The sequence below is a fragment of the Pteropus medius genome, unplaced genomic scaffold (genome assembly GCF_902729225.1).
Source record: "Pteropus medius unplaced genomic scaffold, Ma_sr-lr_union100, whole genome shotgun sequence".
Taxonomy (NCBI): Eukaryota; Metazoa; Chordata; class Mammalia; order Chiroptera; family Pteropodidae; genus Pteropus; species Pteropus medius.
The window spans coordinates 16,763,560-16,972,359 of NW_024349797.1; the positions used below are offsets into that span (position 1 = coordinate 16,763,560).

Sequence of the window (208,800 nt, forward strand, 5' to 3'; positions counted from 1 at the left end):
CCCTGTGGAGAAGGGACCAGGAGCAAGGGAAGGCTGGACCAGAAATGGTGACGGTCTGGCAGGAACCATGGGGACAGGACGGAGGGGCAGGGTCAAGACACTATTGAAAAGTAGAATCAGCGTGTCTGGGAGCGGGTGGTGATTACCTCAATTTTCTTATCTGCGAAACGGGTATAACACGCACCTCCTGGGATCGTACACAAGGAGGAGGACAGGACAAGTCAGTGAGTGGTCCGCGTGGAAAGGTAGGAAAGTCCTTCATCTTAGTGACATGCACCTCCTCGGGTATGTTGTGGGAGGGGGGGCAGTGGGTGACAGTTGGCAGTCACAGCGGCGCTCGCCGTGTTTGTAAGCATCAGTCTACCCTCTTCAGGTTCAAAGAGCGTGTGCTGCAGACACCGAACGACCTGCTGGCTGCTGGCTTCGAGGAGCACAAGTTCCGAAACTTCTTTAATGCCGTGAGTCGACCTGGGCGCCACGGCCGAGTGGGCGCTGGCCCGAGCCCCTCCACAGCCCACGGCTCTGCGGTCCTGCCGCTTGCTCCTCCCGCTGGGGAAGGCCCGAGGGCAGCTTCCTGCTTGGGGGGACATGGGAGGCTGGGGTCCGGGGCCCTGCCCTCCATCTGGGAGGAGGCGCCTTCTTCAGGGCCACTGTTCTCAGGCTGGAAACATGTCCCCAGCTTCCTTCGTCCCATTCCCTCTCCAACCCATTCCCCTGACCCCGTTAGTGAAGCGGGGAGGGCTTGGAGGACTCTCCGTTCTAAATGTCTAAAAATCCCAACCAGATCATGGCTGCCAGACGTGACTCCGGGCTAAGGCGCTTAATACGCCCCAGTTACCTGTTACTTAGCTTTGGTCAGACCTCAGATGGACTGGTTTTTATACCTCAACTTGAGGATTTAAAAACGCAAATGCGCGTGGCGGGGAGTCCCCTGGAGCGGGGGCCGCGGGTCTGACGCCGTGGCGGGTCCAGTTCTACAGCGTGGTGGAGCTGGTGGAGAGGGATGGCTCGGTGTCCAGCCTGCTGAAGGTTTTCAACGACCAGAGCTCCTCGGACCAGATCGTGCAGTTCCTGCGCCTGCTCGCCTCGGCCTTCATCAGGAGCCGTGCCGACTTCTTCCGACACTTCGTCGACGAGGAGATGGACATCAAAGACTTCTGCACTCATGTAGGTCCCCAGGGTCCTAGGCTTTGGGGACTCAGCCCCCAGCCCCGGGGCTCAGCGCTCCCTGCCCCCTCTCGACACCCTAGCACCAGCATCCCTAGCCAGGGGACGTGGGTGTCACCCTGAGCATAGATTAGCAAGCCGGAAGTATCCTACTTCGGCTGCCTGAAAAGTGTGGCTTTTGAACAAGTCACTCTCCATCTCTGGGCCTCAGATATCCCATCTGAGCAGTAAGGGCTTTGGACTGGACTGTTGACATGGAGCAACCCCAGAGTCACATTTGCCCCAAGATGTGTTGTTTATCACGTTTGGTATTAAAGAACTGCCAACATTTAAACACTGGGCAATTTTCATATGAAAACCTGGGTTTCTCTGGAAGAATCGGAAGATCCAGCCCCCAGGCCTTATCCTTGTGTGGCAACAATCCGCGGGAGCTAAGTGGCAGCCGCCCTAGTTCTGTGGGACATGACTCTCCAGCTTGCCGCCATCTCTGCTCTTGCCATTGTCACTTCAGCATCCCGACTCACTCGCCCAGCCCTCTGTAAGCACTCAAGCTTGAAATCCCTTCGTGACAGAAGCCCTTCCTGCTCCGAGGTTCTTCGGTTCTGTGCATTAGGAAGACCGAGCTGAAAAATCCCCACCCCTTTCCAGATTCCTCGTGGCATCCTCTTCCTACAGACAACTAGAGGGCTTGGTTCAGGATCTAGGTTCGGGCTTTGCAATTCTAGCGATTTCTAGCTGTTACTTCCTCACCGAGCTTCAGTCTCCCACTCTGTAAAATTGGGGTGTCAGCACCTACCTCATGGACCGTTGTGGGGACTCTCTCACAGTACAGAGGCTTTGACCCAGGACCATGAGAGCCAGGGTTGGACTTCTCACTTGTCCTCTGCTAGGCCCCCTTCCTAAACTGGGGTTTTTTCATTTTGGCCTTTACAGGAGGTGGAGCCCATGGCCATGGAGTGTGACCACATTCAGATCACAGCCCTGTCTCAGGCACTGAACATCGCCCTGCAGGTGGAGTATGTGGACGAGATGGACACGGCCCTAAACCACCACGTGTTCCCCGAGGCTGCCACCCCTGCCGTTTACCTGCTCTATAAAACATCGCACTACAACATCCTTTACGCAGCTGATAAACATTGATTAATTTTAGGCCATGCAGTAGAACCTGTCACCTAACGGGACTGCATTCTGAATGGAACATCCCGGCTTTTCAATTTTTTAAGCGATTTAGACTGTAGTTAGAAAACAGAAAATGGATATAGCCTTTTGGGCAGTCACTGGGAATGAGGCCTACCCGTTACGGAGTGTGGTAACTTGGCAATATTTTTAGTATTTATTTTTATGGAGGATCGAATGCTTTCCAACTCGTGACTTGGAGGCCAGGACCTCCAGCTCTCCCCGCAGTCCCCTGAGACCTTGGGCGGGCCATCTTCCCTCTCTGGACCCGGTTCTTCATCTGGACGAGGTCGCTGCCAGTGTTGACATTCTATTGTGTAAAAACACTGTTTCTTTTCACCAGAGGCAGTGCCTCTCTGTAGGCAAGGAAAAGCTCAAGGCCAACTGTCTTAAGTGACTTACTCGTTTTATAAAAAAAAAAAAAAAAAAATCAGACCCGAAATCATCCGTTGGGCTGGACTTTGGTGGGCGGCTGACTGAAGCGTCGGCCAGTGGAGGCCGACCTGAATGTGAGTGCTTCGGTGAGGTTTTCTTACCCAACTTCAAGAGCAAAAAGAGACTTTGATGCCGAAGTCTAGAAAGGGGCCTCTGCATGAAGCTGCACGCTGGGCCCCCTCTCCCTCAGGGCCAGGATTGCCCGCCAGCCCCACACGCCAGCCCCACCCGCACAGAGGCTGGAGAAAGGCTCCGGGATCGGAAGCTGTCTCGTCATCCTCAGCACGTCTTACAAGTAGAATCTAGAACCTCAGCCAGGTGGAGACGCTGGCACACGTAGCCGTAGACTCCGGCTGAGCGGAGCAGACTCAGTTGTGCAAGGTTGTCTTCGTCTTCTTTCCCCTTCCCCGCTTCTGCTGTTTGTGGCCGGTGACAGGTGAGGCAGGAAAGGACAGAGGCAAGCTGAGGAAGTTGGCGATGGGGGAGACATCCATGGTGGAAACTGCCTGGGCGCCAAGAGCCCTGGCTGGCAGTCGCCTCATCCATCCAGCTGGACGTGCCCCGTAATACTCTCATCTCGCTGCCCAGGACCTCGGAGAGCCCTGGCTGGGCGGGGGCACTGCTAGCGAGGCTCACTGTGGGAGGAAATGCAGGGGTGTGGATGCCCTGTGGGGTCCTTCCGCAATCACAGGCCTTCTACTCACAGGTTCCGTTCTGCAGAGACTTATTAGACTCTCAGGGCTGCAGTGCGCGTCTGCCGACGGCCAGACCATACACAAGGAGACCTGGGCGGCCTCTTCTCAGCAGACCGCTCCAAGTCCTGGCACACAGACGTCGGATCTGTGTCAGTCGTCTGCCTCTGTGAGCACAGATGTCAGGGTGCTTTAATTCCAGGCAGGGACCCAGCTTCCCATCATTCTCAGCTAGAATTTGTACCCAAGGGCTCAAGCTAAGTGATTATGTCACTTTTCCACAGAATCTGACCCTAATCTCTGAGTTGGTTCAGTGACCCGCCTTCTCTGGGTAGGAGTGCCGAGGTCTGTGACAGTACCCTGGAAGAGTGGGGGTAGCAGGGCACGTTACATGATTTCTGAGCATCAGGATCCCTGTTTCCAAACTGAATGCCCTTGGCCGCTCTGAGGGGTGTGGGATGGGTCCTGGGTGCCCAGCCAGGCTCTCGAGCACAGCCTAAGTGGCACTGGCTGCCACTTCTCTGCATCTGTGGCTTGTGCAGCATTCACAAAGCAGAGCCTTCTCTTTGGCAGACTGGCTGGAGAAATCCCAAGCCTTCCCTGTGCTGTGCTTCCAGGCCTAGGGGCCCGCCATGGCCCAGCTGCGACCCTCTTCCCAGGAGAGAGCCTCTCACTTTAGTCAATGCCCAGGAGAGGCGGGCCACACTATTTCCACGCTCGCACCCTCTGCTTTACCGTTTCCCAAAACCACTGGCCAAATCCAAACCACTGCTCTCTTCCCTCAGATCTTTCCTCCAAGGGAAAGCGCTATGGAGAAGCAGCCATGGCAGAGTTCAGGGAGACTAAGACAGCTGCTCCTGGATGTGGACGGGGTTACGTCTCAGACTCATCCTAAGCTGGAAATATCCTTTGGAAAATGTGTCAATACACCTAACCTACCAAACCTCAGAGCTCAGCCTAGCCTGCCTTAAACATGCTCAGAACACGAACATGAGCCTACAGCTGGGCAATGACCTTGAGTTTCATCTCAGGAGTCGCCTTCCTCTTCTCACCAGGAGGAGACACAGATGGGTGTTTTGTAATCACGGTGAGATGAGAAAACAAAATACAATATCCAAAAAAACGCTGATGACAGTACACTGTCACAAACCGGCAGTTTACCCCAGTGAACTCCCAGCTGGCCTGGAGCTGCAGCTCTGCTGCTGACCAGCATCGCAAGTCACCTCATCGCGTGTCACTAGCCCAGGAAAAGATCAAAATTCGAACTATGATTTCTGCCGAATGCGTCTATCACTTTTGCACAACTGTAAAATCAAAAAAAGTTATTAAGTCAGAGGCAGTCTGTAACTTCAAATCTAGTCATCCATGACAGTGACCTTGCTTGTCAACAGCAGCTGGTCACTCCAGCAATCCACTTCATGGATAATTCTCTACCCCACCCCATGAAGCCATCTCCTTGTAAAGTTCCTTTGAGAGTTGCTCTTTTAACTGTACATTTCTTTTCAAAACTTTTTAAATCAATGGGAATATTTAACAACAAAAAGTACAAACTGTCCTTGCTTTTGACTAGGTTCCTATTTTAAGCACAAAGGGACTCTGGAGTCAGCCTGAGTTTGAATCTCAACTTTGTTACTACTTACTGTGTGACCTTGGCCAAGACACTTTACCTCTCCGAGCTCCAACTCCCACGTTAGTGAAATGGAGACGGTGCCCACACACCACAGGATTGTTGGTTAAAGTGCAACGAGACTGAGTGTGTGAAAGCTGGAACGGACGCGTGGCATTCTACAGCGGGTGCGCCCCAGCCCGGCCCTCCCGAGGGGAGCAGCAGGGCACTCACGATGGGGAAACATGCCACTGGGGCTTCCCACACAGTGGTCTAAGAACCAAAGACGTTCCCACACTGAGCAGGATGGGGGCGGGGCTGTGGCTCAGGGAGTGGCTGTCCAGGGGCCCCAGGTCCTGTGGGATATGGGCCAGGCCCTACAGCTTCCCTGGGCAGTTGGTGAAAACCTTTCCTAGCATTAAAATGGATTCTGTAACAACTTTTGTCCTGGCTTAGTATTTGGTACCTGTGGGGCTTATGCCTGCAAGAGCGCACGCTGCGTGCGTGCGTGTGTGTGTGTGTGTGTGTTTGTGTGTTTTTTCCTCGTTCAGTGGAAGATCCAGATGCCCAGGAAGTCTTGGTGGGAGGTGCCAAAGGAACCACAGCTTCGTCAAAGCTTCACCTCGTCAGGTCAGAGAGCAGAACTGCCTGGAGGCTGGCCTCACCTTTTAAAACCTGCCCCTTAACACGTCACCCCACCAAAAAGGGAAAAGAATTTGCTGTTAGAGGGTAAGAGCAGGGTGCCAACGGACGTTGGCGGATCTATCTGGCCTGCAACAAGCGGCCTCGGGCCTCTCATGGCTCCGGTGCTGCTAAGGGACCTTGAGCCTCCTGAAAAATCTCCACGCATCACTCAGAAAATGAAGTCTCCCTGCCATCCTCTGACAGCTGTCACTCAGGAGCTGACCTCACAGCCAGGCCATTTTCTGCATTCTCCTCTCCAGGTCACTGCAGACACTGGGGAGACGTTCTTTGGCAACACTGGCATCTTTTAAGACCAAAGTAGTTTTTTAACTTGCCCTGGGCCCACAAAGAAATACCCAGGGTTCTAGACGCAGCTCTGCCACCTGGCTGCTGTGTGATCTTGAGCAAGTCTTAACCAGTTATCAGCTTTCTCAACTCGAAAAAAAGGATACTAAGACTTATGGGGCTTGACGAAGACGAAATGATCGAGTAGCTACCAGCGCCTGGTACTTGCTCAACACTCACTGGTACCCGAATCAGTTTAGACCAACTGTCCTGTTGCAGTTACCCGGAGGGGCTGAGAGAGTACTGCTGCCACCCTGCCCTATGACTGTGGCACTTGTGCCTATTCATCCAGACCAATCCAGAGGGAGCTGGGGTGGCACCGGGAACTGGTTCCCTTGGCACACGTTTACACCATGCCCCGGCCTAAACTGAAGAACTGCGAGGAGCCCAGAGGAGATAATGAGAGTGGCAGGTGCTGTGAAGAGGGTGAGCGTGGGTAATTCTGGTGCCCATGGCAGGAACACTTGACCCTGTTAGGGGCTCAGGGACCTAGAGCACACGAAGCAGTGCTCAAGGATGGGAAAGCATCAGGCTGCGGGCAAAGCTTATGCAGAGGCTCGGGATGAGGGAAAGGGCCCATGGGACCAAGGGAAGCAACCGGTTCCGTCACAGAGGAGGGGAGGGGACAGAGAGACCAGAGAAAGTGGCTCGGGCCAGATCCTCAGTGCCTCGCATGCCAGACTTACTGGCTTCCCCATTCCCCACAAGTGGCTCTGTGATGTTAAGGAAGCCTGTGTTCTCCCGGAATCTGAGGACAGTGACCTCTTCCCTGCCCACCACCTAGGGCGGCTCAGGCAAAGCGACAGCTGTGAGTGACAGAAAGCTAAGGAGCTGCAGGGGTTTTGTTGTGGGGACAAGCAGGAACACATGCCAATGACCCAGGCAGAAGTGACTTTACAGTGATCTATACAACTCTCTGGCCTCCTGCTCCATCCACTGCCCAGTGTGGTGACAAGCATCCCATATACATCCTGCAGCCAGAGAACTATGACAGTGTCCCTCACATTCTGGCTAAAAACACAGGATGACAAGCTGGGTCTACCGTTTTTAATTTTAATTAAGGAAATCAAGTCGAACATACGAGAAGCTGTAAACACTGAAATACAGCAATACATAAGCTGCTGCACAGGATTCTTACCCCAAACACCACAAAGCTGCACGAGGTCTCTCTGACTATGTGGTGTGGAAGAGGGAGAGTTTTATAACCCGGGCTGACAGTGGAGTGAAATGCAAGGTGCGGCTTTCCATACAACCAGAGCACAGAGACACAGTGTGCGGTCACCAGGAGACGCTACTTTGCACTTGTACTTGGCTGCAGCAATTCCTGCTGCTGCTCTTCTGGTTTTGGCTTCTTCTTCTTCTTCTGTTTGGAGAGGCAGCTCAAGGCAGACTCGCTATTTCCTGAAGCAGGCATGAGCGCGGGAGGCTTGCCAGACTGAGTTGGGTACTTGGTTTTCAGGTCATCTTTGAACAGCGGCTGGGACAGTAAATGGCGCAGCTCCTTCTTCAGGACCTTCATCCGCTTTTGTCTCCGACGCTCTTCTTGCTCGTCAGCTTTTCCCCCTGGAAACACAATATAAAACAGATCATATTTACTATGATTTATGGAAGCATTTGGTTTCCCTCGATGGGTAATACTTGTGATGAAAATGTTTGGAACTCTTGGGGAGGCAGGGCTCCAAAGTTCCCTGCAGAAGCTAATGCAGCTGAGTTCTAACAGTTCAGGAGGGTTACTCAGGCCACTGTCCTTTACCTCACAACAGCCCTCTAGACAGGAATTATCTCCATTTTACAGCCTGGGAAACTCGGAGGTCACGTGCCAAAGGTCACAGAGCTAGCTGTCAAACAGATTAGAACCCAAGTCTGAGGACTTGAAGGTCAGTTTTCCTACAACACGCCCACTTGCTGCCTGGGGTTTGGCAACTCAACGGCAACAAACCCCTCAGGAGACAGCGAACACTGTCTACACAGCCCAGCTCTCCTGTATCTCCCCACCAGCACTGTGACTGTGCCCGCAGAGGCAGGCACAGCCAAAGGGCTCTGTGCCAGCCTGTCCTCAGGAAGGGAAGCCAGGGCCTCATGCATCTACAGCCCAAGCAAGCCCCAGGCCCAACCTCCCAGGAAAACCGGCTCCCTGTCATCAAGCCCAGCGGTTCAGTTCCTGGCTTCCATGCTGAGCAGAGCGCAGCAAGTCGGCCTCTGGACTTGGTGGCTTTGACCCCAAGATGCCAACATCCCAGCTGAGCTGCCCACTGTGGGCTGGAAAGAACACTAGCTCTAACTCCAGGGCTTTCAGTTCTAGATGTGGTTCTACTACTTATACTCAGGGCCGTTCCTAGAGCAGAGATCACACGGGTTTGTCCCTGAACCCTGAGCCTCCGGCCCAGGTTCAGAGTAGGGGCTCCGGGGACGCCTGGTGGTGGAGCCGTTTTCCTGCACCAATCGCTTCACCTCTATGAGCCTCCAGTTCCTGTATGTAAAAGGATAAAATTCCTGCCATTTATGTCATAAGGTCTGGAGAAGATCAGATGCGATGTTCCATTAGCTTGGAAGACATGTAGTAGAAACAATAATAGCAATAAATAACTTGAAATGTATCAACTACTTTCTACGTGCCAGTCACTGTTTTAAGCACTTTGTATTCATTAACTTAAGCCATCTTTGCAACAACCCTACGAGGTAGGTACTTTATGAACCACTTTTTCTAATGAGGATAGCCGAGATACAACTGAGACGTTAAGAAACCTGACCTGGCAATACAGCCAGGGAAGGGAATGGGCCAGCACTCAGACGCGGGTGGTATGGCTGGGACCCTGTCCCCGATGTCATTATACTCCACTGCATCTCAACATGAGGGATGCAGCGGAAGGCTCCAGACAAGCAAGACAGGGAAGAAAGGCCAAAGGCTTCAGGCTCATGTGGGACTAGGGCCTGTCTCAAAGAAGGAAAGGCATCTCGCAGATTTTGACAGGACCGTGGGAGTGGAGAGGCTCCAAGGAGACAAAAGCTGAAGAGAAAAACGAAGAAAAGAAAAGCAGCTGAATGCACCCTTGCTCGAATCCCACGCAGCCCACGTACCCTTATACATTTCTTCATCCAGCTCAATCTCAAGGGCAGCGGCTGCCTGCTCAATCCAAGAGTTGTGCAGACAAGCCTGGAAGTTCCGGTACTCCGCTTTCTCAATCTGTCGAGCTAAATGGATTCGCTCCTGGGGGGAAGGAACAAAGTGTTCATCTGAGAGAGGGTTCAGGCCTCTGCGAGGAAAGGTCTCAATTAAACTGTGTGTTTCTAAAAAACGCTCTTGAGATGAATGGCTCCCGATAAAAACGCAGAGGGCAATCATTACACGGAATCACAAGAGCTGCTTTCTGAACAACAAACCTTCGGAACGGGCCCCCCGGACGCCCGCCTCGGTCAGACTGCCAGTCTACAGGTGTCAAAGGGAACCACTTCCCAGGCACTACGGCTGGCTTCTATGGCTGAGCTGAGACCCTGAAATACCCCAACAGCTTGAGTTAGGGCCCAGCTCTCAACCACAGGGACAGCAAACTCACAGAACCGCCTTCCCTCTCTTTCATGTTGTCCTTTGCCAAAAACATTTCAACTCTCCCTCCCGTGAGCGTTGGGGTCAGGACTCAGTGACAGAAAATACCAATGAAAGGGAGAGACCTTGTGACGTGGGGTAGAGGAGTCACAGAGAGCCAGGCTGGCTCCCAACGCTGCTAACAGGAACCTCCCACTGTCCGCCCTCACCGTCCACACCTCCCCAAGGGGCCAACATTCCCTTCGAGCCAGAGGAGCCAACGGTCCTGGACTGTTCCGTGCTTCTTCTGCTCCCTCAACTCCCCGAATTTCATCTCCTCTTCACCTCTCCACATCTCTGTGTGCAGGAGGCGCGGAGGAAAGCTCATCTCCCACCAATGTGAACACGTGAACACGTGTCCACGTGTCCACCAGTCCCACAGTGCTCATTTGTACCTGAACCTGAGCATGGGCTTGGCCTGCCTCACGAGCCAGTGGACCTCTACGGAGAATCCACCCTGCTTTGCTACCTGACACACTCTGGCCCACAGCAGCACCCACTCGGAGAAATGTCTGCCAAGTTAAAACATAACCCAAAGGTAGGAATTATTGGCATCTGCTGCAGGCACGTGACAAACCCTGAGTATCTACCTCGGCAAGGCACGCTGACCTCACTTCCCTACAGCCATCCCATGGGACATCAAAATCAGGAAGCCGTGCTCACTGCCATTGTCCTGAGGAGGGGGGCAGTGGTGGAGGCTTTAGGGGTAGACAGTGAAGGAAGGGTTCAGGAAGAAAATTTTTCACTTTTGGCCACTGGCCCTTCCTCCCTTCCTCCTTCCTCCACAGCGCCCCCATTACTGAATCTCCGTTTGGCTGTTGGCAGAACCATCACTTAGTTCCCAAGGGTCGTACTGTTGAGGTGAGGGTGCGGCACGACCTCTCCTCTCGTTAGCACGGAGCTTTTAACTTCTTTTTACCTTGACGGCGTCCATGTACTTTGTCTGCACAGGGAACAACGGGATGTCCTCATCTTTCTTGAGGGTTTTGTAAATCTTCTTAAAGTTGATCACGTCTTCAGGCCCAATCAGCATCAGGCTGAGACCTTCATTGGTAGCCCGAGCAGTTCGACCACTTCGGTGGACATAAATCTCCGAAGTGCGAGGGACCTGCCAAAGGAGGAACTGGGAGGTCACCACGAGGCCATCACTAAGCACTGCTCTTCCCCACAGGGGCAGCGACCCAAAGCTGGACCCTCCTTCGTCTCAGCCAGGCAGCTAGAAACCTCTCCAGCACTGTGGACCGATCCAGCCCTTCTCCCTCAGTCCCACATTCAATCTGTCCCCAGGTTTACTGCCCGTTCACTGTGAAGCCTGCTCTCCCATGCCCCTGTGCCCTGGTTTAGGGCCTCATGACCACAAGTGGAAAATGGCTGTCATTTCTTATTTGGTCTCTAGTCATCCCTGCCCCAGCTCAAAGCGGCCAGTGTCATCTTCCTGACTCAAAGCTCTGACCATTATCCTGCCTCTAAACACTCCAATGGTTCTTCATTAACTCTGCATGGATGACTGATGATGGTAATCAAAACCAATATTTATGGATTACAATCCATAATCGTGCCAGCCAATTCTAAGCCCTCTGCATGTATTATCCATTAATTCCTCAAAATAACATGAAATAGATGCCTCTAAGATTACTCAAACTATAGGCCAGGAAGAACCGCTTAGACCTAGGAGGTACAGCAAGTGTGTTTCGGTGCCATTGTTTGTAAAGTGGGAGCAATAATGCTACCTATGCTTTTTTTAAAGCATAAAGCACTAAAAAGGAAAAATAATAATGCTAGAAAAGCTACCATTTACTGAGTACTTACACTGTGCTTGGTGCTTCCTCAGCATCAGTTCATTTAATTCCGACTACCCTAAGGGGTAGGTAGCATTATCACTCCCACTTTACAAACAAAGACACTGAAACCAGAGACGCTAAGCACCAAGCCCAAAGCTAACCAACTATGAAGCAGCCAGCAAGCATCACACCCTAGAAGTGTGGCTCTGGAGCCCATACTCCTACCGCCACTCTATGCGAACGCTCACTAGGTGTACACACTAACATTAACGCTGGTACCAAGAGCAGCTAACACCTAAGTGCTGATGATGTGCTACACGGCTTTCTGAGCTCTTCACATGGAATGACTTAATTTTACCTTAATAAGAACTTTAGAAATAAACAGTAGAGTAACTGCCATTTAACAAGTGAGAAAACAGGTACGAAGAGACTAAATAACTTGCTCAAGGTTACACGGCTGGGATTTAAGCCCAGGCAGGTGTTAACTAGCGTACTCTTCTACTCTCTACACCAAAGTAACCGTATTATATGCTCAACTTATTATCCCCATTTCACGGAAGAGACTAAGATGTCAGGTAGCTTGCCTGAGTAAAAGAGAGAGGGGCTCCCTGACATCAGAAAGTGCCAAGAGGTTTTGACAATAAACCTCACTACAGTGTACCGAAAGTGACAGCAGCTGGTCGGTCACTAGATGGCAGCAGTATTCTCTGTTGCCTGAGACCTTGGGACCAACAATTCCTCCTCCCTCTCCCAACTGTGGCTTTAAAAATTCCTCCATCTGATGCTGGGAGATGTCTACAAGCTCCCTGATGCCCCTACCTGGTAATGGATGACATGCTGGACTTTAGGAATGTCCAGGCCCCGAGCTGCCACATCTGTTGCCAGGAGAACACAACTGTGGTAGAGAAAGAAAGCTCATTAATAATATCTAATAGCGATCACTAATCGAATTCTTACCATCTGCTGAGCACTCTAAACACTACAGTCCTTGCAAACACTCTATGAGATAATGTTATTTCTCTTTTATGGATTTAGAAACTTAGGCTCAGAGAGATTAACTTCCCAAAGTACATTTATGGCTACGCGGTTATGGAGCCAGGATCCAATCCTGGGTCTCGATGACCACAATCACCAAGTCACTGTGCAATACTAAAGACCGCCTCAGGTGAATTAAATGGAGCCACACATATTCTAGGTCAAAGACTGCATCTTCTATCACCCGCCCGCTTGCTTCCCTCCAGTCAGAGAGATGTCACCGCTTTCCCTCAAACATGTCAACCATGCCCTCGCCTCTAAGTCTTCGCACTTGCTATACTTAGGTCTTAAAAGGCCTTCTTCAGATACTCACATTTCCTTACTTTTCTTCCATTCTCTGCTCAAGTCTCACCTTACCAGAGAAGTCTCCCTGACCGCACACCCAGTCTACACAATTCCACATAACTTTACTACTCAGCAATCAGTACCACTTGGCAAACTATAGTCTACTTACTTTTCAATTTATTACTTCCCTCTATTGGAAAGTAAACTCCATGAGACTTTGCATTATTCACTGTGCTATTATCAGCCCCAAGAACAGCACCTGGTTCAGAGTAAGAACTTGCTAAGATGTGTTGGGTGATGTTTCTTTATGTATGTAGTTAAAAAGTCAAAAGTACCTGAGATCTATCTTAAAAACAAGATTCTGGGCCTTCGGTGTCCCCATTTACTGTATCTATGAGGTAGGACTGGGGAATATGATGCCAACTAAAGTTTATAAAACATTAAACCACTGCTCTAAGTCAAGGTCAGCAAACTTTCTGTAAACAGCCAGAAAGTAAATTATTTTTGGCTTTGCACATGACAGTCTCTGCTGAAACTACTCAACTCTGCCATTATAGTGCAAAAGCAACCATAGTCGATACATGAATGGACCTTGCTATATTCTAATAAAACTTAATTATAAACATGCAGTGAGTAGAATTTGGCCTGAGGGCCATAGTTTGCTGGCCCCTGATCCAGTAAACCACTAACTCCACCTACCAATATTCAAAGGGAGGTAAACCAGATTTCTAGAAAGGAAATCACCCTGTAATCTGCCAAAAAACACTGTGGGAAAATGCCAATTTAGAGCCGGCCTCAACTTCCCGGGCCCTCATGCTGACAATGTGCTCCCCGCTGCCCGAGCACCAGGCTGGCCCTACAGCAGACCGCCCACGACAGCACGCAGGGCATAGCACACACTCCGGGGCTGGTCAGGCTCGTCCGAGGCCCAGCTCCTCCAGGCTGAGAAACCTCGGGCAAGCCGATTAGCTTTTCCAGACCTTACTTTTTTCGTCTATGAGAATAACGACAATAATAATAAATGGTAAGTATTAAAGCTAACATTTAGCAAGTACATACTAAATGCCAGGCATTATTCTAAACACTACACGTGTAAATTCACTTAATCTTCATATTAACCCTCTGAGGTGGCTTCTATTATCATTATGTTAATTATCACAAAACTGAAACACGGAGAAGGAATCTGACCAGCTAGAAGTGGCACGTCCAGGATTTGATCTCAAGCAGTCTGTTTCCAGTCTGTGCTCTTAACCATCAGTCTATTCTGCTTCATCTGAAATGTCAGCATATACTTCATCTGCTGTTAAGTGTTCAATAATAGTGGGTGTTACTGTCACCATTATTCGTTATTAAGGAAATTTCTGTTTGGCATTACTAGCAAACACACTAGATGATGGGGAGCCTGCCTCACACTATGCAAGAAAGGCATATCTTCTACTAATAAGGATCCCGTGACAGATAGTCGCTTCCAACCATCTCCCCACCGTCATGGCAACCTTGACCCAGTGGCTAGAGCCTAGGCTCTGGGGAAAAGCCTGACTTACTCTTCCAGACGGGCAAACTGCTCCAGGTTTCTGAGCCTCTGCTTCTGGTGCATGCAAGCATGCAGGGTCAGTGGCATGATGTCTAGGACCTTGAGGAGCCCAGAGAGGCGTTTGATGCAGGAGATGCTGTTGGCAAACACTAAGGTGCGGCCTGGATACTGCATCAGGAAGTAGTACAGATATAAGTCTTTTTCATCAGTCTCACAATGGATTTTGGTCTCTGTCAGCGTCTCCACGGTGGCCTCATTTCTTGTGAGGTCAATGACCTTGGGCTTGCCCCTCATGCCAATCTTCTGCATGAGAAGGTCAAGTTTGGCGGTTTTGTCAATTTTCTTAGTGTGCTTCTTGTGAAGGATCCGAGCAGGAGCTTGATGTACCAGGGTCAGTGTGGCAGAAAAAACAAAAGTCTGTCTCTTTGGGTTGTATTGGGAATCACTGAGCATCTCTAGCAGCTGTGAGAGCTCAGCAAAGTGGCCTTTCTCAACCATCCGGTCAGCCTCATCAACCACCAGGCACCTGTAGAGCCAGAGACCCATATAAGCTGGTTAGTACCAGGTAAGAGAAATCATCTACAGCAGCGGTCCCCAACCTTTTTGGCACTAGGGACCGGTGTTCCTCAGAGAATCCAATGCCTGATGATCTGAGGTGGAGCTGAGGCGGTGAAGCTAGCGCTGGGGAGCGGCTGCAAATATAGCCGAAGCTTACTTAGCTCGCTCACCCACTGCTCACCTCCTGCTGTGCGACCCAGTTCCTAACAGGCCACGAACTGGTACCAGTCCGAGGCCCAGATGTTGGGGACCCCTGATCTACAGGACTCTACTACCACCCCACCACTCTCAACACACGCACACCCGCCCCATGACCACCCTCAGAGCCTCAACTAATCTCTCTCAAGCATGCTTGGTTTCCTAAAGGCCAAGATCTGGCTGGTACCATACCATGGCATTTTGTGGCAGGAGAAAGCATTGCACACACTACCATGTCGCCTCAGGCCCACTTCGGAACAGAGGATGAGGGAAAGGGAAGCTACTGTCTCTCACCTGAGCTGCCGAAGGTTGCTCAAATGAGGGTGCTTTTCTTTAACTAGCTCCCACAGCCGGCCCGGAGTGGCGATCACAATCTCGGGCTGGCGGTTCAGCATCCTCTGCTGTTTCTGTGTGGACATTCCACCCACCAGAATAGCAGTTTTAATTCCTATGGCATACAAAGCATAAGGGACACTGTTAATCAGCCTACCTGCTCATTTTCCTCCACAGCTGATGCAGGCTCTCCCAGAGGAGCAGGGGCATCAGTTACCAGCGCAGCTCCCCACCAGAGGTGCTAAGAGCTCAACCGGCCTGACTTGGTGCCACTCAAGGACTTTAAAAGGTTTCTACGAGCTGGGCCTTGCCTACTCCCCCAACCTCATTTCCTTCTACTTCTTCCCTTCCAACCACAACAGAAGGCTAGATGTGAACCCATCCAACACTCTGGGAAAACTGAGCAATGGTGCACCACCATGCTGGGAATAAAGTTACCTGTAGCTGTGACACATCTTCCCTGGGAAGCGCTGTCCATTCCCCTCAACTAGCATTAACCGGAATCTCCTCCAATGCCTAGTGTTGTTCTCCCTCGTGGAGGACTCCTCAAGGTATCCGGTGTGAAAGGGACAAGCAGAATCATGCAGGCAAAGTGCTTAGCAAAGTACTTTGCATTTAGTAAAAGCTTGGTATAACTGCTTTTGTTATAAAATTAAAATTCCCACTGTAGCCCTTCCCAGAGAAAACTCCCTGAGAGAATTAAGTTCTAATGCCCTAAGGCAAAGGTTGGCAAACTTTTTCCTAAAGCGCCAATTATAAACATTTTTGGCTTTGTGGGCTAAATGGTCTGTTACTACTAACTCTGCTCCACCTTGCCTCGGTCATACAAAAGTGGCCACAGACAATATCTAAACAAATGGGTGTGGCTGCACTTTATTTACAAAAACAGGTAGTTTGCCAACCTCTGCTCTAAGCATCCACTGAATCCAATAAATTAATTTCCTATGTATGTAGAATGGCGTGCATTATATTTCGTTCTTGGGGGAACTGAGAAAGTGTCACTCAATTTTCTGAAGGGTTTAATTCTCTGGCAGATGAGAAAGGTTTCCCATACAGGGCAGCAGCCACAGCTTGATCACCTGTGCCACCCCAGCATCTAGGACTCTCAGGAAAGACTCATTAAATGGTGCTAAACCTCACCTGTAAACCTGGCCACAGCATCAACATGTTGTCTGACCTGGACAGCCAGCTCTCGAGTGGGAGTCAGAACCAGCCCGAGCAGAGGACGCTTTGGATGTGTTTTAGAGGTGGCACTTTGGCCACCCAACTCTTGTTTTAGCTTTCCAGTTTGCTCTTCCTCAAACATTTCCTCTTTGTCCTCATCCTTTTTAGGGACAGCCTTCTCCCTGATCAAAGAAGAAGGTCCTTCACCGGCATCATCATCACAGAAGGGCAGCGCCTGGTCTGAGATGGCAGCTCCAGTCTTGGCTCTTGCCTTGCTGGGTGGTGCTGTAGCCTTCGTCCCAGCCTCACTGGGCAGTGCTTCACCCTCAATTCTGATTTCGTCAGACAAAGCTCCAGTCTCAGCTCCGACCTCAGCTCTGGTCTCGCCAGGTGGTGCTCCTATGTTACTGAGAGCTGGAGTAGGCTTCTTCACCTGACACTGCAGCACTAAATGGATCATTGGAATGGCAAAGGCAAGAGTTTTCCCACTTCCTTAGAAGGAAAACAAAACAAAACAAAAAGTGTAAAACAAAAGATGCACATACTTTTGTCTGGGGTTGTTTTACACAGAATAAGGAGGGATCCCTGACTACCCAGGTATAACCTTGAGCAACCCAAAGCTCCTCTGCTCTGCTCAGGTTCTGTTACGCTGCACCTGTAATTAGGTGGAGCTTGAGGAAAAGTCTGGTAGCCGTGAGGTCACCAATGATGAACTACAGACAAATGTCCAAAGAATGAATTCCTAAAGAGATGGGCAAGCTGTGTGTGTGTTTCATTGTTGTTAAGGAATAACGCATGGCGGGTGGGGAATGGGAATCTGTATAGTACGTTCCCAAGACCTTTCTTTGGTAGGGAAGGAGGAAATAAAAGAAAATTTTCTTAGCTTTTGAGAAGAATTTACATTAGCATACTTTTGTCTATGCTTGAATCTTTTTATCCTGGCCTTTGAATGTATACTGGGTCCAAATTCACATCATCTGGGTGGTCAAATAAACAAACAAAACAAAAAACCTCAAGCTGAGAACTTAAAGTAATTCTGAAGTTGTAATGTCCTAAGCAGAAGCAAATGAATGATCTGTGGAGAAAGAAATCTTTATCATAGGCTTCAAAGAAGTCTCACAAATAACTTTCAGAGGAAAACGAGCAGTTCAGGAAAAAAAATAACGCTCAAGAAAACAAGGTACTATAAGAAAGAACTATAAGGAAAAAAAAGCAAAAACAGACTCAGAGAATTTCAGATAAAACAATACTTTTCATTAGAAACAATAAAAGATAGAAGACAGTATAACGACATCTATATTTGGAGAAGGCCTAAAAAACAATGGACAATTTAGAACTCTACATGGCAAAAACCTCCTTCAAAACAAATGGGAAATAAACTTTTTTAGATATACAAAAGCCGAAATAATTTATCGTCAGTGCACCTGGACTATAAAAAATATTAAAGGAAGTCTTTCGTGTGGAAGAAAAGATGGTATCAGATAGAAATCTGGATCAACAAAAAGAAATGAAGAGCACCAGAAAATGGTAACGTGGGCAAATATAAAAGATGTCTTTTTCTCATTTAAACTTCTTTTAAAAATAATTGACCATTTAAAGCAAAAATACTAAAAATGTATTTTGAGATTTCTAACAAAGGATTAAAAAAAGCATAGAGGAGAAATGGAAAAAAGGAAATACATTGTTGGAAGGTTCTTGTACTAAATGTAGAGTACGTTATCACTTGAAGATAGACTGTGATATATTAAAGATACAGACTGTGAACCCAAAAGCAACTACTACAAGGACATAATAAAGAGTTACAGTTAGTAAGACAATTAGAGACAAAAGTATCACAGAAGAGCATTCAACCCAAAGGAAGGTAGAAGAGGAAAAATAGTAACAAAGCTTAAGGGAGACTCACTGGTATTTGCAACACAGCTGAATCTCAAACAATCCTGAGTAAAAGAGCAGATACCCCTACGTCAAAAATACATACTGCATGATTCCATTATATAAAATTCCGGAAAATGCAAAGTAATCTATAGTGCTAGGAAGGTTCATCAGAGGTTGCCTGGGGATGAAAATGAGAGAGACCAGGGAAGGAGAGATTACAAAAGGGCCCAAAGTATCTTGTGCAGGTGATGGGTATATTCATGATCTACATGGGCAGTAGTCTGTCCATAGCCACACGTCTTCAATCTTGAACCTGCAGATTCACAACGTTCCATACAGATGGCCTGACAGGAGCTGCGGTATGAATCCAAGTGTCAGGCTCTAGCCACCGTGGCTCACAACCTTGCCTCTGCCTTCCAGAAACCCTCTTCCGGACCTCTGCACATACCACCGCACGGTAGCAGAGCGCTCCACAGCACAGAGGCCCAGTATGGAATCCAGGCACCAGCGCTCTCCGCTGTGCAGTTTTGCAGACGCCATCTATCCTCTGGGAGGCGGAGTTTCCACACCAGGAGATGGGAGTAACAATGGAACCTACCTCAGGGTGGTTGTGAGAACTGTGCTCATCAATATGATGCACTTAACACAGTGCATGACACATTTTAAATGCTAAGTAAATGTTCTATGTTGTTATTACCTCCATTCCTTTTCTGGGGCCTTCCTTGCTCTTCTAGAAACCCAAGGCACAAAGTGTCCGGTTAGATGGTCTAGTCTTTTGCCATACAATATAGTAATCTCTAGCCACACGTGGCTATCGAGCTCTTAAAATGTGGCTAAACTGAGATGTGCTGGAAGTTCAAAATACACATCAGATTTTGAAAACAGTATAAAAATAAGAATGTAAAATAGCTCATTAATAATTCTACAATGACATACTGAAATTTTTTATATAACTAGTTAAATATATTAATTTTCACCTGTTCCTTTTTACCGTTTTAATGTGGCTCCTAAGAAATTTAAAATTACACATGACTCACATTATGTGTGTATATTTCTACTGGTTACTGCTGGTCTAGTTATACTAAAAGTTTAGGCAGTTCAAGCTCCTCCCCCCTGTTAGTGGTTTAGTCTACTCAGTCAGCCAGCCTGTCATTGCGTAAGGCTTAGATGGCCTGGGGAATGTTTAAAGGAAACTTTAAATACAGCCTAGTCCTAACACTCACCTCCTGCCCAAATTTGTCTACAAAATCCACCCAAGGGTCATCTACCGCACATTCAAATCCTTCCAATGATAATTAAGTCACCAACTCCCAAAGCAGCCCTTTTCCTTTGGATAAATGAGAATCAGACACTTATTCCTTATACTAATGAAGATGTATCTCTCCAGAGGGCTAATCTTAGCCCTCTGAGCCATTTAGAAAAGGACCAAGAACAGGGGGAATAAACTACCATTTGCAAATCACTTACTACAGTAGTTATATTTAACCCACATAGCAGTAGGTGCTGCTGTTATCTTCATTTTATGATGGGGCCTATACAGCTCAGAGAGATGAACTAACTGCCTAGGGTACCAATCAGAAACTGGCATATTTCGACTCAGAGCTGGTTGACTTCTGAAACATCTTCATTTAACACTGCTTTTGTGGTTATGTTCCCAACATCTCCCTCTGTCCCAGTTATGCAGCCTGTCAGCAGCCACAGGCTCAATCCAAAAGCAATCTTGCCCTGGGCCAGACAAGGGTGTCCTTACCTGTCTCAGCAGCCCCCAGGATATCCAGTTTGTCACGGATGGCAGGTGCCAACGTCAGAGCTTGGATTGGTGTAGGAGCAGAGAAGCCTAGAAAGCTGAGTGCTCGGAGAACTGGCTTGGGTACAAATAGGTCTTTCCAAGCTGATACATCTGCCTTCTGGTCACGCACCTCAGGCATCCACGTCTTTGCTTTTTTGGGCACCTTTGGAGCAGGACCCTGTGAAGGCTCTGATTTCTTTTTCTCTTTCTTTTTCTTCTTTTTTGGAACAGCCTGAGTCGGGCTCTCTGATGCCACCTCCTCTACTTCTGGATCGGGACAAACTGTGCCATCTCCCAGGGGCTCTGGCTCAGCATCTTCAGCCTCAAACTCTTTCTGGGCACTGGTTCCTCCAGTTTCCACATCTTTACTCTTCTTCATCTTTTTCTTTAAGGAGCTAGATTCTCCTTCCTCCTCTCCTTCTGAAACAGTTTGTGCTTTTCTCTTCTTGGGCTTCTCCTTTGAGAAGAGACTGGAGGGATTCTTGGCAGGGGAGACCAACTGGTAATCTGTGAGTTCCTCAAAGCACACCAGGTCATCCATCTGTCCATCCGCAAACATATTTGGGTCAATCTTCACCCTCTTCCATTTTCCCACAACCTTGATTCCCTTTGTCTGAAATTTGCCATAGTTTGGCGGCTTTGGCCTTGATTTTGTCTCCTTCAACTTCATGGTTGCTGAAAAGGAGAAAAATGTTCTATTAGGTTGGCAACTAAGAAGCATAGGCTTCTGAAACAAATATTTTTTAAGCAGCTGATAGTGTCAGGCCCTGCAAAGAAGTGAGGACACAAGATGGCTCTAACATTGATACTCCCAGCTAGAGAAGATCAAAAAAGGAAAGAAATACAACCATAAAGCAGGCAGTTTGGCTTGGAACGGGGGAACACAGAATGTGGAGCCAAGTCATAGTAGCTAGATTGAATTCTTGATCCAATGCTTACTGCTTGTCTGCCCTTGGAAATCCTGCTTAATTCTCTCAACTTCAATGCTCTCATCTCTTTCAAAGGAGAAGGGGCCTAATAATATCTAAGTCAGAAAATGTTTTGCACCACTAAATAAAATCATGTAAAGCATGGAGAAGGCCTGCCATACCCAAGCCATTTTGAAGGCAGAATAAGAATCTGGATTTTTTTTTTTTTGGGGGGGGGGGGGAGGATGGTGCTGCTGAGGGGGCCAGCTTTATTAAAAGTGAAAAGAGCTATCTTTCTTCTCAAGTCTTGCCCCGGGAGGGCAAGGGCCTGTTCCACCATTCTGGCCTTTGACAAATGGCTTAAAACTCGTCCAGCTTATCCATTACATTTTAAGTGACTTAAAAACCATTTAAGCACGAGTAGTTTGACTGAAACTCGATCGATGTTCTCCTTTTTCAGAAAGGCTAAGAAAAACAGACCCTGTGGAAAAGACAAAGGTGAATCTCGATGCAAAACCCGATCACCACTCTCCAGCTCTGAGTCTGTGGTGGGCCTACTGCTGTTAGCCTCAGGTGTCTCATTGGATCCTTACGCAAATACAAAACAAGTGACGCACGTCCAAAACCCATGAGCGTGGCGCCTCGCGAGGCGAGCACGGCCGCACGCAGGAAGGTTCGCCCACCGAACCTGCTCGCCACCGTCACAAACCACCTGAATTCAACAACGGACGTGGGGGATGGTCACGCACATGGGGACGCGGAGTGCGACCTGCAGAGCAAGCGGGATCCCTTCTCCTCGCCGCGCCAGGCCCCGCGACTGGCGACAGCGCCTCGGGCACACGGAGAAGCCGAGGCCGCCGAGCCTTGATGCCCACAGAAGGGGCTCCGGCGTGAGGCCGGCAGGCTGCTTGACCCGGCGAGCGGCCGCCCTCTCTCGACCGGAGCGAGACCCAGTGGCCTGGAGAGGCCTGCGATGGGCGCCCGAGAGCCCTCCCCCAGCTCCTCTCGGGTGCCCGCCCCAGCCCCGCTCCAGCTCCGCCACGAACCGTGTGGAGACGCCGTCTCAGCTCACTCGGACGCCTGCTCAGCTGCCGCCCCAGAAAACCACTCAGCGAGCCCTCAGCTGCAGCGCCGACCGCAGTTCCGGGGCGGGGCTTACGCTCCAGCACGCGGGCGCGCTGCGGCAGGAAGTCCCGCCCCCATTCTAGACGCCGCCACCTGATTCGCTGCCGCACGGGATGGCCGGCTTGTGCTGTGCGGAAGTGGAAAGCAGGAACAGGCTGCTCGGACCGTGCTCTTTCTGGGATTAGGGAGCAGGAGGGTCCAGTGAGGGTTGCTGTGCTCCAGCCGAAAGGGCTCTACGCCAACTCACGCTCGGGAACCGACGTTTTCTACGTTCTTGGTCTAGTATTAGTGCAGTGGCTCTCCACGTGTTGAGTAAATACTGTGTGCTTGGAGACTTGCGAACGTTTTAGCATTTAATTTACAACCCAACCAGAAGACTATTGGAGGTGCTATTTTCCGTAATTTTTTCCTGCCTCGTTTATTGTTTGCTGATGGTTAGGATAGGTCCACCTGACTGTAAAGCCCAGGCTTTAATCACCAAGCTAAACTGGCTCCTTTGCTTTATATAGAGAAACCAGCTTCCCAGTAGGTAATCACCTTTTTATGTGGGTGTCATGGGACCATCTGGGAAACCTTTCCCATACACTGTGTCTGATTACCTTGGAAAGTCCTAAAGGACAATGGGGGAATTCACCAAGCCCAGGTCAAGTGAGCCTCCCCACTGTGGAATGGGGCTTAACTCATCTCTTGGGAGAACTTGCCAGTGTGTCCCCGAGAGTCTAGGTAGCATAGAGCCTATGCCCAAGTGATGCTTGAAGTCTGCTGGCAAGAGACCAGAGCTGTTCCTGATGGCAGAGTGAGGAAGAAGGGGCTGCATGTTCCTGCATGGCAGGACAGTTTCCTGTCTCCTGTGGGTCAGTTACACACTTGGAGAGTGAGCCCTGACTGTTAACCTTTTGCACTGACAGTAGGACTTCTAAAAGGATTTACCTTGTGGCTTGGACAATGGGAAGCAAAGGGGTACATGACCATGAATATGCCCTTGTGGGATCAAAATATGTGAAAAGACATTTGGGCTCACCTGCAAGAACCCAAGTAGCAGCATTTGCTGTGTGTTCTAAACAATACCCAAGGCAACTTCCAAAGGAGTCTGGAGCAATCCACCAGAATTCTCAACCAGTGAAAGACTAGCAAATTGATTATATTGACTCTCTCCCTGAGAGTGAGGGTTCTAAATATGCCTTGGTTTAGGCGGACATTTCCTCTGACTTAACCCAAGCTTTCCCCTGTTGCCATGCAAATCAGACAGCCACCATCAGGGTATTAGAAAAGCTTAGTACCATCCATGGTGCATTGGGATATGTTGGAATTAGATTATCCTGAAGAGCAGCCTACACTCACCCCATGCTCACATTAGCAAGGTAAAGGTGAAGTCTCTCTGGCTATGAGCCTAAAATGAGAATGACCCAGCTGGTTAATTTTGTTGCTGGACACTTGGACAGAGAGCCGGGACACTGAGGCAATAAACAGGAAGTAGCGTTTATTGGTGCCGGCTTGGGCTGGGGGGATTCTCATTCAAAGGCTGAGCCCCGAGCAGAGTGTTCGGCATCTTATACTTCTTCCTGTTCGTGCTACACAAGGAAAGTGTATTTTGATTGGTTGGCGGGCCGTAAGGGGCGTGACCGACCAAGACCGGTGATCTGTGCGAGGTCACCTGTGACACTGAAAAACCTTCAACCTTTATAGGAAGCAGTTAGCTCCACCTCCGCTGCCACAATTTGATGGGGTTCGACGTCATCCAGGGTGCGACTATTTAGCCTGCTGAAATCCTCAGCAGCCAGCCTCAGTAAGGACAGGACTTCAAACTCCGCTCTGTGTTATCAGGCAATTACCTCCCAAGGTAGGCAGGGGCCTGGGAAGTGGGGAAGGGAGGGAGCAACAGGGCTTCATTCAAGGGATCCCTCTTGACTGCCTTCCAGGGCTACTGTCACTGAGATCAGAGGTGACTGTGCTGGGAAGGAGTTTGAGCCCACATTTACCCTGAGACTTTGGGAGCAATGTCTTGTCCCAACCCAGGTTACTCTCAAGCCGTAAGACTTAAGCTGGGTAGGGGGCAGTGGTCAGGGATCAGGGATGGAATATTAGAGATGAACAGAACCCTGGACATCAGGGAGCCCAGCAAAGTCATGAACTTAAAAAGTCCGTGTGGATTTGAGGGGTGTGTTGAAGTGGCCCACAGACTGCCATAGGACAGAGGGCAGGGCTCAGGGCAACAGAGAGGCGCCCCCATCCATACTGCAGTCCATCACAAATCAGGCCCAGCACTTCTAATTTTCACACTCTTTTTCTGGGGCAGATTGTAGTGACCGTGGGCTGTGTACCAAGTGTTCCCACACTGCCACCAAGATGTCAGCTAAAGCCATAGAGAGCGGGGAAGGAGTTGCCACTGACACCTTCCTGCAGGAGTTTCAGTCGAATGGTGAGTGCCCTCAGGGAGGTGCTGGAGGGGGAGGTGGCCCGGGGCTTGGGGTGCATGGTCCAGGGCAAAGGGGACTGAGTTCTGGCCTGGAGCTACCACTAAGATATTCTGGGCAAATCTCTGCCCTTCTGGGCCTCAGCCTGCCCCTCTGTGAAATGAGGGACCTCCCAGCAGGTGGTGAGGTCTCTCTCTCTCTCTCTGTCTTCAACTTGAATTTATCTCCAAATGTTCCCATCACCTCTCAGCTCAGCTGCCACTGATGTACCCTCCCCATATCAGAGTTCCGGGTGCTTCAGGAAATAGCAGAGGGTACTATGGGGGGACCTCTGGGCCTCATGCCCTCCTTGGGGGCCTAGAGCCTTGGCCTGTGGTCCCACAGCTGCCCACCCTGAGTGTCCTCCTCTCTGCTTCTCTTCCAGAGGAAGATGAACCCTCCCAGTCATCCTCTGCTGATTCTACTCCTGAGGAGCCCCTACAGGGGCTCCCTTCAGAGTCCGATGGAGATGGCTCTGGCTCCACAGGCACGCCCACAGGCACGCCCACAGGCACGCCCACAGGCACACGCAGGAATCGCTTCCGCACAGCAGGTAACTGGTCCCTGGGCTCCAGTCCACCAGCCCTCACCCCACCCTCACTGCTCAGCTCAGCCTTCTCAGTCGTCAGCATTAAGGTACTCGTTCCTGATGGCATCTCTACTCCACCCACTTTGTCAGAATAGGGGGGATGACGTGAACGATGCTGCAGTCAGAGGGGCTGTGCTTCAGGTCCTGGTTCTGCTGCCTACTTGCCAGGTGACCCAGAACCAGTCACGTGACCTCTCTGGGTCTCGATCGGGTTGTTTCTAAGTGCAGGGGTAGGATTATGTTACTCTCTGGGTCTCCCAGCGCTAGATCATATCTGATTAGCTGGTACATAGACCGTTGACCCTGGCTCACTCTCTGCACAAAGGTCAGCCGCTCAGGCCCCTGAGCAGCTGGCAAGCGCAGGCTCAGGCCCAGCCCCTTGCCAGTTACAGTCCACTGCCAGTGCCCTGACCTGCTGGCCCCACCGCACCCAAAGCCTGGGTGAGTTTCGTTTCTTTAGTCCTGCTCCTCCCTTGATACCCAGGGCCTGGTTGCTTATTTCCTCCAAGGGCACATCTTAGCAGAGCAGTCTCACCCGGAAGTGGGTCCAGCCCAGGGACAGGACAGCAAAAGGTGCCCTCTATTATTTATTTATTTATTTTTAGTTGTGATGAATTATGTACAACATAAAATTTGCCAATGCGACATTTTTAAGTCTACAGTTCCATAGTGTTAAGTACATTTGCACTGTCATAAAACCAATCTCCAGAACTTTACCTTGCAAAACCGAACCTCTGTACTCATTAAACAATATCTGCCCACTCCTTCCTCCCCCAGCCCCTGGCAACCACCATTCAACTTTCCGTCTCTACGAATGTGACTACTCTAGGGACTTCACATAAGTGGTGTCAACGTAAGAAATGTCCAAGCCTGTGGAGAATTTTTATGAGTTTGTTTGAGCCAAACTTAGGACTTAAGTCAGGGGGCAGGATCTCAAATGCCCCGGAAAATAAGTTTCACAGCTTCTTTTATCCATTTGAGATTAAGCAGGGGATGGAAGGAAGATGACGTGGAGGTGGGAGGGAGCGAGGCGGGGATCGGAGTACAGGATAGTTAACAAGATCACGTGCTCTCTTGAGGGTCACGGCCCCCTCTAGGGGTGTCACTTCTGGTATTTCAAAGGTGTGTTAACCTAGGTGCCCAAGAACAGTAGACAGGCCCGCTGAAAACCTTTCACTGCAGAAGTTATAGGCCTGAGGCGTGACCACCTACCACCTGCCCAGTTAGGAATTTTAATCAGATCGCCCTGTGAGTTTACTTTCCATAGGACCCCTTTTTTTCATCTATGGTGGGATCATATAGTATTTGCATGATGAGAAGATACTTGAAATAAGCCAGTTTTTTTGTAACTGGCTTATTTCACTTAGCATAATGTCTCCCAGGTTCACCCATGTGTCAGAATTTTCTTCCTTTTTAAGGCTGAATAATATTCCGTTGTATGTAGATACCACATTTTGTTTCTCCATTTATCCATCTATGGATACTTGGATTGCTTCCACATCTTGGTTATTGTGAAAAATGCTGCTATGAACATAAGTTACAGGTATCTCTTTAAGATCCTGCTTTCAGTTTCTTTGGGATTATACGAGAATTGGGATCGCTGGATCATATGGTACTCCATTTTTAATGTTTTGATGTTTTAATTGCTATACTGTTGTCCATAGCTGCTACATCATTTTATATTTCCACCATCAGCATATAAATGTTCTACTTTCTCTACATCTTAGCCAACCCCTGTTATTTCTTTATTTTTTTTATAGTAGCTATAGTAATGGGTATGAAATGATATCTCATCGTGGTGTTAATTTGTATTTCCCTAATGACTGGAGATGTTGAGTATCTTTTCATATTTAGTGGCCATTTATATATCTTCTTGGAGAAATATCTGTTCGAATTCTTTGCCCATTTTTTAAATTGGGTTATTTGGGTATTTTGTTGTTGTAGGAATTTGTTACATATTCTGAATACTAACATCTTATCAGATATATGCTTTAGAAATCTTTTCTTTCATTCCGTAGGTTGCCTTTCCACTCTGTTGATTTTGTCCTGTCTTAGTTAATTAGGGCTGCTCTAATGAAATGCGGTGGACTGGTAGCTTATAAACAACAGCAATTTGGTTCTCATGGTTCTGGAGTGTGGGAGATCTAAGATCAAGACACCAGCAGATTCGTGTCTGGTGTGAGCCTGCCTCCTTGATGGCCATCTTTCCGCTGTAACTTCATGAGGGGAAGGAACGAAGTGGCTCTCTGGAGTCTCTCTTACAATTTCAATCATGAGGGCTCTGTCCTTGTGAACTAATCACCTCCCACCTCCTGCTACCATCACATTGGGCATTAGATTTCAACATATGAATTTGGGGGAACACAAACGTTCAGACCGTTGCATGTTCATGCACAAAGGTGCTCTCTTGGTCCATACTTCTTTCTCTGAAATCCTCAGCGCCTTCTTGCTCACAGGCCTGTGCCTGGCACCGGGGGAAGCAGCAGTGAATGAGGCTTGGCCCTGGACTTTAGAGAGCTCAAAATCCAGCAGAGGAGATGGAGGACAACATTGCCTTGTAGCTTCAAAGAGCAGAATGGAGCCTTTTCAAGGTGGCACCCTTCCCATCTGGAGCGGTACAGGGCCATGCTCCATCCACCTGTGTGTGCTCAGGATTCAGCCTCCCCCTGGAAAGCAGGCGGGGGCTGTTCTCACCTCCGATTCCAGTTCCGGGGCCGCTTTCTCGCTGTGACAGCAGAGGGGGACGCAGTGGGAGGCCGGGGCAGTGCACTCACAGACTTTCTCTTTGTCTCCAGCCACGGTTGCTGCAGCAGTTACTGGAGGAGGTGAGTCTCTCTGGGAAGAGGTTCAAACCCCCGTCTGCCCCTGGCCCTGGGCCTCTGAGTAACCAGCCTTGACCAAGCCCAGGGTTCCTTCGACCCCCAAATGCAGGCACAGGGGACAGAAGTGGAGGACACGGAGTGAGCTTTAGAGCGCAAGAACCAAAGCAAAACCGTTAACAGCACCCCAGGTCCAATCTCAGCTTCCCCCAAGTGCAAACGGGTCAATCTTGGGCGAGCCATTTGATCTGTCCGAGTCTGATTCCCATGGGGCCTAGAAAGCAGGGCCGGTCACATCCTCCTGGTGGCTGTTGGGAATGTATAAGCTGAGCTGGGTCTGGTTCCCTGGAACCGCTTTACAAACCCTCATCCGATGAGCCCAGAAGTTTCTAGCTGTGCTTTAGGGCAGCGTCCTCCCATACGGTGGCCAGAGTGAAAGGAAACAGACATTTCTGTCACATTGGCCACATGTCAATGCTCAGTAGCCACATGTGGCTACGGTATTGGATAGGGCAGATACAGAACTGTTCTGTTGTTGAAGGTGTTCTAGGACTGCGCTGCTCTGACCCCCCCAAAACCTGCTGCAGGCCAACCTTACCCACCCCCTCTTCAAAAGAGCAGCTCCGATGTTCTCTTCTGAGCACCCTGTGCTTAGGGGAGAGACACTATTTTCCCTGCCGAAAGGGGAAGCTTGGAGACCACTGCTTGTTTCAGTTGAATTTATTTTACAAAAGTGCAGCGGAGGCCCGGGGAAGGCAGTGAGCCCTCCAGGTGTCCCAGCAAAACAGGGGCCCGAACAGGTCTGGGATTGTTCTCCTGTCCCCTCACTTGTGTCCATGTCTACAACCTTCCTTTGCGTCGGGTCCCTGTCTCCGCCCTGTGGCTCTCACAAGAACAAAGCAGGCCCCCAGTTCCCCGCCCAGGAAGATGTCAGGGAGAGCTGGGGGAGACCGTCCCATGGGACCAAGCTTAAGCTCCTTTTCCCCGCAGCTTTGGCCGTGGGGTCTGCGCCCCTGTTGCTGAGCGCGGCGGGCTTCACCGGGGCAGGAATTGCGGCCTCTTCCTTAGCGGCCAAGATGATGTCAGTTGCTGCCGTCGCCAACGGGGGCGGAGTTGCGGCCGGCAGCCTGGTGGCCACTCTACAGTCTGCGGGTAAGTGTCCTGGCCAGGAGGAGTGGGGGAGGCGGACCAGAGCCAGGACAGGATTCAGCCCAGAGGCTCAGCCCGAGGGAGGGCCTGTGCTCTCCCTCCAGTTCCGTGGTCCTCAGTGTCCCTGGTCCTTTGTCTCTCTCCCACTGTCTCCTCTTCTGGTTGGGGGTGGGGATGGCAGGACCAGGGTGCAGCCCAGAAGGTGTGCATTCTCAGTCAGCCTTACAAAACCTGGGCAGGTCCCCTCACCCATCGGGCCCCAGCCTCATCCTGTGGAAGGCGAGGTGGCCTGTCATTTCTTGGAGGGTCTGCCCTGTGACTGGTGGGTTCATCCAGAGTTCATGTCTCCCCTCTGGGCAGCCCCCGCCCAAAGCAGAGATCCTGGGGCGTTAGGAAGTAGAGGGAGCAGGAGTAGGATGTCCGGGCCTCTGGCCTCCTGAGCGTCCCTGGGGTCTCTGACCCCCACACTCTTGCCAGGAGCTGCTGGGGCTGCCTGTCCCCTTGTGCTCTCACCCTCTCTTCTCCTCCAGGGGCAGCTGGACTCTCCATGTCATCCAACATCCTCCTGGGCTTGGCTGGGTCATCTCTCGGTGGCTGGTTTGGGTATTCAAAGGCGTCATCCTCTTCCCCTCCTCCAGATGGACCCAAGGCTGAAGCAAAGGACCCCAATGTTGGAGGTGACCCTCCAAGGCCCAAATGAGAAGCCCCTTGCTTCCCAAAATTGTTCAGAGAAGGATGAGAAATAAAGATGAGATGCTGTGACCTTTCCCAAGTGTCCACATGATGTCCTCATGGACAGGGCAGGGTGCAGGGCTCCATAGGAATGAGCGCCGGGTAACCTCCGTGACGAAGCCAGGTCTGTTTGCAGTCCTGCGAGTCGCTTGGGACACTGAGAAGGTCATGTCTCCCCTTTGAGCCTCAGTTTGCTGTTCTTCAGATGGGGACTTGGACCAAGTGTCTTCACAGATCTCAGCCAGAGCCAGTGTGATAGGATGGCTTGACTCTGGGGGTCACCGTTTGAGCCATTGACCTTCAGCTACCAAGCCCTTTATCCTCAGGCATTATTGACCCCTCCCCTCCCTACCCAAGTTTCAGGGTCTGGCTGTATCATGATTCTAGAAGTTCAGCAACTCTGTGTCTGCCTGTCCTGGTGGCCCTTGGGGTTCTCTAGGCAAGTGGAGAAGCTGTATCTCTCCAGGGAACTCTGTCCCCATTGGTCCTCAGCCCCAGGAGGGATTGACCAGAGCCTGCAAGGATCGACAGCCTCTCCTTCCTGTCCGTGTAAGACATGGCCAAACCTGTAGAGAATTTTTATATTTATTTGAGTCACACTGATGCATGCCAAGGGGCAAGATCTCAGATGCTCCAGAGAATAACAGTTTCTCAGTTTCCTCTGTGCATTTGGAGTTGAAGAGGGAACATGAGGAAGATTACAGGGAAGTGGGAGAAAACAAGGGCAAGGCAGGGATTGGGTCACAGCAGGGGTCCCCGACCCCCAGGCCACTGACTGCTGCCCGTCTGTGGCCTGTAGGAACCAGGCGGCACAGCAGGAGAGTGGCCGGCGAAGAAGGAGCGAAGCTTCATCTGTATCTGCAGCCGCTCCCCAGGGCTAGAGTCGCCGCCTCCGCTCCACCTCAGGTCATCGAGCATTAGATTTTATAGGAGCACCGGTCCCTGGTGCCAGAAAGGTTGGGAACCGCTGGATTACAGGACAATCGATGCGATCCTATGCTCTCTTGAGGGTGGTTACTCCAAAGGCGTGTAGCCCTAGATGCACAGACACAGTGGACAGGGCTGGCTTAAGGCAAAGGTAGACCTTTTACTAAGAAGTTATAGGCCTGGAGTCTGACCGCCCACCACCCGCGCAGTTAGGAATTTATGATCAGATGACCCTGTGAGGTTACCCTCCGTAGGACCCCTTTATTTCGTCCACACTTTTCCTAGTGGGGCTCCTGAGAGGCGGGCCAATGCAGATCACTCACTTCCAGAGGCCCACTATGTGCCCAGCCCTTAATCAGGCGCCAGGTGTTTTGTGTACACTGCCCTGACATCCGCCACCTGCCTGCCATGCAGATAAACCGATGGCCAGCTTCTGGCGGGCCATTTCCACTTTAGGCTTTGATTCTCAGACCTCAAACCATTGGTCCCAGCACCTCAGCACACTCTGGCCTTCACACCCATTCTTCCTTCAGTGGCCCTGCCACACCGGGCTCTCTCTCTCCCTTGGGTGCTGCCTCAGCTCACTCCTACAGCTCCCAGCTGGTCTCAAGGGCTCTATCCTGGGCCCCGTGGCTGCAGTCAATTAGAGGGGTCCTTCTCTACCCAGGGTGTGCAGTGTTGGGGGGCCAGGCAAGCACGCAGCTAACCGTGTTAAGGGACACGAGGTCGATTACAGGAATGACCACGTTCTCCACCCCGCCCTGCACCCCTGTCCTTTCGATGTGTCTGTGCAACCCCAGACAACCGAGTTGGGGGTTCGTGCTGCCCGCACTGCTCAGGAGTCAGGAGATTTAGAATAAGCGTTTATTATCAGAGCACTGGTAAACTGAGAAGGCAGCAGGTAAACATTTTTCAAAAACTGCCTTATTTTCTCAGTCCAGCTTAGGGTATTTAAGGGAAAATCTGGGCATTATTCCAGGGGCTATGTGGTGGTTCCGAGGGTCTGCCACGCCTCACAGAGCCATCCCTCCGGCAACACGGTCCTCTGGTGGCGTCGGCAACCCAGGAACAAAGATGGGAGTAGTCTGGAAAGAATACTAGACCAGAAGGATTGTGATCAGTCAGCATAAAGGTATTAATCGTTAGTTTCAGGGCAATTTTCTATGGCAGGGAATGTTCCAAGCCGCTGGGAACAATCTACTGTTAAGCTGGCAAGGAAAAGTGAAGCCATGGATGCTGTGAGGCTTCTACCACGGGAGTCCCGACCTAGCCCTCTTCATGTGGACACACCCTCTAACCAAGAGGCAGGGTTTGTTTGTTCTCCCTCTGAGTCTGGGCCTGCCTGCTGGAGGACAATAAACACATGCTGGCCAAATGGAGTTTGCCTATTATTCCAGATAAGGCCCCAGACACGTGAATGAGCCCAGCTGAGATCCAAGAAGCCAGCTCACAGCTGTCTGTGGATCTACGAGGGAGCCCAGCTGAGACCAGAAGAACCATCTGCCTAAATCGCTGACCCACTGAATCAAGAGATAAATAAATACTTTTTAAGTCACTACATTTTGTGGTTGGTTGTTACTCACCACTGCTAATTGATAACACAACACGATGTATGCGATATGTTGAGAGGATCAAGCTATGTGGCATGAGAGACAGAGAAGGTAGAGATTAATTCTAAATTGTAGCTATCTCGGAAGGCTTCCTGGAGGAGATGCTGTTTTATTTAAGATTATATAGTTATAAGTAATAGAGACTTGACTATAATTGGCTTGGAATCAAGGGACTTTATTGGCTTACAGAACTGAAAATTACAAAGGTAAGTGGGCTTCAGGCAAAGTTTGATTCAGCAGCTCAACACTAATTAATATCAAGGACCTGTTTTTTTCTATCCCTCCTCTGCTTTCTATCACCTTGATCCTGTGGCTGCCAACTCTCATGGTTAAAAAAAAGGCTATTAGCAGGTGCTGTGAGGATACCTGCTTCTTTATTCATGTGTCTTCCCCCGCAAAAAGAGCATTTTCCATGAACCTTCTACTAAAGAGCAAGGAAACTTCTTTCCCGAGTACCTCTGCTAAATGTTTCCATTAGTATCTTAAATGCAGTCATCTATTCATCCCTACACCGATTACTTTGGTCTAAGACACGAGATGTGATGATGGCTTTCGGCCATGCCGGGCTCACCTTCGGAGGCTGGGAGGAGAGCCCAAGGCCTGGACCAGCCCAGGAGCAGGGGAAGGGCTCCAGTGCCTGAAAAAGAAGTGGTTCCTGTTTCAAGGAGGACAGGCATGGACAAAGAGTGACAGCATGAAGGTGGTCCTCGGATGGAGGACCGAGGCTCCAGCGCTCTAGTGGGAAAACAAAGCAGTCCCTTGGCCAGGTGGGCTGTGCCTTTCTCTGGCTTATTTATTTATTTTTATTTTTATTTTTTCCTCTGGCTTTTTAAAATCTTCCTACATCAGGGATGAGGGAAGAGGCTGCGGGGTCTGAAGGCACACCGTTGGTAGGTTTTTGTCTTTTTATTTTTTAATTTTGCGAAACGGGATTGTATTATTTTCTAATGAAAACCAACATTTTATTGCATTTAGGTTTACCTAACGTAGTGGATGTTGATAACTGGGGAGAATTTACCTATGTGGGGGAAGGGAGGACAGGGAGAATCTCTGCTGTGAACCAAATTTTGTCGTGAACCTTCAACTGCTCTAAAGAATAAAGCTCATTTAAAAAAAAATACCTAAGAAATATTCAAATATGTTCCTCTCTTAAAAATCTGAGTTACTATGGATAAGGCTAAAGTCTCCTTGGATCTGATAGCCATTTTCCCCCATTATCACAGTCCTTCACTCACATTCCCAGAAGCTCTGCTACAATTTGATAGGTATATTTTCATGTCCCTTTAAAATGATTTCTATCGATGGATGATAAGTAGATAGGTAGATAAATAATAGAGACAGAGATAGAGATATGTAGATATCGCCATAGAAAACATTTTATGTAGCGCTGTTTTATCCTTTTTTATTGATATAGTTTTGTTTTAGCTCATACATATTGTTCTGCAGCTGGCCTTTTTCTATCCTATTAATCTTTTTCATTATTTTTAATTATTGCTTAGTATTCCACAGTAATAACACACCACATTTTGCTTAGCCTTCCCCCTATTTTACTAATACTTATGTAGCCGTATGTTACAAACAGGTTTCCTATTTGGGAGAAATCTCAACTTAAACTTCAAAGCTGAGAACAGTGGGGGACAAGAACCCCACTTTCAATGAGAGCTGCTGCTCTTGGCCCTGCGGGGTTTCCTGTAAGAGAGCAGAACAATCCTGTGACTTCCAGCCCCTAGGATCCATATCCAGCCTGAGTAAGGGAGGGCTTGAGACTCACCGGAAAAGATACCGTAAAAGGAATTCATTCAACAGATATTTGTTGAGTGTCCACTCCAGCTCTGAGTGCTGTGACACTTGGGTTAATAAGACAGAAGTTTCCATCCTCATGGAGTTTTTACAGAGGGGCTGGAGGGTGCTTTGACTTTCCTCGGTTCCTCTCTTGGAGCCCCAGGGGGCAGGGGGCGTGACATCTTTGAGACCTGTGTCTGTTGCCTGCTTGGCGGAGTCCATTTCGGGCCGTGGGTCCACAGTGAGCAAGTGGAGAGGGGCTTTTGGAGCTGGGTGGCCTGAGGAAGTTGCATGGAAGCTTGGAAAAGCAATGGGGCTTGAGCTGTCTCGAAAGGAGGCAGCCAAGACGGGTGCGGGCATAGGTGTGGAGACCCCGTAAGAAAGAGGCAGGCAATGGATGCAGCGGGGCTGGGGAGTGTCAGGGACAGAGAAACGGTCCAGAGAACTCAGGTAGATAGCGGTGAAGTGGGAGTCAGCAAAGCACCCTCTGCATGACTTATTAGCTTGTCTATAAAATTAGGATAAAAGTACCTCGTGTGGTTGTTGTGAGGATTAAAGTACTTAATGTACTCAACCCCAGAGTAAGTGTCTAGACCACATCGTTGGTGCTGCTGCAATCTGTGTTTGGCGCCCTCTGGTGGGGAAGATTCAAACTGCTAACTCTTTCTTTGCGGGCTATGGTGGTCTCCCTTCCGCAAGGTTCACCCGACTGCAGCGTCCTTGACGAGGGGAGCCTCCCCTGGCTGGACACCTCCAATTCTGTCCTGGCTGCTGCTCTCCAACATCCCACGCTTCCTGGATTCCCTCAATCCTGGTGGCCAGTTCCTCCGGCTCCAATGGCCTGGTGCCACATCTGGCCAACAGGAAACACAGGCACAAGCTCTGCGGGGCAGTGGACCCCAGGAGCGGTCTCCTCACCCTCCTGCCCCAGGTGCGTCTGCAAGCCACAGTCTCCTCCCTTTAGACTTGATAGGCCCGACTCAGACATCTGCCTCGCTTCCCTCAGATTCCAAGAGTTCATGTCAAGCTTTCCAAGGGGTCCCACTGAGGTCCAGTGGGCAGAACCCCTCCCTTCCTCTCCCCATAGGGCTTGGAGGAAAGCATGGCCCACCAGCTCTCTCTCATTCTCTCGTTCTCCCTCACTCTTTCCTTCCTTTCCAATCTCAACTCCCTAATTAATTCTTCTACTTCTTTTAAAACTAGTTTTACAGTTTCTTAGCATCCGCTCTCAGCAAAGGTTAGGAAGTGAAGGTTCTTGGCACATTATTCTACTGCTTCCCGTCTTCGAACCACAGCAGAAATACCAATGAACCTTCCACGAATGCCAGGGAGGTTCTGCACTTAGCCATTCATCTATGGTTCGAATCTAAAACCGTGAATGGGACTAACCAACCGTAAATTCTGGAGTGTGGGAAGGGAGGCTGAGGAAGAGGACGAGGAGGAATTCTCAGGTTGTGTGAACTGTACCTGTAACGTGTGAGTTCTTGAGCTGAGTGATGGGCATCTAAGTGTTGTATTATTTTATCTATAGCTTTTTGGATGCCTGAAAATATTATTATACACAGTGCATATTTTAAGAGCCCCCGTCAGGTGAGCATGAGGAGAGCAAGTATACATGTCTCTTTCATCAGTCTGCTGTAATGGCAGCAAAGAAACGGAATGGCGCTCGGTGAGAACTTGGGGTCGGAAAGGGGGCTTATGAGGGCAGCTGTTGTTTCTGGTTTGGGGTGGTTCTGTCACACCCTAAGGGTGCTCCCATTACGTGTCAGTTGGATTACTGTCATGGCTTCCGTGGCATCCACTTTGTAAAGTCCAAAAAGTCCTCAATTCTTTATGCTCCGATACAGTGCCCAGATCAGTGTCCGGCGTGGTGGGCCTTCTCTATAGATCTTTTGAATATCTGAACATCTGGCTGTTGCAAGGATTAATGTTATTTTGAAATCCACCTTCTTGTCTCCATTAGAAATTAATATTTATCCTGTGCTGGCTGGAAAATTACTGCTTGACCATCGCCTATGAGAACATTGGCTGTCACCCATGGGAACATAACATAACATTCTAACAATAAGCTTTCTGCTTCTTACCCCCACTTGCACAACCGACCTGTGGGTTGACAGGTCGTAAATAGAAGAAAAATAGACTTTTGTGTTCAGACAGAATGAGGAATGGGGTTTAGGGCTTAAAAACTCTGTACCTCTACACTTCGGGGCTGCTTAATTTGGGGTCTGCGTACCCCTGGCAGACCCAGCTGGCTGAATAAAGAGTGTGTTTCCTATAACTCACTGGTTTCTGGTGGTCTGTGTGTCTATCAGGGGCTGGCGGCTACAACAATCCTTTTATTATGTAACCGTGATCAGATGTGTTATTATGCAGAGAGCACATGCTCGTCTCTGAATTAAATGACAAAGCATCTTGCATTAACCGACACCAGTAGATACAGTGGTCAAATTCCATTTCTGTGATAACTCGATTTTCCATTTGGCTGGGAAAGGAGGGCGGTATGGCTGTAGTTTCAGTTTCAGTTTCCTGTAAAAACGAAACCCATCGCATTCGCTGGCTGAGTCCCTCAGGAAAAATGTTGTTCAAAGCATCCAGAGCCACGCCTCCGGGAAGCTCTGAACTCCAGCCACCTGGGTCTGGTTCATATTCCAGAAAATCCTCTTCTCTGAGTAAGACGGGCAGAGTGGCCCCAACCTCAGGTAGGCTGTGGGTGCAGGGAATGGAGGGAGACCCTGTGGATCCACTTGCAGAACTTTCTTTTGTTTCTCAGTAGGGGGGCTGCCATCGGATAAGGGTGGGGGACGGTCTTGGGAGGGAAGAGACTCAGTGCTTCTCCGTCCTTGGGCTCTGGGATTCCAGAGACAGTGAGCCTTGTCCATGCCTGGGTTGGGGTGGGATAGGCAGGGCAATAGAACTGTTAAGTACGGGAGGAACCAGCTCAGAGCTTCCAGCCAAGCTTTGGAAGCAGCTGGTCTGGGTTGGGTGGCGCTTTGACATACAAAGCCTTGTGACCCTGGGTGAATCACTCACCCACTCTGTGCCAGACAGTGTTTCCTCATTTATAAAACGAGGAGAGCATCTCATCTTTCTCACTGTGTTAGCGAGCAGGTTGCCTGAGAGCAGGAGCCCAAAGCGACCCAACCACAGTGCACGCCTGATTTCCTATTTGGTTCTCATTTCCTAATTCTGGTCCTTTTGAACTTGCTCCATGGAGATTTAGGGATTTCAGAACTATCTAAGGAATGGGCACCGGCGTTTTCTGGGGGAGGGAGAAATAAAATCCATCCCTCCCCCCACCTCTCCGGCTTGCTGTCACGAGTCTTTTCTAACCCCAAAACCCACACCTGGGCCCTTTCCAGACACGCTGCCCCCACGAGCTCAGAGCAGCCTCCTTATCCCCACTGGAGCCCCTGGTGGTTTTCAAGGTGGTGGGTAAACCCCAATTCTGGTGTCTGCACCCCCATCAAAGCGCCACCTATCGTGCAGATTCGGCTCCGCCCAGTTCCTGTTATTCTGTGCACCATGCAAGGCATCGCGACCTCTTTCCTCGCCAAGATGATATCGTCAGTGAGCCTTGCCAATTCCGGCGGGGTGGCCTCTAGCAGTATCCTGGCAGGACTGCCATCAGTGGGTGAGTGTTCCTGGGAGGGCCGAAGAGGCCGCTGGGGAGCGAGGGCACCAGGTTGTGTTCAGAGACTCACGCTGGGGGACAGGGTGGCGAACCTCCAGCCTCTCTGCCCTGCACTGCCCTCTTCCTGGGCATCTGCCCTGGCTCTCGCTCTGTGAAGGCCCAGAGGGAGGCAGGACCCCGCGGTGAGTGGTGGGTGGGGTGCTCAAGGAGTCTCGGCCCCCTCCCTGCTGGGCCCGAGTCCCCTCCAGCAGATCGAGGGGACCCAAGGCTGGTCACATTCACTGATTCCCATTTCCCTGGACTCGTCACTGGAATTCACCTTCTTTAGCTTTTTACCTACATGTCCGACCAGCCTTTCGTAGCAGTTTGTAACGTTGCCTCTCAGATCCAGAGGGTTGATTTGAACAAAATTCTTCGGTTTGGGCCCATTTTCTTTGTTAGTCCACGTGAGCCCCTCTCTGGTTCTATTTATTTGTTCTCGCCGTTTATCTCCCCTTTCGCCCCCACTGCCCCTCCCTTAGCCAGCCTTTCTAGAGATGTTTAATGTGTGTCTGTTTTTCATGTTCTTGCGACGTAGGTGGTTTTTTGGTTTGCATGTGTTTTAATTTACATACAGAATAACGTGTTGTATATCTCATTCTATTGCTTTTTATCTGCCTGAAAAACTATATTTTTGAGATCTGTCGATGTCGCTAAGTGAGCATCCAATCCTGGCTTCTCCCTGCAGCAAAGCGATTGTGGGCATGTCCACCGCCATCGACCCTTCTCCCTGGGTGGACGTCCAGGGGTCCCTCAACCTTCACCAGCACCAACAGCATAGAACGGAATGAGGTGAAGGGAGCAGTGCCTCTCACTACTACCCAACTCCTGACCTCTGACCCCTGGGTTCTCCCTCAGGGCTCCCCCTGCCATCCGAAGCTGTCCTGGCCTCAACTGTATCTACTCTGGGATCTTTGCTGGGGACACTGGAAGTCTTCTCCCCACTGAGTCTCCCTGCTGAGGCCCTGTCAGCTTCCCCACTCGGAGGTAACTGGCCCCGGGTAACAGACACCCCTCCTTAGGCCCCCACTCAGTGTACAAAAGTGTGACAAGAAAGTCAGGGCCCGAGCCGCAGCCAGGGGTCCTTCCTGCTTGTCAGAGGTATGGCAGCCTCCTCAGCCGATGATAAGCAAGTCCGGATTCGAAAAGAGTGAGAACAGCTAGGTTTCCTCAAACGCTGCGGTATCCTAGTCACTAGGTTGACACTTGACATTTATCAATTGGTTTAATTCTCATAACAACCCCAGGTGAGATATAATTGTCCCTTATTTACAAACGAGGAAACCGCAAGAGCCCTGGGCCGGGAGGAGCAGGGGGCTGCTGGGAGCAGGAGTAGAAAGGGAACGCAGCGCCCAGGCTCTGGGGAGGCCTCAGCACAGGGCATGTCCATGGACGACCCCTGGGGGGGCCCAGCAGACAGGCTGCTAGACAAACAGCACCTGCTTTCCGTGAGCTTTCTGATGTCGGGGCCTCCGTGTGCCAAGTGGCTGGCCGGCCTGGCATCACCTCGCCTGCCAAACAGTAACGTTAAGTGGTACCTTCTAACCGGGCTCTTGATGCTTGAGTCTCTCTGGCTCATACCCCACCCAGGTGGGGCCTCTGGACATTCAGGGTTTGGTTTCCACATCCCTCTTATTTTACTTTCTCCAGCGTCACCTAGAGGCTCTCTCCCTGGGGAGTCGCCTGAGCTCACTCCTGCACATCTTGCTATCTTTGGAACTCCTGGCCCCAAAGATTGCAGTCTTGGCCCTTATGGCTGCAGCAGACTAGGACCTCTGCCTGCTCCCCAGGGACCCACTGTGCTGGAGAGCCAGGCCCACGCACACCTAAATGTGATCCAGTGCTGTGAGTGGCTCCAGCCACAGGGAGCAAGGATTAAGTTCTGATCGGGAGGATCTGGGGTGGCTTCCTGGAGGAGGGGGCACCAGGTCAGGCCCTGAAGAATCATTAGCATTCAGCTCATTAAGGCATTGCTCTCAAGTAGCATTCAAGCATTCACCAGTGCTTGCCAGGTAGCACAAATGAAGCACATTTTTCTACGTGAAGATTTCTGGCTGTGTGGACTATGGGAGAAAGTCATATAACCCTACACTAAGCAAACATTGACTCTGTTTTAAGTGAACTTGGCTTAACATCTTGGCTCAGAGAGCATGACCCCCAGCCCTTTCGCCTCTCCCTGCCCCAGTCAAAACACTGTACCCTAAGTTGCTTCGCCAACGATCCTGCACCCACTGAGAGGATGCTGCAGTGGGTGGCCTTCCTCCCACATCTGTAAGGCTTTGTTTGTTTTGGTTTTGGTTTTGGATTTTACAGAATCTGGCTTGGAACACAGAGAAAAAGAAAAAGATAACTTCTGATGCCCCCACAATCCTCCAACTAACTCATCAGCACACAGATTAAGCAAAACAAAACAAAAACCTGTACCTGATAACTGAATTTTCGGGAACAAAGATCTCATACCCCACCCCCAGATAACTCTGGGCCAAGGCATGCACGCCCACTGAGGACAGGTCATTTGCCTCTGCGATCAGACACCCCAGCAATGCTCGCCAAGCTCAGGGCTGTGGGGTCCATCTTCTCAGGAAATCCCACTTCTCCGAGTGAAGCCGGGGTAGGGGGTGTACAGGGGGTGTCAGGCCAGGGTCATTCCTTCCTGTGTTTCCCACCTTGGGGCAGCGCCCCCTCCACCCCATGGGTGGGCCGAAGGCTCAGGGAGTGGAGGGGAGGCCAACGTGGATCTACTCACAGAATGTTCTTTTGGTTTCCAGCCAAGGCTGCTGCAGTTGTGATCGGAGGAGGTGAGTCTCTTTATGGAAGGGATTGAAGTCCCCGTCTGTCCCCAGGCCCTGGGACTTGGGCAGCAGCCGGCCTTGGCGTGCCCGGGTTTGCCCCAGGCCTCACGTAGTTGGTAGAAAAGCGGGTAGAATGATGGAGATGAGTAGGAAACAAGGAACTGGAAACAGGAAACAGAGTTTGAAACAAGGGGTGCCGTGGAAACCCCGCAGGTGCAGAGGCAGCCCTGGCAGGGGCCCAGTCTTCTCTTTGTAGAATGTTGGCTGTGTGACCTTGGACGTGTCTTTGGATTCTTGTGAGCTCCCATGTCCACCCCTGAAAAATGGGCCAGTATTGCCCACGCAGGGTTATCATGAGGGTTACGTAGAATGAGACATGCACAGAGTTGGGACATAGGAGGGGCATTAAAGAGATGCCATCGGCTCAGTGACCCTGGCGTCTCATTGCTGTGGTGACACCATGGAGACCCAGGGTTGGGATTTAAGCAGAGTCCTGTTCCCTGTGACCCCACAGCCCTTCCCTCTGCTTTCCCCACTTAGTTGTGCCCCCCTTATCTTGTGACTGCCAGCCGTGCCTATAGTCTCATCCAAGCTCAGAGTTCACCCCCTTCGCCACCCACCGTGAGGTCCCCCAGCTTGACCGACTGTGTGTGTGTACATGGGGGGAGGTCCATTCCCCTGAGCCATCCCCTTAACCCAGCTCTTGTCTCCTGACAGCTGTGGCTGTGGGGGCTGTGCCCGTGGTGCTGGGCGCTATAGGCTTCACCGGGGCAGGAATCACGGCTTCATCCTTAGCGGCCAAGATGATGTCAGCCTCCGCCATCGCCAATGGGGGTGGAGTTGCCGCCGGCAGCCTGGTGGCTACTCTGCAGTCCGTGGGTAGGTGTCCCCTGGCACGGCTCACTGTGCCAGGCCAGGAGGACAAGAGCCTCAGAGGATCCAGCCCAGATCTTAGCCCCAGTGACCATCCTGGGGGTTTGGGAAACAGAGGGTACTGTGGGGGTGGGGGGAGGTCTGGGCCTCAGGGTCTCCTGAGAGGCTCTGGAGTCTCTGACTCACTATTCTGTCCCATAGAGCTGCCCCTGCCTGCCCATCGCTCTCTGCTCACCTTCTGCTTCTCCCCCAGGAGCGGCTGGACTCTCTCTGACGTCCAAACTCATTGTGGGCTCTGCTGGGTCTGCCCTTATGGGCTATATGGTATAGAGCTGTGTGTCACTTCAGCTGCAGAGCAGAGGACCAGGCGAGGCCCTCCCACGAGCTTGATGCAGTGGAGACCAGTCCTGGGGCGATCATGTGCCTAGCACTGCACCCCCACACAAAGATAAGGAATAAAAATGAGTTGTTGCAACCCTCCTGTATCTCTTCCTTTTGTCTCACAGTCTGATTGGAGAAACGCTCGCTTCTCTTTCCCAAACATGTGGTCACAGAGTCACATGGTATTGGGGTGCAGTGAGTGGAAGGAGCCTACATGGGAAGGCAGGAAGCTGTTCCTAAGTGGCCTGGCTCAGCCTTTGAAAGCACAGGCTCCACCATGTCACTGCCTCAGCCCTGGCCGTCCCCTTACCCCCCAGAAGAAAACATGTAACAGCAGCGTCTTAGTCCATTTGGGGTGCAGTAACAAAAATCACAAAGACTGGGTGGCTTATAAACAACAGAAATTTATTTCTCCCAGTTCTGGAGGCTGGGAAGTCCAAGGTCAAGGCACCGGCAAATTAGGTGTCTGGCGAGAGCCTGCTTCCTGGACAGCCATCGTATTGCCGTGTCCTCACAGGGCAGAAGGGGTGAGAGAGCTCTCTGGGGTCTCTTTATAAGGGCATTAATCCCTGTCATGAATGCTCCACCCTCATGATCTAAGCACCTCCCAAAGGTGTCACCTCTGAACACCATCGGCTTGGGGGGGTTAGGATTTAAACATATGAATTTGGGGGTGGGGTGGGGGTGGGGGACACGAACACTCACACCTTAGCCGGCATGTTGGGAAAGGGGAGCTTAGACTTCATCCTGAGGGTTCCAGAGAGACACTGAAGGCTTTTCAACATGACAGGGACGCGGTCACAGGTCTTCCAGCCCTGCACACCCTGCCCTAGGCGCTGTCAGCAGCCTGCCAGGAGCCGTGTTCGGCAAGAATGAAACTTGTGAGTCTAGTGGACATTTCAAAAAAGTTAAACAACTTCCGTGTCCTCTATGGCTCCTATGGGTCAATGAAGAATGGTAGCTATGCAGCCATAAGAATAAATCCCTTGGGATGTTAATTCAATACTTGATGCTTTTCCTTTCTCCCCTTTCTCTGATGCCTTGGAAAATCTGATAAAAGCTATGAATGAACCTTTTCCCCTCCAAAATGCACATTCTCAAAACAATGGCTCCAACTGTTCGTTAGAGCTACTGAAGGCTCTCCTTGGAGCTGAAGGCAAAAACCCTGCCTGAGCTAGAAGTCCAGGTTCCCCACAAGACAGGCCCTCGGGTCTGACCTGGGTCCAGGAGGATGGACAGTGGGGGTGGGGGCCTCTCTCGCTGCCAAGGCCCAGCACACAGCACGCGATCCCCCTCCCCAGATCACTCATTCTGGACCCCATGTTGTGTCCCCATCTCCTTCCCCACCCCACTCACGAAGGGGAGGCCTTCCAGCTCCCAGAGGGCCCGTCTCTACTCTGGAGACGACACCGAGTCTGCAGCCCCCACATCTGGGTTTCCTGGGTCTGCTCTGTTTCTCCGCCTCTGGCCGTCAGGATTTGGCCTCTTTAGCAGGTGGAATTCTAAGCATGGCACCCAGGGCTCCCTTGCCTTGTATACTTCCCCACTTTCGGGCGAGGGTGGATCTGTGACTGTGATGAGATTTGACTCCTGTAATTATGTAGATATATACTTGATGAAAGGGACATTTTGCAGGTGGGTCTAATCTAATCCCACGAGTGTTCTCTGCCCGTCACAGAACAGGAATCAGAGACTGGAGGTAAGGGAGGGGTTTAAAGATTCTTACCACAGCCCCCAAATGAGAGCCCAGTCTGGCTGCAGCCTTGATTTGGGCCTTGTGAGACCCTAAACCGAGAACCTGGATTTCTGACCTACAACTATAAGAAAATAAAAGGGTATTATCTTAAGCTGCTAAATTCGTGATACTCTGTTACACAGGAATAGAAAACGAATACAGCCTTGACATTCCGCTGAGGGGGTCACTCGGGAGCTGGCTGGACATGGGGCAGCCCCAGGATTCCTGAGTCCATGGACCCTTGGGACTCCAGGTCCTGCCCCTTGCGGTTCCAGGGTCTCTGCCTGCCCTTAGGAGCCCCCAGTGTCAGGGGAGCAGGGCACATTCACTGCCAACCATATCCTGGCATATGGCAGCCCAGCATGCTGCAGGGGACAGGGCAGGGAGGCGGAGGTGAATTCTCACTGTGGCAATCTAGGAGAGCTTCCCGCGGGACCAGTGTCTTCATCAGTGTGGCAGAGGTCACTAGTGGTTGCCTCCCGTCTATTCTGCATCCCAGTCTCTCCTGCAGCTAGGTGTGCTCCTGGGACGCGGTTCTGGCCAGGGAGAGGTGAGTGGAGGGGAAGTCTGCTACTCTCTGTGCGTGCAGTTAAGCGGAGTGGGTGGGCCTCCCGTGTCCTCTGCCGCAAGAGGAAGAGTGACCATCTCCCACCCCGCAGATGAGAGCAGCACCTCGAGGAAGGCAGAGCCATACAGTGCAGGTGCCTGGGCCTCTGGGGACAGCTCCAGGAGCCCTCCCAGTTCCCAGATGTCTATATGACTGAGTCACAGAGAAAGTCTTCTCCCGTTCCAGACAAGAGGGCCTGTCTTACAGCAAGCAAACATCCATTCTAATGAACACAGTAGGGCATCTTTGATTGCAAGCAATAGAAGAATCAGTCCCACAGAGAGGATTTACCTGTTCCTTCTCGATATGCCACTAAAACCACAGCAAAAGATTAAAGCAAGGCTTAAACCCACAGGGACAAAGAGAAGGGGAGAGAAGACGACAGAATCACAATTTTAGGAGCCAGAAATCACGGGCACATGTGGTTCTACTTAGCCGTCTCCCAAAAAGCTGTATCTCAAGTTGTCAGTGGCAAAGGGGAGAAAGAGGCAACTGTGCCCTGCAGGACCGGAGTGGCGTGTGCTTCCGGAGGCTGGCCCTGAGGTGGACGGGCAGCAAGAGGGCTGGCTGGAAGTCTGTTTAGGAAGCAGGCAGGTCCCCAAGTAGCCCTCTCCAGCAGATGACTGGAGGTTTATTTTCAGTGACGTCGGGTCTCTGGGCCAGGAGGCACCGAGAGCTTCCTAAAAATGAGCGTTGATACTAGTGTGGAGACCTTCAGTTTTCTTCACTGACAGGTGCCCGGAAAGCCTGCACCCCGGGTTATAACTTCTGGAACAGAGAGAAGAAGGGTCCTCTGGGGAACCCTACCAGCCAGAGAAAAGCATCGCCTGAGGAGGGGACTGCCATCTGAGGGCTCAGCCAGATCACAGCAAGAGCCACTCCTCGAAGTGAAGGCTCAGACGGGAAGGGGCGCACCCTCAGCCCCTCCTGTCTCCGGCCCTTTCCCTGCTTTGGCCCCAGCCATGGGGCACTCGCCCCCTGACAAGCACAGCTTCCTCACTGGCTCCCCCGAATGGGGAGGGGACACGGTGCTGATCTGAGAGTGTGGAAAACCATGGGCACAGAAAGGGACCCGAGGTGAGGGGAGTGTACGGAGGGAGGGGGTGGAGGTGTCAGGACTTCTACAGCCCCTGGACTGGGGAGGAGGAAGGGGCCGTTCTCTAGGAGCTCTGTCCCCGGTCCTCCCGAGTCCCCACAACTTCTCGGGTACCCTAAACACCCACAGAGCAACTCTAAAAGTGCTGAAATGAGAGGATCAAAACGAATAACATTAAAAATAGATTTACTGCGGTCAAGACACTGCCCATGACTCATCACATAAAATCGGCTCACCGTTCCAAGAAAGGTGATGCCGACCACTAGGTCGTTGTCAAAAGAAGCTGTAAGAAATGGCCCCAAGTGCCTAACTCCCGCCGCTGCCGAAGATGGGCGTCTTTCTGTAGGCCAAGAACGGTCAACTCTGTGGGTTATTTCCAGATTTGGAGGCTTAAACTGGCTCCTTGCCCGCCAGCTGCCTCTCAGCTGCGGCATATGTTCAGGGAAATAAAACTGTTTTCGTAATGAATCAAACAATTTCAAAGTGATGCAACAAGGCGGGGTGGGATAGGTCACCAGGTCACCGGTGCCAGCCACCTTGGGGCCAGCCCCAGCTGGACCCTCGAGTGTCATTGGTAACAAGGACTTTTTAGAGAGGAGCACTTTTTCAAACTGAGATTGGGCCACATTTTCCCTGACAAATTAGGGACCATCCACTGGTTTCGAGTGACTTACCCCATGGCCCTTGGCATGCGGTGTTGTCCAGGGTAGTCTGGCTTAGGGGCCAGCCCCAAACCCGAGCTGTGCTCTCTGCTGGGATTCCGACAGACCTGGGCCTGTCTGGGGTCCTGACCAGGCGGGTTGCTCTGAGAGACTGTGGAGCCCCCTGTCTGAGCCTCATCCTGAGAGGAGATGGATTGGGCCTGAACCCTCAATCAATGAGGGGGTCAGCGAAGGTTCCTATTGGGAGTGCCGTGGCTGCCCCAGGCTCAGCCCCGTGGGCTCCTGCGTGGGGCCTGAGGAGGGGGCCGGAAGCTGCCTCAGGCCGAGACCCAAGACAAAGATCTGAGTGCAAGTGGTTTATGTGGGTGGTGACACCAGGGGGCACCCAGGTGTGTATGGAGGGAATAGGAGATGTGACAGGTCAGGACAGGCAGCCAAGGAAGGGCCCAATAATGAGTGAGTTTGTACTGTGGGCAACGGAGGCCCAATCCTACTGACCTCTGCGAGACCGTGTGGAGCGGGCCTTGCTGTCCCACCTGAGGGTCGTACATCCCCTAACTAAAATCCATCACTGGCTGAGGGCTATTCTGGGGGACCAACACCTGATACTTCCTTGTAGGCCTCAGAGGGTAGGGGGTCCTCGGAGGGAGGTGAAGGTGCTGGCAGGTACTGGAAGAGTGTCGGGGAGTACAGGGAAGTCTCCAACAGCGTCCGCAGCACAGCTCAGTAGACACAGAGGTGAACAGCGTTTATGCCAGGAAGTGGGTACGCCCCTTCTGCTGGGCCTGTCCAGGGGGCGGGGGGGCGGGGCGGCAGGTCAGGCCAATCTTATCAGGGGTTGAGCTGAGTTTGGATTTTGCTGTTGCTGTGGTTGCTGTCAGCACACCACCGGCTTCACCGTAGAGCCCGATTTTTCTCGGTATCTGCTCCACCCCGACGTCAGGGTTCCATTCTGTGTGTTTGTCTTGGAGAGGGTCTCTCTCTACTCCTGCGGTGGCGCTGGCATTCTCCGTGGTCCTGTCCAGCCAGTCTGGGGAGGCCACTGGGCCTGGGCCTGGCAGTGGGCTTTTCTCAATAGCCCTGCCCCTCTCCCGGTGGTGGGCGGGTTCTGAATACAGGCCCAGAAAGTTTTTGCACCTGTCTTAGGGGTTCTCGTTTTTTTTCTTACCCATCTGTGCTCCGGAAGGGGCGGGGAGTGGTTACAGGCTTCCCTGTCCTTCCCCCAGCAGCAAAAGGCTCTTGTTTCCTGGGGGAGAAGGAAGGTGGGAGCCGAGGCTCCGCTCCCTGTCTTGCTTCAGTGAGGGGAGTTTTCTCTGGGTTTCTTTCTGCCCCTCATCTTTCTTCGGAGCACCCAGTAGGTCCTTCGAAAACTATAGACCACTTTTGTCTCTATAGCTCTCCAGGGTTCCACATGCTCACAGCAGCCCCTGCTTGGCCTTGAGCAGTCAAGACTTTTAGCTGAATTCTCACCTGCAGGCACTGCAGCCCCACCTCCCTCCCACGCTCTGCCCCAGGTGGCTCAGAGCTCTCCTGGGGGGCACCGAATTTCCTGAGAGTTCCGGCCATCTGGTAGCCCTGCTACTTCAGCTCTCTTAGGGGTTTAAGAAAAGTTATGCTTTTGTACGCTGTCTGGCTTTTTCTTGTTGTGGGGTGGGAGTGATGCTCTCTCCAGCTTTTTACATCCTAAGCAGCACTTCCTGCTCGATACGTCCGCTGACTTGTCTACTGAATGCAGCGTGTGCATCCTGGAGGTCTCCTTAAGATGGCCGGCTGGGGTGTAAGCAGAAGTTTTAGCACTTCTATTTCTATTTATTTTACAGCTCATCCTAAAAACAAAACAAACGAAACACACACACACACACACACACACACACACACACACACACACACAAACAAACAAAACTCCAGAGAATGATACCTCCTTGGTAGAAACAAGACCAAGATTCCTGCAGGTGCACGGAGACTCAGAGACACACAAGAGTGCTTGCCATCAGGGTAGGAGCTGGTGAATGTCAGTTCCCTTTCGATTTCCAGACATAGCATAGTGACATTCCTGATTCAGTCTCCACCCCCTGAAGTGCCAGACCCCACTGTAACGTTTGGCATAGGGTACCGTCCTGGTGGTTCACTTGCCAGCCTCCCCACAAAAATATTGCGGTTAGGCAGGGAAGGCTGGTGACTTCTCATCTCTGGATGTCTAGTGCCCATTCAGGAGGAAGGGCGAAGGGCCCTGGCATCAGTGGCTCAATAGGTATTCTGGCTACCTCTCACCTCGGCCTCCCGACAGGAACCTCTGTCAACCCCATCACTGAATGAGGGGTACACTGAGGCCCACAGAAGGCCCATGAATGGCCCCGGGGTTATATAGCCCACCCCTTGTAAGACTAGGACCAACCAAAGCCTCTGACGACCGATTCTGTGCTCGATCAGCCCACCACCCCTCTCTGACCCTCCATGACCAGGCAGGTGGGAAGAACCGCCGATTCACGACTCCCCAGCCCGGGGTGCAAGGGGCGAAGAAGAAGAGGCACATCTGCACAGGAGCTTTATTTCACACGCTTCTCTGACCCGAGTGGGAGTTTTGCAGGTTGAACTTGAGATTTCTCCCGGTCCCCTTTAGCCCTGGGTCCAGCTGAGGGAGAGGAAGGTGGTACCTTTTTTAAATTTCCGAGCAGGGCCCCAAAAACTGACCCAGTGGAGGCCAGGAGGATGTTGGATGACGTAGAGAGTCCGGCTGCCCCTAGGGAAGAGACAGAGGGTGAGCATGGGGACCGTGCAGTGGCCAGTTCCCAGGGCCCAGAGATCCCACCTGGATCCCTCCTCCAGGTCCTGAAACCACAAAGGCTCTGCTCTGGGTAGAGAATGCTGGAGGCAGCAGAGAGAGAGAGGGAGGAAGCGGGGAGGGAGAGAAAAGAGACAGGGTGAATTCATGGGAAGTGGGAGACAGAGGAGAGTCGGCCACAAACTCTTGAGAGCTGTGGGTCTCCCTACTTTACACAGGAGGTCACTGAGGCCCAGAGAGGTGAGGGGACCTGCCTAGACCACCCAGTTGTCAGATTTGGGTAGAACTGAACCCAGAGCTCAAACATCACCCACCCTGGGCTCCTTCCCTTCCTCTCCTTCCCAGAACCCCCTCAACCCTCCACTTCTACCCCAAACCTCACCCAGAAGCGGGCAGCAAGAGGACAGTGAGGGAGAGACAAAGGACTAGGGACACTGAGGACCACGGAACTGGAGGGAGAGCACAGGCCCTCCCTCGGGCTGAGCCTCTGGGCTGAATTTTCTTCTGGCTCTGGTCCACCTCCCGCAACCCTCCTGGCCAGGACGCTTACCCACAGACTGTAGAGTGGCCACCAGGCTGCCAGCCGGAACTCCGCCCCCGTTGGCGATGGCAGCAGCTGACATCATCTTGGCCGCTAAGGAAGAGGCCGCAATCCCTGCCCCGGTGAAGCCGGCCATGCTCAGCACCGCGGGCACAGCCCCCACGGCCACGACTGCGGGGAAGAGGCACTAGGTCGGAGGGTGGGCTCCAGAAGCGGACCCCCTTAGGAATTCCGTGACAGTTTCTGGGGAGTCTGCTCCGAGCTTGGAGAAGGGTGCCGAGATACAGAAAAGGGTGCGCAGCGCGGAGCCAGCTTGGGGCAGAGACGTCATGGGAGGTCCAGGCATAGTCAGCTCTCTAACTTGCTGGGTGACGCTGGGGAGTTCACTACCCCTCACTGAGCCCCAGGGGCGTGTGTGTGTGTTGTGTAAATGTGGGGGGGGGCGAGATAAACCATTGCAGTTTTTAGCAGCACCCCCCTTTCAAGTGCACTCCTCTCTGCACGCTCATCATCTATCAGGACTACAGGAGCCGCTGGGTGGGGGTCCAGGTGGCCTCTTCCGCCAGGGCATCGTGAGCATCTGCCCCTCGGTCTCCAGAGGGCTCCCAGAGGGGAGGGTGGGGCTGAGCCAGCCCTCGTAACCCTCTCCCCCCGCGCAGTGCCGCGTCTTTAAGGTCTCCCGCCATCTCGGGGTGAGGGGCCCCGCGAAGGCCTGGCGGTGGAGGGGATCCAGGTAACTCACCTCCTCCGATTACAGCAGCAGCCGCCCGCTCTAGGGAGACAGAGAGGGGGGTGGGGGACAGTTAGTTGGTTGAGGGATTGAGGGAGAGAAGCGACTCCTCTGGCCCTTCGTGGGTCGGGGTTGGGGTCGGGGAGGCTCGCCCCCGGCCCAGGCTGCCATCCCGGTGGGACAGCGCGACTCACTCATCATGGTGAGGCCCTCCTGGTCCCGGCTCAGCTCAAGAAATGACTGCGCTCCGTGGGGTGTTTCTTCCCCCAGCGAACCAATGGGGACACGGCCCGCCCCTCGCAGCGGCTCCTGGGTCCTGCAACAGGCAGGACGCGCCTTGCACCCGCCAGCTCGCTTAGATCGCCCTGCGCATGTGCCATATAGTTCAGTGTATCGGCTCCCCTTTTTAAGAGTTGGAATTCTCTGTCAGTTTTGCTCTTGTAAGTTATCAGGGCAGGAGGTGTTTACGTCACGGTGCACAAGGGTTTTCTGATAATATTTTCCTGTAGGTAGAATTGCTGCGTCAAGAACTATGCATTTGTCATGGCGCTTGATATGACTGTTAGGTTGCTCTCCAAAAATATCGTATTGCTTTATACTCCCCCCAAAAGTATGTGGGAGGATCTACTTTGCTCTACTAGAAATTAGCTTTGTCATTAAAAAACAAAAAACAAAAATAAAACTTTGCTGACGAAGGGTGAAAATGGTGACTTATTTTAACTTTTTTTTTTTTTACTTCTAATGAGGTTAAACAATTTTTAAGTTTATTATGCTTATTCAGTCCTTATTTTGTGAATTGTCTTATTGTACTCATTGACCTTTTTTTCCACTGAAGTATTTGTTTTCCCTTACAAATGTATTGGAATTTGTCATATATTAACTATCTTAATCCATTTTCACAGATGTCGCCAAATTTTGTTTCCAGCTCATCATGGTCTTTTTTTTTTGGCATTTTTTTTAAACACAGAAAGGTTTTAACACTTATGGAAATTTGCCAGTGTTTTAGTTTATTGTTTTTGTCTTCATGTGCCTAAAAAGGTCCCTTCTACTAGCTATTAGATACGTCATCACCTGTATTTTCTTTAGGTTCTTCTGAGATTTCAGTTTTTAAAATTAACTTTTTAATCAACTGAGAGTTTAGTTTGGTACATATAGGGTGCTTTACATGTCTGTATATGTCTTAGGCAATTGTTCCAACACCATGTATTATTTTTCAATTCTTCTTTGCTTTGAAATTCCATCTTTATGTTCAAAATTTATATCCTAGTATCTACACTTAGTTTGAAGCTATCTCTTCAGGCAACAATATTACACTGTTATAATGTTTATAAATCTAATATTTAATATCTGACTGTCCTATTTCGTTTTAGGTTTTAAAACTCTTCCAGCTTTTCCTACCTATTAATTCTTAAGATGAACTTTTAAAATATTTTTTCAATTCCCAAAGTAAAAAATTCTTTGCTATTTTGATTGAAATAGAGCTAAATTTTTGAATAAATATTTAAGGAGTGACATCTTTACGAAAGCTATTCCTTACATCCATGAACATGATAAGTTTTTCTTTTTATTCAAAAATGTTTTTATAGCCCTTGGTAAAATGTTGTAGTTGTCTTCATGTAACGAGTACATATTTTTAAATAAACTTTATTTTTTAAGGATGCTCTTGGCTCATTTAGTCTATTTCTTGTCCCAGTCCTAGAATTGGAATCCTGATTTCTTTTATTAGAACATGGTATTGACTTCAACACCTGCATGCTAGGTGTGCTCATTGCTATTGGGACGTTATTGCTTCTAGGCCCTCTCAGCTACTGAGCAAGGAAATAGATATTTGTGTAACCCATGTATATACACATACCTATAAAAATTTTTATTTGTAAGTACCTGTATGGATGTTGAGCCAAACATGAGTTCACATTGATGTCTCCAACTCTAATCCATCATCACATGGGCCATTCTAGCCTCCTCCCTCTCTTATCTGTTAATTCCTACTCCAATAGAGAAAAACATGGGCCCCTTCACCTGTCAGCCATTTCTTAATTGTTCAATTTCAGTATACAGCATGGCAGTATCAGAACTACTAATACAAGGCTACATATTTTTTGTGAAGCTTAAAAATACTTTGAAATAGTCTCTACTATCTTGAAATAGGATTCACACATAATAATATCTAGTTATACACAATATACCACCGAAATTATATATACAAGAGCAATAAAAGGTTATTTACAATAAAAAGTGTGTATTTCAATATGTATATGCTCAAGCACTATTATACCAGAAGATATAATGAATCAGTTGCTTGTATTCATTTAAGTTTAGATTTAAGATAAAATAATATTCAACTGAAAATTAGTAATTGTTTTGTTGTATTTTATTATTTGAAACAAGGGCTTAAGAAATATATCTATATTTCCCTATCCATATATTTATATCTAATCATCATGAATGTGGCAGCTGATTCAAGTACCCAAGAATGACATTGCTACTGGCAACACGATTTTCTGAAATGATCAATAACTCTTGGTAAACGTCAGAACATATCAAAGTACAATTTCTCTCTGATTTTCAAGATAATTGCAATGCCTGGAAAATCTAATCTATATCGAAACTATGCAAAAAACCCATGTAAAACGTGGTGAAGTTCTAGGTTCAGGTAATTATGAATTCTTTTGCTTACGTGAAGGGACCTTTGAAATTTGTACAGGGTAACTTTTAGTCGTATGGGACTGTTCTGCATATTTCAGGATGTCAGGCATCCCTGGGTCCTAGTACTAAATTCTAGAGCATCCCTCCATCACTTTGACTACAAAAAACATGTCATCGAATTTTGAAAATGTCCCCTAGGGGGCAGTACCGCCTCTGTTAAAAACAACCATCTTAGAAGATAACTTTAAAAACCTAGGAATGTTTATAATTATTTAAAAGAGAAAATAAAATATAAAACCAATGATATTCATATTTTGACATTTGTTTCAAGAATAATTTTTGAGTATTGAATATTTTACTTGTGCATAATAATTTGGTATATGTGACAGATTAGAATTATGATTCTAATTTTAATGGTGTACTTTAGTAAGAGATTTAATCTTGTGATTATAAAGATGAAACATTAGATTTTTAAACCAATTTTGTAGATAATGTTAAAAAATTAAAAATTGTATATTTATTCATTAGATTTATAAGATTTGCCAGTGTTCATGGGAAGGGTTTGCTTGTTAGAAACAAATGCAGTGTTTAAAAATAAAATTGATTATATATATAAACCTAAAAAAAAAACTGGTTATGTGACTATATATACAACCTAAAATATTTACAGGATTTGATTAACTGGGTTGTAAATATCCTCTTAGGTTTATACATAGGATATTGAAGTTTTAATTAAACCTAAAAAGTTAAGGATATTAGCATTTAATTTTTATTTGGAAAATTTCAATGTTAATTTTTTAAAAATTATTATTATTATTATTTATGCCTACAGCACCTGGTCTTCCTAGGTGGTCTCCCATCCAAGTACTAACCAAGCCTGACCCTGCTTAGCTTCAGAGATCAGACATCGGGCTTGTTCAGGGTGGCATGGCCATAGACCATAGACTGTGGATCCACTGGGGCACAAACCCAGGACCTCCTGCGCGTAAAGCAGACGTGCTAACTGCTACACTATGGAATCACATCCTTAATGTTAATTAAAAAACCCAAACCATGAATAGACTTTACTGTTTATAAAAGCTGTTTTCAAAGATAACCTAAAATTCAAATATAAACCGGCCATGTTATTAGTCTCTCCTGAGTATTGCCAACTGTATCATTTCTGATTTTCTGGAAGCTGCAAATAAAAACCGTAAGCGTAAACCAAACACAAAAAAGCACTTAAGCATAAGGGAAAAGGTTATTAATTTTAATACATTAAAATTAAGAAGCGCTATTCAACAAAGACACCATGAGAATGAAAATTTAAACCACACAGTGGGAAAAAACATTTGTCACAAATATAACCAACAAAAGACTGATATCTGGAATACATATATTACTCCTACAAATCAATAAAAAGGCAAACCAGTAGAAAAATATGCAAGGGATTTAAGAAACCACAAAATGAGGCTATTCAAATAACCAGTACATATATGAAAAGACACACAATCTCACTGAGAATCAGGAAATAGAAATTAAAACCACAATATGAGGAGTTCTGCCTCTGGCTAAGATGTAGAGGAATGTGAAAAACAAGAAATCAATGAATAAACAATATATATATATATTTTTTTCTTTGAAGCTGGTGATGACAACTATTCTGTTATGGGACAGAGAACAAACATTAGGTCACACATAGTCTCTATAGCATATTCTTCTCCTCCTTCTTTATTCTTTAAAAATGTAAAAGCCATTTTTATTTCATGATCTGTACAAAAACAGATTGTGAGCTGGATTTGGACTGTGAGCTATAGTTGGCCAACCCCTGCTTTAAAGTCATTAAAGAGCTGTTGACACAGAAATATAAAATAACTAACTCCATAGAAATAAGTCTTTCCTAGATACAGTGTCCAGGATCAAAAAAATACATATATATATATAAGATATACAAAGGAGCAGGAGAGGGTAACCTGTAATCAAGAAGGAAAATCAGTTAATAGACACAGTCCCACAGATGACCCATATGTTGGAATTATCAGAAATATACTTTAAAATAATTTTGATAAATATATGAAAGAATCTAGAAGAAAGCATAAATATAATGATTGAATGATTGGAAATTTCAAGAGAAAGTCGGATGCTCTAAAAGAGAACTAAATGGAAATCATGGACCTAAAAAATACAATATATGAAATTATAAATTCAGAGTGGGATTAATAGCATACCAGACACAACAAGAGAACTAAAGGTGAAGAAAAGTAAATAAAGATGATCCAACTGAAGCATAGAAAGGGAAAAAAATGGAAAAATAAACAGAACTTCAAAAACTTGTGAAATAGTATCGAGTGACAAGAGAAATGGTAGATTAAAAATGATATTTGAAAGAATATTGGTTAAAAATTTTATAAATTTAATAAAGATAAAAACAGTAGCTCATCGATCCAGAAAGCTCAGTAAACCCCAAAGAGGATAAATCACCAAGGGACATTATAGTCAAACTTCTGACAACCACAAATTGAAATTTAAAAATTATAATCAGCCAGAGGAAAAAAGGAACATTTATATAGAAACAAAATTAATAGCAATCTTTTAAAATAAAAAATAATGGTGACCAGGAGACAGCAGAATGATGACTTTAAAAAGAATTGAAAGAAACAACTTTATCAATCTAGAATTCTATATCTAGTGAAAATACCTTGCAAAAAATGAAAGAAATAAATACATTTTAAGATGAACCAAAGCACATAAATTTTTTTTCTTAGCAGATGCATGCTTTAAGAAATTTGAAAGAAATTTATTCAGGCTGAAGGGAACTGAAACGAGACTGGGACCTGCATGTGCAGAAAGGAGCCAAGAGCATAAGAAGAGGTGACTACGTGGGTTAATAGAAAAGACCTTTCAAATTGTCTTTACATACAATATGAATATAATCTTAAAAATAATTATTGAAAATAATGACAATGTATTATGGGGTTATAAACATAGATAGAAGTGAAATATATGACAAGCACGCAAAGGGCAGGGGAGAGATAATTGGAATTTAATATTGTAAGTTTCTGATACTGTTTGTAACGTAGACTATTAGCTAAAAATAGAATGTGATAAAGATTCAGGTTTCAGTTTCTGGAAAAAGTGCTAGAAACAACACGAGGAGGCTTTGCTAAAAAGTTAATTGAATAACTAAATGGCATACTAATATAGCAGGATGGTAGTCTCAAACCCAACCATATTGATGGTTATTCAAACATCAATGAACTGAATACTTTATGTGAAAAGCAGGGATTGTCAGACTGTATGAAAAAGCATATGGACCAATTACCAAGATATACCATTAGACTGGGCCATAAAACAAATCTCATAAATGTCAAATGATTGAAAACATACAGAGTACATTAACTGGCCATAGGGCTATTAAATTAGTAATCAATAACAATAAGATATTTAGAAATTCTTTAAATATATGGGAATTGAGTAACAGGCTTCTCAATAATCAATGGGATGAACTAAAAAATCACAAGTGAAATTAGAAAATAGTTTGAATTAAATGAAGATGAAACACCCAGATGTGTGGGATGTGATTAAATCAGTACCTAGAAATATTTTTTTGGTGCAGCTTTAAATGTTTATATTAGAAGTGAAGAAAGATTTAAAATAAATTACCTGTTTACAAATTAAGAAGAGTAAATTAAATTCAAAGTAAGTAGAAGAAAAGAAATAAAGACAAGAGCAGAAATCACTGAAATAAACAAACAATAGAAAAAATGAACAATCCCTTTTTATTTTAATAACTCTTTAAAAATTCCAGCTAGAGTTTTCCTTGCTAAAGGAAAAAAACGAGAGAAAACAAAAATCACCATCATCAAGAATAAAATAGTAGTTATCACAACATTAAAAGAATAATAAAGAAATGTTGTAAACAACTTTAAGTGAATTCAACAATGTTAATAAAATGGATATTCCTTTAGAAATTAGCAGACTGACCCAAGAAGAAATAGAAAACCTAAAGATAAGTTAAATTTAAATATTAAATAAATATAATTGAGGGCTGGGCAGCAGGCCAAGAATGCTGAGATCCAGAGTCCTACCCTCTCATAGTTTTGTCAGACTCCCAGACAACCTACATCCAACCTGGTCGAGCCTTCTGCAGTCAGAGTTTTGAGGAGAGAATTTGCGGGAAATTCGAGTCCTGGTTGTGAGCGCCCCCTTGTGGCAGCATCTCAAACGGAGGCACAATTGCAGGCGAGCTGGATAACGCACATACAGCTCTCAGCTTGGTAGGGACTGAGGTTTGTTTTGAGGGCTGGAACACACTTGTCTTGAATTAAATGGAAAAGCCTGCCAGGGTAGCTCCCTTTCTTGAAACAAACTTTTGTACTGAGCAAGCAGAAATCCCACATTGAAAGAAGTTTTCCAGTAATTTCTTTTTAGGATGTCTCCCCAGTTCTCACCCATGCCATTAAGTGCTCTTTCTGGCCCATTCACAGGATGGGCTTCTGGAATCTAAGCTTGTGAACTTGACCTCACTTCCTGGACCACACTGATAGAATCATAGATGGCAGTTGGTAAATCTGGACTAACTGGGATTCTTTTCCTAGAAATTTGGAAAGAGTGATACAGAGATGTTAACCGGATAGCCGGGTCTATAATAAAGCATGGGAGGTTTTTTTGGGGGGGCGGGGGGAGGGCATTTATTTAGTTCTGTAGTATCATCATGTGGTCTGAGTAAGAGAGAAAGCTGGTCTGCTGATAAGAAGAAATGCAGCGAATGTGCAGAGAGAAGCCAGAGTGTGAGAGAGAGAAAGTCCTACCTGTGTGCTCATTTCTGGAGGCCTCCAAGCTCTGGCCACATCCAGCTTTTGGGTTGTGAGTTGCTTCTTAAAGACCTTATTACTCATACTTCCTTATGTCTTCATCTACCTGAAGTCCTACCACGACCTGCCTTGGTGCCTGCTTCTAGTGCCTCTCATTCATTTATTCATTCAGCAAATAATTCTCGACCATTACTACATGCCAAATACAGCTATAGAACCTGGAAAAAGAGCAGTGAACAGAAAGAAAATTTTGCTCTCATGTAGGGGAGGTGAACATTAAACGAAAAACACATCAGTACCTAACATGTCAGAGGATGTTAAAGCTATTTTAAAAAAGTTCAAGAAGATGACAGTGCATGTTGGAGTGGGAGCTGCTACTGTAGATAGTGTGGTCCAGAAAGAATAATCCACCAACGTGGTACTGGAGCAACGACCTAAAGGAATGGAAGAAGCAGAAAGAGTTATGCAGCAATCGGGGAAGAGCACTGGTAGACAGAATGGTAAGTGCAAATGTCCTGAGGCAGGAGGTATTTGACGAACACCAGGAAAGCGAGTGTGACTAGAGGCGTGAGTGAGGGCTGAAGATGAGCTCAGGGTAGGCTGGCTCTGTGTGCACTGGTGGGGATGGTGGCACAGGATCTTGCGGACATGTGAAAGGACTTTGGCTTTTGTTCTGAGTTAGATGAAAAATCGAAAGGAACAGTTTAAGTGCGCATTATGATCCTACTACATGTTTTAAATGTAATAGACATTGGCATTCATTTGGGAGCCTGGAGGGATTCATTCGAGACTGAAACTGAAAGCATCGACAGGGCTGGCGGATAACACCCTCTGGAGGGTGCAGGTCAGGGGTCCATAGCTATAATTGGGATGTGTTTGTAGGAAGACTAGGGCTTCATCTCAAAACAGGCTGGGCTTGAGTACTGGCCGCTGGATATCTCCAGGTTTTTGCCCATGTGCTTTGTTCTCTTTTAGGAGTTTCGGTCTTTCCTTTCCCATGAGACTGAGAGCTGAAAGATGGGCCGGTCTGGTCTTCTCTTGCTTGGGAGGAGAGACCCCTCCCCTGCCAGACCTCCCTCAGTAGCCAAGTGGGAACAGTGGGGCCGTGGGGGAGGGGAGGTCTGCGGTGGCCTCCAGGCAGCTCAGGGACTGCCCAGGGCTTCGCATATTAAACAGTGGGGAACTCGCCTTGTCTTCACAATGTTCATCCTCTCTCCTGTTCCATGGACAGGTGCATCTGTCATCGTCCCACTGTGGATACAGACATGTGTACTGAGAAATAGTGTTTCAGTATAAGAGAAACTGAGATGCAAAGTCCATGATAAATGATGGCAGAGGCTGGGGAGGCCTGAGGCCATCCGGAGGCTTCCATCCTGTACAGGAGGAGACAGATGGGAGATGCTCTCCCGTGGGGCTTGTTAGGGCCAGATCTTCTGAATTTTGCAGACAAGCTGGGTCTCTGGACAGTCTTACATTAAGACATCATCAGTATCCATGACAACCGCCACACCATGGTCAACCCGGCCTTGGGCAGATCCAGCCCGCAGGCCACAAGCCCTGGGCTCCTGGCCTCGGGGAGAAAGGCTTTCATCCCCCCAGCATTGGTCTTTCCCTTTATGCCCACCGGGGCCGGGCTTGTGTCCCCCTGAAATGACCCGCCCTCATCTCCTTTGCATGGGAGAGGACTAGCTTATTTTAAGGTTCCCTTGGGTTGTTCCTTGTCATCCTGGAGAATCAGAGCACCTACTAGTCTGTGAGATGACCTCTCATGGTCCCAAGAGCCTGTATCAACGTAGAGTTCATTTATTCTTTCAGCAAATATTGATTTACATTTTCTACATGTCAAACACTTTGTCCCCAAAGAGGAGTCAGTGGAGCCCATATCAAGTTGCTTTCCTGCATCCCTGTGACCTTTGCTCCTTCTGGTCTTGGTCTTACCTCGGTTCCCAGGATTACATGCAGCTGGTACGACCAGGCTGGGCGATGCCAAGGTGCATTATCACTACGTGTACCTGTAGTCGAGACACACGACGGTGTTTATCCTGAATGAGCTAACGTAGGATAAACACCTCTCGCCTTCTCCCTCTGTTCTCACTCCCCATTTCTTTTCTTCACATCTGATTTTTTTAAATTCTCTTGCACGGTGTATTGGTTTCCTACAACACCGCCTAATAAACTGACCCAAATGCAGTGGCTTACAACAACAGTCATTTGTTGTCATTGTGTCTCCATAGGCAGGCAGGGGCAGTTCTGGTCATCTCGGCTGGGCTTGACTGGGTGGTCTGAGTGGGGTGGCTCCGCTCCATGTGCGTTCATCCTGGAGTCCGGCAGAGCAATGGGGCTGTAGCTACCCAGGGGGAAGTTCTTTTATGGCGATGGCAGAAACATAGGAGACTTAATAAGGCCTCAACTTGAAACTGGCATGCTGTCACTTCTATTCCATTCTCTTGGCCCAAGCAAGCCACATGGTCAAGCCTCAAACCTAAGACAATGGAATTACCCTGCCTCAAACGAGGTTGTGGTAAGGGTGTGGAGACAGAGGGGCGAGGAACTAGGGCTAGGAATTCAGTGTCCCACACCTGGTCAGTGCACAGTATTTCTTGTCCAGTTTATCCCACAGGCTGACCTGTACATTTTCTAGGGGCCTTTAAAACTCCTGCCTGTGAGGATTTCTTTAACTCGATTTCCTCAAAGGATCTGTTTTGGGCTGCAGAAATCAAGAGGGCCACAAGCACGCTTGCGGTGCTTGAAAAAATCAGAAGAGATTTCTCGGAAAAAAAACTCCACTGGCTGTGAGTTGGGACTTTTAGGATCGGGGCCTGGGGCTCCATCACTGTACTTGGAACATTGATTAGCAGAGCCATTAGAATGCAACTGCCAGGGCCAAGGCCAAGGCAGAGGCTTCTGGGCCAGAGCGATGCTTTCAATTCAGCTGCAAGGCTTCAGGGAAGAGACTAAAGGTGCGTGTGCCAAGAGCAGTCCACACGTTATCTCATTTAACGCTCATCACAGCTCTGGACGTCGGTATTTTTAACCCCACGAAATGGAGCACTTACATCTGTGCAATTATAATACCTCTCCCTGGGTAATTACTTGAATCGAATTTTGTTGAGTGTGACGCAGTCCATTTCCCAGCATTGCTGGAAGATTTTGAAACACAGGTCAAATATCCTCACCTTCAGGTTGTATCAAGAAGCTTGCTTAACAGAAAATCCAGTGTAATAAGATGTTACTTATTAAACGTGCAGGCGATGCCTCCGAGACAGCCTGCAAGACCCCCTCGGCTGCCCCCTTTGCAACCTGGAGGGTTGCTTCCCACATTCACTTGCTGACCTCAGTCCTGGGTCTCCAGGTACCACACATGGGATGCTCTGAGGCCTGGGGGCAGGCTGAAAAACCTCCAGGCCTCCTGGAGGAACCAGGAGCTCTTGTAGCCCTGGGCCCTGGGCCATCTCTTCCCATCTGCAGTTGTTGTCACCTTTAGCTATTTGACAGCAAGCGGGAGCTGTCCACTCTTCGGCTGCCTTTGGGCAGTAGCTAACTTGACAGTCCATGTCAAGAGGCTTTGGTGACTGGGGAAGAGATGGGGTGGAGATGACACAGGGCAGGAAGAAGGAAGTGCTGGTCTGTTTCCTGCTCATCTCCATCATCTTCATTTCCCATCCGGCTAGAACCACCCCCCACCCCCACCCCGCCTTCCTCTTTCCTTCCCTTTCTCCCACCAGGAATGTGTCCCTGCCACTCCGCCCTCTGCCCGCTCTCCTCTTTATCCCACATTCTCATACTACAGCAGCATGGCCCTCTTTTCTCATTGAGGAAACGAGGTTCGGCAGCTTTCCCAAGGCCGCGCAGGGAGTCCGTGGCAGAGCGGAATTTGAACTAAGAGCTCCAGGCTCCGAGTCGCACAGCTTCTCCCCGCCCCAGCCACCCTTTCCCAGCATACTTGTGTTGGTCTATCACAGAGCTTCCCGCACAAATCGCCGGGGGGTGGGGAGGAGCTTGGTAAAAATCAGATTCTGATTCAGCAGGTCTGGAGAGGGGCCTGGAATCCTGCATTTCTAACGAGCTCCCAGGTGCTGCTGGTGCTGCTAGTCCACGGACCGCACTCTGAGTAGCCAGAGTAGAGCGTCTTAAAACGAACTTCTCTGCGTGTTACTCCTTTTGATCCTTGCTGCAACCCTGTGAGGCCAGCAAGGCAGGAGCTAGTGCACTGATATTTTACGGGTGAGGGGGCTGAAGTCCAGAGAGTTGGCATGACGTGTCCGAAGCCTTCTGGGGAACAGGCAGCATCACGGAATCGGAGCCTAGGTTCCTGGTTCCCGGTTGGGAACCCGATGCCTGGTTCGCCGTGCTCCTCAACCCTAAGATGTAACTGGGGAAGCTGCGGGCTCCAGCTTGCCAGGTACAGCTCTGCAGCGGCTGCAAACCATCCAGTGCGCTTCACCTCACCCACGCCCCTGCCTCCAGAGCAGCCTTGAAACTGTGGTGACTGTCCTGTCATTCTGAGGTCCCATTGTTCCTGGCCTAGTGAGGTGCCCCAGTCAAGTGAAAGGCTTCAGGAAAGTTGTATGTGGCCGTAGGTGGGGAGCACACACCTCTCAGAGGGCAGAGCTTGTAGTTTCCCTGTGCAGGATCAAGTGTGCTTTGTGAGCTGTCCTTGGCAGTGGAAACGGGCCATGTAAATTATACATTGAAATAATAGAGGCTGCTGCAATCTGCCAGAAGGATCTGCGATGGTAGAGATGATGGACTTCTTTGGGCTGAACTCAAGAAGGGAGGGGAGGTTGAGGCCAGGTGTCCAGGTTCTGGATTTCCTAGTGACCTGGACACATGTTTTTCTCTGCGGTCAAAGCGTGCTGGCCTTTGGCTAAGGACCGACGTACTCAGAGTTGCTGATCTAGAGAAGGAAAAGAAGGATGAAAAGGGTCCAATAGATGAGTGATAATTTCAGCACTAAGGAGTCTGAGAAAGTCGGGGAGGAGGGGTGGAGGTGAGGGAGCCCGAGAGCCCAGCCTGTCTGTGGGGCAGCTGGGGAAACGGGCCCAGAAACAAGGACACCTGCCCGCGGCCACCCAGCTTACTGCAGGCGGCCCCGGGGCCAGTGCACTGGCTGTTGAATTGTCTCGAGTTTTCCCGCCTGCTTCGCCTCTTTGTCTTTCCATGGTCCAGGTCTCGTTTGACTTTTCTTAAACAGGGCTTTGGATTAAAACGGGCAGCAGGGCAGCAGACTGTTTTTGCCTTGGAGAGAAGGACACATTCTGAGCAAAATGTCTGGCATCAGGGAAAGGTGCACATTCCAATGGGGTGTCACCCTTTTTAGCCCGTGGGCAGGAGTCTTTTCTTGGACCACTATTCAGCTGGCATTTCAGTATGTCTTCACTAAAGTACATTATTTATCTGTCTGCTCCTCAGTAAACATTCGTCAACTGAATGAGTGAATGAGCTGTGTGCACAAGTCAGGTCACGTTTCAGGTCCTCGTTTGCTTCTCTAACAAACCCGACCTGATATCTCCTGTCTGCCAGCCAGGTCCTGTGCCTGGCACTGGCCACCCAGAGATCAATGCCATTGCTTCTGCCTTCAGTGACCTTTGTTACGATGCTCTTATGTACATAATATAGATATTATCGTCGTCACACTTTCTACGGCAGTGCGGCTCAAAGTGCCCATCTGCGTCTACAAAAGGAGCTTGCATCATAATGTAAATCAATACACGGTCAATTTCACTGAGAAAGTCTTCCTATGAAAAAGAAAAGTTAGCGAAGTCATTGCTTGATCTTCTAGCACGAGGTCCTATATCACCATGGACCCTGATGGTAATTGTGGCTGATGGTCTGTGGACCACACACTGAGTAGCAAAGTCCTAAAGCAGTGGTCCCCAACCTTTTCGGCCCCAGGGACTGATGATGCTCCTATGAGAATCTACTGCCTGATCATCTGAGGCGGAGCTGAGGCGGTGATGCTAGCGCCGGGGAGGGGCTGCGCATACAGATGAAGCATCGCTCGCGCCGCCACTCACTTCCTGCTATGCAGCCCGGTTCCTAACAGGCCACGGATTGGTACCGGTCCACAGCCTGGGGGTTAGGAGTCCCTGTCCTAGAGCACTTTGTGTTCCTCAGGCACACAGTTAAACACTATGTATATAAGTAGGGTATGTACATACGCGCATGCATATATACGTATACATATGTGTGTGTTAATTTCATCCTTTAAATAATGTAGTAAAATGGACTCTTTTCCCCTCGTGATGTACAGTTCTATGAATGTTAACACTTGTATAGGTTTGCACAACCCTCAACATAATCCAGGTACAGAACGGATGTGTCACCCCAATGAATGCCCTCCTACTCTCCATGGCAGGCATCTCCACCCCTCATCCTGAAACCCCGGTGACCGCTGGAACGTAGACAGAGTGGGGAGCCCACTGGGACCCTGCAGATGAGCGCAATGTCCGAGGGGTAGAAGGAGCATGGGCCCCCGGGGCCGAGCAGAGCAGAGCAGAGCAGAGTGAGAATAAACTCATCATCATGCCCCTTCCCTCTAACCGCAAAGGGTCCTGGGAAATAAGGCCATTGTTTCGAGCCTCTCTTATAAAATAGGAGTGACAATGACAGTCTCTGCCACAATGATGAGGCTCAAGAAATACCTTGTTTCTTTATTTTAAAAAATAAATCAAATCTGGCTTGAAACTGTCATTATCAAGGTCTGGAACAGGCTGACTATCGATTGTTCTTGGGGCTCCCTCCAGCACATCCCAGGCTCGGCTGCCCAGAGCAGCGTGGGGAGGGGGACCCCCGGTGTGTGTTGCCCCTTCTTCTGTCCAGTGCAGCTGACGGTGGGGAGGGGGCTCCTTCATTCTTTGAGTGTCCTGGAGGCTTCCAAGGGCTTTGCTGTGGGGACACATGTGCCCACAGTGAAGGCCATGGCCTTCAAAGAATGACCTCAGCATCTTCTCAGCCACCCTCAGTTAGGGCCATTGCTTCAGGGCACTGCTTGGCCTTCTCACGAAACCCTCCAAATCCTTCTCCCCGACAGTCTCAGGGAACCTCGAGGTTAAACATTTAAAATTAGTATGAATTCTTAAATTCACAATAATAATGATCCTGAAAATATGTATATACTTATAATAGTCTTAAAAAAAAAATTCAGAAGAGCCTCTGGGAAGCTGAACGACCTATGACTTCGACTAAACCAAACGATGTTATGTATGATGTTTAGAAAGTAGACGTCTCAATCGGAATCCTGGCAAGAAACAGGTGGCGTAGCCAGTTTGGGCAATTTCAGGAGAGTTGAATAAAGAGAACAGGCGGGGGCTTTGGGAGCCGGAGGGGGTGGGGGCGGGGGAAGCTGTTGTCAGAACGTACACAGGGACAGAGCTGGTGAGAGAGGGGTTTCTGTGGCCTCAGCCCTCGGCAGCCCACAGGGAAGAGCTGGGAGAAAACATACCTTGACAACACTCTCCTCCCTCCTCCCGACCCTCCTCAGGGTTCCTCGTCAGCTGCGCCCAGCAGGAAGTAGAGGCCAGGCGGCTGTCCCGAAGCACTCAGGTGGACAGACTGGGTCTGAAGAGGTACACAGCGCAGTAGGTGATGAAGGACGAGGATGCTAATAATAAAAGCCAACACTTTCACTGGGCTGGCTCTGCCAGGAATTGTTCTAGCAGCCTTTCACAGGTTAATTCATTTAATCCTTGCAGGACCGAGAGCAAAGGACCCCGAAAGCTAGGTGAGGATTCAGAGACATTCCAAGGGATGAAGGAGGAGGCGGATTTGAGCTGGGCCTCATGAGGTAGAGTGGCTTGAAGAGGACACATTTATTAGAAACACCCTGATCGAGGCACAAAGGAGGAGCAAACAACACTCCTAGATCAAAACGCTGATTTATCTCAGCGCTAACAATGGCAAGTGGCGTTTTGTGTGTGGCGGGCAGGAGGGCGGAGGTAGGTAGGAGGGGTTTGCAAGTTCAGACAGGTTCGGGATTAGGAAGCAGTCAGGCCTTCCTGCCCACTCTGTTTAATCACGTCCTTTAAGAAGGCCAGGTCAGAAGGAAGAAGGAGGCCTTGGAGCCCACTACCACCGACGGTGACCATTATTATCAAACTCCGTTTGCCAGATGCTTTGGTGCCCCTCACCTCTGATCATCAGCACAGTTTTGCAAAGTGAACACTACTGTCCTTTTTTATTTATTTATTTTAACGGATGAGCAAACAGAGGTCTGGAGAGGTTGAGTAACTCACTCAAGCAAACAGGTGACAGAGCTGAGGTTCGAGTCCAAGTCCTGTGAGCTTCCCATTAGACTATGTCGCCTTCCACGTCTACGGCAGAGACAGAACACAGGGCGTGGAGAAGACTGAAAAGCCCACGTGCCTAAACGGAGGGGGCATCGGACTGAGGAGGAGACGAGGGTTAAGATTACTGGAGATAGTTCCGGGAGAAAAGCGAACAGAAATTGAACTTCGAGGGCGAGGCGAATTACTGCTAGTGGAGAAAAGGGACAGAGCATTCATCATGGGGACAACATAACCAAGTGTATAGTGGCAGGAATGAGCATGGTTCATCGCACAAGCAGAGGCAGCCATCCTGGTGAGAGCTGGAGGCTGAGCTGGGAGGGATTTTGCTGTAAAAAATGTAGGGGCTGAGACTTTGGACTGGCTGCAATGGGACTTTGGCATCAGGTCAAGTTTTTGAACAGAAAAGTGACACGATGAAAGCGGAGATTAAGGAAGATTAAAATCCAAGGTACACAGTTTATATCTACAGCCAGGACTTGGAAGAATGCATGTGATACAGCTCTATAAATTAGATATTGAAAACAGGCGGCCTTTAAAAACACTTCTTTCTATTGTTGGGTATATTTTAAAAAGGGCAGTCATTCAAAATGTAGCTAACACAGAAAGTTGGTGTTTTTTCCTTTTCCCGCCTTCATGAGTTTAACTGTCAGGGTCTGGGGTGTTGCTGACCTGACCCAGAAGGTTCCGTGGTGCGAGGCCCCGCTGGAGGAAGGCAGGAGGAAACTGGCAGGCGCCCACTTCACCGCGGAGCGCGCTTCTGCCGGGAAGGGCAGTGCCATCGCACGGGGAGCGCAGTCTTGTGGGCACTTCTCCTGCTCCCCTTTCTCGTGCTCCCCTTTCTGTCGCTCTCCAGGGGGCTGCATGGCTCCTCACGTAGCAGAGTAAGAAAGTGGCATTCGGCGGCACGTGAGTGATACAATAAGCGGAAGTATGTTTACATATTTTCTAAGTCTGGGGTCCTATTCCTAGCCGCGGGCCTGGATCACAGCCAGGCCTTGGGCCAGCCAGGCCTTGGATCAGCCAGGCCTTGGATCACAGCCAGACCTTGGATCCCAGCCAGACGTTGGGCCAGTCGGGCTTGGTGCCCACACTGACACTTGTATTACTTTTCTGGAAAACTACTGCCCCAAAACAAAATCTGTGAGCACGTGCAGGCCCACACAGCTGTGCGGGCAGCCCCGTTGTTTTGACAGTGGAGATGGTGGGCGCCTGTAGCTAGAACCTTGCCATCTGCTTCCTGGCTGGCCTGAACCCTCAGCAGGTGCTGAAAAGGAGGGCTTGGTCTGTGGATCTTCAGGGTAACGATGTCTGGAATGGGCCCGTGATGTCAGGTTCCGCTCAGACCCACAGTGCTGAGATGCGGTGAGAGCCTGGAAGCCGGCCTTGATTTGGTTCTTACGTTGTCAAATCAAAATTAAACAAACATAAATGAACTTAACCTAGGGCTTAAGGAATGAGTGAGCTAGAGAAAGGTAAAACCCATGGCTGAGGCGATAAGGGGTCACCTGGGATGCCTGAGTAGGATAGTCCAAGGCCGTGGTCATTGCACGTCCACCAAGTGTTAGGCTCTGTGCGAGGCATAGGGTAGGTGTGAAGATGACTAAGGCCAAGTATCTGTTCTCAAGTGGAGAAGCCACAGTTGCAGGTCCTCAGATGTCACCTCTTCAAGGACCCCTTCTCTGACACATACACCCTGCCCCATTCAGGGGTACTTGCCTTACCTGGGGCCCCACAGCCCTGTGTGTTTATACTGATCATATTGCTCACCACACTGAATCGTCATTTGCTGACTTATCTGTCTCCTGCTCTCTCTCCAATGTTAGTGTGTCACCGCTTGGATCAATGTTTTAAAAAACTCATCATCCAGCGAAACGGGGTAAGAGAAGTTAAATCCAGCCAAGGAAGCGAATTAATAACTTTGAGTTATCTTGAGATCATTTGCTTTGTTAAGAGAACTAATTTTATGAAATGTCCTCCAGAAGCTCAGAAAGTAACCATCTCACGCCTTTCTGGGCTCCAGAGTGATCGTGGGATTTTGAGAACCTGCAGCCACTGACAGTAATGGGTGCCCAGTCATCTGGGACAGGCTAGAGGGTGAAGCAGAACGACTAAGAGGAACCTCCGATCACTTTTGACCCTCTCACTCCCAGGGAGGAGAATGCAGCCACATTCAGCCTTCGTTCTATATACCCGGGAGAGGGGAGCAGCTTAGGGTGGTGATGACCATCAGCTGTGGGAATATTGCCCCTCGCTCTTCTATTTACATCATGGTGTCAAGCCCTAGGTGTTCATGCCTGACCAGTATGACAGCATAGTATTTAAAAGGGGAGAAGGACAGCGGGTAAACAGCTGCGTGTAGTTGGTAGGCTTTTGTGGTTTGTCAAGTGAAGAATCGTATTTCCTTCCCCCCTCCACATGATTTCAATTCTTCCTTGACCTCTCCGTTCTTTCTCCTGGTTCTGGAAAATATCCTTTAGGCTTCTGGACAAAGTAGACTAACTATATAGGTGATGAAAACTGCAACCCTACATCCTATTCTCCAATGTTAAGTTCGCTCTAATTACATTGGCATAATGAATTGACGCAAGACGCAGAATGGTCACACGCTCATACCAGGCAGTTGTGGTTTCTTAGCAACAAACTGGAAACTGTGTTAAGTAGGTCTTGTTTGCATCTGGGTTTGTGTGCATCAAGGGCTGTGGTCACTGTTGAACGTAGATGGACATTTTGCGCATGCACATTGATTTCTTCCCTAGGCTCCATTGCAATGTAGTCACCTAACAAAGAGTTTGAAAGGCTGTAGTACTCTTGAAATTGTTTCATGGGTCTGGAGCTAATTGTAAAAGAAGCTAATCTTATCTGCTTCTGCTTACCTTGTACTGTGTGCTGTGCTCTGAGTTATAACAATTTGTCTGGAGTAGCACAGAATATCCATTCTGAAGCTCTGCTTTAGTTTCTAAATCAATCAACCCCTCCTATTTTCTGGTGCTCAACTGATCTTAGAATAGAATACCTTATTTCTATTTTTACTTCCTGCAGAGAGAAGAAACATACCCATGTCACTTAGCTAGCCAGGGGTAGGGTCAGGATTCAGATCCAGGTCGGCCTACTGTGGGATAGGGAGGAGGTTTCTGCTTCGAGACTTGAACTCCTATAGTGTCTCTTTAAAGATGGTAGCAGAGCATTCTTGGGCACCAAATGATCGTTTCTCTGGTAGGCCCTTTCTCTGGATCAAGACGTGGGAGGGAATAAAGATGAACTTGAGACTCCACGGTACATGCTTCCTGCTACGTCACTGGTATTCTATTAGTACGTGCTGAATGAATGAATGAATGAATTAGTGAGTGATTCTAATTCCATTCACAGCCAGGGTTTACACTTGCCCTGAAAACTGAAGCAGATCATAAGGGTTTCCATTACCCAACACTCCGGAGATCGTTTTGCTGTAAACGACAGTACTTTTGCAGGTTACCAGAGAATTATAAGTTCTCGTTGTCCAAATTATTGTTCTCAATAATTGTTGTGTTGACACAGGGAGAGAAACGGAGCTGCCCCCTCTTATGAAACAGTGAGCCAGCATGAGTCAGGGATGAGCATTAGCGGGCGTTGTGGCGAAACAGGTGGCAGCGGACTGCCTGGGGCTGTGTTTGCCAAGAAAAATGCGATCACAGAGCACAGCGTTAAGATCCTTGCACTGTCTTGCTGAGAAATTGTGCAGAAGCGTTTATACCTGCTTAGTCCGTTTCATCCTGGATGAGAGCCACTCTGACATGGGCTTACTTCTGAGGCGCTTTGAGTCTTTCGGGCCATGGCCTCTATTTATAGCTGGGTCTCCAAATATAAACTAACAAAAGCTCTGCTTCATCTCCCCGTTCAGCCCACACCCTCTGGAGGTACCTCACTGTGCATTCTGTATCTCCAAGTTGTACCCGGATATGAGGGCTAGAGAAATCCTTGTGCTAGCCAACCATCATTTATGCTCTCGTTTGTGTCTATTCATTAATCATTTCTTCTATTTTTTTCTCTCATCTAATAAATACTCATCAATTTCTTGCCAAGTGCCAGACAAACTTGGAGATGTGAAAATGAATGTCATTCTTCATAGTGAAGAAGCTCCACTCATGGGACACAGTGTCTTTGCAGGGTAGATTTTATTGAAGATTTACTGGCAAAGGAGGAGGCTTTACAACTCAGCAATGCCAACAGCTTAATATTGAATATCGGACATCACTGTCTTTAAAAATCTTTCCACTGCTCTGTCTCTTTGTGTGCTGGCCATTTCTTCTCTCTCCTTTTCCTCAGAGGAGGAGACTTTTATTCCTGCCCCTCAGATGACTCAGGGAACACCTCTGATGGCTAAAGATTTATTGATGCAATCTCTTCAAACAGGAAGCAGCCGCCTTAGGTCTTATTCCCTCTCCTACTTCTCTTTTTTTAAGGAGGAGTGAGTAGTATAAAGATTTAATTTACTCATGGATAGAAGTTACATCACACACTTTCTCCTCCCCGTTCCCCAACCCCCATCTTTGCCTTAGAAATAACTTTTGCGTTACAATCAGTTTTGGTTTTAAAACACTTGCAAAAGGTGAACTAAATGAAGAAGTACAAATTGCCAGTTATAAAAATAGTCACAGGGATGTAAAATACTGCATAAAGCATATAGTCGCTAATACTGTAATAACTATGCCTGATGTCGGGTTGGTACTAGACTTATTGGATGATCTCTTGGTAAGGCATATAAATGTCTAGTCACTATACTGTACATCTAAAACTAATATAATATTGTAATTGAAAAATAAATTTAAAAAATTAAAAGCAAGACAGAATGCTTATGTCATCGTTATATGAAGCCACGCTTATTAACAGTTTGTGTATCTTGTTTCAATTAGCAGACATTTGGTCCTGTCCACACCGTCCCCTGAGACATTTGGTCCATGCCAAAAGGACAAAACTCCTTCACCTTTGCCAACAGGTGAAGCTCTCCGAAGCCTCTCTTACTGGGATTTTATAGAGGCTTCCTCACATAGGCATAACCAACCATTAACTCCGTTTCCGCCCCTCTCCCCTCGCTGGAGGATGGGGGTGAGGTTGAAAATTTTAAGCTTCTGATCATGGCTGGTTTTCCTGGCGACCTGCCCCCACCCAGGAGCTCTCCGGCGATGCCTCATTAGAAAAAAAGGTGCTCCTAGTGCTCTTATCACTTAGGAATTTCCAAGGCTTTTAGCAGCTTTGTGTCAGGGATGGGGTCAAAGATGAATATATATATGTGGATAATATTATAATTTTTAAAAATTAATTTTATTTTCCAACTACAGTTGTACAGGTGTACGACACAGTAGTTAGACATTTATATACCTTAGGAAGTGATCTCCCCGATTAGTCTAGTACCCACCTGGCACTATACAGAGTTATTACGCTATCATTGACTATATTCCCTATGTTGTGCTTTACATCCCCATGACTATTTTTTAACTGCCAACTTGTGCTTCTTAATCCCGTCACCTTTTTCACCCAACCTGCCACTGCCCTCCCATCTGGTGACCATCGGTTTTGTTCTCTGTATCTATGAGTTTGTTTCAGTTTTGTTTTGTTTTGTTTTTTAGATTCCGTATATAAGTTAAATCATATGATATTTGTCTTCCAAGACAAATATTAAAACAAGAGCTGCAGCTTTTATCATTTAGGAAATTACAAGGGTTTTAGGATCCCTGAGCCAAGAATCAGGGGCAGAGACCAATATATATATGTTTTCTATTATCTCACAACTGTCTATTATTAATGGCAGACAGAATAGATATATTAATCTCTCAGATAATTTTTTAAAAAAACTTCTGAGCCAAGAGTTTTAGCCTTTTCCTTGTATGAGATTTGTTGACCGGCTGTGATACTGAGCAGAGTTGAGTTTCATCAGCTCTGTCTTTTGATAGAGAGAGGCGGATGGCAGTTGATGGGGCATGAAAAATTCATGGTTGGGGGAAGCGAGTCTCTGCAAAGGGAAGATGAACTTTCGTGGCATATAGAATTTGATATATTAACAACCACTCTAGTTCAGAAGAGCTTAGATGAGCAAATTTATTGAGGCGACACTACTTCAGAACTTTGGGGCCTGGCGAGTTGTGACTGTCCGCTCTGGGCCGTTAAATGAAGCCATCGAAAGATGCTGGGACGCAGTTTTCCCGCAGGGGACTAGTGGGGGAGAAATCGAATGACAGATATCTGGAGTCCGAATTCCATTTTTCCTTTTTTATTTTTTTAACGAAGCTCATTATTGATTAAGAGATTCCAGAAAATCAGATTCACGCCACATTTATTTGTTCATTCCGCCAGCATTTCTTGAGTTCCTACTGTATGCCAGGCACTGTGTCAGGTCCTGGGGGCTTTGAAGCAAAATTCAGCTAAGTCCTCATGCTAGAGAAGGCCTCAGTTTATCCCGAAATGAAAACGTGGTGGTTGGGATGGAGGTGGGCATGGGGCTCCCCGATTTCTTGGTGCCTTGGGAAAGTGACCATTCTCTTCTCGAGCCCCCATGCTAGAGAAAGTCATTTTATCCCATGAAGGTTGGTAAGCTCTGAGTCGTCATGGCAACAGATTAAACAAAATTGGAACTGGGTATGAGGGCCCCAGTGGTGAGCACACTGTCCCCACCTCCTCCGCCTGAGTTCTAGCTTGACGAGTCCTTGCTTACTGCAAAGACCATTTTCTTAGATGTGGAATTTGGCTGGAGAAGAAGGAGCAGAAGAAAAGGAACCGCTGGGAAGCGGGAGACTAGTGACGCTACAGATTCATAAGGAAAAACAAGCTAAAACGCTGACCCTCATCACATGCCAGGCTCGGTGCTGTGTGTTGCAGCCTCATCTCAGCTGATTCTCACTATAATGCCATGTGGCTGCCAGGCTTCCTCCCCCACTACAGAGGCGAGGAAACTGAGGCTCAGATGAGCTACAGATAAACTGCCCAAAGAGGTAGCAGAGCCGAGATGAGAATTTGGGCTTGTCTGATCTCCATGCCTGTGTTCTCAACGCCAAGTGGCAGTGTACCTGGAGGTGTGGAGAGCGGAATGACCAAAACGCAGACTGTCAGGTGCAGTTCCCAATCTGCTGAATCGGGATGTCTGCAGCTGCGGCCCAGGAGTCAGAAAACGAAGGCGTCTTGGAGGTTGCCTGGTCCGAGTGACGCCTGGAGAGGGGAAGTGACCTGCCTCAGGTCTCAGGGCTCGTTAGGACTAGGAGCCAGGTCTTCTACACCAGCTTAGGGGCTTGGAGGGGTAGAGCGGGGTGTTCACAGGGAACCAGAACAGGATATGATGGGCCCAATCCCTGAAAGTTGATGACAAGGCTCCATCTAACCGGTGCTCCAATCAAGAAAAAGAAAGGAGGGAGAGAGATGCTTTAACCAGTGCTTATTATATTTTCTTTCCAGCATTTTTGCCTGCAAGGCTAACCCACTTCCTAGCCCGGTCACCAGGGTAACCATCACCCCCACCTTGACAGTCAAGTGCGCACGTCCCCGAATCCTTGCACCCACATCCTGGGCCTCGGGACCCAGCCCTATAATCAGCCTCCCGCTGCTTCTGCACACAGGCAGCAGCGACAGTCAGACAGTCAGCTCCCTGCTCTCCCGGCCCATCACCCCATCACGGTTCTGCAGACACCCCCGCCCCACGCTCACACACCGAGTTTGTTTCCCTCGCCCACTGCCTCCCAGGAGACAAATGTGCAATCTGCTCTTGGCGTGTATCATCACCTCTGGAGGGAGGAATCTGCCCTCGAGTTGGGGCACAACCCAACACACACGGCCCACACAAGAGAAAAAAACGCCCCCTCCCAGAGGAGGGGGGCTGTAGCCGTGAACGTCCTCTCTCCCTCCAGAGACAGCTGAGGGGGTGGCTGGAGTTTAGGAAGAGTTTGCAAAGTGACATCAGAAGAGGGGCTGAGGAGGCTAATAGGGAGGAGAACTGAGGAGAGGATGAAGCAGCTCCAGGGCTGCCGCACCCAAGGGCCCCCTGCTTAGGAAATCGGAGGCCCCTCCATCACCATAGACACCTGGAGCCTGACGCTGCAGGTGTGAGGCAAGGGGCCCTCTTCAAGGACCCCACCAGAACAGTTTCATGACGCCAGGCTGTTAGGGCCATGGAATCCCCAGCAGGACTTCAAAAATTCCCATTTCCATCCAGGTCCGCAGGATGGGCCCACCCATGCGCCCTGCCTGCTGGGCCGAGCACCTCCGAGCTCCTTCCTCAACTGCTGGAGCCGTGCAGTGCTTCCCCAGCTCTGTCCTGACCTCTGTCCCAGACACTCCAGCTGTCTCCTGCTTCGCCTCTTCCTTCTCTCATCCCTCCTGTCTCGGACACGTCTTAGATTGTGTCAGATTCTGTGGGTCTCACCTGTCTCCTAGGCTCTGAGCCACTTGCTCAGCCCTGGGGACCAGGGATCGCTGTCTTGATCATCCTTCTTTCTTGGTTCCCTGCAGTCTGAGGCCAGCCCCTCAGGTTCTTCCTCCCATTTCCTGACTGGGATGAAACCTTCCTCCTGAGACCTGGGGTCTGGCTTCTCTGAAAGGTGAGATCATAACAAGGAATCAACTTTGACTAATGGGAGGCAAAAGGCGGGAGGAAGCCTTGTGTGCTTCCTTCCCGTGGCGAGTTCCCAGGCCTGGTTTCTGCACAGCCTGTCTGGAGATGTCCTGCGTGGCTGAGCATCTGGCTGTGCCTCTTCATGAGCTGGGGGGCAACGTGGCAGCCCAGTGCCATGTATTTACTTCCCACCCTGGCCCACTTCTCATTACTGTCCCCTTCCTCTGGCTTCCCTGGGATTGTATTCCCAAGGAAGGGTTAGCACTTAAACTTTGCCTCAGACTGTTTTCTAGGGAATCTGGGCTAAGTCAGCACCTAGATTCAAATAGAACAGAGTTCTGGTTCTATATTCCCTAGCCTAATTCCCTCATTTCACAGAGGGAGCTGAGGCCCAAGGAAATGAAATGATTTCCCCAAGTTTACAGGTAGTGTAGAAGCTATGCCTATTCATTACTTCGATAAATAATTAATGAGCACCTACTATGTGTCAGGCATTATTCCAGCCATTGGGAATGCGGTGGGGAATAAAATGGAAAAAAAAAAACTCTGCCTTTATGGAACACAACATTTGACTGGGGAATTGGAGGAGAAGAAGACTATAAATGAGATGAGTAAGTAAAATATTCAGAAATTAGACTGATAAGTGCTGCCGGTGGTGATAGCGAGTGTATGGGATGAATCGCGTCCTCCAAAAGTCGTGCTGAATTCCTAACCCCAATACCAGGAATGTGACTGTGTTTGGAAACAGGGCCATTAGAGGTGACTGAGTTACAAAGAGGCTATTAGGGTGGTCCTTGACCTCATACGACTGGTATCCTTATAAGAAGAGGAAATTTGGATACCCAAAGAAACGCTGGGGATGCCTCGCACAGAGAAAAACCATGTGAGGACAATGTGGGAAGGTGCCTGGCCATCTGCAAGCCTTAGGAGAAACCAACCCAGCTGACACCTTGGTTTTGGACTTTCAACCTCCAGAACCATGAGATAATCCATTTCTGTTGAAGTCACTCGATCGGCGGTATTTCATTATGGCGGTCTCAGCAAACTAACGCGGTGAGATTTTAATTCCATAAAAGGCATCCCAAGCTGACCTCATCAAGAAGGTGCCATCTGAGTACTATCCTGAAGGACATGATGGAGTGAGTTAGCTGAAAAGCCAATGGAAGAGCGTTCCAGGCTCCGACTGGGCTCACGGTGCCAGCATGCGTGAAGAGCGCAGAGTGCGTGAGGGAGAAAATGGGAGGTTATGAGAGATGCGGGGGTGTATGAAGAATTTCTCTGAGTAAGATGGGGAGCTGTTGCAGAATTTAGAGCAGTGGTTCTCAGTTGGGGGATAATGGGATTTTGCCCCTAACTGTCCCATTTGACAATGTCTGAAGACCTTTTCCATGGTCGCAAGAGGGGGTGGGGGTGCAAAGAGGTCAGGATAGGGTACTGGCGTCTAGTGGGTAGAGGCCAGGATGCTGCTACATAGCCTCCAATGCCATTCCTCCCCCACCCGCAACGAAGGTTTACCGGGGCCCACATAGTAACAAGGCCGAGAAGCCCTGGGTTAGCGCCTAAGATGACTGGGTCTGTCTTTTGTGTTAATAGGATCAGTCTGGCTGTGTTGGAAGCAGCTTTAAAAGCGGAAGAGCAGACGCCGAGGCGCCATTAATCCAGCTGAGAAATATCCTGACTTGGACCACGGGGTAGATCTTCTGCTGGGCCAGATTAATCGACAGAATCCTTACTAAGTGCTAACCATTGTGTCACGTGCTGGGCAGATTCCAACAGACATGGCCCGCTAGGAATCTTGTCTATTTGCCCAGACCCAAGCCAAAGAGAAGAGAGCTACAGGGAGCAGCTGCCGAGTTGGGGGCAGACTTTGGGAAATCCGCTTGCGGCTGCAGATGGAGCTCTGTGGCAGTTGTCAGCAGCTGCCATCTACTCAGACACTAACAAAGCATAGATTGAGCACTGGATGGGGGCTCCATCCATCTGGCTGCACTGGCCAAAACTCAGAAACCATCCTTAATGCCTCTGTCTCTGACCTCTACCTTCCCTGCCAACATATCTCCAGTTTCTCCAAAAATCTCTCTTGATTCTTTGCATCGCTCCATCTCTATCAAAATGACTCTGGTCCAAGCTATTATCATTGCCCACCTGGTCTCTCTAATGTCACCCTTGTGTCCTTACCATCTTTCATTAATCAGGATAGATAGGCCATGCTGCAGTAAGAGAAAACACATAATCTCAGCGACAACACAGTAAAGGTTTGTTTCTCACGGATTCGAAAGTAGCTGGGGCGGTTCTCCTCCATCAGTCTCATACCTCCCTGCGTTTTTTTCCATTTGTATTTGTAGCTTGTAATTTATATTTATTTACATGATTATTGGATCGATTTCCATTGTTGTCCCTAGAATGTATGCTCCTTGATGGTAGGGCCCATACCTGGCTTGCTCTGGATCCCTAGAATAATTCTTGTAGGATAGCCAGAATTCTCGAAATATTTTTTGAATGAATGAATGAATGAATGAATGAATGTAGTGGCTAAACTACAACTGGAAATCATGGAGTCTCCCCAACCTGAAGAATTCTAAAATATTTCATGCACAAGACATCATATGGTACATGTATATTTTAAGCATATCAATAAAACAGTCATATGTCACTGGCCAGTTCAAAAAATAACATCACCGGTGCCCTCTGTGTGTCCCCTCCCTGATCACACCTCGATCCCAGAGATTAACTTTAGACTGTACTTGGTGTTTATCATCTCTTTTGTTTTCCTGGTCATTTAAACCACATATGGGTATTATATATTATTGTTCTTGAACATGATATAAATAGTATGATACTGTAGATAATCTTTGGCAATTTGCTTTTGTAACTCCGCATGTTCATGAGATTTATCTTTGTTGTGTTATGTAGTTGGGATTCATTTTCAGGGTCATAGTTTCCCACTGACTGAGTGTAATACAATTGATTTATCTATTCTCCTGCAGATGAATAAGGGAATTGTTACCAGGTTTTTGCTATTACAATTTGTACTGCCATGAACTTTCTTATGCAGGTTCTTATGCAAGTGTGCAGAAGTTTCTCTAAAGTATACGCCTTGAAGGGATAGATTCCATTTCACAACTGAATGCCCAATTATTTTCCAAAGTGATTTCCAAAACGGTTACACCAAGTTTTGCTCCCACCAGCACTGTGCAATCATTCTTCTTGTTCCATGTCCCTCAAACTCTCGATGTGGTCAGACTTCAAAATTTTTGCCTTTTAGGTGAGCGTGTACATTTACCTTTCCCTGATTATTAATGAGGTTGAACTTCTTTTCATAGGTTTATTGGTGAGTCATTTTCTGTAAACGGATTGTTTATATGTTCTATCTATTTTTTTATTTAGTTGTCTTCTTACTGATTTGTTGGAGTTCTTGATTCTGGATAGCAATCTTTCTTTCATTCATTTGTTGTAAATGTCTTTTTCCAGTCTATAGCATGTGATTTTGTTTTGTTTAAGAAAACTCTATTCTGACATCATAAAAAAACTATTCTCTTATATTTTCTTCCAAAAGTTTGAAAGATTTGTCTTTTATGTTTAGGTTTTTTATTCACCTGAAATTGATTTTGTGTATGGTCTGACGTAGAAATCTAATATAAGTTTTTTTTCTCACGTAGATAATTGTATTAGATCCTATTACCACTATAACAAATCACTATCAATCTAGTGGCTTAAAACAATACAAATTTATTATCTTATAGTTCTGGAAGTTAGAACTGGCTTTCACTGGACTAACATCAAGGTGTCAGTGGGGCTGCATTTCTATCTGGCACCTCAACTCTAGCAGAGCTGAGTTTTCCTTTTCCAGCTTCTAGATCCTGCCCTCATGTGGTGCCCGTCTATCTTCAAAGCCTGCAGTTGCCAGGCAAGTTTCTCCTGCCTCACATCACTCTGATACTGACCCTCCTGCCTCCCTCTTTCACTCATAAGGACCCTTAAGATTACATTGGGCCCACCTAGGTAATCCAAGGTAATCTTCCCACCTCAAGATTTTTAGAATAATCACATCTTCAAAGTCCCTTATGCTGTATAAGTTAACAGAGTCACAGGTTCAGAGGATTAGGATGTGGACCTCTTTGAGAGAGCATTATCTTCCTTCCCATAATAATCAATTGATTCCATGCAATTTATTAAATCTTTTCTGAGCCTGTGTATAGGGGAACACTGGCCAGGTGGTAATAATAATAATAGCAAACACTGAATACTTACTTTGTGCCAGGTATTTCTCTAAGCATTGTATACATATTATCTCATTTATTTCTTACAATAAGATTTTGTGCTTAGTATTACTATTATTCCTGTCTTAAAGATGAGTAAAGTGAGGGATAGAGTAGTTAAGTACCTTGGTTAAGTGGGAAGGATTCAAACTCTGGCAGTGGTGCTCCAAATTCCTTGTGCATAAGCACCATGCTATTGTTGAATGAACTAACAAAATAAATAAATTTAGCCTCCCTTAGCTGTGTGCTCAACCTAAGTAACCTAACTTCTCTGAACCTGTTTCGTAACGTGTAAAATTGGAATAGTCATGTATTTCTTCTGTACCCACAGGGTTGCTCCTAGGACACATTGAGACAAGTGTTATGAAAGTTGCTCAGATAAGGAAAATGGGTTCCGAGAGTCATTCCGCTGGGTGTCACTGGCAGAGCCAGAACTGGTACTCAGGTTTCCCGGCAGCCAGGTAGGGGTGGGCTATTTCCACCGCAGGGTGGTAACTGTAGCAGTTACAGATTCCAGCCATCAAAATGGAACATTCCCCTTTATCGACCTCCTGCCCTGCAACAGCCAGCATCAAAGCTATGTCTGTTTATTTAACCAATTGTCGTTAAGAGTGTCACCAAGTCCAAGATGATGCTGTTACAGAACCCAAATATAATACTTATTTGCTGAAACAGAATAAAGTTTGCAAGTATTATTCAGTATCAGTTATGAATCAAGGGGAAAAGGAGAATTTCAGAAATTGACAGAAAAGGAAGGCTGCAAGGTATTTGCTAAAGAAATCCTCTTCCCTTACCTCTTCTCTATCCTGATCCCATCAAGATCTATCCCTTTTTGCTTTCCCTCCTTAGTGGAGTAGGGATCAGAAAAGCTGAATTTCAGCTTTGGGGTAACCACTGACTTTTCTTTTTGCTTTGAACTTCAAAGGCAATACTAAAAAAAGAAGAAAAGAAAAAGAGCAAAGAGTGGGAGGATCAACTCTACCAGGTATTAGGACATAAAACAAAGCCATAGTAATAACCTCAGTGCAGCACTGATGGTACAGGAACACAACTAGATCAATAGGACAGCAACGAGAGTCCAGAAACAGAGACATGTGTCGGCGGAGACTTGGTGTATGATACAGACAGCAACACACGTCAGTGGGGAAAAGATGGATTGTTTGGTGGGTACTGCTGGGAAAACTGGCTCACTTCGTAATGAAAATATATTTTATTCCTAGACTGGATGAATTAAGACCCGTGATAGGTAAAAATATGAAACTAAATAGGGGGAAATGCAGGAGAATATTTTGTGGTCATGGGTAGAAAAGATCCTTAAACGAGATCCCAAAGCAAACTCTGCAAGGCTAATATTTGATGGATTCGTCTACACCAAAATTAAGGATTTTTCCTACTTTGTAGGATAGGAAAGACCAAGCTAACAGGATGTGTGAAAGATTGAGAGATATTTGCAATGTCCAAGACTGACAAGGGATTAATATTAATAATATATAAGAACTCTTTCAATTCATTCAGAAAAATAATAGGAAATCTAACAGAAAAAGGCAAAGGATGTCAACAGGTACTTCGCAGAAGGAAGAAATTTCAATAGTTCTTAAGTATATATGCAAAATGGTTAATATCACTAATTGTTAAAGAAATACAAATAAAAATTATGTGACGTTACTTTATTAAGCACTATAGACTCCATGATTCCAGCAATTCCATGTCTGTATTTTGGTCTATGAGAGACATGTCTAATACCTATCCCAGCATTATCTGCAGTAACAAGGAACTGTCAGCAACCTAAATGTCCTTTATTTAAGGAATTGATTAGTAAAATGTGTTAGGTGCACAAATCCAATACCAGCAGTGGTAGGGGTTAACGAACTCCTGTTATATATCAGTTTCTTGTTTTTCCCTCAACATAACGCCTTATCTCTCTAAGGTGTTTTCTTGAGGGAAAAACAAGAAACTGAGTGCGTTCTTAGCACAAAACATTCATGTATATTGAAAATAGATACACAAATTAAAAATAGTATCTCTCCAGGATCTATACTTGTATTGTGACATATCTTAAACATATAAGAGAGGGTGCGAACGGAGGGTAGAGAAATGCGCGTGGGGAGAGGAAACGAGTGGAAAGGAACAAAATAAAAGAAGGGCCTTGCTGACCCTTATGAGCTGAAGAGTATGATCAGCATGACACGTCCCTAAGGTTCACAAATCACCCCAGTCCCACTTTCATCACTTCTTGTTCTTAATAGAGTCCAATGCAAGAGACTCAACGTGGCTGCCCGGAGCAGGGCCTCCCTGCTTAAAGGACCTGCCTTTCTTCACCCACCTTGCCAAGCGCTCGCTTCCCCGCACTCAAGTTCTACTCTGACTGCACCGCCCACAAGCAAAACACCCCCAGGCTCCATCCGAAATGACCTTACTCTTTATTATTCATTTCTCTTGGAAAAGCCTTATTGATCGTTTAAGGTTTAGTTTAAGCGTCTCCCGTCCCAGGGTCCTTTCCTGACCGCTACCTATCACCAAATGCTAGCCCCTCCAGGACCACATTCCCATACACCCCTTCCCCATCACGCCGGCACTCGCCACGGTGTAACTACTTATTTTGAGTACACATCCCGCCCCAGGGCTACCGCCGAGCTTTGTTGCTCCCTAGGTCCACATCTAGGCTGCTGAAGTGGGCGGTCCCACGAAAAACTGGAAGGTTTACTCTAGCAGGTTAAGCAAGACCGCAGCCCACCTCCCTCTCCTTTGCGTCCCCTTTCATTGGTTCAGCCTCTTCACCTCCCGGCCCCCGCCCCCAACCCGCCCCCAGCCCGCCCCCAGTCCGCCCCCAGCCCGTCCCCGCGGGTTGCGGGAGGTGGAAGGCTCTGCGCACGCGCTGCGGGGTGGGACGCGCTCGGTCAGGGTGCTGGGAGAGGAGGGCAGAGAGGGGAGGGCGCAGAGGGGCGGCGGGGGCGGGCGCGACGTTGCACGGCAGTTGCGTCCGGGCCGCGAGCGCGCGGCTCCCGGGAGGGGGCGGGGCCGAGGCGGGCACTTTGGCACCTCCCCCGCCCCTGGCCCCGCCCCCGCAGCCCGCCCGCGCGCTCGCCCCGCCCCCTCGCCCTGCCCGCCCCGCCCCCTCGGCGGCCGCGCTCCTTCTCCTGCCGCCCTCTGGTCGCCCGCCGGGTTCCCGCGGCCGAGAGCAGGAGAAAGTCCTGCTGGTGGGCGGCAGCGGGGCTGCGCGCGTCCGGCATCCCGGGGCCGCTCCGGCCCGGGCGGCGAGGGGGCCCTGCGGTCCATGCATCCGCCGCCGTCCGCCGCCGCCGCTGCGATGGATTTCAGTCAGAACAGCCTGTTCGGCTACATGGAGGACCTGCAGGAGCTCACCATCATCGAGAGGCCGGTCCGCCGAAGCCTCAAGGTGCGCCCCAGGGAGGAGGAACTGCCCGCAGGGCGCTCGGCGGCTGGCCCGGGCCCCTACCCCCGTCCCGTTCCCCGTCCAGTCCCCGAGGTGGACCGGGACCTCTTTGGAGTCCGGTTAGCCTCTCAGTCCTCCTCTGGTCGCCGTGTCACCCTAATTGGCCCCTCTCGGGATCCCTTCTTCAACGCAGCCCAGGTTCTTCCAGCCTGGACCCCCATCACTGAGGGACCGGCCCCTGGCTCTTTCCCCTGACCCGGGGCCAGCCTCGGCGCCCCTCGGCTTCCTAGTCCTCTTCCCCAGCCCGCCCCCAGGAACGGCCGGCCGAGCCCCTGTCATTCGGGCCACCCCAGCGTCTTCCCCCGCGCCGCCCCTCTCGGACAGCGGTGGCTCCTCAGTTGCTGCCCTTCTTACTCGCGCCGCTGCAGGAGCTCCCCCTCTGAGCCGCAGCCGGCTCATCCTGAATCCTCTCCCGCTGCTTACCCTCCAGCGCGGCCCCTGTGCCTGGTTCTGGCTACCCAGTCCCCACTTTCTCAGTCAACACAGCAAACTCCTCTACCTCTCTCTGAGAGACACCCCGATCTCTTCACCCTCGCCCCGTCACGCATCGAACAGCTTGAGAACTCTCCCTGACCCCCAAGTCGGCCAGACTCCTTCTCCTCCCAAACAGCACCATAATAGAATCGCGTTACTACCACCCATCTTCAAAGCCCTCTGGAGCCCTTTGCCCCCAATCCTGGTCACCACATTTCAGGGCTCCTCTAAGTTTAGCTGAGACCCTGGTTCCCCAGCGGAAGGAGCCAACCTTCACTAGTTTCCCCCCACCCCCACTGTACCCCACCCATGAGTCATCTTCCTCCCAGCCTCCCAGAGGCTCCAACCCTCACTGTTGGCAAACCTAGTTTACGGACCCCCTCTGCCCCGGAGTCATCCTCTTAATAGCCCTTTTAGCTCTTCTCACTACCACCTGCCACAATATCTTGAATCTTTGATTTCTTTCCAGCCCCAGATTTTATTCCCTCCGCCCCCCTCCCCTCCAGATTTCGTCTTTTTCATTCTCATTAGGCTGCAGTCTTCATCCATCACCCTTTTAGCATATCCTAGGGTGGAAAAGGCTGGAGAAACAGCTTCAGGGGATTAGAGATAAAAAGTATGTATATATTTTGTATATGCATATAAAATTGATTTCAGCAATGTTCTGAGGCCACAGTGAGATTCTCAAGCTTCAATCTAGAAGAGCAAAAAAAAAAAAAAAAAGCAACAAAAACCAAACCCCAGACCTCTCTACCCAAACCCAACATATTAGAGACAATTAGAGACCTCTGTGCTTGAGGTCATCACCTAGAGTTCTCAGACCACTGATTAGTTTTCAGTGATAATGTTTAATTGTGAAACTTTTTCATTAGTTGGCAGTAGTCATAGAGGGTCCCTAGAGTGGCACTGGTTGGGAGGGGGGCGAGACTGATGAATGTTTGTGTGCATAATTTGTATTTTACACTTGACAGACACCAGAAGAAATAGAGAGATTGACCGTTGATGAAGACCTCAGTGATATTGAAAGGGCTGTTTATCTGCTCAGGTATTTCCAAAAGTCTTTCTGTAAATTGCTGCTTCTTTCCCTGTGGCTGCGTGGATGAATGCTTTCTGAAATGCCATGTTACGGTCATGTTCAGGTTTACTTAACCATCTGAACAGAGTACTTTTGCAGGCACAACACTTAATTATGTTATAAATTCAAAATTTAGATATTGACTTATTAGAAATTTGAGAAAAATCAAATAAGATACCTAACTTACAGAATATTGCTTGGAGGAGGAGAAATAGAACAACTAGTGGTTTGAGCTGAATCTCATTCTTTTTTTATTTTCGAGCTTTGGTGGTTCTCACATAACATTCAGTCAGTTTAGATGAGACTTAAGAATATCCAGGGATTAATTTTAAGTTAATCGTAGGGTATGAACCTTATATACTATTTACTATATAGAAAAAATTCCACAAATATAGTAGTTCAATTTGTTGATCAGGATATCCTATTCATATTACTTTTGCTGTGTGAACTTTATATTTCTTGAGAGATTTTAAAATTGAATTACGTCTATTCTCATTTAAATTTCATCTCACAAGCTCTGCAGAATTGCTTAAGGCAAATGGTTATTGCAAATATTTACATGATTTCTCTCAACTATTTTGAAAATTGTGCATTTGGCTTCCTGAAAGCTAATGTGATGAACATTATCGAACATATCTCTGAGAATACTTAAGAAACAGAATATCCCAAGGTGTTTTGTGTACCTTTGTTTTAAAATTTTTCTTTAACTTGCACAACATTTTTTTCCCCCTTTTGGCAAATTAGTTTTCACTTTTGTTTTTCAGAATCACATTTTGAAAACTAATGTTATTTATGTCCCGGGATGTTTGTTGTCATTTCCTTAGGTTAGGTGCTGGCAAGTTTCTTGTTCTTTATAAATCGTGTTTCTAGATCCACGTTATTCATTGAAGGATCCTGTAAAAAAACAAACAAACAAACAAAAACAATAAACCTCTGCATGATGTCCACTTTTTAAATTATTCTTTAGCTATTAGTGGCATCTTGGGTTTCTGTTCTTAGAATCTTAGCGTGCTTACAATTTAGACTATTCTCTCCAATAATCTTATCACCTTAAAGTGTTTCTGGACCTTGGACCTTATGTTGATGGTCTTTTGGTGATTTTGGTAGCAGACGCTCATCATTTCCACCTATTTATTTAAAAGAAAACTTTTATTTATGTATGAATTAGCAGCATGTGTTTTTGGTGTTTAATAGAGAATAACCCAATGTTTAACCTATTTTGTTATTTAATTGCTATATTCGAAGTACTTTATTCCTTAATCATTAACATGTCCAATATGGTGAACCCTAATTGTAAGCATCTGCCTTTCCCCACAGTTCTTTTGTTTGGAGTAGGTAGACAGTTGATGAAAGTTTGGAATAGTTTGTTTTAACAGACAGCAGTTAATGATTTGAAATAAGGTCCTACTTACTCCTACTGAATTCTTTTCTTTGTATAAATACTGGCTTATGATTAGGAAATGGAGAGTCTTGCTCTACTTACTTGCAACAGCAGATACCATCTTCTAGATATCAGTGACAAGGCTTCTTTTTTAGGGTAGTTATTTGTTTCCTGTTTTGCTTTTATTGTTAGCAAACCAGGTCTTCTGAGTTGTCTGTATTTCTCAGGCAGAGAACATAAGTTTCATACAGTTCTGGAACTTACAAAGCCCTGATAGAGACAGATAGGTCCTCTCATTCTTAAGACAAGAGACTTTTGAAAGAGATCCGATATCTCCTTTAGTTTCTCGTGGCTCATCTACCTTGAAGGAGGTTTGCAAGGTGAGGCTAACACTGCTTTGGTTGTGTATGGGCTCTCCAGCAGAGTGTTTTTGTATTTCTGCCACCTCACCACCTCCTGGGGGAAAGTGGAATTTCACCTCTAAGCTAACTTCTGAAGGGATAGCTCTAAGACTGCCTGAGAGGTTCTTTCTTCCCTGGGATTGGGGGCGGGGAGGAGTGAGGTTGTTCCCAGACATTTTCCAAACTTTCCTCTGTTAAAGCCTCATCTGCTCTCAGGTACTGAGTCTTCTATTTTAAATGTAATTTATTGCTTTTTAAAAATTTATACTCCCCAGTGCTATAGAACCTAATGCTGAGTCCTATTTTTTCTCTCTCTGATTTTCAGGTTTATTTTTGAGTCCTTTTCCTTTTCCTTTGCATTGGTTATTTAATATCTTTTTATTTTTATTTTTTTTTGCTCTCTGCTTTCGAATGTCAGATTTGTTTCTTTAGCTCTCTTTGTATATTAAAATTATTTTGGAATATTATATTAAATTAGAATTTAGGGTCAAAATGTTTAAGTATCAGTAGGGAATGCTTGATATGAGTGGGAAGTCTGATAGCATTTAAATTGAATCTAATATTGAAAAAAGCATTATATACAGAGCACTGTCATCCAATGAAAAACAAATCACAGTGTTCATTATCTCACCCTAAAGGAAGCTAGATCAATTATTAATGCTATTTAACAATTAAGATTAGAACATTATGGTATTTAAAGATTTGACACAGACAAATTTGTGGTTTTGCATAAATACGATGCTGATACACCCATCTGTGGCATTTAGCACTGAAACAAAACAACTTTTCTAATATTCACAGCTTGTGGATTAGTCAAAATCATACCACAACATCTTTTTCCCGTTCTCTTTCTTCTTTGTGATTTTGGCATACATTTTAGGAATGTACTTCAAATATGTGAATTATTTTGTTAGAGAAGAGTCCTAAGTATGCGTATACTGTGCTTTCGTTAGGTAAATCTTTACTCATTTCTCTGATTGCCTACCAGATCAATTCCAGACCCTTAGACTTGGCATAACTGGTGCCATCTTAGCTGTGCAATGTGATGTCTCCACTGGGCCCTCGCTTTTCTTTAACAGCACGATTGAGATGTAGTTCATATGCCATCCAATTCACCCATTTAGAGGGTAGTGTTCAATGGTTTTTAGTGTTTTCAGAACAGTGCGACCATCACCACAATCAATTTTAGGACGTTCTCATCACCCCGATAAGAAACCCCATACCTATCAGCAGTTCTTCAGTACTTCTTCCCAGCCTTTGGGAACCACCAGTCTACTTTCTGTCTCTGTGGATTTGCCTGTTCTGAACATTTCATGCAAATGAAATTATATAACATGTGGCCTTTTGTGACTGACTTTTTTCACTTAGCATGTTTTCAAGTTTCACGTGTGTTGTAGTATATCAGAACTTTATTCCTTTTTATTAACAAATGGTATTTCACTGTGTAGGTGTATCACATTTTGCTTATTCATTCATCAGTTGGTGGACACGGATTGTTTACACTCAGTCCCTCTCTCTTTGAAGCAGTTCTGCTGGCCTCTTTCCTGTTACTCAGATACATGTGCTCATCTTTAACTCTGCTCTTGCCCATCCTGGGTTAGCCTTTCGTTATATCTATCCAACATTTTCTATCCCTAGGATGGCCCTGTAATCTTGCATCTTTCATAAGGCCTTTCCTAATGGCTGAAACCGCATGCATCCCAGGCTTCTCTGAGCTCCCGTATCGCTTGGTGGCTGCATTCTTCAACTAGTGATCACTACTGTGTATTCTTTAACTCTCTCTCTCTGTCTCTCCCTCTCAGTATGTATGTATGTATGTATGCATGTATGCACACATTTTCCTTAATAGATTGTAAACTCTTCGAGGGCAAGCCATATTTTATGTTGTTGCTGTTTTGGTTCTTTCTTGTTCCTTGCTGTGATATAAATATATGCCTTTTAATGGAGTAAACTATATTTGTTAATTTTAAGGTGACCAAAATGCCAGATAATTTAAGCAACTTCTGGTTTTTTTTTGTATCATAGGTAGTAGACTCAGACAGATTTAGTTTATATCCTGTTCTACCATTTATTATCTGTGTGACCATGGGTAAGTTACTTATGGTTGTTAAGCTCTGGTTTTCTTTCTTTTTTAAAACAAATTTATTTATTTTTATTATGGTGACATTGGTTAATGAAATCCAGTAAGTTTCAGGCATACTATTCAAAGGCTCTGGTTTTCTTATCTGTAAATGGAAATGGTAATTTGTTTCTCCAGGTTGTCACGTTACGCATAGAGCCCCTAATACAGAATAGGTTCCCAATTAATGTTAAGTCCCTTCTGTCCCCTTTCTCCTTCCCTACTTCCTTGCTGCTTAGGTGCTCAAGGTATATTTCAAACTTTTAAAAGAGGATAACAGTATTAATTTTGCTTTGCAATAATTTAATAAAGTAATGGGCAGGTGAAGTATATCAATTGACATTTGTGATAAATATCGACTTTCTTTACTAGTAATATTTATCAGAAACTAGAATCTTCACAAATTATAATCAAGCATGTTAAACTTAGTGAAAATAAGATCAGCTTGTTTTACAGATTTATATATATATTTTTACCAAATGATCTGAAGTAACATTTGCTATTTACATTATGCATTAAATGTATTGATTGGTTGGTTAATGTACTGAACCTAACTTTTTTTTCTTAGATGAGGAAACCCTTGGGTGACCTCACAGATTGCAAGGACCTTGTTAGCTTACAATCTCTTATTTTTCACTTTTTACACCTGCAGCATCTGGTCTTCCTAGGTGATCTCCCATCCAAGTACTAACCAGGCCTGACCAAGCTTCCGAGATCAGACAGGATCCGGCACGTTCAGGGTGGCATGGCCGTAGCTGAACCTAGCTTTTATGTTGCGTATTTTTACAGTCCCTTGTCACTTTTAAAGTATTTTTCACTTCGGACAGTGAATTTTAAAACATTTTACACTTTACCTTCCAGAGACAGTCAGGATAAAAGTGCATCATTAGGAACTTTTTCCCTTTTCTTTCTCTTTTCATTTTTTTTTTTTTTAAGGAGTAAGTGCTCCCCCTAGCGATATCACAGAGTGAGATTTCTGCAGCCAAACCTGGAAATAAAAGTGCTGTAAACTGGCGATTGCTCAGGGCCTTGTGTCGGAGACTGGAGCGGGGCAGCCGCGAAGCGGTGAGGAAGAACTCCGGTGGTTAGCCTTGCTACCCTGTCAGCTTGTGATCGTTTGCCTTTTAAAAGTCCTTATCTTATTTGCTATGCAAATGTGAAAAGTTGGGTGAAAAACTCCTTATATACCCTTATTTCTAAGATCTATATCCCCATACTTCTTTTACTTTTACTGTTGTCTTGATTTTTTTTTTATTTGATACCTTCTGCCTTTTATATTGTTTTAATGAGGCAGGTGTATAAGGGGTGCGCGTGCGCGTGCGCGCATGTGTTTCTTGAGTGGCCAATATTGCTTGCCCAGTTCTCTTGAGTGATGTACAGGAAAGGCCTTTTTAACCCCTCATAATTGGGATGGATATTTGGTTAGTTAATCTGAAAATACTGGTAAATGTGGGAAATCATAAAAATGATACATACCTTCAGCATTTCATTTTAATGTAAAAAAAATATATTTGTTCGCCAGTCTTTTGATGTAGGTCCACTACCTTTTCTTTGAGTATGGGTCTACTGATTATAGTTTAGATTCCTCTTTCTTGCATAAATTATCCCCTTAGCGCATATACAATGTCAAGTTGAGGTTTATTTAAAGATGAGTGAGAATTTAAAGATGCTTAGAAGCGGTCTGAAAGCATGGTCCTAGATTTTTATGGTATTCTATTTTCTCTTGCAAGTTTTCTTGTTCTTCCAACTTCAATAGCAATTTTCTTTGGCAACTTATCTTTTTTGAGTCTTTCTAAAACTTTCAACTTAGTTTTCATAGAGACAATTCTTTTTGCATTCACATGTTTATGTAATATTTAAATTATGTAATTGCAATATCAAGTGAAATTGGGATAAACTATCTGGGAACAAACAGCTGAGACTTGGTTACAGCTCAGCTAGTGAGAGCAGAACTCTGTGGGCATTCTAGAGCACTGGTCCCAGCAGCGGTCCCCATCTTTTTTGGCACCAGGGACTGGTGCTCCTATGAGAATCTAATGCCTAATCATCTGAGGTGGAGCTGAAGTGGTGATGCTAGAGATGAAGCTTCACACACTCGTCCGCTGCTCACCTCCTCCTGTGTGGCCCGGTTCCTAACAGGCCACAGACCAGTACTAGTCCATGGTCCGGGGGTTGGGGACCCGTTCTAGAGAGAAGTCTATTAGCTAGGAGCTTTCAGCTTGCCTTTGGGAGTGTCTTTCAATACCTTGTTGAGAGGGATACTATACCCTTCCAAAGCAGGCACTGTGATGATCTTGTTTCCTCCTTGGATACCCACGATATTCCTCTCTTGTTTCTGAGTTTGGTCTGTGGTCTGGTCTAGTCTTCCTTCACCTTTATGTACTAAAAAAAGGAATGAATTAGGAATCATTTAAATCCTATTAGGAATCATAAGTCTATATTTTGTTTTTTTAAAACAAAACTGAACACTGGCAGAAATGTGCATGGATCATAAATATACAGCTTGTTGAATTTTTACAAGTGAACACATCCATGTAACCAGCACCTGGATTAATAAATAGGACATCATTTATTGTGTTAGCCTAGTAGCCTCCCTTGTAGCCCTGTCTGGTTTCTCCCACTTCCTGCAAAGGATAACTGCTATGCTGGCTTCTAACACCATCGATTAGTTTGCCTGATTTTGAACTTCGTATAGTAGGAACCATGTAATGTACTGTTTTGTGTATAGCTTCTTTTGCCCAACCTAATTTTTAAAAAGATTTTTCAATTTTGTTGCACGGAGAAATAGATCATTCATTGTCATTGCTGTGCCGTATTCCATTGTATGAACATACCACACTTATTTACTCATTCTACTGTTGATGGACATTTTGCTTGTTTCCAGTTTTTGGCTATTAAGCGTAATGCTGCTATGAACACTCATGTACAAGGCGTATGGATATATGCGTGCATTTCTTTTACGTATCATCGTAGAATTATTGATCATAGCATATGCGTATGTCCATCTTAAAAGATATTGCTAAACAATTCCCAAAGTGCCTGTACGAATTTATACTTCTACCAGCAACGTCTGAATGGTTCCAGCCTGCATTTTTTAGGAAACGAAAGTGACATGAATTTCTAGCATACCAATAATGAACTACCTACTTAATAGCCCATAGGAGTTTGTTTTTCTGTGCATGATTTACTTATATCATCTAATTTTTTCCTTTTCCTACAAGCAAGAGAGTTTCTGTAAGTTTTTACAATTAGTCTTCATGCTGTTAGACTGTCTGGTTAGAATACTCTTGCTCAGAAGGTCTTCTTTTAGGAGTGCCACCTTCGGTCGCTGTACTTTTAATACTTCCAAGAGGTCCCATTTACAGAAAAGTTCCCAAGTTATCATCCTCTGTGAAGTTGATGCACAAACGACTTCCTTTTCTAAACAAAAATGGAAAGCACCTTCGTCTTCATATTTTGGGTTAGTGGGATCACTCTTTGACATATTAAGAGGAGTACATAATGGATTCCAGCTGTATATCTTCCACTGTCACCGAGGCCAAATCACTTAAGTTTTGGCAAACTCTGAATTCCCGGTTTTGGAAAAGCACTAGGTCTCTGGGTATAAGGGGTTTGGAGATTAGTTCCCGTCTCCTTTTCTTTGAGAACAATGATGGGAGAGGCATCTGCTTCTTTTTTCCTATTGACTGAAGCTTCAGAAGGCTCTGTCTCTGACATCAGTAGAATGCAGAATGAGATCTGTAGGAAAAGCTTAAAATAAACTATTTCAGCAATGTAAAGGCGACCCATATAATCTCATTGGAAAGACATGGAGCTTAATAATGTGATTATGAGAGATTTGAGCAGTTTTCATCTTCAGTATAACTGTTTGATTATCTATTTAAAATGCCTGCAAATTTCTATGATAAAACATTATAAAGTAATATTAAAATGAATGATTTTACAGATTAGAATAAAGTATGAGTTAAGTTATGTAACTATAAAGTAACCATATTATAACATACGTATGTGTATATTATAAATGTATGTATGTATATTTGTGTATATTTCTTTTCATGAACAATTAGTTCATACTGACACTTGGGAAGCAGCTAAGTGAGACACAGGAAGGTTGAGTTTTGTCCCAAAGCATAGCTAAGTGGTTCCTAGTAAAAATTTTGAGTTGTATTTTTTGGCTTCCAATCTTGAGTCGTGTAGTGTGATTTCTTAGTATTCACATTGCAAACTAAGGTGCTGACTATCCCAAGTGGTAGAAATCATAAGGCTCCTTAGAATTAGGGTCACATGATGGTTATTAAACCATTGACTCTGTGGGAGGCGTTGAGAAGATGTTCAGGCTTAGTTCTTCAGTCACCACTTTTGGCTTTATCCTTTGGAATGTGGTAATCACGTCAGAAAAAATTGCAAAACCTATTATATTCTTATGTGTGGATGTGCCTCGTAGTGTCATTTTCCATCCAAATCAGAGATGCTAATAATGGAAACCATTTGTAATGCAACTAATAGTTACTTTCAGATACATCTTAGGTTAAAACATACAAAATGATTATTGAGTGCTATCATTTGTTGGGCATCCCCCTGGGGAATGAATGGCACAGTACCCGCAGATACTTGTGTTCAAGGAAGTACTTGTTTAAGGAAGCAAATTCATTTTTCTTAAATGTCAATAGACTAGAAGTCATCTCCAGTTAGCAAATGTGTCGGGCATTGAGAAGGCAGTATATTGTGTCAGAAATACTTTATACTAGGACAGATCCAGGTTTATTATTGGGGGCCGAGGCTTGCTTATTTACTTGTTGAGAGACCTTGGTTAAGTTGCTTATCTTCTCTGAATCCAAGCCCCCTAATCTAAACTGGGGAATAATAATACCTACATTGTAGAATTGTTAAGATTAGAGGAAATGTGTGTAGAGGGCACAGTGCTCGGCGCAGAGTTGTATTCGGTAAAGGACAATTGTTACTGGTCTTTTAAGTCATCTGTTTGCAATTCAGAACATATTTTCTTTTGGATGTAGAGGAAAATTCCCATCTGGAGACTTTATGTAGTTTTAAAGTTTCCTTTCCAGATAATACCCCTTTGCAGTTAATCCTCCCCCCTGGCCCTAGGCAACCAGTGATCTGCCTTTTGTCACCATAGATTGATTTTTCCTCTTCTAGAATATAGACATATGTTTTCATATCTCTTGGATAAATGCCTAAGAATGGAATGCTAGATCATATGGTGAGTGTGTGTGAGTGTGTGTATGTATGTGTGTGTGTTCTTTTTTTTTTTAACCATTTTATTGAAGTATAATTGACATCCAATAAACTGCACATATTTAAACTGTACAATTTGATGAATAAACCCATAAAGTCATCATGACAATTAAGATAATGGACATATCCATCACCCCAGAAGTAACTTGGTGCCTCTTTGTGATATCTTTTCCCTTTTTTCTGGTCCCTTGCCCCACTTCAGCCAACCACTGATCGGCTTTCTGCCACTACAGATTAGTTTGCGATTTCTAGAAGTTCATAGAAATGAATCATATAGTAGCTCCTTTTCTGTCTGACTTCCTTACTCCACATAATTATTTTGAAGTTCATTCAAAATGTTGCATGTATCAATGGTTTATTCCTTTTTATTATTGACAATGATTCCGTTTTCAGAATATAACACATTTTGCTTATCTATTCATCAGTTGATGGACATTTGGGTAATTTCCAGTTTTTGACTATTACAGACTAAATGGCTGTAAACATTCGTGTACAAACCCTTGTGTGGACATGTGCTTTCCTTCTCTCTGGGAAACGGCTAGTTGCGGAATGGCTGGGTCATGTCGTAGGTGTATGTTTACATTTTTAAGATGCTGCCGAACTGTTTTCGAAGTGATTGCGCAGTTTCGCATTTCCACCAGCGGATGCAAATGTGAGAGGTTGAGTTGCTCCATACACTTGCTGGCACTTGGTATGGCCAGTCTTTTTGTTTTTAAGCCATTCTAGTGGTAGTTCTAGTGGTCTAGTGGACTATTTCATTGTATTCGTCATTGGATTTTCCAAATGACCAATAGACATTGAGCATTTTTACATGTGTTTATGAGCCAGCCATATATCTTGTTTGGTGAAATGTCTGTTCAAATATTTTGCCTATTTGTTGGATATATATAGCTTTGTGAATATTTTCTCTCAGTCTGTGGCTTGCCTTTCGATTTTTATAAGAGTAGCTTTTAAAGAGCAAAGGATTTTTTTGGGGGGGTGGGCTTTTCTTTGGTCTAATTTCGATGAAGTCTAATTTGCCGATATTTTTTTCTTGATAGTTAGTACTTTTTGTGTTATGTTTAGGAAAATTTCCCTAAGTCCTAGGTCATTAAGATGTTTTCTTTTAGAAGTTGTAAGGTTGTAGCTCTTAATTTTAGGTCTATGATCTATTTCCAGTTAAATTTTGTGTATGGTGCTAGGTAAGGGTTGAGGTTAATTTTTTTTTTCCTACATGGCCATTGTGCAATAGAAAGGGCTAGTTTGCTATCAAAAAACCAGGGGATCTGGCATCTGTCTCTGTGCTCACATTCAAGTCACTTAAGTTCTTCAGGCACGGTGACCTCCTCTTCCCTCCATTCGATATAATGGGTTGGGCTTAATAGAAATTAAAGTTCCATGTTGCTTCTGCAGGCTATCCTCAATTCTAAGATGTTGAAACCTAATTTCTCATTTTCTCCACTAGGAAGCGCTAATGGACGTCCCCAAAGGGCAGAAACTCCTCGGATAGGTGAACAGTTTCAGAACTTTTTAAATAAGGGTCATTTGTTGGGTAGATGTTCATAATCCAGAAGATGCCTGCGTTTTATTAAGGATGGGATGCAGTGATATTATAATAGAACTGAAAATACTGTTTATTTTGCTGAATTAAAATATATCAGTTGAACAATATTTTATTTAAAGAATTCTGTGCGTTGTAGATTTGGTTGGAATAACTTTTGGGTAGAATGTGTACCTCACATAATTTTTCAATTATTTGGTGGATTTTTCCAGATATCTTTCTGTTATTGGTTTCTAGTTTCATTCTGTAATGGTCTCAGAACATACTTTGCTTGACTTCAGTTCTTTTAAATTTACTGAGGTTTGTTTTTCGGCCAGAACTTCGATCTTGATGCATATTTCATGAACACTTGAAAAGATGTATTCTGTTGTTGTTCGGTGTAGTGTTCTATAAATGTCAATTAGGTCAAGTTGGTTGACATATTTTTCAGATTTTCTGTATCTCTAAGGATATTTTCTGTGTACTTGTTCTATTGACTACAAAGCTTTGAATGTTCAAGTCTCTAAACTATAGTCATGGGTTTGTCTCTTCCTTCTTTCAAATCTATCATTTTTACTAGCAGTTCATATATTTTGGTGTCTGTAGTTAGATGCACGTACAGTTAGGATTGTTGTTTTCTTGGTGAATTAACCCTATCTTTATAGTTATATGATGTTTGTCTTTATCCCTAGAAATAGTTTTTGTTATGAAGTCTACTTTATCTGATATCAGTATACTCACTCTAGCTTTCTTTTGGTTAGTGTTTACATGGTATATCTTTTTCTGCCCTTTTACTTTAAAAAAAATAATTTTTATTTTGGAATTATTTTACATTTCCAGAAAAGTTGCAAAGGTAGTACAGAGAGTTTTCATATAAAATATCTTTCACCAGTTTCCCCTAAAGCGAATGTCTTACATACCCGTGGTACGGTTGTCAAAACTGAGGAATTAACATTGGTACATCACTAGTCACTAAACTCCAGACTTTATTTGGATTTCTGTTTTTTTCACCACTGTCCTTTTTTTTTTCTATTTCGATATCTAATCTAGAATACCACATTTCATTTAGTTGTCATTGCCCCTTAGTTAGTTTCCTCTTGGCTTTGACACTTTCTTAGTCTTTCTTTGCTTTTCATGATCTTGACTGTTTTATAGAGTCCTGGGCAGGTATTTCGTACAATGCCCTTCAGTGTGTGTTTGTCTGATATTTTTCTCCTTAATTAGGTTGGGGTCATGGACGCTTGGGAAGAATACCCTAGAGGTGAAGTGCCTTTCTCATCCCATCGTTTCAGGGTACATGCTATCAACATGACTTGTCCCTGGTGATGTTAATGTTGATCACTGGGTTAGAGTAGTAACTGCTAGGTTTTTCCACCGTGGGAGTGGTGAGGGGGACCCTCCCAGCCTTGTTCCTCATCTTAGGGGAAAGTATTCAGTTTCTCACCGTTAAGTATGATGTTGGCTGTAGGTTTTTTATAGCTACCATTAAGGTAAGGAAGTTTCCTTTATTCCTAATTTGCTGACAGTTTCTATCACAAATGGTATTGAATCTTGTCAAATGTGGTTGCTTTTTTTTTTTTCTGAATCTATTGATATGATACATAGCTTTTCTTATTTAGTTTTTTTAATATGGCGAATTACACTGATCAATTTTCAAACGAATCAGCCTTGCATTCTTGGGATGAAATATACTTGGTCAGGATCTTTGAGTCTTTTTACATATTCCTAGACTCTATTTGCTGCTATATTTTTGAGGATTTTTGCATCTATTTTAATGAGAGATACTGGTCTGCAGTTTTGTTTTCTTGAACTACTTTGCCAGTTTTGGTTTTAGAGGAATGTTCCTGAAGTGACTTGGGAAATGGTTTCCTATTTTCTGGAAGAGGTTGTGTAGGATTGGTATTCTTCTTTAAATGTTAGGAAGAATTCACCAATTAATCCACCCGGGCCTGGAATTTTATTTTTTAAAAGGTTTTAAACTAAAATTTGATTTAGTTAATAAATGTAGGGCTATTTCAGTCATCCATTTCTTCTCGAGTGAGTTTCAGTGGTTTTTGTCTTTCAAGTACGAGGATACCTCGTTTAATTGCACTTCACAGATGTTGCATTTGTTGTTGTTTTTACAAATTGAAGGCAAGACCCTCCACCATCAAAAAGATTATGACTTGCTTTACTGCAATGGTCTGTAACTGAACCTGCAATAAATCCAGAGGTATGCCTATATTGAACTGTATTTCATCTAAGTTACCGAATTTATGGGCATCGAATTATGCTGTGCTAGTATATTCCCTTTTAATGTTTGTGGGCTCAGTAGTGATGTTCCTTCTTTGATTCCTGATATTGGTAATTTGTGTCTTCTTGCTTTTTTCTTGTTTATCAAGGCTAGAGGTTTATTAATTTTAGTGATCTTTCCAAAGAATAAAGCTTTTGGTTTTATTACTTTTCTCTAATGTTTTTCTGTTTTCAATTTTATTGGTTTTTCTCTAATATATATTATTTCCTTCCCTCTGCTTGCACTTAGTTTTTTTCCTCGTTTCTTAGGTTATCGATTTTAGATCTTTTTTCTGTTCTAATATATGCATTATAATGCTGTAAATTTCTGTCCAGGTGCTGTTTTAGCTGCATCCCACAAATTTTGATATGTCATATCTTCATTATCATTTATTTGAAAAATTTAAAAAAGTTTCCCTTTGACTCACGAATCATTTAGAAGACTGTTATTTAATTTCTAAATATTTGGAGATTTTCCATTCTTTTTGTTATTGATCTCTAGTTCCACTGTGGTTTGAGAATGTGCTTTGTCTGATTTCTGTGACCTCCCCCTCCTTAATTACAGCCCTCATGTCACATCTTAGTATTTCCTCCTTCACTTGGTTTGTATTTCAGCCATCCTTGCTGTTCATTAAACGTACTAAGTACACATCTACCTCGGGGCTTTTGTACACGCTGTTTCTTCTGCTTTTAATGTTTTTTCCTCACATATCTGAATTGCTAGCTCTATCATTTCCTTGAGGTCTTTACTCACATGTGGGTTGCCCACTTATCTCAGGTAAATGGTACCACCATCAACTCACAGGTTAAAAACATGGGAGTGTCCTCTATTTTTCCTGTTCCTCATCTCTGATATTTAAACAGATTAAATCTTTCTTTTACAAAATAGAAACATTCGCAAGGTTTCTGTAGTTTTCTGATATAAACTCCACATTTGTTTAGTCCAGCTGGTTTGCAAATCCTTAGTTAGCAGAAACCTCCCGGAGGGTCAAAATTCCAGTGTTTTTACTTTGGAAAACGCTCATTTCTTTTGGTACAATCGTGGGTAAATGATGTAGCCTCCTTTTTTTTTTTCTTCAGGAAAATATTGCTTAGTGTTCTAAAATAGCACATATTTTATTAGTTCTGTTCTACTCTTATTTATTAGTAAGGAATATATATATGTAATCTACCTCTATACTAATTTTATATTTCTTTTTATTAGGCAGTGAAAGCTATGAAATTTATGTTTTTAAAAATTTTGGTTGCTAAGAGACATGGAGCACAGCCACTAAAAGCTGTGTGACCTTGGTAACACCATTTAGCTTGTCTGTATTGTCAGTAAAGTGAGGGAGATACACTAGCCACGCAGTTGAGATTCTTTCTTAAACTGTGACTCTGCCTAACTTGGGACAGTTATCACTTTACACAGGTGGTTAGCACGTTCATTTCTTTCCTTCTAAAAGATTTACTTGTCTCTAGTTTAAAGGAAACAACAAATCAGTGTATACTAGGCAACTCTGATTCTCTCGACTAGTATTTTCTATCAAATAGTAAAGTGTTTGATATTTTTTGTGTTTAAACGTATGCTGCTCTAAATCCTTTTGCTTTGTGCAGCTAAACAGTGTACAAATAAGAATGGAGTGGCCTGTTATTTCATCAAATATTTACTTCATAGTAAAAATCATTACATATTGTGATTTAAAAAGTCCATTATACTGCTTAGTTTCTTCATGATTCCTACATAAATAGCACGTGGACCTAGTCTTGTGGACAACGTGTTAATACCTTGATATGTATTTGTATATTTTTGGAAAGATATATATATATAATACACACACACACACACACACACACACATATATATATGTGTGTAATTATTTACTCGTACATTTGAATAAATTTACTTATTATTTAGATATCAATCTTTACTCATTGAATTACATATGGTATAATTAACAGTTAATTTTCCTTAGACAATATTTTTCTTTTAAGATAACTAGAGGACAGGTCATTCGTATATTGTTAAAAGGAATGATGTGAATGTCTAAAGTAGTTCTTGTATTACAAGGGATGTCAGGGAGAAAAATGACTTTGCTCTTCCTGAAGAAGAAAATATATAAATATATGTGTGAACTAAATTTAAATTAATAGTTGTTTAGGAACCCATGAGACATCTTATCCGATCAATAGTTGTTGTTTTTAAATTAGATTCTTGTTTCGTGAAGATAGTGTCCTTGACCCTGATCTTAACTAGCCGGCTGACCTTGAGCAACTCTCATAATCTCTGTTGATGCTGGCTTCCTCTTTGTCACAACATGAAGAGGTGCATTGTATTTCAAAGGCCCTCTTTAATTCCGGCGTTCCATTAGATCCCATTGTGAGCATTAGAGAAAAGGAATCATCATTTCACACAGCATTTACAAGATTGCTTTTTGGTTGACTGATGAACATTTAAATTTTATAATTGATTTGTTTGTATCACAGTTCTGATTCAGGGCCTCAGTTGCCATAGCACCGGTCAAATGAACAGAGAGGAGCCAGAGTATATTGTTAGGGACTCTCTTTCTGGGTCAGATTATCCACTCCTGGATTTCAGCTATTGTCTCCAACATAATTTCCAAATCTGTGGTCAATGTCCAAAGCCGTGAGCTTTTCTCCCCAACTTTGGGTCAGGACTGCTTGCTGGGTGGTGTCACTGTGGTGTCTCTACTGGAATGTCTCGTCGGCTTTTCAAATTGGTGTGCTTGAAACGGAATTCATCTTTTTTTTTTTTTTAAATCTAAATAATTTTATACTATTCTTTTTTCTTTCAGTGTTCAGTTTTGTATCAAGTCCTATTGCTTTTATTTCTGCAAGAAACCATTTCTTCCTTCTGCTCTAATTCAAATACGCAGAAGCAGAGTGCTTGTTTTTATTCTCTCTCTTTACTTCCAGGGCATGGCAACTGGCAGTTCAGAAGTGTTCAGTAAATCTTTATGAAATAATTGCATAAATCCCATCTAGCACGGGACAGTCAAACAAATTGTACCTTCTACACATTGTTTTTACTGATTCCTACTCATTTTTCAGGTCTCAACTCTTCAGAGAAGCCCTCCCCTTGACCTCCAAAGTAAGCAATGTTCTTGGTAGTGCTGCAGACTGTTCCTTCACAGGTCTTTGCACACTTAGGGTGATTTAATTGGTTTTTGTTGTTTCATGCGTGTCTTCTCTGACGGTGAAGCTCTAATAGGGCAGGGATCGTGTCTGGCTGTACCACCCTGCCCGGGGCTTGGTTGAGTGTCCTATGTGTAATAAACACTCAGTCTATATTTGTTGTCTGACAAATTTTATGGCTAAGGCATCAAACATTATTAGATTGTGTTGGAGGATCCAGAACCAGCGCCCAGCACCCTGCAGGTCCTGAATTAACGCTACCCGAATTATCAAAACTATCAGTCCACCTGTCTTCTGCAGGTTAAGTAGTTGGGTCCCTTCCCCTTCCTATGATAGCTACTTATCATCCTTTCTTCCTTAAGGTGCCAGGGGTTTGGCCCGATTTTATGTCTTTTTTTTTTATAGCTATCGGTTACTATTCTACTCTTTCTCTTGGGTTCCTTGCCTACTGGATGGGCTGCTGTGTAAACCCAGTCTTCTCAGCTATCCTTTCCCCCTGCTATGTTCTATGTTTATATATTTTTAAATATTTTTTAAATGGATTTTTACTGCTATTTTTTAATGGGGAAATAGGCTGATTTTAAAAAAATAATGGGAGAGATTACAATGTTCCCAGAAATCATCCAAATTTGTATAGTTATTCCTGAACTCATACTTTACAAATCTTTCAATATTCTTGCTACCGCTCATATATTTAGGGCAGACTATGGTAATCTTTCCCTTTACTCTTTGCAAAATGCTATAGAATAATGATTTTCAAAAAAATTTTTTTAACCATGACTCACATTAAGGAATATATTTTAAATTGTGACCTGGTATATACACACATGTGTTTGCGTGAGTGTACTAATATATACGATTGAAACGAAATGTTAATAATTATCCATCTATATATAATAAATTGAAAACATATGGAAGTTAACGTCAAATATAATCTTAATATTGAAATACAAAATGGAAAAATCCCAAATAAAGAATACAAAAACAAAAATAAGGAAAAGTTAATGGGACATATGTGTCTGCCCTTAATATGCTCATTCCACTCCAGAATAATGGTCATCTTACTATGGCGAGATTTGATGTGGGGCATGAGGGAGAAGGGAAAGGGTAGAGTAATTCTAAGATGTGTGCTGGAGAATCGGAGGGCTGTTTGTACCTCTGTTGGTACAAAGGGGGAAGTGGGAAATGAGCTCAATTTTTGACATATGAAGTTGAAGAGCCATTGAAAAAGAAATGCTTCTCTATAACTGGTGATACTGGTTTAATCAAAAGAGGAGTTTGTCTCTTCTTCCCAATAAGCATGAAACTAATGCACATTATGGCATTGGGATAGCGAAAGATATATGGTGGATATTGTCAGTGAAAGGATTTATTGCAACATGAATATTAATAAATAATATCAACTTAGAGGCATTTTTAGGCTGACAGTTCAGCCACTTCTTATGCTGGGACTATGGTCCTAGGCGGTAGGTTATGGACTTAGAAATCAGGTTGGAATCCTAGCTCTAATCTTCAGTAGTTGAATGACTTTGGGTAAATCACACCTTTTTGAGTGCGGGACTCAGTTTCTTCAACTGTAAAGTAAGGATAGAAATATGCTGCGTATATATTGTCCAGATTAATGTGGCAATGTATGTAAAGCACCTTACCTGGCACATAAGAGACCCTTAAATGTCAGTTTTTCTTTTATTCTGCCTTTGGTGCTATTAACAAATACAGTTTGCTTCTCTATGATTCTAAGCATGATGACTATAAGCAGAGTTGAATGGTTCTTTACATAAACTTTTTGAAGATTTAACATGAAGGACTCAAATTTGTCATACTAACATGAAAATATGTCATACTGACATGAAAAATTACCGACATATGGACTGGTATTCAGTATCTTCTGCTTTAGATCCTTAAGTCATCCTTGTCTTACAGGAAGGTATTGTCTTTTTCGGAAGTTTAATTGTCTAAACTCATCATTTCATTCATTTTATTCTGTTCATTAAAATAAACTAATAATTTACTTTGAGTACAGAAATAATTAAATATCAACTATGTAAAGTTCAGTTTTCATTGTGAACTCAAAGCAAGGCCTGTGTGGTATTTGCTTTATTGTTACAAATTCAGGTAGTGTCAGCAGCACATGTGCTATATTTTGGATTTTGAAACTAGAGCTGCTAGGATTAGGATCACAGACTCTATATATACACTCATTTAAAATCCTGCACTTAGTCGAACAGTAGCAGAGCTAGAGTTCTCAGATTAATTTCTCTAATAGCGACTGCATTATGTCGTCATTTTTGGATAGCATCTGCTCCTTCCCCTCCTCCTTTCGCACTGGTTTAGGAGGAAATAAACCACAGGTGTCTGGCTAGAAAAAGAGGGAGGATTTTTTACTACACAGTCAGGATTCTCAGTGTGTGAATCTGTCTTCATTAGATTTTGAGTTCTTAGAAGGTCGAAGCGAGGTGTAAGAATAGAGAAAGACAATATTGTCAGTATCTAGATCCGTTCTCACATGCGGCTTACCTTTTTTCTGGGGAAGGGCGTGAGTTTTGTAATGAGCACAGGTAGTCTCCTTTTTAGAGACCCAAGATAATGTTTCCACGCATGCCTTAGGCAACATAATATAGTAGGAATTTCTGGTCTTTTTCTTTATTTCCCTCAAATAGGTTGTCATTTTGTTTTCTTCCAGCATCATTGAGGAGCAGCTTTTTTTTTTTTTTTTTGAAATCATATGTTTTTAAAAGCAGTAAGCAGCATAGTTATACAGTTTGCTATAATGGTGGTACATAGCTTAGGATCAGGAATGAGATGGGAAAAGCAGATGGATGAGTTTGGTATTGGCTGGGTGCAGCAGTTGGAAGAGGGACAGTGTAGTATAATGGTCAGGATGTGGGTTTTGGAGTTGTATAGGCTGGGTAACTGGGGGCAAGTATCTTCATCTTTCCAAGCCCTGATTTCCTTATCTTTAAAATGGAGCTAATAATAGTATTTAATCTACCTCATAAGAGTATTGTGAGAATTAAATAAGATGACTGCAAGTAAGGTTCTAATTAGCATAATGCCTAGCATATAGTATATTAGATACTATTTTTATTATTATTAGGAGGAGGATGATTGAAGAAGTGAGGTCATTGGTGGGACCTTCCTTGAAGTAATTGGGAAGTTCAGGCTGGCAAGGAAGAAAGTGAGGGATGTTAGAAATTGGAGAATAAGAAATAATTGAGGGATTAGAATTGTGATGAGGGTAAAAATGGATTTAACGATAGAAAAATAGAAAGATAAGGATTTATGGGCAGAAGGTGAGATCACAGAGTTTGAGATTCTAGAGGTGGAGCGTTTCCACACAATGACATCATCCAGCCTTTGACAACGGTTGCTGATGTAGAGACAAATTCAATTTAAATCAACAAATATTTATAGAGTCCTTACCGTGTGCTAGATACTGTGCCAAATATTGGGGAATGTAAAATTTGAGTAAAATATAATTGAATTAGAGCTGGTCAAAAACTAGCTATTCGTTGTTTACCTGAATGATGAAGTTACCCACAACAGTGACAAGCTGCCAAACTTTATTATCACAAAAAATGTTTGAGTGGATTGACTTGTTTTTCATTGGTTTAAGATATTACTATAAATGGCTCTTTAAAATAGGCGCATCTCCCAATGGGAATAAAATAATTAGCAACATTAATTTAGAATTTAAAAGATAGCTGTCCTAAATTCATTTATTTGACTAGTCTTTTTTTTTTCTTCCTCTTTCCTTTTTAGCCACTAGTGCGCTGATTAGATGATTAACCCAGTTCTTTTCAGTTTTAGAGGAATGGTTTGCTGAGTGGGGTTGTGTCCTTCTTGTTTCTGAGTGAGTATCCTAGAAAAGGAACATGTCCCAAAGAATAGCGTAATTGGGGCAAAAAGGAACAGCTCCTGTTGTAGACAGAGTGATTGTTCCTTGTGCCTTCCAGTTGAAAGTTGTAGGCTTTGAAGTCTAGGAAGCTTACTTTATCAAAAAATATATGTATACACATGTATATAACGTTAATTAAACATTTATTGTAAAATTACACATACCCTATCGAATAGCAATAAAGTGAATTTTATACTGTTGACTTAAACCTACGCTGATTATTTTGGGGTTCCTTCCATTCAGTGGTAGGTAGCACAGATTCACACGTATTTGGTTTACGTATATTGACTGCGACCACAGTCAGCAGGAGATAAGAGCGGGTGCACAGCACCCAAGAGGTTCCCAGGCGGGAAGCTCAGGCCCCTGCTCTACTGTCGGCTGTGTCTGCTCTCCTCCATGGCTCTCTTGTCTGGTGCACGACCTTTGCCAGGCGCTCCTCTCGCTTTTCCTCCAATGTGTGTTTAAGGAGACTACGCGTAATTCCACCTCTGCTCACGGCCCTTTGCCACATCACTTTGCCATCGTAATTACCAAGAGGAGCCGTGTTGCCAGGACTAGCAGAAGCGAATATTTATGCAGTTGGTGTCAGATGGACCTTCTGCTTCCTTTGGGCAAACTGCTACTATACACTTGGCTCGTTTCACTCATGTGGCCTAAAAAACGTGGAGACTTTGCAATGTCCCCTCCTTTTATTTTCTGAGCTCTTCCTCTATCGTGGTGGCTCTCAGAGTATTGTCTACAGACTGGCAGCATCAGCACCACCTGGGAGCTTGTTAGAAATCAAGTTCTCAGGCCTCACCAAGATCTGCTGGCCCAAGATCCTGTAGCTGGGGCCCGTCTCTAACAAGTGCTCCAGGGCGATTTTGGTGCATGATAAAGGCTGAGAACCACTCTAGCATTTTGTGCTTAACAACCTGTGTACATTTTCTTGAAATCTCTGACAATATATTTCTACTAAGCTTAATGTATAGGTTGGAAATATGGAATTTCCATTGTTGTAGGTCAATAATTGTCTAGTGCTCGCAATGTCATGTGGTTCAACTAATAGTTACTTTGTCTACACCATGATTTCTTAGACATTTTCTTGTCGAATCATTGATATGTGTTTTTTGTGGGCAGCTGCACCATGCATTGTAGGATTTTTAGCAGCATCCCTCGAGTCTGCCTACTAGATTAGAGTAGCATATCCCAAGCTGCGATATTCAACAATGGCTTCTGTCTGACATTGTTCTGGTCGGGGGGCGTGGGGGGTGGGGAGCACTCCCGGCCGAGAGCCACTGGCTTCCCCTTCTGAGCAGCAGGATTAGGTTGTAGATATATTTTATGATGGGCCACTATTCAACCCACTACAAGTAGTATTTTTATATGCAACTTTAATTTCCCTATTTTGATCTCCCCCTCTTGGCATGGGTCCCTTATTTCGATCCCTTCTCCTTTTCTTCTTGATTTTGTCTTTTAAAGTTATTCACGTAGAGAGTGGTGAGTATAGTGGATGATTGTGTTGACCTGTACTGCAGGCTACTGTACTGCAGAGAAAAAGCCTTTCTTCACAGCAGGCATCTTCATTTAGAATCAGAATATGCTTCTTAGTAACAGAACTTATAAGACTCTGAAGCAAATAAATATAATACTTAAACTTTTGAAACCATGTTAAGGTCTTAAATATAATGACAAATAGTTCCATTTGAAGAGCTAAGTAAAAATAATTTTAATTAAGATAAATAAATATTATGGCATCAGTAATTAACATTTAAATTGGTATCAGTTAAGCATAGATAGAATTTTCCTCTGAGAGGGTACCACATTCACTATCATCATTTTTCTCTATATAGTTTCAAGTATTTACACAATGTATGTGGCTTAGCTTATGTTTTAAAAACAAAGAATTTTTTGCATGGAAATGGATTTTCGGAAGAATCTGAACACCTTTTCTAAGGGATTTAAACCACTAGAGTATCACTGAGATTACTTTGCTGAAGTTTTGGTGACCTAATGAACATTATGTCAAAAAGGTACTCTATTAATGTATCTTTAAGGTGTTTCTGGCAATTCATAGAGTTGGTCTAGTGCAACAGGTAATTTCATGCATCAGAAGCGAGTCGTATGATTCTCCTGTAGTTGATTTTGTTGCTGCCCCTGCTGCCGTTATGATTATTAATATTTTAATATAATGAAATTTTACCATTCATATTTTCTTGTAAAGTACGGCAAATTGGCAGGTTACGGAAAAAATGAGTTAGAATTTTAAAGTAAGTAATAATAGTCTTAAGACTTTTAGACCTAAGATATATATGTAGAGAATCCTCTTTTAGCGTAAACATAATTAATGTCTTCATGTATTTGTTGTAAGATTTAGTTAAAGAAATTTCAGTTCTGGTTTGATTTTTATAGCTAAGTGATATGTTTAAAGTTCAAAACTTTGTCAAAGTCTGAGTGTTTATCATTAAAAGCAGTCAGTATTCAAATCAGTCCCTACTTTTTATAATCATAAACCAGAATACAACTTATAATGACAAATTTTAAATTTGTGTTTTCTTTGTAAGTGCTGGTCAAGATATCCAGGGAACAAGTGTGATTGCAAATCTTCCATTTTTGATGCGACAGAATCCTGCAGAGACACTTCGGAGAGTCTTGCCAAAAGTTAGAGTAAGTTGGTGCGAAATAAGATTTAAATTTACCTTTTTTTCCCCCAGTAGCATGTTGTCATTGTCAGGAGAAAATTTCAGAGCTTTTGATGGCTGATCTTTTGTACTTAATCATTGAGTGGAGGAAGAATTATGATACACATTTTGAATTATGATGGAAATAGGGAAATTAGCTGATGCAAATGGAGAAATCCAGATCTTAAGTTGTAAAGATTTCTTTAGTCATTTTCTGAGTAGAGACATTTTAACAAAGTTAGCTTTCAGTAGTTCAAAAAAGATTTTAGTCTCACATTCATAGCTATCTTATTTAGTATTCTGTTGACTTAAATCTATATTAATAGTATTCTATAACATCGATAGTATAATTTAACTGATAACTACTAATGATGACCCAGTGGTGACTTCTACAGAATCATTAAATAAAAATTGAATTGTGGCCATCAGAATTTTAGTTTTATATTTATTTTATTGCTTCCTAAATTCTTCAGAATTAGTTTTTTCTGCTATGCACAAAAATATTTGGTCTACTATAACATCCTTTCCTCTATTTAATACTTATTGATAACATATAATATTAAATATTTAAGACACAACATTTATTATTTGTACATATGTGCAAAGTGTTTTTCTTTGTAAGAACTTGAATGGACAAATGGGAACAGGGAGGTTACATATTAATGGGGATTGTGTTTGCTAATAGTGAGTTTTATATACTTCGCTTTGGCTCTCTGGTTATAACTTTTTAATATTTTTTAAAATTTGTTTATACATATTTAAATACTGTAATTATTAGTGTGTCCTTGGGTTTTATTTTTAGGCACATATAGCATGGTTGGTTACAGTTACCATGATTTAGATCAGTGGTGTTCCATGTTATTTTTACAAGATGCTCACATTTCTATGCAAGCAATGTGACTTTTTTTTTACTAGTTAAAATGGTGAATAGAGATGTTTATTTTAGCATTGCATATGATTCAAAAGTGAATCAAGCTTTTTCCTACCTATTTTTCCCAGATTCATGTCATAATTTCAATGGAATTGAGTCTACGCAGTCCCTTTTACGTTCAACTCCAGTGACAGTAACTGACCTATGCTTGTTAGCATGACACCTGGAAGTGCCAGTTAAACAATGGTAGACAGGAACAGGTGGCTAGGTCCTCTTGACTGAAGAGTTATCGTACATAAGCAAATTAAATTTAAAGCTAAAAATCCTGAACATGCTATACACTGTGTCGAGCAGGCTAAATCTGGCCCACGGCATACTGAATGTCTAAAGCTTCATAAAGTAAAAATAAAAGTTGAAGGATATAGAGTAGTGACCTTTAGAGGTCTCTAAGTTATTTTGAAAAAAGCCTTTGCTAATGAAATTACAATAAAATCAATTAAATAATAAGTTCCTCACGATCTTAATTTCATGGGATTGTGTAAAGAATATTATATACTCATATGTAGAGTATATTTATACAAAGAATCAAATGTATTTGCTGAAACTATATAACTGAGTTAAAGATATGATTTTAAGGAGCTTTTAAAGTAACAAAAATTAATCCATAATATAGAAGATTAACTGAATAAATGGATAAAGAAAATTATAATAATGAATATGTACTAAGAAAACCTTTACTTATTGCTGAATGATTTCATTCATTTCTTGAGTTAATCAACAAGCAGCCATTTACTTAGGACTCTCATTTATCTTGCCCTGTACAAAAAAAGATACAGAAAGGGTAGCAGACAGTCCCAGATTAGGTTCTACGTCTGGAAGGCCTAGAGACTAGGGAAAAAAATTAAAGAACAAGTATAGGAGAGTATTTCCATGTGTGATTCTGACTTTATATAAAAATGCTGAAGAAGTAAATGCTAGAAAAGATTTAATGGGGGCAATAATAATTACTATAGAGGGTTTATTATAAAATATAGGCAACTAAACATTTAAGCAACCCCATGTCAAATTATACAACCTGTGTTTATGTACAGATCATTTTAAATCATGGTATTCGTATATTAAGATTTATTGGTATGCATAGTTAGCATCTGCTTCAAATCTGCCTTGCTTCTGTGAATGGTTACTTTCAAGTGATAAAACCATAATATAAATCACACATAGCCACTTTATTTACTTTTGCCATGGCCATAATTTTTAATTTTATAAAAAAGCAATCTTGTAATATAAGTGAGCATTTAGTAATAATGGCATTCTCATTCACTCATAAATATTTACTGAGTACCTCCCGTGCACCAGGCACTGTTGTAAGCACTGAGAAAATATGAGGTGAACAAAACTGAGAACTTGCCCTCAAGGAGGCGACAGTCCAGAGTGGGGAAGGAGGCATAAAACAAGTGAGTGACAAGAACAGGGTAGTGACAGGGGGTACCTACTGTGCATTGGGAGGGCAAGGAAAGCCTCCTGGAGGAGCTGGAAACTGAAGGGTTAGGAGGAAGCAGACATGTGGAGTCGGGAATGAGTGGTCCAGGCAGAGAGCAAGAGAGAGTCCCTAAGACGAAAGAGCTTGGTGGAATTGAATGAGGCAGGTATAGTTGGAATCCAGTGGGTCAGGGTGGGATGTCACTTAAAGAGACGTGAGCGTTGTGATCAGCAACAGAGAGCACGCGAGAGTTGTTCTTTCTTACGAGGGTCAAAAACTACTGAAGGATTTAAGCACAGCACTGACTTATCCCCTTTACGTTTACAGTGACCTTTGATAATTATGTGTAGAGTAGATAAGAGTGAGAGAATCAGGATGCTATAGCACTAGTCCTCATGATATTTGAGGGTGGCTTGGATCAGAACAGCTGATTCAGACAGTAGAGAGTAGTGGATGTATCTGAGATACATTTATCAAGGTAGAACGAACAGAACTTCATAAAGAATGGGATGCGGGGAGTGAGAGCTGATTTCCAGATTTCTGGCTTGAGCATCCAGATGGTTCTGCTGGTTTTAGGTATCTTGGTTGATAACGTTTATTAAATCCATAGGGAAAAATAGTTTGAGTACTTACAATTACTAATCATCTTATGAGTGATTTACTTTTAGAGAATTTAAAGATATGAACAATAAGTATTTATGTAAGAAGCTAACTATTCCCAAGCTTCTTACCACATTTCTAATAGTAATATAAGCAGCTTTTAGAACTCACCCTTTACCTTATCTTTACCTTAAAGAACTTCATATAAAGTGATGATAGCGATTTTTCTGGCTTTAGGCATTATAAAAGCTCACCAATGATATTTTTATTTTAATTTTTTGTTTTGTTACATTTGTGTTTCATCCTTACAATAATATATTTACTGAAAAATGGTTTTTAAAATTGATTGTTATTTTCACTGTTTTAGAGATGAAGGGATTTAAAATTAAAAATAAAATGGTAGAAACAGAGTCAGAATTAGAACTGAGCTAATCCATAGTATTTCTATAATTTACTTTCTAAATTTTATCTGACATGGACAATGAATGATAATGCAGTTAGATAAATAATCTCAAAGTTAAATTTAAATAAGAATTCAGAAAGTAAATTCAATTTAAATTCCCTAGATATGGAGACATTTTTAAATATAGTTATCGTAATATAATCATGTTATATGATTTAATCCTAGAGTATCTTTTGAAAAATAAACGTTTTCTGTTTTTATTAAGTTTGAATTCTTTTCTACAGTGAACTAAATTGAAATCTTACATGTTAGATTTCAATATTTGACTTGAACTTGTAGTTATCTAGAAATGAAAGAATTTGATTGTCAAGACACATTTCTAGAATACTGAGGTGGTTCTTTATAAAATTTAAGATGGTAATGATATAATTACACCATGTAATATCGGTCACTCCTTTGTAACGAAGTACAAAAATTGTCTCTACCTGTTGAGTTATTGAATCCTGTTAATTGTTTTTTCATTTATTTTAGAAACCAAAATATATGGCATAAAATTATATAATAGGTAATGTGCAATGTCAGAAACAGATAAAAATAACTGTAGCAACAATCATTGAGGTCTTACTATTTGTCAGGCATTGTAGTCTGTCAAACGTATTATGAATTTTTCATCTATTCCAATGCTCATGGCAGTTCTATAAGGGTCACTTGATAGAGGAAGAAGCAGCTTGATTGAGTAACTTGCCCCAAGTCACAAAGCTAGCAAGTGGTATGAATAGTTTGAACAGGAAATCTGACTCCCAAGTCCTCCCTTTTTACTGCTATAAATCTCTTTATTAGCCGATCATGATTGTAACAGATTTATAATGTATAACTTTACTTCTCAACCCTAGTCATCTCTTGTCTGGGTCCTACAGCAGTCTCCTCACTGGACCTATTGCTTCTACTTTGCCCCCTAGAGCCCTCTCTGCCAAAAGAGTGATCTTTCATTTATTTATATGAGAACAATCTACAGATTTTTTTTTGGACAAACAAAACTGTATGTATTTAAAGTGCACAGCACAATGCTTCAGTGTTTGTGTACCTTGGGAAGTGATTGCCACGATCACGTTAATACTCCCCTCATCTCACATAGTTACCTTTTTTTTTCTTTAGAGAGATCTTATAAAAATATCTGTCATATCTTTTTCTTCATGAAAATTACTTAAGTGTTGCAGTAGACAGAATTATGGCCTCCCAAGGATGTCAAGCCCTAATCCCTGGAACCTATAAATGTTACCTTATTTGCAAAAAGTGTTTTTGCAGATGTGGTTAAGGATCTTGAGATGAGGAGATTATCTTGGGTTAGTTGGTTAGGCCCTACATGCCACGTATCTTAGAAGAGAAGAGCAGAGGTAAATTTGATGCAGACACAGAGGAGAAGGCCATGCGAAGATGAAGACAGAGATTGGAGCGATGCAGCCACAAGCCAAGGAAGCCAGCAACTACTATAAACCAGAAGAAGCAAAGGACAGGTCCTATCCTAGTGTGTCCGGAGCGGGTATGGCCTTGCCAACACTTTGACTTTGGCTGAGTGATACTGATTTAGGATTTATGGCCTCTAGAACTTGAGAGAATAAATTTCTGTTGTTTTCATCCACTCAGTTTGTTGTAATTTATTTCCTGCAGCCACAGGAAACTAAGACAAGTAACTTCCCATTTCAGATAAACGAAGACTCCTTGCTGTGTCCTTAAGTGACCCCATTTAGCTGTCTCATCACCTGCCATTCTTTCCCTTGTCTCCATAAGGGCAGAATCTTTGTCAGTCTGGTTTATCACTATATCCCCAGAACCTAGAACAGTGCGTGGCAAGTAATAGGCACTCAAAAATAATTTTAAAATGAACACTGATTAAACTTAATATTCTGAGAAAGTAACTGTACACCTGAAAGGCCAATGACACATTAGCCTCATCCACTGATGTCATTCTTGGATGAGAAATAAAAACAGAGTATCAGTGGAGTGATATAATGCTGATTTATTTTCCTAGAGAAACCTTTTTTGGGGGGAGCGGGAGAAAGATACACAATAGGGAAAGGATAAAAGATGTAATTAATCAATATGCAATTTGATCGTTTGCACTCAGTAGATGCAGTCTACCAATCTGATTCCGAAAAGATTCATTAGTTCTACTTTTATTAATTTTGTATTACTTTATTTTCGTTTATGGAAATAATAGAAAAATATGTTTCTCCCAATGTGATTTTTTCATTACAGTATTTCATATCTACTGAATATAGGTAGCTTTTAAAAAAAATCTTAATTTCAAATATTTCTAGAAAAATTTACGGTGTAAATAAAGATATTTGTGAATAAAAAGCTTAACTTTACTTACTCTTTAAGTCTATTTCAAGTGGCATAGATACGTGGATAAACAAGAATAACGCGATAAACAATTACTGTTGGCCAGGACTGGGCTTAATGCTTTAGACATATCTTTTTAAACTTCTTATAACAATTCCATTTGATGTATTTATTTTCATTTTAGAGTCGAGGAAATCTAAACCTAAAAAATTCAGTTGTCGACTATGAGTAATTTTTTTGGGAGGTTTCTAGGAAGTATGAAGTTATATATGATTTCTTCCTAGAGTTCACCGAGAAAAAAAGAAATGATCTTAACTAAAGGAATTAAATAGCATAAGCAGATGATACAAATTGCTTTTTTCTTTTGTTTGCAGCTTAGAAATAAAAGTACCTGTCTTCTTCACTGTAGGCGATGTTTTCTGAGATAAGTTAAAAGTCATGAGAAAAGCAAAAGCATTTTGTGAAAGAAACACGTTTATGCATAATGCTCCAGACACCATACAGGTCATACAAAGCCCACAATGGACAATAGTGCTCTCTTGACAAACTTGAGCATTTGGGGACACGATGTGAAGGAGGGTGAGGAAGGAAGTGAAATAGTCCCTATGATATAAGTTGATGGAAAATAATCATCAGGGTCAGAATTGACCTTTCTAGGAGGATTTATGGGCTAAGAAGCATAAAGTTATGTAACTGTATTTTTCCATTTACTAAGAAAAGAAAAAGTACTAACCAAAGGGATTAAAGAGCATGAATGGATGATACAAATTACTCTTTCTAATGTGGTTTACAGCTTTTAAAAAGTACACTGACCACAATGCTTTTTGAAAATAATGTCTGTGTTATGTTTTTTTCTTTTTCATGTATATCTATTTGTGTTTAAGGACAAAATAGATTAACACCATTAATTATTTTACATTAGATTCAATAGAAACATTTATGGAGTATAGTTTTTCTGGGCATATATAAAATGTTATATTTGTTGATATTCCTAATAGACCTAAAAATATTGCCTTTCAGTAAATTCTAGTGGAGACCAGTGTTTTCACATATATTTCTTAGTCATTGGATCATTTATTTTTAACCTGCTTGCGATAAAAATGAACTGGAACTTTTGAAATTCTTAATTCCAAAATCTTTTATCTCTGTGAAAATGGGACCACTGTTACTACTTGAATATTATTTCTGACTTTAGGCATTTGAGTGCTACAAAGGATCATTTATAGATATTTTTGTTTATAATCCTTGCAAAATTATAAAACAAATAAGGTATTTACATACTCCACTGTAATAAAGGTCTATAATGTTTGCTTTAAAACTTTATGGATTACCTAAACTCCTGAAGTGTGGTGAACTAAATATCCTAGAAAAATTTATCAAATCAAAATATGTAGAAACTCTAGATAAAGTACAATAAAGATTCTTCTTTTAAATGCACAGTTAAGCTTGTAAGAGAGTAAGGAATACTCGGGGCCCAAAAACAAAGTAGCCAGTTCCACTTCTACTTAGGATGCAGAAATGAGCAAGAAAACATCACTCCTATTTTAACAATAGTGGGTATTCACAAAATCCATATAACTTTTCTTGAGTTTATCAGAGGTGGTTACCAGGCAACCAAGTAAACTGAATTCAAAAGAGCAACAGCTTCTCTGAGGAAAGAGGGGACACAGGGACACTGACTTTTGATAGAGTATAGGAGGAGGAAGTGGCCACCACGTAAGTTTGTTAGGAAAAAAATCAGCTAAAATTGTTACAGGTTTTTAAAAGGTTACTGGGGGCTAGCATATCAGTTTAGAATAACTTGGAGCTCCAGACACAAGGGAACTTTGTGGTCACTTGCAAGCCCTTTCCCACAGGCCTCCTTGCCTTGGGGGCCAGGGCAGGAGACTGGAGAGGGTCCCCCTTGCTGATGCTGGTGTGGTGATCTGGCTGCTGCTGCGGGCAGGAACACATCACTGCCCACTTCCTCAGAGCGACATGCACGGACATATAGGGAGTTTCAACAGAGAGATGAAAACTGTCAAACTCAAATGAAAATACTAGAAATAAAAATGATATCAGAGGTGAAGTATTCTTTCATTGGGCTTAGCCACAGTTTGGGCACAGCTGGGGAAAGAATCTATGAATATGAAGGTAGCAATTATCTAAACTGAAACACAAAGATAACAGAGTAAAAAAAATAGAAGAGTGTAGCCAAATGGCTTTGAGACAGTGTAAAGTGATCTCATGTAAGTACAGTTGGAGTCTCAGAATGAGAAAACAGGGGAGAAGAACTATTTGAGGAAATAATGGCCAAGACTTTTCTGAAATTAATGAATGGGTATAAACCAAAGATACAAGAAGCTCAGAGGACCCCAAGCAGGATAAAGACACATACTCAGCACCCCCCACCACACCCCTGGGTACATCATAATCAAACTGCTTAAAATAAAAAAAAATACGAGGCAATCTTGGTAGCAACCAGGAAAAAAAGAAAGATTACATACAGAGTAACAAAGGTGAGAATAAAGCAGACTTCTGGTCAGAAACTGTGCAGACCAGAGGACAGTGGGATGTCGTATTAGAAGTACTAAAAGCAAACAAAAACAAAAACAAAAACAAAAACAACAATAAGAGATCTATATCCAGTGAATATATATCTTTTTAGGAAAAGGCTGAACACTTTATTCTTTTTAGATAAACAGAAATTGAAAAGATTTTTTTTTTTTTTTGTACCAGACTTATACTGTAAGAAATGGTAAGGGAAGTTCTTTAGGCAGAAATAGTGTGATACCAGATGGATATTGGATTTATGTGAAGAAATGAAGAAATGGTAAAAATTAGCGTAAATGTAAACAAAATAATAATTCTACACAAATCCTTCCAGAAAATAGAGGAGGAAATAAGAACGTCACAAGTTATTCTACGAGGCCAACATTACCCTGATACCCAAATGAGACACAAACATTACCAAAAACAAACAAAACAATCAAACAAAAACTAGATGCATATCCCTCATGAGCTTCAATGCAAATATCTTCTGAGAAACAGCAAATAAAATTCAGTAGTATATAAAAAGTATACTATATCATGACCAATTGGAGTTTATCTCGGGATTTGGGGTTGGTTCAAAATTCAAAAATGAATCAATATAAGTCATATCAACAAAGTGAAAAACAAACAAACCACCATCTGGTTATCTCAGTAGATTTAGGAAAAACCTCAGCAAACTAGGGATAGACAGGAGGTTTCTCTCAAAAACCTACAGGTAACATCATATTTACAGGTAAAAGACTGAATGCTTTCCCTTAAGATCAGGAACAAGCCAAGAGTGTCTGCTCTTACCGTGTCTGCTCTTAACATTTTGTTTAGCACTACTCAATGTTCTAGTTAGGCAGTAAGGCAACAAAAAGAAATGAAAAATATGCACATTGCAGAGAAAGAAAAAAACCCAGGTTTTGGTCAGAGAATCTACAAAAGAATAATACTGGAACTACTAAGTGAATATAGAATGGTTGCAGGACACAAGATCAATATACAACTCAAATGTATTTCTATACACTAACCACAAACAATTGGAAACTGAAGTTTTTCTTAAACTATCACAATAGCATTAAATATGTAATACTTAGGGTCAATCTGATAAATGATATATAAGATCTGTATACTGAAAACTATGGAACATTGTTGAGAGAAATAATATGAGAACTAAGCGAGTGGAAAGATATACCATGTTCATGGATCAGAAGACTCAATATTGTTATCAGTTATTCCGTATCAATCTATCTATTTAATGTAAAATGATCGTAATTCTAGTAGGGTAAGTATTTGGTAGGAAATGACAAGCTATGTCTAAAGTTCATATTATAATACAAAGATCCAGAATAGCTACAATAACTTGGAAAAAGAGAAAGTTGGAGGACTTTTACTACCTAATTTTGAGACATACTATCCAGCTATAGCAATTAAGACTATGTGATATTGGTATAAAGACTGATCAATGGGACGTATATAGAGGAAAAAAATAAATACACATAAACATTGTAATTGATTCCAACACAGGTGCAAAGGTGTGTTGGTGTAGAGAAGATAGTCTTTTCACCAAACAGTGCTGGGTCAGTTGAGAAAAAATAGTCCATGCCTTATACCGTATAGAAAAATGAACTCAAAATAGGTCATAAGCCTTAATGTGAAAAATGAAAGTTGTTGAAACTTCCAGAAGAAAACATGAGAGAAAATCTTCATGACCTTGGGTTAGGAAAAGGTTTCTTACACATGACACTAAAAGCATGATCCATGGAGGAAAATTTAATACATTTGACTTCACGTAATTTAAAGCTTCTACTCTTCAGAAGACACTGTCAAGAGAATTAAAAGACAAGTCACAGAAAGAGAGGAAATATTTATAAATAATATATTTGCTAAAAGAAATGTATTCAGAATATATAAAGAGCTCTCAAAAATCAAAAGAAGACAGATGTAAAGTACAGCATAGGAAATATAGTCAATAATATTGTAATAACTCTGTAGTGTCAGATGGTACTACACTTAACCTGGGGGGCAGGGTGCATCATCTCCTAAGTTGTATAAATATTTAACTGCTGTGTTGTATTATTTTCATAATATAATATTGAATGTCAACTGTAATTGAAAAAAAGTAATAAAAATAATAAGACCACCCGATTTTTAAAAACTGGCAAAAATTTGGATATTTCACCAAACACAATTTGTGGATCACCAGTAAGCGTAAGAAAAGATGTTCAGCATGTTTAGTTGTTAGATAAATGCAAATAAATTTATATAGACCCATTAGAATATCTGTACTAAAAAAATGACTGTTACCTTTTCGGACATTTTTCAAATTTGCTTCTGCCTAGTCTTCTCTCTGGTCCCCTTCTAGGACTCCAATTTCACGTATGTTAGGCCTTTTCATAGTATCTCTGTCTTTTCCATCTTTTTCTCTTTGTGATTCATTTCGATTATTGATTTCGATTATTATCTTTTTCTAGTCTAGAATTTCTTTTAAGCTCTTTTAAAAATCTGCCACATCCTTTTTTTATATCTTAGAGTTTTCTGTCGAAATTTTCAATTGTGTCTTTTATTCTCTTGAAATGGGCACGTATCGGATAACACCAACACCTGGAGCACCTTTTGGTGCACTTCTGTTTTCTGTTGCTTCTTTTGGTTCTTATTCACGTTATCTTATTTCTTCACGTGCCTGGATGTTCGTGATTGTGGGTTTGATCTTGGATTCGATAAGTTATTTATAGAAATAGTTTGAGGCCCAGGGTGATATCTTCTCTAGAAAGGAATATATTTTCTTCTGCCAGTCATTTAACTGCACTAGCAATAAGTCTCAATCCAGTTTTAGGTATTGGATGATTTGAAGCAAGGTCAGTCTGCTTCAGGATTACACTTATCGTATCCCAGGGGACTTCCCAGGGCCTCTGCAAGGCTGTCAGAAAAGTCTCTCAAGCTCTGGGCCTCTCAAGAGCCTTTGCTAGAATCAGGAAATGGCTCCAGGGGAAAAAACAGGCTCCAAATTACATGCTCATCTTTTTGGAATTCTGTTGTCTATTAGATTTTGAATGGGTAATTTTTCTAGTCATGGGTAATCTGGGATGGATAATTTTTTATTTTCGGATAGATAACCTTGTTTTCATATGTCTTTATGCAGATGATTTTTAATATATTTTCCAGCTTTTTGAATTATCCTCATCGAGAGAGCTCATTAGAATGACCTAATCTGCCATTACAGAAAGAGGAAGTCTCCTTTCCTTTTTATTTTTTTCCTTCTTGATTTAATATCAGAACAATATTAACCCAAAATGTTTCCGTGTGTACACCTGCGTACACCCTCTTCAGCACACGCTGTCATCACCCTTACCTCACATGGACTGATCGATTGTTTTCTAATGATGTGTTAAGAGTAGTTCAGAACTTAAATATTCTGCCTAAACACTCGTGATGAATCTCTATGTTGAAACTTTGAGTTTTTCAGCACCCTTATTTTGTTGGGGTGAAATTATGTTTATAGTAGCAGATCTCCACTATCGGTCTTTGCTTTCTCTGTGGGCAATCTCACCCACACCCAAACCTTTAAATATCATCTCCATAAATTCTGTCGAGTCTATGTTAATTCTCTTATTTATGGCAGACCTTTTCAGAGTATCAGATCTGTAAATACAGTTCCATGTTTGTAATCGCTATTGGATATCTCAAAGGCATCACAGAGTTAACGAGTCCAAAATTGAGCTTCTGCCATTTCCCCTTGACACCTGGGCTTCCTCCAGTGTCCCCTTTCCTAATGGGTTACCCATATGGTTTTCAAGCCAGGATTTTGGGAATCATCCTTGGTACCATCTGTTCTTTCATTATTCGCTTATATAATCCAACCACACTACTTCCAACCACCCTAGTCTAAGCTACTATGAGGGTTTGCTCGGATATGTTTGACAGCTTCCCAAGCGATCCTCACCCACTACCTCCCTCCCACCCACCCCATCCTACCTCACTCCTTTCTGATTCATTTTCATCTTTATAATCGGTATGATATTTCGAAGCATTTAAGACTACAATTTCAATATTCTCCTGCTTAATGCATTTAAGGCCCTACATAAGTGGGGCTCTGTCTGTTTCACAAGCCTCAGCCCCTCCTCTCACCGTGCTCCAGGCACCCTGACCTCCTTTCGCTTCCTGCTTCTACCGTGCTCCTTCTTACTTCTCTGTCCTGGGAATTCTCTGTTTCTTACTCTTCTTGCTTTCCTGCCTCTCTTTATTCCAGCTTTTGTCTAGTTATTTCTTTCTCTTCACGTGTTGGTGACCCACCTCTCCTCAGAAGAGCAGGTCACCCATTAGATTTCTTATGCCAGCTTGTACTTCTCATCCTCAGCTCTTATCACAGTTTTAATTACAGTATTAACAGGAGCATTGCTAAGTCTCTGGCACTTAGCACAGTGCCTTGAATGTAACTAAAGAAATATTTGTGGAATGTTTAAAGGCACGTAAACAACAGGAGCCCCTCAAAGGTAGGAAAAAGTGTATTTGGCTTTTCTTCGATTTCCCAGAACACTTAGTATGATGCTGTTACTTAATAAATAGCTGTAAATGAAATTAAAAGTATCAGACTTAGATTTTCATTGGGCCACTTTAGAAAAGCTTAGGATAGAAGAGGAAAGCACTGTGTCTGAGTCAAAATAAAGCCCTATTTCTACTTGTTTATAGAAATTTGTCATACTCTCCAATGCTGCTTTTCACTTCCGAAAGCAGTTTATAATTTTTTCAAAAAAGTATTTAAATAAATATGGCTACAATGGATCATTTGAAACGATTACTTATAGCTCTTGTATCAAGTAAGTCGATATTTTTTTTGATAACCACATCTTTTCTTTATAACATTTTAAATCGCTTTTTATTTACATTTTAAGCCTAAATCATGAAATTACATGATTCTAATTTACTATGTGTAAAAACGACTCGGCAGAGTAGTCCAGCTAGAAGGTCGGTTTGAAAACCATTGTCTCGAAATGTGTTTATTTGCTTTGGCGTTGTCATGATTTTGCACGCGAGGGTGCTTCACGGCACACTTACGGGGGTCATGTGATAGTCACTGCCACTTTCTTCATGGAAAGAGACCTTCGGGATATTTTTATGTGTACCTCCTCATGAACCTTGCCAATCACTGAAATACAAGAAGGGTAAAGCGCATCCCTTTTGTTCCTGTTTACTGTCTCCATTGTATTCTCCCCTTTTCTCTCTCAGTTTGATTTTTGGTGCTCTCAACTCCCTTTATTTCAGTGGGGAACGCGGCAGTCAGTGATGGGGAAAAGAATGAGGGATCGTAGTTCACTGTTAAAGGCGTCTTAGAGCTGGCATGTTCCAATTACTCAAAATTAACTCAAGTTTGAAGTCTTTTATACATATAATTTTTAGTGAAAAGAGCTATTCACTGTTATTGTTAGTTACTAAAAATGTCACATGTATGATCCTCAAAACCCCAGATATTTTATGTCCTAGAACTTCAATATTTTAATATTTAAATCCCCGTTATTTAACTTCAAAATAATCAGTAATGTTATCTCTAAAAAAAGTGTACAAAGATATTTTGTAATTTTAGGGCTCTTTTACCTTTAACTAGCACCATTTATGGTAAATGTGTTTACCAGTTTTATTCAGTAAGTTTACTTTCCAAATGTGTGAATTCAAAGTATTTGCTCTTTTGGAATAAGCCAATGATTTATTTACTGCTTCTCCATGTTGTGTATTGTAAAGAGAAATCTCTTCTTGATACATATAATGTGAGTTTATCGGAGATGCAACAGTTTCCCTCTCTGCAAGGCCTGTGTTAGACTGTTTTGCAAAATGCTTTCTTACACTATTGTTGCTAACTGAAGAATGATTTTAAACGCAGAAGTGCCTAGTACATTTTCCTTCCTTGAATGGGAATCGTTTTCTAAATTTGGAAATATACCATTAACTCATTTATCAAATGTCTCATTTCATTTTGGAGGGATTCAAGTTGGAATGCCAGCGTACAGTAGTGTGTAAGAGGAAGGGTAACTGGCGTGAAGGCATGCACTTAAGCAATAGAGGAATTTACTTTTCAGTGTCTTCCAAGGTCCATGAGGATGCATACTTATTTACCCAGAGAGTATGGATCTCACTATGTTTGTCCAGGAGGTGTGACTCTGTGGAGGAGAATACTTATAGGTAAGTATCAATCTCTTATTGTATTATGTTTCAGAAAAAAATATGTTTAGAAATCAATTGATTTTTAGCAGTGATAAAATCTCTTAGTCTGTGCTGGTTTCTTAACAGTGGACAGTCCCAGATGTTGAAGTCAGCACAACAAGAGAAAAACCCAAATCCCGATAAGACTTGAGGATTTTTCGAAAATTAAATGCAAAATAGTTGGGGCCCATGTTGCTGCGGGCGTGAAGACTAAGTAACAGTAAGAAGATGTGCCGTTGGAGAGCTTCTCATGTCCTTCTTTTGCATAAAGTTTGCACACGTACAAAACCCAGGACTTTAATGGCTTTTTAAGAGAGGGCAGAATTACACCTCTTGGAACTTAAAACAGCAGACTCACGTGAACCGGAACGTACACTGTGGCCCTCACGATTTATTTTAATATTTCTTCTCAAAGTACTTTCTGTTTCTAAATAAAAACCGTGCCTTCTGAAACCTGTAAGTGATGTATACTGGCCACATCAAACCTTTTAAAAGCGTTTTCCAAATCCAAAATTGTTAGCGTGGAACCAATGTTTGTTTGGGAAACAGTAAAACAGGGGCATGTGGGCGGGCTTATTTTAGAGACCAATTGCTGCTTCTGCTTTATGCTTTATTATTTCTTCTCTTTTTCTTTTAGCCAAGAACTTTTAAGCTACATAATTGACTATTGCTTGAAAAACGTTGTAAAATAATGTTTGTACATGTGATACAAAAGTTTAAAACAAACCAAAACAAAAACTAGCCACTGTACTGTGTTTTCTGGGAATTAACCATCCCACATAAACATATGCCACAGTAAGCCACTGCCAGCTCTCCCACCGACCACAGGAAGGCTTAGGATTGGTTTAGGTCATGCCTTAATAAACGATGAATTGGAAATGCAGGGCCTGTGAGGAAGAATTCATTGCTTAGATCTGGCATCAGGCAGGGTTGTCTTAGAGTTGCCAAGTACTCGCTCCCTGGCCTTCGGCAAAATACTTGAGGGCTCTCGGTCTGTTTCATCTATTGTAGAATGACTCGTTTCATCTCCTAGCACAATGACTGGCAGTGGCCCCCACCATGCTGAATCTAGGAGTCCGGTACATGGTCTAAATCCTGGTGACAGAGATAGTGGAGTAGAAGATGGCAGAAACGTCACCTTATTGACATGAGAGAAAGAGGATTGAGAATGCATTTCTGCGTGATCCATTTTTGCTTTGCCTTGTGTCTGATTCTACCACACCCTAACCTACAGGACTCACGTCAAAATCTCTTGAAGCCATTTTTAGGAGATGTGGAAAGTGTGCGTGAAGGGAGAAAGCGTCAAGAGCAGAAAGTGTAGGTGAAAGAATAAGAGATATTCAGTCAGTCATCCAGCCATTATACCGAATGCCCACTGTGTGCTAGGAGTAGGGGATACGGTAATGAACAAAACAGACAAAAATTTTTGCAGTCATGAAGCCTATGTTATAGATGTGGGAGATAGACCATAAATAAATTGATATGTTGGATGATGGAGATAATAAGTCTGTACAGGGAGTGATGAGAGCTGGGGCAAGGGAGTGGCTTTCAGTTGAAAATAGGATCATGTGGAAATCTGGGAAATGGGGGAATTGGGAACAGATCTTGTAAGTCATGGAAAGGAGTCTGAGTTTTTCTTTGAGCGGGATATGAAGCCATTGGAGACTTTTGAGCAGAGAAGTGACACGATCTGACTCCTAAGCGTCTCTCTGCCATACAGAGGGGCAGTGATGGAATCAGGGACTAGATAACAGGTGATTGGAATAATTCAGGCTGGAAATGATGGTGGCTTGGATCAGGGTGGTAGTGGTGGAGGTGATAAGTTGTCAGATTCTGGATCAGAACAGGTCGGTCACTTGACTGTGGTGGTGAGGCACTAGGAGGAGTTGAGGATGACCTCAGCGTTTTTGGGCTGACAGCCAGAAGGGCAGGGTTGTCAGCTACTGTTTACTGAGACGAAAATGAGAGGAGGAGTAGGTTTGGGGAAGAGATCATTTCAGGTGGGGACAAGGTGAGATTCCTACCAGAGAGCCGAGTGTAGAGAGGAGACAGTTGGATGTACAATGGTCATTATTTAAAGCTCAATTTGCACAAGTTGGTAAGTCATCAAAGTTCTGTTTAAATGATTTAAATTTCTAAGGAGATGGTATTATAATTCACATTATGTATATTAGGAAATGATGTAGAAAGATTAATTTTCTTAAGATCACAGATATGAAGCTTTGTTTTATAGCTACAAGTTCCACATCGATTAAACAAATAATACTTATAGTTACCTTCACATTACACACACCCTCTCTTCTAGAGAAGTATAGGTGATATCTTTGATGAGGATTATATGAAAGGTGTTTTTTTTTTTACTTTTTGATGTGTCGAAATCTAATATTCTCATGTAGGCTTTAACTTTGAATATACATTAAAATTTTTTTAAATGGTGAATGTAGATGGCTATGAATATAATTAATTTAAAAAAACATTCTTATATTTAAAAATTCCTTCTTTTAAAAGCAGTTTACTTTGTGGTAATATATGTTCTTGTCAGTTGTTGAAAGGGGGAAATTCATTTGCACAATCTTAAGTTTATTTCTTTTATGTCGTAAAATGCATGATGTTTATATTTTGAAGCAGAAATACAAGTAATGAAAAACACATGTAATTGAGCTTTGACATTATTATTTTCTAGGTATGATGGTACACTGTACAATACAAATAGCATAATGGAAGTTGAAATCTATCAAAAATAACTATTCTATTTAAAGATTTATGTACTTTTATAACTTTCATTCAATAAAGCAATGGAATGTTATTTTATTTCATAAATTCCTAAGACAGTTAAATTTTATATGGTCTAATAACTTACGTGATAAGGAGCAGATTAACATAGTTTTCTTAAATTAAGCCATAAGAGGAAGTACATATTCTTAAAAGTCATATGCAGTGATTTACGGGCTATGACTATGTTTACTTTCTATGACCTTGGATTTTTAAAAATTATAATTTCCGGTCTCTCATCTATGTAATAGCAAACTCTTTCTGATTCTACAGGAAGTCCTGCACGTTGCAGGAGTGGAAATGCAGTTAACGGCCGCCGTATCGTTTTTGACCATTCTGCAGGAAGAATCAGTGTCAATTCATACATATGCCCACTCCTTCCTGCAAGTCATTCTGTTACATCTGGAGCACAGGGATGCAGGTCAGGGGCCTGGCGTGCTTAATTATATACTTATTTACTGTTTCTTGAATGTGGCCATGATGTTCTTTGAACCTTTTTTTAGCCTGATGAGTATAACTGAATGAGGCCATGCTGTCCAAGAGTTGATCATTAGTCTGACTAAAAATAGCCATGGCTGTATCTTACAAAACCTGAAAAATTCAGCATCTTTGAAAGCTGAAGACCCATTAGTTCACCTTATGATTTACGCTTTCTTCTTCGATTTTTTTTAACTTTACATTTGTGTTATAATATTGTACAGCAAAAAAGTGTACAATTTAGGTTAAAGATATCCACTAATATTATTTTTAATGATGTAAATGTTTTCTAGATGTTGGCTAAGATAGAGAAACTTTTTCTACTAGTAATAAAAATTACTCCACTTTATCGTTAAATACTACTGAACTATCAATTGCTGAGTCGAAACTAAATTTGTGAGACTTTTCTTGTGTTTTATTTTTGTGTGTCTGTGAGATTGTAAGTGAGACATTTAATTTGGCATATTTTATCTGTGTGAATCAGGTGTCAGCAACGCATGGCTGGAAACTCTTCTGTCTGTGATAGAAGTATTACCCAAAGAAACTCTAAGGCATGAGGTAATACTCTTTTTTCTTCCTTTCTTTCTTTCTCTCTTTCTTTCTTTCTTTCTTTCTTTCCCTTCCTTCCTTCCTTCCTTCCTTTTCCTTCCCTTTCCTTCCTTCCTTCTTTTCCTTCCTTCCTTCCTTCCTTCCTTCCTTCCTTTCCTTCCTTCCTCTCTTTTCTTTTCTTTTCTTTTTTTCTTTTCTTCTTTTCTTCTTCTTCTTCCTCTCCTCCTCCTTCCCTTCCTTTTCCTTTTCTTTCCCTCCTTCCTTCCTTCCTTTTTCCTTCCTTCCTTCCTTCCTTCCTTCCTTCCTTCCTTCCTTCCTTCCTTCCTTTCTTTCTTCCTTTCTTCCTTTCAATACAAGTAAGTGAAGTTTTGCTTTTTGTTTTTGATAAAAATGGCATTTTAAAAAAGAATAAAGTTATTTCCCACTCATAAGGCAACATATATTCATTATAGAAAATTTGAGTAGTACAGGAAATAGTAGAAAGAAAAATCATGGTTCTGTTCTTAGCCACTTTCAATATTCTGCTATAATTTCATTTCAGGTTTTTTCCCTATGTATGATTGCTTTTGGCCTTATTAGTGATCTTATTGAATTTATATATGGTTGTTTTTACAGTTAGCATTATTTTCCTGTTAGTTTAAACTTGGTAGTAGCTACAAAATACTTTGCTTGCTTGTTAGACATTTAAGCCAATTTTCAAAATAAGGCATTAATGAAGATCCCTGTAGAGCTTTTCTTGTTTTCCAGAAAATTTCTTTAAGTATAGCTTCCAAAAATGTGGAATTACTAGGTCAGAGGGCATAAAGATTCTTGAGGGTGTTGATTAGCAACATATGAAAATGCCTGCATCCTTGGACTTTTATCAGGAATAGTGTTCCAATTTAATCTGATGATGATCCCAAAATGGAATTGCATTTTAGTCGGAACTTTAAAAAATTATTATGCTGTTGAATATTTTCTCATATACTCTATTAATATCAGTTCTATTTATTCGTTTGGAATTGTCTGACTATATCCTTTGATCACTATTTATATGTGCTTTTTATCTATCAAGGTTGCCAATCCTTTGTTTGTTGCAAATATTGTTACTAATTTCTTGTTTGCTTTTTTATTTTCAATGTTTAATATACCCTTCTCTAAAAGTTTTAGTAAATTAAGATGAGAGAATGGGAAAATTGGAAAAGAAATTTATTCTCTAATGAAAATGTTTTTCATCCTGTGAACATTATCCCTATACATATTTCTTTCCAAACATGTCTTCGGTGAAGTGTTGTCTGTGAATTTCATCAAGTGTCTTTATTCTTTCTTTGCCCTCATGCAATTTATGGTCCTACTGCAATGCTAAAATGCTTGCTCAAAAATACTTGCAGTTATAAGGATGTTTGTATACTCGATGCCAAACATTTAGATGATTTCATGTATTTAAATGTTGAACGTAGTGTCGACATGTGTTATTTATATTTTTGAAGGGTGATATGTAGTAGATACAGTTTTTACTCTGGAACACCATGTGGTATTTAACGTGTGATTTTTAAGATTTTAAATATGCATTTTATTTCATATATTTCACCTTTAAATTATATTTGTTAGTATGCATCCAGGAATTTTGGTTACTTTATTGAGAGAAATAAAACCCTTTTGTTAGAGTCATAGAATTTTAGAACTTAGAGGGCTCTTAGTACGACATATTCTAATTTCCATTTTAAGTAGATGAGAAACCGTGGGATGAGAAATAGCAAGATGAGTTGGACAATTTAAAGAACTAGGACCAGAATTAGGACTTGATCTTCATCGTTCTTTACAGCATATTATACTGTTGAGCTTTTGAGTGCCCAGCAGATGTGTGATACAGTATCGGACCTGGGTGGTTGTATTCAAATGACAGAGTGACTTAATAGAATCTATGCGAGGCTATAATCTATGATGTTTTGCACCCCTTTAGGATAAATATAAAAATCTATATGGGATAAAAATAAATTTCAGGGCAGCTGGTAATTAATTTTCTTTTTTCTTTTGAAAACATGTTTCACAATTATACTTTATGTGCATACAAATTATTACAGAATTCGCCATAGCTTAAATTCAATCTCTTTTTCGCCCAATTAATTTTTACTACATAATTTATCATCATCTTTATCATATGTATGTAATTACCTGGAAGACAGACAAGGTGACCCAGGTCGAACAACTATGCACCTCAAATGCTAATTCAGATTCTTTAAAAACACTTAGAACTCTAAAATAGTCTTTGGAGAAAATAGCTGACATTAGTGTCAAGAATATATAAAACCTAAAAAAAAAAAATATATATATATATAAAACGTGATGAATTTGTTCTCTAAATCTTTCTCTTTAGATTTTGAATCCACTTGTTTCCAAGGCACAACTTTCTCAAACAGTCCAGTCTCGTTTTGTTAGTTGTAAAATTTTAGGAAAATTAACCAACAAATTTGATGCCCATACGTGAGTATTTGTATTAACTTTTTGTCTACTTTATTCAATTGATTTAAAATGTATAATAACTGTGTGACCAACAATTATATTAAGTTCATATTATTCCATACTGCATACAAATTTAGTTCTTCTAACTTTATAGCATTCTCAGAAGTCTGCTTATTCAGATGCATTTCTTCTTGATCTCATGGCTTTTCAAACTCGATAAGATTAACTTTTCTATTTCCTGTCTTAATCTACCTGTCACATATCTACTATAGTTTTGAGGATGAAATGGCATTATCTCATAGACTGCAAAAATTGGTAAACATGACATAAAGATAGACTTTTTGCTTTCTTCCATTATTGTTATGAATTCATTATTTTGAGTAATGTGTTTTATTTTGAGGTTTTTATGGAGAATGTTTATAATTTGTACGCTCCTCTCTGCCCAGATGATAAATCTCAAAGAGAAGGATGGAATGGTGTATAATTATACCATAAGAGAAAAATATAAAATTGAAGATTTTGGTTGATGGTTGCTAGAATCAGATATTCCACTTATTTACATTTTTTTTCTTAGCTAAGATGTTTAACTGCCAATCCACAATTAACCATTATTTTAAAAAGACTCATACATAATTTACAAGTAGCTGATGAAAACATCCAGATGTAATACATATGTTAAAATACATTGTAAACTTTGAAGTTTTAAAGAATATTAGCTATTATTAAGCTAAGATTTTGATGATAATTATTTCAAAATATTAATTATTCCGAAGCGCTCACCCATTTGCATGTTTCTTTCCTCTCTCTCTAAGCATTAAAAGAGAAATACTTCCCTTGGTAAAATCACTCTGTCAAGATGTAGAATATGAAGTTCGATCTTGCATGTGTCGGCAATTAGAAAATATAGCTCAGGGCATTGGGTAAGTATACTTCCAATTTCTTGTGTCGCATTCTTATTTCTGGATAGCAGACATGTGAATCCTCTTTCTGTATTCCATGAAAGCATGCTATTGAAAAGCTCAACTACATATGATCTTTAAGAGTGATCATGATAAGTACCTCCTGATGTGTCTAGATTAAAAGAGGTAAAAATGAAAATGCTTAGCATGGTATGCATTCAATTAATGTTAAGTTCTTTACTTCTCACCTTAAGTTACTTAGCTGTCATTCCAAATGCCTGGATCCAGGAAGAGAAAATGTCCCAATATGAACCATGCATGCACTCTTATTTACGAGTAATCGATTCCCTAATTTTGATCTCAAAACCAGTTTTGTATGATAGGTCTTCTAAGTCTAGGCTGACTCTGGATCATTGTGGGCCATAATTAATTCAGTCTCGGCCAGATCCGCACTCCTTAACCAGGATCAGAACCTATTAGGAGAATATACTGTTGTCTTTTTGTATCCTATTTTTTTTTTGTCACCTTATATTTTGCCACTGTTGAAAATGGGCGAGTCATCATGTGTTCATAGTAGTTCTGAAAATTAATTTAGGATTATTGCTTAACGATTAATTTATAAAAGTAAAACTAGAAAGAATCTACTTAGCTTATGTAAAATGCTTAGAATAGTGCCTGACACATAGAAAACAATAGCCAAGTGTTTACTTCTATTATTATTTTATAAATTTTGACATAAACAACTAATTCCTTAGACTCATCTCTAAAAATAAAATAATACGGGTAAAAAATAAGCAAAATGTTAAAATGTATTGTAGAACTCAAAGGCTAAGTTTATACTTTTCCCAGTAGTATATGAGATGTTTCCTGCACCTTTACCAACAATGCAGATTTATCGTTAAATTTTCTAATTTCATTGGCAAAAGTAGTATTTCACTATTGTTTTTGCACATATCTCGTATTATCCAATAACTGTCTGTCTACTTGAGTATATCTCTTGCTGAACTCAGAGCATCTGGAAGACAGGATTGTATCTATTGATTATTTCATCGCCCATATGTAATCCAGCGCTTACTTAAGGCAGCTGCTCATATATATTCATTGAATGAATATATTTCTCTGACAACCAATGAAGTTGAACAATGAGGTTGAATACATGGTTATTTGCCACTTATAATTCTTCTTTATGAAGCACATAGTCATTTTCTTTGCCCATATGCCCATTATAAAAGTTGAGGGGAAATAAGACATCATGGCAGACCTACCCGTGTAGGACGCAAATAGTTTCCTCTTTCATTAGTTCCTCTTAGCAAACTGGATTGTAGCAGAGTATTTTTTCAGAAAGTAGGTATGGACTGTATACTGCCTAAGCTATTTTATATTTAAGAGAATGTCTTTCTCTTGCCTTCACATGTAAAGTCCACCCTGGGGCAGAATTCTCGGTTATAATTCTTTCAATAAAAACCCTTCTGGCATTTAAGTATGTGGAACAGAAGCCTGAGGACAGCCTGGTCCTACTATATTTGTGGAAGTCCGGTTTTATCAGCTCAATGCTATCAATGCTAGTCATTACAATCTAACCCTCATGATGTCTTCAGGGAGTAAGATACAGGGTCAGGGATAACGAGATGAATGAAATAGGCAGGCTTGCCCAGATGGCCAACCAAAAATTTTGGGGTCTGCCTGTGTAATACAACTCTATCCAGGTGCTGGCTATGATGTGTCATCTGATGGTAGCTGTCTGCTCCAGCTTACATACTGATAAAGATGGTTGGCTAACACAGCAGAACAGCACCAGCATTTCAAGAAACCTCATTTGTTTGCGCCCTTCTCATTTGCCTGATCTAAGGAGACTGGGCCAGAAGAAATACTGAGGGCCCATCCATATCCATATTTCTTTTCACAAGACGAAGTTGCCTCTAGTGTTCTTACTCAGCCTTCCTCTACATGGTTCCCCTTCATCAACAGCCTCCAATCTGACAAAAGACAGAAACATGGACAGAGTATCAACCATCAGTCCCATCGTATCTGAATTCTGCAACCTGCCCCAACAAAGGCAGTCACGGATCTGCTTTGCTGAAGCGGTTTCGAATGGAAAACTGTATTATACTTTGTGGTTTGGTATAAACTAGTCATTAAGATCTCTGTGGGTAACAGTGTTGTGCTGGGGAAACTAGAGTCGATTTAAACAACTTCGCGGTTACTATTAACGTTTCTTGTGTTTCTATCGTGCTTGCCCAACCAGATCAAAAGTTCCTGGAGAGCAGGAACCATATCTTTATGACTTTTCCTAGTCTCTGTAGCATCTAACTTGGGACTCGTTATTAGTGAGTTCTTGCTACAAATTTATTGATTTGTTTTATTTTCTTCCATTGCTTATTGTGCAGGACAGAACTTACAAAAAGTGTGGTGCTCCCTGAATTAATAGAACTCTCCAGGGATGAAGGCAGCAGTGTGCGACTTGCAGCTTTTGAAACTTTGGTTAATCTGCTTGACATATTCGATACAGGTAAATCTTCATATGGACATATCTTTGCTTCTGAAAGCAGTGTTTTCCATAAGTTTTGCATCACCAATAAGGAGTAAAGGTAGATGCAGAACAGAATTTCTTACGTTAAGTGTTATGATGAATGTTCAGCTTTCTTTCCTTCCTATCTCTCTTTTTATGGTCCCTTCGTTGCCCTCTCTGCTGCCCCATTTACCCTCATGGCACGCACTGTTGCTACAGATATTCTGTATTTCCCTCTTTTCTTTCATCAAAATTTAATTTACTTTTGTGTAGGACTAAAAATTTGGCTTGGTAATTAGCCTTTAACTTGGTCAGCTCATTGACCCTAAGAAAGATCTTGATTAGAGAAATGTTTAAATTAGTTTCCTCTCCTTAATATTTTAATGCTAGATATCCCATGGCCCACCGAAGGAGAAATTTGGGATGGGGAATTTGAGTGGGAATGGATAAGGAGGTATTTCTTACTGTTGCGCAAATCAAATCACAGAGATGATTAGCTGTTCTGCTGAGTGTACGACTAGATTCTTGATGAATGCTGGACTTTAGTTTACCAGGAAACTAAATAACCATTTTGATAGGATAAAATTTGGAGAGGTAAATGTCAAGTACTTGGATGCAAAACTCTAATTATAGAATTACATTTACTTGGATTAACAGCATCTTACCTGAACTAGGAGAGCCTCTTAAAGATTATTGCAGCATAGATAATAATTATGTATGAATGTTGCAGAATAATTATTTAGGCTCTATGAGGAGCCAGAGGAGTAGAAACTGTAATACGTGATGCATGAATAAATGATTGAATCTCCTTGTTCTAATGACGGGGCACCCCTAGGCATCCCAACTAGATACTTGGCATCATCTTCGATGTCTTCCCTATTTCTGCCCCACACTTGGTTATCACCAGTTTGGGCCTAATCTGTGTTCATAAAGGAAGCTAAGTGGAACGTAGCCACGCCCGCTTGTTTATGTATTATCTATAGCTGTTTTTGCACCACAGTGACAGTGCTGAGTAGTTTTGACAGATAAACTGCAAAGCCTAGGACATTTACGAAAAAGTTTGCAGATCCCTGCCTTATTCCAACTATGATCACGTTGTCTTATGATACTTTTTTGTTTGGCTTCATGCTGGTCTGACTTTCTCAAGTACAGAGGTCATTTATTATTCATCTTTCTACTTCTATTTAATACGATGCTTGTTTTGTAGAAATTCAATAAGTATTTGTCGAATGAATGTCATTTAGTGAAAACAGTAGATGTGGCATGGAAATGTGACGATAGTAGCAGTAATAGCAATATACTAATAAGCCTATTATGGCACTTAGTATTGGCAGACCCTTAATGAAGTAGTGATTCATTTCTGAAAGTTTAAGAGAATTATGGGTACCTCAGTATTTTAGAATCAAGACTTAAATATTATATATATATATATCAGAAACTTCTGACTTAAGCAGACATATTCAAAAAACCAATTAACTTTTTAGAGTCCTCTAAGAAGTAAAAGGGAAGAAATTCACTATCCAGAACATATTATAAGCTAACTTATTTCCATCAAAAGCTGCAACATGGTATGAAAGGTATGCAAAAGAGAATAAGAAAGGTTTGCTGGGCTTGCTCCTCATCTGTTGATATTAGTGGTGTTAGAATTCTTGTAGTTATTTAGACTCAAAACCTCAGTCATCTTAGCTTTTTAATTTGTAATCACTTTATATTCTATTCTCTGTGGCCCACAGTATAGAGTCCAAACCCCTCAGCCTGGCATTAAAGTTTTTGATAATTTCAACTCTCCTCTGACCCCTTCTTCACTACACATCTCCATCATCCTTGTTTTCGGATATTTCCTATTACTATGTGGCCAACCTGGTCATTTTTCTTTCTGGAATTTGAATACATGTATTAATTTCTAAGTGTTCAGTATGGGCAATGGATCTAAAGTGTTTTATTTTGTTTTGTTTTCCAGATGACAGAAGTCAAACTATACTTCCCTTAGTGAAATCATTTTGTGAAAAGTCTTTCAAAGCTGATGAGTCAATTCTAATTTCCTTATCTTTTCACCTAGGAAAACTATGCCATGGACTATATGGTATGTAACCTAAGAATTTCAAGATTACACATAATATTTTTCTTTATTTTCTACCTTAACTACTAAACTTCAGCTCTTCAGTTGTAAAATCTATCCTTTAAGTGTGTAAAATCTTGAGAGGTCTTAGAATTTTTGTAGCATAATTTAGAACACATTTAGTAATGATGTTTTCACTAATAGAACCTGTTTGAAAGAACAATCACAGTGAAGTAGGCATAGCCCTTTAAATTTCTGGATATTTTATATTTACGTATTAGATGGTATATGATGCTCGTGTATATTAACTATTGGTGCATAGTATTTGTTTATTAACTATTTGTTGAATAATTAATATATCATGTGAAAAGTTTATCTTGGAATGTAGAATAATGCCCGTAACTCTTGGCACATGGAGCATATTACTCAGTTCTTAGCTTACTATAATAATGTAAGCATCAATTAATTATAACCATCTAGCATAGTAAAACATCTTTTTATGTGGATTGTAGACTTTTAATGGGCAGTTGAAAAATGTATTGCAATACATAATGAGTTCCTAGCTTCCTAAGATAGTTAATGAATATGGAACCAGTCTACTGATCAAAAATATTTCGAGTTTACTGGGCCATCTTTTAGATTGAATTTTTAAGCTTCTCTGCAGACACATATCCATGTCTTTTCTGCAGGCAATTTTTGAATATTTACCACAATATTAGTATTATAGCGACTCATCATTGGTCTATAGTGTGATCCATGCTGCAGAAATTCATGCAGGCATAATTCCTGCATTGCTCAGTTTATACTGTTGAAATTGAAATTAAAATATTATTTAAATTAACATAAAGTGAAACAGTAGAGCTATTAGATTTCTTCATAATTGTTACTTTTTCCTCCCTGTTGCTTTTATTTATAATCACTAACCATTTATTTAAATATTTGATTCCAGTTATGTTTTTATTGTACTTTACTTTTCTCTTTTTAATTTTTGTTTCAGTTAAGATGTTGAGCAAAGGTTTTACATTTTGTTTTAGGAATTTTTACTCCAGATCAGCACTTGAGATTTTTGGAGTTTTATAAGAAACTTTGTACATTGGGTTTGCAACAGGAAAATGGACACAATGAAAACCAGATTCCTCCCCAAATCTTAGAGCAGGAGAAGAAGTATATTTCTGTACGGAAGAACTGTGCTTATAACTTTCCGGTAATAAATTACGTATTTGTATTGACTAAACATTTTTGACTATTACTTAAAATTATGTGAATAGAGAGCATTAAAAAATATCGCCATGAAAAAATAATATTTGAAACTTGCTGCTTACCATTATGTCTGGTAGCTACAGTAGGTACCGAGTAAATATTGGTATAATTTACATTTCCCTGTATATGTAAATGAGAATTATATGCGTGCATATGGATCTTCCAAATATGATTCCTAACTCAATTATGGTTCAGAGGACATGATTTAAAGTTAACTGAAATGACTATAATATTAGATGTTGATGCATGTTTTTCTCTCTTTGCCACTCCTCTCCTCCATTCCGCCTCCGCCAGGCCATGATTGTTTTTGTTGATCCTAAACACTTCCACATGGAACTCTATTCCACGTTCTTCTGCCTGTGTCATGACCCGGAAGTGCCAGTCAGATACACTATCGCTATTTGCTTTTATGAAGTAAGTCTGAAGCAGCATTGCCACTTTATGTCTGTTGTCGATTCTATCTGTGTGCACTAGACGGTGTTTTGATGTTTTGTGCACATCTGTTTACAGATATATTATAAAATATGGTCTCCAGATCTCTTTCGTATTCTAGTCCTAAATCTTATTTGAAAATTCCCGTAATTCTTTTCTTAGACTGTTTACAGAATTCATTTATGTAAATATGTTGATCATTTATTAATCCGTTCATCTAACGTATTTATACTAAGTGTTTACTTTAAGATGACATTGTGGTGTAGATTTAGGTGTTGCAGATTTGGAAGTAAAATCAGTTTTTATATGCTTTATAATATTTATATTCGACTTTGTACCTAAAGAACTTGAGAGCAAGTGGAAAATTGAGATTATTTAAATTTATTGTTTTTTACTGCAAATGTGTCATTTTATGAGCATAGCCTTTAGATTCAGCCATTATAACAGCTCTCCGTAACGTAAGAGCAAAAGCGAATTGAAACTTTAATGATGGATTTAATTAATTATTTAACCCTTGAGGCTGAAATTTGGGGCATGTTTATTGAGCGATTGCATTAAGTACATGCATGTTTATAGTTGCAGTAAATGTGTATAAACCATAACTTGTCAGCTTCAAAACTGTCACATTAAAATCTATAAGTGGCATAATATAATATTTCCTTCCTTTATAAGAGGTATAATAAATATTCTTATCCCCAGTGAGGATATTTCATGCCCTTTCTTGCACTGTGCCCCTGCCTCGAAGCATGGCTACATTAACAGAAAGTGTGCAAGATACCTTAGCATCATTATAAATGTTACTTAAGGTTCTTTTGGCCATTGGGTGGTAGTCCTTGCTTCTTTTGAATAACATTTTTTTTTCTGGTATGAATGAATTAAATGTTCATTGTGCAAAATCTAGGAAATATTTCCTTCGAATGGTATAATTCATTAAAATAAGTCCAGTGTTGCACAATTAAGTCATTTCGAAAATATATGTATAGAAATCTGCTTTTGGAGGAAGGGAGAGGGCGAGGCGTGGCCAGGTGAGTAATAGGAGTGAGTTTGGAAATCACTGATCTAGCTATTTGCTGAGTGGCTAGTTTCCTTATTCTCACGATCATACCATTTAAGTAGGCCAATAATGATACTTTACTCCAGTCTACACTGGTGGATTTAAATTTTCCTAACAGTGTTACTGCTGGATTCTGAGAATTACTTTAGTATGTTCTGATTTTATTCTTGTTTTTATTATTTTGAAAATATTTCCGACAAGTCAAAAGCAAGCCTGTAGAGCAAAAATTTTGACGCTTTTTAAAATCAGGAACCGTTTTAACAAATAAAACTTTACTCAGAGCCAATATGTAAATAAATTCATCAACGAAGCTGAAATGGAAATGGGTGAATCTTCCGCCCTGTTTGTCTGTTCACAGAGGAGTTGCGTAGTCTAGATGCTCCCAGCTCCTCTCCTGCCGATCAGGTGGGAAAAGCCTCCGGGGTTTTGTTTGCGTTGGCGTCATCTCCATCCCCTCCATCCCCGTATCTCTGTAGGCCTTCAGCAGAATTTGCCTCTTGGGAAGTTCTAACTGGGATGAATGCTCATAAGCCTGGGATATCCCGTCAGACCCTGATGGCAGCTCTAAGACTTCCCAATATAAATTAGAGGCATCCAGGAGCTTATTATTGCTTGTGATATCAAAGTGATGACTCTGATAAATTCATTTTTCTGCACTCTCCACCCCCATATGTTGAGTTCCCCACCCTCATATGTCCACATACTCCACATGTTATGAAACAGAGTAAAAAGCTGATTACATATGCAATTAATTTTCTAGACATCTAATTTTATATTTATGTTGTAATCTAATCTCGTTTTAGAAGAAATATCTATAACAGGGCTGTATTTTTAAGAATAATTGTTATAGCCTTTATATGTCTAGTAGTCTCAAATCTGAGAGAGTTTATTGCTACATTTTAGGTGTCTAAACTTCTGGATTCTGGAGTATATTTAATACATAAAGAACTAATAACATTATTACAAGATGAATCACTGGAGGTAATGTCTTCTTACTCTGTTTTTTATTTATTTTATGTTACATCCGAATATATAAATGCTCCCCACCCCCCGTACACACTTCCTGGTAATCGAATGAACTCTTTCATCTGACAAGCCCTAGAAGTGTCAAGCCAATGTACTGCTGTATAATAGACTGGAAATTGGGAGCTTCTTTAACAAATATTGGGTTTTAAAATATATTTAGTTTTAAAATACATATGTGTATACTCGTTAAGGACAATTTTGACAATGCCAAAAAATAGACAAGAACGCCTTTATTTCCAGTTACTATTACCGTGTTGTTATATTCTTTCATTTCCTTTTTTTCTATGTAAATGTTTTTGTTTTACACAATTGTAATCATATGATAGGTCACATTTTATATCTTTTTTTTTCCCTTAGCATTATTTGGCGAGTATACATACTTGTGAAGGATTTGAAGTACTTTATTTCGATGCTATAGTTAGTATATCCCATTCACCTAAATAACTACTAGCTCGCTAAAGTGCAACTTGTCGACATCAGCGAAGGTGTTGTCTGACTTCAACTCTGCTTTTCAAAAGTTTTTGAGCATCTGGTTGTGTGGAAGTAGCTGTCTTAGATCTAGACTATTTGACAATATCGAGAGGCAGATATACTGACCTCCTTTGACAGTTTGAGAATTTGATAGTGATAGGTACTTTGATCAAGGCAGTTGATCGTGTTTCTAAGACCCTCCAGCAAAAAGATGTAAGAAAATAGAAACCTCCAAAACGTTGTTTGGTACATAACACTATTTCTGTGTGAGAATTGACATGTGAAGTTAACTAATCTAGGATTAGGAAAACATAGTAATCATGGTAAGAGTAATCAATATTTCTGTTAAAAGGTACTAGATGCTCTTATAGATCATCTTCCAGAAATCCTGGAACTTATGTCTAATGGCGGAGAAAGCACTGTTCAAGAGAATAAGGTAAATCCCATGTGTCAAAAAGTCACTGAACGTTGTAGATATTACCTTACTCAGTTGTGAGCAATCAGTGAAAGGATTTATGGAAAACATTTAAAATAATGCTGTCCACATAGCAGGTGCCCAGGGAATGTCTGTGGGAGCTTGAACAGCTTGACTTTACTTTATAATCCTTATACCAATATAATTTTTATTTATTGTCCTTGGAGTTTACACTCAGAGTTCCAGTTTTTATTCACATGAATTATTATTCCAAGAGTAGTAACTAGTGAGAACAAAAGGATAGGAATTTAGAAGGTCAGAGTCTGCTGACAGTGAAATATAATAAATTTTACTTTAATTAGAAGGGTTGTGAGTCCCAGTCTCTTTCAAAATTTTGTTTCCATCAATCATGTTTTACTTATGAATTGTTTTAAAGTATTTGTTTAATCAGACGATCTCCCTTTGACAACTGAGATGCCTCCTAAATGCCGAAGTGAGCGAGAGCGTCTTCCTCCCCGACATGCTGTTAGCTGAATAGTGTGACTGAGTGCTGCAGCTGATCTATTTATCACCGATTCTTTGGGTGGGTTTTCTTTTTCAGTTATCATCTCTGCCCGATTTGATTCCAGCTCTCACAGCCGCTGAACAGCGAGCCGCAGCCTCTTTAAAATGGAGAACTCATGAGAAGCTCCTGCAGAAATACGCCTGTCTGCCACACATCATATCAAGTGACCAGATTTATTATCGCTTCTTACAAAGAATGTTCACAATCATGATGACAAACGTGAGCCCAATTCCTTTTATCTTGTTCTTTTGAACTCGTTCAGGGTTTTGGAATTACTACCAGATTCTTTTCATTCTTGGAATAACACAACCAAATTAGTTCATTCCCGTCCATCCAGAAGGATACTATCCTCTCAGGATGTTACCTGAGGAGGAGGGAACTCAGGCTTCCCTTTGCTTCTCCACTAGTTCTCCCTTTATCATTTTCTACCCGCCCCGGAGGAAGGAGTGACCACTTACCTTTTGTTTATATACTGCCAGGGTGGGTATAAATAGACCCACTTCCAACATGATAACAGTTCTTCTCCAGGGGAAGGTTGACAAGAGGTAATGATCTCAATTGCAAAGTGTACCTTTTGCTCTTACGTACACCTCTTACGTGTCATGGCCTCCATGCCTACCTCAGCCCTGCCATTTTGCTAAGGCATCCCTTAAGCCCCTTAATATAAGTATGGTTACTTTTTAAAAATAATACTTAAAGGGTAGCCATGTGACAGATCATGTTTATACCAGAAATGTGGATGCCTTACTAAGGATAACCTTAAAATTAGAGTCAAAAGCAGCGAGGAAAGAGTTATACTCAAACTCCCCTATGCAGTAAGTTGTCTGCCTTTTTCACAAGAATTTCCGGAGAGGATTATTTAACCCACAGTTTACTGTACATTTAATATGACATCCTACTACCATTTTTCAATGTCTACATAATATGTATGTTTTAGAAACGGTTAAAAAAGTACTTTAAATTCTCATTTTTCTTAATAAAAGGGAGCTAATAAAATCTAGCAGCCATCTTAAAAATCCAAATCAGTTTCAGCTTCAAAGATTAAAAAGAGAAAAAAATGACATTGACGTAATTTACAACTTAAGTATATATATAAAAAAAAAAAGGTATACATTTCATGCGCTAACGCTCCTACAAGCTTATTTCCTGTATCAAAGCAAAGCCCAGAGGATGAAGCTTCCATTGTAGATATAATGATGTTAAGAAGTGATTTTGACAACAGTACCAACTTATTCAGAGGACAGTGCATGAGCGCACCACATGGGAAATTTCACATAAAATCAAACAGAATTTATTAATTATTTTAGTTAGAAATTACTTATTTGAGGAAATAGGAGTGAAAAAGACTGAAAGAATCCTGCTCTAACGGAGCTCGCATTGTGGAGTGGGGGTGATGTGGGGAACGATGAAGTAAGTAAATACGTTAACAGGCGCTGACAAATGCTGTGAAGTTGATCTTAATTTCTGTATCAGTATAATTACTTAGGAGGCATGTTTCTGTTCAGAATACTAAGAATACATAACTTTGCCATATTTTTAGCCTCTCTTACTAGGAAAGAAATGATTTACAGCATAGAGTGTGGACAAAATACTTTTAAATCAAAGAGATTTGAAAAAAAAAATCGAAGAGATTTGTTTTGCTGTTTTCTTTTCCAAGGACGTAATTCCACACTTAAAAGGAGATACATGATTATTATAGTACATTTTCCATGATTGAAGAAGACACATATATTCTGTTTCAATATTCTCCGGAGAAAAGAAAGAGTACTATTTTTAGTTTCATACTTGATGGTCATATTATTCATTCCTTTAACAGAATTTATCAAACTCTTGCTACCAAAACACCAAGTGCTATTCTGGATGCTAGGAATACAATAGTGAACAAGACAGGTCATATTCACATAAACCCTTACATTCTTCTGGACACAGGCAATAAACCAACATATACACATATGGCATGCCAGGGATGAAAAGTACAACAAGGACCTGTAAGGCAGGGTAGAGAGGAAGAAAGTGATTGAGGGCAGCTGGATGCTACTGTGGACATAGCGATCAGGAAGAGTCCTCTCTGATCAAGTATGCTTCATGTAGAGGCTTGAACAAAGTAACGGAGTGACCTCGTGGCTGTCTGACGGACGGGTGGTCCAGGCAAAGGGAATAGTGAACACAGTTCTGTGATACAGTTGCACTTGGCCATGAGAGGAGCAGCAAGGCCATTGTGGAGAGCTGTAGAGAGAGAGGAGGCTGGAGAGGTAGCTGGGTCCACAACACAGGTGCCTGAAGACCATGATGTGGAATCTAGATTGTATTCTCTAATACAGGAAAATCTTTGGAAGGTTTTGAGGAGAGGAATGGCATAAGCTAACTTTTTTTTTCCTACTCTTGTTTTGAAAACATTTTAAGGACACAAAATGGCAGAGAAAATGCTATAATGAACTCTCATAAGCCAAACACCTACCTTTAACAATTGTTAGCATTTTGCCATACAGGTGGTCCTCAACTTAACGATGGGGGTTACGTTGAAAATATCATTAAGTTAAAAATGCAATATGATGCACCTAGCCTACTGAACATCAGAGCCTAGCCTACCTATCTTAAATGTGCTCAGAACAGTTGTACTAGCCTACAGTTGGGCAAAATTATCTAACACAAAGCCTATTTTATAATAAAGTGTTGAATATATCATAATTTATTATGTGTATCACTTTAGCACCATTGCAAAGGCAAAAAATCATTAAGCGAGCCATCATAAGTCAGGACTGCCTGTGCTTTTTCTATTTCATTGTGCTAAAAGATTGTAAATTGTGGATATTATATTTTATCTATAAACATTTCAATATTCATTTCTAAAAAGGACATTCTCCTATATAATCACAATACAATTATAATGTTTAACAAAATGAACAAGTATTCTTTAATATTATGTGATATCCAGCCCATGTTAAGATTTTACAGTCATCCTCTAAATGTGTTTTACAGTCATTTTATTCCATGCAGGATCAAATTAAGATATATATGTATATCTATATATTGCCTTTGGTTGTTACATCGCAATTCTTTTTTAATCCAGAACAGGTTCCCTCTTCCCCTTCTTCCCATTTTTTCATGATATCGAATTTGGAAAAGGCTTAGTTGTCCTGTGGAATAAATATTCCAACTCTGTATTCATCAGATTGCTTTTTCATGGACTCAACTTGTTCATCTGTTCTCCATATTTCTTGTAAACTAGAAGTTAGATCTAAGGGCTTGCTGTGTTTTAGGTTAAACATTTTTGGCAAGAATACGTCATAAACGCCGCCGTGTGTTTTACATTGCATCTTATCTGGTTGGTTGTCCCTCTATAAGTGAGCTAAGGGTGGTTGTGCAGGGCGGCTGTGGCGGTAATGACAGCTCTGTTAGTCTGCTTCAGAATTATGCTTTCTCCCTCGTGATTTCCATTGCAATTCGAAGCTGACACCCAATTTCCCATCAACCTTCCACCTATTAGTTTTAGCATTGATTGATGATCCTTGCCCGTCTCAGTTTTTCATTAGAACTTGCAAAAGAGTGATTTTTTAAAAATGTATCATTTCTTCTACATTTTGATGGCATTCTTCTGTGAAGAAATGCTCTTCTTCATCCACTTGGGCTATTTGATTACCCTGAAATACATTTCCTAATGTAAAGACAGGATTACTTCTTAATTCTTTCCCTCTAGCTAGGAGTTGGTACAGTAGCCCCTTTCAGTGGTGACAAATGAATTTTGATTTTGGTTTTATTTCTCTTTTAGATTCATTTTTAATTAAATAATGTTTTAATCAAATTCAGTCATTCTCTGTGCGCTCAAATTTTCACAACTTCTTCAAGCTGCTTTTTATGTGGTTTTGATATGATTATATTTATCTTTCATTTCTGGCCCAAAAGATAACTTACCTCCTATATATATTATATACTATGAGGTACGAAATATACATCACAGTGTAATATGTATTTAAAATTCTATTAGTATACACAACATGCTTTTATTTAGTTCATTTATCTAAAATTCATTTTTCTTAATTCTGGTGGTATTTCTGTTCATGTGTATTTCTTAAATTTCCTGTTCTAATTTGTAGCAAACATTCTCTTTTTCCATTCAGCAGATTAAAAATACCACACAGAATAGTACTCAATACAATGAAAATAGTTTTTGTATGAAATATGAGAAGAGGTAGCGGACAATATTCTCCCAGCAATGTAAAGTTTTATTCTACTTGAATTTAAAGATTCCTCACTATAATAATCTGAATCTTCAAAAGTTGACTATTATGATATTTACATGTAAGTCAAGATGGTGAACATGAATTTATATTGGACATGATATATCTGGTTAAGAGATTTTCCCCTAACAAAGAGCTTGAACCCAAACCCAGTAAAGACGGATGGCAGTTCATTGAGAATTAAGGTTCTGCCCAGTGGCATGACAGAATTTCAAAGGACAACGGAATTTAGAACACCGTAAGAGGGATTGACATGGTGTCAAGCTTTATCTGTATCATGGACCAGGGATCTCTGTGAATGACATTGAGGTTGAAGAGCCAGAAGGCGCAAAGAATAGACCTGATCCTGAGATCTCTAAATATTTTACTTTAGAGGTGGCACATTTTGGGTGATGTACCTGACACAGTGTATGATCTAGCAAATGTTTGTTGAATGAACGAGTGACAAGGTCCAGGGAATGGCTAAGAGAATGATGGCTGCAGTCTATTTGGGGATCACTTAAGATGAAGTGGCAAGGAAATGAGAGTTAAATATAAATCAGATTTGATGATCTGGAAATAACTATGCCAAATTAAATTAACTTTGTAATGTGATATATTAGTTGGTTTGCCTGGATGATCTTAATATTAAATTACGAAGACACTGCCAGAGGGGTGTGAACTCCGTGATTTGAGATGCAGATAACACTGCTGTCACTTTTACTCAATAACTTAAAATTGATTTGCGGGGCCAGATTATTCAGAATATGTACTAGTGTAATTGTCTTTCTTATTTCTTTAAGAATGTCTTACCTGTCCAAAAGGCAGCTTCACGAACACTATGCATTTTTCTACGTTATAATCGTAAACAAGAACAGAGATATGAGGTCATTCAAAAATTAATTGAACGTAAGTTATCATTGTTTCTTATTCTTTTAAAAAAGAGAGTAAACAAAGTGGTTGGACATCATTAGATCTGACTTACATTTTGCCATGAATAATTAGGCTAATGTTAGTAAATACCTAGAAGGTGTTTGTATTTGAGTTTTACAGGTTAAATATTTTTTGGTTCATTTTAGAAATCTTTATGACAGGATCAGATCCATGATGAATGAAAGTAATAATTACTCGGGTCCTTGTTTTGTGTGTGAATTTCTATACTTGAGAAATTAAAATATGTATATTTATGTTGAAAGCCTAGTTTCTACCCTGATGAAATAGAAATTGGAACTAAAATAGAAGCAGAGTATTCATGAATCTAAGTATTCATTTTATGTTTCTATTTTAAATATTAACAAATAAAGGTCTTTTTTTCCCTTTAGAATAGAGTTCCTAGTACACATAAATGTGAATCTGGTGAGCCTAGGTGGTTTATGATGTCTTTAAAAAATTAAGTCGATTAACAAATGCAAATTTATTTTAATTTGCTAAGAATCAAAATTAAGACAAAACTTTAAAAATGTTAGTTCTAGAAATAGTGGCCCAGTGAATTTGTTAATTATTGTATACTTGTTTTGACCATAATGTCTTAAAGCTTTTATCGAACTGTTATCCAGCAGAGGCACATAATGGGATTTTCTGGTTATTGGAGTTTATCTTTTTAAGTACGGATTTCCACTTTTTAAAAAATTGGAGTACAGAAAATTTTATTTAAGAAAAATATGCTCGGTATACTTTAATCTTTCTTTTTTTAGTCTAATTTAATTTCCATTTTTTAGTGATAAGACCTCACATTTAGAATGCTTTATTTTGAAAGAAGATTCTATTTAGTTTTGAATATTAAGAATTTTGCTTTTGAACATTTGTATAATAAAGCAGAAAATTATCCTTTAAATATTGACCTGAATCATTTCAATAATACTGTGTTTACATCTGACTTTATCCATTTCAAAAGATTTTTAAAGAAATAAGAAGAAAACAGTTCATTTGATTGTTAAAAGATTTTGATAACAGGCCTGCATTTGAATTCTAGCTCTGTGACTATCACTTCTCTGGTTTTCAGTATGATCTTTCAGTAGGGATAAGTATATGCTTATCAGATAATATGTGTAAAGTACTTAGCATATAGTGGATGATTAAAAAATAATAGAAATAGTCAGTATTTAATAAATGCTAATAGAACTGAATGCAGTGTTTAATCATTTTATCTGGTTTTTATTTTTTGAAATGTTGTTAATTTGGGGGTCTACAAAGCTGGGGTAGGTAATTTGATTTTTTTTCTCTTTTGTATTTGCTAAACAAATTGTGAGTACAAAGAAACGACATGGATTTTGTGTGTATGTCTGATTTCATTACTCATGTAGGAAAAATTAAACTAATGATAATTGTTTTTTGTTTGTTTCTAGAACTAGGCCAAGGAAAAAGTTACTGGAATAGACTTCGATTTTTGGATACCTGTGAATTTATTATAGAGATCTTTTCCAAATCATTTTTCTGTAAATATTTCTTTCTACCTGCTATTGAACTGACACATGATCCAGTAGCAAATGTGAGGTATGGTATTAATCCAAGAACATATTTTAAAAAATGACATTTTTTAATGTACCTGCCATAATGAATATATGCAAAATCTTTTTCAATTAAAAAATCAAGTAAAGAATTTATATTTGCTTTGAGTTCCTAGTAGTTTTAACTGATGATCCTCAGTTGGACTAAGAATCTCGTCTTTTCCCACTGTCTTGGGTCTTTTGTTTACTAAATTGAGAAAGCAGTAAGTCAAAGCCTGACAGGCCTCTCTGGCTACTTGGATAACACACACTGGCATCAAGAAAAGGTTGAGTGGATATTCTTAATGTATCTATTTTTTAAGACTAAAGGAAAAATAGTCAGAGTTAGCCAGGAGAAGATCTGTTAATTTTTATGGCCCCATTTATTCAAAGAAGTAGGACTGCTTTGAAGTCTTTGTCTTGCCTTTCCCAATATTCAGCTGTTTCACATTTTTGAAATCCAGATGTTAATTGGAGTTGATTAATTAACCGTTAGATTAAATAGAACAGGCCTGAAAATGGCTTGCTTAGAAATTGAAAAAAAAAAGAATAAATATATTTTGCCTTTTTTCTCTCAAAATAAGCATATTATTGTTCTTTTTAATTGTGGTAAAATGTGCATAACATAAAATTTACCATTTTGACGCATATAGTTGAGTGGCAGTAAGTACACACATACTATTTCTTGAGAGTTATTTATCCATTGCATAATGAGTTGAAAAGAATTTTAAACCCTCAGCCATGAGATTTCTGTGTTCTTTGCTCAGTGTCCCGTGTCTCTGTTCCAAACTTGAGGACCTCAGATCTGTAAGAGGGAGAGACACACTCAAAGTCAGGTGGCCGAGATTTCCCTGCACAGAACTTGAGAGCTCCCTGCTGAGTTTTCACGTGCGAGCCACACTCCTGCTGTGTGACATAGGCGCATCTTTTGTACACAACTGACATGAATTGTAGGCAACATTATAATACTTATTAACGGGAAGAAATGTCAAAGCTTAGACCGATATTGTTGCCGTCGAGAGAAAATGTACCAAGAATTGTCAAAAGGTGTTGGGAAATTCAACCTAAGAATTTGTGAGCATTGTTTAAGGGGAACAAATCTGGAAGTTTGTTTTTGTTTTGCATTTTTAGCGTGAGAAAGTATAGAAAGCGTAATTGCATTGGCTTCAGCATTTCGAGTACCTTCTCTGTGCTATATAAATGAGAGGTGAGGTTTCCTTGACTTGAGATTTAAAGTAAATTTAGAGAATTTGTTGATAATTCTTTAGAATTTAGCTCTCACTAAATAACTAATGAATCAGATCATATCGTTAACATTTTGCAAATTGAAGTTGTGACTCTAGAAAAGCAACTTCTAAGTGATGATTTATCATTTATGAAACAGTTGAGAAAAATCATTTGAAAGGAAATGAAATCCAGTCTACTTTGGTCGATGTAACTAATAACATATTGACTCTACAAGAAAGCAACCTGTCATTTAAAAAACCAAATGAAGATTAATTGAATATCACTCTGTGAATTTTGGTGACTTAGGGGGTAAGAGATCATTATATAACAGTTTGTCTTGGTTCCCACTTCCTGCCTGGGCAGCTGCCAGCCAGAGAAATGGATCCAGCAACACCATATACTAATCAGCCTTGGGTACAAAAGCCTTTGTGCAATGCTGTGGAGATGTGCAGATAGAAGGAAGCCCTCCCAGGTGAGGGTGGTAGGATCACGCGGGTTGGGAGAGTGTTTCTGGGGCCACACTGCCAGAGCCGATTTCCAGCTCTACACTAGCTGTGTGTCTTTGGGCAAGTTACAAAGCCTCCCTGTGCATCCATTTCCTGAGCCCCTCATTTGTATGTTGTGAGGAGCAAATACCAGAGATAACATACAAAGAGAGTTTAGTTTACCAGAAAGGTATGGTCTCTAACCTCAAAATCCTTAGAATCTCATGGGCCCAGGAGTCTCATGGGGATAAATCATTACGATAGTTTGTGTAGCTTCTGCTGAATGCTTTCCAGACCTGCCTTGGGTTGTAGAGAATGAAATGTGTGAAGATTGTTTTTGTTTTTCTTAAGTGAATGTTTAAAATTTAAATTCACTGAGTCTGGAGAATGTCAAAGCTGGAAAAGACTATTGGTATTCAAAGGAGTCTTCCCTCTGAGCTGCGGGAAATGAAAAAAAAAATCCCTTTGGGGGAACTGAGACCACTTAATTAGAGAACACGTCGCCAGGCTTAGCAGTATCGGTGGTGAGGTCTAAATGAGTTTGAGACCATTATAGCTATTTACAGAGCTGAAAATTCTAGGAGAGGAGCTTTTCTCTTTTGGGCTGAATAAAAAGCAAATTTTGTTGTGTAAGAAGAATTCTTAACTGAAGCCTCTTAACCGAGAAAGCCTCTACACATAGGACTTAGCTGTCACAAGGTTTGGCATAGAAGTAAAAATAATATCTGGAGAGCACTCGGATGAATAAATGAATACAGCAGCCATAACAGAGACAGCTGCCTAGCATCCCTCTCTAAAACCAGCCCTGGCAAGCAGTGGAGTGTGAGCTCAGCACAGAGATCATTTCTCTGAACTGCCCCCACCTGGGAAGATTTTTCTGGCTGTCCTCTGTCTCTTGGCATTCTTCAGGCTGCTTGTCGCTTCCTTATCAGCCTAGTTAAGAGATAAAAGACTCTGTCCTTTTATCTGTTTGTCTCAAACTGTACCTCTGGCTTACAAATCATCTGTATGCTGGGGATTCCTGACTCTGTACATCCACCCTGGACAGAAGGCTCACTGCGCCAGCTGCCCATTTAGCATTTCCGTTGACTACCTAGTGGGCACCCCAGGCTAATCCGTCCAAAAGGAGACCCCACCTTCCTCATCTGCACTTACTCCTGTGGTCCTCACCAACTCAGTGAATAACCAGCTCATCTTCCCACGTGCTCAGGTCCTTTCTGTCCTTCCACCCCCAGTCCCTCAGTACATCCTGCTGCCTGCGAAATATATTCAGAATCCAACCACTTCTCGCCACCTCCACTGCCGCCACTCTGGTTCAAGCCACCATCACTTCATGCCTGAATTGTTGAGTCCCCTCTATCGTTTCCCTTCTATGTCCTTGACCACCTGTGGTCTAATCTCAACACAGTAACCAGATGATTCTTGCAGAACATTAAGTCAAATCATCGCACTCCTTTGCTCAAACCCCCCGTGGCTTCTCGTTGCACTTAAAATAAAAGCCATTTTTCAAACAGTGGCCTACAAGGCCCTAGACGAGCTGGCCTCCTTCTGTCACTCTGAGATCTGCTTAATCTCACTTTTGCTCCATTGTATCCACTGTAGCCAGTTTACTAGTTTGAACCAATTTGCTAATTTGGGGCAACACCTAAGCAAGCTCCCCCTATAAGACATTTGTCCAGATATTCACATGGCTTATTCCCTTTTTATTTTTTTTTACCATCTTTGCTTAAGCAAAGGTCGTCTTTTCAATGAAACCTTCCCTGAAACCCTCTCTGACCACCTGCTTTTAAATTCTAACTACCCGCCTCTGGTACTGCCTTGTCTTCTTGCCCTGCTTTATTTTTCTCTACAGCACGTACCACTATCTGACAGACATTTCCCTTAGTCTGAGCAGAGCATTTTGATGGTTTTATTCACTGTTGCATCTCAGCACCCAGGATAATGAATGTTTGACTCCTAATAGACACTCCATAAACATTTGTTGCATAATAAATAAACTCCCAGGCTATCTAAAGCTTCTATTTTCTTTTAGCTTCATGTTACCATTATTCTTTAATTATTAAATTTAAATGAGAAATTTATTTAAAAGTAAATACTATTCAATTTATTATAGAATGAAGCTTTGCTACTTGTTACCCAAAGTAAAATCTACTCTGAAGATCCCTGCAGACAAGCACCTGCTTCAGCAGTTAGAGATGTGCGTGAGAAAACTCCTGTGTCAGGAAAAGGATAAAGACGTGCTGGCTATGGTGAAGAGAGTAAGTACCACTCTCAGCATTGACATTTCTCGCATTAAGATAGTCTTGATCATATCTTCACTATTTTAGCGCGATTAGATGGCAGTACGTTAAGATATTTAGATCCTTGCTAGAGTAGGAAGAATTAGTAACTGATTTGGTCAACATGTGCTACAGTTGGATGTGAAAGTTGGCACTTAGACGTTCTTCTTTTATTAGTAGTCAGACAAGCCCCATGAGAGAGAGCTGGGCCCATTTTAGGAGCTCAGTAAATACTGTTCAACTAATAATAAGTACTTCATTAGTCAGACTTTATTTATAAGCGATTATAATCCGGGAAAACTTTGTTGGTAAAATCAGGAAAGTCACATTTGATAGACATTGAGCCATGGAAGGGCCCTCCGAGTTAGTTCAGTGTCTGTCTGACTTTACAGAAGTTCTAGATCTAGAGGTATTAAGTGTCTGCTCAAGATCATATCACTAAGTGGTGGAAACAGTACTAGAATGTAGGTCTCCTCCCGGGAGTGCATCCTTTTTTTCAATAATGTTATATTGTGTCTTATGGTTTTTGTTTTGTTTTAGTATGTGATATGTCAGTATATGGGTTGTTTGGGAATATTGGAAAACTAACTAAAACAGTAAAAATTTTCGTTCGTGAAGTCAAACCTTAAAATAGTTTAGTCTTCAAAAACTCTTTTTTGCTGAATGTATGTTTTTATAAGATTAAGTTAAAGTGGTTGCTTTTATGAATCTGTGAACTTCAGGATACATAGTTTTGAGCATTTATTTGTAATGAGAGAAAGCAATTTATTAATGTCTTAAATATGTGACATTGATATGAGGAGGAAATATTCTTTGTTTTTTTTTTCTAGAAATCATTGCCAGATGTCACATGAGGAACTTTTAAAAAAAACGATTTGATGACTTAGTATTAATTAGTATAATTTCATTTTACTGATATATGAATTCCTCTTCATCACCTGAAATAACCATAAATACCCAGAGTCTGGACATGCGTCTAAAACACACACGCACACACGCACACACGCACGCACGCTCGCTCTCTCTCTCTCTCTCTCTCTCTCTTTTCTACCAGGTATCTCTGACCTTGCCATTTAATTACAGAAGCTTAGGCAATGCAGTTAACTTGTTAAAATAATAAGCATGAGAGGGCTTATTACTTTTCTGATGGAATTTATTAGCTAACCCCATAAATAGGCACAGATATAATTAAACTAATGGGTTACTAACCTATAATAGGTTATTCCGGAGCACAGTTCTTTTTTATTTTTTATTTTTTTAGGCGAGGCAACCCTTGGTTGACCTCACAGATTGCAAGGACATTCAGCTTACAATCCCTTATTTTTTATTTTTTATGCCTATAGCACCTGGTCTTCCTAGGTGGTCTCCCTTCCAAGTACTAACCAGGCCCGACCCTGCTTAGTTTCCGAGATCAGACAGGATTGGCTTGTTCAAGGTGGTGTGGCCGTAGACTAACAGCTCTTATTTTAAGTACAAAGTCAATCTCTTCCATGAAAATTCTGTAGTATGACATAGACAACCCCAGGCGTGGTATGGGAACCTTTGAAGAAGTTACTCAAAGCGTCAGGTTAAAAATGGAATAATGTTCTCCAGTCAGTTTTGTAAGATGGGAAGTAACTTTATTTAAAAGGGATATTTCATGGCATAAATTTTTAAATTTCCATAAATTTCAACGTCAGATAATATGTTGGCAGTGGCTAGCTGTGGCGTGTGAATATGTAGAGGCGCTTTATTTTGGCCAGTTCAGTTACTCCTGCAGAGAAGTACTGTCCTCTGTTGGGGACAGAACCCTGGGGTAGGTGGACCATTGTCTGATCAAAATAATTTGTTTCAGACTAGTGTATTCTGAAAGACAAATACTTAATTGAGAGAATGCTTTCAGAATTAAGTCTCTTCTATTGGTTCGAGTGTCATATGATCAAAGTTTTTGTGGAAAGGAAAGGAATTAAGAATTTGAAACCAAATGATAGATTCCTTCATATATATTCAGCTAAAAGATTTTTTAAAAATTCAAAAGTTATTTCTATTTTTGAAAATTCAGAAGAGTACCACTGGGAGTTATTAGAAATTAGTTAAGTTGCATATATTGAGTATTTAAAATATTCGTCTAGGCTTGATTTTCTTAAGGATAAAAAATTTTAACGTTTATATGGATCCTGGCATTAATATACACAGGTCGATTAAAAATACAGTGTAAAATTGGTAGAAACTTTAAAAGTTTCTAATTTAGTCCTCAGCATAGTGCAAAAGTCTCCTATTTGAACTTCCCTATTAAAAAAGGAGTGTTTTTGAGAAATGATTGGTTGCTTTAATTGAGTTACTGTTGAATAATTTTAAAAACTTTCTTTATAGACTGTGTTAGAGTTGGACAGAATGGAAATGTCTATGGATGCTGTGAGTACATTCTCTTTATGTTGCAAGGAATATTTAAATGTTGGCAAATACTTACCATCAGTGTTTCACAATTTCATTTTAAACTTTAAACTTAGTTTCAGAAAAAGTTTTATGAAAAAGATTTGTTGGATCAAGAGAAAGAAAGAGAAGAACTACTTCTTTTGGAAATGGTATGTTTTCACATGCACACACACATTCTTTTCTAACTAATATTAACTATGCTTTGTCATTAAAACTAATAATTTCTTTCAATTTCACACTTCTTTCTTCCTCAATGACTAGAGTCTTGATCTTTTCAATTTCACACTTCTTTCTTCCTCAATGACTAGAGTCTTGAACTATAAGGAAAACTATATTTGAGAAGCTTTTAAAAAAACGTTTATTGAAGTATTATTGATATATAATTAACCGCACGTTTTAGTTGTAGGACTTGATGAATTTTGACATATGAACATATCTGTGACACCATCACCACAGTCAAAATGCTAAACATTTCCTCATGTCCCTTATGATTCATATCTTCTTCTCTCATCCCCAGAAACTACTAATCTAATTTCTGTCACTATAAATTAGTTTGCAACTAGAATTTATATAAATTTAATCATACATTATGTAATCTTTTTTTGGTCATACTTCTGTCCATCATAATTTATTCTGATAACATTTAGAATCAGTTTGTCCACTTTTATAAAAAGCCGACGAGAATTTTTGTGAGGATTGTGTTAATTAGGATTGATCTATAGATCAATTTGGAGAATTGCCATCTTAACATTGTGAGGCTTCTAATCCATGAACACTGTCTACTACTCTAGTTATTTAGACTTCCTGACCTTTTTCTCAGTAATTTTGGTAATGTTAAGTGCAGAGTTCAAGGAAGTCTTTTGTTAGATTTATATCTAGGTATATTACATTTTGGGGGGCATCATTGTAAATGGTATTGTAATTTTTAATTTCACTTTCTAGTTCAGGATTGCTAGTGGTAGAAGCTATAGAGAATAAGAAGGCTCTAAAAGTTTTTCACACTGAATGATGTAAGAGAAAAATCAGATAATAGAAAAAGACCCATAGATGAACCTGATACTGGAGTTAGCAGACAAGGACTTTAAGATAAGTGTGATTAATATGATCAAAATAATAGAGGAAAAGATAGAGAAAGTAGATAACATTACTGCCCAGCTCACTTAATGACATTTTATTTTCCAGTTTTACATGTTTTATTTTCAGTTTTAGAATTTTCATTTGGTTCTTTTTTTATGCAGTCAAATTCTACGTGGAATTTTTTATCTTGTTTATTTTCTCCATCTTTTTCATTATTCTATATGTGCACTTGAAAAGAATCCGTGTTCTCCAGTTATTGAGTGTAGTGTTCTATACATGTAGCTTGTTCAGAACTTGATATGTTTATTGATTTTCTTGCCTTCTTATTCTATTGGGATAAGGGACTCCTGAATTTTGGTAATGTTTTGTATCCTGATCTGGGAGCTGGTGTGGCTATGTAGGTGTGTTCATTTTGGGAAAATTCATTGAGCTCTGCATTTATAATTTGTGTACTTTCTCTATGTGTATTATATTTCAATAAAACATTTAAAAAATACCCCAAAGACCATTTCCTTTTCTCTCAGTTTTCTTAAAGAAAAACATTATTTTGTCGTTTACCAAACAGTAACAAATATTTTGCTAATGAGAATCTGTAAATACCTTCTAGAAAATAAAGGCTCATTATCACAATGATACTGAACTCCTTGTTTTAGCTTGACATATGTCCAAAGGCACAATTCTGTAGATGTGAAAAGAACATAAAACTGAAAGAAACTAGATTTCTTTAGACACTAATTTGGAAAAAAAAATGTGTACTTCTTTTAGGCATTTTCATGAATGATATTTTTATCTCTAAAGCTTAGAGTACTTTCTCATTAGAACACTTTTCTAAATCTATTTACACTTACCTTTAATGCTAAGATACTATTTTAATAATAGGAACAATTAGAGAAAGAGAAGCAACAAAATGATGGACGGCCCATGAGCGATAAAACCTTTGAAAAGAAACGTAAGTAGTTTTCCTATGTCTTCACCACTAAGTCACACAATTAATGTTGCATCCTGGCATTCCAAAAGACCATGCTGAGTTGTTAATTTTATTTCGAAAATTGTTTTTCTTTTATTTTTAAAAGTCAATGACAGAAACTGTCTGCTTAATGTGGTGTACATGTTAAGAATCCATGAATAAATGGTGGTGGGGGTCAGTGCTGACATTCAGACCCTTCAAAGGAAAACTTCAAGTTCGATAACAGCACAAAGATTGTAAAATCACTGAGTAACTAAGATAGAAATGTGTAAATATGTAAAGTGAGAATATCTGGGAAACAGTGCTGCTTAGGTAGGGAGAGTGTTTCACATTTTCTGTGTTGTCTTGTGTGTTTATGGAGAGTAATAAGAACTCAGAGGAAATCACAGCACTTAAAGCAGAGTTTGTTTTAGGAAGAGACACGAAGACACCAACAACGCTGCCCAAGAGCATCCCCGTCCCTGTCCCCGGGCCCTCTTCCGGCACTCCATCGACAAGTAAGGAGTGACTCTTCACGTCTCCTTTTGTCCTTTTATACAAAACCGCTTATGGGGAAAGTCACTCTCTTATATGAGCTATATTATTCTAGAGCACCATTTTCCTCTTACCATTCATTGTTTTGCTACTTCCTAAAGGCCAGTGTGGGTAAGAGATACCCCAGTCAGCTCAAACTAAGGAAAGGGAGCCTAGACCCATCTGTGTTTTAGTGAAAATGGTGGGAGTTGGAGCGGACGTGGGGTTGGGGCGTCTAAAGAGGAACTGAACAGTTGCATTTTTCTTCTGCTTATTACTATAGGCAAAGAAATCAAGAAATCCAAATTGATTCGAAGCCAGTCTTTTAATAATCAAGCCTTTCATGCAAAATATGGCAACTTAGACAAGTGTGCTAGGTATGATCTGTCAGCTGTTCATATTTTAATTTTTATTTTATAGTCACACATCTTTATGTGAATAATTACTTTATAAAAATTAGGTTTGATTTTGATTGTTTAATAGGTCAATCATTTTTAGGTTTTCTTCTGTAAAGATTTTATGTTAAAAAATAGTCTACCAATTTGCATAAGGATAGGTTTCCTGGTAATCTGTGCAGACTGCTGCCTTGACACTACATAATAACATCATGGAATCCATATAGTGTTTTAAGAGAAAGATGGCACTATGCCACATGTGCCACTAGACTGCTAAATGGGTATAGTCATGCCCCATTTGCTAAATGGATGTGGACATCCGTTTTCTATTAATATTCTGTCTATAAAGAAGCCACTGGCATGTTTCTGTGGCAAAGTGATCATAACAAGAGTTCTCTTGACAGTAAGTGAAGGTCTAGCTTCCCCTTCGGCCCAGCAGACAAAATTATTAACAGTTACGATTAGGAGAGAATTAATGTGAATTAAATGAACATGATATTTTATATATGTTATACACATGTAGTATATAACAGCTGCTTATCAACAGACAAGCACAGTAATTTTAAGGAAACATAAAAGTCTTTAAAAGTATTTATTGCTCTATTAAGAAAAATAATATGGAACAAAAGTGTGTTTCTTATATTAAAGATAGCTTATTCAAGATTTTCAGCTCTATTTTAGGACAGGATCAGTAGATCTATCTAGAGTTCCTAGTCAAAAGGGTGATCTCCTGATGGACAAAAGAAATTTGAACGAAAGATGAGTTATTTCCAAGAAAATATCATTCATTCAGAATTTCACTACCTGTCATGGCTGAGCATCAAAAGACTGTTATTCTAATGCAGCAAAAACTTAAGGAAATGCTTTTAAGTTATAGACAAAGTAATTGTTGTAAGGCATAGAATGTAAAAAAAAAATGAGAAAAGGGGCAAGCATGTCTTATAAGAAGTAGAGGAAAGCATTAAAAAAAGGTTTAAAAAGACTAAGTACTGGATGACTGGGATTGAAACAAACACATTCTTATATTTTAAACTTAATAATGTTCTTTTCTAGTAAAAGTTCTACGGCAGCATATACATCTTCTGTCTCAGGGTTAGCAAAGACATCTATCATTTCCCTAACTGGTAAGTAGAAATCTGAGCTCTTCAAAAATTGCTCAACTTAATAAAATATAATTTTCTTTAAATGACCAATTTTTTAATTTCTAGACCCCATTTTTTTCTAAATTTATATCTTTATCGAATTCTAGGAAATAACCCTTTTCCTAGCAATTGAGAAAATACTTGACTATGCCATTCTGTTTTCCCTGTGTCAAGACTCAGAGTGCAATACTTTTGGAAGAGAAAAAGGACAAAATGATAGCCTAGGTTTTGCCATAATCTGAGGACCTGCTGAGGCTCAATTTTTTTGCAGTGATTTTACGGAAGTTAAAAACAATAGAGTTTTAATGTGGATCATATGCAGCTAAACCTTTTACTTCATTATATATTCGAAAGTTTATACCAGGGGTCAGCAGACTTTTTCTGTAAAGGGCCAGATGGTAAATATTTTAGGTTTTGCATGCCAGCTGGGTTTCTGGCCCAGTTACTCAACTCGGGGCATTGTAGAGTAAAAGCAGCTGTAGGCGATATGTGATGAATAGGTATGGCTGTGTTCCAATAAAACTTTACTAACAAAAACGTGCAGTGGGCAAGATTTGGCATACAGGCTGTAGTTTGCTGACTTCTGCTTTATATGACAACATAGAATTATGTTATGAATAAGAAAGAATATAGTGCTCAAAATTGCTAGTGGCTGTAAGTATATTTTTAACTTTTAGCTCTGGAAATATTGGTTGAAAATTATAATATAGATCGATGGCAACTTTTTAGTGTAAATAATAGCAAATCTACTCAAGGTCTGAGATTTTAAAAAGTTTAGTTATATCTCCTTTTTACATTACATTTAGATATGTTATGAGTATTTTCTCTTCTTATCTCTTCTTGTTTTCTTTTGATTCTCATGAAGAATATATACATTCATTGGCTATTCTGTAAACAGTATGTTTTCATTTGCCAGAAGAGAAAAACTTTCCAGTATCAAAGCATTGACATCCACATACAGTATGTAGAGTAGTTCTACAAGGTATGCTATGAGTATTGTAAAAATCTGAAAGGATTTAATAACAAAATTGTTGAACTAAAATTGTCAACATTTAAGTTAGGTCTATAAATAATAAAACTGTTGATTACTTTTATCTTAGCAAAGCAGTGAGTTCTTTAGGTGATAACTAAGGAAACATTTGGGTTTGAGGTTTTTATTTCCTATATAAGGTGCCTTTAAACATTATAAATGTGTATAGAAAGTCGGCTTGGAGCTAATGGTGCAGAAGATTATAGATTCCTGTAAGGCATTCTTCCAACCTGGGAGGGTCCCATCTGGCCTCTTGGAGATGACCTCACCCAGCTGTAAATGAGAATATTTATTCATGAACATGTAGTAATTCTTGCCAAGGAATTTCTTTGTCTAGATCATTAAGAATATTGATTCAGAACTGTTTTTTAAGAGTTTTGATTAATTTCTTCAGTTTTTACTTTGCTAGTTCTTAAGTCAGCTTGAGAATTAGGAGGCTATATGATCTACAAATCCTAAAACTTAACATCCAAAGTCCTAAATAAAAACATATTTATAAGGGTAAACTTTTCTTAAAATATTTGAAAAATATTCTATCTTAAGTATTCAATATTATTTTGGGGAGAGAGACTATAAATTGAATGAAATATCTCCTAGTTTTCTTGGTGTGAAAAATGTGGTTATTACTTATTATTTATTACTTAATGAAATACAGACTGAGGAAAAAGTCACAATCAATTACATATCTGATATATAAAGAGAAAATGGAAGCAAAATGTCTGTCTCAAAATATTTTAGGCGTTCCACATAGAGAAGAGATTTTTGTCTACTTGTGAGACTTAAGACAGGCTTCAGGATAGTTGTGTCATGTGAGATGAACCTTCAGACATGCTAGAATTTTGACAGGGGAAGAGGGTATGGAGTAACATCCATACAGAGTACCTGTCATAAAGAACACTTGAGTGTTGGGATCTTCGGGAGCCACAGCAGACCACGTCGGAGGATGGAGTGGGTGTGAGAACAAAAGTGTTAAATAAAGCTGAGAAGAAAGATCAAAGTCATCGCTCAGAAGGGCAAATTGAATCCTTTTTACTTAACAGAACCCATCATTAATCGTCTGGTGACTTTTGCCTGTCATCCATTATAACACTGCAAGGCCGTGTGGGTACTACAGACTGGGGGAAATAGGAAGAGCATGCTAGTAAGGAAACAGACTGCAATGGATGGATCCATTGTTAGTGGAGATGAAGATCAATGGGACCCTTTTGGAAAGCAGTTTGGTAAAGTTCATCAAGAATCCTAGATTTTTAAAGTACTCTGTAACTCAAAAAAAAAAAAGAAAAAAGAAAAAAGAAATCCCATTTCTAGTGATCAGTCCTAAAGTGATAAAATGTGATAAAAATATCATAGTGTGTACCCTTGACACAGTGTGATGAAAATGGCACTATACCTCTGTCATTGTCCCTCAAACCCATAACCCTAGTCTAATTATATAAAATAAAAGCATCAAACCAATTCTAGTAGAGGGGCATCCTACAGAATTGACCGGTACCCCTCAAAAACAAAGAGAAGCTGAGAAACCATCACAGCCAAGGAGAACCTAAGATGACCTGACAAGTAAATGTAATGTTCCTGAGACAGGAACAGACATTAGGTAAAAACTAAGGAAATCTGAACACACGATGGGTTTTACTTAATACTGTATCACGCTTGGCTCATTAATTACAGCAAGTGTAGCACACTAATGTAAGGTTATTAAGAGGGAAACTGGGTGAGGGAGTAAATGAGAAGGTTTCGTACTATCTTTTTGATATTTCTGAAAATCTAAAACTTAAAAAATAAAGTCTATTTAAAAATTGGCATTTACAATAACTTCAGAAACATGAAATGCTCAGGGACAAATTTAACCAAATGTGTGCTAAATGTACACTAAAAACTTTAAAATGTTCCTGAAAGAAGTTAAGGAAGACCTAACTAAGTGCTGTCCAGACAGGGAGAACTCCCTTCCTTCCTTCGTTAGTTCTTATAGCTGGACTAATAATAAAACAATAAAATTGACTCAAGACTAGATTAACAGGAGAAAAACCAATCTAACGTGTGTGCAGGAGAATCATAAGATGGTCAGATCATAAAATATGAGGCTCAAAGAAATGATCGAGCCAGACATTTTTTAATATTTTTTAGACAAAGAAACAATAAATTTGTGAAGAAATTGACAGGACAAAGGAAAAAAAAGTTAACGATCATTAAAAAGGAATATAAGTAAGGTTTGCGTACTTGTTGGTAAGGAATTTAAGCAAGGTAAATTGCTTGCTTAAGAAAAGAGGCAACAAGGCTTGTTGATCCAGACTCTTTGTCTCCAGGCACAGAGGTATGTGGCGGGGGTGGGACACCTTTCACAGGGGAGATTTATTTCCTGTATTTAAGGAGACAGAGGAGGGTCAAGGTGCCCTTCAGGCACTGGCTACTTGTCAAATCACTTTAATTCAAAGTAAGCAACATGCCATTGTGGGATATTTTGGGGTGGTCTGTCTTGGGCTCTGACAGTGGAGAGATATATCATGTTTATGGATTGGAAGACTTCATATTGTTATGTCAGCTCTTTATAAATTGATCCAGAGAGTCAGTGTAGTCCCGATCAAAATTCTAGCAGTCTTTTTATAGGAATTTATAGTGAGATGCACAGGACTGAGTATTGCCAAACTCGTTTTGAAAAAGGAAAAGTTAGAGAACCTAAGTTACTAATTTCAATACTTGCTTTAAAGCTGCAGTAATCAAAACTGTGTGGCCTATGTCGACATATGTGGTCAATTTGAATTTCAACAAATGCTCCAAGATAAAGCCATGGTGATGGGATAGTATTTTTTAAAAAGGTTGCTGGAATGATTGGATATCTGTATTTAAAACAAACAAACAAACAAAAACTGAACTTCAATTCTTATTTTGCACTATACACAAAATTAACTCAAAATTTATTATGAACTTAAACATAGAATCTAAAACTATAACATTTTTGAAGGAAGTATAGAAGGAAACCTTCGTAATTTGGGGATAGACCATAAAAGATTTATCCAAACCATAAAAGAAAAAGTTAAGATATTGGGCTTCATCAAAATTGAAAACTTATGGACCTTGAAAGATATTATGAGAAAATAAAAGGCAGAGCTCAGATTGGGAGAACATATTTATACTACGTATACTTGACAAAGACTCGTATCCAGAAGATACAAAGAAATCTTTAAAACTAAAGACTTGTATTCAGAATATACAAAGAAATCTTTAAAACTAATTAGGCAACTAATTTTAAAATGGGAAAAAGATTTGAACCTACACTTCGCAAAAGAAGATATACAAATGAAGAGATACTTAACATCAGTAATCGTCAGAGAAACGCGAATGAAAAGTAATGAGAGAAAAAAAAAAAAGACGAGGCGATACCGCTTCACACCCACGATTGGTGCTGGAGAGCTCCACAGGGTGGGAGGCCAAAGAAGGACCCAGACCCGAAGCTCTGGCAACCAGGTTCTTGTCTTATGCTGCGGGAAAGAATTCAAGGACACACAAACAGCAAGCAGGGAAGTGCAAGTTTTAGTAAAGCGAAAATGCAGGCAAACTTGGAGAGCAAGTTGCACTGGGCTGTCTGGATTAGGGGCTGTTGTTTTCCTTGGGGGCGGGGGCTGGAGACGTGGTACTTGCAATGCAGGTGATACTATAATGATATTATGATTAGCTACAGCTGAACTAAGGACAAGGGAAAGACTCTGAAGCCTTATCCTGGAAGTGAGGGGATGTCCCAAGGTTATCCATCTTGCCTCCTGGTTTGGGCTTGTTTTTCATGCCGCCTAGAGGGGAAGGGACTGCCCAAAGCCATCTATCTTGTCTCCAGGCCTTGGCTTGTTTCTCACGCCAGAGTTGGAGGTCAGAACAGGGTGAGGGCTGAGTAAGGGACAAGGGAGAAATTCAGGAGCCACAGGGAGAGGGCTGAGAAAGGGACTAAGAAAATCCCAGAGCTGTATCTTGGAGGAAGGGGGACCATCCCTAGCCTCACTGTAATGTCCACATCGAAAAGGCTCACAGTACCAAGTGTGTGCGAGGATGTGGAGCAGCCCTCCCGAACTCTCAGACAGTTCTGGTGGAAATGCAAAGCGGTACAAACCATTTTGGACAACAATTTGGCAGTTTCTTATAAGGTTAAAAGACACACTTATTATGTGATCCAGCAATTCTACTCTTAGACTTTTACTGAAGAGATATCAAAATATATGTTTACATAAAGATTGGTGCATGATTGTTCATAGCTACTTTATAATAGTCAAAAACTGGAAAAAAACATTCCAAATTTGTATCAATAGGAAAATTTATAAACAAAATTTTGACATATCCATACAATGGAATACTAGTCAGCAATACAAAGGAATGAAGTATTGACATACACAACAACATAGATGAATCAACGTAATTCTGTTGATTATATAAAATTCTAGAAAATGAAAACTGATCCATAGTGACAAGAGGCAGATCTGGTTGCCGGGGGGTGGGGACCCACGTGAGAGTTTACAAGGAGAGGAGGAAACATTTGGTAGTAATGGGTGAGAGCTTCATGGGTCAAAACCGTAAATTTGTGCAGTTTATTGTATATAAATTATACCCTGATAAACTGATTTAAAAGAAAAAAGTCAGCTATTATTAACTTTTCTTCCCTTAGGTTAACATCTTTCTTAGTATATTAAAAATGTCTGACTCTACACGTATTACTTTCAGATGATTCATTCCGGACTCGAAATGCTAGTAGTGCTCCAACTTCCTTTTCTCCTAATACCGCCCTTCCAAGCACCTCCCGTGGGACAGGTAACTCGATTGACGCAAAGAGCAGTGGAAGTAAAGACACACAACCACGGAAGGCCACCTTGTGAGTAATTCAGTGACGCCCTGCTAGGTGTATTATCCTACGCTTTCCTCGGGTACTTTCCTTCCCAAAGAACATAAAATGTCTGTAGCGAGGAAATGTTCAAAATTAAAAGGGATTATTATTAGCACATGTGCCTCTGTTATCTTAAGACTTTATATGAGATGATGTACATATGACAAAAACATTGTAACTTCAGGGAATCAAAAAGACTCTTTAAATGGCTCCCACTAACATCCGAGATCTATTTATTGTTCTGTGGAATGTTTGTATTCCAGGACTTTATCTGAGAAGACTCTGGGGGTAATTGCATTCCTAGTTAGCTTAAGTGCACACAGTACTTCGTTGCCCAGAGCACAGAAAGACAGTGCAGCTGCTGCCACTTAAGGAATGTTCCTGCACGTAGGGTCCAGCACGTAGGTCAGGAAGCTGGAGATTTCTGGAGGCCAAGCTTGTCCTTGAAGTTGAGGTTATAAAGGGCCTCTATTCTCGCCCGCCCCCGGTTCCTTTTCATGTGCTATTTGTATCTTCTTTTCAGTGTTGAAGGCTTTGTTTCTTTTAGTTTAAACATTCAGGAGAGTAGTAGCTAACAATCACCGTGTTAAGACATCGTGTCACAGTCGAAGTGATGTGTCCAGCCTGCTTCAAACCATATCTGCAGGTTTACCCTTTCTGTAGGGTACCGAAATCTCTGATGAGTACAGAATTGAAACAGGATTCAGATTTTCTTTTAAACATATTTCACTTTATTCATGAGTATTTTCTAGTAAAGTCTCTGACATGCATTTTTTTTTCCAGCAGAAACTCCATGCTGGTATCCCTTTTAGGAACTGAATGATATTCTAACTTATTCTAAAATTTTAATTAGCTATTGATATATACAATTATACAGCTAAATTCATTCAAAACTTAGAAACAAATTTATGGAAAGGAACTCGAGGAAAAAGTAGGACTATGTAACAGGAAACTGTAATGGGAAATAGAAAAAGTAATAGTTATATTATAAGTTAGTAGTATTAATACAGATGATACTTTCATTTGCAGAGAATGCTCTTCGCACATACAGTTGTTGCTCTAATGATTATACTATGGACGTTCCATTTAAAAGTCGTGAGAATAGAGGCAAGACAGGGTCATGGGCTGTAGAGAGCACGGAGCGGGAGCCTGTACCCTGGTTCTAGTAGCAGTTAAGCAGCTGCACACATTCAGTTCAGCACTCTGGGCCCCGTCATCCCATTTGTAAAATGACAGGGTTGACTCCTGGTCTATCCCCTAAGGCACCTTCCAGTCCCAGCATCCTGAGATCCGTCCTCTCTATCACCTGTGACCCTTTTCTCTCAAAAGGTCTCCCTGGATTTCTTCTGTTGAAGAGCATACTTAATAACACGATAATATAATCCATTCTCTTCTCAACTTGTTTTTCTAAATGTTGTAGGCATTTTTAAAAATAAAGACTATCGAAATTTCCTGTATTTATATCACCTCTCCTTTATTTCAGATTACTGTCTTTATCTGTTCTTTCATTGTTGAGCGTGTTTTTCCTATTTATAGACTGAATTTTCTCTTGCTCAACATATGTAATATAGTCATATAATTATACTAATACTTATATAATCAATTATATGTATAATTGTTTAAAAATAAATCTAGAAAGAAACACGCTGCTAAAAAATCACATCAAGTTCGTTTCTTCTTTTCTGAATATTCTGAAGGAGGAGGAATATTGATATCACAGCTGCTTTTTTAACACCTGGCTGGATCTACGAGCCCATAACTGTATCTCCATATGATGTGCTTCTAATCTGGACTTTTTCATGAATGTGCACTGCCACATAACTGGAATAGGCGATCGATGTGGTCATGTTTGGTTATGTTTCTGTGAAGTATTATTATTTGTAGTTCAGCACCATGCCATATCCAAATGAAAATATATCCTTTTTACTTAAAATAAGCCTAGAAAGTGATTTCAGAAAGTATTAATTATCTCAGTTTTTGCTGTTCAGAAGAATTCTATGCAATATATCCTCCAACTTTTTAGTGTCTTAGAAATAACACATACGTCTGATATTTAGGAATATCGGTATTTAAGGGAAATATGGGAATGCATCGTATCTTAAGTCTTTTAAATCAGACAATTGACATATTGAGGCTGCATTAACTTCTATTATGGTTATACAAAATAAAAAATGTAGGAAAAGTTATATGAGTTGAATCGAATGCTATGTTAGATGCACATAGGATTTGGTAATTAAAGGTAATTCCAAGTAATCTTTAATGTGTAATTTATTTTTTCACTTAATCAGAATTCTTATATATTAGATTTATTCAAAGTAGATTCTATGTTTTGTAATTTACTTTGTAAGCATTTTGTGGCTAACATTTTTCGTGTTTTTTTTTTCTCCTCTCTTCTCTCTCTTCTCTTTCTTTCTTCTTTACTTCCCTCCCTCCCCCATTCCTTTCCTCTCCTCCTTTCGCATTTTTTTTTCATTTCTTTTTGACAAAGAAAATCCAGAAAATCCAATCCTTAAATCGTCTGCTTGATGAAGGAGGCAAAACGAAGACAAAGGGAAGATGTGATTGACAGACAGACAGGCTAAAGCAATGGCTGGGGCTTTTTTTTTTTTTTTTCTTCATGGAAAAGATACACAGCGGCAGCCGACGTTGCTAGAAGTTCCATATTTGAAATTAGATTCCCTAGGAGGTATAATATACATTTCTTAGATAATAATGTGGTCACAGAATTCCAATGTGATAGTGAGGTGTCATGAAAAACAACTTTAGGCGTGTGCTTTAATTGCTGCTGCAGAAGAGACAATCTGCCTTTATTTGTGCAGGAAACCATCTATTTAATTTTTCTAGAGTTTTAGTGTTTAAAAATTAGATGAAAGTCCAAATCAACTAAAATTGCCCTAGCTAGATAATCACTTGGAGGGGGGACTTGAGAGTGAGAAATACATTGCATTTTCTCATGAATCCTCAAGCCCAGTTGGAAAGTCACACTGAAAAGGGTACAGACAACTGTCTGCAATTTTATCAGTCCAATTGTGGTGACAATATGTTGTGTACCTGGGCATTCTGAAATTTAAATTTGGCAATGAAAATTCCAAAGATTTCTGATAACTTTTAGCCACAACTACCTTAAAAATAATAGACTGATGATTTCCTTTATTTCCTAGAAGAATTTATTTTATAAATACTTTGTTTACATTTTAGATTGTATTTGTCCTTAGTTAAAAATGATGAATCTAGTTTGAATCAGCTGTTATTCCAAGCTATCATGCTTAAGCTATGTCAACAGCATTTATTTGTACTAATGCTAATATTTCCATCAAAATTTGCCTGTGGAACATATACAGTTATTAATTTTAAAATGTCGGTTCTTGAGATATACTGTATGAAGCTATTGTCAGCTTCTCTATTTCAAAATGCAATCAGCATATAACTATATTGATATTAGAAAATATTTGTTTTTTAAAATATATTGATGTATGATAAAGATGATCTAATTTGTGAATGCATATGCGTGTGTGGTTACTTTTTATAATGTGAAATAATGAATAATGAATTTACTCAAAATAAAACATAGGTTAACGAGATACCTGTGTTTGTGAAAAAAGCTTTAAATACTTTTCCTGCAGTTTTTCTTCTTTAATCAAAGAGTAAGACAGTTTATTTTTAAGCAATGAATAAGAAAAGCATACCAACGTCAACGATAAATTACTCAGGACAGCCACTCAGTGTTAAACTTTCATGCCATTCGTTTCCCCTTTGCCTTACAAATTGGCCTCTTTTTGGCTATTTTTAGTCATTCTTAATATCTTTCATTTAAGGACAATCAGGTAAATGGAATTGTTCAACTACCCATTTCGTGAGTGGGTAAAAATTGAGTAGGTGTGAGAAGCTTGACCATACTGGCTAATTTAGTTCATTCTTTATGGATTTCATCTACCTGTTTTAATGATGTCTCCTACCAGCATCAGTGACATGGGACTGGACACATTGTGATTCAGGAGAGAGTATCCGTGGTACCTAATGGGACATGGGAGAGGCATCAGTTTTCCCAGCACTTTGATTCGTAATCAGCATTGGAGATTAATAGAGATTCATTTATGGAGATTCTCCAGAAATAAAATGGAGAATTCCGGTTTATTTGTTCAAGAATAAATTTAGCAGAGTCAGGAATTTTCATTTTCCATTATGTATGTGGAGAACAGGAAAGTGATCTGACGGAGAAAAATCACCACTGCTTATAAAATTCAAGAATTACAGAAGTCAGCTGCAGTTTTATTCTAAGGCGCGAAGTTATCAATTAAGACAATCAAAATTACATTTGGAAGTTTTCTCTTTTTTTCCCACAGAACATGGTAATTTCTAAAATCATCGAAATATTTGTTAATTTTATTCTTCCAAAGACAGATATGTAAAGACACAGTAAAAAACAAATTGGTGACACTTACGAATATCCGCATAGAACTCCATTCAACAACTAACAATGGGTTTAACAACTTATCAAACAGTTCTTTTAAACTGGTTGTGTGACAAAGAGCTCCCTCCATATCACCTTCGTCTGTTTAATTATGGAAACTTGCATTTATAAGGACGGGGTCTAGAATTTCACGGGTTAGCATTACAAGCGAAAAACAAGACATGTAAAACTCAATTTTACTGGCAGAAATGGAGATAGGGCTCAAAAGATTTTACTTTCTTGAGGTAAAATAAAGAGCGTATATAATTTTTTTTTTCTGTAACTTCATACACATTTAAAAATTGTATTTAACTTCCTGAGCTCAGACCCCTTATTCTGGAAGGATGGGTTCATTTTTACTTGCAGTTAGTGGGTATACGTGAAAATTTGAATCGAAATGAACAGGTTCTTTAGCTCAAGTAGGAGTTTTACAGTGAAAGTAAATAAATTAGATTAACTCAATAATCTTAATTGTTATAGCGTGTGTGTGCACGTGAGAGAGAATGGGAGTCTGTATAGGAACAATTTTGTTTTGTTTTTTTTTTAAAGCCTATAGCACCTGGTCTTCCTAGGTGGTCTCCCATCCAAGTACTAACCAGGCCCAATCCTGCTTAGCTTCCGAGATCAGAAGAGATCGGGCTTGTTCAGGGTAGCATGGCCGTAGACAAGGAACAGTTTTTAAAATCTGACAAATATAGGGAAACCTTGTTACAATGTCCACATTTTCCCCCTCAGTTGAAACCTTGAGTTTTTTGTATGATTAATTACACTTTTTGTTGATCTGCATTTCTTTACCATGCATATAGGAAAATCTGAAACCTAGTGTCTTAGGAGCTTCTTCAAGCATATGTTGAGGAATTAAAAAAAAAATTTTTTTAATAGAGAATAAGGCTATTTTCTGTCTAAAGAGCAGTGCGTTAGGTATCAGCGTTATGCCACCATCGTTTTGCGATGCATGTGGAGAGATGAAGGGAAAGTGTGACCTACATGTCATGTGAATCCTTCAGTAATAAAGAATCTTTTTCTAACTGGGTTTGGCCCTAGTTATTGCAGAGTCATATGTGCTCCTAGGCATTTTTTCCCCCTCAATTTCCTCTCCTAAAAGTGGGTAATTCGAACCCTTTTTTATACCTCTTTGTACGATTTTTCCACAAATGAACCTGACTAACTGAACACTAACAAGTCACTGGAGAATGCCATTGGAGTGAGTCCTCTATCTGTGTCTCTCTTTCTAGGCCCTAGAGTGGCCGCGCTTACCACTGGTCAACTGGTGCGCCAAGGAACACAGGAGTGAATTCACGTCCAGGATTTAAAATGATGAAAAGTCAATCTTTATACTGCTGCTCTATATCATTACCTGTTCACATTAAGTATGATACACGTTACTCTGATTTCTATTAATAGTTAAGTTAATCAATACATTAATTTTAGGTATGAAATTGGATAGCAAACAAATCCGATTAGGCATTTAGTTGACACAGCTGACGGTCCCAGAATAGTTAGCTCTATTCCTGAGTTTCTGAATTTACTCCTAAAATATTTTCTTGTCTCTGTAACAGAAAATGACTGCTTAAGACAGTTTCGGGACGGGGGTGGGCGGGGTGATAGTTGCTGTTTTCCTTTTAACCTTGGCACGAGGTCCAGGCTTCTATTCTGTTTAACCACGGTGGGTCACAGAGGCGAGCACATGCTTCCTGTTTAGTTGCGTCCCACCAGAAGTCTCAGATAGAAGGAAGAGTGGAATAGGCGAGGGCCTGGAGCCGGGAGACCCTGCCATTGCCACACTGGGTGACCTTGGGCAAGAATTTTGCATCCTATGAGCTGTCCGGCATGATTTATTCATTAGGTGCAGTAAGCACAGTGCCTAAGGCCCATAGTACTTTTAGGGATCTATGAAGATGTTTTACTTCTTGCAATAAGCAAATTATATACATTGGTATAAAGACAAATAAAATCCAGAATAAAATTATCATTATACCAATGCAGTCATAAAATATCATTTTTAATATACAAATATTTTTTGTAATGGAGGAGAGAGCCCGTGAAGGCGAAATGACAGGGGCCCATGCAAGGCAGAATGTGACCCTGACTCTGATTCCCCTTTTCCGTCCTTTGTAAAATGCAGGTGTCAGACTAGGTGGCCTGTGGCTTAGTTAAGGCGTCTGCCAAATGACCAGACGCGCCATGGAGTGGACGGGGACCCACAGAGGCAGATGCATGATCAGGACCCACTCCGGCCATTTTCTTCTCCTTTTGGTGAAAATGAAACACTTATTTTGCAGGAGGGGGAAGTAAAAGGAGTGAAGCACATGAGTCACACACGTGTCTTCCCAAGGCTTCATCTGGAAATAGTGTTCTGAGCTACCATTTTTTTAAAAAGTCCGGATAGAGGAGTAACAGAGAAGGGTAAAGCTATTCTACCAAACCAGCCTTTAGCCAACAGCAACGGCTCTTAGAAACAGGCTTAACATAGCAGGCAGACTGTCCAAACAGCTCCTTAAAGTAAATTTGAATTTATCTAAGATTGGCTCGAATTAGCACCCAGAGCCAATATCCTGGGCGGTTCCTGGACCTCAGATTCAGCATCTGCTGTGCACCAAGTCTTCGTGCCTGTGGTGGGTCAGAGGAGAGTTGGATTCACAACCCTGCCCAGAAACAGAAGCATTCTAGAGCTTTCTTCGTAGATCATGAAGTGAAATGGCCGGTCCACTTTGATGATCGGAGGCATGGAGTAAGCCGTGATTTCTGAGAAGGTTCCCGCCACTGCCTCCGTTCCTTTTTCGTTGACCTCGATCACCGCTCTTTGTAAAACCTAGAAAAGGAAATAACGTGGAAGGCCACATGGGCGGCAACGGAGAGGAGGGGGTGGGGCCGCTGGGGATCACTGGCCGAGGTCCTCCCGCGGGGCCACGCCCCCGGCCGTTAGTGCACAGGGCTCCTCTGCTGGGAGCCGTGGTCTGAGGTGGCCCCAGACACTGCCTTAGAACCCAGAACAGTACCAGGAGAGCCCAGGAACCCAGATAGGACACATTCTAGATGTGGACCCAGGGACTCTGGCCGATTCGTGCACACGTGCATCAGGGCGGCAAATACTTGTTGAGCATGTACTTTGCGTTACTGATTCTTTAGCTGAGCTGGTGTTGCTCCAGAAGGTTCTCAAGGTGCCCGGAACCCCTGAATACTTTGACTTTCCTCTGGCAGGCAACGTGGGGTCAAGGGTGTGGCTAGTCTTTTGTAGAAGCTTCCCAGCACCTGGGACTTCCCTGCGGAGTCCCAGGCTGAGCCCTGGGGTCACCGAGGTCTTTCCGAACTCTGGTGGCCTGTACGTAGAATCCTGTACTTGGAGAATCCCTAACTTCCCGGAATGAAAATTTACTTCCCAGAATAAGAAGAAGGAGACTATTTAATGATTTGCAATTTAAACTGTAAAACAGCACATTTCTTCAGTTTTTCATGTGTTCGCAGGAAAAATTCTTTCAGGCGCTGGTCTGCAGGACCGTGATGTTGATCTGACTTACCTTCTGCGAGATGCTAAGGCCTGATTGCAGGTCAAGGTTAAGTGGATGCTGTCTTTAATCTCTTTTGGAATTAGAAAATGCAACTGTATGGGAAAATATTAACTAAACCCCACAGCTAAGAAAGAACTTAGCTAAGATGCAGCTGCTGTTTTGAAACATTGGAGCGCTTTCTCTGTTTAATAATGCTTGGGGGCAGGGGGACTGTTACTGCTGGCATTAGTGATTAGTTAGGTCCCCGGGCCAGGGACCTAACCAGTTTCCTGCAGTGCACTGAACGCTCTGAACAACAAATGATGCTGCCCCTCAAAACCAATTGCACCTTCATAGAGAAAACGGATTAGCTAGAGGCATTCCTTGTGGACGGTGACTAACCTTCCTCTTAGCTTTAAAGGCAGAACAAAGGCCAAAGAGTATGAATTAGGGAGGAGTTACAGGTCAAAAAATATGTGTATGAGAAACACCCAAATACTGTTTTAGCCATTTGTGGGCTGGGTTGCTTTTCGAAGAAGCGGTGGGTTCCCTGTCACAGGAAGCATTAAGAAAGAAAGAAGGAAGGAAGGGAAGTGAGGGAGGAAGGAAGGAAGGAAGGAAGGAAGGAAGGAAGGAAGGAAGGAAGGAAGGAAAGGAAACCTGACGATTATTTTGTAGGGCTATTATAGGAGGGAAATCCCACAAGTGGTGAGAAGTTGGCCAGATAACTTCCGGGGCTTTCTTTCGTCTTCAAAGTGGGGTGATTTCATGAACTTTGAAACGAATCTGGGAACCAATTCCATTCCTTTTCAGGGGTAAATTTCTCCTTCAGCATTTGAGAGAGAAGAGGGATGGCGATGCATAAGAGAAATTAAATCACTGGAACAAATGTTCTAACAGAGGAGCTCGAAATTCTTAAAACTCCAACCCGGGTGCTATTTCAAGTCTTTTGAATTTAAATGAAATTTTCTACAACTTGGTACTTTATCAATGTTAAAATGGCTTGCAAAAATATTTTTTGGTTTTAGTCCCATTTCATACTGGGGGTTTGGGTCCTCACGAAAAGTCCTGACTTACCTTAGATACTTTAAGATTTCTCGCAATAACTGAGATGTCACCCAGCTCAGCCCAGGGTAAGAAGATTCTTCTGATTCCCATCTGCTTAAGCAGGTCATGCATCTCATACTTCTGATCCAACTTGAACTTTGGAAAGAAAACTTCCATATTTCTGTGGTACAAGTACATATAATGGTGAAAGGTAGACAAGAGCCTAAAAAAGATCTTTTTTTTTCCTTCCTCTAAGGTTATTTCCATTAATGAACCCGTCTCCCTCAGTTGACTGTATGTATAGTCCATTATTTTTAATGGTCTAGCTCAGGGGAAATAGTGCTGGCTTATAAATTCTCTCTGTCTCTCTCTCTCTGTCTCTCTCTCTCCATCCATCCATCATCATCATCATTATTATTATCTATCTATCTATCTATCTATCTATATCATCTATCATCTATCTTTCTAATCTATCTATCACCATCTATCATCTACCGACCGACCTACCTACCTACCTAAATTCAGCTTCACTGAACTGGTTTTATTTCCCAGTCAATGATACGTTCTCTTTAGCGAAGAATAACGTATTTTGTATCCATTTCCCTATGGCTTAAAAACAACTCAAACCAAATAGCTGCTTCAGGAAGTCTTCGCTTCTAGCAATCCTGCGGACTCCAGGATGATGTCGTATTCAATCTCTAGATTCTGCAGACCCCCAGAACTCCGGAGGGGAATGAAGAAAACTCTCAACCCCCTACTTATCTGTAGTCAGAGAAACTCTGGTATTATCTATTTTATATGTAAGTCGGAGTTCTTTGAAAATACCTTGGAAAGAAGAGTTCTGTGTCTCAAAAATAAAAAGCATGAAAACTAAAAGTGTACCATTAAATTTGTCTTAAAGAAGTCTCAATTTCTTAATTCGTTACGTGTAGCCAAAAATACCACTACCAATTTCACAGGGTCATTCAGAAGATGAAACGAAGTAATATATGTTACGTTCCCAGAACAGTATCTGGTGTATAGTGGGAGCTTAATATTTTTTCCTTTTGCTCACGTTATCCTCCTCCAGTCTTTCTCTGTCACCCCCATCCAGTCCATCCTAGTAGATCCAGGACCCCACTGCTGCTCATCACTCCCCTGCCCCGCCCCCTCACAGCCCAAGGGGCGGCACCCCGATCTGGATGCTTGGTGCCCCCCTGACTGGTCTCCTTCTTCCTCTCTCGCTCCCCTAGTTTCTTTGTCCACACAGGGGCCGTGTGGCTCTTTCAAACACAATTCAGACCAGGTTGCTCCTCTGCATGGAGCCCCCAGTGGCTTCCCATCTCCCTAAGGGAAAACCCAAGTCTTTCTCGGGGTGACTGGGCCCCTGCTTCTTCTCTGACCTCCGCTCCTCACTGACCGCTTTGCTGTTCTTTGAACCCGCCAGGCACACTCCTGCCCCGGAACTGTCTCTCGCTTCTGCCTGTGCCACTTCCCATAGGGTCGTGCCTCACTTCTGGGGTTTTGCTTACCACCTGGTGTCCACCTGCACCCTGCTGGTGCTCCCCTTCCCGTCCCTATGCTGTGACTTGTCCTCCTTCACTAGAATGTAAGCTCCCTGAGGGCCCCATCGTGCATTTTCGCAGTGCTTGGCACAGGAGAATCGTAATCAGTGCTGGCCGAAGGAATGAACAAGCCAGGCACTGTGAGAGATGCTGGGATAGAGCCCAAAACGGGACAAATGCAGCCCCAGCCCTCAGGGAGCCCACAGCTCACCAAGGGAGACCGGCCACCAAACCACAAAATCATGGTGAGGGCTTATAAAGGTGGGAGGCTGAGCTTGTGTAGGCAAGGGGCCTTGCTGTACCTGATTTTCATATTTCTCAGCCACGTGTCCACCAGGTCTGTGGTCAGGTAATCTTCGAGGGCAAGGTGGTCACCTATTTTCTCCATGAGGACCACCAGCATGGTGGCATTTCCTAGGTAGGGCAGTTTGAGGACATGGCAACGAAAATTCTTATCAAAGGTGGAGGTGAAGTTGCCGGCTCTGTACATCATGGGGACCTTAACTGTCTTGTATTTGTCCAGGTGGAAAGTGTCCATCTCAGTGAAAAGAGGGTCAAAAGGGGTCAGCCACCTCCCTGAACGGAAGAAGAGAACTTATTGTGACAACCGCCTTCCAAAAAAAGAGCATCATTCTTGCTAAAGTCAAAGAGGGCAGGGCCAAACTAGGATGGGCAGTCCTTTATGGGGTTTGTTTTGACCAGGGCTCTGGCAGGCAAAATAAATTCCCCAAAGATCAGCCTTTCCCGGCCTCTTCCCCGGCCGGCAAAGCGTAGTACCATTCGCTGCTGGAATCACATGCAGTGGCGAAGAAGTGTCTCCTGACAGACCCCCTGCCCCCTCGTGGTCACTGCAGGCTAGAGGAGACCTCGTGCTCACGAGGGGCTCTCCGACCGCCCTGTGTCCAGTGCACGTGCCCACGCAGCGATGGCACCCACCTGCTATCGCCACTTAGAGACTGGGGCCCTTGCTGACAAACTGCCACGCAATGCAGCGTTGGCCTCCAGCGTGCAGCAGCATGACTCACACTCAGACCTCTGTCCTGGGGGTGTGGCCTGGCCACCTGGAAGCATGTCCTCCTCCTGGACACTGCAAGTCCCTAGTTATCAGCTTCCTGCTATGGCGCCCACACGAGTCCACGGCCCATTAGAGCGGCGGGACGGAAAGGATCTGGGGTGAGTGTCAGGACCACCTCGTTGAGTGTGGCCTCTGCCATTCGTCATGTGGCCTTGAGCAAGCTAACCTCTCTGAGCGTCCCTTTCGTCCGTGCAGGACGGGGGAGAGTCCCCATTTTTTTATAGTAAGAGACTTCGTCACTTGCCCCAGGTCACAAAAGTAGAGAGCGAAGGAGGAGCAAAGATGCAACCCTAAATCTCTCAGATCGTTTGCCTGTTTTTTTCAGTGACCCAGAAGATTCGCTGGGTCAGAGTGTCACAGAAGGAGAGAGCTGCGTAGAGGTGCCTGGAAAACTGTAAGTAAGGAGTCCAAGCACGCGGGCCACCGGGGCAGGGGCATCGAATGAGCATGCCCAGCACCGCGCCTGGTACATCGTCCGTGGTCAGTGCCTGTTTCTATGCATCTATTCGTGAAATCGGAAAACCTGCTCGTAGAAGGTCACTGGGCATTAACCATAGGCTGGCCAAACAGAGAGAAGGAAGAGACCGACGTAGAGGCTTTGGGAGAGCGGAACGTTATCAAAATACCTTTGAGCAAGATGTAGTCCACAAGAATTAATTTGGTGTCAGGATTAACCTCATCAAAGAGTTTGGGGATTTTCCCCTGCGTCTCTTTGTTAATGTAATGATTCATGAGCCCTTTGGCCTGTGAGGCATTGCGAAAATTCATAGTCACACACTCTGTATCGAAATACCTCTTGGATAAATTGAGGAAGGTCTCTTTGGCATCGAAATCCTCATGGACGAAGGCCAGACTGCCCTGGGTGAGGCCCAGCTCCCGGCTGCGGGAGAGGCGCTGTCTGAGATGCCGAAAGAGTGTGGGCAGGTGCTGGGGCCGCGTCTGGTTCAGGACCTGCAGGTGGAGCCCGCTTTCCAGCTGGGCTTTCGTCTGCCCTTTGGCCCCCTGCATCAGGGCTGCCATGGCCAAGGACAGGCCGAGCGGGGAGAAGACCACGTTGCCTTCGTGCTTCATGGAGATCTTCCGCAGCAGGCTGAACCCCAAGTTGGAGGTGTCCTCAGAGAGCTGCTGGCCCCCGGCCTCCAGCCAGGGCTCATCCGCCTGTGCCTCAGTCTCGTTCCGGGCAGTGGGGGTCTGCAGAGTCTCCTGCCCTGCCTGGGCCTCTGGTGACCGGGGACCAGGGGCCAGGCTGGGCACCAGCCACCCCTCAGCCAGAAGGCAGGGGAGCAGGAGGCTCAGCACGGCCTTCATTGGGGCAGCTGTGGAGGCCAAAGGAGCACTTTTCTTCAGCGGCAAGCCTTCCTCGGTTGCAAAGAGGGCAGAGATTATTTTTCATGTCTAATACAGTGACTCCCGCCTGTGTCATGGCACCATCCTCCAGTCACCCTGCTTCTCTCCCGGGTGGGGTCCGGGGCTTATCTCTGGGCTCATGCCATTGAGTCCCCTCGGAGAGAGCTGGAGCAAGGCGGGGTGGCATTTGTTCACCAGAGGGGACTCTTTCACAGAGCAAAACCTCCTCCACGTCCCATCCCCTGCCAGCCCTCGGGTGGCTCCTGGTCTCCTCCAATTTTCCCACTCCTTCCACTTCCTCCCAGAGGGGTGGGGACTAAAGAGGATGTGGCCTGTGCCCCAGCCCTAACTGGGTGTGGGTCAGAACAGGGCCCTGTTCACAAGGTCTTCACAGACCTTTCAGTGATCTGCTTCATTCATTGCCCTTGATCGCTGGGCCCTACTGCAGCCCATCAAGCCAGGTTTTGGGGACTTGGATCTGGGGCACATTTAGCTGGGGGGTTAGAAGTTCCGGGTGGTGATCAGGAAAAGGGAAAATGCTGCGTTTGCCTGACTTTGTGGTCGAAAGTCTGCCTGCACCTCTCCTACCGCATGCCGCCCAGCCTGGGGCCCAGCTGCCAGCTCCTTCTTGGTCTTCCTTCTCTACACCTGGAGCTCCCGGGAGAGAAATGGTGACTCGCCAGCTCGTCCCACACGCACGAGGCCTGGGCTAACCTCATCCGATCCTCACAGTAGCCTGTGAAGGGTGGCCTTGCTCTCCTCACCCCAGGTTATGTGGTGGAGCCAGCCTTCACACGGGCGGTGGGGCTCCAAACTCCACAGTCCTCACCGCTAGCCACCCTGGCCTTACCCCCCTCCCGGCTCCTGCTCCTGCTCGGACACCGAGCCTGGCTCCTGAGCACCTGCTCGTTTTCTGTCTGAACAAACGCCCAAGGGCTGGGCCGTGCCACTCCGCTGTCTCCACACTCAGCTCCTGGTGTTCAGCTGGCAGCCCCAGACCTGCTACCCAGAGGATGCCTGTCACTGAGATTCATTTTCACTCTCTTCTGGGCCCACCGCCCAGAAGGGCCTGGGCGAGGTGGGACCACTCAGCCCCGTAGGCATCGGGACTAGTAGGCCACAGGCCTCATGTCAGTTTCCATCAGCAGAGACCCTCATTCTGAACCAGGCTACCTGTAGCCAAATGTGGTGGCAGGGTGAAGTCCCAGGCCTCCTCTCCCTGATGGCAGGGGGCTGTGTCATCATCTGTGCCTGGTACCAAATGACACCTGGCCCCAGTACACTGCTCTTGCTTATGCTAAGAGGCTCTGTAGAATTCAGGGCCTCACTCCTCCCGCAGCCTGAGGTCGCTCCCTTACTCACAGAAACACTTCTGCTGTGTTTCCTAAATGTCCATGTTTGGAGAAGCCTGTCTGATTCTAAATGGCAAGTTTGCATTCAGTAGCTCACTCCAGTATTGGAAATGCTGGGTAAGTACCTCCTGCTTTGTCCAAACCCACCCTTCTTTGCACAGGCATACCTTGGTGGGGTTTTTCTCTGTTTTTTTTGTCCTTTACAGATAATGCATTTTCATCAATTCCGAGGTCAGACCCGGCATAAAGATTATGATTCACTGAAGGCTCAGGTGATGTTTAGCAATTTTTAGCAACAAAGTATTTTTAAGTTGTATATTATATTAGACATAATACTATTGCACACTTAATAGGCTACAGTATAGTGTAAACATAACTCTCATGTGTACTGGGAAACCAAAAAATTCATGTGACTTGCTTGGACTGGAGCCCCAATACCCAGTCTCTCCGAGGTCTGCCTGTATGTATACAATGTTTAGTGCTACTTTGTAAATTAATAATTTAATCTCATGGCTAGGTGTTCCTGGGTTCAGAGTCACTTCTCTCTGTGACAGCTGTCAGGAAACAATCCCAGCACACCAGACAGGTGCACCCCCCTCTGGTTGCTAAGTCTTATCGTGCAGCTTCTTCCTCGGTCTGGAGTGACAGCCCAGGAATACACGGACAGTCCCACATATCCCCTAAGGTTGGTGTTCTGCTACCGAGCAGGACAGAGTGTGTGGGCAGGGGCGACCCTTAAGCACCAGGTGCCATAGAGCACGCCAAGGATGCATCATCCTAAATAGACCCCGAGTGGTAAGACGTCAATTGCTCTCTGCCCACTTCTCAGCCCTGAATGTATCTGGAGCAGCACCCCACGCAGCCTTGGAAGTGGGGGGTTCACTCTCCTTGTCGGGAGGGGGCCTGGGAAGGAAGCCTGAACAGTGTGGCCGGCACAGTAATTTTGCGGGCATAAACTCTCGAGTCTTAAAAGCCTCACCATCTCGCCTCCTACCTGCGGAGGAAGCCCCCTGTGTCCACAGGACGCCACTTACCCCACCCCTGCCCTCTCCAGTCTAGCAGCAAGGGCTCAGCGCTGCCCAGACTCCCACCCTCTCACCTTGGAACCCATCCAGAGAGGATGAGGTCGTCTCTCTGATCCCTCGCTAGTTAGACATTGTGAAGGCCTCCCTTTAATCCGTGGGCTCTTACCAGTGAGCGGCCCCCAGGTGCCTGGGAAGGTCCTTCATTGAGTGCAAAGACGAGGTTAAGGTTTGCAGCGAAAGCCTGCAGCAAATATTTGCTATTCCAAAGTATGCCCCCATGGGAGTGTTACTGATTAACATCCTGCTCGGACATTGTGACATTTCTGCGAAAGAAAGACAGAGAGAGAGGCTTCCCTTGTTCCCTAGCTGCTTTTCCAAGCCCGAATGTGACGGACAATCCTCCATGAGAGCTTCTGCTTCTCAACTCCAGCTCCTGGTGGGATGGAGTTGATCCAGGTGCTGAGTATCTCGTGGGAAGCAAGGCGATGGTGGATCCCACGAGGCCTCCTGAGTCCCCACCCCAGGGCTGGGCACTATGTGGCGGGCAGGGTGGGGAGGACTAAGACCTGCTCCCCCAACCTCCCCAGGAACTTTCAGTCCAGTGGGAGAGACAGACAGGAAAATCACTACTAGTAACACTAAGTTGTTTCAAGGTCAACTTACTACTTCACCAGACTCATGAGATTGGAATCCTCAAGTACCCAAAGTCAAGGTTGATAGAGACCCTTTAAGTCAAAAATTTCAGACCTATAAGACTCTCCTTTTTATAATATAAATATTTTATGTGTCCCTCATCTCTTTGAAGTGAAATTTATAGTTAATATGACGTACCCGCAAAATTTTTAAAAAGCAAAATACTACTTTAATGATAATATGGAGGGAGAAATAAAAGTAAATTATAAGAAAATGGCGTTTCTTTTACTATGCAAACGCTGTGGCATAACCACGCTAGAAGACATAGTGATGTCGTCAGATGCGGGGCCAGAGGGAGAATCTCTGGGCTGCACACCGTTGTGTTGGCCCTTCAGCATACAACTAGAATATACTACCAGCCATGTTTTCTGTAATGGCGAATCATGTTTGGTAAAGATCCAAAAAAAACAAAAACAAAAACAAAAACAAAAAACACCCCACACACAAATCCCCAACAGATCTAAATCTTCCTTTGATTGACGTGGTCATTGTCTTCATCAAAAATTCAGTGGAAATTAAAACCTTGGGGGGAAAATGGTGTTTTTATATGAAATAAAACACCCGTGGGACTGTGAAGGTCTAGGCTCAGCTATCTCATGCACAAGCTTTTCACCTAGATGAGCTTGATGTGGGACCTCTGAGTTGTGTGGGACCCCGGTCACTTCCTTGTGGTGGAGAGTCCTGAGCATTCCAGTATGTCTGGCATCTTCGACCCTCATTTGCTAAATGCCAGTAGCACTCCCCAAATGTTTGTGAAAATCAGAAGTGCCCCGACAAGTTTCCAGAATGTTCCTTGTGCAATGCCTGCTCTGTGGAGACACCCTCCCTTCAGAGGTCACAGAGTAGACAGCAAAGTTGGGCCCAGGCTTCTATGCTCAGACAGCACAGGAGCCAGTATGGCCTGCCTGTCCCCTGTGCCCTGCAGCTGAGGGGCAGAACCTCAGCCTGGGGTGGCAAGGCTGCTTCCTCAGGCTGGGGGCTTTGTTGGCTTTGCCAAATGCCTCAGAGGGCAGGAGTGTGAACACTGTGAGGCATGACAGTGGTCACTGGGGCTTCAGAAGTGACATAAAAGTCATCATGGTGCATTTGACTTTCTGGAAGGCTCTTAAAACTGCTGCCGTTCAGAAATGGATCTTTATAAGGAAGGCAGCAGAATGTACTGGAAAGAGCGTGAGGGTCTCCATCAGACATCTCTGGGCTCGAATCTCAAGTCTTTGAGATTCCTAGCTGCCGGACCTTGGGCATATAAACTAACCTCTCTGAGCTTGTGTTCCCCCTTGTAAAATGGCCAGAACTGAGCCTCTGGCTGATGAAAATCTCAGCAGCACCCAGGGAGCAGGAAGGCGATGGACAACATTGTTTCTAAGGTGGTGGGCATTGGCCCCTAGGAAGTGTGGCTCAGAAGATCTCCACCTTCATGGAGGACATGAGTGCTCCTCTGCTCCCAACAGGTCAAACTCAGTCCCTACCACTGTAGCGTGAGCTCTTTTGCCAGCTGCGTGACACGGATGCAGCTCCTTAAGCTCCTTTGGCTTCCATTCTCTGATCTGTAGAATGGAGCTACCAAGGCTGAGCTGTTGGGACTGTCTTGAGGGTTAAGTGCGGTTGTGCCTGTAAAGAGCTTGGTGCCTGGTAGAAGTGCTAATGAATGGTATTGGGTGTGTAACTTTAGAGCCAGAATGAGCCTCCTAGGAAAGCCCAGACTCCCCATTTGAACGTTACAGAGGAGGAAATGCAGCCTCACACACATTAAGGCCTTTCCTGTGTGCTGGAGCCAGAGCAGAACCAGGACATTTGACCTCCGGTTTGCCCTCGATTTCAGCCTATTACACGCAACTGTAGAGAAAGGTTGGGAAAGATCTGATGGGAAAGCCTTTGTGACAGGAGCAAACAGAGGCGACAGTGCAGTCCTTCCTGGAATTCCCGGCAGGCAGGAAGCACAAGGCTTCCGAAAGCCACCCCGCGGGGGCTTCTAAAGCAAGTCTGCCCTGGAACCTACTGGGCTAAATGTCTGAGAAAAACAACTAGAGCTAGTTATTGGCACAATCAGCTTCAGAAACAGAGGACCGCGGTTTGCTCTGGATTGATCAGATCAAGAGGAAAGCTTGCACAGGTAGACACGAACAAGCTCCCCAAACGCTTGCAATACGGCAACGCACGCGCACACGCATGCGCACGCACAGGACGCACGCGCGCACGCACAGGACGCACGCGCAGAGGGCAAATGTCCCGCTGTTGGCCTTGCCTGGCTCCCGTGACACCTACCGAGGTTGCGGATTGATCCGTTTTGACCCCAGTGATGCAAAGCTGATGCTCTAGGCAAGTCCATTACTTCCCAAGCTGCCCTGAGTAGCCATGCTCAGGACAGTGGCCAGCGAGGTCGGGCTAACTTCTGGTTAACTAGGAGTTTATCTGGTTAACACCTGCAGTCTGCCTAGCCAGTAGATTAAAAACAAAGTTTTCCTTAGGATGGGATTTTTTTATTTGGTGGAGTCGAAAGAAACTGAATAGGAAATAAACTGAATAGGAGATACGTTTTCCTTGGAGGGTATAAACGTGTTCAGGGAGGCCAGTTAACTTGTTCAAGAACACAGCACTCTGGGTTTGAACGCAGACCCTTAGCTCCAAAGGCAGAGCTGTGTTTCCTAAACCTCTGACTTAACTGGCACAACCACCTGGTATGACAGCAGATTTTAACTAAGATGATCCTTCTACCCAGGAGGGACTCCAGCTCCTTAGTATAACATTTTGCAGGTGCTGGGATTTGAATGAGATCTCAAAGGGTTTAGGATCTAGGCAAGTAGAGGTGATGCCGGAAGGGGTAAATTCCCCCGGCCGGGCAGGGGGAGGATGACTCAAGCTCTGCCCTGAGAGAGAAAAGGGTTATTTGCTGAGTGCAAGAAAAAATTCAAACGGTAATCAAAGTTGGTGAAAAGGAAAGTTTATTAGAGAAGAGGTAACGCTCCATAGACATAGCGTGGTCTCCGCTCAGAGGCAGATAGTGCGTGAGCCTAAGAGAGACTCAGAGGGACAGAGACGATAGAGGGACACTGGTACAGTGAGGGAGACAGAATAAAGGCACTGAGAGGAACTCTGAGTGCTCAGGGAATTCAGTTGATATGTTCTTTGTTTCTGTGAGTTATAGTTTTAAGACTTTGTTAACGCACTTTCCTTGGATACGGGCACACAGTGAGGAAGGGGAAGAGGAGTGTGAAAACGTAACAATATGTAGCATGAAAGGCCTGCTGGAGGGTCTCAGCCTTTGATCCATAGGTTCCCCCTGTTTTTAGCCATAGGGAATGAATGATTTTATTTTGTGTAGGGGGCCACTCAACGACTCTGTTTTCCCTTCAGATGTGGGGAAATGGGTTGTTAGCAATCCCAGCAGAAATCTTCCTTTGTTTTTCAGATTTCCTCTTTGGCCGTAGGGCTGATCTGCTCATGGCAGTTTCTTAATATAGCTTGATTTAACATTTTAGTTCCCTCGTCACCTCCCTACATTACTTCATTTTTCATTATGTTGACGTTTTGAAAAGTTGAGGCCAGCTATTTCATAAATTTTCTCAACTTGGTTTGTTCTGCTGTATCCCATAATTAGTTTCAATTAGATTATACATTTTTGGCAGAAATATAAAAAACATTAGGACCTTTACAGAGTATCACATCCAGAGGCACCTCATGTCTGTTTGTCCCTAATTAGTCATGTTAATTTTAATGATGTGGTTAAGTTCATGTCCATTTCTCCAATATACAGCTATAATTTCTTTTTAATAAGTGCTTTGTGAGGAGACACTTTGAAATAAATTTAAATATCTTGTTTTTTTTTATCAAACTCCTCATGCCCCCAGATTTAGCATCTATTGAATAATTTTTCCTGAATCAGTTTTTAGTATGATAGTCTAAACCAATTATTTCTTTCATATTTATCAGTGTTATCAGTATGGATTCATGAACTCTTAATTTTATTCAATGCATTTTAATCCATTACTGTTTTTATTATGTACATGTACGTATGTATATTTATTTAGATGTTCAAATTGTCCCAGGTACGTGTGTGTGTGTGTGTGTGTGGAATGTACTAGAAGCCATGAGTTTATACCTCCAGTTTACATCCTCCACTGAATTCTTCCTCGCTTTCTCCATTCCATATACGCATCTCTCTTCCTGCTCAATCCTACGTACCATATATAGTAGTCCCTCTCTGTCTGTGGGGGATATGTTCCAAGACCTCAGAAGTTGCCTGAAACAGTGGATAGTACCACACCCTATATATACTGTTTTTTCTTATACATAGCGATGATAAAGTTTAATTTATAAATTAGTAAGAAATTAACAATAATAACAAAAGAGAACAATTATATTGTAATAAAAGGTATGTGAATGTAGTCTTCCTCAAAATATCGTACTGTCCCCACCCTTCCATCTATGATGTTGTGGGGTGGTATGAGGCCTACGTGATGAGATGAAGTGAGGTGAAATTTTCCACTTAATTTTCGAACCGTGACTGGAAACTGTGGGAGGTGGAACTGAGGATGAGGGGGACTACTGTAAGGATTGTCACATTCGCTAGACTCATTCCGTGACAAAAAACCAACCTGGAAAGAAGGTTTCTTGTTTATGGTGTGAGGAATCGGTCTAATTTTATCCTTTTTTTAAATAAATGGCTACTCATTTGTCCCAATATCATTTATTTAAAAGTCCTTCTTGATCAAGTATTAAATTTCCATTTGTACTTGAGTTTATTTCCTAACATTCTAACCTATTTCAGCTGTCTGCCTGTCTATTAATGTACCAGTACCACAGATTTAATTAAAGAATCTGTGACCTGTGCTTTAATATCTAGTCGGGCTAGTCCCTCTCCTCCTCCCTCCCCCACCCTTCTCATCTTTTCCTTTTCAGGGTTTTCCTGGCTATTCCCGAATGTGTATTTTTCTATATGAACTTTGTTATCAACTTGCCTACCTATCCAGAAAAAAAATTGTTAGTATTTTTATTGGAATATCATTAAATTTGTCAAATTAACTTAGGGAAAACTGGTATCTAGATGACGTTGAGGCATCTTATTCAAGAAGAAAATCTTTCCATTTGTTCAAGTATAATTTTGCATCTTCAATATTCTATAATTTTCTAATAATAGATTTTGCACATTTCTTGTTTATTTCTAAATGCTGTTATCTTTTTGGCTGTTATTAGGTTTTCGCATGTTAACTTTATATCCTGATACCATGCTGAATTCTCTCATTGTTTGAGTTTGTTTTATCATTGATTTGCTGGAGTTATGCAGGTGTATTATATGTTATTTGCAATTAGACATAGTTTTACTTCTTTTTTTCTAATTCTATGCCTCTGCTTTCTCCTGTCTAATTGCATTATCTAATACCCCCCTGGACATTGTAAAATGGTAGTAGATATAATCTGGAAATGCATTTAGTATTTTCTTACTAAGATGATGGCTTTAGGAGTCAGGTTTATGTATATATGAAAGGTATAAATACTGTATTTAAGGCAGTATCCTTTGATCCTTATTTTTCTATGTGTCCTATCCATCCATTTATCATTATCTAATCTAATCTGATCTAATCTAATCTATCGGTCCCTGCCTGTTGTTCCATCTGGTTTCTTCATTTCGTTTAATGCTTTTTGCCCTTAACCTGGAGGGGGAGTCCTCTTTCTCATGCAGTGTCACTCTAGCGCCCTCTACTGACAAAGTTTAGCATCATGGCCTGCTGACAAGGTAAAAATAAAAGGTTCCCATCCATTTTTGCAGAGCGGCAATGAAGGGAGGATTTGGAGTTGAGAAGCAAAAATCGATAAGTGTTTTGAAGCTATTTAAAAAACATTTTACATTTACCGACATATTTACCCTTTCCGGTGCTTTTCATTCTTGCCTGTAGTTCCACCTTTCCATCTGGAATCATCTTGTTTCTGCCTAAAGAATTACTTAAAAGATTTCTTTAGTGCAGATGATAAACTCTTAGCTTTTGTTTGTCTGAAAGAAAAATCTTTATTTTTTCTTTATTTTCGAAGATTCGTTTTTGCTTTTTTGTTTGTTTGTTTGTTTTCGGAAGGTACGGTGACATTTTCCCTTTACCACTTTAAAGATGTCTTTCTGTTGTGTTTTTGGCTTACATGATTTCTTCTTTTGTAAGTTTTTATTTAGAAATAATTTCAAACATACAAACATTTCCCAAAATAATAACGTTTCCATATGCCCTTCGCCCAGCTTGTCCATATTACAGAACCATAGTACACAATGATCGAAACTAGAAAATTACATTGATACGGATATTATTCAGATTTTGTGTTGTTCTTCCTTTATTCTTCAACAAACTGTTACCAGTCGCAGTGGTGATTACTTGTTACAGAGGAGAACCTGGAGAAGACTAGGGGAGCCTTATACCCCCCAGATCTTTTCTGTGGGGTCCCTGGTGCCCAAAGTCAGATGGTGCTGTGCCTCCTGGGAGGGCAGACCCTTAGGTCAGATTCATAGCCTTGACCAGGAAGAGGCTGCTCCACGTGAATTCGTCAAAGATCATGATGATGAAGGGCCGGTTGAAGTGGATGGTGAGAGGCTCAGACTCCACCTTTAGGCTGACTCCAGTGGGGGCAGCTTCCTGCACGCCCTGCTCATCGAGTTGCAGCATGGCTTTGTGGACCACCTGTTGGGATGGACCGAAGGTCAGGCACCAGCTGTGCGTTGGGCACTTTCCACGCCTCGTTGCTTGGGCTCCTCCCATGCTCAGTTCTATGGATGATGAACCTGAGGCTCAGAGGTCACTTGCGGGCTCCTCATCTAAATGGCAGCCCCCAGGACTGGAGCCGAGGTCTGCCCACCTCCAGAACCCGGGCCACACCTAGACTTCCTCCTTAGGAAGCGTGCAGGTGGGCCCACCACATGGAGGTTAGGGTCTCTTGGTGTGAACTGGACCTTATCGGGTCATGGGCTGGTAGAGGAAGCCCTCGCCCCCTTTCTACTTCGCTAATTAAATACTAGGGTTCAATTTATGCAGAGTGCTTGTGCCCACTCTGTACGGCAAAGGCGGTCTCCATGCTGAAACATCCCTTGGAATCAAAATTAGTAGGAATTCTGAAATTGGCAAAATGTTTGAGTAGCTCATATCAAAAGCATCCCGGGGATCAGAAGTGGCTAATGAACTGCATTCTATGGTTAATAACCACTCTCATTCCAGTAAGGAACTGGAGGCTCCAGAGTGGCTCTGGATGTGGGCACACATCGCTAGGAAGGAGCCAAGCTGCGCTAGGAACCCCTGTGGTGTGTTTTGGGAAATGAGGTTTTGAGTGGAACAGACCCTGGGTCAAATCCCAGGCTGTTATTCACTTGCTCTGTAGCTGTGGTGGGCTATTTACCCTCCCCAAGCCAGAGATTGCTCCTCTGAGCAATGCGGATAATACCCACCATAAAAGGAGGTGGCTGTTAGACTCGGTCCTTCACACACCATTATGAATTTTTCCTGCTCCTTCTTTTGTTTTGTCACCCACAGGACTGTAAAGTCCTGTGAGGGCAGGGCCACGTCTAAGCAATGAAGACATATCCAGTGCCTAACGCAGTTTGGGGCACATTGTAGATGTTCAGTAAATGTTCAGTAAATGTTTTCAGTAAATGGATGGATGAACAACAGAACATAAAGCTGAAGGATGAAGATAATGAATGTAACTGGGCAGAAGGTTCAGTGTGATCTCCTCCAGACATTTCCCATTTTCCCTGTTTCTTTTTGCTGGGGGTGTGTTTTGCACAGTGTCCCCTCTGTGTGTCCTGGTGGAATAAGTAGACGCCCAGGCCGTGGTCCTCCCTCGTCACTCGCTTCCTGTGTGATCTTGGGGACAGCACTTTTCTTGCTGAACCCCTACTCTGTTCGTTGCAAAATAGAGGCTTGGACGAAGCTTGGAGCTCTCAACCTGGGGCCTAGAGGCCTACTCATAAGTGGATTCCATGTTGCTTATTATTTGTATAATAATAAATACATTGGGGGAGAATGATAGGATCCGGAGACACTTACCTTTGACAACTTCAGCTGGGACTCTTGGGTGATGCCTGAGAAATTCGCCTGCTGGGTGAGCAAGTCTGCAATACCCATGTCCGCCAGGAGGCTCCCGAGGTCATAGGCTTCAGAGATGGAGACCTTTGGGATGTACAGGTCCACCTGTCTGCTCGGGGGGAAGCGGATGGGGTTAGACTGTCCCGGGGCCTGGCCAGCCAGCCAGACTCTTGTTTCCTCTGTGATGGCTCCAGACCCTGGTTCCCAGCTGGACACACTCTTTGGGGCAGGGGAAGGGACAAGGACAGGGCAGGATATGCCTCTTCCTTTACCACATGGGCAGCTTCCTCTCTGGGCCTCTGAATTGGAAAGTGTTCAGCTCTTTGAGCTGATTCCACCTGCAATACAGCTGGACCACTGGGTTGTGGACAAACGGGTATCTAAAGAAGTCCTTGTGCCCCACATCACCCCTGGCAGATGCGGAGGAGTGGAGGGGGCCCCTGGCTGGGAGCAAGCTTCTTGGCCCCAGCCGTGCCACTAATGCTCGGTGGCATAGGCACGGCCTGCCCCTCTCCGTGCTTGTCCGCATCCACACAGCAAGGCAGCATAGGGCCACTAGGGCCTCTGTTAGGGCTTGTCTGTGCCAAAGCCCTCAGATAGATTCTGCAGGAATTCGATGACTGGCCTGCAGTTTCCACTGGATAAAGCAGGTGAGGTTTCTAGAAAGTAAGAGGAACCGTGCCGGGAATGGAGTGCGTACGTACCGAAAGCTTTTTGCATATCAAGACATTAATTTCATTTAAAAATTTCTTCCTTTTCCTTCTCTCTAGAGGGAGAGACGATGTCTGAAACTCTGAGGCGGAGGGCCGTCGGCGAAAGGGTGCGAGGCCTTCTCTGCACTGAGCAGCCCTGGGGAGGGCTGGAGCGCAAGCAGCCGAGACGCACTTATAATTATTCAAGGGGAACGGAGGTGGAATCACAGGTGAGCCCGACGTGGAATCCTCCTCTCGATGGGGAAATAGGAGCAGAAAATAAAGGAGACGGGCCTGCACTAAGCACCTGGCGGGCCGGGGTCCCCTTCTCTGTCTCTTCTAGTCCGCACGTGCTCACGCAAGCCTAGCTCGTCAGGATCACCGTCAGTGTCCAGACCGAGAGACCGAAACTCAGGGGAGACCGAGGGATCCCTCCAAGGTCACGCCCCTGGGAGCAGCAGGGACGTGAAGAGCCCAGGACTAATCCTCACCCTGGGCGAGCCACCGGCACCACGCAGCGCAAGGTCGGGAGGAGGGGGGGAGGGCGGACGCTCTGTGAGTGGGGCCCAGAGGCTTCCTGTGGCAGAGGGGCACAAGCCGGACCCTAAGGACGCAGGCTCGGGTGCACTGGACAGCATGGCATGGAGATGCCGAGGGGAGAGATGGGAGAAGAGGTGACAGGCGTGGAGGTGAGGGACCCTAGGGTCTCTTCTGGCACTCGGTGGACATCATTTGGATTGAACAGAGAATCGATGCTCAATCACACATGAGGGCCGATAGTGTAAAATTTTACCTTGGATGTTTATTTTTAAAAAATATTTTGAGAAAATAGCATGTGTTATTGATTAATGGTAAGTTAGAGAAAATTAGTGAAGAGATTATTTTGATATAAAGGGAAAGATTATCTGCCTCATTTGCAACACACTAGGGTCCAGGATTTGTTAGAATCTTGGTGTATTCATTATCAGCACCTGCTGGCTGTGCACCTGGATTATAGGTTCCCTTCGCGGGGGGCGGGGTGAGGTGGGGTGAGACAGGTGAAATGGTGAAGAGCCGGCAAATGGATCCCTACCATCACCCACACACAAGCTCACATGTACCCCTCCCCTCCCCTCCCCCACTCGCACATACTCAAGGACAAGTATGTCTGGTTCCAGGACTCCAAGAGTGCCATCTGTGTCCCCACATAGCCGTAGGAGATCCCCCTGAATCGCAGAGCTGACCACACCCCTCTTCCCTGCAGGGGTGAGGTCAAACTCCCAGGCACCTCCACTCTACTCACCTGCTGGATTAACCCCTCCAGAAAGACCAGCACTGAGTAGTGGAGGGTGTAATTCGAAGTAAAAATAACTCGAAACCATAGAGCTCAAAACCGACATATATAATAAAGTAGAAGAGCTTCTTTCTAGATTTTCTGTCCGTAAATTATTGGGTTGCCAAGTTCCTTTGAGCAGATGTTTTCTCATTCTTTGCTGCTGCTGCCCGGCCCTGCCGGAGCCCCGGGCACTGCCTCCCTGGCGTGGCCGGTGCCACTCCCTCTCCTGCCCGCTGGCTGAACTTCAGCTTGGGCTTACTGCACAGTTCAAAGCCAAAGCAATCTGCTCTGGAGCCCCTTCCCCGACTCCCGGGCACGAGTGGGGCACCCCATCCCGCCCCCGCGTTTTACACGTCTCCTTCCCTCTCTCGCTCTGACAGTGCTCATGTCCTTGTGCCACTGTTAATTCCAGCAGAATCTGCTTCTGCTCTGAAGTGCATGTCTTTGATGTCTGTATTTTGTCTTATTCACCATTCCATCCCTTCTGCTTAGCCTCGAGCGTGGCACACAGCAGATGCTTCCATTTATATTAAGTGAATGAATGAATGAATGAGTGAAAGAAACGGCACCTATTCCATGAGCCTTCCTGAGCTACTCTGGTTCCAAGTGGCTCCCTCCCCTGCATCCCCTTCGCCCTGAGTCTGCACCACCCTACCCACCAGCAGGTCCCACATTGGTGGGCGTTATTCTGATGGCTCCTGTACAGACAGAACTCGAATCTCCCAGGAGTGAGGACCATGTTCAAGAACATCTGCTCCCACCTCCTTTAAGGAGAGGATCGGGGCTGGGCATCTGCTCGATCGTAATTTTGATTGTCCTCTAGCTCAGAGGTGCCTGGGGGGAAATAAATCCATGTTTTTATTCATTCACTCATTCATTCATTCGTGTGTTCATTCATTCATTGCTGGGCCAACACTCCCTGAGTGTGCACTCTGAGACTGCCCCTTGCTTGGGCCTGAGATTCATTGGCTGGTTCTCCTGACCACTGACCCATCAGCGTGGACGCGCCTTACTCTTTTTTTCCTTATTCATTTATTACCTACCTATGTCCTTATTTTCTTACTAATTTACTGGTTAACTGAAGAAGAGTTAGATCCTCTGAGTGATTTGAGAACCATTCATAGGCTTTGTGTTGGTTCCATGATGGATGTAGTAGTCATTTTCATGATATTTTTTAAGGTAGTCTCTTGACAATCTTTTGCAGTGCTTGGTTTCAGGTAAGGAAGATAATAATATCGGTAAGTAGGGGGCTGGGTGGTCGGTGAACCCAGTTTGAGAAAACAATGCAAAACTGTGATAATACAGAGTGTGGCTATTAACTTCTCAGGGAAGAGGGACCCCACTTTGTGGAATGCCCCAAAGTATCTCATTGCCAATCGATAGATGAATAAATAAATGTGACTTCTAGGTCAGAGACCCTCACGGCCTTTGGGAACCCAGCAGACAGAAAAACAATGAGCCCGGAAGGCAGATGCCCAGGTGCACCCCCTTTTCTACCTTCCCACTTTCTGGGAACATGTCCACTGCAGTGGTCAACACGGTTGGCTAGAGGGCTTACCTGCTAGTCAGGGAGTCGGACCACCTCTGGATGGTGTCCCGGCTCAGCGCAGTGACGACCGCGTCCATCTCCCCCGCGTTCGGGAGGACGAAGAAGACGGTGCTGTTGCCCACGTAGTCCAGCTGCACCAGCTGGCAGGGGAGCAGCTGGTCCTTAAAGTACTTGATCTCCCTCGACTGGAACATCATGGGCACTTGGACCAGGGTGGTCTCGTTCACGTAGAAGTTCTCCTCCCTGGTGCTCCCCTGGTCGAAGGGGTGTGCCCACATGCCTGCGAGAGCAGGGAGCGGAGGGCGGGAGACAGGTCTGTGAGAGCAGGAGCTGAGGTGGCAGCAGAGTGCCAAGGGAGACCACTAAGCAGGTGAGCAGCTCTCCTCACCCTGGAAGGTCCCCACCAGGGCCTCGAGCGTTTCTTGGTAAGATGTGTAATTCTCAGAGGCTTAAAGCCCGTTCCATCCTCTAGTCCTTGGCATGGATCGAGGATTAGTTCTATTTCTGGGACTGGCCCCTACAAATGGAAGGAGGGCATGAACGAGAGGATGCTGGCCTTAGGCATCGGAGTAGGATTCAGTAAACCAGACTGCCTCGTCGCCCCTGCCCCTGAGTGGATCCTGGAGTGGGGGGCTCCAGAAGTGGTGCTGGATCTCAGCCTATGAATTCAAGGTCGGGGTGGGGGGAGGTTTGGAGGAATGGACCATCCATTCCATCCGCACCCCTCGATGTCCTGGCCACAGAAGCCCAGCAGGCAGCCTGGCTGCCCAGTCGACTGCACCCATTCCCCTGTGGGAGGTTCCTGACCTGCCTCATAGACCAAGGGCTACACTACTTTTCCTGGAAGCAGAGCCAGGGGAGAAGATTCCTTCAAGGTCACAGGCTCCCACCCTCAGCTGGACTCAAATTCCCTTCACCATGTTCCACAACATCATCACAGCCTGTTTGCTCTCCTTGTGTTGGGGAACTCATCACCTTCACAGATGGAACTTTCCACTGCTGGTCAGAACCAAAGCCTGCCCGATTGTAACGCCTGCCCGCTGAGCCTCTTTGGCCCTTCTGAGCTTATTCCAAACGAGTCTGGGTCTCCTTGCAGGTGGCAGACCTTTGGATATTTAAAGACATGGGTTGAATTTCACCAGGGCTCTAGGTTAAGTCTCCCAGGGTCTGGAGATGACCGAGGACCCTGAGTCTAATGGGTCCCAGGTGTGCTGGCTGCCCTTGCCCTCAAGCCCAGAAGCCCTTGCAAAGTCAGTGTTTCCCAGCTGAGGCTGCCTGAAGGCGGCCAGAGCACAGCTCAGGCAGAGCCTTCTCCATCCCTCTGCCTTCGGGATCAATGGATTGTGAAGCCAGAACTCTCGGTTCTGAGCTGGCCTATAGGCTACTAATGGACACGACAGGGAGAGGCTGGGAGATGTAGGGGAAGGAGCTGCGGATGCAGAACCTGGAGACCCGCGGTATGTCTGGTCCTTCCCTACGGACTGAGTGTGAACTCAGGCCTGTCTTTCTCACAGCAGATGAGATACTTTGACGATTCTCAAACCATCCTCCGAAGAATGTCTGGGGTCCTCGGAGCCGAAGGGGCTGGACCAATTCACAATAAAAAGGTGGGTTAAATATTTTTTCCTGTTAGGTTTTCATCTTGAAAAGTTTGCTTTTCTCTGAATATTTCTTTTGTAGAAGCAAGCATAATGTATTCAGTTTGGCATAAAACAACATACAGAAGGAGGTCTAACCTCTACTTTAAGGGATTTCTTCTTGAAAATTCTTGGGCCAGGAGAACTCATGGTAGAGAAGCTTAAGAACTTATTGGGAATCACAGAGATCAAGGATGATTCCCTCTAGAAAATCTTTTAACAGTATTTTTAATGTTTTCCAAAAAAGAGCTGTCGAGATCGTTCATTAAATAAGGAACACGCAAGGGACACTTACGTGCCCTAAGTTAGTGATGACAGCTGTGCCTCTCTTCATTTCCGTTTATTATTCTGGCTTGCTGGCAATATTTCAGGGTGTTCCCCAGCTCAAACAGGGGCTTGCCAACTAGTTCTGCTGCATCACAGAAAATCTGTGCACAATAAGGCAGCCTACACCCTTATCAATGTCTAGTCCTGCATTCAGATGTTCACAATCTCCCTGATTTTATCACCAGGAATTACTGTTTCCCATCAACTCAGCCACACTGTGGTCGTGAGGATGCTGGGAACTGTGAGAGGGAAGCCCTGTGCCGAACGATGCTGTGTCAGCACCTGTCCCACCAGCCCAAGCTCAGGAGGACTCTTCCTGTAGTTGGGTTTGCTGGGCTTTTCTTCCAAGGTTATGTTGCCCAAACCTCTGTGCAATAACTATTGAGTTCCTTCCACATGCCAGCCACTATGCAAAGGCACTGGGGCCACCAAAGAGATGAGACTACCATGCACAAGAGTGCAGGTCTAGTGCGAGAGGCAGCCTGTGGAATTTGTGGGAGCACCCAGAAACATTTTGGGGCAAACATTCCCAGACTCCTTGGCCCTTCCACTGTCAGTTGTAAAGGATGCTGCCTTTTGTATGGAACCGCAAAAGACCCTGAATAGCCAGAGCAATCTTGAGAAAGAAGAACAAAGCTGGAGGCGTAACACTTCCTGATGTCAAACTATATTATAAAGCTGTGGTAATCAAAACAGTATGGTGCTGGCATAAAAACAGATACATAGACCAGTGGAACAAAATTGAAAGCCCTCACACATATGGCCAACTGATATTTGACAAGGGAGCCATTGACAAGATCGGTCAATGGAGGAAGGATAATCTCTTCAATAAATGGTGTTGGAAAAACTAGATATTTACATGCAGAACAAAACAAAATCGGACACCTACATTACACCTCTTGACAAATTAACTCAAAGTAGATTAAAGACTTAAAAATAAGACTCAAGCCATAAAACTAGGAGAAAACATAGGAAAAACGCTTCTTGACATTGGTCTATGTGATGATTTTTTTTGATACCAAAAGCACAGCAACCAAAGGAAAAATAAAGAAGTGAGATCACATCAAACTTAAAAACTTCTGCACAGCAAAAGATGATGATCAACAAAATGAAAAGGCAACCTATAGAAAGGAAGTAAATATCTGTAAAGCATGTATTTGATGAGGAGTTAACATCTAAAATGTACAAGGAGTTCATACTAAGTAGCAAAAAACCAATCCAATTAAAAAACGGGCAGGGACCTGAATAGGCATTTTTTTTCAAAGAAGATTTTCAAATGGCCAACAGGTACATGAAGATGTGCTCAACATCACTAATCATCAGGAGAATGCAAATCAAAAGCACAACGAGATGCCACCTCACACCTGTTAGAATGCTACTGAAAAAAAAGACGAGATAACAGTTGTTGGTAAGGATGGGAGAAAAGGAGGCCCTCGTGCACTGCTGGTGGAAGTGTAAATTGATACCGACACTATGGAAAACAGTGTGGAGATTCTTCAAAAAATTAAAAATGGAACTACCATGTGATCCAGTAATCCCACTTCTAGGTATATATCCGGAGATGATGAAACCACTGTCTCAGAGGTATCTGCACTACCGTGTTCATCGAAACATTATTCGCAATAGCCAAGACATGAAAGCAACCTAAGGGTCCATTAACAGATGAATGGATAAAGAAAATGTGTGTGCGTGTGTGTGTGTGTGTGTGCGTGCGTGTGTGCACATGAGGGAACCAAAGGAAGCTTCATGGAGGAGGTGACTTTTGAGCCAAGATTTGAAAGGTGGGAAGAAGTTTTAGGTAGTTGAACAAGTTGAGGGGTGCTCAGGGGACCGAAAGGGCATGGGTTTTGTGGTAGGAAGAACACCCCCACCCCCGCCAGATGTGTCCGTGTCCTGTGAATATGTTATGTTAATTAAGAGGAAATTAAGATTGCTCATTGACTGACTTTGAGACGAGGAGATTATTCTGGATTATCTAGGCAGGCCTAGATAATGTGATCACAAGGGTCCTTAAAAGTGGAAGAGGAAGGCCGGGGGGCGGGGGGCGGTATCACAGTGAGGAAGGAGATGTGATGACAGAAGCAGATGTTGGAGTGGCTTATCACTGGCTTTAGAAAGGAATGGGGCCCATGAACCAAGGAATGCAGGTGGCTTCTAGAAGCTGGAAAAGGCCAGGGACAAATTCTTCCTTAGAGCCTTAGACCTCCAGAAGGAGCATGCCTTGTTAACCCAGTGTGATGCATTATGGACATCTGACCTCCAGAACTGTAACATAATAAATTTCAATTGTTTTACGCCACTAAGTTTGCAGTAATTTGTTACAGCAGTGATAGGGAACTCATACCGGCTTCTGTGGGGACAGCCGTGCTCAAGGATGTGAAGAGAATTCAGCTTGGTCAGATACTCTGTATGTGTGAGAGAGAGGGAGGAAGAGAGAGAGAAAAAAAGAGAGAGGGGAGGGGAGGGAGGGAGGAGGCTGGAGAGGACAGAGGAGCAGATGACTCTGGGCCGGGGTTCCTTAACCTTGGGACTGTAGCCATTCGGGGCAGATATCATTGTAGGGGCCGACCTGGGCATTGTAGGGTGTTTATTAGCATCCCTGGCCTCTAATCAATAGATGCCAGTAGCACTTCCCACCCCATCCCTAGTTATGACAACCAAAAATATCTCTAGACATTGCCAAATGTCCCTGAGGATAGGTAGGGGTTGAAAACTAAGGAGTTTCGATTTTATTCTTAAGGGCCACATATCCCTAAATTTCTAATCATTAAAATGATTAGGGGAGGGTGCCTTTTTAAACATAGAAATTCTAGGACTTTCCTGAGGAGGTTTTGCTTTCGTAGGTGTAGTGTGGGATTTTAAATCTATAATTTTAACAAGTCTCCCTGGTGATTTTTATGAACAGGCACTTTAGAAAACCTGTTCCAAACGGGCGAGGAAGAACTGAAATTTGGCATGGGTGGGACCTGGTCGGAGCTGGCTGTGAGTGCTCGGGAAATCTGTAGACGAGAGCTTAGGGGCAGCCTCAGACTTCCTGAGGTCTGTCTGCTTCTGGCTGGATCTCCGGTTCTTGGCCCAGTGCCTCTCTCACAGCCAGGACTCAGCCACTGTTTGTAGACTGTGAGGCAGCCAGACTGTTCAGGGTTCTATGTTTGGGCCTCAAACCAACCTGTAAAAACTCAAGCAAGTCACGCCACTATTCTGGTTGTCATTTTGATCTTTTGTGAGATTATATAATTACAACTTCCTAATAGGATTATGGTGAAGAGGGAGACTCACAGATGTGCATGTACTTTGTAAAGTGAAAGCTTTTGCCTAAGAGTGCGCCCTGGGTTTTGGTAGCTGTTATCATTCTTGGCAATAATAGATGGGGTCTTGTCAGAATGGGATGGGTAGGGGTACCTTTGAAGAAGATGTAGTTGACCAGGATAAGTGTGGCTGGGCTATCCAGCTCCAAGAACGAATCCATGATTTTCCCCTGCGTCTTATTCTTGATGTACTCATGGATTTGTCTGCTGGCTCTGGCCCAGTCCTGGAAATCTGTAGCCAAGGTGTCCAACTCATAGTAATGTTTGGTGTCTGCTGAGAACGACTCCAGAAGCTCTAGGCTCCGGTTGAGGAACACGGTGTTGCCCATGATCATTTTCAAGGTGTCATCTGACTTGCTGAGGAGGTGGTGGAGTTTCCGGAAGCCCTGGTGGATCTTGGCCTCTGGTGTCTCAGTGAGGTTGAAGCCCAGGCCCTGGAGAAGCTGGGCCCGAGTGTGGCCGCGGGCACCCAGGGACAGCATAGCCAAGGCCATGGAAATGCTCACAGGGGAGATGAAGACATTCTTGCCAGGAGCTGAGGCCACTAGGTGCTTGTACAGGTCGAAGGCAAAGTCAACATTGCTTGGAGCCAAGTCCCGGTGGTAGCTTCTCATGCTCACGTTGACATTGGGGTCCTCAGCCTGGACAGTCCAGAGGCCACTGCAGGACAGCCAGAGGAGACAGGTGTAGAAGGTGAGCAGCATCGCTCAGGATGGCTGGGCTCTGCAAAATTAGAAATGCTCGTTAGATGATATGGAGTCTCCAAGGCAGTGGGGCAGATGACCCCACTGAAGATCCCATTCAGGCCCCATTTCCTTCTTCTACATTGGCTGTGTGACCAGTCAGGACTCTGGGACTCAATTCCCTTCTCTGAAAGTATGATTTCTATCTGCCATGATTTACCGAGTATCTACTAGGTGCCCAACACTGACCTAGGTGTTTTGCCTGTATTTTCTCCTAACCTTCACCAACAAGCTAATAAAGTAGATAATTATTTTTATTTTAGGTAGGCAGAAACAGATGCTTGGAAAGGTTAAATAGCCACCCAATTGATATATTCAAAGTACTAAAAGAAAAACACTGTCAACCAAGAATTCTCAGCTCTGGCAAAAGTGTCCTTCAAAAATGAGGGCGAAATTAAGACATTCCCAGATAAACAAAAGGTGTGGGAGTTTATTACCACTAGATCTGTCCTGCAAGAAATGCTAAAGAGAGTCCTTCTGATTGAAATTAAAGGACACTAGAGAGTAAATAGGATCTATATAAGGAAATAAAGATCTCTGGTAAAGGTAAATATATGAGCAATTATAAAAACTAGTATTATTGTAATTTTGGTTTGTAACTTTATTTTCTATGTGATTTAAAAGACTAATGCATAAAAAGCAATTATTCATGTTTTTGGATGCACAATGAATAAAGATGCAATTTGTGACTTAACTGAAAGGATGTGGGGACAAAGCAGAGTTTTTGTATGCTATTTAAGTCGACAAATTCAAATGAGAGTGTCAGAAAAAATAAGAGTTTTATAATTTCCCTGGTAACCATAAAGAAAATAGCTATAGAATATACACAAAAGGAAGTGAGAAAGGAGTTAAAATGTTTCACTGCAAAAAAATCAACTAAACACAAAATAAGACAGTAATACAGGAAATGAGGGGGAAAAAAGCTGGAAGGCATATAGAAAACAAATAGGAAATTGGTAAAAATATATCTCTCATTAGTAATTACTTTAAATGTAAATGGGTAAAATTCTCCAATCAAAAGACATAGATTGGAAGAATGGGTTGAAAAAAGATGATCCAACTATCTGCTGACTATAAGAGACTCGTTTTAAATCCAAAGACAAAAGTATGAAAATGAAAGAATGAAACAGATATTCCATGTAAATAATCACCAAAAGAGAGTGGGGGTGAAGTAGCAGAAGAAAGGAAACAATAAAGGTTGGGACACATAAATAAAATAGAGACTAGAAAAACGAGAGAATCCATGAAACCAAAATATATATCTAATCAATATAGTTAATACAGTACTATGATAATCAAAAAGATTAACAAAATTGACAAATCTTTAGCTAGGCTAAGAAAAAAGTCTCAAACCACTCAAATCAGAAATGAAAGGGGGGACGTTACTACCGATTCTATAGAAATAAAAAGAATCAGAACGTTATGAAAAAGTTGCACACCAACAAGTTGGATAACATAGATGAGATGGAAAAACTTCTAGAAACACAAAACGTACCAAGACTGAATTACAAAGACATAGAAAATCCGAATAGACCGAAATGGAATCAGTTATTGAAAACCTCCCAACAAAGAAGAGCCCAGGAGCACATGGCCTCACGGTCGAATGTTACCAAACGTTTAAGGAATTCACACAAATCCTCCTCAGACTCTTCAAAAAAAATCGAAGAGTCTAACTCATTCTTCGATGCTAAAGCCAGAGAAAGACACTATAAGAAAAGAAAACTACAGATGATGCCGCTTATGAATATTAATGCAAAAATCCTCAACAAAATACTAGCAAATAGAATTCAGCAGCATATTAAAAGGATTATACATCATGACCAAATGGAATTTATTCCAACTCTGTTAGAATGAATAAATACAGCAAAGTAGCAGGATATAAAATCAACACACAAAAACCAGTTCCATTTTCATATACTAGCAATGAACAATCTTAAAAGGAAATTAAGAAAAGTTTTATTTACAATAGCATCAAAAAGAATAAAATACTTCTGAGATAATTTAACCAAAGAGATGAAAGACTAATACACTAAAACTAAAAAAAATATCGTTGAAATTAAAGAATATATAAATAAATGGAAAGACAGACATCCTGTGTTCATGGATTGGAGGACTTAATATTGTTAACATCAGTGCTACCTAAAATCTATGGATTCAGTGCCATCCTTATCAAAATCCTAATGTACTTTGCACAAATAGAAAAATGCATCCTAAAATTTATTAGAATCTCAAGAGACCTTGAATAATCAAAACAGTCTTGAAAAAAGAACAAAGTTGGAGATCTCACACATCCTGATTTCCAAATTTACTACAAAGATACAGCAATCACAACAGTATGGTACTGGAATAAAGACAGACATATAGAGAGCAATAGAATAGAGTAGAAAGGCCAGAAATAAACTTTTGCCTATATGGTCAAATGATTTTTGACAAGGGTACCAAGACCATTCAATGGGGAAAGGATTTTTCAATAATGGTGTTGGAAAACTGGATATCTACATATAAAGAATGAAGTTGGACGCTTATACCATAATACAAAAATTAAAATAAATCAGAGACTTAAAGGTAAGAGATAATAAAACTCAGGAGAAAACACAGAGGAAAAGCTGTATGACATTGAGTTTGTCAATGATTTCTTGGATATGATACCATAAGTATAGGCAACAAAAGAAAAATTGGGCAAATTGGGCTTCACCAAAAAAAATCTTGTTCATTAAAGGACACTATTAATAGAATAAAAAGGCAACCGACAGAATGGGAGAAAATACAAGTTACATATCTGATACAGGATTAATATCTAGAATATATAAAGAACTCATAAAATTCAAGTACAGAAATACAAAAATACCAGCTCTATTCGTAACATGGGCAAAGGACTCTAGACATTTCTCATAGACGATACACAAATGGTTAATAAGCACATGAAAAGATGCTCAACATCTGTAATCATTAGAGGAATGTAAATCAAAACCATGATGAGATAGAATTCATACCTATTAAGATGTCTATTACAAAAAGCAAAACAAAACACAGAAAACAAGTGTTGGCATGGATGTGGAGTAATTGGAAACCTTGTGCGTTGCTGGTGGGAAGGTTAAATGGTGCAGTCATGTGGAAAAGAGCATGACAGTTCCTCACATAATCAAACAATTGCCATTTGATCCCACAATTCCACTTCTGAGTACATATACAAAAGAATTGGAGGCGGGCACTCGAACAGATATTCGTACACACCAGTGTTCACAGCAGCATTATTCACAAGAGCCAAAAAATGGAAACAACTCAAATGTCCATCACTGGATGAATGGCTACACAAAATGTGACTGTATAAGGAAAACTCTCCTGGGATTCTCCTCTTCTCTTACACTACTACCATGCTTCACTTCTGTGTGGGTTTTCCGCACATCGAGCAATTCTCTGACACCAGCTGGGTGTCCTACCATTTAACTCAATTCCGACACTAACTATATGGAGAAGGTGTCAGATCCCACAGGGGCTCAGTCCCATGAGACTGCCTCTCCCTCGCTTCAGATTCTACTCTCAAGTCCCAAATTGTCACTTGTACTTCAAACTGGCTGTAAATCAGAGTTCTCATGACCCCCTACTTGGGTTTGTAATTTGCAAATGGCTCACAGAACTCGGGCTCTGTGAGCCATTTGCAAATTGACCAGTTTATTATACATTGACCAGTTTATTATAAAGGACATAATAAAGACTGTGCGTGAACAGTGAGATGAAGGTGGGGTCTGGGAGGGTCCCAAGCACACGAGCTCCTTTCCCAGTGGAGTCGGGGTGCACCACCCTCTCTGTATGCAGTGTGTTCACAAGCCCAGAAGCTCTCTGAACCCCGGGCTCCGCGGGTTTGCGTGGAGACGTCTTCACGCAGGCAGGATCGCTGATTAACTCAGTCTGCACCCCGGAGGTTGAGGGGTGGGGCTGAAAGTTCCAAGCTTCTAATCGTGCCCTAATCTTTCCGGTGATCAGTCCCCATCCCGAAGTTACCCAGGAGCCCACCAAAAGTCACCACATTTGGACAAAAGTCACTGCTATCACCCAGGAAATTCCAAGGGATTTAGGAGCTCTGGTCAAAGACCAACTATTAGAACAAAAGATGCTCTTGGTGCTCGTAGCACTGAGAGACAGGGGTTTTAGAAGGTCTGTGCCAGGAACTGGGGGCAGAGATCTATATATATCTATAGATACATAGATATCTATAGATATCTATGTTTTCTACTATTTCACAGTGTTATGTACAAACAATGGACTGCTATTCAGCCTTTAAAAGGAAGGAAATTGCTACACGCGCTACAACATGGATGAACCTTAAAGACATGCTGAGTGAAATAATGCAGCCACAAAAAGACCATTGTGTGATTCCGCTTACACGCAGAGCCTAGAGCAGTCAAAAGCTGGGGAGGAGGGGACGGGAGTTAGTGTTTAATGGGCACAGGTCTGTTCGGGAAGATGACAGTGTTCTGGGGATGCCGGTGCTGATGGCTGCGCAACCATGTGAATGTACTTAATGCCACTGCACTGTGATCAGAAATGGCTTAAATGATCCATCTTTTGTATATTTTACCCCAAAAATAACCTCAGGGACAAAATGTATTTCATTTAAAAATGTTTGCTTAGAGCAACTGAAAAAAAAAATGCAGCTGGGATCAGAATCAGTAAGTGGATGCTCTGTTCTCGAGGCTCACGGTCACAAGCCCTGTGCCTTATGGAGCCACCTAACATCCCAATAAAGAAGGGACGCTTATAGGAGAAGCAGGTCCCCCTGCAGTCCCCTACCTAGGGGACCAGCCACTCTGAGAGGGGCCAGGAACTCACAGTGAAACCAGTCCCCCCAGGAGAGTGTGGTGCATTCAGAGCACGGGAAGAGCTGGTGTGCTCTGGGACAGCCCGAGGCCTGTCCCTGCTCCAAAACCAGAGCCTTCACGGGGACAGGTGCACACGTCCTTCTGGCCTCCCTGAGTCCTCTTGCAACCTCCCCAGGTGTCTCCCTCCAAGGGGCGAAAAAACAGCTCCTGAGATCCCCAGCTCTGAGTTCCAGTTCTCTGCTTAGACGATGACCCTGTCGCCTAGCCCTGCCTCCTCAGCTGCCTGGCTTCATAGAACATTCTGTCATTGGCCTGGGTTTTGTGGCAGACCAAGGTGGATTAGGATCCCGGCATTGCTGTTTATGAGCTAGGTGACCTGGTGGACTATTTAAACTCTGCCTCAGTTTCCTCAGTATAAACTAGATAATACCCTGGGCCTTGCCCATCGACCTTGTGTTTGTCTCCTCCAGTCTCAGTACACAGCCCAAGTTTGGGGCTCATCATCTCTTCCAGGATTAGCAGTCACCCCTACCTGTGCTCCTTGCCTCCTGCTCAGCTCCCTCCAGCCCTTTCTCCCCTCCGTGGCCAGAAGCATCTTTCTAAAATTCAGGCCACTTGATGTTCTGCTGGAAAGCTTTCTGTGGCTCCAGTGCTCCCAGGCGGGGTTGATCCTCACTAAGGTGGTCCTCATGACTTCTTCCCTGGTGACAGCCCTGCCCCCACCCCTTGAAGTCTTGGGCACAGCAAACTGGCTGTCTCGGGGATTTCCTCCCACAGCAGACTTTTATCCCTCTGCTGGGGCCAGGGCAGGGCCGGGCCGGGCTGGGTCTTTCAGTTCCCTAGTGTTTGCAGAGCTGGCTCTGGCCCAGGAGCTGGGCACAAAGAGGACCTGCCCGACTGTTGGCCCCATGTGGGTCCACTCTGTGGGCACATGCCCTCCCTGCCTTGCCTGGCTCACTCCCCCTTGTCCTTTGGTATGCAGGTCCCAGGTGGCCTCCTCCAGGAAGCCCGTCCTCTGTCACTGCCCCTGTCGCATTGCAGTCAAATCTTCGCTTTAGCCCTGGTCACCTCCACCGTCTTAGGCAATGGTGCAGTGCACTGTGCGGCCTGGAATGGGCCGGGCTCGCCTCAAACACAAGTTCCTCCTGCTTCCCCTTCTCTTCCTGCCCTCAGATTCCCCACTTCATCCCCTCCCATGTTCGTCCTACAAGATGGGGATTAAAACTCTACGAGATGGTTGTGAAGATCAGTCACAGCTGCTGTCAGTGTTTTCTTGTGAGACCTCACTTAATGGGTCGCCCTGGGCCCATGTACAGATCAGAGAGCTGAGGCCCGGGGAGTTAGAGCTGAAATTCTCAGCTGTGTGGTGTGACTTCAGAGCCTGTGCCATGCCATTCTGCCTTTCTCTGTGGAAAGAAAAATGACGAGCAGAACAGCTCTCTGAGAAGTACCCAGCAACGTGACAATGTAATGTTACTATGACTCATGGATTGCATTTCATGCGTGTCCTCCTTGTTCTCATGTCTGAAGTGACCCACATAATAAGCACCCACTGTGCTCTTTATTTCCACAAATGCTCCTGTAGGCCAAGTATAGTCGTGGGCGCTCTGCAGTGAAACCTCATAACATGCATCATAATGCAGATAGTTCCGTTCTGTCTGCAGTATCCTTGCCCTAGGTCACTGGGCCAGGTGTGTACGATCCTATAGAATGCACACCTATAGAATGCTCTGTGCCAGCTGGGCGCCCTCTCCCTGGCCTGTACACCCCATCAAGGTGCTGCCTTGTGCTGCTGGAATCTCGGTCCCCCTCTCAGATTCCATCTCTGGGGCTGTTATGCTGTTTGGCTGGGCTTTGGAGCATTGGCGGTGTGATAGAGGGGAACAGCTCTTAGCTGTGTCAACTGCTACGAGGCAAGAGGCCAGGGTTAATCAGTCCACCCCCAGGTGCGACCCGCAGACTCTGGGAAGCCTTCTCCAGGGTGGCCTCCTGTCCCTGCTGGTTGCCCTACCATGCCGCAGCATTAAAAAACAAACAAACAAACAAACAAGATGCAGGGGTCATGTCGTGGAGGCCTGGCAGGAGCGGGGAGGGTGCAGCATCCTTAGGTCTTACTCACCGTCAGCAGAGGCTCAGGCTGCAGCTGCTGGCTCGGCTGGCTCGGTCCTCCGATGTGTACAGCGAGCCCGTGGGGCAGCTGCTGTTAAGTCTTGTTTGCCAGCTTCCCTGCTGGTTAATGGTTACAGGGAGCCAGTGGCTTTTATCACTGGTGGCCCCCTCCCTCAGCCATTAACCAATGCCAGGCTTTTCCAGAAAATTTGAGTAAGCACAGCAATGCCCCAAATTAGCTTTGGATTCAGTTCCCTGAAGTTTTATTTTTTACTATCAAAATGTGGCTGGTGTTTCATCAGTGTTGGTGGTTGCCCAGTTGCAGCTGATGCAAGAGCCATGGGTGCCCTTAGTTAGCAGATGGCACTAACACCTGTGAAGGTGTTAAGGCACTAAGCTCAGACTGAGGATGAGTCTGGCGTGGTCCTGCCTTCAAAGGGACTTCAGTCTGTTAAGGGAGACAAACATGGAATAAAAGCAGACAGGTGCTTCCGATGGGTTAACTCGTTTAATCTCCACGACGACAGTGCGTGTGGATACTGCTATCACTTTTCTTCAGTAGAGGAAACTGAGATCCATGGAGCTTAAGTGAGCTGCCCTTTGAGATTTAAATCGAAGACCACGCAACTCTAAACCCTAGCGCCTGCCCTCGTCCCCACATTTTCATCCATCAGTTCTCCTTTAACTTCAGTGACAGAGACCAAACTCAAACTGCTTTAAATCAAAAAAGTATGTGTTGAGTCTCTTGAATGAGAGTTCTGAAAGGCAAAGAGGGCTTCAGGACTGGCTGGATCCAGGGGTCCCAAGTTAGTCATCAGATCTCTCTGTCTCTCTTTGAAAATTCTTTCTCCACTGTGCTCTCTTCTGCTTTCCTGCTGTAGTCCCTGTATGACGGGGACAGTGGTGGCCACTGCAGCTTCAGGGTATTTGGTTCTAATTGGTTGTTTGGTATTAGAAGGCGAGAGACCCACTTTTTCTCAGTGTTCGTATCTGTCGCCCAAAGGACTCAGAGCATTATTATCCATCCTTGGACTGATCCCAGCGTGCAGAATAGGACATTTGAAAATGCCCGGCCGGGGTCCAGTGCCCTCTGCTGGGTTGACAGTGCCATTTCCTTCCCTCCAGTGGTGAGGGGAACTGTTTCTGGGAGGAAAGAGGAAAGTTGGGCCCACAGCTGGGGCTAGAGTTTTGAGGGGATTTCAGTTTTATTAATACTTATCATTTTCAAGTTTTTTATTCCTTAAGCCAGTTTTGGAATTTATAGATAGGAATTTATTATTAAATCTGTCAGTAATTATCTTTTAATTTTGGGGTGGGGGGGTCTATATTTTATTTACATATTTTTCTCTTTTTTTCCTAATGAGTTTTGTGAGGGAGATCTGTCTAGTTAATCTTTTCAAAGGACGAGCTTTTCGTTTTGTTAATCCTTATTGGTATTTTAAAATTTATATTTCATTGATTTCTGCTTTTATTTTTATATCTATCATTTTACCACCCTTTCAAATTCTCTGGGTTTTCTTCTGTTGCTCTTTTTTCTGTTTTCTCAAACGCCTGCTTACTTAGCTTTCTTACTTTTTAACATTTTTAGTCTCCATTTAAATGTATTTAGAGTGAAAAGTTTTCATCTGAATTCTGAGTTAGCTATGTCCCACAGATTTTTTTTTGATATTTACTGTTCTCACTGACACTTTTTCAAAGTATTTCTTAATTGCTTTTATTGTTTTAATTTTGATCAAAGGGTAATTCAGTGATATGGCATTTATTTAGAATTTTAGGCTATTCTTTTGTTATTAGCTTTTATTTCATTACGGTTGAAGAATATTATCTACATGATATTGAACATTTGGAACTTACGCAGGTTGTTTTGCAATCATATGTGGTCTATTCTTGTTAATGTTCCATGTTTTGAAAAAATAATGGGTAGTATCTGTTCAACATGTGTATGTGTCTATATTGAGCTATTATTTTATTTTATTCAACTGTTCAATATCTATATTGATTTTACTTGAGCTTTTCAGTTTTCTGGTAGGGAATGTTAACGTCTCCAGTCACATTTGTGTATTCATTTATCTCTGTCAGTCGTTGGCTGAAATGCTTCGAGGCTGATGAAGCCTATGTACTTTTGACAATTAAATCCTGTTGCTCCAACGTTTATTTTTTTCTTTGTTTCGTAACATAGACGGGGGCCTAAAGGAAAGTGGTTATGGGAAGGTGGAGCAAGAGCATCTTTATTATGTGGCGGTGGACAGTTAGCAACACCATCACCTGTGGTAACATGAAAAGAGAAAATACAGTAGCAACTGATGAGATTTCCCGGCAGACTGTGGAAGGCGTGGTCTGGCTTCTTCTTGCTACTTCTAGTAAAATGTGAGAGGATCTAAGTTTTAAAAATTTGGGGAAATATAAACGAGCCAGAACTTTCTGGGTTAAGAGTAATATAGTTTCCCGTCTTGGCCAAGGATATTATCTTTTGATAAATGCCTATGTAAGTACGTTAACCTGTCAGGTTATCTTTTTCTTAGGAGGTGTCACATGTATAGCAGAACCGCCATGCGGATGTCTGTGGCTTGCCTGGTCGCTCTCTTTGAGATCTTTGAACGCACGGAGTTCACTGTTTTGCTGGAGTCCGATCCCTTTCTTTATTCTTCTCCAGTTAGTGCTGCTTATGTCTGGTTTAAGATATCTTTGCCTAATCCAACGTTATGAAACACCTTCTTACGTTTTCTTTTAGAAGCTTAATTTATTGCTTTAGTTTTCCCATTTAGATCTGCAGTCTATCCGGATTTAATTTTTGTGCATGGTATAAAGTACGGGTCACGTTTCTCCTTTTTCATATGTATGTTGGCAGCCTGTAGTGACAATAGGGATTATGTTTTCTCAAAATGTCAGTTTCAAAAAAAAAAACAAGTATGTTACTTCTTGGAGGAGACTAAAGAGGCACCCTGTCTGTAACAGTGGGATTTCAGAGAGGGAGGTGATGACTCTTGGACAGCTATACTGAAAGCTCCTCCCAGGGTTTGGGCTGTCCCCGGAAAGGCCAGCAAATCACCCTGAACTAGAGGACAGATGTGCTGCGAAGGTCAATATTGAGATAGGTGACACAATTGGAATATGGATAGCGCATGAGGTAAAAGTTTTGTGCAGTAGTAAATTTCCTGAAGTTGGTAGCTTTACTGATAAATAATCTTTTAAATTTGTAGGAAACACAGACGTATTTAAGGGTCTGGGGTCATGAGATATAAAAATTTACTCTCAAATGATTCTTTAAAAAAAACAACACACAATACACACACACACACACACACACACACACACACACACACACACACACACACGGAATTACTCTGAAGGGTCTACATGGGCCTAGCACAGCCATGGGCACATGGTAAGACCTCAGTTAAGAGAACCATTGCTAAAATTGTTATTTTATGTCTTTAGTCACTGGTGCCAATAGCTACTGGGTTCTGCTTAGACGGTGCCTGACGATATCTTTTCACTAATCATTAATTTCTTAGACTCTTAAAATAGAAAAAAAAATTTTTAAATAAAAGAACATTTTTCATATGCGCTTTTGAGTCAGATACCTATTTGTTTACTGAGTGTTTCCTGAACTCTGTGAGGACAGATCCTTGGTAACCATCCAACCCTGGTTTCCATGGAACTTCTAGATTGTTTGTAGGTCTTATGTTAAACTGTGTGTCAAGTTCAAATCCCAAAAGCTAAGTTAAATATTACTCAGTCCTTCACAACTTCTCAGTGCTTTGGAAGGCCAGGACAAATGTAAATCTCTCAGAGGAAGATGTAATGTGATCATCTGGTGGTGACGATGTTGACAATGAAGATTCTGTTGTGATGGCACACTTGTTTGCATCTCTTGCAGGAGTGTTTAGCTGAATCATGCCTGATCATTACGGTGTGATCTAGTCCCACCCCCTCATGTCGTGGGCCCAAGGACAGAAGGGTCTCAGCCTCCCAGCCGCAGAGGCCAGGAGGGTGGCTGTTGAGATGGTCTCGTTACCGGCAAGAGCAGAGATAGCTGGGGTTTTACCTCAGTGGGAAGGGCTGAGTCAGTGTGTCAAATTCTCTGTCATCAGAGCCTCTTCGGTCTCCCTGGCCTTCCCTGTGCCTGGAGGAGTGAAGACAGCGGTGGGGCCAGCGGAGGACGTAGCTGTGCAGGGGGCTAGAGCTGGAGCCAGCCCAGCCGCTGCATCGTGGGCGCCAGGATCGCGACCCCCCTTGCTCACTGCGTAGGGTCTGGCCTCAGTGAGCTTTAAGTCAAATCCCATTTTCCATTTACCTGATAAGAGGCACAGAGGTTTTAGAGAAGACCATCAGCATTCATGGCAGAGGGCACTGGATTCAGATATTTCTTCCTTTTGAGACATTTAAGGAGGGGCTGTTAAGTACCAGGCACCATTCTTGGTATGTGCAATACAGTCATGCCCAAGAGACCCTGTCCATGGGGAGCTATATAGTAGGAGGACACAAGAAGCAAGATAAATAAGGAAAAATAGGTTAGACGGTGATGAATGCTAAGGAGAGAAATAAAGCAAGGGGAGATAAGAAACAGGTAAGGAGAGTTAGTTTCACATAAAGTCTGCTCGAGAAGGTGACAGGGAGTAAAGAGAGCTAACTGTGTGTGTCGGGGGCAGAAATATCCCAGAGGACGGGCATGGTGTATGCAAAGGCCTGGTGGCAGGACAGGGTCTGGCATTGTTCAAGGGACATCAGGACGCCTGTGTAACTGGAGCAGGAGTAAGGAAGAGGGGAGTGGGAGATGAGGCCAGAGAGGAAATAGGGCCCATCAGTTTCCTGTGTGTAAACTGGGAGTAACGACGTCTATCCCATGCATTTGACTAGATGCTCTAAGTGAAGCTTGAGCACAAGGCCTAGCACAAAGCAGTTGTGCAGTAATTATTGGCTGTTAATTTTATTATTACAGTGCTTACCGCAGCTCTACCGCTAAGGAGCTGACTGTAGCGTCCACGGACCCTGTCGTCTGGGACCTGGGCGAGGCTAAGCCCCACACCCTCCAGGACCTGGGCCCCGAGAGCTGGCAGGGTGAGGGGAAAGGGGAAGCTCAGCGGAGAAAAGGTGACATCCCCGCCTGGGTTTGCGGCCACTGTTCGCTCGTACAGGCTGAAGGCAAAGTGGGATTGTTCAGCAAGGTCGAGGAGGCCAACAGGGTCACGGGAGTGGGATGACTGTCGTGGTCAAGAGCCCCATGACCTCAGGCATGAGGACCCAGCCTGGCCACCAGCAGCCAGAACAGAGTGGGGTACGCCATCCCGGGTGACCGGATACAGAGCACCATCCGCCAGCCCAGCAAGGCACTGTGCCCAAGTCGCTTCCCACCGCACTCCTCCTCCATTGAGTACCTTGGGGTGGGCTTCAGTGGGAAGCACCAAGGGGACAGAGAGTGCTCGAGTAAGGCACAGGCTTTGGAGTCAGGCAGACTTTGGTTTGAATCTTGACTCGGGAAGTGTGAGGCTTGATGCAAGAACACGGTGGCTGAAACGCAGTTCAGTAAAGCTGTAAGTGTTAGGGTAGAAAATCCTAACCGTATTCCATAGGCTTCTTTAGATCGTAGTTAAAACGATATGATGTATTTAAAATATAATGTTTATAAAAGAAGAAAATTCAGCTCCCCACCTGCTCACCCCTGTCCTGCTCCCCAGAGGTGATTGGTGTTTAGAATTTGTTGTATGTTGATCTAGATTTTTTTTTTGGTTTGGATCCGTATGCAAATTAATATGTAATATCTATGCACAGAGCACACGTACATATATAGTTAATGACACACGCATACTTTACAATTAAGTGGAATTATATTTTACATATCGTTCTACCACTTTTTTTATTTAACAATATAGGGTAGATATATTTTACTAATTTGTCAGTAAATTTTACTAATTTGTACACATTGCTTCATTATTTTAATGGTTATATATATATATATATTGCATAGCAAGGATTTACTTAACTATAAATTATTGAATCATCTTCTACTAATGGGGTCTGATTTTCTTCCTGCTGTTTTAAAAATGCTGCTGTGAACAGCTTTGTACATATATCAAAATGGGAGTTTACTTATGAAATTGGCCTGCATATTTTAAATTTTCCCGGATATCACCAATTTGCCAACCAGAAGGTCTGTTCCAATTTTATTCCTACAAACTCTGGTGGAAATGTAGACTCCCCCACACTCTCTCTGACACTGGATACTGGCATCATTTTATTTTTGACTCACAGATGGAAATGGCCTTTTGTTGAACCTTTCTGTTGTTTTCTGTCTCTTCCCCCCTTGGTTGGCTTGTAGAACATTCTTGTATACATAACAGATATTAAACCTTTATTGTCATAGATGTTGAAAACATTTTCTCTTGTGAGTCTATCATTTGTCTCTTACTTTTGGTCACCTTGTGTTTTATCATAAAGAAGTTTCGACCTTTTGTGTATTCTGATTGCCTATATTGTCATGGTGATAAAGAGTTTTCCCCATCCTAAGAATATAAAAAAACCACAGGCACCCAGTTTTTCTTCTAGTGTTTTTGTATTTATAATGTTATGCTTAGCTCTTTAATTTATTTGGAATTTAGTTTGCATTTGGTATAAAGGACGGTTACATGTATTTCATCTCCCCAAACAGACAGTAGATTGAATTGATAGCATTTATGGGTTAAACCGGAGTTTCCTCATAGATTTGAAAAGTCATAATGGTCTATGTAAAACTATATTCATCACAGGTTTTTCTGGACATTTGATATTGTTCCATGCATATACTTGTTTTTTTTTTTTTCCTGCCAGTACCATACTGTTTTAATAATTGTAGCTTTTTAAATACGTTAGATATTTTGCAAGGCAAAAATCTTTTTTCTTTTTTCAAAAAGTCATCAGCTGTTTTTGTGGATTTATTCCAGAAGGTGAACTTTTGAATCAATTTGTGAAATTGAAAAAAAATCCAAATGGATTTCGATTTGAATTATTAATTTGAGGGAAAATATTTCTCTTTCTAAAAGTGAGTCTTTTAAACTAAGTTGCGATATGGTTCTTTAATAATTTGGGGCTTTTAAAAGTAGTTTTTCTTACATACAGGTCTTGCCCTTTTCTGTCACACTTATATTCCATATCGTAGGCATATTAAACCTGGGGATAGGGGCAGGGATGGGGTCACCGGGGACATTTTTAAAAATGTCCAGGATATTTGTCTGCATTATTCGTTGTTATTGCCACTGTAAATTAGTTCCTTTAACACAAGCTCCTCACCTCCAGCCCTGCAGGCTGGTCTGGAGTAGGCGACTGGTCCAGGACAGCCAGGCTACTCCACATTCTGGGACTGAGGGCACCTGGGTCTGCTCTGTGGCTGCCTTCTCTGTCCCGGGAGCAGG

At 43.0% G+C, this 208,800-nt stretch overlaps 8 protein-coding genes and 3 pseudogenes across 17 annotated transcripts in view; 4 read left to right on the top strand and 7 right to left on the bottom strand.

The window, feature by feature from the left end:
- The window catches only part of OTUB2 (OTU deubiquitinase, ubiquitin aldehyde binding 2), a 16,428-nt gene extending 10,909 nt beyond the window's left edge, over positions 1–5,519 (top strand). Inside the window, exons 4-6 of the mRNA XM_039884099.1 lie at positions 374–458; positions 973–1,167; positions 2,101–5,519. Of these exons, the coding sequence (XP_039740033.1) occupies positions 374–458; positions 973–1,167; positions 2,101–2,307 (487 nt within the window). The 3' untranslated portion in view covers positions 2,308–5,519. The remainder of the gene's footprint in view (positions 1–373; positions 459–972; positions 1,168–2,100) is intronic.
- Positions 5,520–7,138: 1,619 nt separating this feature from the next.
- Positions 7,139–22,318, bottom strand: DDX24 (DEAD-box helicase 24). 3 transcript variants are annotated; one of them, XM_039884095.1, is made up of 9 exons: positions 22,195–22,318; positions 20,202–20,915; positions 16,553–17,068; positions 15,374–15,527; positions 14,334–14,849; positions 12,289–12,364; positions 10,608–10,796; positions 9,184–9,313; positions 7,139–7,668 (listed from the first exon to the last, which is right to left on the bottom strand). In XM_039884095.1, the coding sequence occupies exons 2-9, from the start codon at positions 20,908–20,910 to the stop codon at positions 7,397–7,399; spliced, it is 2,562 nt and encodes an 853-aa protein (XP_039740029.1). In that variant the 5' UTR covers positions 20,911–20,915; positions 22,195–22,318; the 3' UTR covers positions 7,139–7,396. The 3 variants fall into 3 exon arrangements, with proteins under 3 accessions (XP_039740029.1, XP_039740030.1, XP_039740032.1); XM_039884096.1 differs by lacking the exon at positions 22,195–22,318 and adding an exon at positions 21,898–22,103; XM_039884098.1 differs by lacking the exon at positions 9,184–9,313.
- A 1,639-nt stretch (positions 22,319–23,957) lies between these two features.
- Positions 23,958–30,050, top strand: LOC120619644 (interferon alpha-inducible protein 27-like protein 2). Of its 2 annotated transcripts, none has more exons than XM_039884101.1 (6): positions 23,958–24,113; positions 24,570–24,692; positions 25,112–25,279; positions 28,111–28,143; positions 29,128–29,286; positions 29,814–30,050. In XM_039884101.1, the coding sequence occupies exons 2-6, from the start codon at positions 24,620–24,622 to the stop codon at positions 29,981–29,983; spliced, it is 603 nt and encodes a 200-aa protein (XP_039740035.1). In that variant the 5' UTR covers positions 23,958–24,113; positions 24,570–24,619; the 3' UTR covers positions 29,984–30,050. The 2 variants fall into 2 exon arrangements, with proteins under 2 accessions (XP_039740035.1, XP_039740034.1); XM_039884100.1 differs by having other exon boundaries at positions 28,111–28,140; positions 29,125–29,286.
- A 6,825-nt stretch (positions 30,051–36,875) lies between these two features.
- On the top strand, positions 36,876–42,146 carry LOC120619645 (interferon alpha-inducible protein 27-like protein 2B). Its single transcript, XM_039884102.1, has 6 exons — positions 36,876–37,033; positions 37,821–37,965; positions 38,863–38,991; positions 40,773–40,802; positions 41,514–41,675; positions 41,923–42,146. The coding sequence occupies exons 2-6, from the start codon at positions 37,857–37,859 to the stop codon at positions 41,997–41,999; spliced, it is 507 nt and encodes a 168-aa protein (XP_039740036.1). The 5' UTR covers positions 36,876–37,033; positions 37,821–37,856; the 3' UTR covers positions 42,000–42,146.
- Positions 42,147–48,680: 6,534 nt separating this feature from the next.
- On the bottom strand, positions 48,681–50,484 carry LOC120619646 (interferon alpha-inducible protein 27-like protein 2). The gene is made up of 4 exons (XM_039884103.1): positions 50,398–50,484; positions 50,216–50,245; positions 49,483–49,644; positions 48,681–48,890 (listed from the first exon to the last, which is right to left on the bottom strand). The coding sequence occupies exons 1-4, from the start codon at positions 50,402–50,404 to the stop codon at positions 48,697–48,699; spliced, it is 393 nt and encodes a 130-aa protein (XP_039740037.1). The 5' UTR covers positions 50,405–50,484; the 3' UTR covers positions 48,681–48,696.
- Positions 50,485–53,672: 3,188 nt separating this feature from the next.
- Positions 53,673–53,788, bottom strand: LOC120619923 (uncharacterized; annotated as a pseudogene).
- Positions 53,789–81,882: 28,094 nt separating this feature from the next.
- On the top strand, positions 81,883–164,415 carry PPP4R4 (protein phosphatase 4 regulatory subunit 4). Of its 5 annotated transcripts, XM_039884107.1 has the most exons (26): positions 81,883–82,158; positions 83,661–83,734; positions 106,288–106,390; positions 120,687–120,789; positions 123,856–124,003; positions 124,544–124,617; positions 126,965–127,071; positions 127,863–127,970; positions 130,337–130,458; positions 132,419–132,541; positions 133,552–133,721; positions 134,072–134,191; positions 136,167–136,244; positions 137,113–137,196; positions 137,777–137,959; positions 142,761–142,866; positions 144,303–144,450; positions 148,269–148,413; positions 150,787–150,828; positions 150,924–150,998; positions 152,806–152,875; positions 153,307–153,390; positions 153,690–153,783; positions 154,855–154,925; positions 160,675–160,822; positions 163,323–164,415. In XM_039884107.1, exons 5-26 carry the CDS (start codon positions 123,883–123,885, stop codon positions 163,345–163,347), a joined length of 2,298 nt encoding a protein of 765 aa, XP_039740041.1. In that variant the 5' UTR covers positions 81,883–82,158; positions 83,661–83,734; positions 106,288–106,390; positions 120,687–120,789; positions 123,856–123,882; the 3' UTR covers positions 163,348–164,415. The 5 variants fall into 5 exon arrangements, 4 of the variants coding, with proteins under 4 accessions (XP_039740041.1, XP_039740038.1, XP_039740040.1 ...); XM_039884104.1 differs by lacking the exon at positions 120,687–120,789; XM_039884106.1 differs by lacking the exons at positions 81,883–82,158; positions 120,687–120,789 and adding an exon at positions 88,602–88,730.
- LOC120619881 (uncharacterized) lies at positions 149,769–149,886 on the bottom strand (annotated as a pseudogene).
- Positions 164,416–165,831: 1,416 nt separating the features above from the next.
- On the bottom strand, positions 165,832–165,950 carry LOC120620035 (uncharacterized; annotated as a pseudogene).
- Positions 165,951–167,307: 1,357 nt separating this feature from the next.
- On the bottom strand, positions 167,308–176,425 carry SERPINA10 (serpin family A member 10). Of its 3 annotated transcripts, none has more exons than XM_039884109.1 (5): positions 176,329–176,425; positions 173,065–173,793; positions 171,666–171,939; positions 169,850–170,000; positions 167,308–168,096 (listed from the first exon to the last, which is right to left on the bottom strand). In XM_039884109.1, exons 2-5 carry the CDS (start codon positions 173,744–173,746, stop codon positions 167,905–167,907), a joined length of 1,299 nt encoding a protein of 432 aa, XP_039740043.1. In that variant the 5' UTR covers positions 173,747–173,793; positions 176,329–176,425; the 3' UTR covers positions 167,308–167,904. The 3 variants fall into 3 exon arrangements, with proteins under 3 accessions (XP_039740043.1, XP_039740044.1, XP_039740045.1); XM_039884110.1 differs by having other exon boundaries at positions 176,237–176,371; XM_039884111.1 differs by having other exon boundaries at positions 173,065–173,797; positions 176,329–176,365.
- A 6,563-nt stretch (positions 176,426–182,988) lies between these two features.
- Positions 182,989–201,569, bottom strand: SERPINA6 (serpin family A member 6). Its single transcript, XM_039884112.1, has 5 exons — positions 201,423–201,569; positions 193,835–194,463; positions 188,478–188,748; positions 184,874–185,021; positions 182,989–183,514 (listed from the first exon to the last, which is right to left on the bottom strand). The coding sequence occupies exons 2-5, from the start codon at positions 194,442–194,444 to the stop codon at positions 183,329–183,331; spliced, it is 1,215 nt and encodes a 404-aa protein (XP_039740046.1). The 5' UTR covers positions 194,445–194,463; positions 201,423–201,569; the 3' UTR covers positions 182,989–183,328.
- Between the last annotated feature and the right edge of the window lie 7,231 nt (positions 201,570–208,800).

What these genes read in the sequence shown, in the direction of transcription:
- SERPINA10 (XM_039884109.1), bottom strand. Translation starts at nt 173,746, where the DNA reads ATGAAGGCCGTGCTGAGCCTCCTGCTCCCCTGCCTTCTGGCTGAGGGG. An exon ending in GGACTACATCTTGCTCAAAG is followed by an intron (nt 171,940 to 173,064) that starts GTATTTTGATAA and finishes TCTTCCGTTCAG; the next exon opens with GGAGGTGGCTGACCCCTTTT. An exon ending in GAAATCTTAAAGTATCTAAG is followed by an intron (nt 168,097 to 169,849) that starts GTAAGTCAGGAC and finishes TTCCTTTTCTAG; the next exon opens with GTTTTACAAAGAGCGGTGAT.
- PPP4R4 (XM_039884104.1), top strand. Translation starts at nt 82,036, where the DNA reads ATGCATCCGCCGCCGTCCGCCGCCGCCGCTGCGATGGATTTCAGTCAG. An exon ending in TCGCTATTTGCTTTTATGAA is followed by an intron (nt 134,192 to 136,166) that starts GTAAGTCTGAAG and finishes GCTACATTTTAG; the next exon opens with GTGTCTAAACTTCTGGATTC. An exon ending in ATCTATCATTTCCCTAACTG is followed by an intron (nt 154,926 to 160,674) that starts GTAAGTAGAAAT and finishes TATTACTTTCAG; the next exon opens with ATGATTCATTCCGGACTCGA.
- LOC120619646 (XM_039884103.1), bottom strand. An exon ending in TGCTGCTGTAATCGGAGGAG is followed by an intron (nt 49,645 to 50,215) that starts GTGAGTTACCTG and finishes TCTTCCCCGCAG; the next exon opens with TCGTGGCCGTGGGGGCTGTG. An exon ending in GGCCACTCTACAGTCTGTGG is followed by an intron (nt 48,891 to 49,482) that starts GTAAGCGTCCTG and finishes TCTCTTCCCTAG; the next exon opens with GGGCAGCCGGACTCTCTACG.
- SERPINA6 (XM_039884112.1), bottom strand. Translation starts at nt 194,444, where the DNA reads ATGCTGCTCACCTTCTACACCTGTCTCCTCTGGCTGTCCTGCAGTGGC. An exon ending in CAACTACATCTTCTTCAAAG is followed by an intron (nt 188,749 to 193,834) that starts GTACCCCTACCC and finishes CTGCTCTCGCAG; the next exon opens with GCATGTGGGCACACCCCTTC. An exon ending in CCCAGCTGAAGTTGTCAAAG is followed by an intron (nt 183,515 to 184,873) that starts GTAAGTGTCTCC and finishes CCATCCCAACAG; the next exon opens with GTGGTCCACAAAGCCATGCT.
- LOC120619644 (XM_039884101.1), top strand. Translation starts at nt 24,620, where the DNA reads ATGTCAGCTAAAGCCATAGAGAGCGGGGAAGGAGTTGCCACTGACACC. An exon ending in GCAGGAGTTTCAGTCGAATG is followed by an intron (nt 24,693 to 25,111) that starts GTGAGTGCCCTC and finishes CTTCTCTTCCAG; the next exon opens with AGGAAGATGAACCCTCCCAG. An exon ending in AGCAGTTACTGGAGGAGGTG is followed by an intron (nt 28,144 to 29,127) that starts AGTCTCTCTGGG and finishes TCCCCGCAGCTT; the next exon opens with TGGCCGTGGGGTCTGCGCCC.
- LOC120619645 (XM_039884102.1), top strand. Translation starts at nt 37,857, where the DNA reads ATGCAAGGCATCGCGACCTCTTTCCTCGCCAAGATGATATCGTCAGTG. An exon ending in GGCAGGACTGCCATCAGTGG is followed by an intron (nt 37,966 to 38,862) that starts GTGAGTGTTCCT and finishes GTTCTCCCTCAG; the next exon opens with GGCTCCCCCTGCCATCCGAA. An exon ending in GGCTACTCTGCAGTCCGTGG is followed by an intron (nt 41,676 to 41,922) that starts GTAGGTGTCCCC and finishes CTTCTCCCCCAG; the next exon opens with GAGCGGCTGGACTCTCTCTG.
- DDX24 (XM_039884095.1), bottom strand. Translation starts at nt 20,910, where the DNA reads ATGAAGTTGAAGGAGACAAAATCAAGGCCAAAGCCGCCAAACTATGGC. An exon ending in CCTGGGGGCTGCTGAGACAG is followed by an intron (nt 17,069 to 20,201) that starts GTAAGGACACCC and finishes TTTCCTTCTAAG; the next exon opens with GAAGTGGGAAAACTCTTGCC. An exon ending in AGTACATGGACGCCGTCAAG is followed by an intron (nt 9,314 to 10,607) that starts GTAAAAAGAAGT and finishes CCTTCCCCCCAG; the next exon opens with GAGCGAATCCATTTAGCTCG.